The sequence below is a fragment of the Bos mutus genome, chromosome 7 (genome assembly GCF_027580195.1).
Source record: "Bos mutus isolate GX-2022 chromosome 7, NWIPB_WYAK_1.1, whole genome shotgun sequence".
In the NCBI taxonomy this organism is placed as follows: domain Eukaryota; kingdom Metazoa; phylum Chordata; class Mammalia; order Artiodactyla; family Bovidae; genus Bos; species Bos mutus.
The window spans coordinates 19,458,978-19,747,335 of record NC_091623.1 but is presented as its reverse complement, the minus strand read 5'-3'; the positions used below and the strand labels follow the sequence as shown (position 1 = coordinate 19,747,335).

The 288,358-nt window shown below is 39.0% G+C and overlaps 1 protein-coding gene across 10 annotated transcripts; it reads left to right on the top strand.

Annotated features, from left to right (window-relative positions):
- Positions 1-82,045: 82,045 nt before the first annotated feature.
- MEF2C (myocyte enhancer factor 2C) lies at positions 82,046-261,107 on the top strand. 10 transcript variants are annotated; one of them, XM_070373120.1, is made up of 12 exons: positions 82,046-82,194; positions 100,193-100,279; positions 158,473-158,668; positions 178,213-178,416; positions 215,695-215,838; positions 215,898-216,035; positions 226,024-226,210; positions 228,550-228,597; positions 246,237-246,409; positions 248,821-248,950; positions 249,799-249,934; positions 256,401-261,107. In XM_070373120.1, the coding sequence occupies exons 3-12, from the start codon at positions 158,615-158,617 to the stop codon at positions 256,720-256,722; spliced, it is 1,536 nt and encodes a 511-aa protein (XP_070229221.1). In that variant the 5' UTR covers positions 82,046-82,194; positions 100,193-100,279; positions 158,473-158,614; the 3' UTR covers positions 256,723-261,107. The 10 variants fall into 10 exon arrangements, with proteins under 10 accessions (XP_070229221.1, XP_070229215.1, XP_070229214.1 ...); XM_070373114.1 differs by lacking the exon at positions 215,898-216,035 and adding an exon at positions 104,735-104,781 and having other exon boundaries at positions 158,476-158,668; XM_070373113.1 differs by lacking the exon at positions 215,898-216,035 and adding an exon at positions 104,735-104,781.
- Positions 261,108-288,358: the final 27,251 nt, after the last annotated feature.

The following is a 288,358-nucleotide window of genomic DNA, read 5'->3' as shown; positions in this document are numbered from 1 at the left end:
AGAACCTGGTTCATTTTATTCAAATAAGACTATTTCAGATCATAAATTCCACAAACTGACCCTCAAAGGAAAAAAAAATGTGAATTTAAGTATATTGGAAATCTGTAAAATTCTAATGCATTCATTTGCCATCCATATTGACACCTTGCTAGTTGTACCAGGAGTTATAAAACATAGAATCCTGCTGGTTTTCAAAGATAAGTAAGGGAATATTATGGGGAGGCATATTTTGCTCAGGGATCCTTACTCCATTATGATACTACCCAATATGTTATGGCAATTGTAATACTTTGTAGACTGGTGGAAAATATATCTAAAAATAACTGTGCCATTTCTGAGCAAAAGCAGAAGTAATTGATGTTTCCTAGAAAAATGATCCCACCTGGCTTTGTAGAAGAGCAGCATGAGCGTTTCAATGACAGGTAGATCCAGAACAGAGCTTTGTCCTCAATATCATTCCAATTCTCTGAAACTCCAAAGCAAGGTTCATAGAGATTCTTTAGAATGCTCCACTTGAAAGCCAGATTACACTATTTAAGTGGCCCATGGAGTTCTGTATTAAAGGCTCCCTGCTGCTCAGGCATTTTTCCCATTATAATATATTGCTGTAGATTTAACACTGTAAATGTTCTATCATTTAACTAATATGGCTCAAAAGGTTGTCATCGGGGACGCTTCTAAATTATTATCAGTGCAAATAAACCTTGCTACAGAAAGAACTGCTTATTTAGCAAAGACATTTCATGGCATATTTGCATAAAAATACTACTGCTGTCTTTCAAGTTCATCTGTAACATTGCTGCTGAGCAGAAGAGCATTAGATGTGTTACAAATACAAGCAACTTTGGCAGCAAGCTAATTTGTAAATGCATATTTTCAAACTTTAAGTGCACTGCTGTGCCCTAACTTATACCCAGCATAACCCATAGATGTTTGTATAATCAGAAAAGAGGGGAAAAATGCTTATTACTCAGCTTTCCCATTTAACTTACGGGAAATTAGTAACCAATCGTTGGATGTTAGTCCCCCATTACATGTGGCCTGCAAAGCAGGTGAATGAAGCAATTCAAAGCAAGGCAAGGCAGTTTCCAAAGGAGAATGAAATACTAGTCGCCTGGTTAGATTATTTGAAGAGATTTTTTTTTTACCACTCGTCTGAAACCAACCAACAGTGAACGTGAAAGCAGACGTGAGAATAAAGCTATTTACCAAGTATTTTCAAGGCCTCTTGATCTCAGTTGAGTGTCTGTGCTTGTTGGATACTGCAGAACATGCTAATAGCTTAGATTTCAAAATCAGAGAAGGCTAGGTTCAATATTTGTGTTAACGTATGTGCTATGTGATCTTAGACAAGCTGTTTGACCTAAGATTCAACTCCCTCATATCGTTTTAAATGTGCATAATACTCTGATCTTTGTGGTTAAAAGAAGTTAACAGCCTTTTGAATTAGATGAGGCAGACACCTTTACTTAGGTTGTTTAGACAGGGAAAGTAAGGCTCAACGAATTGAAGAGATTAGGAACAGAACAGTTGGATACAAATTCCCAGATTCTGGCTCTTGACTTAGACATATTTCTGTTCCATAAAGTTTCTCAATTTGCCTAATTTTTCACTGGGTAGTCCAACCTCACAAATGTACATATTTTCATTTTTCATTATTTTTCATTTTCATTTTTAATCCAAACAAATCTTTATTTAAAGATATTAAAAAGTGGGGGGAAAAAATCAGACAGTAGTCATGTCAAAAACCTCATACTTGCTATTTTGAAAGTCGGTCCCTGGTTCTCCTAAACTGTTCCTACTTTTTACAGATTCTTCATTTCACTTCTGAACTGAAAACAAACATAAAGCTTCAGCTTCTCTCTGAGATCCAGTCGTGTCCTGTGATACTAGGGAGTACAGGATGAAGGAGGCCATTTGTGAGTTTGTCATCATGGACTGAATGTTAACTGGGCAATGCTGTGGTTGCCACATGTTTGCTGTAATTTTTCCCTAATTAACATGTTTATCTCAAAAACAGATGAAAACAATAGTCATAACAAAAATACATGCCTACAAATTAATTTACACATACAATGAAAAAGAGTTTTAAGTTCGAATTCATCCATGTCTTTTGTACAATATACCATATTATATAATTTATGTGTTTATTTCCTTTATTTGCTGCAGAATTTGTAATGACTATTGTCATACTACATCCCCAACACCTGGAAAGAGTGCTTCAGATATAGACATGTATTAAATATTTGTTAAGTTAAATAAATGAATGAATGAGTTACTGAGTGAAGGCATCTCTCAGTATAATACATCCCCCTACCTTTCTGTATACTCGTACTCTGACTTCCCTGGGTCAGGAAGATTCCCTGGAGAAGGAAATGGCAACCCACTCCAGTATTCTTGCCTGGAGAATCCTTCATGGACAAAAGAGCCTGGAGGGCTACAATCCATGACTCACAAAGAGTCAGACACGACTGAAGCGACTGAGCACACACTCTGACTTCCACCCATACCCTAAATGGGGGTATAAATTCCATCTAATGCCAATCCATCTATTTTTGTACTGTATCATCTTTTCTCATCTATTTAAGGTTAGGTTATCATCTGTTTAAGGTACAATTTCCGCTACACCATCAATTTACACTAAATTCTTCCCATACACATACAATTATCCATGATATCTATCAACTTGAAAACTAATACCGTGAACCCATAGCTCCCTCCAGCTCTGTCCTCGTTTGTCTACTTCCTTTACATGAATCTTCCTGAAAAGGAAGTCTCCACTTCCTGATTTCACTTTCCATTATTTCTTGTCATACACCTCTAAAACTGTAATTGTTTTTATTCTTATCAATGATCTCATGTTGTCAAAGTCAGTGGTCAGTATGGTTTCTTTATCTGACTTTATCTGACTCTTGGGACACCACTTATCCGTTTTCCTCTTCCTTTCTCATTGGTATCTACTTATCTTTTGAAACTTGAATCACTGGAATGTTCTAGGGCATTCGTCAAGGCTCTTTGCTTCCATTTTCTATTAACACTCACCATCTAGGTAATCTCACCCAAGACCATTGGCTTTAAATATCATCTATGTGAAATTATTCAAATTTTAATCACTAGCACTAATCTCCCCCTTGACTCCAGAGTCATATATACAGTTCTTATTTAACATGTTTGCCCTGATAGCTGAAAGACCTCTCAAATTTAACTTGCCCAAATGCAAACTCTTGATTCCACTTCAACCCTCAAAACCTACAACTTTTTCCAGTCTTTTTAATTTCAATAAATGGCATGTCCATGATTTCAACCATTTGAATTTACTGTCATATAAAATTTACTGTCATAATAGATTCTCTTTCTTTCATACCCCACATTCAACCCATCAATAAGTCCCAAAAGCTCTACCTTCAACACATATGCCTAACGAACTACTTCTTAATGTTTCTAACTCCCTAGTTGAAATCACTGTCATCTGTCACCTATCTTACTTCTATTCTAAAGCTTCCTAAATGTGTTTCTGTGTTTCTAACCATGCCACTCTAGCAGACTATTCTCCATACAGTATCCAATAATATTTATAAAGCATAAACTGAATCATGTCAAAACTTTGTTAACAGCCATCCATTGGCTTCCCATATCACTCAGAATGAGACCAAAGTCTTATCATAGCATTTGTGAGTTGTTGTGTGTTGGTCACTCAGTTGTGTCCTCCTCTTTGCAACCCCATGGACTGTATCCCACCAGACTCCTCTGTGCATGGAATTCTCCAGGCAAGAATACTGGAGTGGGTTGCCATTCCCTTCTCCACTGTCATTCCCTTTTGCCATTCCCTTACCGACCCAGGAAATGAACCTGGGTCTCCTGCATTGCAGGTGGATTCTTCACCATCTGAGCAACAGCATACATGACTCTAAATCATCTCCTTCTACCCATCCCACAAATTCTCTGATTTCATCACCTATCATTCTTTTACTAATTCTGACCAAGTAAAACTAGACTTCTAGCTACTCCTCAACTATTCCAAGCACCCTTCCCTCATTGCAATTATATTTTCCTCTCCCTAGAAGAGGCTTCCTCAAAATGTTTCTGTGGCTGATCCATCACTTCCTCAAGATCTGTGCTCAAATGCAGCTCTAGCTGTGAAGGCTTCATTGGTCATTCTACTAATATACAAAATAATGCCCAATCCCCTCTCTGTATCCCTAATCCTTCCTTCCTAGGATTCATCATTAACTCCTGTACATTATTTGCTTGTTTTTTTCTACTTTAGAACATAAGCTCCAAGAGAGCAGAAACATTATCTTAAGTGTGTACTGCTATATCCCAGTCTTGGGACAGTTCCTGGTATGGGGTTAACACTCAGGAGACAGCTGTTGAATCAGCTGAATGGCCCCTCCTAATTATGAAAATACAGTGTAAGAAGAAACTGATGTCCAAGGGAAAATTAAAATACTATGACCTTGAACTTCCTGGTGGTACAGTGGGTAACAATCCACTTACCCAATACAGGGGACATGGGGTCAATCCCTGATCCTGGAAGATTCCACATGCTGTGGAACAACAATCCCCTGCACCACTACTAAGCCTGAGCTCCACAGCCCGCGAGACAACTACGGGGCCCGTGTGCAGCCACTGCTGAAGCTCGCACACTCTAGAGCCTGTGCTCCCCAACCAGAGAAGCCACTGCAGTGAGGAGCCTGAATGCTACAACAAAGAGTAGCCCCCATTTGCCGCAACTAGAGAAAGCCCTCATAAAGCAATGAAGACCCAGCACAGCCAAACATCAATTACTTTTAAAAAATACTATGATCTTGGTCTAACTTAAGGAGTCTACTTCTCACTGCTATTCTTTGATATTCAGAGCCCTGGGGATGGGTTCAACCAATCTGAAAAGGGAGACCCTGGGCCTTCAGGGAAGAAAGTTACAAAGACTCATCACCTATTACCCAAATTTGAGGTTAGAAAAACTGTTAAAATAGACTAAGCTGATTCTGTCCATAGTCTCCTGATCCAAAAGAACATGAAGTCACCAAGCAGGAACTCACTAAGAAGGCAAGGGGAGTCTGAGCTAGAGATTCTGATATGAGAGCCTATGAGAGCCAGCAAGGCTGACTCTGGAGTCAGACACTCTAAATTGTTTTATGCTTGATGGGTCAGTGACTGAGAAATTATTATAAAATGGCATTCTAACATTAAGGTCCTAGTACAGTGCACCAGTGATCAATGTCGGGGCTAGCAAAGAGAGGCATGTGGATCATCTTCTGTGGGTTTGTACAAAGCCACACTTCAGCAAAGGAAAATGTGGATTGCGGTTCACTCTCTGCTCTGTATTCAGAAAAATAAAACCCTCCTTTAGGACTGAGTAAATATCAGAGTTCTTAGACGACTTGAGAGAGTGCGGATAGGATGGGGAGTGATGGAGATGTTGATCTAATACAAGCAAGTTCCTGCTACTAATAGCAAATCAAGCCTTCAAAGAATTTTTTAATGAAAAGATACATGACTATATTTGCATATAGGGTTGGTGAAGCAGATCAATTACACAAACATGTCACAAAATATATTCCATGGACTATAAATGGAAGCTACCTAAAAAGAATTTCCATGGCCAAATAAAGTAAGAAAACACATAAATTTTAAAAACTTCCTTTACTGGAGGAAAGAGGAAACAGGATGGAGTGCAGCATTTCCCAAATGTATAGGGTTAGCAAAACCTTCTTTACAAGGGAGATTTCATTAGACTAAAATTCTGGAAGTACACTGGAGGAATGCTGTCAATTTTAAATTGTATAGAATGAAACATATTCTGCAAGAAAGTTTTATTAATGACTTGAGTGAACACTAGTGGGGCCAGTTAGATATGGCACCAGAGTTTGTGTAAAATAATGTAATCAATGAAAAATAGTTTAATTCTATAGACATGGAAAAAATATTTTTAAACACCTAAAGATGGGAAATTTGTAAGGGAATGAGCTACTGCGTGCGGCAGGCATAAAGTATTCAACTCATAAAGTCCCTCACTTCATTTTCGTGGGAACTCTATAAGATGTATAATGTTATCTCTATTTGTTATATGAAGAAAACAAAACTTGAGCTGTTCAAGTGACATCCTAAAAAATTAATGGCAGGAGGACTCTGACCAGGTCATTCCATTGCCAAAACTCCCACGACTGACAGACTGATTGATTCCTTCCTTTTTCCCAACCATCCTTCCTTCCCTTCTTTCTCTTCATGATACCTCACCAGAACTCAAAATCAATTTTTAAAAAATCAGCAATATCACCACCAAGGTTATGGGAGAGATACTCTGTCTTACAAATCCAAACTATTTTGCAACTTACCTAAAAAAACAGGTCCCATTTCATTTTACAGTGATCCATTCTTTCATAAGGACCACCCTGCACTTCCTATATTCTCCCCAGGCTCTCTTTATTTCAAGGGAGTTAAAAAATTTTTTTCTCTTAAAACAAAAGTTTCATTTAAAAGGAAAATTAACTATTATTTAAGGTGCAGTTTAAATTACCATTTCAAACCATACCCTATTTCTCTACACCCAAGGCACTCTATATAGAATGCAGACTATTTTTAACACGGTCACTTTTTTCCAGTCCATGTTTCAATCACTTATGTGGCAAGCAGGAAAGCAAAAGTGTCATGCAAATGTGCTCAGTTGCCACCTAATACTGGTATTTTGCATTCTTGTTTTAATCCTCCTTTAAAACCAAACCAAGAGTTATTCACATTTGGAAGGTATGATGGATCAAAAACTTATATAAATTCAAACAAATTGCTGGAAAGAAAAGAAGTTAATCTGCTTTTATGCCTTTACATTCTCCCCACTGCCTATAAAATTGATTATGATTTTGCTATTTCATGACCAAATTCTGCCTTAAATACAGCTTCTTTGCCCCAAGTTGAGCTCTGAAATACTACTGCTGTGATAAATCCTGACTGTAAGATTTGTCTTAATAATACTTACTTTCTAGCAACTTGAGTAATTTAAGTGTTATGAGGATAAATGATAGTATTGCCAAATTTGTGGATTCGTTCTCTAGTAACTTTCACTTTCTCTTACAGCATCAGTTCAGATTAAGATTGAGATTTTAAATCCATATATATAAATCCATCAACATAAATAAATACATAAATATTCATAAGTAATGAAGAAAATGCAGATGTAAACAATAATGCATACCATTTTTATGTAAGGAGATAGAGTTACTAATCCAACTGTGGTAATCATTTTGCTGTATATAAGTGTATCAAGTCAACATGGCACACACCTTAAAATTATACAATGCTATATGTGAATCAAACTTCAATAAAGCTGGTGAAAAAATGAGATAGCATGCTGCAGTTCTTGGTGAGGGCCCTTTTCGGGTTTATAGACTGTCACCAGCTTGCTGAGTAATCACATGACCTCGTCTCTGTTCTCCAGCAGAAAGCAAGAGCTCCTGGGTCTCTCCCTCTTCTTATAAGGGGACTAATCCCATCATGAAGGCCCTACCCTCATGTTTAATCTAAACCTAATTACCTCCAAAGGCCCTACCTTCTCATATCATCACTTTGGGGGTTAGAGCTTCAACACACAATTTTGGGGTGGGAGAGGACACAAACTTTCAGGCCATAATACTGACCAAGGACAACTTTAGAATATTTGTCAGTGGAGACACAAACATGCATAATCCACAGGCACAATTCCTGCAGTACTGCTGATGCTAATAAAATAGATTTAATTATACTGAGAAATTGTAAAAAAAAATAACACCAAGTGAAAACAGAAAGTAAAAATTATAAATACAGTAGTGATACAACTAACATTAAACATTTTTAAACACTTATAAATTATCCATAATACATATATGTATATAAAATAAAAATGAACTAGAAAGACATATACCAAATTCATGATAGAGGTTTCCCATGGGAACCAGTACAAGACTGATACTGGTGGTTAATAGTAACTAAATATGAAAATTTTTTTTTAATTGTTCATTATGGAAAATACAAAGTAGCTTACTCAGCTACTCTTAGAAGAAATGACTCCCAAGTCCATTCTTTGTATTTTTGAAATATTCTTTGTATTTTTTTGAAATATTTACATTTTAAAGTATTTTTAAAACAATTACATTATCAGAATCTAGCTACTTTGTGCTTTGTAATAAATTACTAACTACACCAGGGTTCAGGAGGCTAAAGGAGGTCATGTTATCTTTATCATGATTACAAATAAATGGGACATACATTTGCAGATAACCAGAACTGTTTCACAGGATTGGTAATTATATATCGAATGTTCCAACGAAATATTTACCCAGTTTGGATGTTGGAAAGACATTTTCAAATATAAAAAACCTGTGAAAATTTATACTATAATATGCTAAGACCACGCTGGTTGGCATTAGTAATGTGTTACATGATTGCATTGATTGCAATATGGATAAAAGTAGTGTAATCACACCCAATACTGAGCAACCTAAGGAAAGATTATAGTGTGACTGGAAGGTGGAAAATGTTGTTTTATTCAAAGACAATGTTGGCATGCATTCTAAAGTAAACCACCAGTGGATTTAGCCACTTGAGTTTCAAAACAAGTTTGAGATTAAGGATAGTTTACAGGAAAGTGTACAGAATAAAGGAGAAAGAAGAGAAGCATGGATTTACGTGACTTAATAATACATCTTTCTAAAAACTCCACCTGAGCTAGTGGTAAATGTTTTGAGCCTATGCTTCTCTAAGCTGCACACTCAAGAGTATCTACTGTCAAAATTTTAGAATTAGGTAATGGTGGCCACTGGCATTTTATTGAGATATGTATATGGCAATTCATTACTTATTTGAAGCTTGTATGGCTTCCCTGGTGGCTCAGATGCTAAAGAATCTGCCTGTAATGCAGGAGACCCAGGTTCAATCCCTGGGTCTGGAAGATCCCCTGGAGAAGGGAATGGCAACCCACTCCAGTATTCTTGCCTGGGAAATCCCATGGACAGAAGAGCCTGGCGGGCTACAGTCCACGGGGTCACAGAGTCGGACATGACTCACTGGCTAACGCACATGTGCTAAGAATATGTCCTTGCCAAAACTGAATGCATAGCTCAGGCCCCATCATTTACCTGCTTATTTACCAATTTGCCTCCCTCCTCTAGGTCCTACCCGCTTTCTAGCTCATTGTTCACTCCAACATGGTATCTCTGATAAAAGATATTCTCGTCACATCAGTCTCTACCATGAGCTCACCCTATGGACTTGGGAGTCATTTCTTCTAAGAGTAGCTGAGTAAGAAAAGCAAGACATGGAAAAATATGTAAAGTATTCTTTCATAAAGCAAACAATGGCCCAAAAAAGCTGTGTGTATGGGTACTATATATATATATATTCACACATATTTGAATATGGTTATATAATCAAGGAGAAAGAAAAAGGATACAAAATAAGTGTAAACATGAGTTGGGAAGGAAAGAGGTGATTTAGGAAGGGGGAGAAGATAGAGAGGAGACAGAACAATGAGAGGGAGGACTCAATATAAAAGGAAAAGGAGAAACCAGTATGTACATGCTCACTTCTGCACATACTGAAATACAGTATGTGTGTAATATTTTTAAATAAACACTTGAAAGGCAAAACAATAATTGTAACTTCTCTCACACGCTAGTAAAGTAATGCTCAAAATTCTCCAAGCCAGGCTTCAGCAATACATGAACCGTGAACTTCCAGATGTTCAAGCTGGTTTTAGAAAAGGCAGAGGAACCAGAGATCAAATTGCCAACATCCAATGGAGCATTGGAAAAGCAAGAGAGTTCCAGAAAAACTATTTCTGCTTTATTGACTATGCCAAAGGCTTTGACTGTGTGGATCACAATAAACTGTGGAAAATTCTGAAAGAGATGGGAATACCAGACCACCTGACCTGCCTCTGGAGAAACCTGTATGTAGGTCAGGAAGCAAGAGCTAAAACTTCACATGGAACAATAGACTGGTTCCAAATAGGAAAAGGAGTACGTCAGGGCTGTATATTGTCACCCTGTTTATTTAACTTCTATGCAGAAACGCTGGGCTGGAAGAAGCACAAGCGGGAATCAAGACTGCTGGGAGAAATATCAATAACCTCAGATATGCAGATGGCACCTTCCTTATGGCAGAAAATGAAGAAGAACTAAAGAGCCTCTTGATGAAAGTGAAAGAGGAGAGTGAAAAAGTTGGCTTAAAGTTCAACATTCATAAAACTAAGACCATGGCATCTGGTCCCATCACTCCATGGCAAACAGATGGGGGAAAAGTGGAAACAGTGGCTGACTTAATTTTGGGGGCCCCAAAATCACTGCAGATGGTCATTGCAGCCATGAAATTAAAACACTCCTTGGAAGGAAAGTTATGACCAAACTAGAGAGCATATTAAAAAGCAGAGACATTACTTTGTCCACAAAGGTCCCTCTAGTCAAGGCTATGGTTTTTCCAGTAGTCATGTACTGATGTGAGAGTTGGACTATAAAGAAAGCTGAGCACCAAAGAATTGATGCTTTTGAACTGTGGTGTTGGAGAAGACTCTTGAGAGTCCGTTGGACTGCAAGGAGATCAAACCAGTCTATCCTAAAGGAAATCAGTCTGGAATATTCATTGGAAGGACTGATGTTGAAGCTGAAACTCCAATACTTTGGCCACCTGATGCGAAGAGCTGACTCATTTGAAAAGACCCTGATGCTGGGAAAGATTGAAGGCAGGAGGAGAAGGGGACAACAGAGGATGAGATGGTTGGATGGCATCACCAACTCAAGGCACATGAGTTTGGGTGAACTCTAGGAGTTGGTGATGGACAGAGGCCTGGCGTGCTGCGGTTCATGGGGTCGCAAAGAGTCGGACACGACTGAGCAACTGAACTGAACTGAATATCTTTGGGGAGAAGCCAAAACTCTGGTATAAAACGAAGTCTTTCCAATCACTAAGTTTGTATCTCACAATCGCACCAGCCTATGTACCAGCTGCTTCATTGTCCCCACACCACAGCATCCGAACGCTCCCTTTCTACTTTTACACAACCAGTGTGCATCTGGAATGCCCTTTCCTCCTTTCTCCCCAGAGAATCCCTATCTCCCTTCAAGATCCAGTTTAAATGTCCCTTGTGAAGCCTTTTTTTTTTTATTATTGATTTATAATTTTGTGTTAGTTTCTGTGGTAGACAATCGGTTATATATACCTGCTGCTGCTGAGTCACTTCAGTCATGTCCGACTCTGTGCGACCGCATAGACAGCAGCCCACCAGGCTCCCCCGTCCCTGGGATTCTCCAGGCAAGAACACTGGAGTGGGTTGCCATTTCCTTCTCCAATGCATGAAAGTGAAAAGTGAAAGTGACGTCGCTCAGTCGTGTCCAACCCTCAGTGACCCCATGGACTGCAGTCTACCAGGCTCCTCCGTCCGTGGGATTTTCCAGGCAAGAGTACTGGAGTGGGGTGCCATTGTCTTCTCCATATATATACATATGTCCTCTCTTTTTTAGATTCTTTCCCAATATAGACCATTAAAGAGTATTGAGTAGAGTTCCCTATGGTATACAGTCGGTCCTTATTAGCTATCTCTTTTATATATAGTAGTGTATATATGTTAGTCTCAGTCTCCCAATTTATCCCTTCCTTCCCTTATCCCCAGGTAACCATAAATTTGTTTTCTACATCTGTTACTCTATTTCCATTTTGTAGATAAGTCTTTATACCCTTTGACTAGATTCTGCATGTAAGCGATGTCATACAATATTTTCTGACTTACTTCACTGGGTATGACAATCTCTGGGTCCATTCATGTTGTTGCAAATGGGAAGACTGTCTTAAATTCAAATACTCTGTGTTCTGGGCCCCCTTACATCTCTACAGATCCCTCTACTATGATGTTAAATTATATTGTGATTACTTGGGGACATATTTTAACAGATGATTCTCTCACTAGATGATTAGTTCCATAAGGAAAAGTACCATATGCAACATTTTTGCACATCAGGCACCTAGGATAATCCCAGTATTTAGGAGATGGTAAGGATTTTTTGGTTGAATGAATTTACTTATTGGTTTCTATGTGATTCTACATTTCTTAAATGATGTGCAATATTGTTTGCCTATTGTGTGCCAAGTTTAAGCATTTAAATCTCCATAAACAAATTAGCTTTATTCTGGTTAACAGCCATGTTTTACACATATCTCACAGTTGCTTGTGTAACAGGTATTAGGGAGGGATCCCTTCTAAATTTTGGAGGAGACCTGCCGTAAACTAAGAACAAAACAATAGGTAGCATGTTCCCCCATCTAAAATGAGGTGCTATCTCTCCTATACAAGACTTGAAAGGAAGTGGACTACAACCACTTGGTAACTTAGCTACCCTCAAGGTCTCAACGAGGTGAAATTGAGGGTGACTGAAAGAAAGGAAAGAACTTCTCTGGAGAAAGTCGCTGGGGGCTGCCACAATATTCCATCTCCCTCACCCATGAGAGAGGCTTTGAGAGCCCCTCTCAGACAGGTTGCTGTTTATTCCTTAAAGTTGGGAGGACAGAGAAGACAAGTGCTCGGTCCACTTTTGGAAAAGGTCAGGCAAAAGACAGTAGCACCAGAACGGTCTCCTCCGCAGCAGAGCGAAGAGACCAGCTGTACTTGGAGCCAGCAGCATTCCTGATGACAAGGTAGAGTTCTGTGGTTCTTCTAACCCAAGGTGGGGGTATAGATGGAAGCTGGCGAAGGGGCTCTTTTGGAAGGAGTTTTCTAGGAATGCAGGAGACCCGGATTCGATCCCTGGGTCGGGAAGATTCCTGGAGAAGGAGATGGCAACCCACTCCAGTATTCTTGCCTGGAAAATCCCACGGATGGAGGAGCCTGGCAGGCTACAGTCCATGGGGTCGCAAAGAGTCAGACACGACTGAGCAACTTCACTTTCTCTTCTTTCTTTCTTTCTAGGGATGAGGTAACCTGAGCATCGAGAAACTGTGAAAGTATTAGTTGCTCAGTCGCCTCCAACTCTGCAACCCCATGGACTATAGCCCACCAGGCGCCTCTGTCCATGGGATTCTCCAGGCAAGGATACTGCAGTGGGTTGCCATCTCCTACTCCAGGGATCTTGCCGACCCAGGGATCCAACCTAAGTCTCCTGCATTGCAGGTGGATTCTTGACTGACTGAGCCACCAGGGAAGCCACCATAGAGAAGCTACAGGGTCTGAATTGATGTTAAAGTTGAGGAGCAGTTAAAGCATTTGAGCAGAAGAGAGGTGATTGGATGGCTCTAGTGAGAGAGCCTCTGAGGAGCTCACAAGAGTGTCCACAGGTCAGCCATATTCACACCACAAGGCAAGCCTGATGTTGTTGCCCCACACATGGCCCACCTTGCTCCCTCCCGCCCCAACAAGCAAGGGCGAAACTCCAGAGCTGGTGGAGGATGGCAGGATGGCAGCAGGACCACAATGGGGATGAGAGGCGCTTGGAACTTTACATGAAACTGGGAGTTCATTACTGAAATAGGCTTGTTATTGTGACTATATATGACTAGAGTACTTCCTTTACTGTACAAAAATGAATGAAAAAACTATGGAACTCACGTGAGATTTCAACCCAAGGTGGGGAAAGAGCTAATCCATAGGCAAGTCTGAATTTAACATGTTCTACTTGCTCAAACTGCTGATGCATGTTACTTTACACAACAGGAATGGAATGAAAAATATGAATTAATTTGTATACATTTATTGCCACTAGCTAGGGGGGAAAAAAACCTCAAATGCATGCTTGGCTCAGAGAGAAATACTGGATCATTGTTATTTTGAAGGCCAACATTAGAGTAAATTGCCTAATTCATATCATATATATATATATATATATATATATTCATGATTGAAACTTGCAATTAAATCACTGTAGCAATTCTAACACCAAAAAAAAAATGTTATCTTCATAAAGAATTTTAAATGTTCACACAATATAAGATACTCTCATAGTCCAATAGAGTAATTAAGAGAATACTACTTTTAGAAACTTTTTTCTGCTATATTAATTTACTGCATGTCAGGTATGGCAGTAGGCACTGGGGAAATAAAGATGAAGATAACACATCCTTATTACCAAGAACTTCACAGCCAAGAAGGAAGACAAACACACAGACAAAAAGTGCCAGCCACTGGGTTAGTGTCTGGCCACATTACATCTAGACTATTGTCAGATCACATCTAGACTATTATAGTGTCACCAAACTGTGCTTCCTGCCTCTAGACTCACGGCTCTCAAGCCCATTTACATTAACTTCTAAAATAAATCAAATGTGCCTACAGCATACACTTGTATTGAATGTCTACTAGCTTCCAGTAAACTTCAATTTTCAGTTCAAGTGCCTGAATCTGGGATGGTGTTTACGATCTGCCCCCTAACTACTTCTCCAGTCTCCCTTCTAAACACTCCCCTTTTGTAAGCTTTATACTCCCGTGCCTCAAACCACACATACTGTTTCACACCTCTGCACCTTGGCCCATGCTATCCCTTCTCCCGGAAGTTCCTTCCCTATCTGGTGTGCTCAATCATGTTTGACTCTTTGCAACCTCATGGACTGTAGCCCACCAGGATCCTGGGTCCATGGGGTTTCCCAGGCAAGAACACTGGAGTGGATTTCTACTTCCATCCTATAAGGCAGCAGTCCCCAACTTTTTTGGCACCAGGGAGCACTTTGGTAAAAGACAGTTTTTCCACAGACTGGGGTAGCGTGGATGGTTTGGGGATGATTCAGGCACACTACATTTACTGAGGACTTCCCAGGTGGCTGCTGCTTCTGCTGCTAAGTCACTTCAGTCGTGTCTCACTCTATGCGACCCCATAGACGGCAGCCCACTAGGCTCCCCTGTCCCTGGGATTCTCTAGGAAAGAACACTGGAGTGGGTTGCCATTTCCTTCTCCAATGCATGAAAGTGAAAAGTGAAAGGGAAGTCGCTCAGTCGTGTCCGACTCCTAGCGACCCCATGGACTGCAGCCTACCAGGCGGCACTAGTGGTAAAAACCCACCTGCCAATGCAGGAGACGTAAGAGACATGGGTTCAGTCCCTGGATTGGAAATATCCCCTGGAGGACTGACTGACTGACATGACTTGGAAGTGAAAGTGAAGTTGCTCAGTCATGCCCGACTCTTTGCAACCCTATGGACAGTAGCCTGCACCAAGCTCCTCCGTCCATTGGATTTTCCAGGCAAGAGTACTGGAATGGGTTGCCATTTCCTTCTCCAGGGAATTTTCCCGACCCAGGGATTGAACCCAGGTCTCCCGCATTGTAGACAGACGCTTTACCGTCTGAGCCACCAGGGAAGTCCGACGTGACTTAGCATGCACATTTATTGTGTACTTTTATTTCTATTATTGTTACATCAGCTTCTCCTTAGATCATCAGGCACTGGATCCCGGAGGTTGGGGACCCCTGCTATAAGGACTTGGGAATTAGAAGAAACAATTAGCTCCCACTACTGAGAAATTAAACAAGAAATCCCTGCAGCCGGGAACAATGTTCTTCTGAACTCTGCTCAAGCTCTACATGCCGTTTGTTTTTTCATATGGCTACCATGTTCCTCTAGCTTTCCCTAAGGCACGCTCATGTTTGGAGAACCTGCAATAAAAAGATTAGATAAACAATAACAATGGCTGCTTTTCACTTATTGGAAATTCACACAATTTATATAAATGTATAAATGTCAGGAAGAATTATTAACCAGACACACTCCCCCACCACACACACACAATTCCTTGGTATCTTTCTTTTCTTCCTTGATCACATTTTTTAAAAACAAAAAGACTTGAACATGTCCTCCTAATTTTATTATTCCTGAATAGTAAATAATAATAAATTGTTCCTGAGTAATAATAGCTGCATGGGAAATATATATTTATCTTTAATTTATATATTTTGGCCATCCCACATGCATACAGAATCTTAGTTCCCAGACCAAAGACTGAACCCACGCCCCCGAAAGTAGAAGCATAGTCTTAACCACTGGAGTGCCAAGGAAGTCCCATGAATGGGAAATACTTACATTAATTTTTCCATAGCACCATGATTCACATCTTCATTTTAACATCCATAATTGCGATTAATGGTTCCTCATCTCTACCACTATCTCTATCAGGAGTAGTAGAACATTTTTAGGGTCTTCTTATCCCAGAGATCAACTTAAGTTGGTTTATAGATTATGCACCTTGGTTTTCACAGTTCACATATACAAACAAGAAATCTAGTCCATTTAGACACAGATCACTACCTTGGCTCTGCATATCCCAAGAGGCAAATTACTAAGTAACCTATTCCAAGCTAACTGAGGCCTAACAACAGTTTCCAATCATTGATTTGTTCAACAAATACTTAGCGAGCTGCTACTGAGGGTCAAGTACTAAAACTACACTTTATAAATACTAATATACAAAGAACACGCATTACCTTCAGGGAGTTCCACAGTGAATCCACAGATAGTGACAGATACCTGAGGAAGGTGTATGTTGGAAGATTCTGAAGGAACCGAGGATACGTCTAGGAAGCCTCCTGGAAGAGGTTGTGTTTTAAGTTTTGAAGGATGAATAGGAATTAGGCCAAATAATGCAGAAGAGAAGTCTAAGCAGCAAGAACCACAGATATTAATGCATGAACTCATGAGCCTGATGGTGCATTAAGAAGCTTCATGCTTTTAATGTAACTGGAGCCTGGTGTGCAGGAGGATGGAGAATAGAGATGAAGCTGAACGAGCAGGCAGGCCTCGATGGTCAACAGCCTCTTGGGCCACGTTTGGATTTTCCCTGAAACTGATGAGGAGTCACTTCAGAAATTTTACCAGGCGAGTGGCTAGATCAAATCGGTATTTTTTAAAAATCATTCTGGTTGAAGTGTGAAGGACAAAGAAGAACCAGTGGCAGTTGCTGCAGTAACTCACGTGAGATAGGGAATCCTGAGAATGAGCTGTTGGAGATGGAAGACGCTGAAGTCAGTTGGGGGTGAGCTGAGATAGCTACTAGAAGATTAACTAGAACAGACACTTTCTGATTTCTATAATTGTGTAGTGTGCCCTTCTAACTAACCCTAGTTTCAGTCTAAACTGCATGCTTTCTGTGCAAGTAGTGCACTAACCAGTCTACTGTACGCCTGCTAACTCCAGACTGTTGTGTAGTTTTATAATAATATACCTGGATGATAGAGTTTGTATTATACCTGAGCTACCCACACTGCAAAAGTCTGTTTTTGGAATTTCAGACACTTTTGATTTAGCCTTAAATCAGGAAAGAAAAACTCTATCCTCAGTGTCTTGCTTCCTGGGAAAAAAAAAATATCATGGAAATCTTGCTCCATGGCTATCTCTTAGCCAGAGCTTCATGGCATAACCAGGTAAAGTAGAAAAGATACCCAGAAGTGAAGAACTCTAGTTTTTGGTGTTTTGGTTTGGTTTGCCAATGAACAGAAAATTAACAAGCAACTACACTGCTTTGAAAATTTTATCATAAAGTCTTTTGCCATGATTTCTTAAAAGAAAACTGTTTTTGATAAATGCATTTTTGGATTATTCATCCTCCAGTAATTCCATCACATATGTCAAAGAGTTACTATATATGTGTCTAGAAACAAGGATAAAAGATCTAAGCAAGAAATATTCAAATATAATTTGGTTTAAAAACAACAAAAAACAAAGGCATTAACTTTTTAAATATGAAAGAATTACTGTCTCTGATTCCATCTTAAAGGCGAATGACCCAAAAAAATTAATGAATGTGAGTGCCAAATATCCTAAATAATGAGCTCTAATAACTAAACAAGTATGTTGGGATTTTTATTTAATGATCCAACTGTCACTATGCAATGTTTTCTTATTTGAATAGATGCATGAAGTTCCGCAATTCAGATACTTCACAAATTCCAATTTCCAAATTAATTTTGAAAACTTTGAAATGTTTTAAATGTGATTAACTCCAAACTTGTGATTCCATACTCCTCCCCAAAAAAGGGAATACTTCAGAAACCTTGATTTAACAGGCAAACTTAAAATGATAAGATTTTTAAAGTCTGAGATTCTACTCAGACTAGTAAGAATCAAACTAAAAAAGCTATACTCCCGCATTACAGGCAGATTCTTTACCAGCTGAGCCACCAGGGAAGCCGATGCTAACCATTAGTTCATTAAAAAATGTTATTTTAATTTCTAAACATGCATTATGCAAAAAATAAAGAATATTTATGGTTATTTCAACTGGTATACTAGAAAAACGCTGAGTGAAGTATTGCTTTCTGTTCATGAAACTCCAAAATGTAGATGAATTTTATTATCTTCATAAAATCACCTTATATAAAAGGCCAATATGAAGTAACTCAAGAAATCAGCACATTTTCTACCCCTTGATAGTAGTGACTAGAAATAGAATTCTTGAAAAAAAATTAAGTAACATAAAACTGGCTTCTTAGTTAGCAACTCTGGAGTTTCCCAGTCTGTTATGTGGTTGGACTATTGCTGGTTTGTCTGGGTAGGGCTGACCACCCATCTAGCACTCAATCCACATGCTCAGTCTTGTGGGCGTCTTTCTGTTCTCCTGTTTTTAAAGCCATGTTTGAGTTTTCACTGACCTCCTGTTATGATGACCTTTGAAGCAAAAACATTATTACTCCCCCCGTGCTCTTATGTGTGATGTTGTAAATGTGAATTAAGTATTGGGCAGACGGGTTTTTTAAAAAGGCTAGAAATCCATGTAGGAGGCCAAACCAGTAGGGGAAAAATGCAAAAATCTAAATTGCAAACTTCTGAGAACTTCCCAGGACCATCACATCATTTCCACACATTTTGAAAAGAATGTAGTAAGACATTTTACAAAACAGAGACAGATACAAATAATAGCAGAAAGACAGAGAAATGTAATTCATTTGTTGAAGACCTAAAAAAGATAGTATATTTTATACACAGTTAAAACAATGCCTGGATGTATTCAAAGTGGCACTAAATAGGTTCACAGGGCAACTAGCGTTTAGTCCCTATGTATGTACAAATGACATAGAAAGACCTCAGAAACAGTCTCTTCCCGTAGAGGCTTTGGGAAGAGAACCAACTGGGACTTCTGCTCTACCACCACTATATGCCCTTCAATCCAAGGAGTACTGATCTTAACTATTTTTTTGAACACCATTTTTTTTGAACAGTGTTTCATAACTTTAAGAAAATTTTTAAAAGTACTAATCATCTCTGGTACTCTGAAAGATAAATTTACAAGTTACAAAAAGATTGGAGCGTAGATCCCCTTTCTCCTGGGCATCCCTGGTGGCTCAGATGGTAAAGAATCCACCTGCAATTTAGGAGACACAAGTCTGATCCCTGGGTGAGGAAGATCCCCTGGAGGAGGGCATGGCAACCCACCCCAGATTTCTAGACTGGAGAATTCCCATGGACAGAGGAGCCTGGTGGGCCACAGTCCATAGGATTGCAAGGAGTTGGACAGGCTGCACACACCCCTTTCTCTTAACTGTTCAGCCAGGTTCTGCTTATCTACCTCATAGTAGCTCAAGTTAATTCAGCCAACAAATATGAAAAAAATCACAATACAGTACAGTTAGGCAGTGAACCTGACTTTCCTCTTAGACATCCTATTCTTTCATTCACTTAGACTTTTGTTTTATTTTGAAACTCTGAGTCAGATTCCTATTTTTCTGAACTTAGAGATTTGCAGCTGATATGACTAGTTATACTAGTTATACAATGGATATACAAGTTATACTAGATATACTAGTTATACATGATTACAGATAATCTTATAATCTACATTCCTCACTAACTGGTCCCAGCTTAGTTGAGGGTTGCAAAGTGTTCAGCTAAAAATTGTATTTCCCAGCCTCTCTTGCAGGTGGGTGGTCCATGACAAAATTCTGCCAATAAAATGTAAGCAGATGCTACTGGAAGGCGTGGGGGAGGGCGGTTGCTGAAGAGAACTTGCTCTATCACAGCTGTGAAGCAGAAAGCTAGAAGAATCTTGAGGCCTGGGTGACAATATGGCACTAACACACCAGCCCTAGAACTTTGCACTTTCCTCACAATTGGGTGTTGTTAATCACAGTCCTACCTTTGGTACAAAAATCACAGTCCTACACCTTGGTACAAAAACATATGGTAAAAATTCCTCAAATTCTCCCACAGTTTAAAAGTAGAAGAATAACAATACCTCAAATGTGTAAAGTTATTTTAATAGAAACGTATCACTCATTGATAGGGACGGTTTACATCCTCTACTCCCACTTCGAAAAGAATCTCAACTTCTGAAAGTGACAGTAAGACTACAGCATTTGCTTGATACGTGGAAAATGCTTTCCTGTGAAAGTAAATCTCTGTGTAGTAACTGATTTTAATCAGATTCCTTGAAGAGAAAGTCCCATGCTAGTCCAATATTTCAATTTTAAATTGTGTCTAAAAAGAAACATAGTTTTATTGTTTTCCTAATGATAATATCTATTTATTAATAGCAAACACTTTAAGGGTTTGTTCCCTTATCTTAATTAAATATATAAATCACATGATTTCTTCAGAGCCTTGAAGAAATATTTTTATGTTCAACTTTGTTTTCAGCTTTATTGAGAAATAACTGATAGATTTTACTGTATAAGCTTAAGGTATAGAGCATGATGGTTTGATTTACATATTTTATGAACTGACTACAATAGGCTTAGTTAATATCCATTGTCTCATATAGATATAATAAAAAGAAAAGAAAAAAATGTTTTCTCCTTGTAAGGAACTCTTAAAATCTACTCTCTTACAACCTTTCTATATGATCATAGAGTGGTGTTAACTCTATTCATGTTATATCCATTACATCCAAGCACTTATTTCTTTGTATAATTTTATTTATCTATTTATGTATGGCTGTGCTGGGTCTTTTATACCCATTACACCAAGCACTTATTTCTTTATATAATTTTATTTATCTATTTATGTACGGCTGCTCTGGGTCTTCACAGCTGTGTGGGCTTTTCTCTAGACGCCGTGCATGGATTTCTCACGGCAGTGACTTTTCTAGTTGTGGAGCATGGGCCCTAGGGCAAGCAGGCATCAGTAGTCATGGCCATGGGCTCAGTCGTTGCAGTTTCTGGACTGGAGAGCATAGGCTCAGTAGTTGTGGCGCTTGACCTCGGTTGCTCTGCGGCATGTGGGATCTTCCCAGATCAGAGACTGAACCTGTGTCTCTGGCACTGGCAGGCAGATTCTTTACCACTAAGCTAACAGGGAAGACTCCAAGCACTTATTTATCTTATAAATGAAAGTTTGGACCTTTGGACCACCTTCCCCTAATTCCCCTCCCACCCACCCCCTTCCTCTGATAGCCACAAACCTGTTTCCTTTTATTGTGAGTTTTGTGGGTGGGGGTGGGATTGTTTTGTTCTGCTTTAGATGCCAAATACATGTGAAATTATATGTCTTTCTCTGACTTATTTCACTTAGTATAATGTATTCAAGGTCCATCCATGAAGCTGCAAATAATAGGATTTCCTTTTTATGACTGAATAATATTCCTCTGTGTGTGTGTGTGTGTGTGTGCTATAATTTGAAATCTTGATGATACTCTAGCCAATGCTCTCATTTTTCAAAGGAAAAGGGAAAAAAAAGCCAAGGGATGCTAACTGGTACTTCCTAGCTTTTCACTATCCACTGAATTCTATCTCAAATGGAAGAACTTTATGAAGTGGTGAAAGAAGAACATACTTCTACCACTTGCTTAGAGTTCCCCTTCCTTCTTTTCCTTTTCCTTTGATCTGCTCCCCCACCCATCCCCCACTTATCAATTCTGCCCCCCTCTAACCCAGACGACTGCAGCTCAGTCTTTAAGACTCCGTGTGGTCTCAAGCAGAAAGCTGTCCCTGACTCTGCCCACTCCCCATACGCCCAGGCCCTGGCCAGGCAAGGAGCATACCCTTTGCTGGCTCCACACTGCACATACCACCATCCCCACACCTACCTTGGATCATGGTGATCTAGGTATGCCTTCTTTTTCCCAAAAGGAAATGAACTCCCCAAGGGCCAGGGCCAAATCTGTATGTTCCAGCATGAAGCACAGGATCTGGCAGAATGTTCCTTCCACTAATACTCCTTTTTTAGAAAATATATGCCAGTGAACCCCAGGAAATGAGGACACACGCTGAATCAGTGGTATCTCACTCAGCTCTTTCATGTAGTTTGAAACCTTTCTTCTTCTGACTTCCATCCTACAGCCAAACACATGACCATAAGCTCACAAGAAGTGGTTCCCAAAGGTGACAAGGAGGTTTGGTAATACTAGAAATGTTGTGAACAACCTATTTTAACATATGGGAGTTACCCTATGCACAACTCAAAGTACACAGGTTGTCTCTGGGGAGAGGTATAAGAATTTAATTATAAGGAGCAAGTAGGGCAAATAAACAGAACACACTTGATAAAATTGTTTGTGCAAGGCTCTGGTTGCTCAGGCTTGGTTTCCTAGCACATTGTGAAAGATACGGCTTTTGAAATTAATAGGTTAATCTAGGCTTACGAAAGGAAGATACAACAATGGAGAAAGCTCTGATGCAAATTGCGGCAAGAAATCAACTCTTGGAAGAAGCGTATTTCCTAGAACAGAGATAAGGAAAACTAGAATGTTTCAAATTATATTCTGTAAGCAACATATTAAATTTGTTCTTTACCACATCAACTATAATTTAGTTGAAGAGATTTCTAAATGAGAGTTCTCTGGTAATTCCCCCCACCTCTTTTTTAATGAGTACTCTTTTTCCATTCATCATATTTTAAATGATTCTATAAATAGTTTTTTTTTAATGTTAAAAAATAGTTTTCTCTTTAAAACAGAGTATGAAATGGGGGTCCTATATAAAACATCCTACAGAGTGAAATATTAGGAAATAACTTAACCAAATAATTGATGCAGGCATTTTAATTGCTACCTTGTTATCTGTGACCTAGTTTGCGTAGTGGTTTTTATGGAGCCTGACTCTGATTTACTGGAGAATCTTAGGTTCAGAGTGCATGTAAGAATATTCTGATCTCTTTCAGTTCTATTGGATTGACAGTATTTCTGTAAAAACAAATCAGGCCAATAAAATTTATATTTAGTAGTTTTTCTAAACAGCAAGTTTTTATTAAATTGTATTTAATAAGCTAAATATAAATTGTATTTAATAAAAAGGAAAAAATAATGTTTCCATGATTATTATTCCCTATGGAGTATAGGCAGACAAGACAGAAAATTATCTTACATTCTCTTGGAACACTATTACAATCACATAAAATTAACCTGAAGTCCACTTTTTTCTTTATAAACTAAAAACTAAATAAAGAAAACTTATTAAAACTTAGTTTCTTAAAAACTAACTAAAGAAAACTTAGTTTCTTTATAAACTAAGCCTGACAACTTCTGGAGTCTGTGTCAGGCCTCACACTGACACAGTTGTTTGCTATTCCCTATAGCTTCCCTGGTGGCTCAGATAGTAAAGAATCTGCCTGTAGTGCGGGAGACCCAGGTTCGATCTCTGGGTTGGGAGGATTTCCCTGGAGAAGGGAATGGCAACCCACTCCAGTATTCTGGCCTGGAGAATTTCCATGGACGGAGGAGCCTGACAGGCTACCGTCCATGGGGTCTCAAAGGACATGACAGAGCAACTAACACTTTCACACAGCCAGTCTTTCATCTGCAAGCGCTTCTTAAAAGCACTCCGCTTTATGAGTCATCCCATCTAACCAAGGCACAGAATGGCATTCATTTGTGATTACTATGTTCGCCGTGCAAGCACTCCATTCCCAGAATGTGTAAGGGTCTAGATGAAAACTGCAGAATCGTGAAACAATTGCAAGGTATGCAGAAAGGCTTTTTTATGAGAAGCAGTGAGAATAAAAAACAAATGATGACAAAGTAAAGAGAAAGAGATAGGACAGGGTATTGTGAGACATGCGCGTGCCTGGGGACGCTCCTGTAGGCGTGCCTGTGGCATCACTGCTTGTAAGATTCAGTCTTACATGAACAGTCTCTCTGATCAGCCCCCATACTGGACAGTGTGGTGTTCTTTAGCGGTGACAGTATTCCTTAGCGGTGACAGTTTCTCGTTCCAGAGAAGGTGAACACTCAGCCTGAGGTGCGGACCCCATCTCTCCATATTTTGCTTCTCTGTGTCCAAGCATCTGTGTAGACACCAAGCACACACCTACCTAGAAGGTGATAATAAAGCGAGAAATTAAAGCCAGATCACCTGAAACTTGTAACGCCATGCTGCTGCTAAGTCACTTCAGTCGTGTCCGACTCTGTGCAACCCCATAGAGGGCAGCCCAACAGGCTCCCCCGTCCCTGGGATTCTCCAGGCCAAGAACACTGGAGTGGATTGCCGTTTTCTTCTCCAATGCAGGAAAGTGAAAAGTGAAAGTGAAGTCGCTCAGTTGTGTCTGACTCTTAGTGACCCCATGGACTGCAGCCTATAGGCTCCTCCATCCATGGGATTTTCCAGGCAAGAGTACTGGAGTGGGGTGCCATTGCCTTCTCCATGTAATGCCATAGGACACCATAAAGACCAAGCTGGATAAAACTGTGACGTTGTTGATTAGGTTCTTCTGAGTCACTGGTGGTGAACTGAAGGGTTGCTAAAAAGATTAGGGTCATCTTTGTGGCTAAACTTGCCTCTAGCCTCATTGTGTTCTCTTATTTTGGTCTTTTCTTTGGCTATGTGATATCTTTTCTAATGGGTTCAAGTCATTTTTACTGACTTAATGGTATTTCCCTTGTGAGCCATTTGACTCTTCAATAAAAGACCAGATGGGAAGGATGAGAGGAAGGCAGGGAGAGAGGAGGACAAACAGGAAGACAGTAAGTGTGTGATCTGGGTGGTGGAGCTCAGGCAGCCCCAGGTGAGGAGCCCAATGTTCTCCAGTTTCATTTTTTTAAATTTTGGGCACATTGCCTAAGTCGTAATTTGCTTAACTGCTCTGAGCCTCAAACTCATCTAAGATGGAAGAACATTAGTACCTACCCTGCATGGAGAAAAGACCATAAGAGATCAATTACTTTTTGTTTATCTCTTTCTTCCAGATTTCCCATCAACATCTAAATCCCATGTGTGTGAGGGCGTGTATATATCTCAGAGTGCACACAGAGACATCTCATAGATGTCTCATCTATAGGTAAACAAACACGTGTATATTTACATGTACACATATGTACACCCTCTTTCTCCACCTCACCCCCGCTACGTACACACAAAGCAGATTTCTGGGATGAAAGCCTCATTCAGAAGGTGCCCATTCATCAATTTCTAAAGAACTTCTAAATATGCCATTAGGAAACTAATCCATCCTTCATTACAAATGCTGTTTTGCTTTTTGGTTAAAATGATGACCTACTGAAGACACTGGAAGAACTTGTAGATATGCCGTTAGGAAAATAATCCATCCTTCATTACAAATGCTGTTTTGCATTTGTAATGCAATACCTACTGAAGATACTGGAAGTAAGTCTAGGAAAAAAGCCATTTTACTACGCAGAGTTTGGGCAGCCTCTGTGTTAACCAGAGCCTAAGAGAAACGGGCTCCCTCTGGGTCCCTCACCTGCCCGTCTGCTACAACCATCACCGCAGGCATGCAGCGCTCACCACTGACCTATCGCAGACAGGTAATCAAGAGCAGAGAGAGCAGCCTTCGGAGGACAAGCACTTACTTGTTCTCAACTTTTTAAAGTTCATAATTCAGTCTTACTGTCATTTCTTTCCTCATGCTGGTGCTTTTATGAAAGGTAAAGCTGAACAGAAAGAAAACCAGAGTCATTAACCGTTTGAAAGTTTAATGTGCTACCAAACCAGAATTAGATGTGATAATGAAATTTCCACTGCTGAAAGCAGACTTTGCTAACTGATGTATGTAGTGAGAAGGTGGTCACATAACCAATGAAAATAAAAACCAGGCTCATTTTTTTATATTTCTCATTCATTTATTTTATTTAAACTGGCCAAACACCAAATTAGATTTGAGGTAAAAATTGGATGTAGTAAAGTTCCTCTTGTTTCTTTTAGAAAATATATATTCTACACTCGTAGTATAGATGTTGATCAAGTAACTTAATATCTAGAGACATTCTAGAACAATGGCTCAAGACTTATGGCTTAATATTGCTAGACTTTATTCAGCCATCTCATGGATCAGAAAGGCCATCCAAGTCACCAGAGTCCATGGCTGTGGGATGGCTCACCCTGTGCATGCCACTCCCTAGTCTGGCTCCCAGGGTGTGTCTACAAAGGATTCCTATTCACCTTATCTAACTACAGTCTACCCATGAAAAACATGGTTTTGAATTGCATGGGTCCACTTACACGCGGATTCCTCTCAACAAACCCTACAGTACTAAGCAACCCCTGGTTGTTTGAACCCTCAGATGCAGAACTGTGTGTGTGTGTGTGTGTGTGTGTGTGTAGTCACTTAGTTGTGTCCAACTCTCTGTGGCCCCATGGACTGTAGCCTCTGTCCATGGGATTCCCCAGGCAAGAATACTGGAGTGGATTGCCATTCCTTTCTCCAGGGGATCTTCCCGTGCAGGGATCAAACCCTGGTCTCCTGCACTGCAGGCAGATTCCTTACCATCAAAGCCACCAGGGAAGCCCAGAACTGTGTCTACCAAGGGCTAACTATAAAGTCATGGGCAGATTTTCCACCGTGTGGAGAGCTGGTATGCCTAACCTCCACATTGTTCAGGGTGAATTGTACTGTGTTCTATGCTCAGAATTGTCAAAATGGACCATTAGCTGTTGCCCAGATACAACACACTTTTTCCTCCCCCCATTTTTGTCTCTGCACATCCTCTGTCTGCTCCTGAAGCTCTCCACCATGGCTTGTTTCCCCTTCTCCAGGCACCCTGGCCCCTGTGCCCTTCTTCCCAGTACTTCCACTCAAGCACCTCTGACAGATCACCATCTGTTGAAATGACACCCATTTAAAGTTCATTTAAAATGCCCTTTTTTCAAGAAATTATTCCTTCCTACCCATGCCAAGGTGCTTCCCAGGTGGCTCAGTAGTAAAGACCCTGCCTGACAATGTAAGAGACACAGGTCCAATCCCTGGGTCAGGGAGATTCCCTGGAGAACGAAATGGCAACCCACTCCAGTATTCGTGTCTGGAAAATTCCATGGACAGGGGACCGTGGCTGTCTACAATCCACTGGGTCACAAAGAGTCAGACATGACTGAGCCTGCACACACACAAACACACCCATGCCAAACTGACCTTATCTCTTTCTTCTCTCCAACCAGAGTCATTTTGCTTTAACTCTTGTACATCACTTTCCCCAGTTTTTGGCACAGAGTAGATACTCATTTACTGTATTATAGGTGAATTAAAGAATTATAGGTTATATTGCACTTTCATCTACTCCCTAACCTTCTCCTCCTCCTTAAGCATCTAGCTTCTTAATGGCAAAGACGGAGTTGGTGGGAATAGAGTGCTTATTAATCTTCATAACCTTTAAATTTTCTAATAGGTTCATTGCACATAATGAAGGCTTGATAAATATTTCTTGAATTGCATGATTAAACCAGGTCGGCCAGGCCGGGCTTGGTTAGAAGCGCTTCAGGATCGCCCCTTGATTTAGCAGGAGCAGTGCAGTGATGCAAGAGGTAATTTTCTTTGCTGAATCATAACTGAGTTTATATCACCCTAAGCTTTGGAAGGTACCATTTTTCAAATTAAATATAAAAACAATAACCTTTCTGTTTGTGACGGTGTAAGTTCTCCTGGCTCCTTTCAGGCATAGGGGCATTTCTGTAAGGTGTTGACCTAAATTTCTTGTGACCTAATTTCCTTGTTGCAAAAGGAATTCGGTGCAGCCAGCCCCCACTGCGGAAAGGTTTTGTTCTATATCACTGTCACATTTCAATGACAAATGGAATGAACTTTGTTAGTCCTTTTGAGATTTCAGAATAGCTCAGGATATTCCCCTCTAATATCTAAGAGGATTTCAGTGATTTGTCCTGCTGGCTACAGAGCATAAAGGGCCTCCCTTTGTCCCATGCATTCCCCAAAGCAGTCTGGCTTCCTCCCTGGAAGTACCAGAAACCACTTGCACACATTTTTACTGCACAGCAGCTGAAGAGATGCTTGTGATGAAGTAGAAAAAAATGCAAGTGATATAAATGCCCCATTGGGCTCTTGAATTAAAAAAACATCTTTCTCAACAATAACCAAGTGTACTTTGGTTCTAGTCCTAAGTATTTTGAAGCAAAATCAAACTAACCTCTACTCCTCTGACAGGAAAAGAAGTTTCCCCTTCAAGATACAAATGAACCAAAAAACCTATTTTTCCTATCTTTGTAAGCATATGTATATGTTTGTGAGCCTGTGAGTTTGTGAAAGAGTAAGCTAGTGAAAGAATAGGATTTATCTCAAATAATTCAGTAAGCTGTACACATCTTAAAACAATAGACAAGAATGTAAGAAAAATTATTTTGCATTTTTAAAGAAAAGACAAGACAGTCTTCTACGAAGAATAGCCTCCTAGAAGATGAGTATACTGGATGACTCCTTAGGGCTTCTTTCTGGTCCTGTTATTAACACACGACCATTATCTGAATCAGGTGTTGACACGCAGTATCAATATGGGGTAGACTGATTTTAAGATGCAGACTTTTAATATGCATTTCAGTAATATAGTGAATGTGCTTTAAAATGCTTAAGCTGACTGGGATTCTCTCATGCTGAGCATAAATTATAACTCAGAAATGTTACTCCATTATTTCCATTTGGAAGCATGTCCCCTGGAAGACCTCAAGGCACCACACCCTGCCAGTTGGTGATGTGGTCGGCAAAGTCTAGAGCAGGTCAAAGAGAGCAGCTGGCCCAGCAATTTAGCCTCAGCCTAAATGGTAACATGAAAGAGAGTAATGGAGAAAAATATCAACAAAGGAAAACCAAAGAGTCTGTTTCAAAAAGAAAAGATTCAAGAAGAGCAATAGATAATAAAGAAGCACGGGAGGGGAAAAAAAGTTATTTCTAACAAACGATGAGAAGGAAAGTAAGTTTGAAGCACAGAGGGAATTTTCTTTAATTAATTAATTTATTTTAATTGGAGGCTAATTACTTTACAATAGTGTAGTGGTTTTTGTCATACATCGACATGAATCAGCCATGGGTGTACATGTGTCCCCCATCCTGAACCCCCCATCCCATCCCTCAGGGTCATCCCAGTGCACTGGCCCTGAGTGCCTGAATAGAGGGAATTTTAATGAATAAAAAAAAAAAAATTACAGAACATCTTTGGAGTACCTCCCCAAAGGATCAAAAAATCATGAGTGAAAGACACACCTAGACAATAGCTTATACTAATAGAAAGCCCATCAGATGAGAGCCTCAGTGGTCTAGCAGTCTCTGGGCAGACACGGCTCTGTGTGTCAGGGAGGCTGGGAAGACTAAGGCAGGCAAGCCCATTGCTTCACCATGACTCTGTTGCCAAGGGCAGAAAAAAAACTGAATGTTGTTTGGACGTGCATTTCTTATATTATAGCCTGGTGCCTAGTACTAAACCAAGAGTAAGTCCTGACTATTCATTGGAAGGACTGATGCTGAAGCTGAAACTCCAATACTCTGGCCACCTGATGCGAAGAACTGATACATTTGAAAAGACCCTGATGCTGGGAAAGATAGAAGGCCGGAGGAGAAGGGGATGACAGAGGATGAGATGGTTGGATGGCATCACCCCCTCGATCAACATGAGTTTGAGTAAGCTCCGGGAGCTGGTGATAGACAGGGAAGCCTGGCATGCTGAAGTCCACGGGGTCGCAAAGAGTTGGACATGACTGAGTGACTGAACTGAACTGAAGACGAGAGAGGATGCATACAGATACTGAAACTATTAGACAGGTTGGCTCTTGAACAGAAAAGGCTAATATAGTAATCAGATCGGATTACTGAATAGATTAGATCCAGTAATAGAATAGATTCTCCTCTGAGAGCACTTATCTGAATCTCTAGAAAGATCATCTACTATAGGGAGAAAAAAAGGGACAATCTTATGTGAAATCAAAGGAAATTATTCCAGGAAGTTGGTTTCGGCAAAAGAATTTCTTGGCATGTTTCTGTGAATTGTAAAGGATTTCCTAGTATGAAGTAAAATTTGAAAAATTTCTGCCCAGTAAGCAATGACTCAGCAGATGCCATTACAAAATGGCAGAGGACCTTGGCTGGATCTTTTGAATCTCTTTGATATCTTCTCATTCTAATTGAGAATTTACCATGACCCCTCCAGCTTGATTCATGTAGAAGGCAGTAAAGCTTTTATTAATCAAGTAAGTTGGGAACTTGAAAATACATGTCAACTCAAATGTAAGCTCTGTGGTGAACCTGAAAGTCAGTTCTCATGGGGACTATCTTTCCATGATTGTCTATTCCAGGATCCAATCAAGGAGCACAGGACCTTAGGCTGCTGGAATTTAAATACCAAGCATGGTATCCTGGCACCATTACCCTCTGCTTCTGATGAAATATACCTGCTACTCCCGGATCTACTCTCTATCAAACATGTGGAAAGGAGAACAACATCCAACATCCATTTTTTTTTAAACCTTACCAAGAACAAAGATGACAATTGGAAGCAAAAGCTGGGTCAAATTTAGCTCTCCATAAAATTGGCTGGGCCTGCCTCCACTCAGGGAAAAGCCTTGCTGAATCTCCACTTCCAGAAGCCACACTAGATTGAACAATCAGACTGTTTGAAAAACCCATCATCCCACAAGGATTTGTGAAGTGTTGAGCGTCTGGCACACGAGTGTTCTGAATAAAAGGATTTTGCCAGGAGTTTTGAGATCAGAGATCCATGATTAATTCTGACTGCCTGGATCAATAAAGATTGTTTTCCTTTGAAACAGAGCACCTATAAAATTATGTAATTTGAGGTATAGGAAAATCATTGCCGAACGAGCAAAGAGTACTTTGCTACCCACAGAATCCATTTGGTAATAATTTCAGCATGAAACATAAGACCATTATTTTGATAGGACAAATGCATTTGAAAGTCATGAAAGATTATATCAGTTACAAATTATATTTGCATAAAATCCTTTTTCAGGGCAAACTCACTCAGGTGTAGTACTATTCACACCAGAAATGCAATTCAGTGTGAGCTGTTTCCTAAAGGAAAAGTACATGTGAGAATTTAGATTATTTTGTCTAGCACAGCTGCTGCTTGTACTGCAGAAGCAGAGATGCAGCTGATGACAAGGTAGAATGGAACTTGGCACCTCCACTGGCATCCAGCCAAGAATACAGAATGTTTTAGCCAGTCTGTGGCATGTGATCCATTTCTTAATTGTTGATAACATATAATTAGGACAATCTAAGCCTAGTTTAATGAATGCAATAAGTTAAACTGCAGCGCCTGACTATACTTGGAGAGACTTTGTTAGTCTTGGAGCATGGAACTGCAGAGTAACATTTTATAAACAGTACAAAATGGAATCTTCCCTTTACAAACTATCAGCCTAGAATTATGGCCGACATCCTAACCCACAGTATAAATTCTGCGCACTGTATAAATGTCAACTGATATTCATGGCCAATGTGCCCAAAATAAATTTTCCCCTTGAAGATTTTAAAGGTAAGATTTATGTGAAGAAATTGGGCACATATTTAAAAATGACAGACTACAAGTTCTGCTAATCAGTTATCAACCTGATTTATTTTGACAGACTTCTTTCTAAGATGATCAGAGCTCAGTCTAGTGTACTACACGGTTTTTAAAATGCAATGATTTTCTCGAAAATAATGAATTGATTATTAACTTTTTATTCAAATAGATTCATTGCATTCCTCTTTTCACATGCCATATTACTTACCTGTAGGTGTTGCCAAAATGTTTGATTATAAAGCATACAAAAGAGATTTACCTATGCCACAAATAAGTTCAGCTGAATCTTTCATATCTCTGGTAAAAGAACTATTTTTTCCAAAGGTGTATAAATCCTACCTAGATATCAAATAATACAAGAAATAAAAACTTTTGGAAAAAAATACATTTTAGCTTTTGAGTGAAAAAAAAATAAGAAAAGGAAGCTCTGTTTATTCACAGCATGCATGCTGCTCTGACTGTTGTTTTTTTTTTTTTCCCCATCTTTAAATTTGTCCTAATGTTATCAGAATTGATTTTTAGTCTCAGTCATCCCGGAGGAACTGTCTTGAGTGAAGCTCTTATCGGGGAACTGTAATGAAGAATCAGCTTGCAAAGCTGTTACTATGGTGCTCACATATCTGAAGAAATTTTTAGTGGAAATAAAATTCCAAAGCACTAAATTTAGAGGTATTTCGTTTCCTAGTAAGAGGTATAAAAATAGTACTACTAGATACAATTTAAATTCCAAGGGGGAGATATTTATTTCTGTACGATGCTCAACCATGTACATTCTAGAAAGCCAATCTCTTTCCACAGGCCTTGAGACAAATTAAAAATCATGTTAAAAATCTTAGGCCACCAAAAGAATAATGCATTTTTAAAAAGAGAAATCTTCATTTTCACATTTTCATGCTAGTGTTGCTTTTCAGATAAAACTTTACACAGTGAAGGTATAAATATTTGAAAATATATTTTTCTTCATATATTTAAGAAAAAGCTTTTGACAATGATACATAACTAGTCTTGAAACTAAATTGTATATTACCTCACGGAGGACAAGGAGAGCTAAAGAATGTCAAGCCCCAGCTTGGTTGTCAGAATGTTCAGGTTTAAGACACACATTCCATTAAAAGCAGTAATTACTATAGTGCGCACAGTCAACAAATCTCCTTTTCCAAAAATAAAAAAATATTTCTGGAAATCATGACAAATTACAGTCCTGAAATTAAAGTGATTATAAGCATCATATATAACCATGCATCTTCCTCTGCCCTGTATTAAAATATGTATCACTTCCTAAAGCCAAATTGTATTCCAGGGATGCTGCCTAAGTTCCCCGTGTAGGGGAAGACAACTTTTGAAATCACCTTTAAATTTTCATTTTTATGATTAAGTCACCAAAAACGGCAGGAAAAAAAAACCTATAAGAATATGGGTAAGAATATTACATTACGTCTATATTTCTAAGTTCGTAAGTCAAAAAGAGGGACTGGCATTTCTCAGGAAACAAGATGAAAGCAATTACAGTTCTACACTTTCATGTAAGTGATAGATACACATCTAACTATTGACAAGGAGGAAATAAAGAGCACTGCCATAATTCGGTATCCATTATGTGTAATTTTATATATGTATATTTGAATGAAAAACTTTTAAACATTGAAATTTGACAAGCACAGTAAAGAAAAAGATTCTGGACTTAGGCTGTTTCATAGATACAGGAGAGAAGAGAAGGGTTCATGTTATAATTGCTTTTGGTTTTATTTATTCTTACAAAGTGTCCTTAAATGAAATTATTCAGAAAAACAATCCACAGCACTATCATCTAAATTAAACTGTAAACCTCACATTAACACAAATAAATGTATTCACAATTTCAGAGATTATTTTAGGAAATGTAATCATTATATGTGTTTCTTTTTATGATGAATTTGGGAGAAATTTTCACTTATAATTAGAATAGAATACCAAAACTAAAAGATACAATGCAGTGCAACAGTGGGTAATTTCCACTATTCTCTTACAAATATCTAATTCAGTACTTCTAATTATCATTTTGCACCACGAAGGAAATATTCCTTTGAATGCAGCAAACATACAGCCTTTGTTAAAGAATTCGCACGATTTCCTAGGTACACTTTTCAGGTTATCATAATTTAATTTTCACCTCTATTTGACAAGGCCTGCTACAAATACTAAAATCTAATGGGAAATAAGTATAGAAGTGAGTTGATTTTGCCATCGTGTAGAACAGAACTCTAAATTGCAGCATTCATAAAATAAAATTTACTGACACTTTTTTTCCTGACAAAACACTTAGAAAACAATTCCTAAAAATGCCAGTTTAAAAACAGCTTCGGAACGTTACACTGTAAAAGTCACCTTTTTTGTTAATTCCTTATTTATTGATAAAAGAAGTGTTTGCCTGTTTTTTGTCACAATAGCTATTTTTTACAGGCTGTCTTCTAAATATAATCTACCAGTTTTATCCATTTTTATCTCACAATGAAACCGGCTTTCCACCTTTCCTACTTGCTAGACAAAATGGATCAGAAAGTGATTCTCATGTTAATTTTACCAGAAACTAGACAGTGCAACATGGAGAAGGAAATGCCAACCCACTCCAGGATTCTTGCCTGCAGAACCCCATGGACAGAGGCGCCTGACAGGCTACCGTCCATAGGGTTGCACAGAGTTGCATGGAAGTGACTGAGCACACATGCAGATGGTGCAAACTGCACGTGCAGCTACCCAGATTTTAGGACTTTTGACTATGTCTATGTAACTGTACCATGGATAGTATTTTGCAAACATTAAATCAATATATTTCATGGCATCCCCTAAATCATGTTTCTTTGCAGTCTCTCACCTCCTAGGCAGAGCCAGAAAACTTACTGCCCTGTATCAGGAGAGCAGAAGAATTTAATTTGAGAGCAAGGCTTTGTGGAAAGTAAATAGATGTGCTAAAATCTTTTAGCTCCTATTTAACATTCCAAGGACTAAGCCCAGAGGCTTCAACCACAGAATTTTTGTTTTGAAGAGAGTATACCTTCCACCTGTGAACTCTCCAGGCCATGCGGCAGGCTACCTTATGGGAAAAGGGCTTAGGACACAGAGAAAAGGGGGCAAAAGCCCACTTCCTATGTTTCTGAGAATGGTGGAGTGTGGAAGGCAATCTGAGAGTGTTACCCAATTGTGCATTCTGGCTTCACTCTTCTGAGTGGTAAAGTGTGGAAAGCCCAAGAGAAAGGCAATCTCAAATTCCATATCTGACTCTAGAATGAACCTGTGCCCCTCATCCCAGGCCCACCCCACATCAAACTCCTAGGAGCTCATCTATTGGCCATTTCCTTCTCCAGGGGATCTTCCCGACCCAGGAATCGAACCCACGTCTCTAGCATCCTCTGCATTGGCAGGCAGCCTCAGACAAGGGATATCACCCCGAAATCCAGAGGAATAGGAGACTACACCCACAAAGACGCTCTCCACTACCACTCCACCACTAAGAGTGACAGAAGGTTGGGAAACCTGGGGGACTAAGCATGTTTCCCTACAAGAGCAGCATTACCTAGGGGATGGTTTTAATTACTGGACTGGCCTGAATTTTAAACTGCATAGGACTTTAAATTTCTATGAGAGCCAGAGTAGTTATAGACAAAATAATGGAGCAACATTTCCCAAGCACATCCAAGTTGCTATGTGAGTGAAGTCAATGTTACATAACCAACACAAAGAAGCAAGTTTCTGTAGTAAAAATAATTCCCTCTCCAGACACACATTCTTGTACACACATACAAGATCTCAACATGGTCTTTGGTGAGAAGCCTGGGATGATCTTTTTTTGACCTGAATTGTCCCCACTAAATGACTATGTTAATCAAACCGACCAAATACCCATTTGGGTTTCCGCTTGGTTTTTCTGTGTATGTATTAGTCAGAATTACCAGTTTAAAAACAAAGTAAAAGAACTTGCTCTTTCTTAGTTTATTCATCTGCGAGAAGGGAATACTAATACCTGGCACAGTTATTTTGGGAATGAAATATGATAATGCATGTGTTGTGAAGGGCTTTCTGTAAATTGGCTAGCACCGTGTCAGGCCTGAGTCTCTCCTTCCCCTCTTCCCTCCCCATCTTCACACCATTTCTGAGATCAGCCAGGTTTAAACCTTCAGCATCACTGCCATTCCACTTTCCATTACCATGATTTCCAAACTCTAGTCACTAAGCTGGCACGAATTCTTTGTTCTTCATATGAAATAGTTCTTTCTCAATCCGTGACCTTCAGTTGGGATGTCATTTCTTCTTTTGGCACCTGCACTTTCTAAGCAACAACCTGTCTCTTGTTTGATTCCCTCTCATTTGCAAACTGTTGCTGAGTTCTGAGCTGCTCACTCCTCTCTCCAAGACCCTCTCTATTTTTCTTTCATCCCTGCTTTTCTCCTTCCCTCCAAATCTTTCACTTACTTTTTTTTTTTTCCTTTTAACCTCCATAAAAAACAAACTTAAAATGTTGAAGGGCTTCCCTGGTGGTTCAGTAGTAAAGAATCCACCTGCCAAAGCAGGAGACATGGGTTCTATCCCTGGTTTGGGAAGATCCCCTGGAGAAGGAAATAGCAACCCACTCCAGTATCCTTGACTGGGAAATGCAACAGACAGAGGAGCCTGGCGGGCTACAGTCCATGGAGTTACAAAAGAGTTGGACACGATTTAGCGACTAAACAACAACAACAAAATGTTGAAATACAGAACACGAATCAGTTAAAATTAAATCAAATAAAGATGAAACAAAAGGAGTAAAGAGAAATATCACAAGAATCTAATAGACCATTTTTCAGCTATGGACTCCATTTAACACTGAACTTTTTGGCGGTTCATGAGGAAAGACAGATATTGTTTCAATGGTCATGAACTCAAAATTTTAAAACAATTTACATTATAGTTAATATTCATGTTTCACATGACTCAAGTGGTAAAGAATCCACCTGCTAATGCAGGAGTCATATGAGATGCAGCTTCAATCCCTGGGTCAGGAAGATCCACTGGAAGAGAAAATGGCAACCCACTCCTGTATCCTTGCAGGGAGAGTCGTACACAACTGAGTGTCCAAGGAGGAGGATGGAATAAGATTTTCTAAAGAAGTGCTGAAAAATTCTATTTTTTTAAAAAGCTGAGCTATTAGGAATACATGTTACATTACAAATTATCTATAAATCAATATCTAGCATATAATTTCTTAACATAATACATAAATAACGGAAACTCAATCAATGGGAATCTAGTTGACTTAAATCCTCAGGTGACTGAATTCTCTTTTGTTCACTCAAATGAGGAAAAAGAAAATAAAGTGGGAAAAGTTACCAAATAAGAGGTGGTAATTCAAGGAGAAAAAAAATAACAAATTTTCTAGATATGCTCTGAAAGATGCAACTCATTTTTCTATATCATTTTACATTAACTTTGTAGAGATAATCAATACTCATATTTACATATACATACCATATTCCTAGCATCTGGCACACTGCTTTGCTCCTTTCAAACTGTCCATAAACTTTCATTTCTGAGTGAATGATATGCCTCAAAACCTTTCAGTACAGAATGGGGAATGACTCTTACAATGAAGACCCAGCTCCTTATGTAAAATAGGAAAAAATAATAACAAGTACACCCACAATAATAACTGGCATGTGGAGAACACAGGAGTGATCAGTGACTTTTTATGAGCATCTCATTTGATACTCACAAGAAAACTGGATTTCTCAGAGGTGAAACAAACTGATCGGGATTCCACATCCAGTAAACAGCAATGTCAGAGCTTGAACACAGCTTTGCTAAACTCTTTTCACAGCCCCAATCAGCTTCAATTGATTGATTAATTAAGTGAGAGTGATTAATTGCAAGCAGCTGGAGCCTGTGTCACTGACAGTATATTCTTCATGCAGCTTCATCCAGTCCCATTCTGATGTGTTATACTGTCCTCATTTCCTTTTATCTACTTTAACCAAATAGATGGGAGAGGAGATAACTGAAGAGGGAGGAGAGTGACATGTTGCCTGTGTAAGATGTGTATTTCAGAACTGGGCAGATACAACTTCAGGACAATTTGCTGAGGGCTCATTTGGAAAAGACTCTGATGCTGGGAGGGATTGGGGGCAGGAGGAGAAGGGATCGACAGAGGATGAGATGGCTGGATGGCATCACTGACTCGATGGACGTGAGTCTGAGTGGACTCCGGGAGTTGGTGATGGACAGGGAGGCCTGGCGTGCTGTTGCGATTCATGGGGTTGCAAAGAGTCAGACACGACTGAGCAACTGAACTGAACTGAACTGAACTGTACTTCTGGGAAAGGCGGTCCCTGAGGTGCTCCTATGTCTCTGCTGGACATAAACAGGTAAACAGGTAGCCCCGGTGTCAGCCGGTCATCCTGTGACCATGAGGGAAGCTCTGAGAAGCCAAGTAAGAGAGAAAAATACCCAGTTTTCTTGAGGAAATGGAGCCACCTACATTACACCACATTTCACTAAAGAGGCCTGTTCACTCTTGTCGAGCCAGCCTGAGTTGAGTTTTTCCCTCTTGCGACCAAAAATAAAGGCTTCCCGGGTGGCTCAGCAGTAAAGAATCCACCTGCCAAGCAGGAGACACGGGTTCAATCCTGGGATCAGGAAGATCCCCTGGAGGAGGACATAGCAACCCACTCTAGTATTCTTGCTTTAAAAAATCCCATAGACAGAGGAGCCTGGTGGGCTACAGTCTACAGGGTCGCAAAAGAGTTGGACACGACTCAGCAGCTAAACAACAACCAAAAATATCCAGATAAAGGAGGGAAGTAGGAGTGGAGGAGGGCAGTTCACGGTTTCTCATGCATGTCAGTCTTCTATGTAAAAGTCATCAGCTCACGCACTAAAGTTTGAAAGTGTTTGAGACCCTCGTGGATCACACAGCAGGACTCACAAGCCATGGATACTGAGGTCTGAACAGGGCATGAGGGAGACAGCATACGCCTTTCTGAGGGCTGAAGGAGGGCACAGGACAGCCCCCTCATCCTACACACTCAGTATGTCAGTGGATAGTCCATCTGGTTTACAGGTGCCACAAACAACAAAAAACAAAAAAGCGGAGGAAAAATTAGCCCAGAAGAGAATGTCTAAGTGGAAGGTCCTCTCATCAGATCTCCTCTCCTCAAGAGGAAAGGGGAGGATTTCCACCCACACTGGGCATTCTGTTGCTATTTTCTGGGCTCTGCCCTATCCCAGGCCCCTCTCCCTACTGAAAGGCCACGGAGAAAATAGACCTCACCAAAGCATAAGACAGAATGACCCACAGCGCAGGGCTGGAAGACAGCCAGTTCCTCAGCATTGATGTGGTCCCGCTTAACTCCCCTGGGGTGGATGCGTGTAGTGGCTCGGTGACAGCGAGCAAGCACAGCATCGGGCACACAGGGAGCTGGAGTGGACTCCCTGAAAGAAGGGTGGGCAGCAGAAATGCTCCAGGATGCCCTGAAGTGTAATTTCGGGTGATGTTGCATTGTTTGGGAATTTGGGAAACCACAGGAGTAAACAGGCCAAGCTGGCCTGCAACAGGCCAAAATAAGACTTTTTTTTTTTCTTCCTGACCCGACAGAGAAACCAGATCAAAGATAGGGAGCAGTTGGCATGCAGCTCCCGGCTCTCTAATACTGTTTCATTCTGTTACCGACTGTTCATTGCGTACGTACTACGTACGCGTCACATACTCTGACAAAGGAGTGTAACGGCATAATTCCTTTCTTTGACGCATACAAACCTGGAACCACCAAACTCAGACATGCAAAACAACAGCATTTTCTTTCTTTTTCCATAACAATTTCTTTTTTATTTCAAGCCCACACTAACACAGTGATAGAAATAAGACCTCCTCTAACCCGTCTCCCCTGGGTTGCCTCTAACTCCAGGAGGCTTAAAAAGTACCAGGGAGTCTAGAATGCAGAGTGGGGTTGAGAAATCCAGTCCTCACTGTATCATCCCTCACACTGGACACTGTGAGAAAGCCACAGGTACTTGAGCTGACAGGGAAGAGTTGGGGACATCCTCCTTATTCTAGAAGCAAGACCTCACCAGCTCCCACCAGCATCTAACTTCCTTTTCTCCTGTCTCAACTCTTCTCTTCCTAGAATCCATGAAATCTCTACCTACCCTGGGCTGAGGAGAGCACAACAGAAGCTAACCCCTTATTCTTTCAAGTCTATTTTCTACATTGGGACCTTAATTTTAAGTTACAAAGACAAAGAGGTTGACTCCTTTATGGCCACTTGTTTCCTTTTTTGTCTCTTTCCTGAAGTAGCCTAGCTTCCAGAACGCAGAGGAAGAGTAGGGGATATAGGAAATACGAGGAGACAGGGGCACTGGATAATATCTTAAAAAATGATCCCACTGCAATTCAGCTACATTTTTCTTTGAGAAGATGTTTATATTTTCATATATGTTCATGTATTTTCATATGTTTTTCATATATTTTCACAATATATGAAGAGGAGAATATATAAGCCAAGGACTTGAAAACAGATTGGAGTTCACCAAAAGAAGAGAATAAAAAAGGATCAAAGGTGTGAGCAAGATTTTATTTGTATTTTCAGATCACTAAATAGTAGGGAATTTAAGAACATTTTGCAGAACCTCATAGAAAATGAAGGTTCAATATCATTAATAGTATGAAATGTCCACCATGAATAAAACAACCTGATCATATGCCACTATATTTTTTTTGTAGTTAAATGGTGATTTGAAATTTACATCTTTCCTTACTTTAAAAGTTACAAAACTGAAAAGTTGGATTTAAGAAAAACATAACTTTGGTACAAGGCCCCAAAGCAGAGGTCAGATACATAATCAAGAAGTTTATTTTCCCTTCCTTCTGTGGCAAGTACCTATTCTAATTATTATATTTTATTCTAATGGAAGAGACTTCCATTAGAATAATTGAGTAATGAAACTCTGTACTATGTGTGAAAAGAGATCCCTAATGACACTGATACTTCTGAACCAGAAATTTTTAGATCCATGTTACATAATTGTTTGTCTGATCAACTCTATTGTTGAAGAAACATGGGGACACAATAGGCAAGAGCAATTTTTTTTTTAAACCACCCATCAGTGGGAAGTTTCCTACCAGCCATCTGCAACACAAAATTTTATCCACACGTCTAACCTCCCTTCACTTCAGCGAGAGTTGTGTGGGTGTCTGCGTGCTGGAGAAATGAATCCCAAAAACACACATCACTCTTCCCAATTTACATTTGCAGTATCCTGAATTTAAGCACGGTCAATGAATCTGACAGGGAGTGCTACTGAAGTCTCAACTCTAAATAAATAGTTTAAAATAAAAAGTTGTATAAATATCAGTCTGTGCCAATGATGCGGTTTGGGAGGGAGTGCTATAAACACAAAGTAAATTAAATGGGATCTACTTTTGAGGGGTAAAAGGCTACTTAGACGGGTTATTATAGAGAAGATTTTGTTGTGTGGTGCGACAGCACGTACCCATGTGGGCAACCTACAACTGGTTGAAGAAACAAGTCCCACCCGTACCTAGGAGCGGTGCCACAGCCAGACCACAATTCCTGTGAGGGATGAACTTAATTTGCTGAAAATGAAGGCCAGGCTCTGTTGCAGCTCATTAGCTGGTTACAGACACACTGCGAGAGAAGAAAGTGGAATTTAGTCGATGTTCCAACTTCTACATGTGCTGTGAATAAAACAGACTATTGTTTTTTTGATAAAGAAGTATTGTTTTGAATGTGCAGAGTGGCTAAGTCAAGCCAGCAGAATTTTTTGGCCAAATATAGTCTCTTGCTCACTCCTAAAAATCCTAGCTTTCAAATTAGGAGCTGAAGTCATTGAAAAAAAAAAAAAAAAAAAGTTTACATTCCTGCAGCCTGCTGCAGCAAAGCCCAACAAATGTTTGGCTTAAAGCTCACTTACATCTCTTTCATGAGCCTTTTCTTCAACATGGAAGTCTGAAAAATACCATTTCTTGTACCGAGTCATTTAATGCCAAGTGTTTTGTGTGTGAGTGTGTGTGTGTGGACACGCATACTCAGCAACAGTACTATAGGGTCAGTGTAGTGGTTTTAAAGCATGTGGGTCATATTTGAATTTAAAGAAACCATGGTTTTACAGCTTCTGGCATAATTTAGGTCACAGTAACAAACTGTGATTTTTTTTTAAGCATCATTAACCACTGAATGGACAACGAATGTGTTATTTTCAAGGAGTTTCTTTGGTGCCAGTTCAGGCAATAAAAACCCAAGGACAGGGGTCAAACTGGGAAGGTAACCTAGTATGTAGTTGCCCTCCTCGTGCACTTTTTTACCATAAAAACTCAACATGCTTTTTGGCCTTCAGTCTCTAAGGCCAGGCTGGGTAACATGGAGTAACAGCACCAGTTTGTTAGAGTCAGGTATCTCGATGGCCAGTTTCCACATAGTTGGTTGGATTGGTGATCGGCTACTCTGAAGAGCCAATTAAGATGACAAAATTGTGGAACTGAATCAGTGGTGGTCTAGTGTTGTTTCAGGATCAGGTAGACTCTCCTTAAAACATGCTTCATGGATCAGTCAAATTTTTGCTATAATACAACTGAGTTTGGGATGTCCCTGCTAGCCCAGTAGCTAAGAATCCACCTTCCAGTGCAGAGGACACAGGTTCTATCTCTGGTTGGGGAGCTAAGATCCCACATACTGCAGAGCAACTAGACCCACGGGTGGCAACTACTGAGCCCACGTGCCTCAACTAGTGAGTCCATAGTGAGTGAGTAAAAGTCGCTCAGTTCATGTCTGACTCTTTGCGACCCCATGGACTGTCCATGGAATTCTCCAGGCCAGAATACTGGAGTAGGTAGCCCTTCCCTTCTCCAGGAGATCTTCTCAACCCAGGGATCGAACCCAGGTCTCCTGCATTGCAGGCGGATTCTTTACCAGCTAAGCCACAAGAGAAGCCCAAGAACACTGGAGTGGGTAGCCTTTCCCTTCTCCAGGGGATCTTCCCAACGCAGGGAGTCCATACTCCACAGCAAAAGATCCCGTGTACTGCAAGTAAGACCAGACACAGCCAAATAAATAGATAAATAAAATATTAGGGGAAAAAAGTAAGAGTTTTGTAACAATGAGGACCTTCATTGAAAATAAATTTCTAATCCGAGAGCAGAAAATGAACTGGTTTAAATCAAGGTGCTTTATAACTTCCCAGCCCAGGGATAGAACCAGTGTCTCCCGCATTGTGGGCAGATTCTTTACCATCTGAGCCACCAGGGAAGCCCATTTATAGCTAATTGGCACCTGACAATCCAGGCCCGGACCTGAGGAAAGGAAATGGAGGAAGGCATGTGCACCTCCTTTTAGCCCTCTCCTCCTAGCTGTCTACAGCTCTGCATGTTAGTGGCATTATTTTATTTTCAGGAGTAATTTAATGGTGAAGGTAGTTTTCCCCCGTGCAAATGATGGGTGCATCGGAGGAGGGGAGCAGAGAATAAGCAAGTCTTCCTGGTCAAACAATAGCATAATGAGAGGCTAGGGGCCTCCGCAGACTAATTCTAGTTCCCTTCTGAACCTTTAACACTGAAAAATTAAAAAAGCACTTTCCTTAACAGGGCGGTTGTTACATGGAAGGCATAAAATAAGGCATTTACTAAAAAACATGATTTACATATTGAATTTTTTCAAAATAATATAAAAAACCTGGGTTCTTATTGTCATATCCACAGGATCTCCAAACTCAGTGTTCAGATGCCAATTTTTGTAGCGGCAGTGGTGTCAGTATAATTTTACCTGCCCAGATTTACCTGCATAATTTACATCATCAAGGTAATAGTGAATGTATCAGGATCAAAGAAAGAGTAGAAGAATATACATTTTATTGAACTGTTTTCTAGATATTCCAGATTCCAATTCTTGTGCTTTTCAAGACTGTTATATTACAACCTGCTGTAGTACAACCTATTAAATTAGGCTGTACATCTGAAACTAATATTGTAAACCAACTGTATTTCAATTTATTAAAAAAGAAGACATTACAATCTACCAAAGAATTTTTTTATTTGTATCAAAACTTCTGAGAATTAAGTCTTGGAGGGCTGGCGATAGGAGAAAAAAAGATCACCTTTTGAGAGGAGTGATGGCAAATGACTTCAATTCTAAATACAGTACCATGTCATTAATGAGATGGTGCCAGATGTGGCTTCCCGGATGCAGCTGGTAGTAAAGAACCCACTTGCCAATGCAGAAGACCTAGAGAAACAGGTTTGATCTCTGGGTCAGGAAGATCCCCTGGAGGAGTGGATCTTGCAACCCAGCCTAGTATTCTTGCCTAGGGAAATCCCATGGACAGAGGAGCCTGGCAGGCTACAGTCCACAGGGTCACAAAGAGTCAGACACAACTGAGTAAATGACCACTCACTCCCACATGTTAATTTTCTGAATAAATATTTCTTGAGGATATAAACTAAAACACTTAAATTGTAACCATTTTTATTAAATAGTTTCTAAAATGTTTTCTAAATGCTCTTGCCTCCATAAAAAAAAATCTTTCAGTTCAGTTCAGTTCAGTCACTCAGCCATGTCCTACTCTTTGCAACCCCATGGACTGCAGCATGCCAGGCCTCCCAGTCCATCACCAACTCCCAGAGTTTACTCAAACTCATGTCCATTGAATCAGTGATGCTATCCAACCATCTCATCCTCTGTCGTCCCCTTCTCCTCCTGCCTTCAATCTTTCCCAGCATCAAGGTCTTTTCCAACAAGTCAGTTCATCGCATCAGGTAGCAAAAGTATTGAAGTTTCAGCTTCAGCATCAGTCCAGTGAATATTCAGGACTGATTTCCTTTAGGGTGGACTGGTTGGATCTCCTTGTTGTCCAAGGGACTCTCAAGAGTCTTCTCAACACCACAGTTCAAAAGCATCAATTCTTCTGTGCTCAGCGTTCTTTATGGTCCAACTTTCACATCCATACATGACTACTGGAAAAACTATAGCTTTGACTAGATGGACCTTTGTCAGCAAAGTAATGTTTCTGCTTCTTAATACACTGTCTAAGTTGGTCATAACTTTTCTTCCAAGGAGCAAGTGTCTTTTAATTTCATGGCTGCTGTCACCATTTGCAGTGATTTTGGAGCCCGAGAAAATAAAGTCTGTCACTGTTTTCATTGTTTCCCCATCTATTTGCCAGGAAGTGATGGGACCAGATGCCATGATCTTGGTTTTCTGAATGTTGAGTTTTAAGCCAACTTTTTCACTCTCCTCTTTCACTTTCAAGAAGCTCTTTAGTTCTTTGCTTTATGCCGTAAGTTTTTCTCTTATGGCAGAAAAAAATCTTTTAGAATACACAATTTAAATTTTTTGTCTTATGTCATCATTGTGAAGCTCCACATTGTACTATACAATTTTTGTCCCTAAACATTATTATACAATGTTTGTCCCTAAAGTTGGTTGCTTTCTCCTTCAATTCCAGGTTCTCCTTTAAGATATTACTGCTGTTGCTCCTCTCACAGACGATGTATCTAATACCATTTCACCTTCTCCCTTCCAATCTGCTCTGAGATAGAAAAAGATATCTAAATTTGTTAATTTACACGAAATAATCATTGATATGACTCCAGATAAAAATCTACTATAGAAATTCGCTAGAAGTTTTGCAACTAGATTTTCTACCAAAGAGCTTAAGTTGCCAAAAGCTCAGTAGTCAGGTAAGGACTTACTGCAGCAAGTCCTGACCACCTTGACACTATTTTGTAAAGTCAAGAAATACATACACAACTGAAATTTGAGTTGACGACCAAATAAATTTCTCCTTAATAAGCATTTATGTTTTGAGGCTAATTTGTGTCTTAAACTTCTCTAATGCCACCTCATATTTGAACACTAGCTTACAACTTACAAATAACTTCCACATATTATAGGATTCCATTTTCCCTTCATACCATGAGTATGTTTGGCTTTTTCGGGGAACAAGGAACAGAAACATATTCAAGCTACTTTAAACTAGTATGAGGCATTACAGAATCTTTAAAATAAGCCAAATGGACACAGGATCTTACTCAGAGATGGGAAAATAGGTCAGAGTACTGTCAATCCACATAGTCTGATTATCACATTCTCACCTCAACACCGGGAACACATTTCTCCCTTTGCTGCAACTTCACCATTATTCTCACTGTTTTGTTACTTTAGTGAATTCTTAGTAACACTCAAGATTACTTAATAAACTATTTAAAAATATTTTTAGTGTTTATTTTAAAACTTAATAAAAACATTGTATAAAATACTATTTTAAAGCAATAAAAATATTTTAAATATTTTCATTATTATATGAAGGATTACATGCTGCATACTTTAAATAACCAAAAATAAGATGGTACTTAACACTCAGATACACACACATACATACAAAATGATTCGCTAGTAAAAGGAAAAAATATTGAGCCTTTGTGTGTGAAACCTTTCTGGTAAATCACAGATAACTTTGCAACTTCTACCTGAGTTTCTCTACATGGCTGGTGTTCAATTAAAGACACAGATTTGAGAAATTATAGCTATTATTTGGTCCAGAGAAAGAGAAATTATTTAGTAATGCAACTCCGACTCCTGAAACATCAGAGTTTCTACTCTGCTTGTCGTCTTGAGTGCAAACTGAGCGCTCTATTCCATGAGGTGCTTTCACTTAGGAAGGACCACTTTTTTTTAGAAAAGAAACCCCCAAATCTTAACCAGAATATAGAAGTTGTCAGGTACGTAAAAGTCAGCCTAGAAGCATCAACACCACAGTCTCCTCGGGGGGCTAAGGGAATATGTACAGCATCGTTTCACCAGCTTCCCTGACTAAGTCCACTTTTATAAAGCGTCAGCCTTGGTATCTTGAAAAAAGAAGCAACTCAAAAGGAAGTGTGGTGGAAATTTCCAAAATACAGGGAGTCTGTTTGGATAAAACCAGTGAAGACAGGCTTCTATATTTAATGATGGGGCCTGGGTTGCCTGTCTTCTGTGATCACTGGCTCTGTGTGCTACACTTTGGTGAGTTTATGATGGTGTAATCCTCCCATGAATGAAGCCCTCCCTCCTTCCAGTGCTGTTTATTCTTAGCTTGTGCACACAAAGAGCAAAGAAAGCCGTCAACAACACATCCAGTTTATACACTGAACGCTGCTAAGAGCCTTGCTGACTCAAGTGAACCAAGACGCTCTTGTGTCCTGAACATCCTTCCTTCATTCATTCACACACACACACAAATATTTACCCTGCACCTACTATGTGCCAGGCACAACAACACAAGAGGTTAACCGGGGAAAAGTGAAGATCAGGGACACGGCAGTGGTAGTGACGGAGCAGAGAGGGAAAAACAGTTTGTTAATAAAAGGGGAGATTCTTTTCCTGACATCCTGTAAAAATGTGTGGCTCTAACGTGTCAGTCATATTAATTAAGCTTGTTTCTAATTTGAACCGTAAGATTCAAGAGAAAGCACCCCATGTTGATGGGCCTTTCTTATTCTCACCAAAATTCCCATAATAGCTGAAAAATAAATCTATGGTAGTTCTCCAAACTGTCAAACCTAAAGAATATCCAACTCCATATGTTTCAAGAGCAGAGAATGACGGAGCTAATGATTTGTTGCTTTTTACAAAACAAATAAATAAATTTCATATGGGAAGATTCCCTAGAGAAGGGAATGGCTACCCACTCTAGTATTCTTGCCTGGAGAATCCCATGGACAGAGGAGCCTGGTGGGCTACATACAGTCCATGGGGTTGCATAACTGAGCAACTAACACTTTTGCTTTTTCACACATTGTCCATTTTACAATTGGAAAATAAACAGATTAAAATGAATACTCTCGCAGCATCTAAAGTCTAATACTTTGGAAATAATCATAATCATTGGGGAAAAGAATTGGCAGAGAGTAGAAGACAAGCACTTTTTAGTGGGAATTTGGAAGAGTTATAGATGACTTTTCATGTTAAAAAATGAAGGGGAAAAAATTAGTAGTTCTAGCCAATGGCAGGCTGTTCTAATGATGAGTCTGTGAATTGGGATAACAGAAATTGCACTTGTTCAGAAAATATTTTCAAGTCACGATTTCTAGAAGTTACCCCACTTATCACTATGTCAGAATATTTTCCTCCAGTCCGTTAGAAGCAGGTTTTGCCTCTGTGCTGCCTTCAAGGATTCCAAAGGTTCACTCACAATGTCAGACTACAATAAAATTCAGCGTAATGTGAACCGCTCTGTGATATTGCCTTTCCTTACTGCCTTTCAGTTACACTATTCTAAATGCAATAAAGGAGAAGTTGTTCTGAATGGGACAGAGAGAGAAATGAGTGCCATTCCCTGAGTTGAAAAGTCACAGACTGTAATATGCTAACAGCTTAGAGGAGAATTTCTTATATTGATGGCTGGTTATGCGTGCTGGAACATCTGAGTAACCTGAAAAGCATACGGGATTGCCTCTTAACACATTGTGGCGGTTTTTATTTGGTATGCATTCCACAATGGGCGATAAAAAAGCAGTTATCCCCACCAGCTGCAAACGTGTTGATGCGTTTTTCTGGAGAGGAAACCCAAGCAAGCACTGTGGACACAGAAGAGGCAAAATTTGTGACCACTCGCTCTGCTGAGTGGCCCCTGTGAAAATGGGGTGCTCCTTTTTACATAGAGGCTTGACTCAGCAACAGGTCAGAGCTCGGGAAACAAGCGCTGCCCAAGATATTCAGGGGGCCATAAACCCAGGAATGCTCTGAGAGCTGCCAGTGGGGCCCCAGAGGATTCTGAGCCGTCTGCACACCACCTTGGCACAGGACAGGCCTGTCTCTTTGCATTCATTAGCTGGAGTTGAGTTTCTCGACGGGAAGGCAAGAACACATGAAGAAGTCTTCTATGCCTTCTGTGAACACGCAAGCAAAGCAGGAACTTGAGGACAGCAGCACTGATCTCTGCAGGTGATGTCCGGAGCGTGCCAGACATGAGAGGCAGATTTAAAATACTTCAGCATATATAATAGTTATTTTACATACACGGTCATCTGTTTATTTGAAGATGAAAAGAAGGACTGCCAGACAATTCTGACCTAAAAATACCACTCACCCCAGTCATTATTGTAAGTGTTTCCTTCACCTTCTAAGGAAAAAAGAAAAAAAGGAAAAAACTTAAAAAAAAAAAACACTCAAAAGTAACATTTCAAGGGTAATTATACTCATATTTTGAAGTAACTTATCTTAAGAATATGAATGATTCCTGTCCACTCACATCTTGGGTCGTTTCGTGCAGAATTCCCACTAACGATCCCTTTGCCCAGTACTTAAAATAAACCCATCTATTCCTTCTCCCAGAAAGAAAATAGCAGAAATCTCAATGGTCACAGTGAAATTATCCCCTATGACAGAGTGAGTCAGCTAAGTCACAGTAAGCAAAAGCTCACTTCTTTGAAAACTTGCTCCCTGTCTTCCTTGCAGGGAACCTGCACCCCTGATGTATGACTGCAAAACAAACCGCTTGACTTCACTATGTGCACCCACCACAGTCTGAGCAAGTGCTATTCAAACTTACTGTTTATGAATGAAATTATACTTTCTTACTGATTTTCACCATAAAGTTAAAGTGGCAGACCCACAGAAAGGAGTTTGTACTGAAACATTTTTAATTTCAGTTAAGAGCTTCAACATTTGCCTCAATGGACAATATTTGTGACTTTTTTTTTTTCATACATAACCATTAATTCTGCAAAACAGCAGATTCTGTTCACTTATTATAACAAAAGTAAATATCCACAATTTCTTATATCACGGACAGTTTTCCTTGAATGTTATAAAGGCATGCTGACTACACCAATTTTATAGTTATCCAGTAAATGCTCATTTGTTAGAAAATCTTTATGAAGATTGTATTGATTAGAATCCACTAGTCTTACCAGTAATTTTACACATAATGTATTCATTTACTATCACCTTTTTCTCTTCCATTCTACTACAATTATTAAAGGTTTAATAGATGCAAGTTTCATGATATATCTCAAATCTGATGGGTTGATTTCTTAATCATATCCTTTTTATTTAAATCAATAAAAAAGAATGACAAAATACCTATTATTTATGACATACTTTTAATTCATGCCAATGAAATAAATAACTTTTACAAAGTAAACCCAATTTTTCTGCAAATGTTTCAAAAATTTTTTAATTCTTCACCATAAATATTGAATTTCCATATTTCTAAAAGTTCATTGGAAGCTGTCCAGCCAACAGAGAAATTCTGATTAAAATTTAAAATCTCCAGTCTTCCTAGTTCTGGGCAGTGTATTTACTAACACAATGGTGTGTTGTGTTTTAAGAAGCACAACAGGAAACCATCAGTGAGTGCGTTATAAATCCCTCTTAAAGGTATAAGTGCGAGAAAGGCAAGAAGTCTATGTACAATGCCATATGATGAGCCAAATATAGTTAAGAAATGTCAGGTTCGTGCCAAAATTTTACTGAATGGTTATCTTGGTGGGATCAGCTGCCTCCATCAAGACTGTACCCAAACTGACAACCTCAGAGCGATAAGAAACCAACTTGGCTCCACTACCCAATGAGAGCCAGAACCAAACATCCTGAGAAATTCCCTAAGGAAAAATTACCAAGAGAGATCACAGGAAGTTAGGACTGAAGAGAACTTTAGAGGTCACTGGTGAGGAAAACAGCTATTTTCATGGAATAACATAAGAGTTAAAGAAACCATAACATCTCTATAATTTAAAAAATTAACGAATATATAAATTCAAATAAAGGACTTGGAAAATATAGGTCCTATTAAAAAAAATTAGAGGTAACTCCAACATGATTCAGTAAGTTAATTATATAACTAGGATTTAGTGATTTTTAGAACTTAGATAATGAATGAATAATAGAAAAATTCAGAGCTTCCAGCTCTTACTTTTAGAACCCTTCTCGCCACCTTTTGTTCTCTTCCAGGCAGCCACCTCTGTATTTCCTTAGGCCTATATTTATCTCCTTAGGCCTATATTCACCAAACTGATCAATGATTTCAATTAAACTGTAGCTGTTTAGTATGTTAATCTTGCAACAGGTATTTCAAATGAAGACTACAAGGTCTCAAGACCTCAAGAAATGACTAGAAGAATTTTCACTATCGACGAATAATGATAACTATTGACAAACAATCTTTAGTTCACAAAGGGCTTCAAATTTGTCCTCAGGGATAGCCATCTAGTCACATACATGTAACAGTCCTTAGCGTGGAAGTTACAGTATTATGGTGATAATGTTTTCAACCAAGATAAATGGGAAAGTTTTGTTAGAATTACCCAATTATTAGTCATTCACTTTGTAGAACTGCTAAATAATAATAAATACCACTCAGGGAAAGGCACCGTTTCTTCTCCAAAACATTTTCATGATGCAATTTGCTGGGAATGGGAAAAGAGATCGGTGGGAAGTATGTCTTCCCTCAAGAACATACGCATCTTACTAATTAAGCCATGTGTTGTAATTTTATCTAAGCAAGCAGGAATGCACATAAAAGCGCCTAAATTGTACCATAAGAACTTGATCTAAAACACAAGTGTGAAATAGAATAAGAACAGTAAATTATCACTAAGTGGAAGGTGGTTAACACTAGTAGTTCAAAATTCATAGTCAGCAAAGCAGTGCTAAACAACGAGAGCCCCAGGCACGTGCTTCACTTGGGTGGCGTAGTAGGACAGAACCACACATCCATGCTGAAGGATTCTGTCTGTGGAGGTTTACAACAGCCAGCGAGACAAGCAAAGAAACTCACAACGGGGAAGTTGTTAGAGGAGAAGCATCTTTGGATAGGGAAGATGGTCTCCATGAAGTTCATGGTCTAACGGACAATGTAAATGGTTCAGTTGTGTCTGACTCTTTGTGACCCTGTGGACTGTAGCCCACCAGGCTCCTCTGTCCATGGGATTCTCCAGGCAAGAATTAAGTTATGAAAACTGCATGGTTTCTGCAACAATCTTTACTGCTCCCCTGACCTCCTAAACCCATCGCTGCTCTCACTGGAGAGGTTTCCAGTGAGTCAGCTACAAAATCAGGAGTTGCTTCAAAGTTATCTTGAACTTCATAGTTACCTTGAACTTCCAGAGTCAATTTTTCCAGAATTAGTCAGCAGTGGAAGGCCATGCCCTGAGACCAGACAGACCACTAGTCTGACAGGTACTGAAGGCATCCAAGGAGTGGGCACACGGGGAAGTCAGGTGAAGACCAGGCATGTACTGGGAGCTCCATGAAGAACGAGCAGGAGCCACAGGGATTCAGAAGCAGAAGTTTTTATACAGGGGGAGTCCAAAGGGGGGAATCTGGGGAGCAGGCGAAGGGTAGTGAAGTACCCCGATGTTTAGCTCACATATTCATCCTGTGCTTAAAAGTGTGCTCATCTCTAAAGGCCCTCACAATGAGGTTTAGGAAAATTAAATGGTGTGTATCTAACCAAACAAAAATAGGGCAAAAGACCTTAGAACACAAAAAGAGAAACAGATAGGAGACAGTAGAGAAGACTGGCCCTCTACAGAGGTGAAACTAGATTAGCTAGAACTATATTGAAATATCCTACATATAGTTGTCTTTTCATCTTCTATTTTTCTTAATGTTGCTTTCTCTGACATTCGAGAATCAGATTATCAGCTGGTATTTCTCATTTCTTTCATTTGCCTGAATCTACATGTTCAATCATCCCAAATTTGAGTAATTTGCCCCTTCGAATCTCCTAAAGGCATGTGAACAAACAAAAGCTTGTTAGAATTGGAACATAAGAATAAGTAGCCCTGTCTGAGTGGAAGAATGAGGAGCTCTTCTACCATAATTGACATTGGGAACTTATTTCCTTTGCATTTCTATGCCCTTTTGATTATTTCTTAATTCCTAGCTATCGTCTGAATGGTTAACCTGACCAGTTACTATGTGAAGTATTAGTATTTCAGGTTTTAGAGTTAATTTTCTCTACCAGCTTTAGTTCTGAGCTGCAGTGAATACCTTCAAATAAAAATTGTAGGCATGTGGTTCTGTTACATCTTTACGAGTTGCAATGTATCTAAATTAGTTCTTCTGTATGAAGTGTTATACTAAAAGCAATGATGCTGGCTCCACAAAATGAAGTGCACATAAAATAAACTTATTATTTAAGGTAAATGAATCCTTAAGGGCTCTCAACTGTCAATGATAGGTATGGAGAGCATTTCATTCGTAGATAGATTTCTCAACACGTCTGGTACATGAGAGATTCTGACGATAGGTGAACTCACAGTAATGGTTGGAGGCTGGGACACAAATACTACACAAAGCTACATCACCATCAACAAATAGTTAAATGGCATCTACCATAGGCCTGGCACTATGCAAGATCAAAGGAATACAAAAATGGATACGATATAATCCTTACGTTCAGAAGACTCACAGTCTAGCCTGAGGGATAAAGGTACCTTCAAATCCTGTACAGTAGGATGCACTATGAATAAATGCTAAAACAAACACAAAATAGAAGGATCTCATGCCTTTCTTGGGTGGTCAAGGAAAGTTTCATCAGGAAGATGTCATTTGAACCCCATCTTGAAAGTAAATACATGTTCCAAAGGTGGAGAAACTGAAATGGTTTCCTGGTGGAAGACATTCCAGATATGGGCAGAACATGGTAATATTCAGCCATTCTTAGATTGGTGTAGCTATGAAGAGGCTATACAGAAGAGTCTGAAAAGTCGATGGTGCATGGCGCCTTTCTGTGCCACACAGAAGAATCTAGATTTATCCTGGGGAGTGACAGTAGGTCATGGTTGCTTTTAATCACAATTGATAATCCATCAGAAAAACAAAACATACCATTTTAAACTTTGTGATGTATTTAGTAACCCTCTATCCTCCCCACCATTTAAGAGTCTTTGCATACTACCCTTCTCAAACATACAGCCAGAGCAGAGTAGCCCTGGAGAGAAAGCTTCTCCAGTTCTCCAGTGGCCATTTATTCTAACGTTACTTCCATCCCCAAACCCTGGCTAATATTCTGCAGCAAACCCAAATGACACAGAATAAAACCCACCAGTAAAATATTTCAGAACACTCGAATGTTCAGTAAAAGGAATTTCATCTTGCACACCCCAGAAAAACATAATAAAACTTTCATATAAGTATTTATAGCATGATTGATAACATTACTTTTGTCTCATGAAATTCTCAGTATCATGAGAAAGTTCAGAAGCAAATGAAAAGCAGTCACATCATCCTTCATCCACCAGTAAAATCCGGTCACCTTGCAAAGAGGAGTTTTATGGCCTTATGGAGTGATAGGGTAAGGAGAAATACAATTGTTTGAGATACCTACATGATATATTTCTGATATCTCACAAAAGTCCCTAAAGAACAACTTATCTTCATTTCTCTTCTGACAACAATTGCGTCAGGAGATGAACTCAAATTGTGCATTAAAGAATGTGACTGTACGTGTCTACTCAGAGAAAAGAATTTCTTTTTATACTATTTACACAAGTAACGGTTTTATTTTCCTCACCCTTTGCTTTTGTCTATCAATAACATATCTACAACTGGATTGAATCAGAGTCTTGGGAAGATATTGGCAGTGAGAAGATCTGAGTTTTACGGACAGATTATGCACTTCTGGACTAACACACAAAATCAAAACCAAGGAAGAGGCTAAGACCAGAATGTCATAAATCTCATAAATGAGATATCATTATTCAAGTACAAAAAGTCATCATCAATAAAATGGTGATGAAATTTTACAAAATAAAAATGCATGAAAATCTGTAGGAAAAAAGAGCCATGTTTTTCCTGCCTGCATGCCCTTATCTATTCATACACATCTTGCTTCTCTTTATTTACTCAACTTTTTTTTATAAACCACTCATGCTTTTTTGGTCAGATGGATCTAAACACTGACTAGATTTGGTCAGATTTTAATCAGAAATTTCTCCTGTCTCACCCCTTGACTACATGAAAATAAAGATGCTAACTGTGGCAAATTTTCCACAAGAATATCTGCTTCCTAAAATGTTTAACTGACAACAGATATAAGACAGGTGTTAAAGGTTACCACAATTATATTGACTTTCATTTTATTCCATTAGCAACTTTTTGTTAACTTTTCAAATTATGCGTTGTTACCTTGACCCATTTTTAGATGCCTCATTGGATCTGAAAGGTAGTCATTTGGGACTTAAAATTTGAACTTTAGATGGTTATATTTTTAGTACAACCCAAAGGTGTTCATGGGAAAACGTGAATCTAGATTGGAAAATACAGAGGTGTTTTATGAAAGCCACTATCCTTTCTAGTTCAAGTCACTTTTCATCCTAAATTTTTCCTAAAATTAATTTTTCACTCATATCTTTAGCTAATTACTCATTCGGTTAATTGGATTAATTTTAATAGTGGGTTTTAAAATTGTGTCCCTTTGCTAACTGTAAGAATGAAAATATTTTAAAATGATGTATGCTAATTTAACATCGCACCATAAATGTATACCTTTAAAAACTTTTAAAGCACAAAGATTTTACACACTGTAAATGGCATTGCAGTTTCTACATGAAATTGTTGAGATTCAGGAATCATGAACCGTGCCTAAGTTCTTGGAAACTATGTGTCTGCTATGGTGGCTGTTGGCTCCTGCGAATGGAAAAAAGTGCCACAGAGAATTTCAACCAACATGAAGCAACTGTTCCAAAGAATGTGGTTTAAGATTTTCAAAGACCAGTCAGACAGTTAAAGCATGCAGCTGTACTAGAAGGTGACCAAGAATAAGAATAGATGAATCAAATAGCAAATGCATTACAAGACAGGTTTGAATTGCCAGGACTGAGTTAAGTTTTGTATTTTTACCTGAAGAACATTCACATTTTAAAAGAAACTGAATTAAAATTGTATCAACAGACATACAGTAAATTTCAAAACTGAGCCGTGGTCAACAAAATGATAAATAAATCATGTCCAAAGTCAAAAGTTATCTTGACAATGGGAAATACCTAAACCCTGTATGTTCTTTTGAGGACTGCACATATGACAATTTTAAGTCATGCTAAAATTCAACTACAAAATTCTCCCAGAATAAATTAGCTTCCAAAAATCAAACATTTTCAGAGAGCCTATAAAAAAAAAAGATAAGTGTGAAATGTAGGCCTTCTGTGGAATCACCAAAATCTCTCAGCTCTTTATTCTTCTTTCTAAAAAGTTTCCTGCTGAAATATAATTTAGAGAACACACAGAAAATAAATGTAAGATGGGCCAAGAAAGTGTGAGGGCTGAGACTACAATGACAATTTAGAGAATGTACATGTTATTAAACGTCAACTTGTCTCTTCTTGGTGAACATAACTCATTATTTCCGAAGGAAATCAGGCTTGACCCACACCATTGTGAATTACTTATATAAATTAAATATGCCACTTCTATAGAAAACTTAGGTCAGCAGCAGATGTTGGTAAATTCCTACAGAAATGCATGCCCAGAGAATGTTTTTTTTTTTTTTTTAAATGGCAGAAATCTGCTAGCTATTCCTGCCTTATCTGCAACAGCTGAGCAATCTTGCAGTGCCACGCGGAGACGGAAAACTTGGCTCAGATATAGCGTGGACAAGCTTGCCTTAATCACATTGCTCTTTTACACGTGCACGAGGACATCAACATTGACAGTAGAGAGTAAAGCAGCCATTTGCTGAAAACAACTGTCAACGTTGTCAAGTTTTTGGAACCTCTTATAATGTGATTTGTATGACAAATCTTGTGGCATTTTGTTTGTCAGCAACAGTAGTGAATTTCCATGTATCTGGGAAGGCAGGAGAAATGCTCAGAAGTGGATTCGGTTTCTTTACACAGACTGCGTTAAGGGAAAACAGTTATTAATTTTAAAATGACAGATTTCAAATAGATTGAGAAGTTTTAAAGTGGAATTTCATTTAAAATAATCACAGAAGTCTCTTTTTCCCCCCTTCCGCTCAAACCTTGAAAAACGGCAAGAGTCGTTCAATTTTCCCTTATTGCGCTTCAGGTCTTGCAAACGGTTCCTGTAAAAATATTAATATTTTAGAGACGGGAATCTGTGGCAGTAATTACTGGGGTGTGTTCTAAGTGACAACAGTGGGTTCAGTCCTTTCCTCCTGAATGAGGTGTGCACTGCCATGCAGCTCAGGAAATCGGATGTAACAAGTTATAACTAACCTAGCGCACACCAGTGTTATTCAACAATGTGCCTATTAAGAGATGATTACGGAGATCTTATGGTTCATTAGTTTTTCAACATTTCCTTTATTCCTACTCTAGCTGCGTTTTTCACACAGCTCTTCCTTAACGTGCTTCCCACGTCTGTCCTCGGCCAAGGTCCTCCCCCATGTGGGTGGACTCCACTTGGATAGGCCACATGACAGACGGCGTACCCCCTTCCTGCACCTGCCATCAAATGCCCTTGGGTGGGTGAGACCAACGTCCCCACCCAGCCAGCAAAATCTCGGGCTCTGCACCTCCTCACTGCTTCAGTTCTTTAGAAGAGATCTGATCAAATCTAATGAGAGAATCCTTTGTATGCCTCTTCCGCTAACTGGTTAAAGAATTCCAGAAAAGACAGTCTCTCCCCGTTATGATTCATTTCTCCTCTCCTCAAAATGTGCTCGATATATTGCCTAGAATCACTTTTGTAAATATTAGGTACTCAATGACTTTTTGAATTGAACTGATAAATAAAACTGAGACACAGTTGGAGAATGAATGCTTCACACTCTATAATACCCAGTTCCCCTTCCTTTTTTTTCTTCCCTTTATTTTTCTGGAAAGTCCTAGAAGAGGTGCCGAGAGTAGCAAGAGGAATATAATGCAAGTCACATAAGTAATTTAAAATTTTCCAGTAGCCATATTAAAAAATAAATAGAAATAAATGAATGAATTTCAATAATATTTTTATTTAACCCAATATATCCATTTTTTGTTGTTGTTTAGTCGCTAAGTCATGTCCCACTCTTTGCAACCCCAGTGACTGTAACCCACAAGGCTCCTCTGTCCATGGGATTCTCCAGGCAAGAATACTGCAGTGGGTTGCCATTCCCTTCTCCAGGGCATCTTCCAGACCCAGGGATCAAACTCTCATCTCCTGCATTGGCAGGCAGGTTCTTTAATGCTAAGTCACCTGAGAAGTCCCATATGTCCATAACGTTGTGTAGAATATTTCTGTTTCTCTGTAGTAGCTTTTAGAAATCTCATGTGTATTTTATACGTGCAGCGCATCTCAAATAGGACTAGGTACCTTTCAAGGGCTCAACAGCCCCAGTGGCTGGTAGCTACCAAACTGCACAGCCGAGTTCTAGAGGCCTCAGTTCTAGTAGCACTGCTTTGTCCACTTCCTTCTGTGACTTCAGGTAACTCTCTTTTCTATTGAGTCTCATTTTCTCTATTTCTTAAAAGGGCTTTAATAATTTCTCTCCTATTTTATCTGTAGCTTGTGATTAACGTGGAAAAATACATTTAAAATACATTTAAAAATACATTTTCTATTGAGTCTCATTTTCTCTATTTCTTAAAAGGGCTTTAATAATTTCTCTTCTATTTTATTTGTAGCTTGTGATTAACATGGAAAAATACATTTAAAAGTATTTTGAAAGCAAGGAAGTTCTCTCGAGTTTTTAATTGTTTGTTGTTATCTCCTCTTTCATTCCCTAGAAATCGCTCACTCCTCCCTTTTTTCTTTTCTTTTTACTGGCTGCTAGTTAAAAATCACATATGGTAAGTAAGGCTTGATGTGTTTTATGGTTTAAAAAACTACTGTCGTAAAGCATTAAGTCTTTCCTCTCCCAATAGCAGCTTACCAACCTTAACGATAACATCAATAGCTTGCCTTTTTTGTGGTCACTGTTTCTAAAAGACACATTCCCTGGTTCTGGCTTCCTTCTTCCATCTTCTAGCTGGGCTTTGATACTTCTAGACTAGAGCTTAGCTGAGTGTCAAAGATAATGCAGAGGAAAAAGACAAGACTTCCATACCAAATTAAACCTCTAGCTTATTCACTATTTTTCAAAACAGTTAAAATTGAAAATTATATATGTGGTTGAGATTTCAATCACCCCATTTTTAGTACAACCTAAAGGTATTCACAGGAAAACGTGGATCTAGAGTAGAAAATGAATTTTATGAAAGCAACCACCCTTTCTAGTTCAAGTCTCTTTCATCCTAAAGTTCTCCTAAATGACATATATAGCTAATATTTGTGGCTAATTACTTGCTCATGGGTAGGAAATGCCTGGGTAGGGAACCTCACTTCATATTCCCACTGTTCCATTTATTTAAGTTCGGAGAACATCCTTTGCCACACCACGATCCTTACTGGCTTTTCCCATGGCCTTTCCCCTCCAGACTACCTCACATTCATTTTTGTTCTCGCCATCTCTCTCTCCCTCCTTCCCTCTCTCTTCTTTCTCTGTCTCTCTCCTCCCCTTGCCCTCTCAGCCAACTCAGGAGGTGTGTTTTCAGACTAAAGCCACACTGTAACCACACCCTTTTCCTCCTCCTACCCTCTCCCTAGAGCAGCTTGTATTTATTATCTGGCAGGCTGGAAGCTGGCTATGGCCAAAGAACTTTGAACTTTTTGTTTGTTGGCTTACCAACAACCACTATCCTGTATACTATAAATATAACATTTAAAATACAAATTTAACATACAAAATATATTAAGTTAAAAAACATCTTAGAAGCATCTAGGAATACCACGAGCTGTCCAACTCGTCTGTCCCAATAAACAGCAATCTATCTGAACAGTGATCTAAACGTTGTGGGTTTTTCTGAATGCTTTTGAATATGATCTTAATCACCATTTCCAGTGATGTGTCTACATACCAGCTGCAGCCCTGCTGATTACAGCATCAATACCAATTGATTTTCTAACACATACTTGCAATGTCTATTGTATCTCATTGCACACTATACACTACTGGTAGTTAGCCAAAGCTAAGAGGAAAAAAAGATTTTGTGTACAGAACACACGGGCCCCCGAGAGTTTCATAATTCGCAGGAGAACAGAAGAATCAGGTACTCAATGTCAGGCTAAATGGTTTCTTACAGTTAATGTGTTTGGTGGCCACAGGCTCAAATAATTCTCTTGTACAGAGCCAGGGTTACTCAGCTGTATAATAACCTCTGAAGTCTCTCCTTCGAAAGGACTCAGGATTCATGGCTTTAATTTTGCCACTAATAATATGAAAAGTATACTCCATATAGTACTGAGCAAGCATTCACTCTCAGCTTCCACTATAATGAAATTCTAATTGTTTCTAAAGTTTAGGAAGGATAAAATGGTTAATCTCCGTGATGACAAAAGGAAGCCAGGAAAATAAAGTGACACACTTGAATGAACTGTGAGGAAATAAAGTGCACAACATGCGATAATGCCATGACTCCGTGTTATTGCGCATTTCTGGGCTGAAAAGATATGGCTTGATGGGTAATTTGTCATGCTGTGCAATAGAGAACAACAGTAAAGAGACTTCAGACAGAAGAAAATTACACAAATAGTAGGGTGGAAAGGTATAATTGAAGATGGCAAAAGATTGAAAGAAAGACATTTAAAATTACTGTACTGACCTACTAAATGCACTTGGGCGTGGAATCTTGGCCTCACAAGAAGAGGCATTAAATGACTGCGGGCTGTGACACTGCTGCGGAGTAATGCCAATCTCCCAAGCTCTCGGAGGAGAAAAACACAATGCACAGCTGAGCTTCAACAGCCTCAACCTGCTTTCTTTCCAAGAGGAGCCTGGGCTTCTGGTGAACTTAGGAAAAGTTTCCTAAATAAGTTTTGCTTTTTTAAAAAATTATGAGTAGATTTCATTTAGTATTTGGGGAGCTTAACTCCTTCACTTTCTGAAGTCAGTAAAGCTCCACTCTGTGAAACTGCAAAACCACCGTAATATTTTTATTAATGAATTCATGCAAAAGGATTTTGCTTCTCACATGTGGTTAAGTTTCTTTCACATTGAAGAGTCCAAGAGAGCAGCCTGATGCTGTGCAGAGCACATCCCTAAGTCTGAGGGCAGGAGACACCAGTACTAGCCCAGGCTCCTCTGCAGGCTCATTCGCTGCAAGGCTCTGGGCAAGTGGCTTAACTTCACTAAGCCCAGTCTTCTTCTCAGTAGAAGAAGGGAAAACACGAACCAGATACTTTCCGAAGATTTCTACCAAAGATTTGCATGCGTGCATACAAAGTCACTCTAGTCATGTGCAATTCTTTGCGACCCTATGTACTGTAGCCCGCCAGGCTCCTCTGCCCATGGAATTCTCCAGGCAAGAATACCAGAGGGGGCTGCCATGCCTTCCTCCAGGCGATCTTCCCAACCCAGGGATCAAATCTGCGGCTCCTGCGGCTCCTGCTTTGCAGGATGATTCTTTACCACTGAGCCACGGGGGAAGCCCACCAGTCCTGTTGTTCTACCCCAAACAGCAGAACCTCCAAAAAACTTCTCAACAAAGGTTATTTTCTTTTCCTTCCCAGGGTCTCAAAGCAGAGGATGTCCCAACCAATCATACTTTGTGATAGAGAAGGTTATTCGTCTCCTTTGCTTCCTTCAATTAGAGAATATGTGTTCACCTGTCACAATTACATAGGAAACTTATAAATCATTTGCAGTGTCCATTAATTACACAGTTCTTTCTATTTCTTACATATAACTATAGAACCATAATGTACCTTAAAAAGCTAATTTTTCCTAACAATGAAGAACTTATTAATATTACAGGAATGTGATATTTATATAAAGGAAAATGTTATCTTTGATGATAACACTAAATAAGGCATTCAGTTCAGTTCAGTTCAGTCGCTCAGTCGTGTCCGACTCTTTGTGACCCCATGAATCACAGCACGCCAGGCCTCCCTGTCCATCACCAGCTCCCAGAGTTCACTCAAACTCATGTCCATCGAGTTGGTGATGCCATCCAGCCATCTCATCCTCTGTCGTCCCCTTCTCCTCCTGCCCCCAATCCCTCCCAGCATTAGTCTTTTCCAATGAGTCAACTCTTCGCACGAGGTGGCCAAAGTACTGGAGTTTCAGCTTTAACATCATTCCTTCCAAAGAACACACAGGGCTGATCTCCTTTAGAATGGACTGGTATTAAGTGGGAGCATTTTTGCAATTCTTATTGTTATTAATTGCCCCCCAAAGTAATTTCTTACAGAAAGCAGAAATTTGGGGTTATAAGTCCATGAACTGCTCAAAAATGTCTTCTAATGGGAACTGTCTGAAATATATTACAGGTTGGGTGAAAATGTGTAAAAATTATTTATAATTAATGGAACAGTGGTTTCCATGTTTAAAATAGTTTTTATAACTTAGAAAAAGCTAAATAAACTTTTTAAAGAGGTCTTAATCAATAAAGCAATCCTGTCTAGTTGATATCATAAGGAATTCATTAAATTAAGAGACTTCAAACTTGCAGGTACATTTAAAAGTATTTAGAAAGACTACACAAAACAGACTTGTGACAAACTCTGGGAAAACATCTAGAATTTGCTGTAGAGATCTTTAGAGACTCACTAGCCCACTGCAAAAAATCCTTAACATCACAAATAGAACTGGGGGTTAGATTTCAATATGAGATATCAATATTATTTTATATTATTATTACATTCTTTTTCTCCAAGTTAAACATTTCAGATATTCAATAGTTGGTGCTTTATATTTATAAATTATAATACTGGTGATAATGAGCAGCAAGTACTATATACCATTCTATCCAAAAGCATCTTTTCATTAATTTACTTCAATATACAAAGCTTACTTTAAAACTTCAAATGGAAAATGCAGTATAGTAGAATCCAGCAAAATCTTTCCCCAACTCCATGGTCCACTACTAGTATATTACACATCAAAGAACAGACAGAAAGGTAATTTCCGGTTAATATCAATAAAATCATATATGAATGTGAAAAGTCAAAGTGAAGTCACTCAGTCGTGTCTGACTCTTTGCGACCCCATGGAGTGCAGCCCACCACGCTCCTACGTCCATGGGATTTTCCAGGCAAGAGTACTGGAGTGGGTTGCCATTGCCTTCTCCAATCATTTAATTAGAAGCTTCTAAAATCATAAAACTAAAAGAAACATCAGAAAGTCACCTGAGCTGGAATTGTATCATATGGGTTTACCTTTTAAGAATGTGATGAGGAAAGACAGCATTCCAATAGACAAAGACTCATCCAACACATGAGTCTCATTGACTTTTATGGTCTCATCCTATTCTGGAACTGTGCAGTGTATAGATATGTGTAACTATGCTTAAGAAAAATCCTATCCAGACTAGTTCATCATATCAGAGTCAAAAAACTCCCCAGAATCTGCAAGACTCATGTTTCACTGCCCACATTTCATGACTATTTATAAGAAACCTAATCAGGACCATAAATGTTATTACCATTCTTATCAATGTAGAAATGAAGAGGTCCAAATTCTGTCATTTAATAAAAGAATATGTGCGTGTATGCTAAGTTGCTTCAGTCGCATCTGATTTTTTGTGATCCTATGGACTGCAGCCTGCCAAGCTCCTCTGTCCATAGGATTCTCCAGGCAAGAATACTGGAGTGGATTACCATCCCTTCCTCCAGGGGATCTTCCCGACACAAGGATCAAACCCATGTCTCTTACCGTCTCCTGCATTGGCAGGCGGGTTCTTTACCACTAGCACCACCTGGGAAGCCCTTAATAAAAGAATAACAGATCACTGATTCATTTGTACATTTAACAAGCACTTACTAGCTCCCTGTGATGCCAGGCAACATGCTAGGCACCAGGAATAGACGTGCAGTTAGACAGGCATGGACTCTGCCCTCACAGAGTCTAGTAGAGAAGAATAGGCAGTGAGCAAATAACAGTGAAGCGTGGTGAGTGGTTAAGATGGGCTAAGTACAGGTAAGAAGGGGACCACACAAGGCTCTGTTACACCTCTCCTGCAAGACAAGGTGAAGCTGAGACTTGAGGAGTGAATAAGGGAGCTGCTTTTGTACAATGCACTCTCTCACGTCTATGTCTTTGCGCCCATGCCCTTCATTTCCTGCATACCCTCTCCACCGCCTTGTTCCTTCTCATCCTCCTGGATTTAGTTTGGGCAGCATCTCTTCAAGGAATCCTTTCCTGAATCCCTCATCTCCATCAGTCTAGAATGAAAATCCTCCCACACTCCCCACCCCACCAATGCTCCCACAAAACCCATATATAGCCATAACCACCAGTCCTGTAATTGCCTGCAAAGGCTTGGCCTCTTGGAGCTAATAAAATCCAAGACAAGATTTCTTTGAAGCTCTTGGGAAAGCCTTTCTAACTCTTCTAGAAAGACTCAGAAGTAGCCCCTCTTGCTTGATAGCTGTCTTGGTACTAGCCCCTGAGGAAGCTGTTTCACCAAGAAGGTAAGGAAAAAGGATGAAAGGAAAACTAAGTCAAAACTACTAGATTAGAATGTTCCTGAATTCCACCCTACCGCTGGACTTTCAGTGGTGGGGCCAACAAATTTTCTTATTCCTAAAGCCATTTGAGGTTGGGTTTTCTGTTACCGATAGTCTAAAGCATAGTAACTGACAGAAACATGATAGACGAGAATCATCTTTTTTCCTTAGCCTCCAACATACTATCTAGCCCATAACAGTTAGGCAATAAATGCTTCTTAAATACCTGATGTTGAAACTGAAACTCAATACTTTGGCCACTTGATGCAAAGAACTGACTCATTTGAAAAGACCCTGATGCTGGGAAAGACTGAAGGTGGGAGGCGAAGGGGACGACAGAGGATGAGATGGTTGGATGGCATCACCGACTCAATGGACATGAGTTTGAGTAAACTCCGGGAGTAGGTGATGGACAGGGAGGCCTGGCAGTCCACAGGGCCACAAAGAATAGAACACAACTGAGCAACTGAACTGAAATACCTGAACTAAGTAATTCAAAGAAAACATGTGACAGCAATGAAATCATAAATTTTATACCTAAGAAAACTGAAAACAAATCCAGTTTTAAACTAGGATTTTTAAAAGTGCTTTAAAACTGTAATTAGAAAGTATGACATTTTCAGAGCTTTCCTATAGGGTAGACAAAGCAAATCTTGTCCTCTTCTGTTCTAATCCTCCTCCCACCTGGCCTTTTATCTTGCCCTACTAAGCTCACAAGGCACTTCCTCTTACACCCTTACTACTCAGTGTCCTCATTTTTTTTAGCCACCCCACTTTCAAAATCCTATTCTCCAGAAAGAGCTGGTAAGCTCGCTCACTCTGAGTTCTATGGGTCTGGCTTATATGAAGTGTTAACATTTCAAGGGATATTTGTAAAACCCTCAAATTTTCATCTCTGTGCAACTCCAGGTTTCAGCAAACAGGTAAAGGAGGCATTTGAGGTGTCTGATAGCCAACTCTGTGGCTATGAAACAGCAGGAAGAGATGCCTGATTTCCTGGCAGACAAGGGTAACCCCAAACATTGTCATCAATGACCAGCCCTACAGCTCAACAGGAGCCTACTCTTGTTCCATTTTCTTAAGAAAAAATAATCCAATAACCAGTGAACCACATCTACCAAGTGATATTCATGCCTCTAAGAAGTTCTGACTGTAGACTTTATCCCTGGGATAGGTCTGTATCCCATTTGGAACCAAATACTACCACAAGCGTAAGAAGCATCTACATTAGAAATTCCCCTACCTTCAAATCCTATGAGGTAATAATAGACAATGCTTGAGTGCACTCCGGGAGTTGGTGATGGACAGGGAGGCCTGGCGTGCTGTGATTCACGGGGTGGCAAAGAGTCGGACACGACTGAGCGACTGAACTGAACTGACTGACTGACTCCAACACTAAGCAAACTCCGGACTCTTGTTTATAGACTCCAGACTCCAAGGAAAAGTAAACTCCTTTTAAAAAGAAGATGTCCCTAAAGTTTCAACCTAGAACAACTGCAAATTACTTTGGCTACCTTTTATTTTGCAAATCAGATATCCCAGGGCCACCTTTATTGCCAAACATAAAAGCATCCCACTGCACACCTCAACAGAATTGCCTGTATATCCTTAATGTCTCTTTAAGCAATTTTATGCAGTCAGCACCCTATACATTAGGAAAGGAATGGATGTGTGCTTTATGGGTTTCTTATAATAGCAGCAAACCTTCAAAATCAGAACCATTCCTTAATTTTGCTTACTTTTTTATGCAGCTGCATTGATACTACATCGCTAGACAAAAGACAAGAATGAACATTAAGACCTGAGTTTAAGAAAAAACAAACCAGCAACCGTACAGCCATCCAAGGCCCAAGTGCTGAGCTTGTGGGGAAAAAAAAACAGCCCCCATTTTATTAAATAATAGTGTTCATGCAAGAATGTCTGAAGTACTCTGCAAGGCTAATTAGGACAGATCAATGCACACTTACCTCTTCAGAAGGCTGAAAGGTGTGTAGTGACTACGTGTCATTAAAAATTTACTTGACCATGGGCATCAGATGTCCATGAGAGAATGACCCTGATGAGCACTCTAAGTTTCCATTTTGCTCATATCATCCTTAATGCATCAAAAACACCATAGACACCATCACTATCACACTGCCTCGTAGCAGCTGATGTGCTATATATGTTGGAGAGGGTGGTATCAATTAACTATATTATCTATAAAGCCATACTTGCAATTACTACCACTTCACAATTTATTATTAACACATTTGGCAGGGGTTTTTTTTTTCAAAGTAACATTTATTTAAAGGTTAATCAAAATTCTTAGAACAGCATTTATTATAATGTGATTTTTGATAATTGACTAAATCAGTGGCTCTTAAGAAAAACACCCTTGTCTCGGTCCTGCTCAGGATACACCACAGTGCCTATTTGGGGAAAAGAAATACATATTAGAAATGTTCATTTCAGACCTCGTCATGAAAGATCATATATTAATGTAATCAGGTGGTACATTTACATGCTCATTAGTAATCCATCATTAGTCCAAATGCTCACTATTAGGAATAAATGTACAACGAGTTATTCAGAATACCCAGAAATAGTATTTCTTATTTAAACATTCAGAATCAGCTGACTGAAATAAGTGCACACCTTGAATTTGAACTTTCAAGGCACATCACTAAAGTCAATCAGTTATGTCAGGATACTCTTCTATAATAATCTTAATTATAAAATTCTTGCCCCTCCCTTAAGGCATGGAGCAGTGAGGGAGAGTTCCAGTATCTAAATCTTTCTAATTCACTGTAACTGCAAAAATTCCCAATGAAGTGTGTGTTTAAATTTTATGCTTTAATACATAGCATGCCACTAAAAACCACATTAGTTATGCTTTATGCTATTTAATCATATGTCAAAATCTGTAAAATCTGTTCTAGCATGCTAAGGTAATTTAACTGCAATTAATCAATCAAAGAAATAAATAAAATATAATAAATGCCAAATAATGTAACATCTTAAAAAACAAACCACTATATACACATTTATTCTAAAAATACTTATTAGCCAACACCACTGAAGGAAAAACAGAGTGAAAATTAGATTTACTGAATCTTTTTCCCATTAGTAGCTAGCTTGCTCTACATTTTAAAATGGTTTAAAAAGGTCTTTGCAGTGTTCTGGTTTGCCGACTAAAATGGGAGCAACCTGAGGGTCAGAATGTTTTGGTCTTTATCCGCTGTGCCTAACACAATTTCTCAATTATAACAGGTGTTCAGTGTCTAACAGATAAAAGAATGAATGACTCAAATATGCAGAGACTATATTCTTTCATCATAATGCTTAGCACCTACAATGAGAGTTCTACTTGAATTAAAAATAAATTTTAAGAAGAGCCCTACTTTTCCTTCTGGCAAAAAACTATATATTCTACTTCATTGGCATTCAACTAAAGTTAGTGTCAGTCTCTCCATTAATTCTTTCCTTTTTCATAGAGTCAGTTATGAACCAGCAAGGAAGGTTGGTGATGTGTGTTTGTATTTCTTCCTCCAAATGAAAACAATGATTTTCTTTTCAGGGAATGTAATTTAACAGTTTGAGGATACAGCTTTGGACCAACACTAGGAAGGCCAATAATGAGTCCCGGGTCCAGTCAGCAAGAATTCACCAAGCATCAAGCACATTCCCCACACTATGCTACAAATACAACAGAGGAGTCAAAAGCATGCCCCTGCTTTCCAGACCATAAGTCAGAGGAGAAGACACACATGCATTCATTCAACAAGAATTACTGAGTACACTTTACTCCATGAAGCAAATGGAAGGAAAGGAGGACAGTCAACAAGTCTCAGTTCTCCACCGGGGGCTAACAAAGAAATTAACCAGAAACTGTATGCCAAGCAAAAGGCCATGAATGTCATTGGAAAATATACCGACTAATTCCTGCTGGAACCCTAGAAGAGAAAGCTCTTGAAATCATGGAAGTCTTAAGGAAACAGGTGGCATACAAATAGATCAAGAGAATTTCCCAGATAACATAAATTAGTGCATTCACTAGTGATGAGGGATTGAAAGTGAGGGTCCATAAGTATTCAAAGCATGTTATTCACTTTCTTGATAATGACTGACTTTATTTGTTCTTCTTATCAATTTGTTTTGGCCACATAAAAGGATAACTTCCAGATTAATGATCACTCAGTACAAGGAACACTGAAGAATTTGCCTTACGAGGTTCCTGATGAAACTGTAGCTGAGAAATCCCAAGACTGAAATTATCACAAGGATATTACAACAAAGACTGGCCCCTTCTACCACTATCCCACTAACCCACAAGTGGCTAGTGAGCACTCGACTATGACCAGTCCAAACCGAGTTAATACTGTAAGTGTGAAATATATACTGGACTTGAAAGACTTACTTACAGAAGAAAATATACTGATAACTTTATAGTTATTACCTGTTGAAATAATATTTTTGAATATATTGAGCAGCATATGTATATCATTATTTTCACATGTATCTCTGCACTTTATACTGTGGATTCTAGAAAGTTACTGAACAGTGCTCATCTAAAGGCATTTTAAAGAAGAATGATTTTCTGAAGTATATCATGCTAGAAAGGAAGGATTAAAATTCAGCAGCATGCACTAGCATTTTAATATGATAATCAGATACAAAAATTTTATATAATGAAAATGCATTCTTCCCCAAAATGTATCAATTTTACACCTCCCTTTTATCTGACTGGTAGAAAGCTTAAGTCTAAAAGTCAAGTTACTCAACTCCAGGCTATTTTGCAGCAGGGACTAGATTTTCTGGTTCAGTTTAATCCTACCACTTATTTCTTACTTGCCTCAGTTCCGTTCGTTATGGTAATCATCTTATTGTGAAGTTATGAAAAAGCTTTTGGAACTAGGAAGAGTTAAATAGCAAATAAGAAAGTGGGTGAGGGACGTCCTTGGTGGTCCAGTAGTTAAGAGTCTTCCTTGCAATGCAGGGGACGAGGGTTCAATCCCTGGTCGGGGAACTAAGATCTCAAATGCTTTGAAGCAACCAAACCTGCAGCACAACTAGAGTCTGTGCACTGCAGAGAAAGACCCCATGTGCCACAACTAAGACCCGATGCAGCCAAATAAAATAAATAAATAAACATGGGGAAAAAAAGAAAAGAAAGCGAGTGAGCCTCTGACTATGGTGTTATCAGTGAGAGGCCACTCTCCAGAGACACATGATGCCGGTGGTCCTTCTCCCAGTTACAGGTGTGAGGCAGAATGGCTGTTTGGCCATACTGGGCCAGTTCTCACATTTGGGATCATAAATGCAGCGCTGGCCTCATCCAAGGCTGCCCCCCAAGGCTCAGTGAGATAGACAGGCATAATATTCAAAGGGTACAGCAAGTGCTGAAGTCATCTGCAGCTGTGGGTGCCCGCATGCTAAGGCACTTGGGTCGTATCTGACCCTTTGAGACCCCTATGGACTGTAGTCCAGTAACTTGGTATCAGATCAGGCAGAGGAAGGAGCCACTACCTGGATACCTAGAAATCAGCCGAGGAGTGGTCATTTCAGATCTGATCATATTCTGTAAGACACTACAGTGGAAAGTGAAGAGACAGCATCCAAAGATCCAAGAAGAACTAGCAGAGACCTAGACCTGTAAAGAGAGAAAAGGGGATAGTTTCTGTAACCATGAAGCCAGGCGGGCCCCTGGGGCCAGGTTTAGAGTCAGGGCCTCCAGGATCCACCGGACTACAGAGATTTGAGCTGGGAATGAGCAGTGAGACTAGCAGCTGTTGTTGGGCACCAGATGTACCCACTGAGGGAGAAATAGTCAAAGGCTCTAAATATGCTTCCTATTCTCGTTGGGTTTGGTCCAGGCACTGACGGGCTTGGGTACAGGTGGGAGCCAGTACATTCAGCTCAGTTTTGTTCAAGCACGCGCAGGGCAAGGAAGGCAGATGGTGGCGGTGCCTCTCTTTATAAAGTGGAGGAATTACACTGGTGCTTATGCAACTCTTATTCCAAAATTAATGTTTCAAGGATATTTAAGCTGCCTAGAAAAAAAAACATTTCAGAGCTTCCCAAATCTATGAAAAAGCCACTGCTTCCTGTTAATCCCTATTCCTCTCCAAGAAAAATGCTTATAATATTATTTAATAGTATTATAGAACCAGACTAACATGGTAGAATCTTAAGGTTGCAGGAAAAGCACATAACATGTGGAATGTTATGCAACCTTAAGAGTCTTTATAAGCACATTTTAAAGAAATAAATAAGAATTAGTAATAATTTTCTAAGATATATAGAGATAGGATAAGATACAGAAAAGATCATGGTTATATAAAACTCAGGACCATCCAGTTGGCACAGATTACCAGAAAACAAGAAAGAAATATTCAGCTGTACTATTGACATAGTCTTGTCTGTTTTCTTAAACAGTTTTAAAGGATTTAGCACACAAATAACAGGTTTTTATTTCAGAAAATCAAAATTAATTAAATGTCAAAAAGTAGTATGCAATTGGCTACCACAAAAAAAAAAATTAGAAAAAAAAAATCTCAGGATCTGATCGATAATAAATGACCTGTTAACTCAAAAACGTATTATTTCTATCTTAGGAAAATTTGAAAAAAAGATGGGTCAAAACTCCACTGCTTCATCAATTCTTTTTTTTAAAAAATAAGAATGAGTTCAAAAGATAGAACTAAGTGTGAATTTCCCAAAGTAGATGTAGGAAATTTCACAGTGGCTGCTATGTTCATAGACAAAGGTGCCTATCTGTGCATCTTGAGACCCTATTTCAGGGAGACTCAGATTGGATTAAAAAGTCTACAGATGTTTGCTACCCAGGGAATATTCCTGTAACACACACAGGCACAGACTCAGACACCTTCCTTAGTCCAAGAGCAACTCCAGGGAGGTCTTCTTCACACTGAGAGAGGAGGGGTGAGTTGCTGGCACAGCAACAGCGACAAATAATACCGTAACATTTCTAGTCCATACATCGTAAGCCCACCTTGTCCGGATCTGTGAAATACAGGCACATCCTGGCAAAAGTTCTAAGACAACGGAGTTGTCACAATGTGACAAGAGAATAAATTGACACTGAGTGGCTTTTCTAGTGCTTCCTATTAAATAGGAGTAAAACCAAAATATACCCCCCAACATATAGAAATAATATATACATTCTACTTAGTTTCAAGGGGTAAAAACTTTTATAACTTTTGAAAATGCAAAAGATTTGACAATCTGTCACTGATTTAAAATACATTACAGTAACAAGTGACAACGTATGTACAAAACCCACTGCAGCTCTGTGTTCGTCGTCACGCACAAAGGTTATTTCTAAACAGGTCACAGTCAAGCTTTAGCTGATGCGGGTTGATGGCAGAACAGGGTCTCAGATGAGCCAAAGCTGTGTGTAATCCAAGACTCATTGATATTTAAATCTGGAATTGGTTTTTGAACTTCCATTTGAACATGTCGTGAGAACATGAGATTCCTGTTACTTTATACACGCTCAATCTTATAAAATGTTTGCCTTGTATGGTGAAGATATTTTGCTGAGGTCTTAACGAGTACGGCACATCACTCTGTGTGGTGAGGGTGGAGGAAGGTTACTCACAAGCCTTCTGCAAGTCCCTTACCACTTATGCATGTCCCTCAGATAGAAATGACTTCCCTGATGGAACAATGGTAAAGAATGCACCTGCCAATGCAGGAGACACACGAGATGTGGGTTCAATCTGAATCAGGAAGATCCCCTGGAGTGAAAAGTGGCAACCCACTCCAGTATTCTTGCCTGGAAAACTCCATGAAGAGAGGAGCCTGGCAGTACACAGTCCATGGGGCAGCAAAGAGTCGGACACGGCTGTGACTGACCACACACACAGTTAGAAGTAGAGCCTGACTGGGAAGTTGCAGGAGACAAGGGAGCAGCAGAAACATTGCCTCTGGACTTGAGAATAAGGTATTCCTCCAAACACATACCCCATAGCATTTCCCGTTAACTGAGTATTATTACGATGTACTGTAACTGCTGAGCGCCGAAGAATTGATGCTTTTGAACTGTGGTGTTGGAGAAGACTCTTGAGAGTCCCTTGGACTGCAAGGAGATCCAACCAGTCCATTCTAAAGGAGATCAGCCCTGGGATTTCTTTGGAAGGAATGATGCTAAAGCTGAAACTCCAGTATTTTGGCCACCTCATGCGAAGAGTTGACTCATTGGAAAAGACTCTGATGCCCAGAGGGATTGGGGGCAAGAGAAGAAGGGGACGACAGAGGATGAGATGGCTGGATGGCATCACTGACTCAATGGACATGAGTCTGAGTGAACTCCAGGAGTTGGTGATGGACAGGGAGGCCTGGCGTGCTGTGATTCATGGAGTCGCAAAGAGTCGGACACGACTGAGCGACTGATCTGATCTGATCTGATCTGATTGTAACTGGATATTTCATTCCTTGTATCTTCCACGAAGTTGTAAGATTTTTAAGGAAAGTGAAAGTGAAAGTTGCTCAGTCATGCCTGACTCTTTGCAACCCCATGGACTACACGGTCCATGGAATTCTCCAGGCCAGAATACTGGAGTGGGTATCCTTTCCCTTCTCCAGGGGATCTTCCCAACCCACGGATCGAACCCAGGCTTCCCACATTGCAGGCAGATTCTTTACCAGCTGAGCCACAAGGGAAGCCCAAGAATACTGGAGTGGGTAGCCTATCCCTTCTCCAGCAGATCTTCCCAACCCAGGAATCGAACCGGGGCTTCCTGCATTGCAGGCAGATTCTTTACCAACTAAGCTATGAGGGAAGCCCTTTTAAGAAAAATCATATGATTTTGCAATAACTAAAAATTCACATAGATGGCTGGATGGCATCACCAACTCGATGGACATGAGTTTGAGTAAACTCCGGGAATTGGTGATGGACAGGGAGGCCTGGCGTGCTGCGATTCATGGGGTTGCAAAGAGTCAGACACGACTGAGCGACTGAACTGACTGAAAAATTCACAACAAGGTGCAAAGAACTGTCCTGTGCCTGTGCATGTACCCTTCCCCAGCCCCTGTCCCCAGGGGTTAAAATCTTGCATAACTACAACAGCGGCGACCCCATGAACTGTAGCCCACCAGGCTCCTCTGTCCATGGAATTTTCTGGGCAAGGATACTGAAGTGGATTGCCATTCCTTTATCCAGGGGATCTTCCCTACTCAATGATCAAACCGGATCTCCCACACTGCAGGCAGATTCTTTACCATCTGATCTACCAGGGAAGCCCAACTACAATAGCAGAACCAGATAATTAACATTGCTACAATCCACAAAGCATATTCAGATTTCACCAGTTATATATGCACTTATTTGTGTGTATGTGTGTGTGCATGTGTAGCTGTATGTAACTTTATCACATGTGTAGCTTTGAGTAACCACTACCACATCAAGACCCTACATCGCAATTACCACAGATGCCCAGCACCCCACCCTTTCACTTCCACACCTACTCCCTCCTCTGCCCTCTCACCCCTGGCAACCACTAATCTGTCCTCCATCTCTACAATTATGTTTTTATTAACTGTTATATTAATGAAAACAAGCAATAATTATCTGCTTAAGATAAACTCTTCATTCAACACAAGTTCCTTGAGGTTCATCCAAGTTGTTACCCTTAACAGTAGTTCATCACTCGTTATTGCTAAGTAGTATTCCACACTATGGATAGATCACTGTCCATTTAACCACTCATCTATTATGGATATTTAGGTATTTCCAGTTTGGGGCTATTAACTAATAAAGCTGTTATGAATATCCATGTCCAAGTTTTAGGGTGAAAATAAATGGCAAGATTTTTAAAGGGATAGGTTGAATTGTATTCCTCACTGGATCTCCCACAATTTACACAATACATAGTAGGCACTCAAAATATTTGCTGAAGGAATGAATAAAAGAACCTCAAAATCGCTTCTAAATGGCAGGAAATAAAACAGGGTTCATCTTATGGAAAAAGCATAGTTAATTGGGAGGGAAAATGTCAGCAAGAGATCCTGGAGGTTGCACTGGCAGTTTAAAGACTTCAGCAGTGTTCCAAAGTACACACACAGGCACACTTCAATTCCAACATTTTTCACTTTGCTTTAAATATTGAGCTTCATGTTAAGATAGTGTTTGAATTAATAGTGAAAGTCGCTCAGTCGTGTCTGACTCTTTGCGACCCCATGGACTACATAGTTCATGGAATTCTCTAGGACAGAATACTGGATTAGGTAGCCTTTCCCTTGTCCAGGGGATCTTCCCAACCTAGGGATTGAAACCAGGTCTCCCGCATTGCAGGCAGATTCTTTACCAGTTGAGCCACAAGGGAAGCCCTTGAATTAATAAGCTATGGTTAAACTTTTTCAGACAAACAATTTAAAGAAACAATTGCAGAGACTTCCTATCCAGCCAAGATGGACTAAGAAGGGCTGGATGTACCTTCCTTCCTAAAACAACAACAACCATCAAACTCTGATAAAATATATGAAACAATGATTTTTAAGACACTGGACATCAGGGAATGAAGAACAGTGATCTCTGAGAGATGAGAAGCCAAGGAGGTGAATCTCATGATTTCCCTGCTTAGTGTCTTGAGGGTTTCTTAGAAGTGGCAGAGAAATGGTAACTCAAGGGACACAAACCTCCAAATTGAGGAAACGGAGCTGAACGCACTGAAGAACAAGGTGGCTACAGTTCCCAGGCCAGAGCGTGCGGCACAGACAACGCTCCTAAAACCTGCAGAGTCCCACTCTGCATCAGTACTCAGATGCAGAGTACTGACCTGAGCAAAGGTGTGAGGAAACTACCCAAGGCTGGTTATTCCTTAGCTCTGAGGAATAAATGGATCTGAGCAATGATCAATACCTGCTAACATCTCACACAGAGAGAGAACCAATAGCTTTTGCTCAGCCTTCTCCAAATGAACCTGGTCAAGTTCCTAGTTTTAATTACCAACTAAGAGGAAAGACATGGGACAAAGGATCTTATAAACAACTCCAAAGGAATGCATTAGCAAATACTAACTATGGAAAGCTCTACAAGCACTATTCAGTTTTCTCAACAAATAAGGAAAAGGGGGGAGACCTACACATTAAAAGGAGGGAGACCTACACATTAAAAGAGAAGAGAAATATCAACCAATTGCAATATATGGATCTTATATGTATTCTGTTTCAAACAGTAAAAAGTAATTAAAAAATTATTGAGACCACTGAGAAAATCTAAATATTGATTGTACCTACTTGATAACAATAAGAAATATCGACTTTTTCTGTGTGGTTTAGGTTTTAGATGTGGTTCATTTTCTCAGTTAAAAAAAAAAGTTCTAATCTTAAAGCTAGCTACTGAAAAATTAAAGGATGAGATGATGTCATGTCTGGCATTGGCTTCAAAATAATTTGGGATGGGATGAGAGGTGGTAATAGGGATATGAGGAAACAAAAATGCCTATGCCTATGAGACAATAGTTCCTGAAGCTAGGTGTAACTGTACACAAGTTTATACCCTTCTCTCTACTTTTAAATACATTTGGAACCTTCATATAACAAATTAGATAAATAAACCTGTGGAGGTGGTGGTTTAGTTGCTAAGTCGTGTCCGACTCTTTGTGACCCCATGGACTGTAGCCCACCAGGCTCCTCTGTCCATGGGATTTTCCAGGCAAGAGTACTGGAGTGGATTGCCATTTCCTTCTCCAGGGGATCTTCCCAACCCAGGAATCGAACCCAGGTCTTCTGCATTGCAGGCAGATTCTTTACCAACTGAGCTGTGAGGGAAGTCCATAAACTTGAAAACATACCAAAAAAAAGTACACAGCTGAGGTGGTAACTAAGGGCTCAGAGGTCACAGTCCAAATGAAAACAATTTCTCAGATACAGAGATATCAGAGATGACATTTTATACGGACACTGAAGACCGATATGTCGGATCTCCTCATGGAGGACCACGTCGTCTCTACACAGAACACTGGCTTTTAAGCAAGGATGGACCTTCTCTCTGAAGACCTAACAGCATACAAATGGTTGACTACCTAATCTAAGACACCAAAAGACATCAAAGGAGACCAGAAAACTGGGTATATGCATGTGGTTGTTACTTCTTCCTGTTCTTTTAATAAGGGGAGGTGTTACGAGAGGTCTGCTAGAGCATGTGACTGCCATCCTCCCCACAGCATCCCTGCAACACAGCTCATTCCATTCTGTTTGGCCATTCCCGTGTTTACTGTTTGCTTAGCAACTCCACTTGCTGCTCACGCTTTGTGGTTTCTGGGTTCTGAGGTGAGAGGAAAGGAATCTTTGGAGATGTCCAAAATTCTTTTCTCAAGTCAAACAATTTGTTAGAGGAGAGTATGTATTATCTAGAAACTGTTTTTCTTTCGTTCATTTTTTTTTTTTTGACAGTAGGAAGGATACTCTGAGTAGCTTGTCCAAGGTTTTCTGCCAAAAGAAATCTCCTCTCTTTTACCTTATCTGAATCCCATCCTCCAAAAGGATATGTTCAGTTCCAATAAATGGAACTCCTAAGAGGATGAGTGCTATATCTTCTGTTTTAAAACAATTCCTCACAGTCAATATCCTACAAATAACCCATATGCTACATATATGCAAGAAATGAGTTGGTTCACTGATTTTTTTTAAAAATCAATGTAATTTTAAATTCTTAGTATTTTAGGTAATCATTCTGTCTATAATACCACTGTACACGTACTATTTTTAAAATATCATCATGCATCCTGATGTTCATTTTCACTAAAGGTCTGAAAAGGCCTTGCAAGTGGATTTAAACCTGATGTGTGCTTTGGAAGCAAAATCAACTGTAGGTTGGCTACACTTTGGGAAGTATATGCAAGGATGTATTGCAGAAATTATAAGTGAATTCTTCAAAGCAAAGGGAGAAAGGGAAAGATATACCCAACTGAATACAGAGCTCCAAACAAAAGCAAGGAGAGATAAGAAGGCCTTCTTAAGTAAACAATGCAGAGAAATAGAGGAAAACAACATAATGGGAAAGACTAGAGATCTCTTTAAGAAACTTAGAGAAACCACAGGAACATTTCATGCAAAGATGGGCACAATAAAGGACAGAAACAATAGGGATCACAGAAGCAGAAGAGATTAAGAAGAGACTGGCAAGAATGCACAGAAGAACTATATAAGAAAGGTCCTAGTGATCCGGATAATCATGATGGTGTGATCACTCACCTAGAGCCAGACATCCTGGGGTGTGAAGTCCAGTGGGCCTTAGGAAGCATTACTACCAGCAGAGACAGTAGAGGTGATGGAAGTCCAGCTGTGCTATTTCGAATCCTAAAAGGTAATGCTGTGAAAGTGCCACATTCGATATGCCAGCAAATTTGGAAAACTCAGCAGTGACCACAGGACTGGAAAAGGTCAGTTTTCATTCCAATTCCAAAGAAGGGCAATGCCAAAGAATGTTCAAACTACCATACAATTGTGCATATAATTTCACATGCTAGCAAGGTAATGTTCAAAATCCTTCACGCTAGGCTTCAGTAATACATGAACCAAGAACTTTCAGATGTACAAGCTGGATTTAGAAAAGGCAGAGGATCCAGAGATCAAATTGCTTGGATCACTGAAAAAGCAAGAGAGTTCCAGGAAAACATCTACTTCTGCTCTATTGACTATGCCAAAGCCTTTGGCTGTGTGGATCACAAAAACTGGAAAATTCTTAAAGCGGTGGGAATACCAGACCATCTTACCTGCCTCCTGAGAAACCTGCATGCAGGTCAAAAAGCAACAGTCAGAACCAGACATGGAACCACAGACTGGTTCACAATTGGAAAAGGAGTACATTAAGGTTGTATATGGTCACCCCGCTTATTTAACTTACATGCAGAGTACATCATGTAAAATGCCAGGCTGGTAGAATCACAAGGTGAAATCAAGATTGCCAGGGGAAATATCAGTAACCTCAGATATACAGATAACACTCTAACGGCAGAAAGAGAAGAAGAACTAAAGAGCCTCTTGATGAAGGTGAAAGAGAGTGAAAAGCTGATTTAAAACTCAACATTCAAAAAACTAAGATCAGGGCATCCAGTTCCATCATTTCATGGTAAATAGGGAATAAATGGAAAGAGTGACAGAGTTTATTTCCTTAGGCTCCAAAATTACTGCAGAAGGTGACTGCTGCCATGAAATTAAAAGATGCTTGCTCCTTGAAAGGAAATTTATGACAAGTCTAGATAATGTACTAAAAAGCAGAAACATCACTTTGCCACCAAAGTCCGTATAGTCAAAGTTGTAGTTTTTCTAGGAGTCATGTATGGATGTAAAGAAGGACCATAAAGAAGGCTGAGCACTGAAGAATTGATGCTTTTGAACTGTGGTGCTGAAGAAGACTCTTGAGAGTCCCTTGGAGAGCAAAGAGATCAAACCAGTCAATCATAAAGGAAATCAACCGTGAATATTAATATGAAGGACTGAGGCTGAAGCTGAAATTCCAATACTTTGGCCACCAGATGCGAAGTGTTGACCCACTGGAAAAGACCCTGAGGCTGGGAAAGACTGAAGACAGGAGGAGAAGGGGGAAACAGAGGATGAGATGGTGGATGGCATCATTGACTCTATGGACACGAGTCTGAGCAACTCTGGGAGATAGTGAAGGACAGGGAAGCCTGGTGTGCTGCAGTCCATGGGGTCACAAAGAATCGGACAGGACTGAGCGACTGAACAACAACATTTAGAACTTTCATTAAAGTGTTTTTCTTTTTAGACACAGTCTTGTTTACAATAGCCATTTCAAAAGCTGCTACTCCTGGCTTAGAAAACAATGTTATAATATCTTCCCATCAATATTATTAAAAACATTTATCTCTGGAAAAGTTCTAAAAATTTCACTACAATGATAATTCAAATATTAAAGCAAATATAAAAATGACATTATATGATAAGATACCAAAGGATTAAAAAGGTTTAAAAATTCTTTGCAAGAGGGTATTTTAATTTCTGATTAAGCAAAATATAGTACAGTAGCCACTAGTCACATATGGCCTATCTAAATTTAAAGTAATTAAAGTTACATAAAACCTAAAATTCAGCTTCTTCATTGCACAAGCCATGTTTCAAGAGCTCAACAGACACATATGGCTGCTGGTTACCATACTGGACAGGGCAAATAGAGAACACAACCATCGTCACAGAAAGTTTCTACTGAATAATGATGGTCTTTGTTAGAGAGACCACTACCGATGAACTGATGTGCACAGACCAATTTATTTCTGTTAAGTCATTTTTCCTTTGGTATAGGAGGTTGAATTAAACCTCTCAAATTTAAATGATTTTCCTGGAAAATCCATATTATAATGTAACTAAAGTTGTGCGATAAGCACTGCAGTGTAGATTTTCTTTTTCTTCTTGTGACACGGAGAATGGAATTTTTAAAAATTCCATTTCCTCTAGATAAGGAATTATAACATAGCTAGTTTTTCCTTTGAATTTCCATTTTTCTTTCTTTATAACAGTCTGCTCTAACCCTGGTCTGCTTCAAGGTTTACCCAGCGGCAGCCTGACCTGTGTTTTGTGGCAAGGTGTTCCTAGTTGATGGATAGCGCAGTACTGCAGGCTTCCAACTCCACACTGGTGAAGTTCATAAGTAGCATTAAACAAAACCCTCACAGCCTAGCCAGGTTTTCCAACCAGGTGAAGGGTATGTCTAATTTAGTGGAGAAAAATGTTAGTGAGATCATCTCTGTTACTCATGCTTAGCAGTGAACCATGCGGCAGAGCAAAGACAGAAATATAACAGTAACAAAAGTAAATACAAATAATACGAAAAACTCCCAAATCACAGGGCTAAACCAGCTGCTTTTAAACACAACTCCTGAAAACCTTGAGAGAAGTAATACATTTGAATTTAAAAGACTGGTTAAACCATGTAGTTGATCCACGTGGTAAGAAAGAAGGTCTGTAATTACATGAGCATACTTTTAAGTGTTTTCATCAGAAAGTAAAGTGTAATGAATAATCACTTAGTATTAAAAATAGTTTGATTTTAAAAGTAGAAAGGTCATATATGAAAAACATAATAAAGTCCAGGTAAAGAAATACCTGATAGAACAATCCAATTATTTTAGAAATGAATCTTTCACATTGTTGTGAAACTAGATTTCCATAGAAGATTCCATAGTTCCTAAAAAATTACTTAGCACCTTGAAATTAGCCACAGAATATACCTTAGCCTGGGGGCAAAAAAAGGAAGAATAAAAATGCTGAGCCAACCTCCCAAATCATTCTGCAATTAGATTTTTGTATTTTGGAAACTACATTTGCTTTCAAGATTCTTTGGGTCATTTAAACACTCAACATCTCTTTGCTCCCTTGCACACTTCCCAAGCAAGTCTAAAACCAAATAAACTGCCACAAATGTTTACCAACAAAATACCAATTTTCCAAGTCGTTTTTCTTAATTTTTAAAACTTAAGAAGTATTATTACAATTAGGTAACTACTCCTGGCAGAAGGCCTCTGAAATATTGTCTCCTAGACACTAATGGGTCTTTGAAAAGTTGGAAACTCTCAATTCATTAGGACTTTGAGTAGCTGTTTTGTACCTAAGAATGAGAATTCATGGAGAGGTTGTGACTAAACACATAATTTTATGAAATATGATCAAAACATAATGGTTTTGTTATGATGCACATAACAATCAAGAACCTGTTTCTTTTTAGCAAGCTCCTAAAAAGTGCCTCCCGTATAATTATTAAATAAAAACACTCACTTATTCAGTACTCAGCTAAGCTTTTAAACTCTGAATAAGAGAAGTACACAGTGAGAGAGGTACTTACATGGTTTCCTTGGATACTGGATGATGCCATTCAGGTCTATGTTTTTATCTGAAAGTGGTGCCCTGTGGAGAAATGAGGCTTGGTGAGTGGCTGTTTATACATAGTAAGTAAATAAGAACTTTGTTTATTTTACAAAGCACTTTTGATTTTGACCTAGATTTATTTTTCTCGTCACACCCAACTCTTGTAAACGGCAATAATACAGGAGAACAGGTACTTTGTACAATTCTTTTTAACACCATTGAAGGAATCATAATTATTAAAGCAGAAACTCTGAATGCCATGGCTAAGCACATTACTCCTTGGGCTGCTTTATATATCTTGACTACTATATTGACGTCAGATGAATCAATGAACACCGCCTGACTCTTTCTTTTCCTTCAAAAAGAATTGTTCTTGAAGCATCAATAAAGAAGTGAATCTAAAAAATTCACATAAAGGATAAATGTCCTTACTGTAATCAGAGTAAGAGAACTCTAGCTTTAGCCCACTCCTAAACACCTCAGGGTTTCCTTAGCTGCCATTTTAAATATTGTAGTGGGATCCTCGAGTCCCAATCGTTGAAGTGCTATGAGCATACAATTTTGACATTCAGTCTCTCAGAACTACATGTTTTCTAATTTTGGTAGCATGATTAATCCCTCCTATGTGATGAGTTTTAACCGTCTAATATTTCTTTGGATCGAAAAGAACAAATGAGCTACAGCAAAGAATGGCAACTAACTTGAACGCTTCACGCAATTTAATAACCCGAAATGAAGTAAGTGTGTGCTAGGTTTCCATTAAAAAGTTTCCAGCCACAATTAATTGAACAAAAACTCGTCTTGTTCCAAGATTATTCTTGGAAATGTAATTTTGAAGTCTATGTGAAATAAGGAAACTTACTTTTTACCATATGAAAGCAATCTCATTTTTTCAGGAATGATTTTTGGATAGACTTCCGATTTGACATTTTCCATTTGAACGAGCAGCGAAGGGGTTTGGAAGGGGTGGGGGAGGGCAGCAGTTCTGTGTTCTTTTGCCAGCTCTGACAAAGGTCTGGTTGTCAGTGATACCTTTACAGCTAAATTTACTCCAGAGTGACAGGAACAGGTGCACCTCGGCCTGCCAGACACTTGTGCACAGGGATCACGCATCTTACGGCTTGACGATCAAGGGGGGAAAGCCTGGGTCTTCATAGAAAAGGAGAGGAGACAAACGCAGCCCAAACTGGGGGGTTTCTCTTCAAAGCCAGCTGGTCTGGCTTTATTCTACAGGAATTTTTTTACCTGTCAGAGTTTGGACAACAAAGCCCTCAGCAGGTGCTGACGGGTACAACTTCCTGGAGAAGCAGAAAGGCGCTGGTGAGTTTCAATTGCCAAAATGTATTTTTTTAATCTCTAAAAGTTCATTTTGTTATCTTGGAAGAGGCACTGCTGAGGTACCTACGTTCAGAAAGCTGATGAGACCATTGGAATCAGAGCCAACTAACTCAACAGTGGGTTTTCCTGGCGTAGAAAGTAGGGCTGTTACCATTTGACAGTTTTTTAGAGGAAAGAACAAAGTTTTTTTTTTTTTTAAAGAAAATACTTTATATTTTTAATGTTGTTCTCACTCATTACTCTCTTCAGTATCTGAAAGATGAAGAATTAATTATGTATATGATACTAGACTATTCAAATAAATACATAAATATCATTTTGACACTTGTTAATCTGTCATAATCTATTCATTCTAAATAAAATGTTATTTTTCAATAAATCTCCAAACTAAAATGTGAAATGGTACATGCTCTTTTCAAAAGTTTCATGGGCTAGAATATTTTATGTGTGCATGTGACAGGAATATGATTAGAGAGAATATGAAATTAATTTTATTTTTAATAAATTTTTAAAACATGTATTGCACAGAATATTTAACAAATAGAAGTGGCAACATTTTCTCATGACAAAGAGTTTCTTTAGAGCAAAGTCTTCAGAATAAACAATACACTACTAAAGCATGTTTTTACGTCACTGATTTCCAAAATTAGCACTTTTATATACTTGGTATTTTTACTTTGTGAATTCAAAACTTTAGGCAAAAATTTTTTTTCAGAATAGGATCTTAATTAATGCAAAATATGGAAAAATGAGACCACATGTTAGGACATATTTTTAAAAAGTGATTCTATTTCAAGGACTCATTCTTTTAACTATGCTTCACAGCATTTCTCTACAAATTGTTGTATAATAGCAAATTGAAAACATTTATTTAAGCAAGTCAGGAGCTTAAAGCTAGGGACTATACATAGTAAACATATGAAACCACTTTAATAACCAAATTCCATATTTGCAAGCAACATGGACTAATGAATGTAAAAGATGCACGCATACATTTATCAAGAATGCTATAAATTATTATGCATAAAATCAATTTTCTGGGCTGTGGAGGGTAGAACTGGTGGTGCTTAAGAAGAGAAATGCTCCTACCAGTATAAATTAATACTATAAGACAACTATTTTACTCTGATGATCCCATAAATAATTTTCAATCTATATGCTTAACACATTGTCACATAGTGGGAAAATAACAAGGTCTGATATTTTTTTAATGACCACTATATCTAAAACAATTTTCAGATCAATGATGACACAGGTATGTTACAAATTTATATGTATCATTCTCTTTCAAATTAATTTAATTGCTGTTTAATTATGAAATATGTGTGGTTTAAAAAACTACCAGAAATTATTCACCCCACCAAAAAAAGTAATGTTTTTAAAACATAATCTCATCTACATTTTAATGAAACAATATTTTGCAATCTCAAAACTCAGATCTGATTTTCATTATAAATTATTACATGTAGAATGTGGTTCAGAAAAGTAAAGTCCATTTTATTTTTTTTTAATTCATGTATTTATTGTGGTTTCAAACTGCTCTTTTTATGTAATATTTTATCAACTTCATCATATTGATTTTGGCACCTGAGTAACCGTGGTCACTGAAAATTTTAGATGACTTCATTAGCCTCTTAAAGAATGAATATGCACTCCATGCACTTGATCATTGTTTTTTAATCTGCTCTGTTAAATCCTATATTTGAAAGAAAGGATTCAATTTGAAAGATGACTACTGCAAAACTGAACATATATTTTTAAGTCAACTTCAGAATTGTATTTATTAAACTTTTATATGCAATACAATTGGCTATAATTATAATATTTGTCATTAACACTAAGTACAAGCAACACAAAAACTTCTTCCAAATTATTTTTTATGACTTCAGTGAATTATTTAAGTGTGACTCAACCTATGAGAAACATTGTTAGGAATAGCCCAAATATTTCTACATAACTAAAATTTATCATTTTAACCCTGCCCTAAGTTATTGGCTTAATCTAAAATTCTATGATAAATTCTTTTAATTATAAGAAAAAGTTTTAACTCCTAGTTCAACATGCAACTACATGTTTGTCCTTTCTGATAAACCTTCAACTTTCATGTCAGAAAAATACCTATGCCAACTCCCCACAATGTATGGGGATGGTTTCTTTTAATCAGTCTTAGAAACTTGGCTTAAAGTTGCAATGACTCATATATGCCCTAAAACTTTAATTTTAAAATACATGCACTTTAAGCATTATTTGCAATATATCTTTGTATCTTAAGGACAGTTTTTAGTGGAGAAAAAATAATTATTTTCCCCTTTCAGAAAGACATTTGAAAAACATTTTGTTTACCTTATATGGTCATAGGGAAAATCTTGGTTCTCCAAGCAAATAACTTCAATAAGTCATATTCCGAATATCAATCTATTTAATTACAGGACAAAGAAGTTTCCAGCTAAAATGGTTTACTTGGAAGTATTTAAAGAAACAAAAATACTTTGGCAGCTTTATATGTATCTCCGCATTGACCAGCCACCTGACTGACAGCTGTCAACTGTCTGTGGGCCAAATGTAACCCAGTAAAGATAAAAATTACATATTACTCATCCCTGTTGATATTACCTGGTGCCAGTAGGTTTTCCAATAGGAATAACTAGACTGTAGATATAAAGAAGTAAAAGAGGAATCATTTTAATTGCTTACCACGGCTCCTTTGTCACTAACTTGTTCCCCCTTCTTTTTCTTATTTATTCCACTTCTCTCAATGGCCAAGTATCACATCCACAGAGTTCATTTCCTTAAGGAAACTTCAGATGTATGTAACAAGTATGTGTCCATGAATAAACTGAGCAGCGAGGTAATAATGGCCACGCATTTCTTTCAATCAGTCTTCTTTTAAGTTCATGAAATCTTTGAGTCTTTGAAGCTTTCAACTACTCATTTTAAAGAAAATGAAACAGAAGCACAAAAATGAAATTTATCCAAGGTCACCAACCATGAGGATGTAGATGTAGACTTGGGTCTGTCTCATAACTTCATATCCAGTGATTTTTGTTTTCTTCTGTTAGACTTAAACATGTGGACTGTCAAACTATAAGTTTAAAAAGTATACATGAAAAATTAATGTGATTTACATTCCTTTGGAGAACCATTTTCAGTTACCAAATTAATACCTTACTCAAGAGATACAGTTTTATCAGAGCATATTAAAATGTAGTTTAATAAAATAGCATAAACACATTAAAATATCTATGGTATAAATTCTTTTTTAGATTCTCTTTATTATTTAAATTGATTTCTAAACTGAAAATGTTTATGGTGCTTATGAAAAAGCAGAAGTAAAATATAATCAATGGCAGCATAAATGTTGAGAAGGTGAATGTAGAAATGAAAAGTTCAGGTTGAAAATTTCTTATATATTAGGGGATAATTAAAAATACCAAATATACCAAAGTATAAGCATTTGTATAATAGAATACTCATGAGAAGAATATATTAAACGGTTCACATAACTGACTCAACAACTGACTAGCTGGTGTGTGTATATGTGTGTTAATTACTAAACTTCTCTGGACCCAAGAGGCCTCATCAGCAAGTGTTTTCTAACAGCTAAGAAATTCTATAACTCAATAATCCTGTATTAACATGAGTGTTTTGTATTTATTCATATAATTATATTAATAAAAAGTAATATTGCTATGAGTTTTTATAATGCTGCACAATACACTGATTCACAGACATGAGGATATAGTCAAATGTTTTCTGACCCTTCAGAATAGAAATTGTTTAGAATATATCTACCATATTCTAAATGTAAAATAATTTATGTTAACCCTGGGCTTTGAAGAAATATTTGCCTCTGAGAAGCATCTGCTTTAAAATCCAAACACGGAAATGAATTTTTTGTAAAAGGAGTTGGGGGTGGGGGGGGTACTTAAAACATTGATATCAGATATGGGAGGAAACTGTGGACAGGGTTTTCCTGCAAGGAATTAGTCTAAAATAATCTCCAACAGCTCTATGATACCATTTAGCAACTAAATTATATATCTAAATTTACAAATGAATCTGCTTATTCTATTACATTTGGTCCAAATCAACATTAGTCATTAATCAGCAAACCATTTAACAATAGGCAATAACAGTATGCAAATCAATTGCAAGCAAAATAATCAGTAAATAATATCCATTCCTAAGAATTGGGAAAGACAAGGGTGTCAAAGCAAAATATGCAAAATCACTAGACTTTCAAATGAATTCAATCATTCCCCTGCATCTCAAAGGGCTGTTAGTGAGGGTGATAGATTGTCCCTCGTCTGCTTTTAAGAATCATAAATGTTTTCTCCTTAGAGCTGAAGACTGTTGTCCACCCAGAGTAGAAGCAGGTAGCTGAGCTGTCTCTGTTTCACTGCTTAGTAATTTTGTAATTGGAATGGATGAGACTCTTCGCTGGGCTATGTGTAAATCGCAGGAAAGGAAGTTTTAGTTTTTAAACAGAAGGGGTTTCCTCTGCTACACATCCCAAAAGGATTCTAGGCCATATTGGTGGATTCCTGTCGGCAATGGCTTGCCCTGCCCTCTCCCTATTGCTGTAAGTAGCCCACAATTTCAGCATTCCAAATAATTAAAACACCAATATTAACTTATGAAATCAGCAGACAAAACAAAATCACTTTGTAATACACTACTGTTCAGTTGGCTATATTTTTCCCACTTGGGTACTCTGGTAACAAAACATGCAAGGTCTTACCCAGGGATGATATTATCACAGATAGCTTTGAATTTTTCAGTGTGTTCTATAGGCCTGAGTTGACACAAAGGACTTAATGTTCACTTAACGTTTACAGTTTTATAAAATGGGACCCTTTTTTTCCTATTCTTTTTTTTTAATTGAAGTATAGTTGACTTTACAATGTTCTGTTAATTACAAGTGTAAGCAAAGTGATTCAGTTATACATACATATATATACATATATGTATATTCTTTGAAAAAGAATCTGAAAGATTCTTTTCCATTATAGGTTATAACAAGAAACTGAATATAGTTCCCTGTGCTATACAATAGGGAGACATTTTTTTAATGGAAAAAAAAAAATGTAAGCCAGCACATGAATATGTCTGTTTGTGTCAGAAAAACACTGGTACAAAAAACAGGCGTGGTAGAGGCTCCCCCCCAATCCGAAGTGTTAAAAATATCTGTGTCCAAGAGAGGCTAATGGCAGCAGCTGGGTATGGAGAGAGGTTAAAAGCCTGGGAATGTGGATCCCTGTGTGGCCTCGGAAGCCCATGTTGTAAAGGTTTCTCCTGATGGCTCGGCAGACAGAGGTAATTAGGAGGAAGTAAGGGACATTTGTATTGATTGAAAGCTTCTCTCAGAAAAAGTCACATTTCTTACATGATCAAGAACAACGCTAGCCCTGGGCGTAGGGAATCTGGGCTTACAGCAGCTGGTGGTCACTGAAGCAGGCATGTGTTTGCCAGCCAGTTGTCACTAAAGGTAGAGGTTCCTGGAGCCAGAACTCATTTTACCGGTTTTGCTGAGATTCTGGGATCCCAAGAACATATTCCACCCAAGAAAAATAAGCACTTCCCCTTTGATAAGTAAAGATGAAGAAGTGTACAGAAAATTAGGAAAATTAGGTCTACATATGGTTCAGTCCATTCTAAAGGAGATCAGTCCCTGGGTGTTCTTTGGAAGGAATGATGCTAAAGCTGAAACTCCAGTACTTTGGCCACCTCATGCGAAGAGTTGACTCACTGGAAAAGACTCTGATGCTGGGAGGGACTGGGGGCAGGAGGAGAAGGGGACGACAGAGGATGAGATGGCTGGATGGCATCACAGACTGGATGGACGTGAGTTTGAGTGAACTCCGGGAGTTGGTGATGGACAGGAAGGCCTGGCGTGCTGCGATTTATGGGGTCGCAAAGAGTCGGACACAACTGAGCAACTGAACTGAACTGAACTGAATGGCTCAACCAATTTTCTGACTACCATGGGTAGAATACATGTGGCATGTTTTTTTCATTTGTTTATAATATGAACCAAGACAGGTGATGGAAAAAATCTGTACCATTTTGAACTCTCATTCTTATTATTTTGAAAGGCATTCACTAACTTGGAAAGTTTCATAAAGTTTAAGTTGGGAGGCCAGGAAGGAATAATAGAGAAAAGGTAAGATTATAGGATTAGGTCTTTGCAGATTTTATGCTCACCCCTACATTCAAGCAGTCCCTGGAGAAGGAAATGGCAACCCACTCCAAATATTCTTGCCTGGAAAATTTCATGGACAGAGGAGCCTGGAGGGCTACAGCCCATGGGGTCACAAAGAGTCAGACACGACTGAGCACGCATGCACATTCAAGCAGTAGATTGCAAACAAAATGTACATAATACTGGAGGAGCTAGTTAAAATGCTGATTCCTGTGATTGAGGCCTTGTGGGCCTGAAGTAGGGCCCAGAAATCTGGGCATTCTGCTAAGCTGTTCTCTGTACTAAATTGTTCAGTCCTTACCACAGCCTTCTCTTCTTAAAGAGGGTCAATTCTCCTGCTCTATGGTAGCAGGAAAACTAGAACTTAGGGATCTCAAGACCTGAATGATCAAAGTGAACCCATGGAAACAGATGTTACACGCACATTGTTATTTACTATCTGATACAATTGTGCTTAAAAGTTTAATTATTTTTATGTGCATTGGCAAATGATGAAATTTACCCACTACTAGCGAATAAGGCAAAAGTCAGTCTCAAGTTCTACTTAAGTTTCAGGCACTTGATAGTATAGCTTGAAATATGAAAAATGGCTTGAACTAACTCTTCAGGAAAGTCATAAACAGCACAGACAGTGGTTATTATAAATGTGTAGGCACAGACATTCAAGTTTTGGAATATTCAGTTAATCACCACTGACCTAGGAAGTTTAACAGTTTACAGCCTAGCTATAACGTAAGGAAACCACAAGCTCTATTCTCCCGTGTGTGAGTCATTTTTTTTGCCATCGGCTACACCAACCAGAACCTCACAGCTACATAAGAGTGAGGTGAGGACGTGTGGATGGATGAACACAAATACTAGATAAACAACATAAGCATGTGATTTATTTGCTGTGAGTTAATCATCATTGTAATCAAAGAGCAATTATAGTGATTAATAAAAATAATCATAGAAATTCTTCTATGACCATATTGCCTATCGTATACATCACAGGTTGTTTAGGAAATATGCAGCTTTGTTAGCAGTATTTTATTTTGGAGTGATTCAGATAAATAGAAAATATTATTAATGAAATCCTATGGTTCTGAAACAAAAAATGCAGTTTTCCAAAGCAATGAAAAAAACCTGATTAATAGCCAGCCATGGTAGGACGCTTTACTGAGTTTACAACTGAAAATAAAAAACAAACAGCTGACAATAAAAAGATGGAGCAGAAAAGATGAAGGAAAGACAAAAGGAAAGAGAGAAAGGGAAGGAAATTTTAAAAATGGGAGTATATCTATCGATTGGCTATTTAGTCATTCTTAAAGGAGCCAAAAGGAATACAAAAATTGTAGAATGTTTCTTGCTGCTGCTGCTAAGTTGCTTCAGTCGTGTCTGACCCTGTGCGACCCCATAGACGGCACCCACCAGGCTCCCCCGTCCCTGGGATTCTCCAGGCAAGAACACTGGAGTGGGTTGCCATTTCCTTCTCCAATGCATGAAAGTGAAAAGTGAAAGTGAAGTCGCTCAGTCGTGTCCGACTCTTAGCGACCTCGTGGACTGCAGCCTACCAGGCTCCTCCATCCATGGGATTTTCCAGGCAAGAGTACTGGAGTGGGGTGCCATTGCCTTCTTCGAGAATATTTCTTAGTGCCCCACTTTAAGTAGTGTTAAAATCTTTTACTTAGAATATTTTGTTTCTGAATAAAGTGATGTGATTTGATATGGATGTTCCATGTTTACAGGTTTAGTGCTATACAAGGTTGAGAAATATTTAATTTACGTGCCCCACCTCTGCACATAGAAAGAGGCTTTATCAGGGATTTTGTAGAGGAGAGAAAGGGCAGAATGCATTTTCCCCTCCAAACTTGTACCTCTCCCCAACCCTACCAAATTCTTCCCTTCATCCAGGAAGCAGCACGATTCTTAACACGGAGTTCTTATATCTCCTTCAAGATGTTCCTGGAAGAATACTCACTAATTACATCTCTGGGAGCTGTTGGAGTGGGAACAAAAGGGAGTGCGCACAGGGTGAGACCGAGGAACCACAGAGTAGGCTGTGGCCACGGCACACGCAGCAACCGTGTGCAAAGAGGGGACAAAAGAGGTGAGCGGAGCAGCAGGAACCACAGAGTGCTGTTTTTTTATTTTAAATAGTAAGCAGGCAAATTCTCAAGCATCAAGATATTCTGCTGACAGACAACGTGTTTTTCAATTCCAACCTTTTCAAAAACGGTAAAATTTCCTCCTCGAGAGCCAGGCTGCCCACTGATCTGCACCCAGGACACGCCTCTGTCAGCAAACAAACGGGAGACGTTCTCAGAGTCTCCTCCCCAAAGCACTCCAGACCAACACGGCAGGGCATCTGTGGAATCTCAGTCATCACGGATACTCCTTTGGATTTTGAACCCTTTGCAGAAAACTCTGGAAGAGAAGTTCATTGAAAGGAGTAGCAACGCATTGTTACTGTGTCACCGAGGGAGTGGGGTTGGAGTGCCTGGCTCCTCTGGTAGAACAGAGGCCAGGAGAATCCCGGAGGCTTCTGAGGAAAGGAAAGGACCTCGTGGGTCACCACAGGGAGAGGCCATGAGGAGATAGGGGCGCTCAATAAAGAGCTATTATTGATTTTAAGCAGTGCTGCTGGGTGAGCGGAGCATGCCAGAGGGCAAAGGAGGACAGACTGAAGGTGAGTAGAGGGAAGCAGGGAGACAGAAACAAGTCTCAGCTGCCTCACCAATTGCCTACACCACGCAGAGAGTATTGATCTGAAAGGACTTAAAAATTCAGCTTGAACAGGAAGCATATCTATAATAAATATAGTAATATTGCTATGCTATGCTATGCTAAGTCACTTCAGTCGTGTCCAACTCTGTGCGACCCCATAGATGGCAGCTCACCAGGCTCCGTCGTCCCTGGGATTCTCCAGGCAAGAATACTGGAGTGGATTGCCATTTCCTTCTCCGGTGCATGAAAAGAGAAAAGTGAAAGTGAAGTCGCTCAGTCGTATCCGACTTTTAGCGACCCCATGGACTGCAGCCTACCAGGCTCCTCCGTCCATGGGATTTTCCAGGCAAGAGTATGCTATACTTAACAGCATAATATTCTACATATTTATGCTAAGTTTCCTTAAATTGCAGAGTAAGATCATGTCATCAATAAGCAGTTTAGAAGATGTCTGATTATTCTGATGTAGCCTTGGTGGTGGTGGTAGTGGTGGTGGTTTAGTTGCTAAGTCATGTCCAACTCTTGCGACCTCATCGACTGTAGCCCGCCAGGCTCCTCTGCCCATGGGATTTTCCAGGCAAGAATACTGGAGTGGATTGCCATTTCCTTCTCCAGGGGATCTTCCTGACCTAGGAATTGAACCCAGGTCTCCTGTATTGCAGGCAGGTTCTTTACCAACTAAGCTATGAGGGAAGCCCGATGTAGCCTTACTCTGGGCAAATGGATATATAACTATCTCCATAAGTCTGCTAAAGTCAAGTATGAATACAAAATAAAAGTCTCCAAGAAGAATATTACATGGAACACTGATGAGGATAATATAAATTGGTCATCCCAAAACATAAGACTTCTTGATATAATGTATATTGGCTTGATCAACATATGGTCATAAATATGTTTTATGCATGTGTGCTAAGTCACTTCAGCTGTGTTGAACTCTTTCTGACCCCATGGACTGTAGCCTGTCAGTCTCCCCTGTCCATGGGATTCTCCAGGCAAGAATAGTGGTGGGGGTTGCCATGCCCTCCTCCATGGGATCTTTCCCACCCAGAGACTGAAGCCTGCATCTCTTATGTCTCTGCATTGGAAGCGCCACCTGGGAAGCCCAAATAGGTTCTATATTTATTTCAAATGTGAATGCTCTAATATGAAATAAAACTGCTTTGAAACATGGAAGCTGATAGAAAAGAAGTGGTCTTCTAAAATTTTAAGATAACAGACACTGAGATGTTTTTCAGGAATATGGATAGCCCTTGAAAGTGAACAGTACAACAATAGCTAACATTTATTGAGCATTTTCTGTATGCCAAGCACTAAGTGGTTACAGAAATACAATTTCATGTACTCTTGTCAGCAAAATTCCCTCTTCCCATCCAGGAAGTTCCCATCACTTTCCCCATTTTACAATGAGGACATTTAGAAAATTAAGGTCAGATGGTTACTCAGTGTCTGAGCCTGGATTCTAACCCAGGGTCTCTGATTTACCCTTTCCTGTCATACATTCTCCGAAAAGGTATTTCCCATAATGTTCATACATTGATGCACAACTTTTCATTAGTGAAGCTGACTTTTTAAAAAATGATCACATCTTTCATGAGTGTTACTCACCAAAATGTCTCCTTAAAGGCTATACCACATTTATATAAGGGACACCCTTGAAATTTCCCTTTTGTATCTGTGATTAGTGTCAATTTAGGACACCAATATCATATATCAAATAATCTGGTGCTTTATAATCATATCATAGTTTCTATCAAGCACCTTGTTCATTACATTTGGTTTGGATTTAGTTTCAGCAACAAATTCGTCCTTAATGATAATGATTTGCTAACAATCAGACTGTTAAGACTACAGAGCAAATTCCTAAGGATATTTCTGTTGAGCCTTCATCACTGAAATAAGCAAATAACCTCCTAAGGCATCTATCTTGAAGAGGATGACACAGGGTTAGATACATATTTGTAAAATATTTTCTGGTTGGGAAAAAGTGTCAATTATATCATGCCCTGCTCTCATCATCCCTATAAGTGAGCAAAGGTTTATGAGTATAATGATGCAGTAAGCACTGTGAAAGTGAAAGTGAAGTCGCTCAGTTGTGTCCGACTCTTTGCTACCCCATGGACGGTAACCTACCAGGCTCCGCAGTCCATGGGATTTTCCAGGCAAGAATACTGGAGTGGGCTGCCATTTCCTTCTCCAGGGGATCTTCCCAACCCAGGGATCGAACCCGTGTCTCCTGCATTGCAGATAGACGCTTTACTGTCTGAGCCACTAGGGAAGCCCTATTGGGCTTATAATAGAAGGACATCTATTGGAAACAAACCAACATAGTTTCACGTCCTTTGTCTGGCACTTAAGAGTTATGTGACTTGGGGCAGGTAGCATTACCTCTCTAAGCTTCAGTTTTAAACATGTATAAAATGGGAGAAGAGTAGTACCTTCTAAGAGACTGTTATTTAGATAAAAAGAAAAAGTTTATAAAGGAGTTAATTGAGTATTGATCCAACACTGATAAGTAGTGAATGGTCATTATGCACTGTGAACTTATTTCAATCCACATTCTAAGTGAAAGTCGCTCAGTTGTGTCCGACTCTTCGAGACTCTATGGACTACACAGTCCATGGAATTCTCCAGGCCAGAATACTGAAGTGGGTAGCCTTTCCCTTCTCCAGGGGATCTTCCCAACCCAGAGATTGAACCAGGGTCTCCTGCATTATGGGCAGATTCTTTACCAACTGAGCTATCAGGGAAGCCCCACCCACATTCTAAACAGATAGTAATATTTTTGTACATATACTACAAATACATTTGTATTACAAATCTGAATATTATTGATATAGAAATATTTAGCTACAAATTCATTTTAAAATTTTTCAATAAGATATTAGACCTCTTTGGTTTGGATCTTTGACTTAATGAACTAGTTGTTGTTATTTAGTGACTAAGTCATGTCTGACTCTTTCTGCGACTCTGTAGCCTGTCAGGCTCCTATGTGCATGAGATTTCCTAGCCAAGAATACTGGAGTGGGTTGCCATTTCCTCCTCCAGAGCATCTTCCAGACCCAGGGATTGAACACGTGTCTCTTGCACTGGCAGACAGATTCTTTACCACTGAGCCACCAGGGAACTAGTGAGCCCCAGTGAACTAGTATCCACTGCTAAAAACAAACTGGTTTTAATCACTAACTTAAATTTAAAAGTTTTATTGCATTTTACTTTCAGTTCTCATCATATGCCAAAATAGAGACTGCAACCCAAATAACGCAAATTAATTCTCTAGTAAACTGAAATATAGATTTAATATGTATCTTTTTGTTTTTAAATCTAGTGAGTATTGCAAACATATATATCTATGCATGATCTTGCCTTCTTGAAAAAAATACAATTTTATATTGTTTGGTTTGGTTTGAAAATTTAGCTTATAAATGAAATATTTTAGAAATAATTTTTTAAGTTTTCAGCTAAGTAAAAAACCATCATTCAGAAAATTATCTAGAGAGAGGAAACAAGGTGAAAATTATCTAGAGAGAAGAAACAAGGTACTGTGGTAGCTTTATTCTGTCCTTTCAAGAATCTTTCCCCTTAACTTGGTGTTCTTGATGAGGACAGCTAACATGAATACCAGATATAAACTGTTTATTAATGATCTTCAGTCTGTTTTTTTCCTGTAGTCCATATTTATACCTATCATGACATCAATAGGAATCACACACATCCCAAGTGGGACTTTATTAAACAAACAAAAAATGCAAAATGCTATGGTTTCTGTTTTTCAAGAAGTGGCAAACAGTCTCCTAGATATAGCTGTAAAGTTGATCATGAGTCCAACAGGGAACTACTTCGAGTAGTTCTTCTACTTGAACAGAAGGCACCATTAGACATTCCACGGGCTCCTCCTTCCCGGCAGGCCTCCACCCAGCCCTGCTGCCATAGATGGCCATCAGACATTTGGAATGACCTCAGGAGATAATCTGAGCAGGCTCTGCCCTGAAGAATTCAAGCTAGTGGGAGACCGAAGATATCAATGTTTTCTTGGCTGACAAGAGCATAAAAAGGTCAACCAGGGTGAATAGAGGATGGACTTGGAGTTTCCAGTGCCTTTTCAACAACCAAGCCGCTAACAAGCATAAGGAAGCCTCTCTCAGGATGCCTGTGAAAGGGAAATAAAGCCACCTACAGCCGCTGAGTCAGGAACTTTTAGGATTAAAGAGATCTCTATCTCTTGAAGGCAAAATTCACAAACAGAGCTTATCCAGAACTAATCCTCAGCCTTATGACAACCTACTTCTCCAACTTTTTCTAGTGCGACTACCCGGTATGGGTGAAAATGAAACTCAGTGGTGGAGAAGTAGAAATTCTTTGCTGGAGAATAAGAATGGCTAACTTTTACTGTAGTTGACCACTTTCCCAGCTCTGTGCTTCACACTGAATTTCTTGCTGAATGCTCATAACAAAGTTTTGAGGGTAGCACTTTCTGTTCTATATTTTATCCATGAGGAAACTGAGACAAACGGTAGTTCAATAAGTTGTGTATTAACTATACAGTTCCCATAGGATAGAGCCAATTATCTTTTGGTCACATATATTCTCCCTAGCCAGACTAGCCTTTTCAGTAGTCAGCCATGGAGAGGTTGAAGTTTCTAGCACACTGCAAGCACTTCAGGAATTTACAAGATTTTCTCTTAGGCTATCAGATTTCAGAAGACTAGGAAGAACGCACGAACCACATGCAAATGGTAAATTAATAAAAGAAGACAGACAACAATTCAAATAGACATCAGCTCAGGAGAAATTCAAGCTTTAAAAAACATTTTGTTATTTTTTAAAAATTAGCTATCACTCATGAGTACTCATATGAAATCTTAGGGGTCCTTCAGTTCAGTCGTGTCCAACTCTTTGAGACCCCATGAACCACAGCACACCAGGCCTCCTTGTCTATCACCAACTCCCAGAGCTTACTCAAACTCATGTCCATTGAGTCGGTGATGCCATCTAACCATCTCATCCTCTGTCATCCCTTTCTCCTCCTGCCTTCAATCTTTACCAACATCAGAGTCTTTTCAAATGAGTCAGCTTAACTTAAAAGCTAATTACCATAAACGACCAAAATTAATACCAACATTTCACCCTGAAATAACAGTAAGAAACATAGGGGATAATCATGGCAAAACCAACCAATCAAAGCAATGAAGTTAGAAAGTTTGTGCTTTGCCTCTAAATCTGTATGATGTTTTGTCTTTCATCTCTCAAATACTGTAATTTGTAATTAGGTTTTGTTCATGTTACATACACTTCAAATCAAATGCCATGCTAGTGATATGAGTCTAAGACATAATCAATGTATTTGATAATACCCTCATTGAATTTGAGAAAGATTATGCTTTGCTAACAATTCTCACTTTATATCATACCTTCTTCCCTGACCTTAAGAGTGCTTTTAGCTATTACTTTAAAAAGATAATTCCATTTCCTCAGAATTTTTAAGTACAACTAATCACAATGTTATACCAATTAGTCTCTTTAAAAAAGCATTATATGTAATCCATGACACTGCCAATAATACATTTTTAGCTTGAGAGATAGTGTTATTCCCTACTTACTCTCACACACTTTATTCTTTATTAAATGGAATTTCTTCTTGGAACAATACTTAGAAATATTTTGCTCTTGTAAAGGGTATTCGTGTCTAAAATCCTCCATCAGGTCACCATTCTGTAGAGTTAATTTGCCTCACCAACTCCAGGCAATGGGCCTGGTCTGGCAGAAAGTGTACTATACCTTGTCAGGTGACCTTATCTTCTTTCCAAATTGATGTCATGATTTGGGGGCACACATCTACCTTCCCTTCTCTGTAAAAAAGTACTGTGTTAAGTGTTTCCTAAGACCTCTTTCAGCAGGAAGATACTGAAACTCTGACTTTACAACTTTTCACTAGTGCCAAGAAACACAAATGCCAAGAGTGTCCTAAAATCTGACTTGTGTCATAAAGCAGGTTCTTTCTTTTACCCATATTCATTTAAACCTCTACAGCCGCACATTCCAACAGAACTTTAGGTACTGATGGAAACGGTCAACCTCTGGCAGTCAAGTAGGGTAGCCACTAGTGAGCACCCAAAATGTGACTAGTGTATCTGAAGAGCTGATTTTAAATTTTATATAAGTTTAATTAACTGAAAGAACCCCATGCGCCCGGGGCTGCCATATTGATAGCGGCTTATAGCTTCAAGGGCGTGACAAGATAAACATTCTACACCTTTGATCGACACAGCCAGGCATTCCACCATGACTTTGGAGCACGTTATCTTCCCAGAGCTCCACGGACAGATCAAAACACAGCACAGGTATTTCCATTTCGTGATGATAATTAGCCAAGCGATCCCCGCACGGTTCTCACGTGCAAACCAGTAAAGCGAGAAGAAAGGGGGAAGAACATTTAGGGGGTTTTGTGTGTGCGTTTTCTCCCTCGTATCCCATTTCTCCTTGTAGCTAGTTGGTGGCCTTTCTCTGGCCAAGATGCGAACGCATGCACTGAGGCAGCTTCCCTGCTAAAGCCAATGGTTGGTTGTTCATCTTTTAAAACGGTCCTTTGGACCCCCGAGAACGTGAGCTTAAAAAAAAAAAAAAAAAAAATCCACCTCGGGGACCCCGTCCTTTTCCTGTCTGCGTGCCAGGTGAGAAAGCAGGCGGGGCTGGCGCGGGAACCGACCGGCGCGCACCACGCGGTCGCTCTCCCGGGCTCGCCCAGGGTTGGAGCGCTCCGGCCGCGGGCGCAGCCGACCGCGTGCCAGCGCTTTGTGCACGTGCGTGGGTTGGCTCGCCCAGTGCCGGGCTCGGAGCGCGCCCCGAAAAGTCTGCGGGGCTGTCCCTCGCCCACCCAGGGTAAATACCTCCAGGTCCCCATCCCAGACCAACAGGGCAACTCTGCTGACGCCGCCACCGCTCCCCCCTCGATTGCAAAACCCACCCCACCAGCGTCTGCGTCCTCCTCCATTCCCGGAGCCCGAAACGTGGCCTCCTCGCCCAGCCACCGGCCCTCTGCCTGCCCCCCTCCCCAACCCCCGCCAACCCCAGCCCGGACGGCCCCGCTGTTAGACGCCACCCGATGCATGCCCCGCCGAACTCCCCATCCGCGCGCCCAGGCCCAGCAGGCCCCAAGAAGGGCCGGAGCCCGCCTCCTGCTCGCCCGGGGCGCTCGCACGTGGCGCACTCACCCCCTGCGAGCTGCCTCCGAGCTCTAGAAACGCTCCCGGGGAGGGAGCCCCCCCACCACCGCCCCCTCGGCTCCGTCCGCGCGGGGGGGGGTGGATCGTGGGTAGAGGGGAAGTGGAGACTGACACAGCAAGGAGTGTGTAGGTAGTGAGCGCGGGGTTGGAGGGGAGGACCGGCAATAATTGGCTGGCTTTGCGGCTGCGGCGCCTCTGCTGAACGCCTATCCAGCGAGGATTCACTTTCCACACAAATCAACCTGAGGGACTGCTGCTGCCTGCAATCAATAACTCAGCGGAGGGAGCTGCTGAAACCAGAGGCGTCCCCGGTCTGGGTCTTTAAAAGGGGCTCTTGAGTACGGGATCCCAGTCCCCTTCTTGCCATTCCCCAGACAAAGAAGTGGGCACCAAAAACGCAGGGCGGTATTTTTCACCCCCATCCCTACCCCCGGTAAAGATCTTTTTAAAATTAAAGGGCACACGGGTATCTAGAAGAAAAAAAAAAGTTAAAAGGGGAAGTGTGAAAATCCATTCTTTGAACTGAAGGTTTCTGTGATATTTCAAGAAATGGAATAGAATCAATGTTCCGAAGAACATTTAACAATTTTGTAAGTAAAAGGTAAAGTCTATTAAATTTAGCCATGCATATGGATACTTTTTTAATGAACTACACATTCGCAAGCAAATTTGTGATCAAGCCTTATTTGGGCATACTGAGCCAGGAAAAGGAAGAAATGTATCATAATTGTAGTGGCATTTTTAAAAGCCTTAACATATCTTTCAGACATTATTTCATGGAGATTGCATTTCTGTAAGGTGAAAAGGCCCTGGGAGATGTGTATTATGATTCCTACTTAATAGACTTTAAAAACCAAGCAGAGCTGAAGAAAGGGAACCAAGCTGAGACTAACTCACTATGGACTTGAGTCTAAAAGACTAAACTGAGCTAACACCTCTGAAATAAAAGTGGTCAAAATTCTTCATGTCTCCTTGACTGTGAAGCAACTTAAAAATAAAAATCAATCTTAAGGATGTCAACCCAAATCTAGAGGCTTTATAAATCTTAATGACTCCAGACTACAAAAAATCTTCTTGCTAATACAAATGGGAAAATGGTTATTGACCTTCATTGTCCCACAGTTGGGAAGACCAGACCCATTCTGAAGCCAAGGGAAAGGTCATTTGTGTGCTCAGAGTCACTGAAAGCTGGCTTCAGAGACCAGAATACATGAGCACTTGTCTGAGCTCAGTACAGGTAAACACTGGAAGGTTCGGGTACTATTGGTAATAGAATTCATTGTGTACTAAATTCACATCATTAATCCCAAAGTATTAAAATTGGCCTTTAAGGATATAAAATAAGCCCTTTTAGCAACTTTAGTTGCAACTTCAGTATCCCAACCTGACAAGTTTTGTTAGCTTGGAATATGATGGATTTGACTTTTTTCCTTGTAATTCTTCATTAGATATTAAAATAAAGATAAATATTGAATCTTTAAATATGAGATAAAGGATATGATTAAACCTTGGCTTGGAATAACAAATCCTTTTTATATTGCAGATTTTCTCAATCACAAGCAGTCCATATGGTGTATATACCATGCAATGAACTAAAGCCGTACCTAAAGAATTTTTGAAATTTATCTATTTGGAACTATTTATGTTAAAGGTTATAAGTATTGTCACAATTAATGGTCATTTGAATTATTTTATATTCAGTACACATTCATTTGGTTTAAAATTAGAATTAACATTAATGTTTCTTCAGATTAGAAGTTTCAGAAATAAATTAATTTGAATGTATTTTAATATCAACATTCTTTAACATTTTTTTAAATTATTTACCTTGTACTTTTGCATTTTTAAGGTGCCAAAGAAGAGCTGCAAACTGTGAAGTAACTTCTATGAAGAGATGAAGTGAAGAATGGAAGGCAAATGACTGTATGTGTATGTGGTGAGTGCTTAACATTTGTTATTATCATCCATCACAAAGTTAATTCATAAAGGTGAAACCGCCAAACTCTTTGTCATTAGGTACTTATATTGTAAACATGTATAAAACTGATGAGTGTTATATAACCATTATGTGATCTATTATATAGCAATACCATAGCATTTTGTTTAAAGCTCACGTGTCACCTTTTAGGGCATACCTTTACAAGTCTGTTTTACGATGAATCCATTTCAGGGGAAGTTATGTATATCATATCTACTGTAACTATAAAAAAGATATAACATTTTTTATGTGCTTGGAATTTCTATCCTACTACTTTTTATATCTGAACTTCTGTGTTAATCATGTTTGTGTTGAAAGTATTCTGGCTGAAGAACAGATACTACACAGTTGAATAATATTGAGGGGTAGATTAATCTATAGACTTTCTTCAGTTTAGGGTGGGTTGCTGTGGCAACCACCCAGCTTACTTTAGGATAATTTTTTAAAGCTCACTTCAAGAGCTACACCCAGCGTAGGCCAAGCTTAAAAGCAGGCAGACCCCAGAGTACAGGTAGACTGCTGATTTAATGTAGGAAATTAATAAAGAATGGAGGGTGGAGTAAGATGATATGCAACCTTGACCAGAAATTAGAAATGAGCTTTCCCTAGAATTAAATCCTGAGGGTCATGCTTTCTGTACCTTCTGTGGCACTTTATTTAAATATATTGCTAAACAGTTATTTTTTGGGAAAAAAAACTTAATATATATTTACATGTTTAATACAACACTTAATGATACTTACTTTAAAAGCAATATTTGGTGACTGGGGACAGGGGGTGAGCTGGTTTAAATAGTATCTCAATCCCAGACATCATTTTCTCTTATAGGAAATATCATCACCTTTTATGTAACAGGATAGGCCACTAGCTTCCAATTCACTTAAAGAATATAAGAATTTTCTACTTTCCAATCACAGAATTGGAATAGATTGAAGAAGTCATTTAATGTGTAAGCAAGCTGAAGCCCAGAAAGGACACACTCATTAGTTAGGCAAAAACCTTGAACCAGAGAATCCAGGCCTGTTAACACGTAGGACAGACTCCTCCCTGCACCAGAAAATATTTTGATCCTAGCAAAGTGCCATTTGATGGCGAGAATGAGGATGATTTTGGTAAAAAATTCAGAAGCATTTGAAGATGAACACAAAGCACGCCTTGGATTAACCACTCTGGATTACCAGTAAATAATTTTAAATCTCAGATGGCTTTCTTCCATTGTGTATTTCTGCACAACCTCTTCTGTTCCACTTCAACTGTAAAGGCTCATGGGAAGGAAACTCATGCTAATATTAACTTGGGTCACACATAATTAAGAAACTAAATCTGCTGAGGGGAATATTCTATATTTTAAAAGGCCAATTGCGGTCTTATTTTCCAGATCTTATTTTCAAATAAGATCAATCCAGATCTTATTTTCAAATTATCCACAACGTGGGGTTATAGGATTTGTTACAATGTTATTAAATAATTCTTTAAAATGTTAAAAGGTAAAAAGTTTCTTTTTTAAGGAAAATAAAACTAAAGTGTACTGTGGTAAAAATCATCTATTGCCTATGTCTATTTGCTCCTATAAAATAAGCTGGTACACTTCATTACATTAATATCAGACATCATGCAATAAACAAATGTTCCTACAAATAATTTGTTTTGTCAGGACATTTGTGAATCTGGAAAAATTAATTTCCTTTTACCACTATATATAGACATACCTTAATACTCAAAAATGTCAATGCACCTTTATATTTTTGGATTTTTTTAGAAGTTGTACCTTACATTAAAACCTGATATAGATTATCTCTGCCATATTATTAAAATAAATTCATGGTAGTAACAAACTCACCAGATGAAAAACAAACAGGCCAACAAATATATTGTAGGTATTAATCTGCAAGAAATAATAGTATTTCAGGTGGTTTTTGCTTTGTGACAGTTTGCCATGCTCTCTTATAATAACAGCAAAAGATTCATCTTATCTGGGTTGATAGTCATAATGGTGATGAGCTAGTTGTACTTGCCTGTAAAATCAACCTTCCCCTTTCAAGTGAAGCCTTGGGGCAGACACCTAAATGTTGAACCCACTCTTGTGAGAAAAGCTACTCAGATCAAATAGCCCAACAATGAAGACGGAGGCTTTCTGATTCACACTGCCCTCATGTATTAAAATAGACTAGAGGCACAGTGCAGAACTTAAGGGGAAATGCATCTAGTCATTGGGTTAAACACACAGTGCTGAAAGGAATTTTTTTTAAGTGAGGAAATATCTTTAATTAGCTAGATATTTCAGTATACTGTTATTGTGTACTCTTGTACATCCACATTTTAATTTCCCCAATGTATTTTCCCTTTTCACGATATTAAAATTTTTTAATTTGGTTTAAACATTTTATATAGTCCATAGTTCTACTGGCATGTAATTTGATCTTTTCATGGTTTGTGGACTAGTTGGTATATTTTATCTTTGGCTTAATTGGGCGTGGTGTAATTGGCTAGGGAGAGGAGGTGCTCAATTCTAGTAATCTTTCCTAAATCTTGAATATTAACCCTTTTTTTTTTTTTTTTGATAAGGAAAAGTGTTTGCTGTGCTCAAACCTTAGCACAAGTATCTTCCTTATCAGTCTCTATTGCTGCTTCCTGTGCAGCTGAAACTCTTCAGGATAAGTGAAGTCATCAGCTATCGGATAGGGAAGCCTAATGCATTCGGGAAGTTGGTTAGTTTACATGTTAATGCCTTGAAGAAAATCCAGTCTAAGGTGTGGAAGAGAGATTGTGGGAGGTGGGGGGCGGGGGGAACCTCCGGGGAAGCTGCCGCCTCGGTAAATATTTCTAACCTGATTAGAAAGTTCATGGCCCCGAGATGAAGTCAAGATTTCAAATGCCGGTCATGCGTTTATCATTTTGTACATTACTACCAGTTGAGAAGCGTTTCGGCCCCCTTTCTAGCCCTCCAAGCTCTCGGGGCCGAAACCCCGCGTATTCAGGGCGTGGAGGAAAACCGCGCGCTGGAATCGAGTGGTGCAGGCATCCTGGACCGGAGCTTTTTACGCGTGAGTCACGGAGGAGCGCTCAGACCAGTGGAAGAATGAAGTGGTTAACGCGTCTCCAAACGGGAAGGGGGGCGGGGGAAGTCACAAGAGCAACTATTAGGGTCGCGCTCCTATTGGTCAGAGGAAAGATCCCGACTTTAGAAGGACTTTCCCGCTGGCTGGCTCGCTGCGTCCCCCGGGGAAGCGAGCGCGCCGCAGCCGGAGACTCGGCTCTCCGAGCGTCCTCGGCGGCGCCGGGAGAGAGCGAGAGCCGGGAGCCAGCGCTTGCGGTGTCGTCTTCAGCTGGAGCAATAAAGGATTGTCATTAGGTTTGCGTATGGCATGTGCCATTACCCTACCGTAAAACTAAAATTAGCAAAATGTCAGGAATGGAAAGATTGATTCACCCAAGATGCAATTATCATTTAAAAGTGCTTGATTGAGGTACTGATGTTCAGTGATTTATTCTGCATACCATATACATAATTAAAGTAGTGTAGTGGAGTAATTTATCAATCTAGTTGAGACTGGAGGGGTGAGGAGGGAACTGCTGGATGTTTGTTTTATTTAAAAAAAAAAAAATTGCTCCAAGGTCTGGTCCCGCCCCCCTTTTGCAAGAGTGAAACTGATGATTTCTCCAGCTCGCGAGGCGAGAGAGAGGGAGTCAACGGTTTGGGATTGTGAGGGAGGGAGAGGGGGAAAAAAGGCAGCGCTCGCAAAGGCAAGGGCAAAATAAAATAAAGGAAAAGAAGGCAAGAGGCGCTTCATGGGATGGGCCTCTTAGAACCCCAAGCCGTGCGCTCCTTTTTCTCCGCCACCCCCGCCTCCCCTCCCAATATCCTTCCACTTCCCCCGCCCCTCGCCTTTTTGACGCTATGTTTCAAAGGCTGTGAGCGGACTCTCCTTTTCCCATTCGTTTTCTGTCACTTCCTTCCTGGACGCAGTTTTCTGGACGAGTCTGGTTACTTTTAATCCGGCTGGCCGCCGAGAGCCACTTTCTCCTCCTCCTCCTCCCCTTCCTCCTCCCTCCTCCTCCTCCTCCCCTCACTCCTCCAAGCGGCCTTGGCGCGCGCACGCGCGCGCGAATGCGCGGCCCGGCCCTGCGCGTGCCTCCCCCGCGCGCGCGCTCCTTTCGCGCGCTCGCGCGCGCGCACACACACACATCGTTTCTCCAGCTCTGCTCGCTCTGCTCGCAGTCAGACACTTGAGCACACGCGTACACCCAGACATCTTCGGGCTGCTATTGGATTGACTTTGAAGGTTCTGTGTGGGTCGCCGTGACTGCATGTTTGAATCAGGTGGAGAAGCACTTCAAGGCTGGACGAAGTAAAGATTACTGTTGTCGTGTTTTATTTTTTTTTTTTCTCTCTCTCTTTCTCTCTCTCTTAAGAAAAAGGAAAATATCCCAAGGACTAATCTGATCGGTTCTTCCTTCATGTAAGTACCTCTGACATTTCTCCAGGAAATAGAAATAGCCGGGGCATTGTCTCTGAAATCTGCATCAGTATATTCCACGGCACTGGGTCTACCGCTGTGCCTTTTTGAAGGTTGAAGTTGAGGCTTGTTGTGCATTTTTTTTCCTTAGGTTCCATGATTTTCTTGTGTGTGGCTAAAAGTAACTTTTTAGATAGTCCTATCTGTTTGCTATCAGTTGCTGAAATCACTCCTGACTTGTTCTTGTCACATTGGTGTGTTTAAAGTTTCATGAAGTTAGTGCACGTCATTAGCATGTTTGCTATGGTGGAGCATGTGGAGCCTGGTGGACTTTAGTATTTCACAGAATGTTCTGTGACCTTGAAGTACATGCCTTAAGATTTAGCCGGCAGTTCACCATGGAAAGATGCTCCTGTGAGTCCCACCAGAGACTCTGATTTGCTTTGGGTTATGCTTCTGAGCCACTAAATCTTGGGATTAGTTTGAGCTGAAGCATGGCTGTCTGTCAGAGTATACCTTTGTGCATCTCCTTCCATTACCAAAGTGCTGGCTTGATGAGGGCTAATGTGGACAAAATGTGATACAGTGGCCATGGTAGTCTACACATTTCACAATTCTTGTTGAGACTTCAGTATATATCACTGCTCTTTAGGTCAAGTCAGATACATAGCTGTTTAAAAACAAGTAAGGTTAAGTCACTGAAATTGCCATCTGTTTGGACTTTGGCTGAAAGTTACCAAACTCAGTGATAAAGTTGGGCACAAAGGAAGTATATACAGATGTGGCACATTGTTTGTTGTGTTATTAAATATTATGCAAGTATTTAAATTTAATAGTAGTGTTATGTCCTTCCCAGAATATGGCTAGTTATTCTTAAAGGAAATTCTATGTCTGAAACATGTCTGACTATTCTAGGTCCAGTAGTTACCATTTTGGGGAAAAGCCCTTTTTCTTCACATTTTAGGAATGTGTGTCTTTTGTATAAAATTCCTTTATATGTAAATGCTGACAGTATAATAAGTAGAATCAGGCTTTCTGCCAGTTCTCTAACCAGTCCTCAGTGGAGAATTGCTTTGACACAAAGTGCATTTTACTATTGTGAATCTGATTCTAACTCTAATAGTAACTGTCTTGTGAAATGGTTAGTGACTGCATGTATTTTCTAAGTGCTATGAAAGGAACTCTAGCTACCTCATTATACCAGTCAAAAAGAGTGACCAGCCTCTTTTTCACTGGCACCTTGTAATAGAATTGTGGTTGCAAAGTAAAGATGTTTATATAGAATATAATAACTCTGATCCCTAGGGACTTGGTAAGACATGGAAATGTGACCACCTGTGAACCCCATTTAACCTCTGCGTTGCATACTAATTTTAGCTTTAAAGAGATTTACAATCTCCAATTTGAAACTAAAACATTTAATTTATAAAATAATATCAGTCTTGGCCAGTCTTTGAGAACATTGAATATGTACCAATATGGCACAGGCAGTTTTGGTTGAATATTGTGCAGTTAATAAACCATATTATTGTCTTCCAGTGTGTGCATGAAATTATTTATCAAGATAAAGAGGTAGTCCTAAAGCAAGTAGATTCAGAACTTGACAGATAAAATGAGATGTACCTATCTAATGTCTTATCTCAATAGGGAAAACAAATCTCTAAAATCAAATATCTCATTCTATTTGTAGGAAAGTATATTTGGCTATGTATTAGACTTCTAACTCAATCCTAAAAGTTTTCATCAAAACATACTTTAAACTCAGTGTTTGTTTAAAATATGGTCCCCTGGCCAAGTTAAGGAGACAATAGGTGGTAGTTACCTTTCCTTCGGATTTTACTAAACTTTATAAAAATCTACTGTTTTTTACTAATGTAATTCATGCAGCTTTGGAATATTTATGGCATATTTTCCAGACTTCTTACTAAAGACAGTATTTTACCTCATTCATTAATTACATTCTGATTGCTGTAGAATATAGTGAAAGACAATATAAAGATGTAACTTTTATTAAATTTTTTTTCTTAGTTTTTAATAACAAATGAGCACTTTATAATAATAAGTCAATTTTTGAGCTTTCCGGAGCTGTTCATACTTTAAAAGTATGCAATCATATATGTGAACTCTTCAGAACAAAAACATATTATAATTAAATACATGAAATTTAAATAACAAGGAGTTTACTGTACCTTGCCTCTTTTCTTCTTTGTAAACATATTCAGTTTTCAAAATCTAGGGGAAATGGTCCATTCCAAGAGGCAGAGGGACTATCTAATGATTCAAAACTGAATCCTGGAAAAGCATCATGTTTTATATTTTTCAGATGTCTATGAGTTTCTTCCTTGGCCCTCACTTTACCAGATCAATAAACTGTATAACACTACAACCATATCTTTTCAATGAATGATTTATTGTGTTTAAACTTATTTTATAAAACAACTGAGTTAAATAACTCCTTGGCATTTGTTAACATTATATTTCAAAACTTTCTTCTGTTTATTGTAGTATATTTTGTGGTTTTATTTCCCAACTCCACATGTGGTATATTTTGAGTGTATGAAATCTCAGAAAGTGACAAAAATGGGGAAATATCTGTGCAGCGACACTTGTACTTCATAACAACAACAAAAAAAGAGTTATTAAATAGAGAACCCTGGCTTCAGAGACATGATTCAGAATAACATGGAAGAATTTCATATGCAATTAAGGATCACAGAGAGGACTTTAAAAAGACTATTAATAAAGTTCTACTTCTTTTTTTCCCAAAGCACATCCTCTGAGAAAACACCACGCAAATTAATATCTAAAACTTATAAAAATGCACATATTCATTTTATGAATACAGTGATTGCCTGGACACAATGAAAAGATTTAATCACTGGTGCTCAGTCTGTGTGCTGCATGTGGAAGGGTAGGTGATTAAGATCCGTCCTCAGCACTGTACCTTAATCTCATGGGCGCGTGGACTGCCCTGCACTCAGTAAAGCCTGACTGTTCACCGAGATCTGTCATCTTTAGGAAATCAAACCAGATTACAGAGGCAATTCACAAAACCAGGAGCGACAACAGAGTCTGTGCACCTTACAAAAGGCGGATTACGCAGTTCACATGTTATTTTGATAGGTCAAAGATAAAAGCTGATTGTTGAGAAATGGCAAGACACTCCAATTTCAAATGATTGCTAGATAAGTATACCACGACCCTGTTGCTTTATCATTATGAAGAGCCATTCAAACAGTAGAAAACTCAGTTTTCAAACGTCAGGCTTTCAATAGTAAAATAAGGAAAAACATGTACTTTATATGTACATCCTCATTGCTTTCATTTTAAGTTCCATCACTTCTTTTGGAACAGACTGCAAATTCTGGATGCTTATGAGAAGCAATTATTACTATAAGGTTTAATTTCAGTAGACATTTTCTGAGGCATTGTAGAGAGCACAAAACAGAATTTGCCAGAAATAAAACATACAGTTACGGTATTGAGTAACCGAGCAGAAAATGCATGGTAGTCAATAGCCATTATGTTATTCTGTTACCAGATATATTCTTCACAAAAATGTGAAATTACATAGTTAATGAATTTATATATTTGAAGTAGATCTTCATAGGTGTTTCTTGGTCAAAGTATATCTATTTCATGAATATTTTACAAAGGTCATTCTTTACAACAAAATGCGATGTTTTCAGAGTTTATTTCAGAGAAAAAGTTTTGGTTTACATAATAACATTTTGAAAACCCCTACTTTTTATGCATCCAACTCTACAGTAATTTCTTGCTTCTTTAAAAATTGAAGTCCTTTTTTACCCAACTGATGCCTCCTAGTGTTTCACACAATAAAACACTAATGAGTCACCCATAAATGTAAACATTGCGTTTTCATTGCCTACATCTTCTATGATAACATAAAATTAATATTTATGTGTTTAATTTTCTGTGCATTGTTATAATAAGATAGGAAATTCCAGTGAATGAGATGTTTCATCTGAATGGATTTGTGGTACACTTGCAGGTTTTCTTTGACCATAACAATATCTTACTAAGTTTTAATAAGTTTATTACCATCAGCGCCAGTTCATATACTCACTGTTTATATTCACTCTTATTCCAAGTGATAAAACATAGGCAGAGTAGCAGAGCTTCCATTTTGTAGGCCTGAAAATTGTATAGCTGAGTTCATCAGCAAGTGCCTGATGAACAAATTGCAAAGGGACTAACCATTTAAATACTGAATATCTTTAAAAAGATATAAAATTTTGCTCACTCGGTGTCTTTACACTTGGAAATTTCTGTGTAAAAGTGGAATTAGAAAAGAGGGTTTTGGAAAAAGTAAAGATAAAGGTATAGATACCTACAAATATGAAGTATATCACATTTTTAGACAATAAGAATAGAAATAACTTGCTCTTGGAACATTGGCTTCTACATAGTAGAAGGAAAACTTGTTAGAGGACAATTTTCATGACCAAAAAATTGTCAAACGCACAAGCTAAAGGATACCAACTTTGGTATGAGTTTTCTGTCATGAGGAGAGTGAGCATAGACTTTGAATATTCATGCACTTACGTGATTTCAGACAACTTTCTGATTCCACTTATGAAGGATGGATATTTCACTTTCTGGGTATTTTTTTCCTTAAAGAATTTATGAAAAAGAGGAACCATTCTTCTAATGGGTCTTAAGTTCAAAGGCTGCACTCAGAAATCTGTAACATTTATGGACCTCCTCCTGAGTTGTCATACGTACACAGGTGCACAAAAACACTCACAGGTTTCTTCCATTAACACTTACAAGTGTTCTGAGTGTCCAAACATAGACACCAGGCAGAGGCTGAACATAGTTCATTTCTGTTACCTCTGTATGCATCATTTAGTTGTCCCCAAACACACGCAGTTTAACAATATTTGACTCATTTAAGATTTTCTAGTTTGGTCAGTAATACAGTGCTATTCCAATTCTTTGCATATTGGACACATTTCAAAGAATGTTAGGGGGTGTGTTCCTTTCGTTCAAGGAAGCAAACATGTAGAAAGGGGTGGACCTTTCCCACAAGAGCCACATTTCTTCCCTTGGAGAATTGAAGCAAGTATGTAAGTGAATAACAGCATGAGAAAGAAAATAATTTCTGATCATTTGCTATAGTTAGCGAGCAAAGGAAACTGTCAGGTTTTTCTTAAAAGCAATTCTTGTTGATAACCTCTCTCACACTGAAAAAAAGTCTATGCTGAAAAATAGTCTGTGAAAATTTTGTTCTCTTGATATTAACTTCTATAAAGCCCACTGGAATTAATTTTGCTTAAAACAAGATCTCAATAGTAACTATTTTACAGATGTGTTGAGACATAAAGAGAGCTAAAAGCACCCTTTCGCGACCTCTCTTAAGAATAAGTAGATAGCATCAATAGTTTTTGTCTGTGCAAGAAAAATAATTATGGAAAATTCTGTAACAAAGAATATCATTAGAAAAAAGAAGATTATCCAATATAGTATTATCTAACATTTCTTTGGAATTATTTTAACATTAACTACAAAAAGGAAAGTCATATTCCTACTAAATATGGAAATTATATACCTGTTATATAAATATTTGGGTGTGAGGTGGTAATACGAGTAGCATTCATTTGTCCTCACCATAAAGCATTCTTGTACATTGTCATTATATTGCTTCAGTTAAATCTCTATTTTTAAAATATAGCCAGTTGTAAACAAAGTTTAAAGTATACATGAAGATTGTCTTCTGAGAACGTTATAAAGGAAATCGGTGATCTTACAAGCAATAGAAACAGTAAACCTATTACAGGCAGATTTCTGCAGGAATCATTACTCTTTAATAATGCAGATGTTATAGAGACTTTATTAATTCTTAATGCTGTAAGTTTGAAATGAATGGAACGGTGTTGTTCATCTTGCAAGTGGTTGCGATTCATGTGGAATGACAATGCAAATCTTGTAGTAATGATTTAAGTAAAGTACCTTGAACTTGTTTCTAGAGACTGGAGATACTGATCTCTGAAGCAGTCCCTGGTGAGAACCTGCTTTTTCCAAAAGACTAGCCTGAGTGTGGTCTGGTTTTCCTCTTGTATCTTGTTGTCATAGATAAGATGCACATGAAGAATTCATATAAATTGTTCTTTGATACCATGGATCTCTAGCATATTGGATATAAAAAGCGATAGATAATGGTCTTGATAGAATGTGAAGTGTATTTTTAAAAACAGCTAACAACTATCCCTCTCACTTTCTCACACGTCTGTGATTCTTTCAGCAAGTTAGAATGATAGCTCGAGAATGCATCTTTCCTGGAACCCTGAAAATAGGCAGCTTTGCCTTTAGATATGCTTATTTATTTGCAAAATTAGGAAATAGATTCACGAGCGTAAATAAGTGGGGACAGATAAGGAAATTAGTCTCCTACTTAATAGAGTAAACATGACTTTTTTTAACCTTCTAATTAATTATTGACCATGCGTGAGGTATACAACCAAGGCTTATTCTGGAAGCTGGTATTATTGCTTAATGTAACATGAGGGATTGGGGTTTCTTTAAAGTAGTTTTTGAAGATGTGATTATTTAGCAGAAATATTCACTGGAGCATTTTATTTTTAGAAATCATGGTCACACAAGGAAACCTTTATAGGACCGACTACCTAATTGCAGTCAAAAATCTCTTTAATGAATGAACACACGCACACACAGAAGGACACACATTTTAAGAATATAATGGCCCTATATTTTTCAGCTTTCTGGCCACATTCTTTATATCTGAACAAAACGTACGTGTCTAAGCAGATGTTTTAAGTTATATCCTTCATGTAGGTGAGTCTGTAAATGTACCATTTAACTTAAATGGCTTTGTGGGAAGGTAGTTTGAGGAGTTTAAAAGGGGAGGGGAAAAAAAAGAAACCCCTCCAGTTACTATAGTTTCAGCTCTTTTCTTTTTAAAAACAGTAATTACACTCAGGATAAAGAAAGAAAAATAAACTCTTTTAATTCTTTGTAACATCCACAGTTTCTGAGGTTGAGTTCTGGTGTATTTTTATTTCTGAATATGCAGGGCAGGTACTGGCAGCAGAGCTACAAAATGAAAACTTCCTGGCTGCAGACCAGACACAGCACACAGTGCCACATCTTAAACTTCCCCACTTATGTCTCCGAGTGATTTCAGCCCCAAGTAATGTCCTTTTTTCCCCTTGCGTAGGCTAAGGACCAGAGGGCCTTCTTCCTGGGCACTCGCTCTGGGAAAGGAAAAGCATAACGTTTCCCTTCTTTAACTTGAAAACTCTGCCTCTTAAATCACTGAGACATTAACTGCAAAGTGAATTCAGCATGTTTCTTTTTGCTTCCCCTAGAGCAGTTTAGAATGCCTAAAACAATAGGTGTAAGATAGAAAATGAGCCCTCTTCCCCACCCTCCCCTCCTCCAGCACACACAGGCCCAATCAGATGTCTGTATTTTTTTTTGTTTTGCTGAGAAAAATGTAATGACATCTTTTCAATGAAGCTTGTGCATTATATTCCAGATATGTTAGGTCATTTTGTGATGCAAATTAACATTGAGTGGTTTTTGTACTTATCTCGGGGAAATAGCAATGTTCTACCACAATACGTGGCACTTCAGTCGCTTTTATTGATAAACACTCACACTTTTAATGATTACGAGGTCAAAATACAAAGAGAGAAAATGCGGGCTTTAGTTTTCAGATTTGGTTTATGTTCTTTATTTGAAAGGTGTGTTGTGGATAGTGTATTTATTACCATGCAAAATACATCAGTTTCTAAATATCTGCATTAATATTCTTTGCATTTGAAAGTGTAGTGTGAAAGCTTATACTTCTTGTAAAATATGGTAAAAAAAAATTGTTAAAACCATTCTTTAATTACCAGTTACATTTTCAACCATTAGCAACGTGATTTTTTAAAATCCTATTAAAAAATAATTTCTAGCTGCCATGGCTCCTTTCAATCTGTAGTAGAATTCTGATTTGTGTGAAGTGGAGTCAAATTATTGCCAGCATACCTTTCTAAAACTGGCCTTCTGTTGTAGAAGTGCATTAAGTGAAAGCCTTAAGTAGAAAGTATTATTATGTAATAAATATTTGTTCCAACTTTATTTTTAAACTAGATTATTGATTTCACAGTATACAAATAGCATATACATGTTAGTTTATTCATTAACCCACTAAACCAGTTATTAATTGCCTGTATAAAATTTACCGCATCAGACCGATGGTTAAACATAATTTTATTTCTCCTTAACTAAAACAGATAAGAAAGATAATTTTAATTATGTTTGAATATTAAGAAACTATTTTCTGTGGATGCAGATATTTCCTAATGGAGTGTTAAGGAATTAACACAACATGGACTTTAAAAGGAAACTTGTGAGGGTATGATCACAATGGCTTTTCTTGGTGTTATGAGTAAGAACCCTACACCTGGCACACATTCAAACCCCATTAACAAGAGGAAAACTTTTAAACTTTTTTTTACATATGTTAATATACATATGTTTTAAACTTTTTTTTACATATGTTACATAGGAGTCACTAATTTTTGATATTTATTTTGTACAAAATTAGACATTCTATTTAAAAATTCAGATTCACCCTTTAAAACTATGCTTTCATTTAGGATATGGTACGAGATTTCTTTATCTTTTTTGGAATTCTTCCGAACCATAGTTTAATTTGAATCATCACCGCTCAATAAATATTGTTAGACACACTGTAAAGTTTCAGTTGTTCAATATGTGCCCTGGATAAATTTTTAATAGAAAATGGATTGTCGTACTATTTAAATATTACAAAACTATGCCTGATTAAAACATTAATCTCTTGGATGTTCTTAAAGTAGGTAATTCGCTGGGCAAGAAATAAAAATTTTTTAAACAGTTAATGAGTAAATTACCATGTACTTTTTTAAAGCTGCCTTATTTCTGTTCACATTTGAGAAGACTTAAGTTGTCAGAGGGTCTTAAAGTAAAGGTTTGGTGGTTGAGAAAGTTGGTCTTTTTACCCTTCTTTTATAACAGTTAAATATATTTGTAAAAGGTGTAAGTCCAGACCTACTTTCATCAAGGTTACTTTTCTTAACTAAACGAAGAGGAGCAAACCTGGCTTTTTTTTTTTAAGAAGTGTATTCATTCATTCATTTCTATTTTTTATTAGAAGATCACTTTTAACCTAGCATCTGTCTAGGTTGTAGGTTAAGGAAATAATTTTAGCTACATTTTTGTCACCATTGAGTGTTTCTCCCCCTTAGAAAAAGCAAAAAGAAAATTTCACGATGACATTAATAGATTTGTGAAGGGCCGGGTAGGATACTCAGAACCATTGCTTGTTTCCATATGGTCCTTTTGTTGAAATGGATGGCCAGTGTCCCTTCTAGGACTATTTGATCCTTCTTGAGTTAGCCTGAGCGCCGTGTGATATTTTTTGACTTCTCTCATGTTTTAGCTTAAAAATCAAAGAGTTCTTGACGTTGTTCTTTCTTCAGTTTTTGTTGTTTTTTGATTCTCTCTTGAGTTCTCTTCTTGCTTCAGAATATTGGTATTGTGAGAAAGCAAGTGCACTTTTATATTGTTTTCGCTACACAGGAAAGATTATAGAATTGTTTCAGGTGTTAACTTATCTTCTGACACTTGAGAGATTGATGTGGTTCATCACAGCCCAATGCCATGTCACGAAAGAGCTCTAGACACCGATCTTAGAATGGTGTCTTTGTAAGGAAGCACTGACAGCTTTAGAGTCAGCAAATGGTGCATCCCTGTCAAAAATGCATAGTGCTACGAAGTCTGAGGAGATGGTACAGTTATTGAACTAGTTGAACCAAATTTAGGCCTTGATTATGTTCATTGAAGTGCTGGGTCAGAACTCCAAAGGACGTGTGTGTGTGTGTGTGTGTGTGTGTGTGTGTATAGAGGAAAAGATGGGTTGAAAAAAATGCAAAGAGAGTGAGAAACAAAAAGTATGAGAGGATAAAGATGAATGCAAGAGAAAATCAGATTGATTTGCAGACATAGAGTTTGAAGACCCCATTGTTATACTTAATATAATTTCTTTAATTTTACATATATGTGCTATTAGACAAGTAGACCCATAAGCAATGGACAGTAATGGTTAAAAACAAAGATCAAACTGGGTTCAAAATCCAGTCTTCCATTTACTGGGTAGTGGCTGTAGATAGGTTATTTAACCATCAGAAAGCATTGTCTTCAGCATCTGTAAAACGGGAATAATACCCATCTCTTAAAGTTGTAATGATTAAACAGGATAATACATATAAAAATGAATGTAAGTGATCAGTAATTAGTAAGTTATTATGTTGTAGTTGCTAAGTTGTGTCCAGCTCTTTCTACGACCCCATGGACTGAAGCCTGCCAGGCTCCTTTGTCCATGGGATTTCCCAGGCAAGAATACTGGAGTAGGTTGCCATTTCCTTCTCCAGAGGATATTCCCGACCACGGGGTCAAACCCACATCTCCTGCATTGCCAGGCGGTTTCTTTGCCACTGAGCCATCAGGGAAGCCTGAATTATTATCACAGCACTACACTATATTTTAATTCTTTTATCTTCCTGCCAATGATGAGCATTTAGAAATGCTTGGTGGGAATCATTATTTTGAACTTTTTGTCAATAATACTTTCATACCATTAAAATTGGGTCACTTTCAGGCCAAGTCTCTAATTCTGATGTTACATGAGGTCAGTGCAAATGATCACTCAGTACAGTATACTTCAAGAAAATAAAAATCTTTCACAGATCAGATGTTATTAATAAATACCACATTATTTTTAGAACCAGAAATGTAACCAAAGAAACCAAATAATTTCATCTATGAGTTTTATAAGTCATTTATTGGAAGTTCTGAATTCCAGATAGATTACTGCTTAGTTTTAATAAAAATTCATTTTAGAGGAAGTATTTGAGATACATAGAGTTGTTACATGATTTTAATAGTGAAAACAACATCACAGAGAATTCTGAAGGGTTTTTTTCTCTTAGCATTAGTATGAACCACTTTTGAAGGATTTATTAGTATTTATTTTTCTTATTACATAATTTTGACTTTGTGTGGAGATAAATTAATTTGTGAAGACTGAGTGTCATTTTACTCATCTTTCTATTCCTTCACAATCACTCTTGCATATAACAGGTATTCTGTAGAGATTTGTTGAATAAATTAGTAAATTCTGTTCACTTGTAAAGATAAAATATATTTTATTGAAAGAGTTAAAAAATAAATAAAAAGCACCTCTATTGTCGTTTTTCCCCTTTTATCTATCCCTTTTTGGAGGCATTATTCATTGTAGTCATAGTTTATCAACTTTGAGATGATGAAAAAATGAACTTAAGCATTTTTCTTTGTGTAAGAAGAAATACAAAGTAGTGCAGAAAATGCAGACGTTTACCTGAGGATTATACCTTTTGATAACACAAACAAATTTAGGTAAGATGTGGATGAAAATGGGAATAAGTCTGGTCTCAGAGTCTGCCTACCCCTTTTTTGTTCCGCTTTTATATTCACTTAATTTCTCAAAAAGAAAATCATATTTTGGGTGACAGGTAGTGTTGATGAGGCAGCCTGTGGAGTTGCAACTACTTGAAATTATTCTCATGCTCTTGAATAACACCCCTTCAGTGTACACCTTGCATTTCAGCTTTCTTTTCTAGCCCTGTTTTAATGCCTGGATAAAGAATGCTCATTGCAAGGAATACTTGCAGAGTGGACTTCCCTATGGTAGAACAGCATGGACAGCTCCCAACTCTGCAATCAAGGATGTCTCTAAAAGCTTTAATTTAAAAATAATAATAATAGTAATAATAAGTCTGCATGAAGATGATGGAGCCCTCTAAGGCACATGGGCTTAGAGAATTACTCCCATCTGCACCCCCTCCCCCTGCTCAGTAGCCCTTTCCAGGGTTATGATTACTGGAAAATGGCTGTTAATCACCAGATTTTTTTTTTTTTTTGACTGCAGCTGCTTCAGTCAGACTACTGATCTATTAAACAACTTCGTCTCCAATTTAAAATTTGCATTGTATACTGTATAGAATAAATTTTCGTTGTAATCAGAACATCCAAGATAACTTACTGATATGATTTATAGAAGCACATTTGTTTTTATGTATGGACCTCTCTAGTGCTATTGAGCCAACTGTTTAAACAATATTGTGGTTGATCAGCATAAAATCAAATATTGTAGCACTATTGAGTGCAAGCAACATTTACAATAGTCACATTTGCAGAATATTTGAATTGTGGTATCTCTAGCACTTGGCAATGTAATAGCCATATAATTCAGAACTTAACCCAGATTATTTAAAATTTGATTTGAACCTGAAAGGGTTTTAGAAGTTTAGCATTCTCTTACCAGACTGTGGTAGAGTGGTTTGGCCTCTTTTTCTACCCAGATGCTTATTAGATTTGCCATAATTTGAAGAAATAATCCAAAACTTGAGTCAATATTTATTGCAAGGTCAAGGAACTCTGCTCCATGTTATGTAGCAGCCTGGATGGGAGGAGAGTTTGGGGGAGAATAGATAACACTTTGCTGTCCACCTAAATCTATCACAACATTGCTAATTGGCTGTACTCTGATGCAAACTGAAAAGTTTAGTAAAAAAAATTTAGTACAAGGAGAGGACAAAACAGCTCTAACTTACAAAGGACCCTTTTAAAACACATTCTTACATGTTAAATTGACAGGCTACAAGAGGAGGTTGGATGAAGTTCATCATGTTGGAAAGAATGTTTCAATTAAAGTTGAGCACTTTCTCTTCCAGGTCTTTTTTTTCTCCATTTTTTATTTGCTGTGCCAAGGTATCCATGTGCGTTTTTCCACTGTCATCTGGCTCATTCCCAGCAGATGCACACAATCTGTTCTGCTGTCACTAACAGGGTTCGGTTTATGAAAAGAATGTGTCAGAACATGCCACTATAGTCACTTTTACAGGTTTTTTTTTAAGAGTAACTGAGAATATATGCATTGCCCTAGTTTTATTGTACTCAGCCTTTAAGAGATTTCTAAGAAACTTTTATAATATTCAGAGACCAAAAGCTTTCTTCCAAACATAGTTTTGGCCAAATATTCACTTTCTATTAAAAATAAAATTTTAGAAGTTCACAAACATCTATGATGATGAACAAAATGTATTGTATTTAAATTTTAGAGTAGGTTTTCATAGGGATGTTTAAAATAGACCAAAGATATTTATGAAAAATCAAATTTCTAATTATAGAATTTATCTTATAGTCATTAAATTACATATACTAACAACAAGCATTCTCTCCTACTTAAATCAAGGCTTTATTTTTTAAAATATCATGACATACTGTTTAGTATCATTATTTGACTTGATAGATAATGTTGATTTCCTTAAGTCTTTGATACCATTAAATGAAATCAAAAGCATACTATCAAATACATCTTTATTCTGTATAACGACCTTTGATAATCTGTACTCTCAAAGTATTTAACATTTTTTTTCCTTCATAGATATCCACGTTTTAAAAACGTAATAGGTAAATATTTCTGAAGTTAATTTTTATTTGTTAAGGCATCTCTGTTCCTATCAAATATTCTAAATAAATATTCAGAGTTTTGTTGTCTTCTCCATATAAAACAATTTCTCTGGTTTTATGTACAAGTAAAGAAAAACTGAGCAATGGAAACGTGTATTTATTCCTGAAAAAAAATGAATTCAATAAGTTAGCAGAATTTGAAGCTTATGAGTAGTAAGTACATATTGCATATATATGCACATGTGGATAGATAATGGATACACATTTACTTTTGTGTACAGATCATGGTACTTAAGTTATCTCCCAGAACTGAAGATTTTCAAATGTACTTAAGTGCTAATTTTAGATTTTTAAAATAATTTTTGATATGAAGATCAACTCAAAGTTTGGGAAATTAAAAAATTCTTAATCAAAGTTGTAATTCATATGAACTAAAATGAAGATTATTAATGAATAATCACTTATACAAATTAAGCATTAATTATATATATTTATGGGCTTCCCTCATAGCTCAGTGGTAAAGAATCTACCTGCAGTGCAGGAGACCCAGGTTCAATCCCTAGGTTGGGAAAATCCCCTGGAGAAGGGCAGGGCAACCCATTCCATTACTCTTGCTTGGAAAATTCCATGGACAGAGGAGCCTGGCAGGCTATAGTCCATGGGGTCACAAAGAGTCGGACACGACTGAAGCAACTAACCAGGAGCAGCAGCGTGTATATTTATATGGGAAAACTAGTTATTAGGTTTCTATATAAAGAAAATTTATGAAATATATTTTAAGATATAACTTATGTCAGAACTTTTTTCTGATTACACAACTGATATACTGCCACATATAGAGACCTTCTTCAAACAGCTTCACAAATTTTAGCAAGAAAATCATTTTCTTGGCATGCATTGGCTCTCTTGTCACATGATATAGATTAATTGCTAAATTATCTTTCTAGAGTTATATCAAATGATTGTTATAGTAAGTTTTCTTAATAGCTAAAGAAAGAAAAGTCCTTGGTGGTTAAATTTGAAATACAGTAGTGTATATACATGTCTATGCATTGATTTTGTTACATTTTTGATAATGTGGGCAGGGCACATGTATTTAAGATGTGTGACCGAGGTCAGTTCTGGAGCTCGCTTTTTCTAGCCAAAGTTTTAGTTTATTCATGACATTATGTGTCAGATAACTTTAGTTTTTAATTAGCCTGTGGTACTTGAATTGTTTAGTTTTGGTAATCCTCAATGTTTGCTCTTGGCTTAAGAAGGCTATTCTATACCAGGAATCACAGCTGGTGAACTGTAAAGAATATTTGGTCAAACCCTATAAGATGTCAGAGCCTCTTACTCGTCCCCTCAAAGCCCTCGGCAGTGGGGCTGAGAACGAACAGAGAACATACATCATTTTGTATTACAAGATGGTAGACTTGACCTCATTGACTGACTACTACTGATATTGGGGGAGGAGTCCCAGGGTTGAGAGAACAAAACCAGAATCTTTTCTTTTGCTACAGTTTGAATACACAGATCATTTAGAGGCAAAACTTCATAGGCAAACTTAATCATGTTTATCATGAATGACTAATCTTTAAAATCCTCTGCTTACCATTCAGAGTGTAAATACAAACTTAAATTTCATTGGGGGAAAAAAAGCTCAGTCCTCTTAGTGATATTCACAGAACTTAAAGAATGTTTGCAAGGATGGTTTGCATTGTGAAATACTTAGTATATAGAATACCAGGTCATCTAAAAAGATGGGCTCTTTTAGGGACTTCTCCAGCGGTCCAGCAGTTAAGCCTTCTTCACCTTCTAGTGCAGGGGGAGCAGGCCAGGGAGCAGAGATCCCACATGCCTCCTGGCCAAAAAACTAAAACATAAAAAACAGAAGCAGTATTGTAACAGATTCAATAAAGAGTTTAAAAATGGTCCACATTAAAAAAAAAAAAAAAAGATAAGCTCTTTTATCTAATAATTCCTTACACAAAAACAATTAAAATTTTTTCCCAATTTTATTTTTAACAATTAAGGGAAGAGTCATTTTGAAGCTTGAAACTCTCCTGGTTCTCTAGAATATAAACTACAGGACCAGTTTATCTCAAAAATACTTTTGGATTTTGCCAGTTGCCTCAATTTCCGACATGAGTACCACCCTGCCTTGTGGTTGGGAGGTAATTCTTTCTTTGCATCTGCTTAGTCATAGGTCGTTTTGGAGCAAAGAAAGATTATTTTTGTAAAGCTGTCCCCAAAATATGTATTATTCATAGACAAGAAACCCATCAAAAGAGTCTCACTGCACGGGTAATGATAGGTTGGACTGCAGTGACCAGAAGGGCTCTCCACCAGCTTTCTTTGGGGAATTTAAAGACAGTTGTAGCCTTTTTCCATCTGCATCAACATATGTTGACCAGTTGGTTTTCAGTTCTTGCTGGCTTGGTGGCTGGAAGTAAGACCGATCTTCTATAAATATAATTGATACTTTCAACTATGAGTTAGGAATTCCACTTTTAAATACTTTTATTCAGCATCACTACTCAAGATGTCTCTAATAATTCCCAGTAACTTTTATGACATGTGTCAAAAGCATGTATTATTCATTTGAAAGCATTATTAATTACAGCTATTCCCACAGCTAACTTTCTTGAAGAGCTTACTATATATTTGGGCACTGGTTTAAGAGCTTGAGCATTAACGAGTATTAACTCATTTTTTCCTCAAAACCAAATGATACAGGCACTGTTATTATCCGCATTTTATAGATGAGGAAACTGAGGTAGAAATAAACAACTTGCCTAACAGAGATCTACTTTGTTAATGACAGAGCTAGAGCTTCAGACTGACAGTCTCGAGTCCACTCTCTTACGCACTCAGTCAAAGTCTCACATATGTTCTCTTAGCAATGAGATAAGAAAACGGAAATGACTCAATTATAGAAACTTAATTTTGGTGGCATCATGGGGAAAAGTGTTCAGTAACCCCAGAATGACATGTTATACCCATGTTTGTGTGATATGTTGGTGTGGTGATATTTCTCTTTTTAAGGAGAAATGAATTAATTCTTGGTCCATGATACAGTTCTATATTGTTACCCTGGAAAGGAAAATATGTATATTAACTATTTGATAGAATTTCTTTTCACAAGCAACAGCTTATTACTATCTGTGAAAATGGATTTTTCCAGTTATAGTATTACCTTTAACTGAAATGTGAACAACTAGTTTTATGTCATCTCCATCTCGTGAGATACAGTTTGCTTCTCACTTTTTAAACTGCTTTAATTTTTAACCGTTTTTTAACCCTTAGTGGGTAAGGAATTGTAGGAATTTATAAAATTTTAAGAATGAAAGCTGTGTAACAGTTTATACATGGATATTAAATGTGTTTCAGTAGTTAATTTAACTCATGCAGGTGCATATTCTAGAGAATTTTTAATTCAGGCACACCTTGTAATATTCTCTTCGTAGTTAAAAAAGAGAAACAACAAAACATTAAAACCAGGAAGATTTGAAATACTGAGAAGTTAGAACAGTTTGCATTATATTTGAGAACTAGAAAATGTTACATCATTTATTCACCAAATGCATGGCTTTTAGTTTTTAACTGAATATTTCTATATTCAGTAAAAGGCCTTTTGAAAAAGGAAACGGATCACTTTTAGAATTTTACTATGAAAAATAATATAAAATTTCTTTCTTCTAATAAACAACTTTCTTGTTTTTTCATAAAAGCATTACTATGCTCTTGAAGTGAGGAGAGAGACAAGTCAGAGGTCAGACAGGATTCAGATACTTCTGAATTAGCAAATGTATACACTCTGAACTTCAAAATTAGTAACTGCCGTATCTTTACGTCATGGATTCCTTGACAAATTTCCACAGTGAATTTAATAACAGCATTTGGTTCGCTTTATTTTGCTGTTGAAGAGAATCAAATGCGTATTTGGATTACCATGCAAACACCAAAATAGTCTTTGTTCTCTGTATTTAACAATGCTTTTATTAGAAATATGACTTGAAGATTTGGGAATTAGATATGTAGTTTGGAATTAATTGGCCACAGTGGTAAGTGGCCTCCATGTCACTTTGAGGTGCCCACTGGCCTGGGCAGTTTTGTGTGCTTTACACAATAGTAAGTGTACTGGTAATGTTATGTGCATCCTTATCTTTCACACAAAACAACTAGTTAGTATACTTCCTAATGTGATTTTGACTATAGTTGTTTGAATTCCTTTCTTGGAGCTTTCCAATTGTAGAGCACGCTCTAAGACTCCATAAAACACCAGATTTATATTGAATGTCCATACATAAGAACAAGTATTCTAAATGTAGAGGAAGTAAGAATTCACTAAGCAGGCCTGGGTTACTCAAAGGCTGGGGAGGAATCATAGCTACTGGCTAATTCTATAAATGATAAAGTTATTAGTAATGTTTCTGAAAGAGGATTATGATGTAGTTAATATTGCATTTTGAAAGCCTTTTTTAAAAAGCTGTGATCATTGAAGGACTAAAATCAACTACCAGTTTCACACAGACTCCATACAAATTTGTGAGCTCTAATTGATCTTGGGTATATGTGAAGTGACAAGGTCAGAGGTATGAAACTTTGGTTGTCCTGCATACAGTTAGTTTAGAGCAGTAGTTCTCAATCATGACTGTATGAGAGCTTTAAAAAACTGCTCATGCCCATCCACTTCCAGATTTGGATTAAATCAGCCTGCTCTTTTGGCATTGCTATTTCTCAAAGCTGCCTGGGTGATTTTAATGTGAAGTCTGGGTGAGAACCACTATTTAGAAGAAACATGTGAATTTTGAACTTAGTCATACAACTCCATGCATTCTGAAATTTAAATGAATAAGCTTATAATTTGAAAACTGTCTTTGGTTCTGTCCGTAAAATGTCTACTGCTATTCCCTAACACTTCCTCTTGGACATCAACTCAGAATTTATTAATCAGTTAGCTCATTCACTAAGTGTTTAAAGGGAAATGACTTGCAAGGTGTTAAGGATACAAAAATGAAAGATGGAGTCTTCTCTGTCCCCGAGGAATTCAGTCTGGCGAGGGACATGAACTTCAGGTGCAATTGTGAATGTCATGTGATCACCAGTGTCCTACGGGTGTGTTGAAGGTAAAATGGTTAATGTTCAACTTTTTTGGGAGATGACTGGTCAGGTCAGTCTTCAGTAGAAGAAAGGACACCTAAAGTGAGTGGTAGATGATGAGTCAAATCCTGGCAGTATTCTGGAAAAGGCAGTTCATCACCAAAAATGTCACAGACTTTTAGAAGTTTTCTTTTTTTTTTACGGCCTGCCATGTTCTCAAACTTGCTGCCCTTTGGGAGAGGTTGCCCAGGCCTTGCTCAAGACTTTAGTCTCTTCTGAAATTGGTAACAGCTAATGAAGCTTCCCTGGTGGCTCAGAGGGTAAAGCGTCTGCCCGCAGTGCGGGAGACCCTGGTTCGATCCCTGGGTCGGGAAGATCCCCTGGAAAAGGAAATGGCAACCCACTTCGGTACTCTTGCCTTGGAAATCCCATGGAAGGAGGAGCCTGGCAGGCTACAGTCCATGGGGTCGCAAAGAGTCAAACAGGACTGAGCGACTTCACTTTGACTTTCTTTCAGTGAAGCTGCGAGGATGCTCCTTGAAGTGGGAAGAGTCTGGCTAATCCCCTTTCCATTCTCTGGCATGACAGAAAACCTCCCTGTTACAGACCTCGAGGTGACTTGGGGGTTTGCTCTTCCTCTGTTCCCACTCAGGCCCTGTTTCCTAGACACAGCTGAAAGGAAGGACAGCCTGATCCAAGTCCTCCTCTGCAATTCACTGTTTGGACAGGGATGTAGAACAGGGTATGAATGAGGGAGAAGAGTACCAACAGTGACATGCTACCAGGAATACTTCATATTGGAGATGCAATTTTTATCTGCTACAAAAAATAATTTTAGAAAAAAACTTCACATGGTATTTCTCTCTTTTTTTTCCCTTGTTCTAAAAAAAATTAAAAATAAAGGACTTTAGATGTCATAACCTTACGAAAAAACATCATGTACTTTGGTGGTGATGGTGGTGGTGGTTTAGTCACTAAGTCATGTTCGACTCTTGCAACTCCCATGGACTGTAGCCCTCCAGGCTCCTCTGTCCATGGGATTCTCCAGGCAAGAATACTAGAGTGGGTTGCCCTTTCCTTCTCCAGGGGATCTTCCTGACCCAGAGATAGAACCCAGGTCTCCTGCATTGCAGGCAGATTCTTTACCAACTGAGCCACCAGGGAAGCCTATTGTATACTTTAAAATTACTGTATTAAGGGTACTCTAAAAGAAGAGAATAAATTTGTTAGACATTGCAAGCCATGACTTTATAAGATACATGGAATCCAAGAAACTGGACTTGTTCTTTCTATATAGCCAAACAAACATACAACACACACTCAGCTTCAGAAGACAGAAAAGGCAGGACATGCAGAGGAAATAAATGTATTGGTTCCGCAAGTTACATAGGAAAATGTTGCGTTTTTTCATAGAAAGCTTTACTGTAAAATGAGCCGCATCCAATTTTATATAAAGGGGGTTAGATGGTGGTCTTAATTATATAGTGGAATAAACTTCCAAGTCTGTAAACAAACTTTTCATTTCAGCTCCTAGACCATGTTATTTCTACAAACCAGATCCCTTCTAAGTCCAGCTTCATATCGGGAAGAAAGAGGGGAAACTGAACTGCACTGCTTTGTTAATCACATCCCAGTGACTAGAAAATTAAATTAGTTATGAAAGACCAGGTACTTTGATCCAATGGATTGATTTTTCTGGAAGTCATAAAATGAACTGGATTTGGTCTTAGATAACGCATTAATACCACAAATACAGTTAGAAAATTTTCACTTTGAGTAAATTAAATACACAGCATTGAATTCAATTAGCATATTATTAGAGATTTACAAGTCAGTAAATATCATAAGGTGAGTTTATTTTTTTAATGCAACTGGAAACTCTCCAAAAAATCAGTATGATCCAAATGAAAACAAGCGACTTTTAAGTCCTCGAAGCTCTTGATGCTGGTTTTCCAGAAGAGCGACATACTTATCAGTGCTCTCTTATCTCAGGAAGGCAGAGCTTTCTATGATTGCAACTTACAAATCTGTTGAGAGTCAGTGAGGTTATCCAGATGAGCTTTTTTTCTCACATCATTCAATAACTGAGAAGTGTTTTCATGGCAGTCAGCTCATAAATAGACTAGTAAATTTCAGGAACATATATACCCAAATTAAATAATGCTACAACATACCTGTAATGAGGTGCTATATTTCTAAGAGATTTTAATGGAATAGACTTCAGATCTGACTTTACATTCAAATTCCTGGAGAGCTTTTAAAAAATAACAGTGCTGTGGAGTCAGCTCCAACATTTCCAGTTTCATTGGTCTGGGATGGGTCTAGAGATCAGTCATTTTTGAAAGTATCTCAAGTAATTCAGATGTGCAGACAGGGTTAAAAACTACTGTCAACATTGAAAATCTTTAGAACTTTGAATCGTCTGTAAATCTATGGTGAGCTAAGTAATAGGAATATTAGCATTACCTCCCTTCTAGCTATAAAATTGAGAAGAAAATAAATTGATTGCTGAAGTTATACAAAGGGAAATTATCTCTTCCGTAGAATCTTCCTTTTACCAGTTTGTAACACCAGCTGCATCATTCCAGTTTCTAAATTATTGGCATTTCTAAAGATGAAGTAACAGGGGAAGTGATGAACTTTATAAATAGACTGCGTGAAATATTTGGCACGAGGGGTCAAGATGTAGGCGAAGCTGGAAAAAGACTTTAGTTCGCATGTTAGCCAGAGGCCAACAGTTGTTAAATTCCCTAAATTTCCTTAAGGAAGAGTAAGAATCCCTTTAAGAACATAATTTTTTTTCTCTCTCCAATGTGTAGTCAGTAAAACCCAGAGGGGAAAAAATGTACCTTTCGAGCCAAAATTAGGTCATGCCAACCACAGCAAATTGGAAGCTCTCCTTAAAATGTAGTCTTGCAGGATTGCTGTGGATCATCTTAATGTCACGCACGTGGTGGGGCTGATGCTTCCAGATTGTGGCTGCGGGGCTCTGCTGGGCAGGGCAGCCCTGCAGACAGAGTCTGACCAAACCCAGTGGCTGCAGTTGGCACACAGACATGACCTAAGATTGTGTCTGAAAGGTAGGCTCTGGAATACGGTATTTGTTAAGGTGAAAAAATCTACAGTTTCAAAAAAAAAAAACCAACAAAGCAACAAAACTCAGTTCATTTTGTTTTATGATTCTAGAAGGGGAAAATGTTAAAGGCAACAGGGAATGGACAAACCCAGCATTGTGGCCTGCAGGCACAGCTTCCTGGTAATTAGGAATAGTGTGCCAAAGAACTACCTTGCCATTAAAAAAAAAAAGAAACCTACAAAGTAATAGTTTCATTCATGTATTCACCTGTTCACAGAAGTGGCAGGATTGTTCTTTTTCCAGCCTTGAGGGACATGGAAGAAAATTAGAAGGCACTTCATTCATTTCATTGGCACTTATCATTATTAGAATGTTGAATCTGCGGTAAAATGCAATATATTTCCATTATGTAAAAGAAACTGCTGCTTTTTTCCTACCTGCAGAACATAGCACTTCATGGGTGTTTCTATTCATTATTTGAATGTTGAACTGGCCATAAAAATATAGCTTATTTCCATTACATAAAGGAAATTTATACTCTTTCCTACTCAGAGCAAGTATTTAATAAAGTGATAAGGCCTCTAAGATTTAAAATTTTTTATTGTGGAATGCACTAGAGAACTTTATTGAGTTGTATAAGGAACATATGAATGTCTGTTATAGTATCCCATGTGTCTGTTATGTTCTCAAAGAAAAAAAACTAAGGTCTGCCTTTTGTTGAACACTAATGAATTCATCCCCCCCCCAAAAAAAAACAAAACCTCAGGAGTTTTGGACTTGTTCCTAAATGAACAAGTATATTAGCAGCTGCGGTCTTTGCTGCCGTTAGCTTTACATGTAAGTCATAGCTGCGAAAAGAAGTTTTTCTCTTCCAGAACAATGTGTACAATTAGTTGTATCAGTATAGTTTCCAAATTATTGACATCTCCTAGGATGAGCTAGCAGTGAATATTTAATATTCTATTATGAACTGGTTAATTGGTGGCCCAGTGGTAAAGAATCCACCGGCCAATGCAGGAGACACAAGAGATGCAGGTTCAGGAAGATCTGGGCTCTCTGGGCTGGGAAGATCCTCTTGGAGGAGGGCATGGCCACCAACTCTGGTATTCTTGCCTGGAAAATTCCATGGACAGAGGAGCCTGGCGGGCTACAGTCCATGGAGCAGCAAAGAGACAGACACAACTGAGAATGCTCTTGTGTGCACACACACACACACACACACACAGAGTTACAAACTGGGATATTATGCAGGAGATTGAAAAAAGAAATATTCTCCTTCTAATATAGAATTCTTGCATTCTTGAATTAATGTAGGAACTTTCACATGTGACATTACATTCCCTTTGATTTTTATGGCGTGCTGGTTCTATTGTCTCTGATAACACAGGGAATAAAAGGCCCAATGGGTACTGCATGAGGATTCTAGAAATATTTCACAGAGGAGAAAACTATTGAACTTGATCTTAAAGGAAGATCTTGAAAGTATCTTGTCATTGTATGCATGCCTTTTGAGTGTACACTCTAGTGTGCCACTATGCACCCAATGATACAGTCAAATCCCCCACTTATGAATAATTTGGTCCCCCAATAATTTTTATAATTGGAAACAGATACTTTATTTTTCCTGGAAACAGTCTTTACATGGTTAACTTCTCACATGAGCCCGCAGAAACCCATTGTACACTTACAGAAATTTTTTTAACGCCGTACAGGTGTTGTAATACAAATAGCTGAATTGGACTGTGCAAACTTTCCTTCACCAGCAATGCTTAGCCAAAGCAGTCTCTGATGTTGTTCAGTCACTGAGTCATGTCTGACTCTTTGCCACTCCATGGACTGCAGCTCACCAAGCTTCCCTGTCTTCCACTATCTCACGGAGTTTGATCAGATTCATGTGTGTGGAGTCAGTGAGGCTGTCTAACCATCTCATCCTCTGCCACTCTTCTTTTGCCTTCAGTCTTTCCCTGATGAGGCAGATGGAATTTTTGTGAAAATAATGAAAATAATTTCTACGTTTCACAATGCAGTACCTCAGAATCATATACAATGTTCCTTTAAAGTGCAGAATTCCCACCACCACCTTCCTCAGGAGACCTTTACAAGTATTCTTAGTTTATAGCTTTTTAGAATAGCTTTTTCTGTTCAGATATATAATAAGCATCACTCTCAAATGTTTATTAGTTATCTTTAGCTAACAATGTGGAATATACAAGTAAGAACTTCCCAAGAGGTATCTGAACAAGAAGACTGAAGGCAAGTAGCAAGCATATGCACCTGGATGAGAGTGTCAAGGATTTGACTAGCCTCACATTAGGACCCTGGCATTTGGGCTCCAGTGTGTGAAAAGCGAACATTGCTCAGTTAGGCCTGACTCTTTGTGACCCCGTGGACTGTAGCCCACCAGGCTTCCCTGTCCATGGGATTCTCCAGGCAAGAATACTGGAGTGGGTGGCCATTCCCTTCTCCAGGAGATCTTCCCAACACAGGCATCAAACCCAGGTCTGTTGCATTGCAGGCAGATTCTTTACCCTCTGAGCTACCAGCAACTCTGTACCTTATCAGCTGTATTCTGCTGCTTTCCATAACCCCTAATAAACTTATTGGATTGCCTCCTCCAGGAATGTCCAAGGCCAGATTTGAGTTTTATCACCCATGTGCCCAAAATCTAGACCCTGCCAGGCATATGGTTCAGTTCAGTTCAGTTCAGTCGCTCAGTCATGTCCGACTCTTTGCGACCCCATAAATCGCAGCACGCCAGGCCTCCCTGTCCATCACCAACTCCCGGAGTTCACCCAGACTCACATCCATCGAGTCAGTGATGCCATCCAGCCATCTCATCCTCTGTCGTCCCCTTCTCCTCCTGCCCCCAATCCCTCCCAGCATTAGTCTTTTCCAGTGAGTCAACTCTTCGCATGAGGTGGCCAAAGTACTGGAGTTTGAGCATCATTCCTTCCAAAGAAATCCCTTATGGTTAATAGATACTTATTAAATGAGCAAATGAATTCTTCCACTCACTTCCTTCAGAATGTTTGTGGAGTCTTGTTCATTTGGGCTCCCCTGATATGACTGAGAAGGTTCCGCAAACATATTGTAGATGGGTAGTCTACTTGAATTGACTTAAATTGAGGAAAAATTTGGTGGGACTTGAATTTAGAATCTCTTCTAAGTCCTGGTCATGAGGTGATTTGTACCTGAAGCAAAGTGGAGATTATGCATTGGGTTTATTTGAATTAGACATTTTGCAGAATGGATTTCATGATCAGAAAATGCCTAAATTTGTTAACTCAGTAGAGAGTACCTTGCTGCATAATTTTATGAGTCTAAAAACAGTACTCCATATATTTAACTCAAAAGTTTTTGTTCGTGGTGTTTATTAACTTCATGGCTTTTAAAATCCTTTCAGATTTTTCTCTGAACCATCTAGAGTTGGACCATAATTTGTGCATAATTCAAATTGCAGGAATATGAAGGAAGAGAAAAAAATTCATGCAACATGAAATACATTATTTTATTCACTGCCTTTTAAATTACTCTGCTTATCAATTCAACTAGATATTTTATTCTTCTGAATTGGAAAAAGAAACTGTGAAAAATAAAGGAAAAGTATCCAAAATTATTAAAAAGAAAAGTATCACCCTATTACTTTATGTAGTACTGTCCTGAAAACTTCAATGATTCTTTTCTAAAAATTAAAGTAGTTTGGGGAGATAAAAATATTTTCAGATTACTCAAGAAAATAAGCTGGAATGTGAAATATATTTTTAAATGTTTCTTGACATATTCTCTGTAGCATTTATCAAGACTTTTTCAGTCTCAGAGGGTCTCAAAAGTTAATAATGGTGATTAAAAAATATATAATACTGAGAAAGAATTCCAAGCTCTTTTATAAATTTGTGTCAGTTCTTCAGGTTTGTTGCCTCCCTGGTGGCTCAGACTGTAAAGAACCTGCCCGCAATGCAGGAGATGTGGGTTCAGACCCTGGGTGAGGAAGATCCCCTGGAGAAGGGGATAGCTACCCACTCCAGTATTCTTGCCTGGAGAATTGCGTGGACAGAGGAGCCTGATGGGCTGCAGTCCACGGGGTCGCAAAGAGTCGGACAAGACTGCGCAAGGAACAGCACACTTTCAGGTTTGTTAGCAAGGACGGCACTGGGACTGACAGCCTTCCAGCTTGCCTCCCAGTCTGCTGCTTATCTTCCTTCCTGCACGTAGAGCCACTTCAGAGCGTAAACCACGCTACAATGGGTCACTCCACTCACGTAGCGCATCTTACTGGTTCTGTTTGGAGTTTACGTTTTATCCAACTGATTCACGTAAGTTGGAATTTTTTTGTTTTGTGATACATAGCTGCCTAGGTTGATCTCTTATTCCATAAATATATGAAGAGCCAAGTACTTTGGAAAGGGTTTTGTATTTTTTGTAAACGCATTAAGTCAACACTTAATAAAAGCTGATTCAAACGTTTTACTTATTCCACTGCTAGTTACTTAGCATCACTATATGAAGGGAATAAGAAAAACAAAATGATTGTCAAATCACGGAGTTTTACTCTTCATCAGCAATCTCATGATACATTTGTTTCAGGGATATTTTTATCCAGAAGTGATATTTTGCGTGGTTTTCATCTATTCAGACAATTTCTAATTGCCTGTATTCATTTAAGTGTAGAGACTAACCATTGTTTTAAGTTTATTGAATGTCTAGGCATTGTGTAGCTACAGAACATTTCTTCTCAGTTGTCCTAATGGAAGGTATTTGGCTAACAGGTGTACACAGCTGTTTGATAAGTGACTTTTGTTCAAGGGTGTTCAAGTCCAGTCTAGACCTCATTATCCATTAAGTACCCACCCTAGCTAGAGCCACATTTTAACACTGCATTCTTTTTTTTTTTTAAACACTGCATTCTTAAGAGCTGCATATGTATCATTTTCATGATCACTTGGAAAATAGAATAATTATGATAAAAATCGTTATTAAAATTGTTTTCTTATTGTATAGTCACTTATTTCAAATGATGGTTAATGCAGCCAGAAAGCCATGTTTACATAAGTTGAACATTGTCTTGAATGTTCTTTTATAGAAATTGACTTCAGAGTATGATTCTGACTCTTCTGATTCTTCTCTCATTGTTTTTGTTTCATGTACTGTCTTCATCCCAACTTGCATCTCTCCCACTGGTACTTTTAGATATATATTTTTCCTAATATTTGTTAGTAGAACTAGCTTTAAAATTAATGTTTTAGTTGTATAAAATTGATACAAGATGTATAGTAAAAGGATGTAATTTTTTTAAATATAAAGTTTGATTCTGTTGGTACTGAATATTGAATATGTACTTCAATATATAGTTCTAAAATTCTTTAATCATACTATAATATCTGAGTAGATACTAATAACCTTTTGTTAGCAACTGTACTACTAAGGAATATAAAGGATTCTGCATGAATTATTTCCATGTGCAGTTACTTTTAGTCATTTAAGTTTCCATTTGTCATTTTGGAGATATTGTAACCTAAAATATAAATACAGTTTGATAGTTTGCATTCTAGATATATAAAGCCCCTACAGATTGAGTCTTGATTGTATTGGTTGCATTATAAATCTTCAAGTAAGAGTTGGCTTGCCAGGTGTCTCAGTGATGAAGAATCCTCCTGCCTGAGCAGTGATTCTGGAGATGTGATTTCGATTCCTGGGTTGGAAAGATCCCCTGGAGTAGGAAATGGCAACCCACTCGTTTTCTTGCCTGAAAAATTCTATGGACGAAGGAGCCTGGCAGACCCCAGTCCTTGGTGTCACAAAGAGTTGTACAAGATTGAGCGCACACACACACACACACACACACACATGCAAGTAATAATTACCCCAGTACATTTTAGTGTAGTTAGAATCCTTTACTCTTTTTGAGATGCTGAAAATAGATTTCATAATTTCAGATACCTGGGATAAATAATTATAGTCTATGCACACAGCTATATAAATGAATGTTATTTTAATTTAAAAATAGAAGTATACATCACAAAATATTGACTTTTTGCACCTTAAGTTAGCTAGCTGGTCAGACAGAATGTGAAATTTACATTGATAGTTTATAGATGTTAGCATGTAGAAGCTTAAAGTTAGTAGAAAAAAATCTGTCAAATTTTAGCAGATAGGTGTTCACTGAGTAAATTCATTAAATCTATATCCAGTACTTGTAAGACAGGTTGATTGATATCAAAATGTGTGGTTATTTACTGGAAGATAAAGCAAAGACTTACCATTATTCTAATAATTAAGCAGAACAAGGTTTAAACTGAAAAGATACATATTCTTCGTTTAAAAACTCATTATGTATAAGTTCTTAATGATATCTGTTATACAGAAACACATATGTACATATCTATGTAGGAATGTATGTCAAAGGAATTGCCAAAGTCAAAGTCAGTACATGAGACTAGAAGTTTCTCTCGGCTCCATTTTAAAATGAAGGGTGTTCTGAACATCATGACAGTGCTAAAGAGCAATGACCTTCTAGCATCTACTCCAACTCTATATTCTTCCATTCTCTTGTCTTCTTTGGCAGTTACCATCCACGTGCTCTTAAAGCAATCAAAGTAAGACACCAGATTTTATTAAAATATTGAATTCTTTGTAGCATGACATAAAGGGTGGATGCTGGAGTCATATTGTGTATGGGGCTCCAACCCCAGACCCGCCGCTCACCTTGTGCAAGAGAAGTCTGCTTTGTCCAAGTTTCTTCATGTGTGAAGTCGATGCAATAATGCACTACTGTAAGATAGTTTTGAGGATTAAATGAATTAATACATTTAAGTAGAACAATTCAGGACACAAGAATCAGTGATCATTATCCTTTTTAAATTTTTATATTCAAGAAATTTTTCGTCGAAAGATTTTTAGGTTTTGCTTTTTGCGGAAGCTGGTCTAGGACATAGATTTTATAATTACCTACATCATCCTACAAGTTAAAGTCGTTAAAGGCAGATTTACTACTTGATTTACCTTTACAAAGTTTTTTTAATTCTTGTAGTAAAATGTTAACAGTTTCAATTCATATTATTAAATTTGAAATAGACCTGGGGAATACCAGGTTTACCAATTGCTGGAAGTTTATGAGTTTTGAAATATTGATTAACAACCGATAATTTCCTGAAGGAATTTTCAGATTCATTTCCCTGAAACATCAGAGAAAACTGAACTTTAATAGGTTTAGCCATTAATCCCTTTGAAACGAAGTTGAATGTTTAGACACAAATCGAATGGATAAATGTATTGAAACCTTTATTGTAGATATTAAACTAAGCTTTGGATGACATTTTGTATTAGCCATATACCACACATTTTCAGTTTATTTTATTATGTCTGTGTGACTTTTTTAAAAAAAAGAAACCGATTTCTCAATACTTGTAAACAAGAAAGATTTACCATAGCATTCAATAGAATAACCAAAATCATGTGGGGCTTGCGTTTAGATATGTGATTTCTTAAGATTTAGACAGTTGAAGCTTGTGAATTTATGAATGTCATTTATTTTCAAATTAACTAGAAACAAGTAAATTAAAAATACTTTAAAGTGCTTAGCACCACCATATTCTTTTCAGAAATACTGAAGAATTTTTGTTTCCGTCTGAGAAACCAAAATAGTGCCATACAGGCCCAGTATAACTCTAAATAATCAGTCCATGGACAGAGGGAATCTTCTAACCAACTCTTTCACGGAGAAGAGTGTCATTAGTAAACAATTTTATGCTCAAGTATGTCCATTTTTGACCAAAATCTAAATTGTATTCTTTTTCATCATTGCACCCCACTCATCACTGGGGATAAATTCATGACTTTTTTTTTTATGCTTACCAAAGTTGAAAATAGCTAGTTAACATTGTGCACTGTCAAATTCCACTACTTAAAAAGTTTTTGAAATGTGTCTCAGTTTATTACCTTAGTGTGTCTAAAATAATTACAAAAGAAATATTATATATAAAACACTTACCATATTACCTGCTATTATTTTTGTGTAGAAAGACATCAATGTGTGAAGAATGTGAATTTTTTTCTTAAAGGAGATGGGTTTTATCCATATAAAAGGTTTACCACTACTCTACAAAGTTAGAGATGTTGTGTAACTAGAGAGTTAAACCCTCAGACAAACTGCTGGAAGTAGGTTTGTTATTTTCTACTAAACAGTTTTCAGCCTCTATAGCGTTGGACTTTCAGATACAGATTATCACTAGGTTGTTAAATCATGTAGATTCTCTCTACTGCGTCCTCTGCAATGTGCCTTCGCAGAATTTTTTTTTAATAGGAAATTATTCTGCATCATCTTTGTAAAAGTTATTGTGTAGGATTATAAATTTCAGCTAAAATATTGTGTATGAATTTTAGTTACATTACCCTGTGCCCAATTACTGGTTATAATTGTAAGTTTGCAGAATGGAATTTATTTGCACTCTATATAGTGCCAGTTTTTACTCAGGTACTTTATAAAAGCTATAGATTTAAATCCAATTTTTATAACTTAATAGTTGTTTGTATTCAGCTTCAAATTTGAGAAACTTCTTTGTAACACATTTGTGACCCAAGTCATTACCAAAAATTGTGCAAATATAAATGAGATAAACAAATTGGAAATAGTAATCTTATATGAAAGCTTATAGATTGGTGTCTTATCTAGTCTTGTAACTAATTTTGTATCTTCTCAGACTTAAAATTCTTTCCAGAGGTCCTGAAATTATTCTCTTCTTTTTTAAAGTCATTGTTTTATAGATGAGTTACTAAATGAAAAAAAGAAAAGTGGTAATAGAGGAAGTTGGCATGGAGAATTCTTGCTGTACTCAGCTCTTTTTATCTTTTTCTAAATATAGTTTTAAAATATTGTTCAGGTCAGCTGATGTAAGCAGGGGAGTGCTTCTTCATGACTCCTTTCTTTCCCAATCATTTCAATAATGTTTTGATGAATTAAAATATGTAAGTGAAACAAAGAAATCAGTGCCAAGTTCTCATATTAAATTGAGAATTGAAATTGCTAATTCCCCAGATATTTTTAATATATTGCTAATCTCAAGACCAGGACTAAATTGGTATTCCAGGACTGAAGTGGTAAATTTTTAATAGAGATGTCTCTTACAAGCAGGTCTTATTATAACATACTAGAATATCATTTATTATTTGAGGGTGTGATTTATTCTATTTAAATGTAAGCCCTGTAAAGGAGATGTGTTCATCTATTTTTACTCTAAGTACATAAATATGTCTGCTGCTGCACTCTAGTCAGTAGATGTATTCAGAAGCCACTATGCCTACACTCTCACGTTTCTTCTGTAAATGATGAATAATATTGATAAATGAAAATTACAAATCTGCAATAGAGCTTAACTATTGAACACTAAATCATTCTGTTACTAACTCTGTGTTCCAGTGACATTTTTTAGATTAAAAAAAATGTCATTCCTACACTTAAAAAATATTGTACACTTTTGCCGTGATGTAAGCAAATGTGCATGTGAAAGAAAATTCACAAATAATTCCCTTTAAGACTCAGAGTGCCATTTTCAAAAATGGTTCAATTTTTACAATAGAATATTTAAAACCTCTTTCCTGCCAGACTTTACACTTCACATGTTTGGTACAATTAAAAAAGGAGAGTTGGAGGAATGGAACTCCTCCGTCTATATTTTGGAAAAACATATTCACTCACCTCAATTTGTCAGTGTGCATTAAGAGGGAGGTCATTATGCAGGAGAAAAAGAAGAAGAAGGCAGCTCTAACTCATGTGACTGACATGTACTGAACATGGCCATTAATACAACTTGGCAGTGACCTTGGCAGAATTACAGGTAATCTCCTTGCAGGGATAAACTATTTGAATGATATTTCTACCATGTTAAGCACAAAGAGAAGACCCTTTGGAATTTTACGCTTTAGTTTTCTTTTATCCTAACAAATACATTTTTTAAATGATCTCTCAATGATTTTCTTTATCCCTTTGCTCTCTGAAATGACAGTTTATCTAAAACATTGTTGCTGTCATTTTCCCATCATTATAGGGAACTATTATATATTGGTAGCACTTTTATTTTTATTATAAGTGTAAATCTATAGTCAAATTTTATTATACCACTCATAACCGAAGTTCTAAAAAGCAGAAAACCCATAGAGAAGATATAGGTTGAAAACTCACTGTTGAAGAAATTTCTTTGTATTTTATAAAAAGACTCAGCACCATTGTTATTACCATGTTGGAAATATTTGAATTATGTAATATAAAGCATGTATTTTTATCATAACTTCTTAGAGTTTGCAAAAGAAATTCCGAGTATATCACTACTTATTTCTTCCTACTTCAGGGTAGGTGGTCACATAAGAAGGGAACTGTGGTACATAAAAGATTCAGGTAAATTAATGGAAAATGTCATGGCAAATACTAAAGTTGTAATCTTATTAAAACGTCCTGCTGCCACTGTAATCTCATAGTTAGTAATTATCTGTACTAAAATGCCTATAACATATAAGAAGCTTCACAAAATGGAGTTTGGGCTTGGTAAAAAGCCTCTAGGCAGGTTATAATTTCTTACATTTACTCCTACGTCACATTTCAGTACAGGAAATGAGCAGTGACTATAAAGGAATGGATCCATTTAAGAACGATTCCTTCCTGAATTGTTTCTGGGGTCTTTTGGCCATTTGAACCAGCTGTTGACAACAGCACTGAAGGGCCCATTTACAGTGGAGGATCTGACAGTTTCCGTTTGGTGTTCATTATTCATAATTTTGATTCCAGTTTAACTTTTGAAAGCAAATTAGTTAATTTCTGGAATTAAAGCAAATTCATTGGTCATTTTTATTTTTGAGTTTCACATATATGTACAGTATTAGAAAGCTGTTTTCAATCAGTGAGGCATTTACAGTGCAAAAGGTGAATTATTTTCATACAGAGAACCGTTAAGAATCATTTGATAAGAAGGACATGGAAATTTATTAGGTAAGGCATGTTCAACAGATTATAGTATCCTGTATTTCTCATCAGTGTACCTATAAATTTAACCTTTAGCACCTATTTCCAATTTCCTGTCAAGTTGATCTATATAATCAGAATTCCTTATTATGTTTATGTTACCCAGGAATCCACCAAATGGAAAATTAGAGGTATCTTATCTCTGGCTATAATTTATAAGTAAATGGTTGCTGGCATTGTAACATTATTTAAAATCTTAACCATGGGGAAAAAGAGTTGTTCTTGAAATATTGCAATAGAAGTACATTAAGTTCAAAGACAAAAGAAGCATAATTTCAAGCAGTAAAAAAGTTAAAGTTACTTAGTGTTTTTGGTGTATTACATTTAAGGTACAAATATGTTAATCTAGTTTCAAAGGATGACGTGGCAAAGTCAAAGAGAAAATGAAACACCCTTCTGTATTCTGGGGGAATCAAACTTTGAGGTTTGTTTTTAGGTAAAAGCTCAGATCATGAATATACTGGATTTTATTTTACTGTCAACTGATTTAGGCCCTTCATATATAAAATTTTAAAACTAGATGATTAAGATATGTCATTAGAATTTTGTAAGGCCGCCTAACACATGAGGCATATGGCAGAGGAATACAAGCTTGGAATCTGGAGTTTGGCTGTCTTACCTTAACCCAGTTTTGCTACTTACTTATGGGGTAAAGTTGGGCAGGTTTTATGTTTTTTCAGTGCCTTGATTTTTTTTCTGAATCAGAAATGTAATATGAAGCATGATCATGATAATATACACTAATCTAGTATAAGGTTCAGTTGAAATAATAGAAATAATATTCCTGGAACATGTTCAGTCAATGAACTATCACTATTATTAGGATGATTAAAAATTGTTTCACAGGAATAAACTGTCAACACTAATTAAAATTCTATTGCCAAAACTTCAAATTTTACTGTTTAGATCTTTATTTTCCTTCCATATTTCCAATCTGAAATAGAATCTCCTAACATGATAATGTTCTGGATTAAAGAAAGCCATAGATACTAGTTTCAATAGATCATAAAATCTTTCATTAAAAATGAAAGAGACGTGTGTATCATCCAGACAGTGCCTCTCACTTTCTTGTAGAGAAACTTTGTATTAGGAAAAATGGAATGAAATGCAAAAATTGAATTTCAGAAATATTAAAAACGTAATTTAAATGTGATTGTGTAGCATACATTGTCTACTTAGTAATTGGTGTGTCTGACTTTTGCACAATGTCTCAATAGAATTTTAGAGATAGATTTGGGGGTTTTTAAAACTTAATTCCCACAATTTATTGTTTTACCATTGATTTTTAAAAATAAAACTTAAATAGCACATACACACAAAATATTTGAAAATATTTTAAGTGATGGAACGTGTCTGTGCTTGGGTAATTTAAGCATAGAATACAGTTAAAGTTTTCAGTTCCGTTCAGTCGCTCAGTCATGTCCGACTCTTTGTGGCCCCATGGACTGCAGAACGCCAGGCCTCCCTGTCCATCACCAACTCCCGGAGTTCACTCAAACTCATGTCCATTGAGTTGGCTGTTAAAGTTTTAGGGAAAGGCAAACGGCTAATGGAAAAATAGACCTAAATAGAAATGCTTTTTACGATGTGATTTTAAAAAAGAAACAAAACACAAAAGAAATCAAAAGAGACATTTTACAAAGCCTTGCATTTAAAAAAAAATGAATTAGGGAAAGCGTTGAGAGAGACAAGGCAACACCAGGCCAGATATTAGGATCTTTCAGAGTAACTCAGTCTGTTGTATCTCCCAGCCGTCTGTCAGTGGTGTGCCCATCTCTGTATTGTACTGCACACTCTTCTCCTCCTAGAACAGAATTGGAGGAGAGGCAGAAGTTTCTGTGGTGGCTGTGGTGAGCATCAGGTGCCCTCTCCAGTTCAGAGTGCGGCGGCTACCCTATGGAGTGTTTGCATTAACACTGTTTATTTAACTTAAGAAAAAAAATATATAGGATGGTGTACATCCTGATTTCAAGGCTTCTAGCAAAGAAGAGTTGCTTTCCTTCAAAAGCCTTTGAAAACCGAATGTAGATTAACATCTTTTAAAAACGGTTATTATTTAGGCTCACAAATATATGAAAAACTTACCTATGAAGCTGGCATATTGGCATACATCTAGCCACACAGAAGAGATGTGTACTCCCTTATCTGACTGTTTTCCTGAGAATCTTTTCAACATACTTAATGAAAACTAAAATTTTGGCAAAGAATCTTCACAGGATCTCCCACTCTTTGTTTACTGTCATTTTGATTGCTGATACTGTATCCATGGAAGAAAAGTTATGACCCACCTAGACAGCATATTAAAAAGCAGAGACATTACTTTGCCAACAAAGGTCCATCTAGTTAAAGCTTTGGTTTTTCCAGTAGTCATGTATGGATGTGAGAGTTGGACCATAATGAAAGCTGAGCACAGAAGAATTGATGCTTTTGAACTGTGGTGCTGGAGAAGATGCTTGAGAGTCCTTTGGACTGCAAGGAGATCCAACCAGTCCATCCTAAAGGAAATCAGTCCTGAATATTCATTGGAAGGACTGATGCTGAAGCTCCAATACTTTGGCCACCTGATGCGAAGAACCAACTCACTGGAAAAGACCTTGATGCTGGGATGATTGAAGGCGGGAGGAGAAGGGGATGACAGAGGATGAGATGGTTGGATGGCATCACCAACTCGATGGGCATGAGTTTGAGTAAGCTCTAGGAGTTGGTGATGGACAAGGAAGCCTGGAGTACTACAGTCCAGGGGGTAGCTAAGAGTAGGATATGACTGAGCGACTGAACTGAACTGAACTGTATCCATGAACTTTCAGGGAAGAATTTTTCTTACTGTGTATCTTTTATTTTTTCCGTACAGTTGATGTCTGTAGTTGTACTTCATTCCTAATCTACTATCTTTTATTATACAGTAGGGAGTCACTTGTCCTTATCCTAGTACAATTTATTGTTGTCCAGTTGCTTAGTCATGTTCGACTCTTTGCAACCCCATGGACTTCAGCATGCCAGTAAAGATCTTCCCTGTCCTTTACCGTCTCTTGGAGTTGGCTCAAACTTGGTTATGCCATCCAACCATCTCATTTTCTGTTGTCCCCTTCTCCTGCCTCCAATCTGTTCAGCATCAGGGTCTTTTCCAATGAGTCAGCACTTCACATCCAATGGCCAAAGTATTGGAGCTTCAGCATCAGTTGTTCCAATGAAATCAGGGTTGATTTCCTTTAGAATTGACTGGTTTGATCTTTCAGTCCAAGAGACTCTCCTAGTATAATAGAAATATCCAAATATTTCAGTCAAACCTTAACCAGACGTATAATCAGGAAATATGAAAATGAGTTGGCTTTCTTAATGTATTAGAATTTATTTCTCTTTCAGTAAAGCAAAGACAATATTATTCATTAATTAGTTTAGGTCAATCAAACTTGGCTGATTGACCAAAGATTCATACTAATTTAAGGTCCAGTCATAAGCAGGAATTAAAGAACTAAAGAAATCAACAATAAAGATGAATTTAATAAAACAGATCTTCAGAGGACATGGAACTGTTTAAAAGGTATTTTTAGAAAATTTAGTATATAGGATAGAGGATTGCCCAAGTAGTCAAAGACTACTTCATCTTGTATCACAAACATTTAAAAAGGGAGAATAATGTCTGGTTGGCTAAAGAAAAACCTTATGAGGCATGGGAATAAAGAAGTATTGTGAGAAAAAAAATTTTTTAATAATATGGAAGTGAAAGTTCTAAGGTATAGTGAAAGCTTAAACTTTAATAAGGGGAGTCAAAATTATGATATTTACAAATTTATTCACTTTAACCAAAAGCAACAACAAAGGATAAAAAGGCCATATTTCATGTGGAGGGGAAAGTAAATATAGATAATATCAGAAATATTTTAAGTTCCATGAAGGCATGAATTTTTGTCTGTTTTACCCCTTGATAGACCTCTTAGAATAGTGCTTGGAACATAGTAGTTACTGCAAAAAAAAAAAACTGTTGAATGAAGTAAATGTTTCTTTCCTTTATTTTTTACCTTTATTAAGCAGTAAAATGACCTCATGCTTTTAGCCACATACGTGAAATGTAACATGTACGTATGACCTAAGCAATCAAGTGATATTAAATAACAAAGCAAATTTCATGGAACTGCTGGGTAAGTCTCACTAAAGCCTAAGATAATCTTAGTAGCAGGAATTCTTGTAACATAATGCCATTGCAGGGCCACAAGCTACTATTCTTAAGGATTTTTAAATAAAGACTAGAAGATAACCATTACAGTGAGGACATTAAAAAAAAGGATGAACCAGAGAACCATCGTTACTCTCTTTGCAGACTTAAAAATATACAAGGAAAAACATCACAATGATTTGTTATATATCCTGTAACACCCTGGGTGTCAGTATTAAAACTGGTCATGTCAGTATATTTTAACTGTCTGAGTGTGAAGGAGAAGGATAGGTATAATCTCAACTTTCCAAGGCCTTTGATTTTGTTCTGGATGACATCCTTGTCCTTAAATTGAGAAGATATTCTCGAAACCACACAGATTTGAATGGTAGCTAAAGGAATACTGAAATAAATAAATTGTTCATTTAATTTATAGAGTCTTGTGTAAAGAGACTTTTTGAGGTCTGATCCTTGAAAGATGAGATCAGAACTCAGCATGACCTTGGTAAACTGGAGAAGTGGTCAGAAATCATGAATACCAGGAGAAAGAAAATAAATTCTTTAAATGTAAAATGTGGAAGAGTTGGCTGGAAGCAAATCTGGCAAGGGAAAAAAATGCAAAATTGGAATAAATGAAAAGGTAAACATTTACTTTAAAATTCATGCAGTGTGTGGATAATTAAAAATATGTATCTGATAGAAGTATACAAGAGCCTTTTTTTAGTACTGTGTGTATTTTTGGACTCCAGAACTAAGGTATGACTTGAAATGAAGAGCCACAAGGATGGGTGAAAAAGAACAGCAGAAATAGGTGCAATTCAGTCCACAGTCTTAAAGCCCACGACACAAGACGTGCTCATCCAGTGTTGTTCTCTGTACAGAGGTAGAACAACAGGCCTGGACATAAAGTATTCCGTGAGGGATTAGCTATAAGTAAGAATTTCCTGAGAGTGAGAGTTGTGAGATATCAAAATAGGTTACTGAGGAAGGTTATGTTGCTCCTTTTTCCGGAAGGCCTTAAAAATAGGAGAGGTGGAATCTTTATGAAATAATTTGGGTATAGTATTATCTGAAGGAGGGAAAAATGATATGACCTTGCATGGCCCCTGCTGCTATTAATATCCGGCATTTCTACTCTTACCTTGGCTGAATGGAAATGTAGATATGTGTTTATACCAAAAGGAAAAAAAAAAGACATTTTTTGCTCTTTTGTAACGTAGCAAAATTTATCTGTCTCATAAAGAGGCATTTTAAGGCAAGTGAAATGTCCAAGCCCATCCTGAAATTCTCCATATTAAATTTAGAGAAGCAGTTAATTAAATATTCATCTTATCTATATTTTGTCAAAGGAACTGGGGAGAGTCTGTGCCATTTTTCTTTGTTTTCCAGTTCATTAAGATATGAAAGATGAACACTTACCTATAACTTTGAATTTTGGAATCCTCAGGAATGTGCCCAGATAATGACTTGGTCTGTTAAGTAGTTTCTTGATAACCATGTCCCCTTTCCTAGCACCTAGAAGTGATGTGCTCCCCCACCACTTCTCAAATCTCTTAGTATTGGATCCACCCACAGGCATGAGTGACACCAACGGAAAAGTTATTCCAGAGGTGTCTTCACTGTGAAAGGCAGTATGTGCCAACAGGTCCTTTCTTGCTAAGTTAGAAATCTCAGAGGTTTCCTGTTTACCACAAGCTCTCTCAAAGCGCCGGGGATACGTGGGTAGCCATTTTGAGCTTTCACTTTACAGTCACCTGCCCAGCATCTTAAACTGAATTCAGACTTGGATATAATGTGCCCTTGTCGCTTGAGGAGTTTTTGAGTGGGTCTGACCCATGGTACTCATCAGCTGGTACAGTAAACGTGTATAAGTACATAAGGGAAGACCTCTGTGCTTTTATCTATACCACAGATTTCTACCTATGAAAGTAGGAGGAAAGGCTGATACATGCTGAAAATATACAAATTCACTACATATTGTCATGTGTTGTCATGCACTGTAGCTCTGATAGAGCAAGCTATGTGATACTTTGAGGGGAAAAATGATGTGAACTTGTTTAACACACCAGTGTGTGATTTTTCTTCCAGCTCTCGTAAATAGATTGCCAACCTTTTGTGAGGTTAATTTGTGTATTATATTAGGTGTGTGTCTTATAAAGTTGATAGCCATAAAATTACTTCTAAAAAGAATATATTCCAAGAGTTTGCATTGCAGTTATATCCAGAGGTCTCCAACACAATTCTAAATCAGTAGGTAAATGTATAAAATCCTAAAGTGGAGACTCTTCTGCCTATAGAGGGATATTGTAGTAGACCATAACTGGAGGAGAAGAAGGAAGAGAAAGAGGAGGAATAGAAAGAGGGTGGGGAAAAGATAATGACAGGGTTTTTCCAGGCTTAGTTAGATCCAGGTTAGAAACCTACTCGAGATACTTTGAAGGACTGCAAGATGAGTACCCTAAGCCTGGAAATAAGATGTCTATAATACTTCTCTGCAATTCTTATCTTACCATAAATGAGGTTGATCCCCTGACCCATCCTCAGGAAGACACCTGTTTTGATGGTTTTTACCAGGAGTCGAGATGAATATATGCTGATTCATATACACTCACCTGCTTTCTCTTGTGAGCAACCACATTCATTTGCAGAAAGGAAGGGGGAGAAAACCGTTGGTGCTGATCAGCCAGTAAATACTGACATTTTAATGGAAAGTATCTAGCTCAAGTTTCACTCTGTTCCCCTGGGAGCAGTGAAGTAAACTCTCCTTTTGCCATCAAGGGTAAGAAAATGTTAGATACATGAAAGAACATTGAGTTTAAAAGTATTTCTTAGATTCCACTAAATCCCTCTAAACATCTTGTTTTCTGTGTATAGTTTTAAATTTAAGGTACTACTTTTTTGAATATTACCTTGCATTGTAGAGGAGTAGCAGAGGGTGTGGTTCGATTACTAAGTCTAGGACTAGGTTTGCAGGGATTCAAATTATAGCTCTAACACCAGCTCTGTGACCCTGGGCAAGTAATTTAACTTGTCTGTCCTCCAGTCTTCTTTTTTTTTTTTTTTTCTGTCAAAGGGAAATGGTAATAGTTCCTGCCTCGTAGGCTGCTGTGAGGGTTAGAGTCAATAGATGTAATGTTTTTAGTGTTATGATATTTTATAACTTACAGCTAATTATTTAGTAAATTTCTAAACATAGTTAGCAGTCCAAAATATGTAATGTAACCTTGATCTTAACTGCTTATTTTGCTTGAGACTGAGGTGAACCAACTTTTCAAGGCAAAAAAAAAAATTTTTTTTTGAAAAAGCGATTATATTTACCAGGCAACTAAACATTTTTGTCAGCTTAATTGTTTCTCTAAAGCATTCTGACTTCATTTTGTCTTACACCTTTATTGAATTTATACCATTTAGGAACTGCAAAGGGAGCTTTAGAAACTGAACCCAGCTCCCTTTATATGTCTGAGGAAAATGAGACTCAACAGAGATGACCGACCCAAAGACTTGCAACTTGTGGGTAACAGAACCCGCGTTAGAGTCCAATTCCAAATAGAGCTTTCTCCACAATGCACTTTACTGCCCTTCAGTGCTTTGGACTTTGGACACAAATTACACTAATTACCAAATATTCTATTAATATTTTTACTTTAAAAAAGGTTTCTGCACCTGATGTTATGTTTGTGTTCCTTTGTCGAGCTAAAAGAATAGTTTGTTCCTATCAATTATTATTCAACAGTACTGGTAGGTTTTTCTTTGAGCCAGTCACTGAGCTAAGTGTTGTTTTAGAGCATTTGTGTTCAGTAGACAGGAAAGGAGCCTGTCCCTTTCTTTAAAGCTAGCATTTCCCAAGGGATATTCCTGATAAATTTGGGAATACTCCAGATTCTGATGTCACACACATTAAAGAATATGAAAAGTCCTGTAGCAGAGAAATCTTATTTTCCTGATTTTTTTCATCTTCTAACTTGCGGGGGGGTGGTGCTGTAGGGTGGGGAATCACTTGTTGGCATCCCCAGAAACCAGTGATCTTTGGAATACACTTTGGGATTTCTAAGAAGACTCATGAGCTTGCTTCCACCCTTGGGTGCTTTTCTTAACAGACCCTAAGGTTTAGAGAATCAGGACGAAAAGCTGCCTGTGTCAGTAACTTCTCGTGTCATAGCATGGTCTTTGTTACAGGGGAAGTACTGTAATACTTTCCATGTAGTATTATCTGCCAAGGATGACTTGGGCTTTCCTTGAGAAGAGCCTGGGACGGAATGTGTAGACGTGCTGAGATAAGGAGCCACCCGCCAGGCTTTAGGCCTGCGACCCGACTCCGCTCTCCCTGGCCGGCAGCCCCCAGCCCTGTGCAGCCTGCTTGCCTGTCCTGCCTGCATCTTAGGGAGGAAACGTTCTGTTCGTCTGAAAACACCTCTATTCCTAGCTCTTTGACAGTTTCACTTTCCATATCCCCTCAGTTCTAAGCATGTAGAAAGAGAGATAAAGAAAGGCGATGAAATGAAAAATCAAGTGGGGCATGCTTCACATAGAGGGGAGAAATTAGTATTTATGTGCCTGCTTTGTGTGCAGTTATGACTTGAGTTTTGAAGGGAGAGAAGCGTCCTCCACAGATCACTGGACAAGATAGGGAGGGACGCGAGTGTGCAATGTGAAGTATTGGTTGGCACCGGGCATAAAAGAAGATGCTGTGCTAGTTTTTATTAAAAAAAAAAAAGTGTCTATACTGTGATTCATTTAGGAAAGAAAAAAGGCAGCCTGACTTAAAAAAAAAAACTTCCAGATTTTCAGGGTATTTGATCAATATGAAAACAGATGAGTGTTCATTTAGGCTTCTTGGTAAATTATACAACTTTAACATAAATTATGTTCGCCAAACAGGACGTAAGAGCAAAATGATGGAATAAAGGATCAAATTTATACCACTTCCCAAAAAAAAAAAAAAAATGACAGGGGAGAGAGAATTTAAAATGTATGCCCACTTTTCCTTAAATAAAATTTCCTTAAATAGGAAATTTTGACCCTTCCCCGACTTAAAATTCTGTACTCTTTTGATGGACATTTATATTTTACAGCTTTTAAAATCAAAGTGTCTATTGTCCTTCACTCTAATTTCCTATTTATTAAAATTTGCAATCCTTAAATTTTGTATTTTTCCTCTTAAAAATGCTTTAAAAAGTTTTAGATGGTTCAGTTTGTCTATTCCTTCTAAGTAGGAAATTAATCTCTTTGGCTTGATGAGGCTACGTAGCTTAATCTCATTGGAAGCTTGTGTCCAAAGATGTGTGAATATTTCCCATACAGTGAGACACTGGCATTATCTCTGAGATCTTAATCAAAACTGTGCTGATTGCTTAGGAGTTGGGCCCTATGAGAGAGGAAATAAGTCAACCTAAAACAGTGACTCGGTTACATTAGTAATGCTGTAAGATTGTTTATTTCTAAAAGAGTTTTAAAAATACAGTTTAAAAAATATAATTCTTATATTTGCAGAAATTTTGTGTTGTATTTGTCCGACTGCCCATGGTATTATCTATATTTAGCAATGCAAAGTGAACTTATATCCCCAAGACCTACTGATATTTCAACCAGTGGGCATTACTTAAATGAAACAGCCACATCTCAAGGGAAGATACACTGTTGGATTCAACTAATACAAATTTAGAAACGTTTTGCATTATACTGTATTCTCCCTGTTTCAAAGTATTTATAATTTCCATAAAATTAAATCATGTTAAAGTGAAGAAAACAAGTTTACACAGGGTAGTCAAGAAATTGAATTGCATCTAACTGAATTTTTGCAAATGAATGTGGATCTATTTTTCTTCCTGAGCCTCATAACCTCTTTACAGAATGTATGCGTTATTATTCCCATTCTCTAGCTAAGGCAGCTGAGGTTTATGAAACTGTGAATTGGCCAAATTTGTACCCCCAGTGATGGGTGGGGTGCCGAAATGTTCACCCTCCAAACACTGCCTTGCTCCATCCGTTGTTTACAGCTCGCCTCGGATGTCATCTTTTCAAATAACCTTTCCCTGACAGCACTAACCACCTGGGCCCCTTTCCTATGTCGTCACCCCCTACCTAGCCTGTTCTGCTGTGGTGGTTTCTCTGTATTATTTTTCTATCTGCAATTGTTATACAAATCCCCTGTGTCCCTTAAAGTCTCAGTTTCGTGATGACCAGTACTTTTGTTTTGTTCACCCTGGCGTCTCTGGCACCAGGTATAATGCGTGACGTATTTATATATCTGTGACTGTTGATCAGACTTTGTTCATTGATATGTGTAATATTAAACAGCATGATTTTGGCTCACGGCCTCCAGTGACATCAGCTTAGCCAGGATTTGATTGGCCGTGTGGTCCAAGCTAGAGTTTAGTTTAAATTCTGTGATGAGCATACACCACATACAGTTTCGTATAGTTTATCTGCTCCAAAGCTGGCTCAGATCGCCTGCCTTGTGTCCCGTAAAAGGATCTGCACTGCGTTCGTGCACCTTAATCTCATTTCTGACATTTAACTGTCACCCTTCTGACCACCAGCCCTGACAAAAGTTCCGAAGTATTAAAACTTGTGTGTTACACAGTCCTGGTGTGTTTTGTAGTCAGCAGGGCAGTCATGTAGAGTCCTCTTGTCCTGGAGTTTTACACAGATAAAGGGAGGATATAGTTTTGAGAGGAATGCTCTAACTACAAAGTGCATCCTGAAGGCCATTTAGCTCACAATGAAGGTCTGTGTTTAAAATAGCACTATAACAAAGTAACTACAGAGTTTTGGCAAGAGCTTCAACTATTTATAGAACTAAGTAAGGCATAGTAAATAGGGCTGCAGTACCCAGTTCTCCCTTGCCATAACCCCAGACTTAAGAGAAGCACTGTAATTATATTTTTCAACTTAAAAAAAAAATCATAGTAGCCATTATCAGTTTAGCCATACGGAAGCTCAGGCTGGGATTTCTTTTTTAAATGCATACTTTTGATTTTCAACAGCTGCACTGGGGCTTTAATCATATATTATCTTTATGAAGCCTTTTTCTAACATATGTTAATTGGCTGTTTTCTGTGACAAATTATGAGCTCTTACTTTGATGAGGTTCAATTGCAATCATGTTGGAGTCGAGTATGTAGAGTTTCCACCCCTGCTAGCTCCTCAAACCACTACAAACATCCGCACGTCACTGCAGTGCTGAGTAATGGCAGGATTTGGGCTGGCTGATTTTGCTACAGATTTTTTTTTCCACAGGATATTTTCAGCTTCTTTGTACTAAATCTGTTGCAGGGTTTGCCCTTTTTAGCAGAAGCATGCTCTAAAATTAACATCAAATCTTATTGGAGATTACTATAATACAGTGAGAAATATTTCATAATACAGCACCCAGCGTCTGTTTTGCTTTACTAACATTTTAATACATTTGTTAGACATTTTGTAGAAGAGTCAGTTAGTTGTGAGGTTGGTAAATGTTTTCTAATTCGTCAGCGTTTTGTAATGTGTATTTTGAATTTTGCTCTTTTGAGGAAAAGAACAGTGATTTATTGAGTAGCTGACCAAGTGTATATTTAACTATCATAAAGAAAATGCACATACTTTTTTTGTTTTTTCTAGGTGTTGCCAAACATCAATATGCTAAAGATTCCATTGTATTTTCCTTTTTCTTTGTAGTCACATCTGTTGGTCAGTGATAAAAAGAATTACATGTTCCATCAAGGTTAATGTCCTATGGGATGCATAACATCCATTCCAGTCGTCTGTCCTAATGTCAGTTTTTATATATGATTAGGATGCGCAGATATGTTCTAATCCATCTACTCTGAGAACTGTGACAGCCTGCATCAGAAACCAGCAGATGATCACTGATAGCTAGTGTTAGACTAGATACAAAAATGCAGTGCATTTGTTTGTATTCAGAGGAAAGTAGTCAGGTCAGTGATTAAGGCCTTCAGAAACTGTGTCAAACGCCAGTCATACTGGGATTAATTTCTCTATGTTTCTGCCTTGCCACCTAAGGTAAAGGGTCTGTAAACTGAGGTTCTCCAAAGCCAAAGCTTGGGGTCAAATTTCCACATAGGTATTAGAGTTTAGAATAAGATGAGCCAGATGTGAATAGGAGCTACTCCTCAAGAGGCTGTTTTTAATCAGCCGTTTCCCAGGAGTAGCACACAGTCAATGAGCTCTAAATCCTGAGGCTACCTGCGCACGTAGGAAGGCCTGGGAACATCATTACAGAACTTACATTTGAGCATATGTGGAAAAATTAGAGCAGAAATTAAGGGTAAGAAAGGTTAACTTCAGAAGTCTTACTTTGGTACTGCTGTTTTAGAGGGTCTTAAAGAGATCATTTCAAATGTTTTTTTTTTTTTTTTTAGGAATATTAAACTTAACTAAATGCAGGTACTACTCTATTAAAAGAGCCTTGTAAATAAGCCAAATGAAAAATTACTATTGATTTATGTTCACCAGAACCATTTAAACATGTGTATTACTTTGAGAAGGTACACATGCACCAATTTCATCCTGAGTAAATAAATATAAAGTTTTTTGTTTTTTTTTTCCATTAATAGCACTACAGCTAGAGAGAAAGTCTTCAGGAGTCATGCATGATGTTGGAGTCATGCATGATGTTTCAGTGTGACTCTGGAGTCAGGAGGTGCCCTGTCTTGAGCTAGTGGACACAAGGAAATTTATTGTAGTTCCACTTGATAAGACACATATACTTAATTGGCTTTAAGAAAATAAACCAAGGTAAAGAATGATGTGTAAATGAAACAGGGAACTTGACACTTGACTGTATGGAAGCCCGTGAGCCATGTGGCTTAATTGGGGCCAGTTGGGATCATTTAATGATTGCTGTCAGAAGATCAGATTTAATTCTCCTTATAAGAAGACCACAGTGGGACAGAGTTAAACAAATTGTCATCAGAGGTTTCAGATGAACAAAGCCTTAATTAGGTTGATTAGGATGCTGTAAAGGAGATGAAGAGAAATAGAAAAATTGATGAATCACGAGCTTCCATGTTGAGCCATATATAATAGTAATATCAAATATCTGTATTTTGATTTGAGATATGATCATGGCATTTTGAATATTATGTAAATTATCATAGAAGGTTTCTGTGTAAACACTACATTTCTAAAGTTTAGCTAGAGACAAAAGTAAATGACATTCAGTGAATGTAAATAGCAGATGATTTATCAAGCATACTCTTCTTAATGTAGAACAAAAACATTGGCAGGAAGACAGTAGTATTTCTTCTCATTCCAAGGTCATTTTTAAAATGTTAATAAATTGGTAAAGTAAATAACAGAGGCAAATCATTTTCAAGAACATAATTTTCAATCATGTAATGTAACATTTGAATACAGATTATTATTTTATTACTTAGCCTTTACGTAGAATGTCCTTTTAACCATTTATATCACAATCCTAATAGTATTATGATCATTTATTGGTGATAATACTCAGGAGTACTCAGGTGTCTTAAAATGCACTCTTGTTGTTTACCCACATCTTATGAAAAACTAAAATGTGTTTTTTCTATTTGTTGCAATTTTGTGGGAAAATATTCCCTCTGCACAAACACACACACACACATGCAAATGGATTAGTAAGGGTGAAAACTGTGTCTAATACACACAGGCTTTTGAGAAAAAAAATTGTTGAATATTTACATTTTAATAATGAAATATGGTGTATTAAAGATTAAGAAAATAATAAGTTTTTCAAAAGGAATTCATATTTTTATCCTAACAAGATGAAAATTTACAATAGCACATCCCCCATTTCAAGCCTAGTATGCTGTGAAGGCTGACACTTTTGTTTCGCTAATATTGGTGTCATATAGTGCTTAACTTGCTGTGTTCAATAACAGCAACAGAACATCCAGATGCATGTGCTTTTGGAACGGTTACAGCTGGGGGACAGAGCACACTCTGTGATGCTTGGTAGCTCTTGCTTTGTGATGAGGACAGGGCTGGATCTGCGTTGGTGGTGAGCCCTGCCCCATCACTAAATAGCCTGTAGAAGAAAGCAAGGTGGACATGCTGTTGTGAAACATCAGGAAACCAAAGACTTGATGGAACCCTGACTTAATTACTCAGTACAATGCGGAAAGACTAAAAACTGTGGTGTGGTTGGATAGCACAAGGCTTTTGACATCTTTAGACCATTCGGAGTTTATTTTAGCAGGGGATTGGAGAATACTGTTTAAGCTCCACTGTGAAAAATATGTCCAAGGCAAAATATACCATGGATGATCATGACAGGGAAGCTGTGCTTCCCTTGTGTTTATTAAATTGTTTATAATGAAATACAGTTGTTTAAAGATTTCTGTCTCTTAAATTCTAGTTTTGTGTAAATAAAATGATTTATATCAGTGATAATGGCAGGTTAGGCCCACTTACTAAATTAATTGCAGGGGTTTTCAAAATGAGTTCTTTTTTAGCCTTATTATATTTCTGACATACATTTCATCTCCTTTTGTCCTTGGGGAAAGATATTAAAGTAGGACTAGAAACATTAATGTAGAGTTTTCAGCAGCCGTGGTCATTGGGAAAATTGATATATTTCCCTAGTTATTTCCACTTTTGCAGCCTGAAGCTCTTCCATGACTGATACTTATGAGAAGCTTCTTAATTTTTATAACACTGTAAATTTTTCTTCATATAATGATTATTGCTAGTGGATAAATGAGGTATTACCTTCAGAAGTTGCCCATCATCATCTCTGCAAAGTGAGGTCTTCATGGTATAAGTAAAGATTACATGGTTCACTTGATAACCTCATTGTACAGAACTTTCAATTTGCCTCAAAGCTGAAGCAGTCTTAAAAGTAGTAAGCCACGTTCTCAGTCCTACTTTGGACCTAGCCTTCACCTACAGTACTACATTTAATGATTACACTGTCCTAAAGATGAAGAAGTCTTTCCCAGCTGTTTTGTAAGGCAGGGGAACAAACAGTGGTTCTAAGTGATTAAATTATTAGTCTGTAATCAGCCTCACTTCTCAGAATCTCTTATTCCATATATGAGATGCTATATAAATACAATGAAAGATTAAGTGAGTCTTCTTCATGTATAAATGAAAAATGTTCTTAGTAGTCATTCAAAATAGTGATAAAGACCTGAGAGATAAAAATCTTAATGAATTAATTCATTAATCAACCAATAATTATTAGCTCCCACTGTACGCTTGGCACTGGGCTAGAAACTGAGAATGCAAAAGTCAGGCAAGCCAGACTTGGCCCACAGATGTTGTGGAAGTCAGCAGACAGAATTTCTATTATGACATGCCACAAAGGAAGGCATGGTGCTCTGAGCCCTCACAGGAGCATTTGATGTGATCAGGAGTGTGGAGTGCTTTCTGGGAGGTGAAACGGGCGCTGAGTCAGAAAGGAAGGGAAGAAGTTAAGGAGGCACAGAGGAGAGGGAGGAACATTCCAGGAAGAAGGAATTACATATGCAAAGGCCCTGTGGTAGGAAGGAGCATGGCGGGTGTGAGGAGCTGAAAGACAGTTGACATTATTTACTATCTGTATGTGTGACATTATGTTACTGTTTTGAAAATGACTCAAAATTAATCATATTAACTTGGAATAAATAAAAAAAAATAACTTTAGTTTGGCATGATGGTACTTAGCCGGTGGAGAAGAATGGGTAAATTTGTTATCCTTAAGAGGATGTCTTAGCTATGTGTCGTCAGAATGAGCTCAGCTTGCATTCATACCTAGGATAATATAGCATTCTATATAATACATGGTAAACTTAGAGAGAAATGGAATAACTTTCAAGACCAAGGGAATATTCCTTAGCTCATAAGACATCACACAGTTGACTAACAATAAGATTAATAATTATTGTAATATCTTTGGAAGTTCCTCTATCAGGAAGATCCCCTGGAGGAGGAAATGGCTACCCACTCCAGTATTCTTGCCTGGAGAATTCCATGGGCAGAGGAGCCTGCCAGGCAACAGTCCATGGAGTTGCAGAGAGTTGAACACAACAGAGTGACTAACACTTTTGAAGTTCAGAATACTTCTTAAGAGAAAAAAGTGAAAGTTCTACTTGTTCCTTTTAACCAGAATATAATTAAAGGCCTCATATGTCTTTCAAATACATCATAAAGCAGAAAGTTAAATGTATCTAGATGCAGCATAATGAGCAACGTTTTCCACTTAAAATAATAATGTATCATTTAATTGTTTGAATTAGTAATACGAGGCTTGAAGCAACTAGGCTTATGTTCATTTTTGTCCTTTGCTAAGTAACCAGCTTGTATTTATTTAACCATATAATTTCTTGTATGATGTAGCATGCTTGGTTTTCAGCCCTGAATGTTTTCAAAACGTTTTATGAAGATGCTAATGTCAGTGAAAATGTGAGTCAGTGAAAAAGTTATTTGCTAATGTGGGTAAAAGAAAAACAGAATTCTTCATTGCAAACTGACATCACATTTTTTAATGTTTTATCATTATTCATAGGCTGTTTTTATTTAAGTGATTGCACTGTGCTTATTGTAGCAAAATACATGCTTTGCAAAGATAAGTTTAGCAGCAGAGAATTAATTTCTTCCCACATCTTTTAATGTGGCATGGCAGTCTCACTCTAAGATCAAAACATAAAACTGAAGGTTATGTTTAATTTCTAAATCAAAGTGTTGTGGGAAGATGATTGAAATCTGAAGATGACTCAGATCCACTTGATATGTGGTTTTCTTCCTACAGAAATCTTATGGTAGACTGCCATTTCCATGTTAGAAAGAACCTAATAGTGATGAGATTAAAATAAATAGTTTGACTATAACTGAAAGTTTATGTTAGTTACTTTGATTCTTAATCTGAATTCTTGTTAAGAACTTTGAAAATTTCAATAACTTAGATATCTCTCCTCTCCCCACCTCACTATATCTTTTTTTTTTAATGGAGGCAAAGAAGTAATCTGTGTATTTTGTATTTTCCAACAAACACTGATTTTTTTCACAATTACCAAAAAAATAAATAAATAAAGTATCCATTTGGCTCTTTGCCTGTATAGAATCCTTCATGTGCCTCGAGGGAGTGAATTAAGGTTATATGGCTGCATGAGCTGTGTTAAGATGATTTTGGTGAGGCGTGGTAAATGGTCATTGCTGTGTATCTCCTACTTCACCAAAATGAACTTATTTATCTTCTTATTTTTATTTCTTCCAGCAGTCAGACAGAATACTAACCTAGAGCTGAAATGGATTTTTTTTTTTCCCTCAGGTGTCTTAAAAATAGGAGTCAGAAATGTTGTCCCATGTCTGGAGTTCTCTGCTTGTCCCTTATCTGAACCTCTCAAAGGCCTCCCTGTGTGGGGTGTGCAGCCCAGCACCCTCAGACAGTTCTGCTCAGAGAAGGAAGTGAAGAGTTTTGGTTCCCATTTTACACTTCTGGAACAGTTTAGGGAAGGAAGCACCTTTACACCTTTTATTGTTCGTGGTTGCTGACATCATATCCTTCCCTGACCAGCCTGTGCGTGTTTCCTGCCATTCTGTCAAGATTCTTCTGTGTTACTGGGAGGGATTTGTGGGAGGGAGGGAGAGAGGAAGAGAGCAAGAAAGAGGGGGGTAAGAGGGGAGGAGGTGTGTGTCACTCAAGGGAACTGGTTTGTAAATGAGAGAGTCCCGGGTGGGAGAAGGAGCTTTTAGCATCTGTCCACAAGAATCCTTCTCTCCTTGGGTCTCAAACCACTTTGCCTTCATCTATCTGCTTATGCCAAACTCAAAGTGAACAGAAGCCTGCCATAATGAAGTTCCCCTTTTTTTTAGTAAGCAGCCTGATTTTATTTTTCTTATATTTAGGTTGGCAAAAGAAAAAAAAATGCAGAAGACTGTAGTATAGAGTGTAACTATGGTAGACTGTTGTTTTTTTTTTTAATTACTGATTGTTTCTCTGTAGCTCTGTCATTTTCCAAGAATTCTTTTATGTGGAAAGAAGTAGCGGCAAGGCTGCTGGAATTATTTTAAGCTTATGGTTGATTGTACATAATGAAAGTTCTCAGTGTAACTCGAATACTACTACATGTCGTTCAGCTGTTATATCCTTTTCTTCATATACATACAAAGCAATTTTTCAGATTAATGAGATTATGTAATCTCTTCTTCAGCCTCTCTAGGCCTTCTAGAAACTAATTCTTGAAACCAACTTTGCAGTATAATTTTTATGTAAAAATCAGGTTGAAAAAATAGTTATGCTAAGAAAACAGCTACTGAGCTGTTACTGACCTTCCTAACTCTTTGAATTTTTACTGACAACCTTGAAACATGGTGACCCATAATCAAATAGTCTTTAAGCCCAATAGTCCAAAGCACGTTTTACTTCATGAAAACAATCTCATCATCACCACATCTTCTTCTGCATATGTACTTAATCATATCAAATTTTGCATTTCAGAAATGTTCAAAAAGCAGCACCCTTCAAGACACATTCATTTTTATGGGAAGTAAGATATTTGAATGCTATTAAAATTTAACCTTGCATTCTCTCTACCTTGTATATTTCACAAAGGAAAATATATTTAATGTCATCTTTAATCAGATATATATTTATACATATTGATACAAACCATTTCTTTCTGGCAAATATGTCCCATTATGTTTTAAGAATTAAAAAAAAAAAAAAAATCCTTGCTCTGCTCTTTTTAAGAAATGTCCCTTGTTTCAAAGTTGTGAAATATGGGGTGGTGAGATGGAAGAACTCTTCTAAGTTTGATTCATCAGGAACTCTGTCCTTCCGAGAAGACTCTTCTCCAGGGATGTTTCTCTACTCGTTTGGTTATTTGTATTTTGAAATCAGGATCTGCAGAGGTTCTCCTCTTCCCCGCCTCATTCCACTCTCTAATCTGTTCACCCTGACCTTCCACCTTAAAGTGAATAAGCGCTTAGGCAGGCATAGTCCTGTAAGCCGATAGTGCCACCGGCCTCAGCTCAATGAAAGAAAGGAAATTGTCCCTTATGCATTTGCTGTGGATTCATGGGTTGGCTTTTCTGTGACCGAGGAAGCCTGCTTGTCTCTTTGGGGTCTTGCACATGCATGGGAAATACCATTCTAACGTGCTGCTTGCTTCTAAGGTAAGACTGTAGGAAACACAGGAAAATTGTCCAGTTGAGTGATATTTTAGACTGACTCTAAAAATAGATAGATGGACAATGTTTGGCAATAGTGAATATGCAGTTGTGCTTTGCAGATTTTTCGTATTTTAATGTAATTTTTAATGTTATCTTGTAGCTAATTTTTTCCTGTCTGTCCAAATGTGTGTTATTTATATAAGTCTAAAACTTTGAACTACTTCCAACATTCAAAATTACCGCTGGAGTAATCATTTTGATGAGCCCTGTGTGGTCGTGAAATTACTCAACATATATATATATTCTCAGAGGCAGAACTGAGCTGTAGTTTCATAGAAGGCATTGGGAAAAAGAGAATGGATAGTCTTAGTATTTAAGCAGAACTTAATCCACCAGAACTAATTATATCATAATAGTTTCTGCAATTAGATAATCACAGAAAACTTTTAAAAAATTTATTCAAGGTGATAAAGAATTTAGAAATTAAATTAAAGAAATCAAAAGACAGCTAATGTGATCAGACCAAGTGTGCAACAGTTCCAATTCCTGTTCCAATAACTTTGAATTCGAGCCAGATAATCTATTAAATAGCCAGGACATGGGCTTAATGTTACATAATACATGTGGGAATTGATCAGGTCGGTTGTCAGACACCAACTAAAATAAACAGGGAAACTCTGAGCAACATGTTAAGTATTTGCATCCTTTGAGGGAAAAGGGATAAAATGATTGAAGCTGTTGCTTGCAAATTAAGAAGCCATTCGTGGAATGCCTTTTTTTTTAACTTCCACATTTCACAGCAGTTCACTTTCACTCAAATATTTTCAGATATAATTTAAACAAAGAAGAATACTTTCAATACCCTGGATTCTCTGGATTTATCTTACATTGTCAATGATCACTTCTCTCATTTTATTTCATGGCCTAAGATATCCAGTATATAATTTTGTATTTTACTACCCACAAAGATATGATAGATCTTCTTAAAATATTTTAAAATAGGGGACTGACAGCTTATAGTCATAAATGGAATAATACTCTAATTTTTGCACCATTTCTTTCTTTTCTGTGAATGATTATCTTTTTTGATTTTTGTATTCAAGATATAGCTTAAGGGCTTTCAAAAGGAAAAGGAGATCTCACAGCTGATAGCTGCTTGTTATGTAAGATTAAATATCCCACATTATTTTTACAGTGTCCCCATAACAGTGACTTTTTAAAAGTAAGATTAAAGGATTTAGATTTAAATTAGTTGACATTTGCATATATCAAATAGCACTTTCATAATAGTCCATCCTATTTGCATAACGAGGGACGTTATCACCTCTGCTGTCAAAACATGAGATTGTTTTCCCTTCAGAAATGAATTAGCTGCCCTACTTAGCATACACAGGTACATAAAGGTTCATTAACTCTCTGATTTAGGTAATTTTTCATAACAGAAGGGTAAAAATAGTCACCTAATTTCATTAAAAAAATACTGAGAAACTCTTTGCAAAAGATATATTTCAAGTGTTGGGCTTTAAAGAATAGTTTTCATCATTTAAATGACTTGTTAAATTACTTACAAGAGTCTTTTAATTATAAAAACAAACCATTTCTACTTGATACGCTCCTGCATGTGATATATCATGTACTTTTAATAAATACTTACTTTCTGTTCATTTGATTTGTTTAGTTCCACAGAATTAAAAAAAAAAATAGAATGTGATAGTTCTTATGAAAGTGGCTTGCTATTAAAGTCGTGCTTGATCTTTGTTTTTTGTTCAGCAGGAACGAATGCAGGAATTTGGGAACTGAGCAGCGCAAGTGCTGAAAAAGGAGATTTGTTTGGAGGAAACAGGAAAGAGAAAGAAAAGGAAGGAAAAAATACATAATTTCAGGGACGAGAGAGAGAAGAAAGACGGGGACTATGGGGAGAAAAAAGATTCAGATTACGAGGATTATGGATGAACGTAACAGACAGGTGAGTGGGGTAAACTTTTTTGGAATTATTATTTACATGGACCGTTTATTACATTTCCTCCCAGATACGTTAAGGGTATTGAAAGCATTTCGAGCTTATCCATTGAGAAAAGATTTAGTGAGTTAAATGCGGTCTGTTTAAGTGCTAGTATTCTCTTATAGGTACAGGGTAAAAATCATCCTGTGGGTAAAAATTATACTTTACACATTCATGATGATTCACCTTTTGCTTCAACATTAATTTTAAATGGAAGCTGCATTTGTGTAACATAAATAGTTTAATAATTGAGTTAATAAGTATAATATTGCTCTACTGCGCACATCACCAAATAAAGATATTCTTAGATTCGTGGGAATGAGGCCTTTTGTGGTCCTCCACCTAAAGGTTTATAATATGGGCTAAATATCCTGTATAAAAATAGTTTTCATTCTGTTCACAGTGAAAGAGACTTTGAAATACATTCAAAATATTTACCATTGTGCTCACAACAACAAAGAAGATACCCCCGCAAAGTATTAGCAGCTTCAAACATACAGGCAAGAACCACCAGTTAATCCATACCATTTCTTTAAACCCTTGAGTTTTATAAACCTAGAGGCACCTGATGTTATTATTTGCTTTTAGAACTCCAGTGATACCTTTATGGTACAATTAATCTATTCTAAAGACTTTACGCATCCAAGTGCTTTATTCAGCAAAGACTTGTATATTATGAATATTTGTGATTTGACCCTATTTTTCTTCATGCTTGGGGAGAGCAGATTTAGTTAGGTGAAGTAAGACTAGCTGTGTGACCAAGATGGAGCTGCATTTAAAAAGCTTTTACTAAAGTGACCTGTATTTTCCATTGGTTTTCCATGTATCTCCTAATCACTTCCCCATGATTTATCATCCCTTAAAGCTCAAACCATCTTTCCTTTGTTAAAAAGAGTATATAAGCTCCAGTGTCTAACTGCTTCTTTGAGTTTCATTTCTCTTCTGTGAGCTCTTGTGAATTAGTGTCAATGTATAAGTCATTGGCTCAGTCATGTCCGACTCCTTGCCACCCCGTGGACTACAGCCCGCCAGGCTCCTCTGTCCATGGAATTCAGACAAGAACACTGGAGTGGGTAGCCATTCCCGTCTCCAGGGGATCTTCCTGACCCAGGGATAGAACCTGGGTCTCCTGCATTGCATTACTGTTTGTACCACCAGGGAAGCCCCCTGTGAATACAGAAATATTAATAAATTTTTTGTTTTTCTTCAAAAAAAGAATAGTTGGGTGGTTTGTTAATGTTAAATTAACATTCAGTTCAGTTCAGTCACTCAGTTGTGTTCGACTCTTTGCAACCCCATGAATCGCAGCACGCCCAGGCCTCCCTGTAACATTAGGATGGATGCAACCAATAACAGATACCAGTTGTAAGAGACAGTACTGCCAGATTCCAACCATTGCAATAGATAATGGAACCTACAGAACAGACATTCCTTGACCCTGGGGGAGGACAGTGTCTTGCCTGTTGCCCATTGAAAGCTAAGAGAACAGCCTTCGGGAAGCCCCGCTAGACTGTAATTTCCCGCAGATAAAAATGTTCTTTCTTCCCTACTGTGCCTTTCTGTCTTCTTGGACCTTCAAGTGAGACTAGAACTTATTTGTGCTTTAAAACTTTTTATTGCTACTTGTGTAAATTATAATGAATGCAAGTTGTTATTTATGCCATCAAAGCCAATATGCCATTAAGTGATAAAGAAACTTTTGAGATTTTCAGGTTTATATTCCTTTAAATTACTGTGTTTAAGGTACATATGACTTGAACTATTTTTGGCGAAAATTGAGCTAAAGGATGAATAATGCTAAGATTTATGATGGATTCCTTCAGTGTTTCCTAAACATTGTTTATTGCTATGGGTCAAGCCAAAAAGCAATAATTCTGTCAATATTAAAAAAACCCACAGTATTTTTAATTGATTTATAGCTTGAAATTGAAATTAAGACTGAAATATTGAACATCATATACCACTAACTGTTTAGACCTTACTGTTTGGGCTAGCACCTGTTTGGGGTAGAGTCAAAAATATATATGAATTAGCATCTACACTTTATTAATAATACCAGGTAATATGGGGGTTCATGAAATTTATTGTATCTTCTTTTTGCTTACAAAGACAAAAGAAAGTTTTTGCAGGTTGAAGTCATGAGCTTCCATTATGCTTTATAAAGAAATACGAAGCTCATATAAGCATGCAAGAATGTTAAAACACTAACTTTTGAGCTGCAAGTGACCATTTCTTCATAATTTAAATATAGCTGCATCTACAGTTGCTATCACTCTCACCAATATTAGAAGTAATAATAACTTTTAAGAGAATAAAATTTATTTAAATTCAGTTTAATTAGCCTTATCTTTTTTAATCCTGAAGACGAATTCCTTGGTTTTATTCTATAGAATGTAGGATCTGGGTAGTCTTTACTTAGGACTTCCCTGATGGCTCAGAAGGTCAGGAATCCATCTGCAATGCAAGGAGACATGGGTTTGATCCCTGGGTTGGGAAGATCCCCTGGAGAAGGAAATGGCAACCCACTCCAGTCTTCTTGCCTGGACAATTCCATGGACAAGGAGCCTGGTAGACTGCAGTCCATGGGGTGGCAAAGAGCCAGACATGACTAAGCACATTAGCACATACATACATCGTCTTTTCTTCAGTCTTTAGGTTCAGTTGGCCTTGTGATTCAGTACTCTTAAATAGAATTAGTAAAATTGAAAACTTCCATGTTTTAGTATATATTTCAGTGATTATTGTAAATGGCTATTGACAGTCTTAAACAGCCATCTTACTTAAAAATAGTCATCTGCGTGCCTCTCATCTACTGCAAGAGTGATCACAAGAGCCATTTGGGAGAGAGCCTAGAAGATGTAGGTCACTTCTAATAATCAGCACCAGCAAATCTGCAACCGCGTGTCGTCCAAAGTGAGGAGACACCCCTAACATAGGCTCCCTTTAAAGTGCATGTTCAGATGTTGAAAAGAAAAGCATTCACTGCTTTGCCCTTTTGGAAGCTTCCCCCCACTGTAGACTCCTTAATAGAACCTCATACAATAGCTCACTGTCATCTTTTCTCAGAAGCAGTAAAAGCTTGCCCTGCCATCACAGGTGTTTATTTGGCTATACAGAACAGGGTGTGTTTTTACAGAATAAGAAATACTGACTTAAAGTGTGAAATGAAATATTACAGAGCTGATGTGATAAGTTGTATATCATTAAGAAATAAAACTGTGGGAAAACAGAGCGGCCGACTGTTTAAATTGAATTTTGCCCTTACTTTATTTTTCATTATGGCAGTAGGCAACAGCTAAACTTCAGGAACTCTGATTATATTCATAAAATAGTTTAGGGGAGGGAAAAAGTAACAGCTTGTTTTTTTTTTAATTTTCCAGAGTCTCCAAGTTTATGAAAAGCACTAATTTCTCAATCTCTAACCTAAACGAGGTGATTTCTTAAGCTACTATATAAAACTAAAATCATGAATTGTCAATTTGTCTCCCAGAAGTTTTCAAATAATTTTAAAGTAGCTACATGTACCAAGAACTACATATTTATTATTCCATTTAATCCTCATTAATTCCATTAACAGCTGAATAATTCATTTATTTATTAAGTCAGCAAATATCATTTGTTTGCAACCTGCCTAACATGAAGTGCTCAGCGATAAGCCAATTGAATCTTATTCAGCTTATTGTCCGCTGTAGAAGTCAGGAGCCTGGTTCTGTAAAGGACCAGATAACAAATATTTTTGATCTTGTGAACCATGCAATCTCTGTCTCAGATGCTCAGTTCTACCCTTGAGTGAAAGCAGCAAAGGACAACACGTACATGAATTTTAACGTGTCTGTGTTTGAATAAAACTTTACTGGCAAAAACAGGAGGCAGACAGGATTGGCCTGTGGGCCTAGTCGGATGAACCAGACGTGAGATATGCAAATATATAACAAAAATTTGGTTCACATGTGTTATGAATGAAACTACCCAAATGCTATGAAAGAATAACAGGAGGTGCTTTATTTAGATTGGGGGTGGGAGAAAGGCTTCCCTGAGGAAATGCTGAAAGATGGGAGCAAAGAGGTGTTTCAGAGTTCGGCAGGAGACAGCATTCCAGAGGGAACAGTGTTTTCAAAGCTCCTTGAGAAAGGGAAGAGCTGGCTGAGGAGTCGAAGGAATGCCCCAAGGAACTTACTTGAGCCTCCTGTGTGTAACTTCAGAGAGACGAGAGAAAAGGTTTAGATGCTAGGCAGGGCCCAGATCATGCAGAGCTTTGAAGTCAGAGAGTTAACACTGGGAGGTGGCCAGGATTTGAGCCCAAATCTTTCAGATCCAAAAACAAAGTAAGCTGTTTTTCGGTTACCTCATGCTGCGTTCTGTATAAGATAATGCCTTTATGTCATTACTTTCTCCCATTACATACATCATCCTGCATCCAGCATATCATGGTGAAGAGCATAGGTTTTAGAGACACACAAAACTTGTTCTGGCCTGAGTTCTGCCTGCTACTAGCTGTGTGACTCTCCAGCAAGTAACTTGACCCCTCTGAGCCTTGCTTCCCTCATCAGTAGAGGGGAAGATTGAAAAATAGTACCTGCTTCATTGGGTCATTGAAATAATTAAACTGGGGGATAACTGTAAAGTACCTAGCACGTGATGAGTGCCCGAGAAATTTACCTGTTAGTTATCCCTGTTAAGACTCGAGGTCTTTGAACCATTAGTTATTATAGTTAATGTGATTTCTGTCAAAACAACTAAGCACCCTAAAGAATGGTACCTGAACCTTCATTTCCAGTGCATTGTTACCCGCTTGAAAGGGTATCAGGGAGGTGGAAGGAAAAGTGGAACACAGTAGAGCCTGTATGCATGCTTACGACTCTTTGTGATCCCATGGCCCACCAAGCTCCTCTGTCCATGGAATTTTCCAGGCATGAATACTAGAGTGGGTTGGTCCTTTCCAACCCAGGGATCAAACCCGAGTCTCTTGCTTCTCCTGCACAGACAGGCAGATTCTTTTACCACTGTGCCAGCAGGGGAGCCCGAAACAGAGTAGAGTTGGGGCACAAAGGAGCCTTTGGAAGCTAACAAGGGGCAAGAGAATCATTTCTAAGCAAGAGCCAGGATGACAGAGAATGGCTAGTGAACAGGGAAAAAAATCACACAGAACATTTGCAGGGCAGGGCTCGTGCCAAGGATGGGGAGAAGTAATTTCCCAATTTCTCATGCTTGTGGGACTGACTTTCAAATGTATGTTCCTGACCAAATTATTCTGAACTACTTGTCACCATTTTTATCACTTCTAGCTTGCAGCTTATTCTCACACTACAATTTCAAGTCTCTCCACCTGCATTTTTTTTTTCCACCTGCATTTTTTGTTCTTACCTGTGAGTTACCTTCATCAATTAGGCAATAATCTTAGCCTCCTTCATATGGTACCAGTTGTTACTGTGCTTCTGAAACAGCCAGATTTTTAAATGAGTTTTGTCCTCATATGACTCTTTCTGCAAACAGAATGTACTTAGAAATCTGTTATATCTGTTACATCAAGAAAAAAGATATATGAAAATCAGGCATGCTTAACCTAAACCTGTTTACTTAATGTGTTTGTATTTAAAAATTTCAGTTTTCCACTTTGAGAGGATAGGAGAGACACACACCCAAATTTATTTGTATGACTTGCTCTAAAAAAGATATTTACATATTTGAGTGACTACCAGGGAGAAATATTTGCCAAAGAACCCAGTTACGACCTAATATAGTAAGTTAAGGCATAAAGATTATTAAATGTCTTAAATTCTTTTCTTCATCAGACCTGGCACAATAACAGTTTTTGCCAGCAAACAAAATTTCATGTAATTATCAGTGCAGTATCTGGAGCACAAATTAAAGACAATTAGCAATATTCTCCTGCTAATAGAATAGGAGAATCCCCTTATGACTAAAGGGGATTAGTCATAGCTGTTACATTTTGTAACTTTTTCCCTTTTCTTATGTCCCTATCTCCATTTCCTTACATGACTTATGATTATTTTAAGTGGGCTCAGAAAAAAAAAAAAAAAACTAGAGAAATATGTTCAGTATAGATGCAATCTCCGACAACTTCTACGTACTGAGGTTTTTAAACTAAACCTGATATTTTCTAAACTAAACTGTAAAAAAAAGAGGTGCGTTGATTTTCTCAAATGACTCTTTTTTAAAAAATGAAGTTTTACTCCTTAATTTTCCTAGTTTTTCTCTATTTTAGGTTTTTAGAATTTTAACTAAAATTTTCAATGGAATTTTTACTGTAATGTTCCTTCAAGGTAATATCCAGAATATTAGGGAATAAAAGGGCTACTTACGGTGCTAAACTTGAGAGTTGCAGCCTACTAACCTAGTATAAAATTTATTGAAGTTGAGATAGATTCAATGTTTAAATGTGAGGAATTGGATAACATAGAAAGACAAATAAATTACTTCAAGAAAATATTTTTGGATAAATTCTAAGCCAAGAGTTAGAAGAGAGTCATCCGAGCACACTTTTCTTCTGTCATCTTCACAAACAGAACTTCCAGACTTGCCAGTTGCTTGTATGCATGTCAAGCAAATACAAATTATTTGAGAGGAAACTATGCTTTAAATACAATAGAAGCATTATCCATGTTAGACGGTGAATATCTGGGACCTTTTTTTAAAATTAAGTGATTAAAAAGTTCAATCAGTGCCAAAGTGTTGGGTTTTTTTAAATCTCTAAATCCAGAATAAACCTGGAAATAACTCATGATGGTGATGATGATACCACTTTTCCCTCAATACCATTTAACAGGTCACTGCTAAATTCATATTAAATTTTTTCATTAAACTAATTTTAGAAAATGAATCAGTAAATAAAAGTAGGATATATCATGGCAATGCATTAGGACACAGCAGTGCACCTCAGAATTCGATCGCAAGGTATTTTGACGCAGCCTGTGCGTGCCTGTTCAGAGGTTACCTCTGCATATAAATTAAGTCACTCTTTTGTTATTCATAAAATCACCAAGAGGAAAAGTTTTTATTCGAGAGTTGAAATTAACTGAAAAAGAAAGCCAGAAGGGAAAAGTGACAAACTACTTCTGCAAGATTCCAAATCAAAGAAAGTATAACCAAAGAGCTCAGATGTATGTTTAACAGCTGTGACATCAAGCCATTCCTTTCTGTTCTGTTCCTGTCAGTTTGAAAACAATTCACAAATGATCGCCCAGCTCTGTAGACGAATCATAGAGATAGGACACAGCACATTTTCTGTACATTTCATGTGGTGTGGGCCATTTTACACTTTATAGCTAGATCTGTTTCTTTATTGCCAACAAGATATTATCTGAACTGCCATGTAACTATGCATTAGTTTTTACTTTAGTGAGAAGTCCAGGAGAGCCCAAAATGTTCATAAGGCAAAGGGTAACTGTCTACTCTTGAATTCTGTCTCTGATTTAAAAACTAAGCTCTGAACTTGAGGGCTTCGAGACTTCTGTTGTTTCAGTTCTAATTTGTGTATCTCATACAATTTCCATGTAAAACTGTAACTTAGAAAAATTTCAATGCTTATATTTATCGTGTCTCACTCTGGGTGCAAGTTGGCACCAAATAGCACCTTCCACCTCTGAGTGCATGCACACATCATTCTGCGTGCTGCAGATGCCCTTGTGCTCTGCAAATGCACAAACTTTCTGACATTGTATTACTGAGAAACCAGCACCAAAAATATTAACATTATAAATAGACCGTATATACGTCATAAACCAAGAAGTTTCTTCCGAACTGTAGATTAAAGAACATGTTGCTAATTGTTTCAAAAGCCTTGTACTTTGCAGTCTAGACTTCCTTTAAGATTGTAATTTATTCATTTAAAATGAGCTCCTTCAAAAATTATTATAGTAAAAGTATTTTTAAAGCTTACATCCCAGATAGTCTTATTGAAGACAGGTGGAACCCCCGCCCCCACCAAGAATAATGACTTTGTTTGGAAGGGGGAAAAAAAAATAACAACATAGTTAAAGTAAATGAAATCCCATAATATGGAATATGTATTTGTGTTTCTTTTGAAATATGTTGGACCACTAATAGGAATAAGAGAACCGCTCTAAATGTTTGGATATTTGACTTTTAATTTTAAGTTGGAACAGCTTAGCTTAAGAAATCACTAACATTTAAATAACATTTCAACAAATGTAACTGTTTGGAAACTACAAGGGAGACAGCCTCCTGCCTTCTGTCTTCCAAGGATTGATTTGGAAGGCCCTGAGGGAGAAAATATTGGAGTTGGGAGGTAAAACTGAAGCCATTGTGGAAAGGAAGAAGTTACACTCTTCCTGTTATGACAGGAAACATAGACAAATGTGCTTCCTGAGCATTTGCTCAGCAGGGAATGAAGTAGTCTTTGACCTTTACCTTAGGTACATTCTGGCTTTGTTAAACTAGTAAACATGTTTTTGACCCCAAAATATTAATCTGGTTTATTTGATTCTTTTCAGACTCAAATGATGTATTTCATGTATACAAGATAAAGAGAAATAAGTATTTGTTTCATGACTGCATCTGCAGATTGAATTTAGAATGTAAATCAGCCTCTTAAGAAACGAAGCAGACCTCAAGAGCACGTATTAAAAAATGTAAAACATATTGCATTATATCTAGTCTCTTTTTAAAATCCAAAACATTCTTAAGCTTGAAAGTGGACCACAATGAAATCTTTTAAATCCTAAGTGTAATCATTATAGCTTATCATCTTCCTTGTCCCCATGTATATAAATATATCAGAAATCAGCCATGACAAGTTTTAAAACTCAGACTCTGCATTTGCTAATAGATACTCAATTTTAACCCCATGCTTTTATTACACTTCCTCAAAATAGCGTGCAAGGCACAAGATTTAAAGGCCCGTTCTGAGGGTTGGGGTGTTGACTTAGGGTGAGGGGGTCTGTAGAGTTCTAAATTCCATACGCTGAGCCCCCCTATTTTAATCCTTTTGTGGTGTTCAGAATTTTAGGATTGCCTGCAACCCTTTGGAAATCCTACTGCATTGCAGCGAAACGGGGCTCAATTTGCTGGAGGCTAACGAGGACAATAGTCCTCTTTGCAGCAGAACACACTGCTGTCTCATCCTCGCAAGTTATGCTGGAGGGTTACAAGCACATGGTAGCACTCTGCTTAAAAGAGTCCCTCTCTGCTCTTTAAAGAGCCTTTCATTTATGGTGGCAGGCCCCGTCATTGTATAAAGGAGCGCTTGTCTAGAACACAAGTCTGCAGTGGCCCTACTTCCTCCCACCGAAAGTAATCATCAGGCCTAAAGCTCGCAAGCCTTTCTAATGACAGACTGAATTAAACAAAATAAAATTGAAGAGGAAGACTTTAGAACAGTCACACCATTACTTACTGTCAGGAACAAGCCGGGGGAAGAAAAAGAGCATTTAAGAGGGCATTTCCCTTTTTTTTTTTTTCAATTAAAGATTGTCGTGGCAGACTCTTGACTCCATCGCTAACTCTTTAAACACAGAGGAAGACCTAGATGCTCTCTGGATTAGAGAGCGCATTGTATCCGCCAACTGCCCATCTCATTCCTCATTAGTCACTCCATTTCCTTAACTGGGAGGAAGCGGAGAGATTCTCTAGGCTGTGGGTGAGGAGGGGTGGATCTAAAATATTTTCGTAAGATGACAGTAGTATTCATCGTGACTCTCTTTGGGAAAAACAAAACAAAACCTGATAAAACCTCAAAACTTTGAAAATAAAAGTAGCTGGGTTTATTAGTCCCAAACTATGAAACTACTGTTACTTTATGAGTTGAAATGAGTAAAAAGTCCTCCACTCATTGAGCAGTTCAATTAAGATCAGGATGAAAAATTCTGATTGGTGGGAAGAAACACCGGAGATCCATAGATAAAGTCACCCTTACTCCCCTTGGTAATACATCTGAAGTCATTTAGAGTTAGGTCTCCATTATTCTCATAAATGTGAATAGCTGCTATTTCCGAAGGTCTTTTTCCTTTCATTTATTCTTGCCTATAAGGTGCAAGGACTCCCACCGTTAAAATGTGGCAGAAAAGTTCTCCTGAGGTGACTTTATGAATGGAGCCAGGATTGGGAGGGTGAACAGAGGCCTGCGTGTGGCGTGGAGACTCATTATTAAATGCCCTTTCTGTTACCCAGTCGTCTAGCTAATTTCCCTGCCCTGTAGGAAATGACACAGGACTTGTCCTCTGTTTTAGAACTTGTTATTTACATCGACTGTGAGTAAATCAGAGACCCACCTCTTTTATTCCGGCTGTAAACAGGCTTGTATTTGCTACCAACCAAAATGCTTCTCATTTTGTGAAATTTAAATAAACATCCATAAATATAGAACAAGTGTGTGCCCGCTAGTGCATACGTGTGGTTCTCACTGGCTTTGGCGGTCCTGTCTGGGGGTCTGAGGACAGAGGTGACTGTGGAGTCCACACAAAAGGAGCTTTGGTTTATTGTCAGAACCTAGAAACCAACTTCTCAGTGTTAGTATTCTAGTTTAGTTTTTTTTTTTTTTTTCCACTTTAGCCTAGAAAGCTATCCTTATACTAATTAATAAGTTGTGCCAGTACTCTGTTTCTTCTGCTGCTCAGAATTGCTGACAGTTCTTGTTGTACAATGCTTGATGAGTGGCTGTCGAGGTCCATGCTGTGCTGTCTTTCAGCCCCTAAAACACACTGTTATCTAAAAGAGGGAAGAAACGCCAACTAATGGGAAGAAAGATGGATGTTGTGTGAAGAGGGCTCTATTTCTGGTTCATCAAGGACTAGTTTTGTGACGCTGGAATAAGGCAATCCATGCCTTTGTTTGCAGTATCATCTGAGAAATGGGGATGATAAACTGTGCCAAATAATAACTTCAAAGAGATGCTGTCAGATGTAGCAAGATAGCTTATAAAGTCTTTGAACTTCTTAGAAAAAAGTCACCAAAGTCAACACTCTTATCTAAAAACACTTATAAAAAATATATGCTCCAATTTCACAACAAGCCCCCACACAAACTGGACCCAATCCAGTTTTTCTCCTATTCATTTTTACCAAATGTATGTTTAAAAACATACTTACAGTAAACTGTAAGCTAATGTGACAAAAAGAAAGAAAAATAACTACGTGAAATTTTCTCCCTCAGTGGCAAACTTCCTATTAGCATAGTTTGGGCTTGCATAGAGATTCAGTTTGAATTACAAAAAAAATGAGTAATTATTCCATCCATCTATCCATTCATTCATTCAACAAATATTGAGTGAAGCGTTGTTCTGGGACTTCAGTTTACAAGAGCAGACAGGAGATGTTCCAGCCTTCAAGTGAAGCTTGAGGTTTAGTTGAGAGAGAAACTCTTAAACATGATGATGGTGAAACAAGCTAGCAGATCTTAGGAGAGCAGTCTTTTACAGTTTATAACAAGAAGTGACTGAGCCTCACACTTCAGAAAAAAAATATTATCTACCTTGTATCATGTTTCACAGTCAACACGTCACTGACACTGTGTGTTCCTTAGTTTAACTCTCATCATTACTCTGTAGGATGCCTGTTATTACCTTCATTTTACAGATGAGGATACTGGGGGACTGATAAGTTAAACAATTTCCCCAAGGCCAAGGGCACACGGATCGTACATGGCAGAGCTTAGACTTGATTTTCAGTTCCCATGTTTTTGCTTCCACACCACAGAGCTTCAGTAACAATGTATAGATACTGCTTCTTTCGAAATATTTTAACAATGTGAATTTGTTATTTTATCAATCTGGACAGTTGTTTTTCTGTGCTATACATAATTTAATACTGTCCACTACACTTCTTTAGAGTCTTTTTTATATCTCTTCTAACTGCAAAAAGAAAGTGATGTAGTTTTATTTCTTGGAATATGAAAATTAGAAGTGATTATGGTAATGTATTGACGAGACTGAGTAACCAAAATATAAAGCATTCTGCAGAATGAAATTGCAGAAATAGATTCTGTTGGAAATCATATTTCATTCACTCTAAACTTTCCCTTCACCTGAAGGTCTGTGCTACCTAGGCATAGAATCTGAACATCTAAAATCTGGAATAAATATTTTAAAGATCTCTAATCCAGCTTCTTGTTTAATTCAGGAACGCCTTCTACACCTTCCTTGATATGCAGCCCTACTTGAACATATTCAGGAAAGAACTGCTTCTTAACTTCATGAGGCTAGGTCCTCTGTTAGACAGTTCTCATCACTAGGTTTCCCTGTATGTTGAACCTCGATGATTTTCAGCAGTGCTTGCTAACTCTGCTCTATAGAATAAGACAGAATAACTCATCTGCCTCTTCACATGGCCACAAAGTCTGCAGATCTTCTTGGAAAGTGTTTGGCATTTCTGGCTTAAACATTCCAGATTCCTTCAATGATTTCTCCTGCAAAATTATTCTCAGACCATATGTCGACTTGTTTGCCATCCTATAGATGCTCTAATTTTGTCGGTATCGTTAATGTCTTCTTAAAATTCTCAGAGCTGAATATAGTACCAAAGATTAGTTAGTGCTGACTAACAGAGATCATTAGGATAATTAATTCCCACTGTGAAACACTATAACTTTAGAACCTTTTCCCATAATCAGCTATCTGTAGAGGGAGTTATATATGGACAGAGACTCTGCCATCTATTGGGTTATCACCTGGGCTTGTCTTGTATGCAGATTTGATAAACATGCCAGGTACATCTTCCTTTATACCAATGGTAAAAATGGTGCCTCGGACAGGAAAGTTACTGAACTCCATAGCCATTGCAAGAGACTGTCTTTAAACTTAACACTGGTTGATTAATTCATATTTAAACCATCTAAATTGCTACCATCTAATCTCAAATCTATAGTATTGTGATGAGAATTTCATCAAATACTTTGCCAAACGCATGTTCTTTAAAAATCTGAACTCATTAGAAAGTTCAGTAAATTTTTGCTCAGTTGAATGCAGTCATTTGAACTCTTAGATCCTCCCCCTTTACTTTTGTTTCCTGTGATTGTAAAATTTAGTTTTTGCCTTCACATTTGTCTGTCTTTCATGGTGAGTCATCAGGGCAAGGAATAAAGTCCACTTTTTTCTGAACTTTTTGAATTATTTTTTTCTTACCTCAGGAAAAAAATAATATATTAAAAACACAAGTTTTTAAAAGTATCTACTTTTAGTGGAAAATTTCATTGAGACATTCAGAGTTTAAAACACCATTCTAAAATCCATTCGTTCATTGAGTATCTATTGGTCAGTCTTGTGAGGCCAGACATGGGGTCTTCAGGGGGAGGCAAACTCAGACAACCAGTCAACTCTGCAATATTAGAATAAGTCTCATAATAAAGGTTTGTCAAAACTTCTATAATTAATTAATGTGCCTTTTCTCAATTTAAAATTCTAATTTCAAGCCCTGATTCATACCTAATAAGTTCTAGAGTAATTGTCAGCATGACATGTGTGATCCCTGCCCTTACGCTAGGATTTAAAACCCAAGGCTAACATACAACTTAATACTGAAATGTCTTAATAAAACATCATCAGTATTACATTTGGGACTGTTTCAAGAGGTAAAGAAAAAAACATAAAATGCTCAATGTTTACAGAGTCGTCTTGCTTTCCATATATATGTTACATGTGAAGTCTCTTTGATTTTGAAAACTGAATGTAAATTCAGTGCCCACTTAAACAGTATTGGTTTTATTCTCTTCTTGCTGCACCTTGATTGATGTCACACTAGAAAAGAGCATCTCTTTGCCTAACTACTGTAAAAACAGTTTTCCATGTCACCTAAGGTTCGAATATGTTTTTGAAGTAGAAATGGACTTGTCCCCATTACGAACTATTCTTAACTTATGAAAAATGTAATCATTACAATACATTATTATATTTAAGTGTAAAAGCTCTGAATTGCAATCTTTGTCATTGAGTGGCATATTTTAAATGAAGAGTAATATCCCAGTTCTCTTAAGAAAGCTTAATGCTGAAAAACAATTTTATCTAACTGTGAACAATGAGAAAAAGCATTATAAAATACATTTTGAGTATGCTATGAAGAATATGAACATAATACAGAATTAAATTTAGCACAATTAAGAGTAGATTTTGAAGATATTTTCTTGAATGCTTTAATGCAGTTATCATCATTTCAGTCTGCAGTTTTAATGAAAAGAAGCTATATGCACTGACTTTTTTGACAGGTATTATTAAATAAGTATGCATTATCCAGCAGCCTATTTGGTTACACAAATGTTGAGGAGCACCTAAAAGTAAACACAAATAGTGGCTTTAATGATATTTCTGTGCTGAAATGTACTTTGATGGTGAGTGTTGTAACGTGCTAAATTCTGAGGTTTGAGTACAACAGAAACCATACTGTATTGAGACATTCCACCTACAGTTTGTGGTCATGAAAGTCTGATTAAAAGTGGTTTTAGATATATGAAAGTATTTTGGGTCAGTGCCTTCTGCACTGAACGCCTCTGTAACCTATTTCACTAAACAAATACCAATGTGCAGGTATGTCTGCATAACTAAACATCTAGAGAATTATTAAAAGACATTTTGTATAAATCTAATTAATAGTAATGATTTTTATCCATTCCAAAAGATAGTCTTAATTTAGCTCATCCCTAATCATGACTCATCTGAATGAACCAGAATAAAAAAAGCTTCTAAAGTAGTATGATAATCAGATATGAAAACACTAGCTGTATTTTATTTGAAGTACTTTTTAGTAAGCCAATCAATAAACATAAAATAGAAGGTGAGACATTGGCAGATATTAAAAAGAAAAATTATCCAAGTTGAAGCATAAATAACGTATATTAGTAGATTTTGACTAGCTGATGTCAGCTGGTAAATACCTAAATGCTGTATTTTCCAAAGAATGATCAGTGGAGATTCCATAGTTCAGTTTTATCTTTCTATCAGGAAGACAGTAGTAAGATCTTCAAATAACCTTGATCAGTAGACTCTGAGCCACTAAGACAGGTATATTTGTAAGTTCATTTCCTATAAGTCAACCAAGAAAGGGATAAAAACAGATTTATTGAGCTTCTACTTTAAATGCAAAGCTTAACTGAACTGAATATTGTACATATGTTATATTATATAATCCTCTCAGCAACCCCAAGAGTAGGCGCTATCACCATTTTATAAATGAAAAGTCAAACTCGGAGAAAAATCAAATTTGAAGAAGTTAATTTCTCATGACTAGTAAATAGCAGATCTGCCTTAAAATCTAGGATCCCCTGAATCCATACCCCATGTTCTTCTCTTTCTGTCATGCTGCCTTCCATGCAGATGTGATATCAGAATATAATCATTATTAAAGTATAGGTTTATCTTTTTAAAGTTCCATTTATGAGTTGCTTAATGAAAATTTGGTGGGGAAAGCTATCACAGTATTTTTTTTTCAAACTTTTTTTAAAGATTTTTGGGTTTTTTTTTTATTTTTTGATGTGGACTATTTTTAAAGTCTTTACTGAATGTGTTACAGTATTGCTTCTGTCTTATGTTTGGGTTTTTTGGCCCTGTGACATGTGGGATCTTACCTCCCTGACCGGGGATCAAACCCACACCCCCCGCATTAAATGGCAAAGTCTTAACGACTGGGCAGCCAGCCAGGGAAGTCTCCACAGTTTTATGTAACATATATCACTTTGATATTTCTAAAAAACAGCAAAATAGTTTTTCCTTTTTAGATAATTGCCCATATGTCTGCTGTCTGGGCACTGGGGTACAGTAGTGGACAAAATAAAAATGGTACATGCTCTTGTGGAATGTGCAGCGTAGTGGAAGACAGACATTAAGCCAGTTATCACCCGGAAAGTCATGCAAGTTATAAAAGGTCAGAACTATAACAAAAAATAAAAGGTGATAGGTAAAACAAGTATTAACAAAAGGGGGAGCGGGGAGTGAGGAGACCAGGAAGTCAGATTTTCTGTCTGCTAGTCCACACTTCCTGTCAACACATTTATTTAGGAGTGTGGGATAGGGGGTGTTCACAGTCAACTCGGTGGTCTGTAGTTTGGGTGGCTGAGTTTACAATGAGATCGGGGACCCAGGAAGGGGAGCAGATTTGAGGTTGAAGATGAAATTTGGGCTTTGGGAGTACGACATTCCTAAGACTTGTAGATAGACACAGGAGTGGAGGACATCCATTGGGTTTCTGGAGACAGATAAGGAGTAGGACTCTAGCTTTAGGAATTACAAGCAAGTAGGTAAAGATGGGAGAAGGCAATGGCATCCCACTCCAGTACTCTTGCCTGGAAAATCCCATAGACAGAGGAGCCTGGTAGGCTGCAGTCCATGGGGTCGCTAAGAGTCGGGCACGACTGAGCGACTTCACTTTCACTTTTCACTTTCATGCACTGGAGAAGGAAATGGCAACCCACTCCAGTGTTCTTGCCTGGAGAATCCCAGGGATAGAGGAGCCTAGTGAGCTGCTGTCTATGGGGTCGCACAGAGTTGGACACAACTGAAGCGACTTAGCAGCAGCAGCAGGTAAAGATGAGGCTGTGAAATTGCTGCACTCAATATGCCAGCAAATTTGGAAAACTCAGCAGTGGCCACAGGAATGAAAAAGGTCGGTTTTCCTTCCAATCCCAAAGAAAGGCAATGCCAAAGAATGCTCAAACTACTGCACAATTGCACTCATCTCACATGCTAGTAAAATAATGCTCAAAATTCTCCAAGCCAGGCTTCAGCAATACGTGAACCGCGAACTTCCAGATGTTCAAGCTGGTTTTAGAAAAGGCAGAGGAACCAGAGATCAAATTGCCAACATCCACTGGATCATGGAAAAAGCAAGAGTGTTCCAGAAAAACATCTATTTCTGCTTTATTGACTATGCCAAAGCCTTTGACTGTGTGGATCACAATAAACTGTGGAAAATTCTGAAAGAGATGGGAATACCAGACCACCTGACCTGCCTCTTGAGAAACCTATATGCAGGTCAGGAAGCAACAGTTAGAACTGGACATGGAACAACAGACTGTTTCCAGATAGGAAAAGGAGTACGTTAAGGCTGTATATTGTCACCCTGCTTATTTAACTTCTATGCAGAGTACATCATGAGAAACGCTGGACTGGAAGAAACACAAGCTGGAATTAAGATTGCCGGGAGAAATATCAATAACCTCAGATATGCAGATGACACCACCCTTATGGCAGAAAGTGAAGAGGCACTCAAAAGCCTCTTGATGAAAGTGAAAGAGAAGAGTGAAAAAGTTGGCTTAAAGCTCAATATTCAGAAAACGAAGATCATGGCATCTGGTCCCATCACTGCATGGGAAATAGATGGGGAAACAGTGGAAACAGTGTCAGACTTTATTTTAGGGGCTCCAAAATCACTGCAGATGGTGATTGCAGCCATGAAATTAAAAAACGCTTACTCCTTGGAAGGAAAGTTATGACCAATCTAGATAGCATATTCAAAAGCAGAGACATTACTTTGCCAACAAAGGTCTGTCTAGTCAAGGCTATGGTTTTTCCAGTGGTCATGTATGGATGTGAGAGTTGGACTGTGAAGAAAGCTGAGTGCCGAAGAATTGATACTTTTGAACTGTGGTGTTGGAGAAGACTCGTGAGAGTCCCTTGGACTGCAAGGAGATCCAACCAGTCCATTCTAAAGGAGATCAGTCCTGGGTGTTCTGAGGACTGATGCTAAAGCTGAAACTCCAGTCCTTTGGCCACCTCATGCGAAGAGTTGACTCATTGGAAAAGACTCTGATGCTGGGAGGGATTGGGGGCAGGAGGAGAAGGGGACGACAGAGGATGAGATGGCTGGATGGCATCACTGACTCGATGGACGTGAGTCTGAGTGAACTCCGGGACTTGGTGATGGACAGGGAGGCCTGGCGTCCTGCAGTTCATGGGGTTGCAAAGAGTCGGACATGACTGAGCGACTGAACTGAACTGAACTAAGGTAGTAGATAAAACTGAACTGACCTCTGCAAGATAAGTTGGATTTGAAGATGAGGAGGGAAATTTTAAAGCCTCACCTTTGATAATAATAATTCAGTCAGTCAGGATTTCCCTTGGTAGATACTTCAGAGACCTTGTTTTGAAGAATGACAGCAAGTGCTCCTCAAAATAAATAAATAAGCAAAGAAGTAAACATTCTGTCAACAATAAGTTTGGAAAGCAGGTTGAAGTTTTTAAAAGTTGCTCAGCCCTTAAGATACCACTGTGCCTCATTTCCTACACGTATTGAGCCATTGAACTTTGGTCTTAGGAGAATTTTATAGAAATACTGTTCTCCAAAAACCTGCTGGGAAGCACTGGACCACGAAGTGTGCAGACGTATGCTTAAGAAAGTTCATGGTTTTGGGTGGGCAAAGCGGAGTTTACTGAAGACTGAAATTGGGAACAGTGAAATGCACGTTTGTAGTTGGTAGCATTGGCAGGTAGAAGTGTTTGAAGCCAGAGGAGCTCTTGTAGCCGACTCATCAGGAAGAAGAGGCAGTGACAAGAGTGAGGTTTTGAAGATTAGGATGAAATGAGGGAGTGGTTTCAGACAGGAAGATTGCCTAGGACAGGAAGCTGATAAAGACGGGAATGATAAAGACGCCTGGGAAATAAGACGAGGAAGCGTGAACCTGAGAAACATTTTGAGGAAAGGAATTATGGGGTTTGGTAATAGATTGGAGTAAAAGAAGGGAAGGGCAAAGATAACAATAGAATTTCTGGCTTGGGAGAACAAGAAAGGGACACAGAAGAATGAAACCAAGACCCTAACAGTGTTATGGCTAAAGCTCTTCCCAACTCCCTGCTGGATTTCTAGAAAACAGAATATTACTCTGTCGGAAAGTACAGTAGGATCCCTTCAAGTGTTTTCAGTTAAATGGCATGAGACTAAACAATTTTGAGAAGTTTTAAACACAGATCTAAAATACTATGTCCATAATGTCATGTCCAGTCTTCGAGTAGCCAAAATACAAGCTCCAGATTTATAATTAAGAAGTATGCTAACATTGCTCAACAAAACAGCTCCCAGGTCACCATCATTATAACGCCTTACACAAAATCTGGCATTTACAGTTTCTGTATTCAGCAGCAAGTTGCTGCTGCTGCTAAGTCGCTTCAGTCGTGTCCAACTCTGTGCAACACCATAGATGGCAGCCCACCAGGCTCCCCCGTCCCTGGGATTCTCCAGGCAAGAATACTGGAGTGGGTTACCATTTCCTTCTCCAGTGCACGAAAGTGAAGAGTGAAAGTGAAGTCACTCAGTTGTGCCCGACTCTTTGCGACCCCATGGACTGCAGCCTACCAGGCTCCTCCATCCACGGGATTTTCCAGGCAAGAGTACTGGAGTGGGTTGCCATTGCCTTCTCTGCAGCAGCAAGCTAGAAATCACAATTCTAAGCAGAAATTGGTTTTAGATCTCTTTGCTTTCTTTCCAAATGCGTTCGTGCCAAGGGCTCTGATCACGACACACTTGGTGTTACAAAGGGAAAAAAGTACTGTTTTGTTTTTCAAGGCGCGCTTTTTCTCTCTGTTTTAAAAAACCCGCCTGCTTGCTTTCTTCCAGGTGACGTTTACAAAGAGGAAATTTGGGTTGATGAAGAAGGCATACGAGCTGAGCGTGCTGTGTGACTGTGAGATTGCGCTGATCATTTTCAACAGCACCAACAAGCTGTTCCAGTACGCCAGCACGGACATGGACAAGGTGCTGCTCAAGTACACCGAGTACAACGAGCCGCACGAGAGCCGGACGAACTCAGACATCGTGGAGGTGAGCGCGCATGCGTGCCTGATGAACCCCAAACTTAGGCAGAGCCGCTTGGTTCAGCCCTTCCCTCCTCTCTTCCCTGCCTCCACACAAGCACAACTTCCTTTTCCTAAAATGTTTATATGCCCGCAGGTGTCCCCAGAGTTATTGCCCCGGTTATTACTCCACCCTCTCTCTCTCTATCTCAAAATGCGAAGTGAGCGTGGCCTGGTAGTAGGGACTCCGTGAATCTGCTCCTTGCTAGGAATCAGGCATCTTGTCAAATTATTAATCTCATCCTTCTTGAGCCGTCCTTGTCCACCCCAGTGTCAGGCCACCAGAAATGGGATGTGTGGCTACGGGGACAGCTCACCCACATTTTAGGTGACTTCTCATGATCTCTTTGAAGTATATACTGAAGTATATAGTACTCATGGTTTCTTTTAAGTATATGCTTTGGCAGCATAGTCAAAGAAAAAAATTAAAGTGAGCTCACTGTAACTTTTCATTTGTTTTTCACTTTATGTCTCTTCTAATTCATTCATCCTAATGTATTCTTGCTGAAAGAGTAAAGACAGTTATTCTCCCAGAAGTGTTTTTTCCCCCAAATCATATAATTTAATATAGCGCTATTGATACATGTGGAATCAGAAATCTGATGAAAATTAATTTCTAAATGTCACTTGGTGTTTTATCAAAGTTAGATTTAAAACATGGTTCCATTGTGCCAAAAATAAGTAAGCACCATGTTGAAACTCAAAAATATTTTTTATCTCTTACCATAAGTAACATTGCCATACAATTTTAAGTGTTTCCCACATGTATCCTATTTAAATGTTATTGCCTTATAGTACCCTTTGTAAGCAATGAATACTAAATCAAAAGGGAAGAGGTATAATGAAGTATGTATCCCCATTATTCAGAGATAAGATGTCCCCATCTATTTTATCCACCTGTCTTTCTCCTCATGGTTTCCTTGATTATGACTGCTTTTCCACAATTAAGAGAAAATAAATGTTTCAGAAGTATGTATTCAGAATCAGTCTACCAGAATACAAGTTATTCTTGCCATTGCTATAAGTGGTTCTATATTATGAAAAAATGTAGTTCTAATCCTGATCAAATTAATCTGCCTCTTACATCCATCTTCTCTTTACCTGTTATAATTGTCTAAGATTAATTCTCATTTCTTTACTTTTACTTGAAAGTTTTTAAATATTTTTTTGATTTTTTGCCTAATAAGACTAAGCAAATAATTTCAGAGAAACAAAAGTAGATGATAAGTAGACCTAATATGTGTATTTTAAGATACTTTCAGATTTGCATTACTACACATTTAGTGTTTCACTGACCAATGATTTTAATTGTGGGCTTGCCTTGATCTTGAAATTTAAGATCATTTATAAAATTTACCTAGTATGTATTTCAGATAGCATTTTATTCATGCACAGATATAAATGTGAAAATACATAAATATTAACAGTTGTCAAACCTCATAAGTGTTTTCACATGTGAAAGTGCTTTCACAGGCATGCTTGTATACATTCACACACAGTAAACGTGAGTTCTGAAGACAGAACTCTATACTCAAAACTCCACTTCATTACCAAAATCATTACAATGAACATTGCAGAGCAACAACAAAAAATTGAATTGGAATTTGTCATCAAACTTGAACGGCTCCTGTCCTTCATATGGTGGGAAATGAGTTGAACTGTATTAATCTAGGTGAAAATTTGACTTTTTAGATTTGTTTTCTTAGGAGTTTAAAAATCTATAAAATTATCTTCTATGGGCTTTGCTCAGGAATATACTCTGTGGTTTAAAGGAGAGTTAAAACTTCACATACTCTAGAGATTTTCATATTCTGGGACAGATGGGGGTCTCACCCAGACTTCTTCATGGTCATAAGAAGAACACTGAGTTGAAAGTCAAAGGGCTTGCACTGGAGCCCGTGCCTTGCACAGTCTTCCTGGGTGACAGACTGGCTACTTCTCAGGTGTGAAGTTTTCTCATCTCAAAAAAGAGGACAGTGAATTTGCAAGTTTTGTACAATGTAATTCTTTAAAAAGCAAAAATAGAGTAGCAATTCCATCATTATGTTGCCCTTAACATCAATAGATTAAAGTTCTGAATCTCTCAAAAAGACATTCTGAGGCTCCTAGATCAAAACTAGAGATGCTTTGATTCTCTGAAAATCACATATAAGTCTATCATGATTCGAGACTGGCCTGCTCTACTACCTGAATCACAACAGGCTTCACCATTTGGCTTTCCCACACTGCAGTAATAACTGAGATGATGGAGAAAGTGGGATCCCTAAGCTTGACAAAGTTTGTGCCAGAAAAATACAGAGAGTACTTTTCAAAGTGCATTTCACTGAAGTCAGTGTGCCTGAGATCCTTGGTGAAGAAGAAGGGATCTCGGTGGGAAGCTGTGTTTGTAATAAGTTTCCCAAAGTAATTCTTACACACACGAAGTTTGAAGACCTCTGCAAGACGAAGACATAAATTGTGTTGCAGGCTAAGAACCTGTGATGCATCAGGGACTTGAGAAATCTATTCTTAGAATAGATCTAACACAAAGTTGAAAGTTAGGATAGTTTACTACTCCTGGGTAAAATTTTAAATCCTATTTATTTTAAATTAATGGAATACACTTAACTGAGAAAGTTTAATGAGGAGCATAATATGTTTCATGAAGGGTCATTAGTTTTATATTTCCCATTTGGACCATTACCCCTCTCCCTTAACCCTCTGAAAACAGTTTACTCACAAGAAAAAAAAAGATTGGTGAAGAGAGAGGAATAACACGATTCCCAGTATTCAGCCTGAAATACAAATTTCTGGGCCATACCAGAGTAGTGTTACAGGGTCATAGGAAATTGTGCAGCGCGTGGGTGTTGAAAGAGATTCCTTCTTTTAGCAAAAAAGCTCTTTGTAATTATCATGTCTTTGCTTGATAATTAGCACTACAGTTACAATGACACAAAGACTTACAAAGACTTAATAGACAGACTGGGATCTGGGTTTTTTTATTATTATATTATAATGCAGCTTGAATATCTGTTTAGATACAATATATAAATATGCCAGATTTTGTAAATGTGTTAAGTTTTTAATCCACTGGTTAGGGAAAAAAAAACAATCATTGTATTAAAAATGCCTCCTTTGAAGAAAGCCCATCTTATTTAACTCTATGGTAAGTACACTAGGTATTTGCCCAAAATGGTAGCTTGTGAGGCTGTGGAAATTCAGTGGAGGCTCTGATGGTATTCAGAAACGGCTTTCTTCATCCTCATGTGCCTGTCTAGCGCACTCCGAGTTCTCTTGGCTGCCTTCCGACTCCCACAGTTGATGCTGGGGAAGGAGACGTGGGGCTGAGCACTTCAGGATGAACTGAAGATCTCAGGTCCCAGGGGACATGCTGTAAGCCTGTAGAGCCATTTCTTCACTCAACAAGGATTTAGCAGGCACCGGCTTACGTTCAGCACCGCTCAAGGACTTCTGAACCAGGAGACAGGCATTCGTGTTAAGGATATGAAACAGACAAAAATTAGCTTGGGAACAGTCAGAGGGCAAAGGAGCAATAATCTCATTAAAGTAATACAAACTGCTGAAAGGAAGGCTTCAGCTAAACAGTTCAACAAAACTTCAGACAGGTCGTTGATCACCAGATCATTCCAGGTGATCCTTGGAGAGACAGAAGTCCAGACAGGTTACCTCATATCCAGCGCATGTTTTCTAACCACAAAACCCACTTGGGAGCATCACTTAGCACCTGGCCAGGAGGGAACCTCTCACCCCTCAGTGACTCAGTAATTCTGTTTGAGCTGCTCATCTAGTCTGGGCTGGTGACTAAGTGACTCTGTGTGGCCATGGGATAAAACATAAGAACCCGTGCCGCTCTCTGGGAAATCAAAAAGATGGATGTAATCCCTGCAGAAAGAACCTCTGATTCACAGCTGTCTCAGGAGAAGATTACTGGCTTTTCTTTTTGAGGTGCAAGGATGAGAAGAGAGTGTGTGTGGGTGAGAGAGGGAGCATGTGAGTGAGGTGGGCAAAAAGAAAGGGGAGAATGAGAGGTGATATTTACATGAAATTTTATTTTCTGTTACCTGATTCCTGTTTTTGGATTTAAAGACTGTTCTAGCAAAATGTCTCCTTGCACAGTAATAATTAAGGCCTGAATTGGGTCTGCAAAGGCCTTAAAATAGCTAATACGCTTTAGTATTCCTCAGTGCTCCTGGAGGTTATCAGTAAGTTAACTTCCTTTACATAGTTGGTAAAAATTAAGAACAATTTTTGTTGAAAAGCAAATTCAGCCAATAGTGGAACTGGACTTTACAAATTCTGTATTACAAAAGTCAGGAGTAGATATAAAATATCAAAATATGTCTGTTTTACATGAGTTTTCCTTATATAACCCAAATAGGTTTCAATTTTATGCTTATAAAAATATAGATACATGAAAATATATATGCTTTATATGTGTATGTTACACATACTTTTTCTAAAAGAAAAAGAACATTCACTTATATGTTTGATCATTTGCTTAATTTTCATTCTTTCATGCATTCACTGAACAAAGATTGGCTGAATTCCTGCCATGTGCTATGTGCCATGGAATGCATGGAGATACGAACGTAACCAAGGTCCCTCAAGGTCTCTTGGTCAAGATTGCTCACAAGGTCATGTGTGATCTAGCCTCTGTAATTCTCTTCTTCTCTAGCCTCACCTTTTGTTATTTCCCTCAGCCACCCCCTCACCCAGTTCCCATCCTATACTCAAGCCATCTAAAGATGCTTACATCCTTCAGCTTCTCCAAGCCCCTGTTTGTTTTGTCTTCAACATTCCTTACTCAGCCTTTGCTTGGCTTTTATTAATCCCTCATTCAAGTCAGGCCCCAGTTTATACTTTTGGAAATATCCTGGAGATGCTCTGTAACTTATGTTTATTGTCTTTCCTATATTATAATATAGGACTCTAATATGTTCTGTTTTCTCTATCATCAAAGCACTGTTGAAGCTATTGTCCAATTTCTTGTTCCACACTAGATTTTTTAACTTCTGGAAGGCAGGGCCAGTGCACATTTTGTTTTCCATCACATCTCCAGGGCTTAATGTGAGGTTGAGAGAGTGTTAGGCCATCAGAATACATCTGTAGAAAAAATAAACAGGGGAAGACAGTTATAATAAGATATAGCCATGGGATTGTCATATAGCATAATGTTACTCGTTTAAAGTATAAAAATGTTTTTATAGCTCCAATGAAACAGTTCACTAAAATTTTATAAATTTCATCAAAGCACTATCAAAAACTACAGTGATCTAGGTTGTACCATCTAATACAGTAGCTACCGGCCACATGTGGCTAGTGACTGGCAGATGGGACAAGGGAAGATGGAGACTACATGGATGTCCAAAAAGTTCGTGAGACAGCACTGGTCTAGACTAAAATCTGAAAAAGGAGGCATTTCAACTAATTGTGTTTTCAAATCAACACCAGGATTAATTCTTCAGTGTGAAATTAGAACAGTGCATTTCAGAGGTGAAGAACTGTGTAGCCTTGAGATTTTAGAATCCAAAGCATAAATGTTCACTTTGAGAGACACCAGTCTGGAATTACACACTCATCGTAAAACTGAAAGCACATTTTGCCCCCACACCAGTAACCACAGAGTCAATCAGTAAGCTTACCGTCTGGTTCGAAAGTTCTTTTGAGTTGTCCAGGCTGACAGGGAGCACTAGCCACGTGAACGAGGTAACGTGTGCTGTTTTTTTAAATGTGAAGCTTGTGAACGGAAGGATGGTAGGTCTTCCTTGTTACTATTTTAAACTTACTTGAAGCAGCAAAGGCTAGTATTTAACTTTATAATTAGTAATTAATTTCTTCAGAAAAGCAGTTTTTTCCCAGAAACTTAGAGAAGTAATATTCTTGAGCTACATTAAAAATTCTTCTTAGATTACTGTGAATTATAATTAAAATAGTTCTTATTGCGAGTAGCTCAGTAATTCTGCCTTGTCCTCTGTTAAACTAAATATATAATTGCTTTTAGATAGATAGTATTGAAAATTGAAGGATTAGTATATTCCATAAAGATTTAAACCTTCAGTGTTGAGGCTTCTAAGGAAAACAAGAAAAAAGTTATTTTGTTAAAAACAGTAAAAGAAAAGGTTTTGCATATTTCTCCTAAGTTGTAATGTTTGTTTTTGTTTATATATCTTTAAAAGACTTTTGTTTGTCTCTGTAAATCAAATTTATATTTGTTCCCCAAAGTCTAAAAGAAACAGGTCTAAAATATATTCATATTTCTCATCAATCCACAATGAATTTCTGTATGTCAAATTTGAAAATCCATTCCTTTTTAAAAATAATGCACTTGCTTAATTTGCATATATTTTATAAACATGAAAAGCTGCTTCACATGTCATTTATTAAGAAAATCACTGTTGAACAAATAAAGTGCATGTTAGATTACTCAAGTTATATGCACGAAGCAATAACACATTACCTCTCATCTCTCTAGTTACACAGCTCTAATGGCTTAGTACTAACAGAGTCAACAGAAAAGTATTTAATAATAGTAGGAGCAGAAAAGACAGTAGGTTTCAAAATACAGCCCTTTTGTCAGTAGTGAAACTGCTTTATAATTATTAACCATCACCATTTTATCGTTATTATTTTACATGAATCATCTTGAATTGGAACAAACCAAAGTCCTCGTGGTTTTTTTCCTTCAATATCTGAAAGTGAAAGGGGAAACATATTTAGCCTGAATCATCATTATCAATATTTAATGACATTTACAGAGTTCACGACACCTACAACTTGGTGTTGGACTGCACATTTGAACCAAATGTTGCATTCTAGCCATTGACTGTCCTTAGGTAAAGGTAACATTATTTGGTTTTAAAACATATCAAATAAGATATCAAAGAGTGGAATATCCTTATTTCCTTAGGGTTGGTACTAAGTATATGGCTATGAAATACTCAAAAGTGAAGCTTTAGGAACAATTTCAGAGTCCTGCCTAGAGTCAGAATAAAAGATGATGAGTCTTTAATCAAAGGATGTTTATTATTTCAACTGCCTCACTGCATTTTTAAGAATTATTATAAACCTACTTCCTCTCTGTGAAGGACATGATGATGTTTTATTTATAACTTCAACTGCCAGCTCAATGTATGGCATATTGTAGACATTTAATAAATATTATATATATGTACACATATATGAGGCTTTCTGGGTGGCTCAGTGTTAAAGAATCTGCCTGTCAATACAGGAGATGCAGGAGACATGGGTTTAATCCCTAGGTCAGGAAGATCCCCTGGAGAAGGAAATGGCACATCGCTCCAGTATTTTTGTCTGGAAAATTCCATTGACAAAGGAGCCTGGTGGGCTACAGTCCATAGGGTCACAAAGAGTGGGCCACAACTGAGCGACTGAGCATGTATGCACAGATATATATACATATATGTATGCATATATACAGATACATCTATACCTGTGTATATATACTTATGTATATATATAAAATATATATATATAAACAACTTACTGATGATCATTATGGTATAGATATTAAAAGTTACCAAATTTTCTTCATTGAAGTCAGATATGTTCTAATAATAATAAAAGGTGAGACTTTTTCAAGAGAACCAGAGATAGATAAAGGCTGTTGCTTCCCTCATCGCTCAGTTGGTTAAGAATCTGCCTGCAATGCAGGAGACCCCAGTTCGATTCCTGGGTCAGGAAGATCCACTGGAGAAGGGATAGGCTATCCACTCCAGTATTCTTGGGCTTCCCTTGTGGCTCAGCTGGTAAAGAATCCACCTGTAATGCGGAAGACCTGGGTTCGATCCCTGGGTTGGGACAATCCCCTGGAGAAGGGAAAGGCTACCCACTCCAGTATTCTTGGGCTTCCCTTGTGGCTCAGCTGGTAAAGAATCCGCCTGCAATGCAGGAGACCTGGGTTCGATCCCTGGGTTGGGACGATCCCCTGGAGAAGGGAAAGGCTACCCACTCCAGTATTCTGGCCTGGAGAATTCCATGGACTATGTAGTCTCTGGGATCACAAAGAGTTGGACATGACTGAGCGACTTTCACTTTCATCACTTTATATAAGGGAAAAAAAAAAAGGCATGGGGACAATGTAGAGATATTTCTTGTAGTCCTAGTGGAAAGTAAAAGACTTTCAGACCAACATATGTAGATTCCTGGGAAAAAGAGAAGCGATGGTGGTACTTTGGCCAGGATCTAACAAGAGAGATCAGAGAGTCTCAGACAAAATGCCTCTGGCCCAGTCTGAATCACTGGGGGGATCTTGCTCAAAGGCTGATTCTGATTCAGTGAGCACAGGGCAGGGCCCAAGAGTCTGTACTTCCGACCAGCTCCCAGGTGATAACTAATGCTGCTAGTCTGTGAACCAAACTGAGTAGCAAGGAGCCAGAGCCTTTCCAGATATCTATTTTCTCCAGCGGGGAGTTTGAAAAGTACATTTGTGAACATTTTTCATACCATAAAAAAAATTTTTTTAACTGATATATGGTTAAACTAACTCTTGAAAGCAAGCACGTTACATTTTTGGAAGCACAATATAAAAGGCCTGTTATCACACAGTGAAGTGAGCACTGCATCTCCGGGCCCTCCCTGTGCGTGCCCATCAGTTGCTAGTGGCTCCCAAGAGCACGTGTCAAGGAAGATTCTGAGTTCAAGACCAGACTCGGCAGGCAAGTATGATGTTGGTGGTTAGCAGTGGGTACAGAGTGGTGGCAGCTATACATTCCTCATTACCCTCATGATCAAAATAATTCATAGGACATTCTGGAAAAAGACTCCAGACTCCATCATTAAAAGCACTGTAATTAGGCAAATGTTGCATATGGATGCAACAGATTGGGTGGATAGATTATCTTATTGGGAATATATCTCATTTTACTAATAGCTGTTTGGCATGTTATCCAGTCACGTCTCAACGGCATTTAGCGTATTCTGTGTTATCCCGAAGTTTAGCCACCTAATGGAAGTTTTCAATAAGGGAAAAAAAAAAAATCCCTGTCAATTATTTCTAAAGGTCATAGAGTTAATGACTAGCTGGGAGGTTAATTAGATTCTGAAAGCCTCTTCATATCAATTAAATCTCTTATCTTTATGTTTTAGTAAATAAACTCAGTAACTATTTAGAGCTACTGTTTTAGGATAAGAAACACTGTAAACAGTAAACTCTACAATGAGTATTTGGTTTTTTCCCTCACATCTGATAAAATATTATTACAAAAAACTTATATACAAATGAATAATAGTAACTCTTATTCAAGAATTTCTGGATTTAAAACTTTATTTTTTGATATACCATACAAATGCCTCTTTCAGTTCAGTTGCTCAGTCGTGTCCGACTCTTTGCGACCCCATGAACTGCAGGATGCCAGGCCTCCCTGTCCATCACCAAGTCCCGGAGTTCACTCAGACTCACGTCCATCGAGTCAGTGATGCCATCCAGCCATCTCATCCTCTGTCGTCCCCCTCTCCTCCTGCCCCCAATCCCTCCCAGCATCAGAGTCTTTTCTAATGAGTCAGTTCTTCCCATGAGATGGCCAAAGTACTGGAGTTTCAGCTTTAGCATCAGTCCTTCCAAAGAAATCCAGGACTGATCTCCTTTAGAATGTTCTGGTTGGATCTCCTTGCAGTCCAAGGGACTCTCAAGAGTCTTCTCCAACACCACAGTTCAAAAGCATCAATTCTTCGGCACTCAGCTTTCTTCACAGTCCAACTCTCACATCCATACATGACTACTGGAAAAACCATAGCCTTGACTAGACAGACCTTTGTTGGCAAAGTAATGTCTCTGCTTTTGAATATGCTATCTAGGCTGGTCATAACTTTCCTTCCAAGGAGTAAGCGTCTTTTAATTTCATGGCTGCAGTCACCATCTGCAGTGACTTTAGAGCCCATAAAAATAAAATCTGACACTGTTTCCACTGTTTCCCCATCTATTTCCCATGAAGTGATAGGACCAGATGCCATGATCTTAGTTTTCTGAATGTTGAGCTTTAAGCCAACTTTTTCACTCTCCTCTTTCACTTTCATCAAGAGGCTTTTGAGTTCCTCTTCACTTTCTGCCATAAGGGTGGTGTCATCTGCATATCTGTGGTTATTGATATTTCTCCTGGCAATCTTGATTCCAGCTTGTGCTTCTTCCAGCCCAGCATTTCTCATGATGTACTCTGCATATAAGTTAAATAAGCAGGGTGACAATATACAGCCTTGACATACTCCTTTTCCTATTTGGAACCAGTCTGTTGTTCCAGGTCCAGTTCTAAATCCCTCTTTAGTCATAAACAAATGCCATCACTGTGGCCTCAAGAAAACCATTTAGGAGAGAAAAACTCAGGTCAAAGTTGCCCTGAGAATAAGCTCCAATCTAAAACCAACCCCAGTCTCTGTTCCCTTTAGTTCCAGCAACCAAACCCTTTTCAAGGTTACCTGTCAGTCAGTCAGTCAGTTCAGTTGCTCAGTCGTGTCCAATTCTTTGCGACCCCATGAATCGCAGCACGCCAGGCCTCCCTGTCCATCACCAACTCCCAGAGTTTACTCAAACTCATATCCATCGAGTCAGTGATGCCATCCAGCCATCTCATCCTCTGTCATCCCCTTCTCCTCCCGCCCCCAATCCTTCCCAGCGTCAGAGTCTTTTCCAGTGAGTCAACTCTTCGCATGAGGTGGCCAAAGTATTGGAGTTTCAGCTTCAGCATCAGTCCTTCCAAAGAACACCCAGGACTGATCTCCTTTAGAATGTTCTGGTTGGATCTCCTTGCAGTCCAAGGGACTCTCAAGAGTCTTCTCCAACACCACAGTTCAAAAGCATCAATTCTTCGGCGCTCAGCTTTCTTCACAGTCCAACTCTCACATCCATACATGACCACTGGAAAAACCATAGTCTTGACTAGACAGACCTTTGTTGGCAAAGTAATGTCTCTGCTTTTGAATATGCTATCTAGGTTGGTCATAACTTTCCTTCCAAGGAGTAAGCGTCTTTTAATACCTGTACACATTTGTAAATAAGTAATACATTTAGCGCCTATGATCTGACACAGTCATTTCTGTCATGTGAATTCTCTTTGGATAATACAGCCAGGTTTCAGATGAAATGAAACAGATCTGCCCTAATGGCTACAGGTGGCTATTTACATTTTAATTAATTGAAATTAATAAACTCAAAAGTTTAGTTCTTCAGTCTAACTGGCCACATCTCAAGTGCCCCATAGCAACATGTGACTAGTGGCTTCCGTTGGTCAAGATGGGTCCAAAAATGTTCGTCACTCCAGAAACCTACTCAGCAGCCCTGGTGTAAGAATGAAACTGGCACACCCAGCACTCTTGTTGATGAGTAACTAGCGTGATGGATGATGGCTACAACATAATAAAGGACCTGTGAGCTGGAGAGGTTGCAGCGGCCATTCCATCTTTCATTCCCACGGCAGGCATTGGTTGCATCCCTACTGGGTGTTAGGGTCTGTGCCAGGGCAGGGAGAATCAATCAGGAAAGCTGTGTCATTTACTCCCAGGAATATTTGTTAAAGTAAGTGGGATTCTGTGGATCAAGGTGAGAGGATGGAGGGAACACTGAAGTTGAAATTACCCTGAGGACGAAAGAGAAACGGAGGAAGGACAGGAAAGGACAGTCCTAGGGGAGCAGAAACAAACCAGGTCAACTCTAAGCTTTTCCACCAGAAAGGGAATGCGCATGCGTACGCAGGCTCATGTTTCCTAATTAGGTATGCGGGGAATTTTATCTTCTCCCCAGGCTTCGTGACTAGGTTCTCCTTAAAGGTGGTGGTTCTGAATTAATTTCACATGGGGGAAAAGAAAGCTGCAGAGCGATTTTCCTAAAGAATGTTGTTGGAAGCGTTACCGTGAGAGTTCTCCTTTAAATTGTACTTGTAGGAAAGAACTTTTAAAGCCCCACAGATTTGGAGAGAGATTAGTTCTGGTTATGAAAACACCACACATTAGTTCTATAACCTGGGCTGACTTGTTCAACGTTCTGAGTTGGTCCACCCTGATCCATCCTGGCTCACAGGGCTGATGGGATGATCATGGCTGTAAAAGATGTCAGAGCCCACTGTCAACTGTTAAGTTAGCTGGTGGTTTAGGTGCTAAGTGGTGTCCGACTCTCTGTGACCCCCATGGACTGCAGCCTGCCAGGTTCCTCTGTCCATGGGATTGTCCAGGCAAGAACAATGGAGTGGGTAACCATTTCCTTCTCCAGAGGATCTTCCTGACCCAGGGGTCGAACCCAGGTCTCCTGCATTGCAGGCAGATTCTTTACCCACTTAGCTACGAGGGAAGCTCTTAAGTTAGATAAGATGTTTTTATTTTCAACATCAAGGGAAAAGTTCAGGAAATTTAAGCTGTTTTACCAAAGGACAGAGAAGCAGCAGTTTTTTATATTGAGAATAATTATATAGCATTTTCTGTTAATCGTTATGTGTGGGTTAGTCGCTCAGTTTTGACCCCTTAAACAAGTAGCCCACCAGACTCCTCTGTCCGTGGGTTTCCCAGGCAAGGATCCTGGAGTGGATAGCCATTTCCTTATCCTGGGGATCTTCCGGACCCAGGGATCGAAATTGTGTCTCCCGCATGGCAGGCAGATTCTTGACCCACTGAGCCATCGGGGAATGCCTTAATAAATATCAGATTCTTATATAAATAATGATAGCACTTATATAAATTAAAGTGAAAGTGAAGTCGCTCAGTCATGTCTGACTCTTTGCGATCCCATGGACTGTAGTCTACCAGGCTTCTCTGTCCATGGGATTTTCCAGGCAAGAGTACTGGAATGGGTTGCCACTAATAAAGGCTAGTGAATTGATGTTTTTTCCACAAGCATTTGTGGGGTGTTCTCTACGTGCAAGGCATTGTGCTGAGCACATAGGAAACGTGACAGTGATCATGAGGAGTCCATGGTCCTCCAGGTCGATACGCCGTTGTGGACACAGCATGCTCAGTATTTGTTCCCTCATTCAGCAGATATACATGAACATGAAGATCAGGTGCTAAAGTTTGTGCTAGTTACTGGTGATGCGCTGCTGACTATCCTATCCACCAGTCTGAACCTTGAAAAGACTTAGGGCACAGCAGGATAACTGAAGGAAAAGAAAGTAATTTCAATTGTGAGCCCATGAAAACGTCCATCTCATGGTGCGTTAGAGGGGAAAACACAACTTTGAAAGATAAGTAGAGTAAGTTGATAGGCTGAGCCAGTCTGCAAGTCATTTTTCCCCATGTAAAGTAAAAGCAAGACTAATAAAGGTAATGATTTAGAGATATACAAATGCATACATACACACACACATCTATGTGTATATGTAGCAGGCTTTAATTTTGTTTCCCATTGGCACTGGGTTGTTTTTTTTTTAAATATGTCCTTTCTCTGTAAACATGTGGTTATAATTTTTAGGGAAATTCTATAGAATACAAATGTTTGAAAAATGCAGTGAATATAATTACCTTTAAGTTTGACACAAGGGTCTCTGGTGTTGAGAAGGGAAACTTTCAGGTTGTATCGGACATCCTCATCTTACCTTACAGATGAGGATCCCTCTACCCTCTCCCTAATTTCTAAAACACCCTCCATCTGGCTGAGAGGCTGGAAAATTGTTACATGCCTGTGTAACATTCCTATAACCTAATAGTTCTACAACCTTTCTCGCAGTTCAATCATTGGAGAATGTTCTTTGTTTTTGTAGTCCGCTGTTTCACATAGTAACAGCTTGTTGTATTTTGGTCTGTTTGCCGGAGGGAAGGTTTATTTTTAAAACCCTGAACTCTGAATTTTTCTTTATTTTTCCAAGATTGAAAGCAGCTGAAATGCCTGGAGTTACAGGTTGAAGGCTGCTTTACAATATGTGAAGAGAAGCTTCTTTCCCTCCTCCTTTTGTGTGTGTGTGTGTGTGTGTGTGTTTAAATTTTTTCCGAACAAATGTCTTCTAACTGGTAGTTGTCTAAAAATAGAAAACTGCCTAACTAAAAATAGCCTGGCTCTAGTTCGTGCCAAGGAAAATGGAGAGGAATAGGCGTGGAATAGAAGGCTGAGTAATCCAGTTCTATTCATTCAGAGAAACCTTTGAGAATGCAGCGATGATAAAGTACCCTCCAAAAACCGCAGGCCTGAGTCTCCCTTCAGACTTCTAGGTGCCAATAAACATTTTAGCCCCAGGACACATTTTTTTCTCATAGGTTGTAAACATTTTCTAAAAGACAAGGCTTTGTTTCACAGAAATCTGACCAACTGCCATAACTAACTTTCCTAAGGTCTTAAAAATCCATAATTATAACATGTATTTCAAAAATGCATCTTAAATGAAAGTATTGTAAAATAATGTACATCATGTAATAATCAGGAGGAAACAGTTATAATAAAAACCGCTTACTGCTTGCAATTAAACTCGAAACTTTAAAGAGTTTCGCAGAAAGAAAATTATTCCTGTGACTCATTGTAGCTAAAAAGAGCGGCTGACTTATTTTAGTTTAGCTCTCTTGGACATAGAATTCTCTTGTTACGTATGTAACCCCTTGATATACCAGTATTTAGTCTCTTTTCTTACAACTATACTTTGCATCCAAGCGTATTTTCACTTTTAATTTTATAAAGGGAGTAGAAACTACTTTGAAAAGGAACATTTTGAAGGTAGGATGGCTTTCAGTTTAGAGAAACGGAATTCTGAGTAAGCCTTAAAAAAAAAATTACATACACCAGTTTTGCAATGGTAACGCTTTTTTTTCTCGCTCGCTGTCTTTTTGTTTTGCTTAAGTAATCTGAATAACCAGGTCAAACATAGCAACAGGGTGTGGAAATGTCAGCACAGTTCATGGGGTTATACGGGTCTGAGCATTGTTATGCCCAGTTCCTGTAGTGCTGCTGGTGATAAGACTCTTGAGACAAAGGACGATAATTGATGGAAAGAGACTTAAATCATTGCTAGAAGAATCAAGGTCCTTGTATCTGTGTACATCAGCTCCTCTGGTCTCCTTCCGTCTTGTAAAGCATTTTGTCGTCTTGCGTGGTGGCCCCCTACTGCTCTTTGTAATGGATGCAGACCACAAGTGATTCCTTCATGCCGCATACAGGGTGTAATTGTGTCTGTGTGGTGTATTAGTAATTACCAAGCTGAATTCCCATATTGTATCTTTAGTGCAGGCATGGAAAAATAGGACATACAACCCTGCATAGCCATTTTCAACCTAGATAGTGAGCCACTTAGAGCTGCATTCCAGGGACAAAGCCTTTTATATGCACACTTTTTGAACAAAATTTTCATTGTTGAGTCATTTGTGCTATGCAGGATACGTTCTGTTTTGGAAATAATTAACCTCTAATAATATATTCACTTCTGACTTTTCAGCAAAGCCTTTGTAATATAGAAAATATTGCTATTTTAATTGCTAAAAAATCATTTTAATACTGCTAAATAATAGTGATATGAGCTATAATAGGCATGCTAGAGTATCATATGAAAAGACAGTGCATGAATTACTACATGTAACAGATTGTATAACATTCATAAATATTAAATAATTGTTTTATTAGCATTTTTACTTTAAATAATGTTATTTTCATATATAATTTATCCATCTTGGCTGAAGCATTGTTAAACTTCAGAAAAAGCTAACAATGAATTTTTGTTACAGTAGTAAGCAGATATAAATTAATAATTAATTTCTTTGCTATAAAATTTGCATCCATTCTTTATGTATTATGTAGCCAATATTGATTTGACTACCTTCTACTGTTAGAGATTTGAAATGTCTACAGCATTATTTATAATAGAAGGCCAAATAACCCAAGCAGAATGGTTTAAACACGAGGTGTGTTTATTCTGTGCATCAAAAGCTCTTAAATGTAGCAAAGAAGTTAATATGGCCATTTCATTAGTGATAAGCAATGACATTAGATGTATATTGTTATCAAATATGTGCAAGGTTTTAATTCCATTTTTACCTCCAACTTTACAAGTGGGCTTCCAATATGTGTATTTTAGATGTTTACTCCCACTTTTTTTTTTTTCTAATTTTATTTTATTTTTAAACTTTACATAATTGTATTAGTTTTGCCAAATATCAAAATGAATCCGTGCCACAGGTATACATGTGTTTCCACTTTTATCTGTAGATATTTTTATTCTAGCAGTGATTATTGAATTTCTAGAATATATAGAACTTTATAGTGATGACAGGAAAGATACAAGTTGGGAAGCTTCCATCTGTGACCTCACAAAACTTACAGTCTAGCTAAGGTAGAAAATACATATGTGAATCAACAGGACAAAATGGCCTAACAGGGATTATGAGATTTTGGCGGAGGCAGCGGAACAGTGTTTGGGAGCCCCAGTTCCCAAAGTGGAGCTAAACTACCCAAGTTTGTGTCCCTTCCTACTGCTTACCAGTTGTATGTCCCTGGACAAATCCCTTAAGTGTTCTTCCTCTTTATTTTTCCGCTTTCTAAATGGGGTTTAATAATACTACCTAGTATATAGCTATTATGACAGTTAAATGATTGAATATTTTTTAAATGCATAGAACAGGGTCTGGCACATAATAAGGTTTATGATGATGATACCTTGTAATTGAGTTACAACTATAGAAAGAATATTTTAAAAGTTAGAAATGGTAGCCATGATTGGTGATATCTTTTTAGCTCAAACAATTGAAATGCAGAAAGATGGTTGTGAATTGATGAAGCGGATGGAGACGAACCTTTCAAAAGACTAGTTATGCAAAGATTCACAAGAAGAAAGGAGCAAGGGCCTGAAAAGTACTAGTTTAAGAATTAGTTTTAAGAATTGAAAGTTCACAGAGAGAAGGAGCGGTGGGAAAAATGGCAAGGGCAATGAGGAAGAGGAGGAAACAGACAAATGAAGAGTTCTAACAACCCACTCCAGTACTCTTGCCTGGAAAATCCCATGGATGAAGGAGCCTAGTAGGCTGCACTCCATGGGGTCTCGAAGAGACGGACACGACTGAGCGACTTCATACTCACTTTTCACTTTGATGCATTGGAGAAGGAAATGGCAACCCACTCCAGTGTTCTTGCCTAGAGAATCCCAGGGACGGGGGTAGCCTGGTGGGCTGCTGTCTTTGGGGTCGCACAGAGTCGGACACGACTGAAGCAACTTAGCAGCAGCAGCAGCAGCAGCAAATGTTTGGTGCAGAATTAGATACAATACGGAAGGTATGAGAACAACACTGTATGGTCTCAAGCAGAAAATAACAAAATGACAACCAGATAGAAGTAATATAATTGTAAAATGTAAATGTGCCAAAACATTTTAATTTTTACAAGTAACATGTATATGTGTACATCCTGTAAAGCCTAAAACCTTTATTATACTTATATATTTTAAGCCATTTATGCCATACTGTGAACAGCTATGATTATAACATAAAAAGTTGTTTTTGAAATATGCATGTAATTTCAGTTTGCACTGATGATATGCACATGCATTTATTTCTCTGACTAAAGACGAAATGTCAGATGTAGTATCTTAAAGAAGCAAATTATAAAGACTTCAGCAAGCATATTTAAACTATATAAGCTTCTCTAGATTAAATTGAAGAAATCAAAATCTGTAAATTTTGATGTTCTTAATGACGTATATGGACTTCCCCAGTGACTCAGATGGTAAAGAATCTGCCTGCAATACAGGAGACCCAGGTTTAATCCCTGGGTCAGGGAGATCCCCTGGAGAAGGGAATGGCTACCCACTCCAGTATTCTTGCCTGGAGAATTCCGTGGACAGAGGTGCCTGGAGGGCTACAGTCCAGGGAGTCCCAAAGAGTTGGACACCACAGGACGACTAACAAACACACACAATGAAGTGTGTGCTCTTTAAATGACCACATGAACAGGCCAAGATTCTGGATACAATACTGCCAAATGTAAAAACTTTACCCTTAGACTTCCACGCCTATAATCTAAAAACTCAGCCATTTTTTGGATATTATTTTAATTGAAGTATAATTGACTTACAATGTGCCAATTTATGATGTACGGTATATTAGACATATAGACATTATTTATATATATAATATATAGATAGATAGATTCTTTTCCATTATGGTTTGTAAGGCCGCAGGTGGTGTGGGAGAAGGGGCAGAAGCAAGTTCTAGAGAGTCAGACAAATCTGGTTTCTTCCACTTTCATAAACTCCATGCTCTTCGGCAAGTGTCTTAATCTCTGCTGTTGCTTAGCTTCATAAGTAGTAAAGTTGGGATGGTAAGTCTCTCTTTTGGTCTTTTTGTGCACATTAGCTTGTACAATGTACATATATAGCCATTAGCACGTGTTGGGCACATGATGCCCTAAACATGTTAATTCCTTTCCTTCTGCTCCTTCCTCCTGTATGTGTAAACACAGACAATGTTTTCTAACTTTCTTCTCTCTCTCTCTTTGCTCACACACATACACACAGACACATTCACACCTTGGACATTGAAATCTTCAGTATATTTTGTGATTATGTTCAAACAAAATGTAGTATTTTATAAATTGTTACATATAATACCTGCATAAATATTTCTTGTGTCATGAAGTCATGAAATTCTTCAGAGATAAAATATTTACTATACAGATTTTAAACTAAGGAAAAGATAGAGAAAGGTTAAAAACTAGAAGTCACAAATAACTCTATTAACGAAGGTCAAAACAGAAGTAAAAAAAATAGGTTGAACCCTGTCACGTGGAGGAGCTTACCCAAGTTTTGTTGGTGAACTCTGGCAAATAGAGTTAGGATAGAATTTGTTCTCTGGTGTTCATTTTGAGGGCTTCCATGGTAGCTCACTTGGTGAAGAATCCACCTGCAATGCAGGAGACCCCGGTTTGATCCTGGGTTGGGAAGATCCCCTGGAGAAGGGAATGCTTACCCACTCCAGTATTTTGCCTGGAGAATTCCATGGACAGAAGATTGGCAGACTGTGTAGTCCATGGGGGTCAAACTACCATGTATCCAGGGAAGAACACAGTGAAAAGAGAGAGGGTGGGGGAGGGAGGGAGAGTGGGAGAGAGCTTGATTAAGATTTTAAGGCAAGGAAAGTAATTAGCAAATCTAAGACAAGAAGTTCCATACACTGCTGGTTTCTTTTCTGACGCAAAAACAAATAATTGATTCCATTAAAATACTAGCTAGCCAGCAGTGTTTAATGTGATAGTATTGTTAACAATAAAATGTATCTTTCTTACATGGCTTCTAGCTTTGTACCTTTGCCCTGACTCCTCAGTATTTTGATGGCAGTAATGATACATGTTTTTGGAAGTGAGCCAAGCACGCTAACACATTACACATTTGGCTTAGTTCCAAGTGAACAGGTGTTTTAAATATTCCAGTCACATACCCGCAATGTATATCGCTACTGGGGAAAGGGTATTCGCTTCTGAACCACTGATGTTCCTTTGACACTCCTCTGAACCGCACCTATTTTGCACTCTGAAGACCTAGCAAAGATGAATTGTGATTTAAGGACAGACAACCATCAGAGCCCTAATATTTCCTATAGGAGGTGCAACAAATGTTGTAGTTCTGGACTCTACACCTGACATCCATTTACTGAGATCAAAGCACTTGCTGATCAATATTAGAAAAAAGGAGAAATATTTCATTGCTTTCCATGACTGAGTTCCTACAAATATGAGAGAAAATATTAGAGAAAAATTTAGTAAATTATATGACAGCAAATTATTTGCTATATTATGAGTAGGGAAATAAATTGCTTTTCCACTAGACACCATCATTCAGTTTGCAAATGTCCTAAAATAAAACAACCAAAAAAAAATTGTGGAACCTAAATTCTGAAAGTGAAGTATTTCCTTCTGGGGGCAAAAAGATGAAAACAGCTATGCAGAAATACATCTACCCAGAAATAATTCTGAAGATCCTTTCGAAATGCTTAGCTTCCTGGTATAGTATGCGTGTGCACGCGCGCACACGCACACACACACACGGATACATACACATGCACACACAGTTCACATGAAACTGGCAATTTTTCCAGCAGGTGAACTTGGTTATATAACTTGCATCTTCCTGCGTCCTGTTTCCTGTGTCTGATCAACAGAATTTTCACTGATTTCTATCTGTCCCTCTGGCTGCAGCAATAAAGTAATATAAAAGGTTGAAGTGGGAGAGGGTTCTCACTTCTCCCAGCCACCTGCTTTGACTTCACACCCCATCTCGGTATAGACTGGATTCCTCTGACCAGTAGTCAATTGTGTGCATGACCTCATGGAAACAGACGCGGACTCTGTTTTGCTTCCTCTTTTAATGGTACTGTTTCCCCTCATCTTTTTCACAGTGGACTTTAAAAAGAAGTGGGAGTCTATTCAGAATGATGGTGATGGCTGTTTGAGGCATTTTTAAATGATTAGGTGGTTACTGTGTGGTTAATATTATTTATTCAACAGAAAATTGACTTTAAGCCCGTGTAAAAAGCCAAGTATCATAATTGTAAACTTCTTTTAAATGTTATACAACTTTGTTTAATTTCACTTTTCAAAAAGTCCAGTTTCCCATCGAGAGACGTGTGTGGGTTGGCCGGGCTGGGGAACCCTCCAGAGAAAACAGGGCAGCTAAGCCACTGCGGAAGCAGCGTCGGTGACTGTGGGTGGCATTTCTCTGCTGAGTCAGGTCCGTGCCAGCCTTTCCCCAGGCTTTTACTAACACTGCGGATTTTCTGACAAGATGCAAAGCCCAAGTCTTGTGGTTCTTGAAACTCTCCTGTAGTTTTCCCCTTTTCCTTGGGACTTTGGGAAATTTTCACTTAAGAAGATCTCACTTCTTGCTCTGTCTTCCTAACTGCTGGAAAAAAAATGGGAAGCTTTACTGTCATTCCTTTTACTTTTCCTCCCATCCGGCCTGTAAAGTAACAGTGTTATCAGTATCGTTTTGAAAACAAAGGCAAGGAAAGAGCTTATGTACCCATTTTAAAAGAAGAAGTTTTTATAACACATGAAAGATTTCTCCTTGATCCTATAGCTTTGCCCAGAGAGAAACAATAGTTGTCTCCATAAAAAGCATGCATTTCTTTTCTTTTCCCTACCCTCCTCTCCTGAAACACAGCAAAAATGTCATCTTGTAGTTACGGACTTGGCATCACTTACCTACTCAAGCAAATTAAAGTGAAGAGCTGAGCGGTTAGATTGTGAATCTAAGTCATATAGGCACCAAAATTTATAAAGCAACCTTTTTTCCTTAAGAACAGAGACATAAATTTCTTGCAAAATATTATCTTAATAATTGTAGCAAACCTACACTTTGTTTTACCCAGGTAGATACAGTCAAAATGTTATTGCAAAGGACTTCCTTCCTCATCTTAAAAGTGTAGAGCTCAAAAAAATTAAACCACCTTTCTTTCCTTAGGTTTTCAATAATCTCCCCTTAATTTTAACTGTGTAGCTACATCCAAAATATGGATATTATTGAGAGCTTCCACAAAATATTGATATTATTGAGAAGTTCCCCTCTCTTCAGTGGATAGTACAACAGAACCACAGGGAAAGCATTTTAGTTATCATTCATAAGAAAATGAATTCTATTGCAAATATATCCCTTTATGGAAAAATGAGATTTGTCATGAACTTACTTTCACCTGAGAATAAGTGTTCAAAGAAGACATAGGCAGACATCCCCGGTGGGCCAGTAGTTAAGAATCTGCCTGCCAGTGCAGGGGACACAGATTCAATCCCTGGTCCGTGAAGACTCCACGTGCTGCTGGGCAACTGAGCCCATGGGCCAAAGCTCCTGAGCCCACGTGCTTCAACTCCTGAAGCCTGTGTCTAGAGCCTGTGCTTCACAATAGGAGAAGCCACTGCAATGAGAAACCCAAGTACCACAGTTAGAGAGAAGCCCCCCACTCACGGCAACTAGAGAAAACCCACATGCACCAAAGAAGATAGCACATCCAGAAAGAAAAAGAATAAAAAAAGAAAACATAGGCATAATTTAGGTAGCCTTTATTAAGGGGACAGGTTTGCAGAGGCAGCATCCTGAGAGAGCTAAGAAAGCTAATTCTGGAGCTTGTGCCTGACTGAGTTGGTTAACTTGGTTCTGCCACTAACTCGCTTGGTGGACTTCGGCAAGTTCTTGGACCGCCTGGCCCTTCTTTTTTCTTCATCTGTAGAATGACAGTCGTAGTGGAAGAGTGGCTGTGAGGATTAAAAAACAGATCCACGCCAAGCTACAGGCTCAGTCCCTGGCACACAGCATATGCTCAGTAAATGGTAGGTGTTATTGGTGAGGAACAGATTCAACTAAGGGGAAGGTTAATATTTTGATAGTGTGGGAAGACTGGTTTAATTTCCTCTTCATGCCATAGAAGGGGAAATGTTGTTTTTATAATTACCTAATGAATAATATGGAAGAAACTATTGCACAAATGAAAAATCGTAGTTCACCACTCAACCAACAGAATCACTGAGAAATCGTCAGTTACAGAAGTTGAAACACCAAACGTAAAAATCAGGTTACAGTACATTTCCAGGGATAATGGCTGAAATTATTAAAACCATCCTGGCTGCAAAAGCAGGCAGCTCCCACCACGGGGGCCTGGAGCCCAAGGCCACACAGACTGGCCAGAGAAGGCCGTCTGGGGCCAGAGGACGGAGCTGTCTGCAGGGCTGGCAGCTGCCAGTTGGCTTCTCCAAATTAGACAACAGGTGCTGAGCTGCTGCCAGGGTTGGGTATCAGGATGAGTCAAAGTGCTGATGGCCCATGATCGAGCTTTATGTTAGATCACGAAGTGCTGAGCCCACACACTGGGAGAGGCCAGCTCACATACCAAGGGATCACTTGATGTGCTCACTTGATTATTTTTTCCCTGTCTCTTTCACAACACCTTCAGCTTGTGTCTTTCACATATTTTCATGCCCTTCCCTCCCTCTTCTCCCAGTATGTATCAATATTTTCTGTCACCTATTCATACTCGCTCATTCTTGTCATTATTTCCATTAAATACTTAACTTTCCGTGCCTTTCTGGTAATCATTTCTCAATACTGTCTCTCCAGTTTTTGTAGCATCATGTGAAATCCACGGTGACTGAATACAAAACCTAAGAATGTTACTTATCTGTGTCATATATGACATCATAGGAAATGGGATTTTTATAAACTACAGGTTGGTCCAAGGTTATGGGGACATAGGTTCGTACATAGATAGTAGTCATAGCATAAGAAAAGTGAACTGAAATGAGTTTAATTTTCATGAATTTAACTTGGTCACATAAATTTACAGCCATTTTAATCTGCACATAAAATGATAAGGTGGCATCCTATGTAGGCTTTTATCGGCCCTTGATAATGCTAGACTTTCTAAAACATTTCTCATGAAGTATATTTTATTTGTAAATGTTCAATCCAGAAGAAAAGATCCCAGTTTGCCACAATGGATTGTGTATTAGGTATTTTCAGAATCCATTTGTAGATGCCCTACGGCCTATTTATTTCTAATCATTACCTTCAATTCATAATAGTCTACACTAATGAGAAGGACCCTTCATGTCAAAACCATTGAATAGCAGGAACTACAGTATGGGTCCAGGAGATAGCAACCCCCAGTAACAAATGAGCCAGGAAACTAGAGGGCATGTCCCTGCGGAAAGTTGAACAAAGGGTCCAATCTCTGAAATGCTACTGGCATTTTTGATGTCTGTTCTGTAGATACTCTGATTATTTTGCTGGCACCACCTGGAAATAATTATGTTTTTAGGAAAGCAAATAGAGACCCTTTGATTAATGAATTTAAAATTCATATTAATTTATAATTTCTAGGTGCCATGTACTCTGCTTGGTCCTAGGGATTCCCAGAAAACAGGCACAGTCCTGCCCTCTGGGAATCCAGTCTTGTGTGGACGCTGAGGTGGGCTTGCAGTGGCCTGGCAGACAGAACCATGATGGGGCTGCCGGGTGGGCGAGTTAAAGAGACTAGAATGGTGTCAGAGGGTTTGCCAGTGGCTCAGCGGTAAAGAATCTGCCTGCAGTGTAGGAGACACAGGAGACATGAGTTCGATCCCTGGATCTGAAAGATCCCTTGGAGGAGGGAATGGCAACCCACTCCAGTATTCTTGCCTGGAGAACCCCAAGGACAGAGGAGCATGGTGGGCGATAGTCCACAGGGTCGCAAAGAGTCAGACTGAGCACACCGAATGGTGTTCGTGTATTTTATAAATCCAGCAAAAGCCTTGAAAGGGCTAGGATGGAGCAACTGCCTGAGGATTTTGAAGTGCTTTCATTTTTAAGCACCTTTTATTTACCTGAAGCTCCTTAATTACTGAGAATAACAGTTTTACCAAACTTTCTTCCATGAGACACCTACTCAGGGTAATTGAATGTAAAATCCACCACTTATTACCGATCCACATATTCGGTTTGTGGTAATGACATAACAGCTGTAGAAGATGAATAGATTAGACTCTTCCCTTCCCCACAAGCACTTTTTAATGTGGTGAGAGAGATCAGAGGTATAAACCAAAATAAACTCATGTGCAGAAAAGAAAGGAAGGGGCATGGAAAGTGTGCTGCTGTGCGTTGGGAGGTTTGGTCTGCGGGACTTGCTTCATGCCTGCTGTGCGTGCGGGTAGAGATTTGTTCCCTGACCATTTGACAGCATCCTGTAAACCTAACATTCAGTGAAGCCAAGTCTGCTTGCAGGACGACCCTTGGAAACATATAAGGAGCGTTTAAATTCCCAGCCACCAGTGCTGGCCTGTCAATCACTTGGGAATACACCCTGCTTTCCTGGCCACACACCAGGACTAACAAGTCCATGGCGTCCTCCCACCACTGGTTTAAGCAGCCCAGTCCCTGGCCAGTGACCATCCCATCCATTATATTTTGTTAAGCAGAAAGTAGATCAACCTAATAACAGGAAAAGATTAATACTGTGTTAACCAAGATCCAGAGGATTCTACGTTGAAAAAGGCAAGCCATAAGCGTAAGGCTAGAGACCAAGGTTGCTAGCCTTGGACAGACCTCACACACATTACTATTGTTGAAAGGAGAGAGAGAAGGGTTAGTGTTAAAGGAAATGGAAGTAGAAAACTTGGATCCTCACTAGCTTTTGCTTAATCTTTCTGAAAGTAAAAGTGTTAGTCACTCAGTCATGTCCAACTCTTTGCAACCCATAGAGAAACCCGGCAGACTCCTCTGTCCATGGAATTCTCCAGGCAAGAATACTGGAGTGGGTAGCCATTCCCTTCTCCAGAATGAGACCCAGGGATTGAACCAGGTCTCCTGCATTGCAGGCAGATTCTTTACCATCTGAGCCACCAGGGAAGCCCAATCTTTCTGAACCTTCTTATTATAAGTGACCAGGCTCTCCTTAGAGGTATTCTCATATATGACCCCCATCCAGAAGAGCTAATGAACTTCTTGAAACTTTGTGCTATCTACCACGCGAATTGGTTGGTAGAGAAGAAAAGCTCTCAAGAGACGCTTCCTGTCTACAAGAATCTTACAGTCTAGAAAATAAAACAAAAATACAGACAAGAACATTATAAAGTAAATATTAGTTACAGAGTTCTGAGGACACATAAAAGAGAGACATATTAATGCCATTATCCCTGTAGTTCATGATTCTTCCCTTTTATAATTTAAATTCGTGTGTGGCATTAGAGAGAGTGGTTGGTAGGAATGAAAGCAACCCATGCCCTGAACACAGACCTCGCAGCTGCTGCTTGTGTGTTTTCAGATCCCACTGTGATTCCATCTTAAATAAAAACCTCTGGCACTGCAGCCTTGGATTCTGTTATTCTTTTAACAACAATATTTACTGGGTGTTATCCATGTGCTGGGCACATTCAAGTTGCTGTGGATACAGAGATTAAAAAAAAAAGTTTCTGCTCTCATGGAGGTTTGTTCGAACACACTGAGACTCTCCCCTTGCCTGGCAGTCACAGTTGCTGGGCCTCATGTATTACAGTCCCTGTAATGCTCTACCTCATTTTGTCAAGTCAGACCAGTACATGTCTTGAGCCACGTGTGCTAACACAGTGATTAATACTAGTCTCTCGGATGGCATACCACCGATCCAGGCAAAACTCTCATAGTACTTGGATTCTTCTTCCCAGGGTATGCTAACTGGGAAGGTGGAGAGTAAGAGGCCCTTTCCTAGCATGGCTGTCCAAACTCTATAGAATAACCAAAATCAAAACTTTTCGATTGAGAGGTTTCAGTAGAGAATGGCTTATTGTCACTCATTGGAGACACTGGGAAGAGAGAGAAATTAATTAGGAAAGTAAGTTTGAATGTCAGGTATCATAGGAAGAAGGTAAGGATACCATCAATAAATAAAATCTATATTCACAATCCAGAATTGGTCCTTGAAAATCTCTCTCCCCACAATTTAATAAATTGAGGAATAGAAGACAAAAAAAAACTTAGTATTTTCAGTGATACCGCAGACTGAAAAGTCTGTTATTGGTGGGTGTTGGGCCAGCCTGTGACCGAAGACATGGCAAGTGTTAATACAGCAGTGAGACTGAATGGCAAAGAGAGGGTTTCCCCATCTAGCCAAAGGCCAGCCGAAGAGAGAGTGGGGCAGGGCCAAGCCCACTGGAGCGCTTTCCTCTGTGCAGCCTGGCAGAGGCTCATGGTGCGAGGGTGATGTGAGGGAAAGAAGCAACATTACCCTTCATCTAGGAGTGCCTGACTGTCTCAGAAGTGAGGTTTGGCTGCCTCAGGTACCATTCTTAGGTGTAATCAAAATCGTCAGAACTTGAGTTGATCAGATGTCAACCTCAAGTCGCTTTATCTTGTGTTATTTTGTGTTGCCTTTTATGTGTTCCAGAACTTTCTGCGTTTCTGATAAGCTAGTGCTAAACTGTAGATCCCAACTGCCAGCGATTCTTCAGCTTACTTCAAATGCAATGCCTTGTTTCTGAGGGGAAGAAGAGAAGGGAGTGCACAAAAGCACCTCTTGCAGTATTTTTGGTTTTCAATGCATTTGTGTCCCATTGGTGGTAACTTAAAGCACTAACAGCCAGAAGACGCAAAAGAGTCTTTTGTGAAAAGGATCAGCCCGTGATGCTTCGGACTCAGCAGTTCTAACCACAAAGGAGCCTAAGCCTTTGGGTCCCGTTTACAGTATTTTATGTTACTTCCACTGTTCCCTCTGCTTCCCACGGGATGTGCTGTGCTACAGTCGTGAAGTAATTACAGAGATTGCTTTAACCAACCAGACTCGTGCACCTTGAATTTTGACTTACTAATCTTATTAAAACAAATAAATAACACCATCACCTCAGGAGACCACCCAACTCATTTCAATTAGTCTGTCACTGTTAGAAAGGATGACCGTCAAGTTTGTTTGCTTATTCATTCATCCGATGAACAGTTGCTGAGAACATATATTGACCCCACGTATATTAATCAGAGCCTCTGTCAGGCATCAGAAATATTCAGCCCTAATAGACTCACTATCAAGTATTGAAGCTGATGTGGCAAAAGATAGATTACAATCTGAAACACCATGTATTATAAGAAAATGCAAAAAATTAAGGGTCCTAGGGGCTTTGTTGCCGTTAGGTCACTCAGTGGTGTCCAACTCTTTGTGACCCCACGGACTGCAGAACACCAGCCTTCCCTGTCCTTCACTATCTCCTGGCGTTTGCTCAAATTCACGTCCACTGAGTCAGTGATGCCATCCAACCAATCTCATCCTCTGTCGTCCCCTTCTCCTCCTGCCCTCAGTCTTTCCCAGCATCAAGGTCTTTTCAGTGAGTGAGCTCTTCGCATCAGGTGGCCAAAGCACTGGAGTTCAGCATCAGTCCTTCGAATGAATATTCAGGGTTGATTTCCTTTCGGATTGACCCATTTGATCCCCTTGCTGCCCAAGGGACTAGAGGTACAGAGATGGGAATCTCTAAGGGCCCAGGAGAGTTAGGAAGAAGCCTCACCGAACATGGGATGCCTTAGGCAGTAGATGTCCTGAGATGACTGTGGTTTGTGTAGCAGCGGGGAGGAGTAAACAAGGCTATTCCAGACAAGAAAGAATGACACATATCGAAACAGTATTATTAAGAGGCCTACCCAGCTTGGGAAATGGTGAGAAGTTCCCCCTTGGCAAAACCTGGAGTGCTGCGGGAGAAGAGAGGAGATAGTGCCGGAGAGGCAGGTGGAGGGCTTGCAGAGAAAACTCGTAGGTCAGGCTGGTGGGAACGGCCATGGTTTATGAGAACAAGTGGACTTGCCTGGTAAGAAGACCTTGCCAAAAGAAGGAAAAATGATTGACCAGAAAGGGGGTCAGGCAACAAACAGACTCAGGATGGGAGACCAAGTAGGAAAAAAAACAATAGTTGAGTCAAGAGATGGTGGAATCTAGGGTGATTTCTGGGTCTCCAGCTTGAACATTGTAGGAGCTTCCATGGTTTATAAGAACAGGTAGACTTGCCTTGTAATCAGACCTTGCCAAAAGAAGGAAGAATGACTGACCGGAAAGTGGGTCAGGGAACAAACACACGCAGGATGGGAGACCAAATAGAAAAAAACGATAGTTGAGGCAAGAGATGGTGGAATCTAGGGTGATTTCTCAGAGAAGGCAATGGCACCCCACTCCAGTACTCTTGCCTGGAAAATCCCATGGACGGAGAAGCCTGGTAAGCTGCAGTCCATGGGGTCGCTAAGAGTTGGACACGACGAGCAACTTCACTTTCACTTTTCACTTTCATGCATTGGAGAAGAAAATGGCAGCCCACTCCAGTGTTCTTGCCTGGAGAATCCCAGGGACAGGGGAGCCTGGTGGGCTTCCGTCTATGGGGTTGCACAGAGTCGGACACGACTGAAGAGACTTAGCAGCAGCAGCAGCAGCAGCAGGGTGATTTCTGGGTCTCCAGCTTGAACAACTAAGTGTGATGTTTGCTAGAAAAGGAAAGTTGGGAGGGGAATGGATGAAAGGAGGTGTTGGAAGCAAAAATGTAAGTGGGAAAAGATGTAGCAGAGAGCATGGGAACTCTACAGAAACGAGGAAGTATGATGACTAAGTACAATCCTGAGCTGACTGATAAATAAGGCAGTGAAGACTACTCCCATTTCAAATGACTAATCATGCCTTGGCCCAACTTGAATAAAAAGGCATTTACTAGATAAGAGCCTACAGAGAAACAAAAATAATGATTTGACCTTACTGTCATTACTCAAGATAATATATACATCTTCTTTTGTTAAAATAAGTCATTAATGGTTTATAAATGATGCTTCAACATGTTATTTTTAAAGAATCAATGCCCTCAGTATCTGCTTTTATGCCCCTGTAACCTATTTGCAAGTAAAATGCCATAGTCCAAAAAGGTTAGTAGATGAGTTGCATTCATATTTCATACTTTCGAAAATCCTGCTTCCTGATCTTTGTTCCTGTGCTCTTCTCCTCTCTTTCTCAACCTTTGTTTAATTTATAATTCTGCCTTATCTTTTCCTTCCTTATTTAAGAAATGACTAGCATCCTCCATTTTTCAAACTCACCTACAATTTGATCCTTTGTATTTCAGCTTTTTTATTTTGTATTCCAGCCTATATTTTCTAAACTTGCTTTATAAGAGATTATTAGGATTAACTGCACATTTTAGCATGCATTTTAATCACTATATATTAAAGTGTTCCCGGTTTCATATTTCACTTCAGATCGCTCCTGGATTCAGATGTCAGGAGACATTTCCTGCCAAACTTCCTCATCTCCATCGTGTTCTAGGCCAGCCTCCTGACCCATGCCTAGCCAGGTTCCAAAGGAGGTGTGGTGGAAGAAATGTTCATTAGAAACTTGAAACCATTGACCAGTCCTGAGGAAGCCTGAATCATTTGGCCCTAGAATCACCCTGATTTTCCATGAATCCTCCAGGCTGAGATTGGCCCAGAGTAAGACCAATGTCAAAGCCAGGGAGAACATGGAACAGCGTCCAGGAATAGGGAAAAGATGAACTTTGCCCAAGAATTTTGAAACATGCTCACTTCAGATTTATAGGATCTGACTCACATTCCCAGAAGTTCACTGTGTTCTTTAAGCTTTCTGCTTTTCCCTTTCTAACCTTATACACGCTGCCTAAAATACTACTCCCTTGTTTCTTGTGTGCTGAATTCTCTTTTTCCCTCCTATTCATTTCATCACTGAGATTACATACTTATGGCTTTTTGCCCTTAAAGATTTCACAAATGCTTCGTTTTTCTGACGTTCCGTATGTAGACCAATACACCACGCTGTAAGTGTTTAATGATATAAATCTCCTCATGACTTATAACCAGTTTCATTCCCAGTACAAATTATGCCTGTACTGCATTGCTTTCTAAGTTAAAAGCGGAACATTTCAGAAAATAGTCACTTCATAACAGTTACTTGAAAAGACTGAAATAATAACTGAGTTTTAACAGTGTGAAATAATGATATAAAATGTGAAGAAAGAAACTGCAGCTGCAAAAATCCTACACTGAGCTTGTGAACATTTTTTCCTGTTCTGTCCATCCATCCATCCAGTCTGTCAATGCTGCAAACATTTATTAAGCTTCTGCACGGCAGACCTTGTGCTAAGTCCTAGTGTTACAAGATGACTAGTAAATGATCCCTGACCTCCAGGAGTTCACTCTTGGGAAGAAAAACATGTAAATAAAACATATAAACAGATTGTCTTAGTCATATATTCGGAAAAAGCATCCTTGCGTCCAGAGGACCATAGACAACCCCGAACATAACGGCACTTAGTAATATGTGTCAGGAGGTCTGGATCGCTCTGCCGGCTTTACCTTCAACCAAAACAGTAGCCTCTGTCCAGCCATGAAACCTCTGCACACGTTAACACTGAAGTGGAAATATGTGTTCTGTTCATTCTGCGAGCATTTATTGAGCACCTCCAGTGTATCAGACTCTGCTCTATATTGCAGCTTCCAAAGTAAGTAAAGAAAGGTGCTATAATGACCAAGCAATTTAGCAAAGGAGACAAACACATAAATAATAACTTGTGATAAAAGCACGTAGAAAAAAATGTATACTATAAATGAGTGCATGAATTAGGGAGAAATTAATTCAGCCCTAGTGATCAGAGAAGTCTGCAGAGAGGAAAAGATTATGTCAGCTCTGCCTTGGAGGAGGACTGTCTGCATGCAGGAAGCAGATACTCCCTGGGGTCATTCCAGTTGGTGAGCCCAGCTGAGCCAAGACAAGAAATGTGAAAGGCCAGTGTTTATACAGCATTATCCTCCCTTCTAGAAGGCATGAGAAAGGGCCAGGGACTCCTTGGTAGTCTCAGTCAGCATTAGAGTATCAGTACTAGGAACTATCACCCTCAAAATATTTATATGAAATCACTTGTGGCCATTAGGAGAAGTAGGTGGATATTTCTTTATGTTCTGTACATTAAAAATCTTCATATCTTCAATCAGTCTTTTACTTCCACTATTTAAAGATGGAAAAGTATTCAGTGAAAAAAATTTCCAGTCTGATATTAAGATTATCTTTTGAGGGAAGGAATAAAAGCAAAAACAATAAAATGCCCCATCTCTCCCCAGCCTTTCCCCAGTAGGCGTTAATATCTGGTTAGAATCAGCGTTAATAACCTAGAGAAATGTACTGTTATTAAGGTTTATATTTTTTGATTTTTCATGAAAATTTTTACCACAAATGGATAATTTGGGGTAAAATTTAATTTTTTCATACTCTATACTAGCTATGATTTGCTTGTCTAATTAAAGTCTACCTACCGATTGTACTGAATTCACAGTATTTTAATGTGCCTTTTCATTTCTATATTAAGAACAAAGAAGAACTGTGGAACAAGAGCGAGAGTAGAGACAATGCTTACAGTTTTGATTATTAAAACCTGTGGAGGAATTTCTTGGCACTTGATCTTCCCCCAGCCTAAGTGATTTGTGCTAGAAATCACCAAAAAACAGAATATTATAGGTGGAGTCAGAGCTTTTCGGTTTGAATTTGTATTGCCTACTTCTCTAAAAAAAAAACAAAAAAAACACAAGTGTACAAAACAGTATCTGGCATTTGGAAGGTTCTCAGGAATTATTCGCTGAATGTTTTTTAAATGAAGTGAGTCACAGAGCATAGTCCTTAGGGCAGCGCCCACTCCACGGATACTGAAGGGCCGGGAAGTAGCAGGGTCATAAGCATCAGTGCCAGGGTGGAGAGGGTATTTGTGAACCGCACTCAGAACCTTCACCGGTGGGCAGTCTCTGTTTCAACAGCACCTCCTGTGCCTGTATGGACTCACTGCCTTCTAAAGATTTTTCAGCTTGTGAAGAGCAGACGCTTGTCTTCATAAAACTGTGACAGACAAGCACACAGATGATTTACTATCAGAGAAACGGAAGCTATTTTTCCGAAGTTGATGTGTTTTTTTCCCTTGACTATCGTGTGAACAAGACGTTCACTGAACTCATGGTACCAGTTCCTGCGTGTGTTCTTGACACATCAGCCCTTTGAAGGGTAAAGTTAGCTGTGCAAGCAAGGGTGATTGTTTGAATTTTAGCAAAAATTAATAATTTGGGAGGTTTGGGGTTTTTAACAAGGAGATGTGAAATTTCTGCTCTGAAATGGGGAGGCACAGAAAAAGAAAGATGATGGAAATACACATTCTTGAGGACTGAAACTGCAGACGTGGAAAGAAATTGAATGATTGGAAGCTTTTAATCTGTGATGGTGGGTCTCTGACAGAAGCTGAATTTTACTTAAATAGCATCAACATAAAATATACTGTTTGCATATAATCGAAAAAGGCCAATAGTTCAGTTATTTCTTTTCTACTAACAAGAAATAATTAAGAAAGGGGAGCCGGTTTTAACCATTGTATACACAGGAATATTTCTAGTTGATAATATAATGCCTAAGACAAGAAATGAGAGCTCCGTGTGGCATTCTTTTCCATTTATATTCCTTTCAGTAAGGAAATAGAACCTGTTCCCTACATCTCTTTCATTAGAATTGTTGAAGCACCTGTCACCTATCACCGTCAGTTTTATGTGTTTCAAGGTTTCCCAGCGAGCAAATGGAAGCATGCAGGGCCCATATGTCCAGCTATCTGGGAGGGGAGAGTCCACGTGGTTTTGGATTACCTGTCTGCACTCCTTTTTCCGTTTATTGTTTGGAGTGTGTCACCTTCTGTCAATCTGATTACTTCTCTAAGAAAAGGCTTTTCTCAGCTCCCTGCATGACAGTCGCTGCCTTGTGGGGACATCCCAGAAGCCTCTGCAGTCACTTGATCTACCCTACAAATGCCACTCTCACATGGAAGGCTGACTCCAGATTTACAGAGTTCTCTGAGGGAAGTTTCTTCAGATGCGTAGCAAGAGATGCTGGTGGTTTCCGTAGATATCTTGCCTTCTCTTGACATACGGAATAAATCTTTTCAAAACATAGTCAGCCAAGAGGCACTTACAGTATGTACTAATACATACAGGACTTCTAGCCCCTGAGAAAGAATAGAGATATAAGTGCCTTACCTGACCAGTCACATTTATAAAAGATCAGAGACGCTTTCAAAGGCCAGCAACAGAAATTTTGATCTTACTAGAAGAAGGCCGTAAGGAATAATGCTTATTTATCCATTTAGTAATCCCTTTAGTTAATAGCAACAATTCATTACTATGATAAAAACAGATTTGGCTGAATCTAATAGCAATTCTTTTGTCATCATTAAGCAGCTGTAGATTTTTGATATACTAAGGATAAGACTACTCTTAAGGTTTCACATCCAAACTATGGTAAAGTTTGTGCCATTTCTTCCATTTTCAGAGCTTTATAATTCCACTGTAATCATTTGTTCTTGGCAGAAATGTGTTTTACAAGCTCTCAGCCGAGAATAATATTTTTGAACAATTTTTTCAATGTTCTGGTTATGTGGTTATGGGAATTTGGAACTCAATATTAATATGCTCTTGGGTTTTGTGTTTGTATATCTCAAAATGCACTTTTTAAAAAAATAACACAATTTAACTTGAAATAAGACTATAAGTGCTTTTAAATGGTAGAGACAAACCTGAAAAGGAATAGATGTTTGTATATGTATAACTAACCCACTTTGCTGTACACCTGAAACTAACGTACCATTATAAATAAAATATAAAATTTTTAAAATAAAAAGTAAATGGTAGAGATATTTTGTTACTTTAATAGTGGTGATATTCATTGTAGGACGAGATAGTCAGATACAAGAAGCATTTACAGGGAGAAAAGGAGCCGCTGCTTCTGCCTCACTCCCATCACTTCCATTTCCTATGTGACTTCATGCCACTTGCTTTGTTAATTCTTCAGGTATAAAGGAGCTATTGATCTAATTCATTTTTTAATCTATAAACTGAGAAGTGTTTTGTTGAACAACAAGCATTCCCACTTGGTCTAAAATTTGACATCTAAGAAGTATCAATATTTTAGCCATGTTTTTATACTTTAATATTTCCCACAGCCTAATTTTTAAAAATTCTACCTAGTTTTTTCAGTGTCCAGTCCACTGCTGCAGCTCTATGTGAGTGGAAGAGATCTATTCCACGTCTCTCACTTTACACTTCACGGGTGTGGGAAAGCCTCGAAGAGGCACGGTGACCCCTTGGTGCCCTGGCAGGAGACGTTGGGGGGTCATCATGCTGGGCTCTGCTGGCCTGAGACCTGGCATCAGGTTTCCCTAAAATCTTCATGGAAGATTTGTGAGAGATAATGAGTTAATATTTGTGGAGATCTTTCAATAAAGTGTAATTGATGTTTGAATTTTCATAAACCAAACAGAATATCTACCCCGAAAGCTTTGTAAGAATATTTAGCACACATGTACATGCCAGATGGATTGTAATGACAGTTGATAGGCCTCTCCTAACCCTTGCGTTCTGTTGTCAAAAATCTGCACATCAAAACAACTATAGTTTTCATAAGAGGATTTATTGGGTAAAAGATTCGGGTGCACATGGAAAATTCTACCATCTAGATAAGACTACAAATTAATGTTATAAAAGATAAGACTTTAAATTAGGGGTTTATATAAGAATATTCTTAACATGCCTTAAAGAAATATCAGTAGATAAATTTTTTAAAAATCAGATAATATGTACTTGATCTTACATATTTTTTCTGCGTAAGAGAATTTTTATGAAAAATCCATGGAATGTGATGTAAGACAATCAGAAATTATTCTTAAAAGCTCAAGGACATGTAAAGATCAAAGTGGAACCACATCATAATACAAATAGTCATCACAGGGAAGAATGTTTTTGCAATTGAGATAATGTCAATGAAAGAGTTTAAAATCTAGGAAGTTAAGTTAGAAGTGAGGTTATTATTCTAATATATTGTGACATCCTCAATAGTATTATTGTAGGAACCCTCTGGAAGTACTTACTCTGGGTGAAAAATGATAGCTATAGATCCATGATAGGGGGACAGGTGGCCCCACCAATTATAAATTCCCCAAGATTGTAAATGTACATTTTATCATCGTGTGTCAAAATATTCATTTTAATATTCAAACATTTTACCACATAATAAGCTGTAACCATATGTTTATTTGTTATATTATATCACTGTAACATTAATAAATATTTACAGAGCCACAGTGTATCATAGATGTATTCAAAATGGTAGCTCTCAGTTTGATTTTAAGTGAATATCTTTAGTGCATCAAACTAATTTCTAAAGCATTACATTTGTATTACACATCAATAAGAGCCAAGGAGTTTAAATTTTTAAGACTGACACCCCCTTTTTAACTCATGTTGTCTTATTTATTTTCCTCAATTGCATGAATTAAAAATGGAGTGTTATCTCAGTTTTGAATTCCTTAGCTTGATGTCACAGCTCTCGCTTTATTTGTATGTGAATTTGATCTTTAATAAAGATGAGCTCTGCTGAACTTTCCATGAATGAGAGACACTTAGGTACACAGCTTTTTAGAAACGATTTGGTAGTACTGGGAAAATTCAGAAAAGTTGCTAGTCTGTTAATAGTGTACATGGCAAGCTGTGTGATTGATTAATCAGAAGTTTTATAATCTCTAAAAACGTAACTCTGTCTGTAAATTCGGATTGTGTCCAATTAAGTTGACAACCATCAATTTTTAAAAAAGAAAAGTAAAAACTCAGGACTCCTGACTCATACTTTTCCTGTTACAGCGTGATATGAGTATTTATCCTTCTGTGACAGCTGAGACTAGAGCAGATGTACGTTCAGGAGGTTGCAGATGAGGCACTGAGTTTTCACTCGTGTGTCAGGAGGCAGTCGCAGGGTAATCCTCCTGAGCTGCAGCCAGGAGGAACTTGTGCTAGTTTGGTAGTTATTGACTTGGTTACCTCTCTGCAGTGTTCTTTGACTTCCTTACTTAGCTCATGATAATGAAACCCTAGGGCTTCCCCGGTGGCTCAGATGGTAAAAAATCTGCCTGCAATGCAGGAGACCTGAGTTTGATCCCTGGGTTCAATCCCTGGGTCAGAAAGATCCTCTGGAGAAGGAGATGGCCACCCACTCCAGTATTCTTGCCTGGAGAATCCCATGGAGAGCGAAGCCTGGCGGACTATGGTCCACGGGGTCACAAAGAGTTGGACACGACTGAGCGACTGACACACACTTCTTCCTTCCTAATGAAGCTCTCCGCTCAGCTGTGTTGACTTTTCTTTCAGCCTCTGTTCAGGCAGACAACTTCTCAGTATTATCCATTTTAGTACAATTTTCACATACAGAACTCTAACCAGAGTAAACGAAGGTGATTCTCCTTTTGATCACAGTGTCTAAACATTCATAATGGGTACTTCGGGAGAACGTTAGCTGGATTCTCTTACCACCTTTTGCTGTCAAGCACATATCCAAAGGTGGGGTGCAGGGCGCTTTTAGTTCCAATCATTATTTTCAACTCCAACTGGGGATCTCTTTCCACCATTTCTGCTTTTGTCATGATCACATTTTCAGAAATCATTGTGTAATGCCCTGACTTCTAATTTTTCTGTGGGAAAATAGTGTTGCAATTTGCGCCCTTGTATTCTTGTGATTGTCTCTCACTAGATATTGGAAGCACGTATGCATTCCAGATCATGGAACTTCGACCCTCATCCCATCTTTTGTTTGTTTAATTTGGTTTCAGAATGAATATTTCCCTTTTACTTTTTTTTCTTGAGTAGTAATGAGTGCACTGTTGAAATGACTCACTGTTTCTCTCTACAGTTTCTTTACCCTCATGTAATATAGCCCATGTAATAACCTAAAATACTGGCAAGCTTAAACGTCTATGACACCCCTGAATGTCTTTTACAGCCTTTGTCTAGGTTTGAACTTTCCAAATTATGTATTTCAGACGTTGAGAAAGAAGGGCCTTAATGGCTGTGACAGCCCAGATCCTGATGCAGACGATTCAGTAGGTCACAGCCCTGAGTCTGAGGACAAGTACAGGAAAATTAACGAAGATATTGATCTAATGATCAGCAGGCAAAGATTGTGTGTAAGTACTCAAAACACCCTTCATTTTTTTTACTCTTGATATTTCTCTGAACCTGGCAGGCCTTGAACAAGAAAGAGAACAAAGGCTGTGAAAGCCCCGACCCCGACTCCTCTTATGCACTCACCCCACGCACTGAAGAAAAATACAAAAAAATTAATGAAGAATTTGATAATATGATCAAGAGCCATAAAATTCCTGTAAGTACCAAAGGTAGATGGCTGGTCTGCTGATAACTGCTGCAGTAACATCCCTTAACCCTTTCAGTGAGGGCTTTCTCTCACCATCACTGCAAAGGCAAACCCAGAAAATAGCCATCTCATTCCAAGGGCCGTTCACTTGGAAAGCAAACCCTCAGGGTTGCTGAAGTTATGTCATCGAAACGATGTGCCATTCAGAAGTTCATTAGGAGGTAGCAAGTTCACAGGAGGAAGAGAAAGATCTTCATGATCCACCCAGAATTTACACAATCTCTTAAACACACAGTCCACACAAATCACCAGGCATTCGCGAATACGAGAGTCTCCTTCTGAACGAGGATTGACTATAAAATAGATATATTTTAACTGAGATCAGATACACAGGTGAGACGGCCATTCTCTCGCGTAAACTGCCGCTCATCAGCTCATCACCCAAGTAAAAGCTTGTTCCTGAGTGAAGCTTCCACCCTCTCCCTAAACATGAAACTCAGCAGCAGCACTGAAGGGTTAAAGCTAATGCTCGCTGCAGGGAAGCAGAGTGCATGACAACCTAACGGTAAGATTTCAACATGTTTGTGTGCTGGGGTGATGTTACAGCTTTATCAGAATATTCGCTTTGCCTACATCAACATTTTCCATGCTTTAACATTTGGCTAAATTTTGTCTTAACCAAGTCAAAAAATTCCTAACAATCAATCATATGCCTTGCCAGATATTTAAGAGAAATAACTCTGCATGTATTATTTTGTTTGCCCACATATTATAGAGGGGGAAAGTACATACCTTTTATTCTGTCATCAATCAAGTGATGTTCATTTTGTGACATAAAGTGTTACAACTTGAGGTTCACATACTTTCTGAATAATGAATGTTCGTGTCTCAACCTTCACTGTATACAAGCTCTTCAGTAGGTAATTAATTCCTTTCTCAAAAAAGTACACTTTCTCTAAGTTAGGGAAACATCTGAAACCTGAGGATTGAGAGAGGCTGTACTGAAAACAGGCTTCAGCAATTAAAGGTATTTGTCCTCAGATATCTGAGGACAAAAGCTCCAGGCCAAACCCACAATGACACTCACAAGATAAGTTAACACTTTACACATAGTAGGTGCACGATCAGCCCGTGTTGGATTAAACTGAACCCTTAAAACTTCTTTATAAAATGTATGCACATTAAACTTCATGTCCTCATAAATAGACATCTGCTGCTTTTGTTAAATGAAATAATGTCCACAGGAAATCTTTTGTTGAATCAGAATTATTAATTCTATCATGAAGGAAAGCTAACTGCTGTAAACTCTTAAAGGTTTCATGAGACCGAGCGCATACAGCGTTTCCACAGTGGGCGCTTGGTCAAATGAAATATTTCCTATCAGAGGCAGCAGTGCACACTTGCTGCAGCCAGAATTCTTACGTGAAATCTCCTAGGATTTTATTGCCCAGCAGAAGGAAAGAAGGAGCTCCTTTGGGCCAAGTTTTAGCTCCTATGGCCTGAGTTTCTCTCACTATTTAATACACTAGTTGAGAGCTGCTGGGCGCGTTTGTGAATGTTAAGATTTTAAGGTGAAGCATGTTTAGGTGTCTCAGGAGGGATGCCCAGCATGGTGAGGAAAGGGGCGTGTGTGTAGACCTGGCAGTCACTCTCCATGTGTGTGTGGAGCTTTAACCCCCAAAGATCTGGGAGGATGCCCGTGTTTGCACGTCGGATCATTTCCCCTGTGCTCCAGGGGGAAGGAGGTGTAATGCATACCTGGGTTCCCTCACCGTATTTCATCCTGTCATGCAAAGAGTTCAAAATCAGGATACATGCTTTCTTAAGAGGTGCAGTGGCGTGCGGCAGGGGATGGAAAACCACATTAGAGCTCACAGGCAGAGCCGTGAGAAGGAGCCACACAGCTCCGGGCTGTGCCTCCAAGGCCCCGCTGCTTTAGTAAGTGCTTCAGTCTCCACGATGAAAAGCCCAGTTTTCGCACATCGCGTCTAGTTGCTGGAAGTAAATTTTGTTGAAAGTTTCCACAGCTGCTAAAACATTTACAGCAGGGCAAGGACACTCTGCCCTTTGTATGGAGAGAGTGTCTCTGCCTCTCTAAAAACATTACAAGGGTGTTTTGCTATTTCAGAGACCCAGGTGGAAGAGTTTTCCCTTCTCAAATCGAGAATTTAATATCGCAGTCACCTGTTGGTACCATCTCATTTTTGCCCGTATTCCTCAATGACATGAAATCATTCATGGCTGATTTGGAATCCTGTTGACCAGCATTTCCTCGTGTGGGGTTTGCCATGGTTCATGCTGGGCTTCACAGCGAGAAAAAAAAAAACAAAACAGCTCCATTTGAGGAACCAGGAATTAGGAAATGGGCTGAAGGGAGGAGAGGGCAAGTGCAAGTCTGGTTGAGAGGGACCAGGAAGAGAGGAAGTGGAAATGGGAGAGTGTGGATGTATTTTTTTCAAATAATGAACTGTGAAGAGCGAAAAAGAAGACTGGAACTAGGATCGAGGAGGGGGGTAGAAAAAGTACTTGAGTTGATTTATATGCCGAGGAGGAACACTTACTTAAAGAAGGAAAAGATTGGACGTGTAGATAAAAATGGGGATAAAATGGTGAAGCCTCTCAAGGAAGGGGGATGGGCTGGGAGCCAGAAGGATTCGCAGATGTAGTCAGAGTAGCAGCCGAGAGAGGGAAGTTGAGAGGTTGGCCACCTGATGACCTCTGTTTTTATACTGAATTCAGATTCCGTAGCTTTGAGGTGGGGAAGCAGGTGCTTGAGAGAGGACCACAGGAACACCCGTGGGTGTAGACATTGTGAGGAGCTGCAGGCACAGGGGGTGGTGAGCACTGGCCACAGTCGTGGGGCGGCCTGGAGGGGGTTTGGATACCAGCAAGCGAGGTTGCTCGGCTTCCCTGGTGGTTCAGTGGGAAAAGAATCCGCCTTCAATGCAGGAGACTGGGGTTCGATCCCTGGGTCAGGAATATACCCTGGAGGAGGGCATGGCAACTCACTCCAGTATTCTTGCCTGGAGAATCCCATGGACAGAAGAGCCTGGCGGGCTGCAGTCCGTGGGGTACAGTCCAGGGGGTCGCCAAGAGTCAGACACAACTGAAGCGACTGAGCACACACGCCCACCAGGTGTAGTCACTAGTCATCAGCGTTGTGTGATTCCTTTCTCTGCTAGTTCTCAGCAGGCTGGTCATGGATGTTCACAAGTGAGAGTGTCAGCTGTGGCCCCAGAAAAGAACTCCGTTCAGTCATTCCCATTAAATGAAAGAGGGCCTATTAACTAAAAATATTTTATTAAAAATATTTTATTGGACTTTTCCTTGCGGTAAGTTTGGGAAATCATGGGTTTTGGATAAGAGTTCAGATACCTTTCTGACCGCAGTGACTCACTTCAGTAACCATGATCCATTTGTTCAGGGATAGAAACTAAAAACTTTTTAGCTCTCATGCCCGTAGCCCTAAAGCCCGTGGCGTGGGTGTGTGACCTGTACAGTTGCACAGGGCCCTGCTCCCCTGGTCCACGCCTGGTTAAGTGCTGCACTGTCCCCATCTTGAAATTCTTAGCAGTTTTTTAACAAGGGCCCCCCATTTTCATTTTGCCCAGAGCCCTGCAAATTATACAGCCAGTCCTACTTATATCATCTTATTTAATCACCCAAAATTCTCTCTTCTTTCCTTTCTTGGGGGATTCTAAAATTTGGAGCCTGCCCCTGAAATCTTTGCAAGTTTGGAGTCGTTAACGACTTTTTGGCTTTCGTTTTTTCAACAAAAATTTTTTAAATTTAGATGCTGTTTGTTTGTTTCTTTTGGCTGTGCCGGGTCATCCTAGCGGCACACAGGATATTTAGTTATGGCATGTGGGCTCTACTTCACCAATCAGGGATCAAACCTGGGCCCCCTGCACTGGGAGTGTGGAGTCCTAGCCACTGGACCACCAGGGTAGTACCTAGATGCTTTTAAGTTCCTTAATTTTGAAAAGTTGAGAAGAAAAAGAAAAAATGCCAGTTTCTTATAAACATGGGCACATTGTCATAAGCATTTCCTAAGGCATCTAGAGTTGATGGGTCTCTTCTGGATGCAGCTGCTTCAGGTCCCACATAGGGTCAAGGGAGATTAAATGACTTGCTTGCTTAAGTTGCAGTGTATTACACTACCTGGACTGAACTAAGATTCCTGATACAAAGGCTGATGTTCCTTCTGATTCTCTGAGACAGCTTCTCCCTGTGGTCAAATTTAAGCTTATAATGTTATTTCAAAATTATTTAGCCAGTTCCTGGTGCAGATAAAGAAACAAAGCAAAAGCTGAACTGCAATGGATGTTACCATGTTTTATGAATTGTGAATTTCTGAAGTATGCTTGACTTCCTGAAAGATGATGCTAGTGATAAAGAACCCACCTGCCAATGCAGGATTCATAAGAGATGCAGGTTCGATCCCTAGGTTTGGGATGATCCCCTGGAGGAAGGCGTGGCAACCCACTCCATTATTCTTGCCTGGAGAATCCCATGGACAGAGGAGCTTGGCGGGCTACAGTCCATGGAGTCACAAAGAGTTGGACACAACTGAATAAACTTAGCATTCATGCATGCTAATATCAGAATTATATCTGACTTCTGTCTAGCCAATCACAAGAGAGTTTTATAATAACTCTTATCAAATTGTTTATAGCCCAGAATCCTGGAAACTGAATGATTTGGGGATGATGGTCAGAGGTAGAAAGGAGTAGAGAGACTTTTACCAAATTGGTTAGTAGAGTAGTTCAGAATTCATTAATTGATTACTAACCATCCTCTTTATTTTGGATATGCAAATAATCACGGGGTGGGGGAAGGTATTGGCTTTGTTCTCTACTGAGACACAGTCAATATTCTGCAGAATATTCAGGGGAGAAGTAGTCTTATAGTGGGGTCCTTAGGTATCCAGTTAAACATTTATAAGTAGTAATAATGAATACAGAGTAAAACATTTTTAAGCAAAAGAGAGCTTTAAAATATGAAACCTGAGTAAATTTGAACCAGAGGAGGCTTTAAGGTATATTTTTTCCCAAGCCCTCGTCCCACCCTGGCATCAGTAGGCATAAGCACACACCCTCACGTGACATTCAGCCATGTCCTGTAAGAACCCATTTAGTCTGTTACTTCCTGGTTCATAAATAATAAGCTTCTCACATGCAGCCCATACTCACTTCACAGTATGATTTCTGACCAAAATATTTTATTTCTATCCAAAAATGTATACTGTGTTGCACAGTCATTTAGTAGCAGAACCAACAGGCTCCGTCACTTGTTACCTGACCTTGGATCACTTACTTAATCTCACCAATTTAAAAAGGAAGGTTTATATTTGTAGCGAAGGGATGTTGGAAGCTTCAGTCATATTGTGTATGTGATTTATGGTATAGTGTCTGCTCAATAAATAATACACAGTAAGTTGTTGTAACCTTACTTTTACATTCATATAGTACCTTCCTAAACCCACTCCAGTGTTCTTGCCTGGAGAATCCCAGGGACGGGGGAGCCTTGTGGGCTGCCGTCTATGGGGTCGCACAGAGTCGGACACGACTGAAGTGACTTGGCAGCAGCAGCAGTATCTTCCTAAAAATTCTTTGAATGAAAATATTCAATTAATACAATAAAAAGTGGGCTAGGCTTTGTATTACCTCATAGCAAATGAGCTTTTGGCATCTGATGAAAGGGGACATTAAGTGGCCAATATCTTAATTGATCTTATAAAAGAAGAGAAAGCGATCAGGAGATGGGTGGGAGCAGGAACAGGGTTAAACAGAGTGGTCAGGGTGGGCTTCTTTGAGAAGACTAGCTTTTTTTAAAATTTTATTTTATTCAAGAGTAGTTAATTTACAATGTTGTGTTAACCTCTGCTGTACAAGAGAGTGACTCAGTTATATATCTATTTCTTTTTCATATTCTTTTCCATTGTGGTTTATCACGGGATGTTGAATGTAGTTGCCCATGCTATACAGTGAACCTTGCTGTTTATCCATCGTATATATGATTTTTTTGCATCAGCTAATCCCAAACTCCCAATTCTTCCCTCCCTTTTCCCCTCTCCCTCTTCAAAATCTGGAAAAGACCAGATTTTGAGCAGAAATTTGAAGTAAGTGATGGAATTAATCAAAGAAATAAGAATCAGGGAGGTGAGAAGAGGATGGCAGGAAATCAGTAATGGAGCCAGGTGAAAACTGGAATTAGGACCTGTGAAACATTGGGAGAAGTTGGGCTTTGCTCCAACTAGGATGAGAGTTCACACAAGGTTTGGAATAGAGAAGTGCCATCACCTGATTTATGTTTCTAAAGGATCTGATTGCAGGGTTGAAAATAAAAGGGAGGGCAAGGATAGAAGCAGGTAGCTATGAGCAGGTGACTGCAGTGATCAAGGCAAGAGATGATGGTACTAGAAGCAGCCATTGGAAGGTGAGAGGTGGTTGGAGGTTATATGTGAAAGTTAAGCCAATAGTGTTTCCGGGTAGACTGAGAGTAGGGTATGGGAGAAAGAGAAGATTCAGGGGTGACTCCAGAACTTTATTCTGTGCAAAGGAAAGCATTGAGCTGCCATCAGCTGAAGATGGGAAGAGCTAGATTGGGGCTAGTTTTGAGATGCTTATCAGACACTTAAATAGAAATATTGAGAATGTAGCTGAATATGCAAGTTTGGAATCAGGAGAGAGATCCGAGCTAGAACTAGAAAAAGGACCACGGTACTCTTTCATGCGAGTTTCCCAGGTGATGCTAGCAGTAAGGTTCTATCCCTGGGTCAGAAAGACCCCCCTAGAGGAGGGCATGGTAACCCACTCCAGTGTTCTTGCCTGGAAAATCCCATGGACAGAAGAGCCTGGGAGACTATGGTCCATCAGGTCGCGGAGAGTCATACATGACTGAGCACGCACTCTTAAATTCGCAGAGGAGGGAGAAGAGGATGAACCAGAAACCAAAGCTGAGAAGGAGCAGCTATCGAAATAGGAGGGAAAGTCCAGGGATGTGGAAGGGGAGGAAGTTTATCAAGAAGCAGTGATCAACTGCGTCCCTGTTGAGAACTAAGAAGTTACCGTTGGATTTAGCAATCTGAAAGTTATTCATGACAATGACAAGAGCATTTTTAGTGAAGTGGGGAGGAGAACTTTTTTTAATGGAGTGAGTTGAGACAAAGCAGTGTGCCAGATTTCCAACCCAGGCCACAAGAGCAGAACTGTCACTGGTGACATGATTTTCCAAAGTCCCCACCAAAGTGGCACATTCCCTCTCCATACACAGTAATTGCATTTCTGGGAATTTCAGTGCATTAAAAAATCTGTGTTTCAGTGTATTAAAAATACCTTCTGTTTGCAGAACAAAGTTAGTTCTGACTCAGATGATTATTAAAAGGTTTTTCATACACATGAATGTCCAGTGGAGCATTTGAAGGTAGGATGGGATAAAAGACAATTCTTTGTTGTGTACAACTGCCCCACATATAATAGGATATACAGCATATCATATTGGGGTTTCCCTGGTAACTCAGTCAGTAAAGAATCTGCCTGCAGGGCAGGAGACCTGGGTTCAATCCCAGGGTCAGGAAGATCCCCTGGAGAAGGAAATGGCAACCCACTCCAGTATTCTTGCCTGGAAAATCCCGTGGACAGAGAAGCCTGGTGGGTTCTACAGTCCACGGGGTCGCAAGAGTCGGACCCAACTGAGCAACTAAACCACCACCACAGCATATCTACCAACCAGGAAAATACCAGCTCAATCATTGACACCCACAAGTTTCCAGAATGCCCCCTAAGGAGATAGTCCACCTGCAAAATATACCACAGTTCTAGATCTAGAGTTACTACTGTGGATCTAGTGGAAAACAGATGGCAAACTCAGAAGGGTAATGGAAGAGAGTTTAGTAAAGGGTCTATTTACAGATGAGTAGAGATCAGGCACGCTGCAGTCCATGGGGTCACAAGGAGTCAGACACGACTGAGCGACTGAACCGAACTGAGAGATCAGGTAAACTCAAGAAATAGTGAAGGACAGTAGGGCTTCCAACCTGGAAGCTGTTACCATACGTAGGTCTGAACGAGCAAGAGGAGGGAGAATTTATCAGAGCACAGTAAGATCTATGTCACTGGAAAGAGGACCAAAAAGGAGGTGTGCTGTTCACTAGGGGAAGGCAGCCTCTGCCGTCCCCTGGCCCGGCAAGAGGGCAGATATATCCGGACCTCTCTTCTCTGACTGTCTGTACTTCTGCCGGTGCCTTCGTTGGCCCAGGTGAAGCCGGAGGGCCAGGGGATTGTGCTGGATGCAGTCTGGGACATCAGCCTCCTGGGCCCAGAGCAGTGGAGAGGGGTTGGGGTAAATGGAGAAGTCCTGGAAGCTTACTTTGTTTTCTCAAGTATGCTAGAGTAATTCTCATTTGGCCTTTTAATAAGGGAATGCATTATTTTATTAACTCTATAGACATTTATTTTACAGCATACACCAATATTTTTTTGTTGTTTAAGGGCTTTGGGAGTCGGGGAACATAATCATTCTTTGATGTCTTATCAAACATTCATATTCAATCATATCATGGTGTTTATCCAAAATTATTTTTGTTACCCTGTTTATAACAGATAAAGTTTAATAAAATCTGTGTTAGTATAATACTTGTATACTTTATTTCACCCAAATCAATAACGGATCAAAGATATGTAAATGAAAAGAGTTAATGACACATTTGTTCTTATCTGTATTGCCATGTCCAGATCAGGGAAGAAAAGAAAAATAGGAAAAGTAAAGAATAAGGGAGCAGAAGCAGAGAAAGAGGACAGTGTTGTAATTATCACCAGGATAAACAGAGAACTGCTGCAGAGCACAACATGTGATGCAGGCCAGCCAATCAACAAGAAATAAAGAAAAAGAAAAAAAACTTGATGTTAGGATTACAGAAAAAAATAGTAAAAAGAGAAGACTTTGAGCCACAGGCACATATGCATTTAAATTTGTACAGTGGGTTATTAGAGACTCCCTGAGGGAATCTTCTATGTAAACCCTAATAATACATACTAGATCCACACATAAACACATACACACATATATCCATTTTATATTAAGAATGCTGCATACTCTGACACCATGAGTCCTCTGGCAATATATTCAAACAGTATTTTCATTTATAATGTTAAAAATGAAAAAAAAGGAGGAGGGGAGGATATTTCAACTATGGTTATCTAGCAAATGCAAGCAGAAAAATAAGCATGTGTGGGTTATATTACAAAATAATACCAAAAAATCAATAATTGGGGCCTGAAGTACTCTAATTAGACATCCACACAGGTCACTAAATGTTTGCAACTCTCTCATTGGAGATACAGGTCTTGCCATTTGTCAATGTCAGTATATCCCAAAAGGTGAAGTATGATGTATATTCTGAACTATCATTTTAAAATATGAATTATTGAATGATACATGCTCTGTTGAACCCTGTGTCTTAAAATGTCGATTATCTTTAGAGTTACTTTCAAAAGACAGACTTTTAATATAATAATTAAAATATATATGCTATTCACACGCCCGGAGATGATTTTATATCATTAAATGTCTGCATAAATATGCTTCAATAAGCAATTAAACCACAGGCTCAAGTGTGCATTTTAATCCTTTTTCTCTGTGAAGTCATCACAGTCATGTACCTTTGATCTTGCAGTCATTTCTGGCACCAGATTCAGATATCAGAAATGAACAATTACCACTTAATAGAATGCAATTCAAAGACAATGGAGTCTAATGAAATGGGGCTTTGTTTTAAACAAAAGTGAAACGTTTTCTAATAGTTGCAAAGAAACAGTTCTAAGCACATTAAAGAAATCAGTTTACGATCTGAACATCTTGAGAGCTCTTCCCAATGATCTTCTAGACACCAAGCAGTCTGGAATTTGAAACTTTCCTTGGGGAAGTAAGGCTCTCTGTACTGGACTGTGTTTCTCTTCATTTCTTTTACCCATGCTTGTTTTTCTTGCTCCTACAGGCTGTTCCACCTCCCAACTTTGAGATGCCAGTCTCCATCCCAGTGTCCAGCCACAACAGTTTGGTATACAGCAACCCCGTCAGCTCACTGGGAAACCCCAACCTTTTGCCACTGGCCCACCCTTCTCTGCAGAGGAATAGTATGTCTCCTGGTGTAACACATCGACCTCCAAGTGCAGGTAACACAGGTATGTCCTCATAATAACGCAACAGTGGCAAATCATTGGAAGGAGCACCCTTGGCAAAGAAGGCTGTTTTACCTACAAGACACTGAGCGTTCCAGCTTTCCACTTGTTACGTTCCTTCATCGCTTAATACCCATCCCCATCTAGGTCTTGCACATGATAAAAACCTAACCCTGTTAGCCTGTCTTTCAAAATCTTTCATGATCTGCTTATGTTTATATGTTTAGCCCATCACCCATCTCCTCAGGTGGCTATATTTTAACCGCATACTTTCTCAAAGAGAACACTTGTCTCCATGCTTTTGTTTCTCCTCTTCTCTTGCCTAAAATGCCATTTTCTCTCTTACCTCTAGCCAGATATCACCTTTTCTATGAAACTTTCTCTTGTGTCCCTTGATAGCATTTATCTCCTTTAGTTATTTATTATTTTGGTCATTTTTTAATTTATCAATCCAGTAACTTATAGCACAGAGGACTTAAGGCAGAGAATAAATGTGGTGATATAGCATAATTTATAAGAACTGTGAATTAAAAACAAAACTAAGTCAGAAATGAAGATAAGAGCATATCACAAGGACATACACAACTGCCATAAATTTGTGTCTGTACTTCCAGGAGATTCTTATGGTTATACAATTCACAGTGTCTCAGAGAAAAGAAATCTTTGCTCAGGAAAAGTCTGGCCATTCTTAGAACTCAGATCAAGCGATACACGGTATGATTCACTGTATTGAGTGTGGGTCCATTTCCCCACTGGTCTTACACGACCTTGAAGGAAAGAATGTCCTCTTGCTTGTCAGGGTCACGGTAGGAACTCAGTAAATACTGAATAAATCCTTCATATTTCTAAAATAAGCACCAAAATTGAATTTCTAAATTATATACAGCCAATCATTATACATTTACATTTTATTTCTTAAAAAGCACTTAATAGGGAATTTTAATATGTCTTAGACATACTTTTTATTAAAAGTAATTTATCCACAGAAGAATTTTTCCTTCAGAATACTTATATCTGCCTTAGAATTAAATTTGTATTACTTTTTAGTACAGAAACTTCATGTACAGGATACAATCAGCCACGTTAAAAAAAATCTTCATAAATCTTAAATCTGAGAGATATGTATAAAGGACTTATGCTGTTATCCCTACTTCTGAATATGTTGAAATTTTTCATAAGCATTTCCTTTTAGATCATACTCAAATGCTGTTGAATTTCCTATTTGATGAACTCACGCTCATTTATTTTTTAAAAAAATCTTGTGGTTTATTTCCAAAATATTTATTTGGTTGGAAATAATAAACTCTTTCCTAAAATGTAATGAACATTTTCTTCTAATTCCAAACCCAGTACCAAATAATAATAATAGCAATTAGAAAATAATCTCGCTGATATTGTATTCTTTTAGCTAAATTTTGTTTCTTAAAAAGTAAAACTAATTATTATATTCAGTATCTTTTTGAAACATCCCAACTCCCATAAATGAAGATTGCCAAATTTTAACCTGCTTTCTTAAGCTGCTGCTGCTGCTAAGTCACGTCAGTCGTGTCTGACTCTGTGCAACCCCATAGACAGCAGCCCACCAGGCTCCCCCGTCCCTGGGATTCTCCAGGCAAGAACACTGGAGTGGATTGCCATTTCCTTCTCCAATGCATGAAAGTGAAAAGTGAAAGTGAAGTCACTCAGTCGCGTCCAACTCTTTGTGACCCCGTGGACTGCAGCCTACCAGGCTCCTCTGTCCATGGGAGTTTCCAGGCAAGAGTACTGGAGTGGGTTGCCAGTGCCAGTGAATAAACATATGTCTCTAAATTTGTGGCCAGTAAAGCCTGTCTTATTGTATTAGTAAGATTCAGGTAGTAAAGGAGGTCATTCACTTTTAGAATATTCATGAAACGACCAAAGTGCTAGGCAATTAGCATTGCACAGAATTAATTGTATAAAATATATTTACAAAAAATTAAGCATCAGATATATGGTTATTTGAGCGTATAATAAACTTTACTCTTCACTTTCTAGAAAATGCAATCTTAGGAAAACTAAATGTAAAAATACAGTAAACATTTAGAGACCATTCAAAGACTAGATTTTTTGACTAGATTTTTTTTAAAGATAATCTTTCTTAGGTAAAAAGATGCTGCAAAGTATCAGTGATGGAATGTATTTTTAGTGTTTGAGCACAGCATGTCACAGTAAAACAAATGTCAGCCATCTGACCTGGGTAACACTTGACAAATGTAGGACTCTTGGGAGAATCCTAAGAATACCACAGTTGCTAGAGGTACAGCGTGCTGTCCCGTGGGCCGTTAGCCGTTCTCCTTTTGATCTTCCTCTTTCGTCCACAGGTGGTCTGATGAGTGGAGACCTCACGTCCGGTGCAGGCACCAGTGCAGGTGAGTGGAGGCCCCAGGACTGGAGTGTGTGTCATTCTTGAGCAGTCCTGTACTTGGTGATCTGCAGAAGTAGGTCTTTTCAATAAAGCTGAGAGATCAGGGAGACTCATGGCAAAATGGCCCCAAGAATTTCTAAAGCATTTTGATGAAGCAGGAGTGCTTGGATAGTAACTCAGAGATGACTGTTTATTAAGTAGACCTTTCCATAATACAGCTTCAGCTAGTCAACATAATCAGAATTGGGAGTTCTGATCAAATCAGTTTAATCCTAGGTACCATCTCAGGTGGCCGCCAGAGTACCTTTAGCAAACCTTGCAAGTCAAGTCCTTTGTAGACTATTTCACATTAAATGTGAATCACTTTCTACACAAAGTACTGAACTCCTGTTTACTTCTAAAGGAGAATATGTAAAGAAAAGGAAGGAGTGAGATTATAACCATTCAACAAAACTGTTAATAAAACAAAACCACATTTGGGATTAAAATGAGTTCTTGGAGAATATAAACACAGTGTACCTCTCATAAAAGCACATTAAATACAGGTCAGCTCTTTAAGAACTTCTTACATTATGGCCAATTGGTCTCATAGTCACATTTCTCCAGGGTCCCATATTAATTCATATCATTGTGATTACTGAGATGTCAATGTCATTTCCAATGCAGAGGTAAGACAGCACAATACTTTCTAATGCTCACTGCAGTTCACTATTGGCATAACAAGTAACCATGGTAATTCCTGCAGTAGAACATACTATACATTTAAAATAGCAGGAGGCAGGCATGATAACACAAGGTTATGTTTGAAATATCAAAAAAATTCAAGTTTATTGAACTATCTATTGACAGCCAAATTAAAATATTTTGCCAGGTTCAACTATAATAGGCTGTTAATTATAAGAAAGAAGATTAAAAATTGGCATATAGAAACATGTTTATAAATATGTCCATTTGGGAGTCATGTTTCTTATTTCTGATATTGGCTCTTCACTAATGCAGTAAGTAATGAAGAAAAAGTGTAGGAACTAGTGGATTAACAAACAGAATCAATGGTCCTGACTTCCTGTTTTATCTAGCTGTTAAGGATTAGGTAGTCAGATTAATGATTAGACTGAATATACTATTTTGCTGGATATTGAAACAATGGGCTCTTTTTTTTCCCTCTCAAAAAAAAAAAACCTCAGGATTTGTAGCCTGAAAATTATAGACCAAAACTAGACCACTGTGTCTTGGATTCAAGTCTCTGCCAGACACTATGGCTAGAGGGAGTGGTGGGGCTTAAAACTGGTTTGTCTCAAAGTCCAATAAAAAGGTAAATAAGAGTAGTTTAGATATTACGATATTTTATCCAGTATCTTGATGCATCAGTTTGCTTGCTTGTATGAGAACAGCTAATAACAGTGATGAAAGTTAATAGGAAAAACATGTGGAGTTGGGGAACGGGTACTCATCTTTGATGACGTGGCCTCTTGTTACTGCCTAATAGCTAAAATGCTTTAGAATTCTATATTGAAAATATGCGTTGTTCAATTATGCTGTCATTGTCAATTCCCTGACAGTCCACTAAGTTAAATGGCCCTCTGGGGAGAAAGAAGACACTCAATCTTGTAGACATAAAAGTTAGCCATATATAGGCTATAGCGTCATTGAACTAAAAAAAAAAAAATCTTGTAGGCTTAGCAAATTCATTCCCCAACTTCAGGACCTCTGCCATAACTCAAGAATCTTTTACTTCAAAAATGGAAGAAAGTTAAAAAAACAACACTTAGTTGGTCCACCTTGATGATGATAAATACTGTATCTTGATGATTGTATCTTTTAGTGAGGAGCATATAACAGTCAGTTTCTGTATAGTTATGAAAGAGTTACTTCCCCACTTTTTAAAAATAGAGGAAGAAGCCCTTTCTAACTCTGGTTCCACAGAACACCTGTTGCAGATGCCACTGAGTCTTAAGCTTAGCTGCTATGTCCTGCCCACAGACTCAGCCGTCTGCCCCTTCTTGCTCACACCAGCCTGTATCAAATGTCAGAGTGAATATATTGGTGCTGATGTCAGAGAATCACATAACACCCAAGGAAACAAGGCCAGTCAGAATGTCTCTGCATTTTCAGAAAAGAAAACTAAAGCAAAACGGCCAAAAGATACCTTCCAAATTTTGAATATTGTCATTGAAATTCAAGGTCTCAGATAAAGTTAGAAACTCTGAGGTCAAGTGGCAGGACTCTCCAATTAAGTTAAAATATTTTTCAGTCTGTGCGTGCTCAGTTGCTCAGTCGTGTCCGACTCTGCAACCTCATGGGCTGTAGCCGGTCAAGCTCCTCTGTCCATGGGGATTTTCCAGGCAAGAATACTGGAGTGGGTTGCTATGTCTTCTTCCAGGGATTGAACCTGTATCTTGTATGTCTCCTGCATTGGCAGATGGGTTCTTTACCACTAGCCTCCACCTGGGAAACCCATTTCAGTCCAATTTTCTTCAGTATCCACTCATCTCAACTTGCAAAAAGAGTATAGTCTCACGAGGGAAGGAAGTAAATTCAATATTTATTGTATTTCTTTAAAACCGAGAGACCAAAGAAGTAAGCATCCTTCCCTCTCAGCTCAGTCATAAAGTATAGCATCTTTTGCATCCACTCACTCCCTGCACTATACCTCTCCCTCATCCCACCGTCCACTGAGTCATCAGGTCTTACCAACTTACCAAATGTCTCCAAGGTATTTCCTAAATCTACCCCATTTCTCTCCATTCCTATCTCACTGCCCTGGTTCAGGCTCATAGCAACACTCCAGAACTATTTCCAAAGATCCCTAATTCATCTCCCGACCTCACATTGCATCCCACTCCAGACTCCCCATTAGTCTTTATCAAAGCCTTAAACTCATTGTAGGTCCTCATTCAGATGCTTAAATTCCAGCAATGATTTCCCAGCTCTTTCAGAATTAACCATGAGCCTCTTATCTCTATGGCCTTTCCCGGTGGCTCTGCGGTAAAGAATCTGCCTGCAATGCAGGAGACATAAAAGGTTGGGGGTTCGATCCCTGGGTCGGGAAGATCCTCTGGAGGAGGTCATGGCAACCCACTCCAGTATTCTTGCCTGGAGAATCCCATGGACAGAGGGGCCTGGCAGCAACAGTCCATAGGGTCACAAAGAGTCAGACACTACTGAAGCAACAGCATGCTTGCATGCTCTTATCTCTGGCCCATCCCTACTCTCTGGTCTTCAACCTTCTTACTTTCTGCCACTGGCATCAAGAACCCTGCACTCAAGCTCTAATAATAGCAAACATCTAAATTACTCTTACTATGTGATTTACAAAAAAAACTTTTATTTACATAGCAGCCCTTTCATGTAGATATTCATATTATGCCCTTTCTATAGTCAGGGGACCTAAGGCACAGAGCAATTAAGTAATGGCCCAAGGCAGTCTGTCTCCGGAGTGCGTGTTCTTAAATGCATTGTGCTTCCACTTTCTAAGCAGCATCACAGCTTCTTGCCTTTGTGTGAGCATTCTTAGCATTCTCCTACTTCATGCTCCTGAGCACTACTTATCTTCCTGCAGAATTCAGTTCAACCATTCAGGAAATCCTTTCCTGACTCTTCCAGAAGGAATTAGGCACCTTTCTTGCCTACATTGTTTATCTCCTTGCATTGTAATTGCATTATCTGGTCATACATCTGTCTCCTGGACACTTCCCTCTGGGGGCAAACTGTCTTCTTCAGTTTGTATTCCCAGCTCGAGGACATGGCAGATATTCAGTAAATCTGTGTTAGCCGAATAAAGGAAAATTTGATCTTCTAGACATAAATTTTTTATACTGTTTATGTGAAAAAAAGAAAAAATACTTCAAAGAAATAATGTAATTTTACATATAAAAAGATATACCCTTGATCTGTAATTCACAGAAATAACATAATCTTCTGATACTGTAGATAATGAATAGTGAATTCATTATTTGATTAAATGGCTGAGCACTATTAACCAGTAAAGTTTTAAACAAACTTTAACTTACCTAATGGAAAACCTGAAGGGCTGATATATATCACTAAGTAAAACATAGGCGGGTACCTCTGACCATCACAAGTTTCTTCTTGAAATAATGAACATCTTATTGCTTAAGTTGAAGTCCTTTCATACATGAAGGTGAGAGGTGATAAAGAAGAAAGAGGATGGGGTTGAACTCTTGATGTAAGGGAAATATACACCAAGTCATTGTAATACATTAGTAATAGTGACATTTGTAGGTTTCAGTTGACAGTTATTCATCCACGGTTTAATCCTTTACTTTCAAGAGCCAAACTTGAAAGTCATTGCTTTTAAAATTACATTTTGTCATATCTCTGTACATTTCAGCTTTTAACATGCTGCTCTTAGTGCTTACAGATGATTGTACGATCACGTTCAGTTGAGTTTCTGTATTCATCAGGTTTAATCGTTAGCACAGCAGTGCCTTATGTTGGATTATTCATTTTCTTATTGGTGCCCTTTGTTTTCATGACATGATTGCTTTTTTATTGAGTGGAAAGTACCAGTATGCTCAAGGAGGTACTGTTTCCTGATTGAGATGTTTTTAAAAAAAGGGGGGTGGTCGAGGACCAGAAAGAAAATCCTTTAGGAATCTCTCTGAAAAGTCAGGAGAATTGTACAGTCTACATAGCTATTTGACAATAAGGCAAAGGATATTTATGTATATTGGTTAATAATTTTAATTGGCATTTATTGTAAATTAGAGATAATTTTATATAAAAAGAAACTAACAGCTGTTTCCTTATTTTGATTGTTAATTGTTTACTATTTTATGCGTTTGGTTGTCAAGCATTGTCACTTCTGGAATGCTTAATTTGTATCAGCTAAATACATGGAGACTTGGTAGCGGCAGTGTGCTGCTGTGGATAAAACACTGAGCAGTGGCTAAGGAAGGAGACCTGGCTTCCAGACTCTGAAAAGACTCCACCTGGCGATACTTTGGGCCATGACTTTGGACTTCTGAACGTAGTACTCACATTAGGGGATAAGACACAAAAGTCTTTAGGGTCCATTTACATGTAATGTTTTATGATCATATAATCATAAAAGTTTTCACCGACATGACATTTTTGTAATTCATTTAGCATTGGAAAAGAAAAATTTAGCATATCATAAAATAGAACTAAATGAGAAGAGGAAAAGTTCATAACAATGTTTAATTATTCTATACCAATACCATTGCTTTACAACTATTTGTTTTTGAAAATACTTATCAAAATTTTCTTGGCTGACTTTCTTATCTACCAAGTAGACTACTCTGCAGTTCTTACTCAATGATTTAAAATATCGATGAGAAGTGGTTAAAAATTCAGTTTAAAAGATTTGGCTTTGACAAGTTTCCCTTTTTTTGGCCTAACAAAACACAACTTCAGAATCAATATTCAAGAAAAGGAGATTACCATTTAGTTACTCTCAAACAAAACTTTTTTGTTAGTATAAAAATATAGTTTTATATTACTTTTTAAAAATTTGTTAAGCAGCCTATGAATAAAAGCTAAGTTAACAGTTGGATTCTTTTGCAGTATTATGTTAGTTTCAGTTGTTCTCAATAAAAATTCTGAGCGCATTTTCAATTTTACCTTGGGAGTTCACCCAAAACATAAATAAAGATCCAACAGCATTGCTTTATTACTATCTATGCAATTCAGTGACAGTGATATTTTTAACCCAAACCAAGGTTATCTAGATTTATTAAAAGAAAAAAAAAAAAATACTGTCCTCTAGTTGGATAACCTACAGCACGTGATAATCAGCCACTGCCAAGAAAATCAGTGTCCACTTCCCAAATACAAGCCCTGGCAGGTTGTAGATCAAGTGATACCTTGACACCATTCTGTAGAGGCCATGTTGAAATGAGAGAGGCAGGTGAGAGAAGACAAGTGGATGTTATAGGCTAAGTCAGGACACCATCTACTTTCAGCCCCTTTGGTTTGAATTAATTCTTAAGGACTTTGATTTCCAGAAGGAAAAACAAAATTTCAAATTGTAACTTCCCCAGAGAGTGTTTCAGCAGATTTTAGAGCCTTTTGTATATCAGTGATTTCTGACCTCACAAATTGGATCCTTTTTATCCCCTTTCTATTGTATTCAGTAAAGCAATGTGAAAATTGGTCTCTTCACTCATATCCCACTGATTTAACCTAAGAGTGTGATTAATAATAAAATTTTGGTCTTTTTTAATATTGATTCACGCAGTTAACATTTCCTCCCTAAATTATTCGTTTTAGTCAAAGTTTGCCTTTTTTCTCTCAGCATTTTTTTTTCCTCGCACAGTGTTGGTTTCTCTCTTTCCCGCTTTTGGCATCACCATAAGATTTTATTTGGAGATAATACAGAAGCTCTTTTCAAAATCATTAGTGATATGAAACTGCATCAATAGACAGCAGATCCTGACGGAGGGATGTGGTTAAAAAACCCCTCTTGGAAATCAATGTTTTACCTACCGGGGACTTTTTGAGGCTTCAAGGCTTTCGGCCAAGAGTATAATATGCTGTTTTTAGAAAAACCTTTGCCAGTCTTACATTTTAGTTAGGCTTATATAGTATGTTTCACTTGAATTTCAGTTCTAAGTGTACAGTCATGAAAGTCTCATATTTGAAAGATCAAATATATTCCTTTAGTTTATGTGAAAGGAAACTCAGGGGCTTCCCTCGTGGCTCAGAGGTAAAGAATCTGCCTGTGATGCAGGGGACCCAGGTTCGATCCCTGGATCGGGAGGATCCCCTGAAGAAGGGAATGGCAATGCAGTCCAGTATTCTTTCCTGGAGAATCCATGGACAGAGGAGCCTGGCGGGCTATCGTCCATAGAGTTGCAGAGAGTCGTACACGACTGAAGCAACTGAGCAGCACACAAAGGAAGCTATTGTACCAAAACCTGTATAAATAGGTTCAATTTGTCATCTGCAGTGTGTTCATTAAGGATTCACTCAGTTCATTCATTATTGCTGCATTTCAGCTATAGTAACTGAACATAATATCTACTTGGTAAACTGTCTTACTAAACACTATGCCTTCCTTTCACAATTTTTTGACCTTAGACTCCACTTACAATCTCTAGTTATGACAAAGAACTAGTTTGCTGTATTTGTACTGTAAGATGGGGAAAAAAATCCCTGCTGTATTAGGTTATGATGATATAATAATATTATATTATCAGTCATATCCTACTCTTTGTGATCCCATGGACTGTAGCCCACCAGGCTCCTCTGTCTGTGGGATTTTCCAGGCAAGAATACTGGAGTGGGTTGCCATTTCCTCCTCCAGGGGATCTTCCTGTCCCAGAGATCAATCGAACCTAAGTCTCCTGCATCTCATGCATTGGCAGGCAAATTCTTTACCACTGAGCCACCTGGGCAACCCATGGTAATAATAGTAAATCTAAATATGTGGTCAATTTCCCTATTCAAACATGATAACATTAATTTACATAGCAATCATGTAAAGGAAACCTTTGGTATGAAGCAGCTTGGAGAAAACTGTAAAATCATGGAGCAAAAGTTTTGCTCATGCAGTAATTTGGAAAAAATACTTTAGAGGCAGATATTCAGAATAATAAAATAACCAAGAAAAATACATGATGTTCGAGTTACTTTAGGGAAGATGTTGTCCTTGGAAAGTCAGTGAATCCCCACATTGCAGGATTGTGGTGAAAATTAAATGAGATCTTCGATACAAGGCATCATTGAGCACGCTTTCTGCCCCAGAGTAAGTGCTTGTTAAAAAATGTTGGCTCTTGTTAGTATTACAATTATCTATATTCTTGACTTCCTAAGCAAAAAATAAAGCTTGGTTTAATCTAGTCCCAGTAATATTTATGAAATGTGCAGGGTGTGAGTAGTGCTCTACTAGGCTTCACCAAGACAGATGCCTGCCACAGCCCCTACCCTAGACGGTGGGAGTAGAGAGGAGATATTAATAAATCCCAGACAGAAAGGGAGCGCAGTGCAGTGCAGTGCAACACGTTTCGCTCAAACATTATCATCTTCTGATGTGTTTGCAGCAGTTGTGTAAATGTTAAAACCACAAGTAATTATTCTTTCTCTTCTGTCACGTTCTCTCTAATTTGAACTGTCTCAATATTTTTGTTTAGAAAAATGACTGAAAGAATGAGCAATTGTGTCAATAATGAAGACACCCCCTCATTTTTTAGCAAAGAGACAGCCCCCAAATCGCAAGAAGTGAACAATTAAGTGAGTCATAAATCTATCTATCATTCATTGTTAAATGGAACTTTTTTTTTAAGATAGCAAGGTTCCATCTCATTTTTATGGTGCAATGAAAAACTATCCCTTCAGTAAGACAATCCTCAGAACAGAACGATATTTTGTGTGTCTTTGTGCCCTGGAAACATCAGATTGTCAACTTTTTTCTTATTTGCAAATGGAGCCTTTATTCTAAGAGAAGGGAAGATTCATGGATGCATTCTAAATCTGAAACATCTGGCTTTGGTAATAATGTAGTTCAAGCAGCTTGTGCTTTGGATTCAAATCAAAGCTCTCCCACTTACTGACAAGCCTTAGAAACTCCCGGAACCTCAGTTTCCTCATCTGTCAAAAATCGGGATGAGAATGCCTGACCCACATGACTCTCAGGAAAGAAATGAGAGTGGTCTGCCAACACAAACCTGTTTTATGACACAGACTCCAGTCTTTGGAAGAATAACTTAGTACCCAGTAAAATTTCTTTACCTCTGCCTCACAATCCAGAGGCTACTGTATGTGCTGAATGTTTAAAGTTCTAGTTGGCAGATAGACTGTTAATTTCTCAAAAGATTCCAAACAGAACCAAGAAACATCAAGGACGAGTAGGGTCAATAGCAAATTCATGAAGGTCTGGTTCATCATCAGGGTGACCTAGTCAAGCTAAAGAGACTAGTCTCTTTTTAGAATGTCTGCTGCCCTCCAACTGGTACAAGCAAGAATAGTCTTGGCTTGGGTGTATTCTTGGGGTATTTTTCTAAGAATACACCACAAAAGACACTGAGGTTTCACAGGAGTTTCTTCTCAGTCTGACATTATGCATTATTATATTGTTTCCCTAAGAAACCCCCAGATAGAGTGGAGACTTGATTTTTACTTTTAAGAATCTGTAATCAGGAGTCTTTAGCTGGATAAGAATCAGAAATCTGATTTGCCCCCATTCTGCAGTAGGCATATTGAAATTTTCATTATTCCCAGATTTCTGACCTCTAAATGTTTTGTGGTTGCCTTTTCCCTTAGAGCCATCCCATGAAAAAGATCTCCTTTCCCCTCCAAAAAAAGAAAAAAAAACCTGATTGTGATTTACAACAGCTGGATAACTTAGAGTTGCTGTTGCTTTTAACAGCGTTTCAAGCATTCAGGGCAAAGTGAATGTAAGACTGAAGACTAGAAGGTCATAATTTTTTCCACTAAAAACTATTTTAGGTGTCTTTCTTACAGTAGAGCCATGGGTTATATGAGCCAGTTTACTGTTTACAATTAAAATTTCATGAAAAGATGTAGGTTTATTTGCGACACAAAACAATGTCCTGACATTGGAAACTAACTTAAAACTTTTTAAAAGTCAAATGTAAAAGTAATTGATAGTAGTGAACATTATTGGGCTTCCCTAATAGCCCAGTTAGTAAAGAATCCGCCTGCAATGCAGGAGACCCCAGTTTGATTTCTGGGTCAGGAAGATCTGCTGGAGAAGGGATAGGCTACCCACTCCAGTATTCTTGGGCTTCCCTTGTGACTCAGCTGGTAAAGAATCCAGCTGCAATGCAGGAGACCTGGGTTCGATTCTTGGGTTGAGAAGATCCCCTGAAGAAGGGAAAGGCTACCCACTGCAGTATTCTGGCCTGGATAATTCCATGGGGTCACAAAGAGTCAGACACGACTGAGCAACTTTCACTTCAGTGAACATTATTATATATGTAACATCTTTAGTTTAACAAGATTGTATGCTGTAAATGTTTTCAGAATTGTTCTGTTGAAAGAAAAAAAAAAAAAAAAAAAAACCTAAGTGGGAAAAACATTTGGCTGAAGTAAAAACAGAAAATCAATACATCAGAGGTTTAGCTCTATGTTCAACTTAATGTTTTCCTGTGGCAATTTGCTCAAATTCCCAAAAATAAAATACCATTAACAAAGTACTAAACAAAGTAATTTCTATAAGCTATATGTTAGAAATTCTTTTTTAGATACCTAATAGTGGATACTATAAGATACTGGGCATTTTCCTATCATGTTGAGTGGTTTTGATGATGAAGTTGGTCTCTGAAATAGATGGTCGGTAGGTAAACATCTTTACCCTGTATTACAGGGGAGAAGATTATTGACTAAAATATTTCAGAATCTACCTTTAAAAGCATACTTAATCATCCGCTCAAAATAGCACACTGAAAGTTAAACAGCTTCTCTGGCATTTAGTGTAGCTAAACCCAATATTTCCTATTTGTAAATATTTATTTATCCAGAAGGAGACTAGAAACATGGTTTGGAACGTTGCCCCTTATGTAAGTCCAGTGTCTTTTGAACCAGAATTGCTATTTTTGACGCCCAAATTGACCATGTTCCACATCACCTCTGACTTAGGAGGCCCCTTTTTTAAAAATATTTGTTTTATTTTGACTCTGCCGGGTCTTCGTTGTGGCCCGCAGAATCTTTGTTTCGGCGGGCGAACTCTTGGTTCCAGCATGTGGGATCGAGTTCTCCGACCAGGGATCGGACCCGGGCCCCCTGCGTTGGGAGCATGACATGTTAACCTCTGCACCAGCAGGGAAGACCCTTAGGGGCCCCTTTGAGTCTCACGTCCCTGGTCTCCCACTTTGTTTCCTCTCTTCGTGTTCCTGGAATTTTAGGATGAGATTGGATAGAGAAGGGTTTTCAGAGTCTCTGAGTACACCCCCGTTCGGAGGAGCAGGTCTGTGCTGTGCTTCAGAGCGTGGGCTCTGGACATACTGCTGGGTTCAAACCATGGCTTAACCAACTGATAGCTGTTTGCCGTTGGGCAAGTCACGGGATCTTTCTGTTCTTCAGCTTTCTATTTATGTAACCCAAGGATACTCTTAGCACCTCACCGGGTTGTTGTTGTGAGGATGAAAGGTGCTTTATATCCGTGTGTAATAGCCAGCACACTGCATAGGCGCATGTACTGTTCTGGGTACGTACTGTGGCTGCATGATGTTAATGCGCTTGGTCATTCATACGATATAAAATGCTTGCCGTTGTTAATACTGCGTGGTCGTGTTGGTGATGGCTGCCTCGGGAGAGTACGTGGGAGTCTGATTCAGATGACTTTTATGCTTCTCTCACACTAATGAAATCATTGCTTAGCGTGTGAAAAACCAAGGTGCAGTATAGTTGAAGAAACTCTAATGGAGACCTCATGACGAGGAACTGCATTTATCTGCTTAATCTGCCTTTGTCCTCATCGCCCATCTGCCTTGTAAATCTTGCAAGGCTGCCGCTTCACTCAGACCTCATTCCTCATGTGCTCCCTGGCAGATGCGTCCTAACTAGCTCCCTCACAACAGTCTCACCCTTTAATGCCTCCTTTCTGCTGCCACTCTTGCTTTTCTCTCAACACACAGCTAACGATGCCGCTTCCTACTCACAAACAACTTTGGCTGTTCTTTATCTATGGTATAAAGTTTAGTAAAAGTTTAGTATCAAGTCTCCAGTATTAAAGTTAACATGACCCAAGAGGCTTGTGTTAGCCAAGCCTACTTTCCCAGCTTCTGAAAACTGCATCCCCTGAAATGACCTATATTTCGCCTTCACAGGAATCCTTATCCTTCTCAAACACAGTCATGACTCTGAGATCTATCATGAATTCCCTCTCTCCAGGAAGCCTCCCTCCGAACCATCTAGTAAAATCCAGTGCACTCTTAATTGCCACCCTTCTACCATTCTTTTTCCTAGGAAAGCATGCAGCCCAACTTTTGGTAGAAAGTTCTGTGTGAGTAAATTGTTACTGAAATTCATCTTGACATAGAGACAACCCATGACAGTAGACACTTGTCAGTGTGGAAGAAAAGATCCAGCATCTCCGAGTTTTCTTCTTCATTAGGGGGAAGTTCTACTTTATTTGATTCTGTTGCTTACATTTAACTAAGGTAATGTGCTAGGAAATGATTAACAGGTGCAGCAGATGAAAAAAGAAGCTTCAGTTAGCTCTCTATTAACAAATTTAGTAGGTGGGCACTTGCATGATTTTCTGATTTTTATCTTATGTGGTTGGTAAGCAGTTTGTCTCAGCGGTATACTTGGTCATCACCTTGATGTTTGAAATTACCGAGTTACACATTACATTTTCAGTTCTTATCCCGTGTTCCCTCATGACTTGTAGTGCCATTTCTGAATAATTTTAATTTTTCCAGCATAATCGTCTATGTGTTTTGTGAGCATTTGAAACACGTAATAGATGAGTGTTCTGTGTAGTATTAGCCTCTAATTGCGCAGCATTTGGGGGGAGAGTGAGTTCAAGGTGGATTAAGGTTGTCTGAAAGGTATCATGAGAGCCCTGGGCCTTAGCTGATCCTTAAAAATGAATTTTGAGTTGAACAGGAAGTCATACACTGCCAGTTACTGACCTGCTAGAGCAAAGACTCAGATGTATTCAGAGGATAGTGAGTTTGGCCATGGCCATTGGAAGTTAGGTTAGATACACAGAGCAGGTCAAACTGTGTCCAGCTCTGAGAGCCAAGCCAGGGCACTGACCCACTAGAGTTAAGTATGATCTGAAAAAGGAACATGAGGGGAACACATGTATACCTGTGGCGGATTCATTTCGATATTTGGCAAAACCAATACAATATTGTAAAGTTTAAAAATAAAATTTTTTAAAAAATAAAATAAAAAGGAACATGAGAGAAGCAGCATTGGAGAAAGATTTTTTTATATAGAACATCTTGGGAGTGTACATTAGCTTTATTATCACACATATGCATGGAAGTTTGCATACAGCTTCAAGGAGCAATCTTCCTGCAGCCCATCATTGTAAGGCCTGCTGAAAAACCCTTCAACTAGAGACCAGGAACCCAAACAGCAGGTTATGGAAAGACCTAGGCAGATGGCAGTGAAACCTTAATGTAGGATGGTGGCAGTGAAAATGGAAAGAGGCCTTTTTGAAGAAAAATTGACAAGATTTGGTAACTAATTAAATATGGAGTTGAAAGAGGCAGGGGGGAACAGTCAAAAGATGACAACTTGAGAGACTACAGAAAAAATGGTGCCGATGAAAAAGGTTAACCTTGGTCCATGAGAACTAGTTTCTGTTTTGTGCTGATTAGTTTTATATGCTTGTATTTATAATTTAAAGTCTAGGAGGAAAAAAATGAAGTGAAAAGACTCATAATGTCTAAACATCCAAATAGAAAGTTTCAGAACTTCGGGCTCAAAGAGAGCTCCACATTCAGCTGAGCTCTGTTTCACTTTGCTGAAACAAGGCAAAGTGTCCTCCTTGCAACATCATCAGCCAGAAATATGTTCTTTGAATTTACAACTTCTTAAAATAGGAGTCAATTAAAAAAAAAAAAAAGTAGAGCAAGTGTTTTCAAGTTAACTGGAGAGAAAAAAAAATTTTTCTGCTAACACTACATTTGAAGTTCTGTATATTTACACTAGTTTTAATATGAGTGTTTAGAAATTTGTAACCCAGCGAGGTGGCTTCTATTATCCTTGATATAGATTACATTGTGAATGCTCAAATTGTTTTATGTGAAACAATATTTTTTATCAAATGAAACTATAAAACAGGCGAACTCTAAAGTTGGTCTGCTCTTCATTTTCTTATAATCTGTAATCAGGAAATCCATTCACTCGTGCTTTATAATTTTTGTGCTTTTAAGTGGTCAGGGGAATGTGACATCTGCATGCAGCCCCATCCAAATTGATCATCGTCCCAGGCAGAGGGTAATTTTCAAACGTAGCATGAAGAGAGGTGGAATCTATATCTCAGAAGTTTATTGAAGGGTAGCATTTCCCACCTCCCGACCCTGACTTTGAAAGAGACCATTCCGTTGGGTGAATTTATCTTAAGGTAAGACAGCAGCCTCAACAGAAGGCCACAGCGCCCGGAGTGAGGAGGAGGCCACAGTTTCCGAGCCGGTTTAAATGCAGGCTCTTCTTAGCAGTAAACCGCACGAATGTATTCATCATTGATTTTCAAATGATAGGTTTCTATATCACTGGTTTAGGATCCACAGCCTCGCATTCCTGAATCTATATTATGCCAAAAGAATAACAACTTGGTGGCTGGAAACAGAAATGGTTATTATATGGCTCCAAAATGCTAGCTGGCACAATATGCTAAAAACAGCAGAAATTCACCGGTAAAAGGCAGAATTTATTTGTTCTCAAAAATAACTTTTATGCTCTAAAAATATGAATTTAAGAAGTGTCATCCTGGTTCAAAATATTTTACCTTCAGTATGTAAACACCTTAAAATATGTGACTAATCTTCTAAAATGGCATAATTTCCAAACAAGAGGAAATATTCCAAGAGGAAAAATAGAATGCTTTTCAAATCTTTTTTTTTTTTAAGTTTTAAGGCATTTATTAGGTGAAAACCTAAAATATATGTTTGCTTTTTATCTACTCCCCCCGCCCCCCACCTACTGCTGCCCCAAATCATTGTTTAAAATGTGGGCAAAAGGCTTTGTTGGAATTTCTCAGAACTCACTCTAGAAAAAAAATTTTTTTTCTTAATAAAAAAAAAGCTTTTCTCAGAGCCTTCATGCAGCATTTCCATTTTCGCACACTGGCCCAGTGCTCGTCATATCACAGGACAACACATTTCATAAAGTGGTTTTACTTCCTTTTAGCAAAATAACTCCTCCATGCAAACCAGTATCGGCATCTACCAAGCCTGGGTTTTAGTTTCTTCTGATCTGTTCAAGCTTCATTGCACTGCTTAACTGACTTTTTTTTCCCCCCTTTCTTTTGAAATTACCCAGCTAATTTTCCATTTGATTGTTTATTTAAACCAGATCTCACACAGGCTTAATAGATAAGTGACATAGGCATTCAGCATATCTGTCAGTCTGAGCTTCGGCTGACAGGAAAGAAGAGTGCAAACTTTGTCTCGGTTTTCTCACTCTGTTTTTATCCCATGGAATCTATTAATTAAAGCGAAAGCCCTAGCATAGTCACAATAATGATTCAGTAAGACACATTAAATATAAAAGTCCTCTGAGCATTCTGTCTTATCAAGTGTCTTTCTACATGAACATACCCTCTGTATTTCTAGCCAAAAAAGGTAAATGTGTTTGTTCCTTGTAATCACTTTTGCCACAGAAAACTGTCCAAATTAACTGTGCAAATTTCTTCTCGGCTTTTGGCATCATTAGTTGGCTTCAGAGAATATAGCTAATTTTCTGGAAGTTTTATTACAGAAGAGCAGCTTATATACAAATTCAACCAACATTTCTTAAGCAGCTACTTTATACTTGATACGTTTTGCCAGGAGGGGATTGTTTGTTTTATTTTGTGGGTTTTTTCCTCCAGTAAGGTGGAGAATGTTATGCATAATCCAATTGACAGATTTAATCTTGTAGTTATTTGTTATACATTCAGCCTGTTTATTCATGCATAAAATAAGACAAGTAAAATGAAAGGGATATGAAGAATCAGTATGCTCTAAACATTATTAAAGTTGTGTGTGTGCATGCTCAGTCATGTCTGACTCTTGGCAACCCCATGAACTGTAGCCTGCCAGGCTCCTCTGTCCATAGGATTTCCCAAGCAAGAATACTGGAGTGGGGTGCCATGCCCTCCTCCAGGGGATCTTCCTGACCCAGGGATTGAAACCTCTCCTGCATCTCCTACATTGGCGGGCAGATTCTTTACCACTGCGCTACTTGGGAAGCCAAAACAGTGTACCTCAAATAGATTCTAATTCAAAAGATGTGCCCAAAAATATCTCCTGAAATATACTGGGGCTTTGCCTTCCTAATTCCTCACTGTATCTCGGGTCATCACAGAAATTTCCAGACTGGATCACACTATCAGGCATTCCTGAAATATTCCAATGCTAGTAGAACTCTCTGTCCCCTTAAGGGCCTGTGTTCCCTCTGCTCTGCAGCCTTCAGGGGTCTGCATTTCCACCATTTAAAACCAAGACACATAAGCCTGGAATTCACAGGCTAACCTCCATTGGGCTCCACAGCCCAGCCCTCCATATTCCTTCAGAATCTCTGCCTCTTCTCTCATGGGTTCCCTTCTCACCGGGATCCTCACAGAGTCTCTGGCCGTCCTCTGTAAATCGCCACAGTGGCCCTTTCCTAGTGCCCGGTCACAAGACCAGAGATCTTTTTGTCTCCTCTGTTTTTTCAGGACCCACATCAGTTCTTGCCTCTTCCGTGAATCTCGTTCGGATAATCTCTTCCCTGCTGGGAAACGAGTGGCCCTTAATCTGGATTCCTCTGTGGCACCTCACCCCAGGCTGCCCCATCTTGGTGTGTACGTACCGTACACGTCCGTATCGGATTGCCACAAAGGACTGCAAGGGCCTTGGAGGCCCGGGGCCTTGTCTCTGCTGCCCCACAGAGTAGCACACAGTTATCATTCGTCCTGGGGTCATAGGTGCTGGGGTTTTGCCGTAATGATAATGATGACAGCAACGATGAGGTTTGACTGTCTCCTTTAGAGAGCCCCAGAAAACAGCTGTCTGGGCTTCCAGCAAGGGTTGTTGAATTGGCCTGGGTGGTTTCTCCGATTCTCCAGTCAGAGACGGTGGAGGAAACAGGGACTTCCGGTTCAGCTCAGGTTGCATCAGCTGCCTCTGCACCTCTGCCGGTCACAGGCCAGTGTATTTTGAGTTCTGAGAAATGGACACCTTCAGATAGCCGTTTGTCTGCTAATGGGAGGGGGAGAACTAAACATCAGAGACCCAAGAAAAACCTTTCAGGACAGTTCCCACTCGCTGGCTACTCCTGTGCCCGGGGCATCAGCCCTTTAGTGGAGGCCTCACTCCCTCCTTTCAGCTCCTGAGGAGGAGGCCTGCTTTCTGAAGTTCTCCGTGAGCAAGAGAGCAGGGCTTCAGGTTCGTCCACTGAGCCTCGTGAGGGAAGCAGACCAGAGAGAAAAAAGCCATAGGGAGAAATCGCTCAGAGAAAAGGGGAACTGAAGAGCAAAGGGTGTGAGAGGCTGCTACGCCTCCCGCATGTCCTAGAAACTATAGCCTCGCTGGTGTGTCCTTTCTTCACTTAAGGACACACAGACACACAAAATAAAACCCAAATCGTTGAACCGAAAGAGTGAGTCATGCCAGCCAGGCCTCCGCTGAGCTAGTCAATTAAAGTTCAAGACCAATTCGGTGCTTTTCTTAGGCCCTGAAAGACTGTCTTGACTTTCGTCCCAACTTTTTTCTAATAGAAAAAAAATAAATAAAAGTATATGCTGGCTTCCGGACAAGTTGATGTCTCTTAGGTTTCTTCTCATTAGGAGTTTTTAATCTTCCTTCAGCGGCATTTTAAAGAACTGATTGGGTTACTCCTGAGGAGGTTGTCAGTCATCCTGTGAACTTTGCATGTACGTTATTGTCTCACCCTGTTAATGCTTTCTTCATCGTCTCATGTAGTGTATGCTCTAGAAACATTTCGTGAGTCCGGATTTTTTTTTTCCTGAGTGCTCTCATTGTTTTCTTTTAACAGGGAACGGGTATGGCAATCCCCGAAACTCACCAGGTCTGCTGGTCTCACCTGGTAACTTGAACAAGAATATGCAAGCGAAATCTCCTCCCCCCATGAATTTAGGGATGAATAACCGTAAACCAGACCTCCGAGTTCTTATTCCACCAGGCAGCAAGAATACAATGCCATCCGTGGTAATGTGAAATTCCATGTTAAATAAATGTTGATAATGTTTTGTATACGTTTTGCTGTTTTTGTATTTGTCTGACTTGATGGGTTACTTGCATGTTCCCAGAAAATCAACATGTCAGTGCTGTTGCTGCAGCCCTGTTTGGATTTAGCTCTTATTTCTGGTAACTGGTTTGCATTTCCCTTTTCCATGGGAAAAAAAAAAAAAAGAACCAACATCTAATAAACTCCATTATCGGGCTGGTGTTCTGGGGCAAAGAAAACATTTCCTTTTAAGGCCCCCAATTTATAATTAGAAAAAAAATCATTACCTAGTACTCTGCTTATGGGATGTATGATTTGACCAATGGTAGAACCAAACTCACAGAGTGAGGTATTTCATAAGATTTTTACAGGATTGAACTAAATAAGTATGTTCTTAAGGTGCTGACAGTGAAAAATCTTTTTCATAATTTCTAAATGAACTCTCTCCCGTTAATTGGCATTTCTTCTCTTAGGTATATTGCAGTGATAATGTTTAATACATCACATGCCTGTGCAGTGCCTCAGTTCTCCTTTCCAAATATGTGTTTAATGCCAGTAATTACCTCTCAAAAACAAATTGTCTTAAAATTCTAGGCAATTGAGAACAAAGGTTATATTTTCCATCAAAAAAAAAAGTTGTGACACTTATAAGAATAAATATGAAATATAAATAATATCCCTGGAAGCTATCATTTTTCCTTCTCCTGGGTCTGAAGGACTAAGGTGAAGATAAATCTGTGGGCCCAAATTCAACAACAAAGAGACTCACATCCATGTTCTCCAAATTAGCTTTGCTTAAGAGCGAGAGAACATTTAAAACCAAGATTCAGTAGACAAATTTAGATCATTCTGCAAACACATTTTTTTTTCTTTCTCTGCTCTGTGGCAAGCTTCAGGGTAAAACGGTCCTGCAAGCTGATTAGTTTATTATGGCACAGTGCAGATTAATTTTGAATATCAACCCCCCAAAATTCACATAATATGCAACATTCTCTTTGGAAAAGGCTGGGGCTAATAAATAAAACCTCCCACAGGCCATCACCAAGCAGTTTGGGCCACGCATGGCAGGCTGTCTCTATCAGCAGATTGATTCCAAGTGCCTTAAAACTGATGCTTTCCCAGGGATCCCATGAGCTGTGGGTCAGGTCTCTGTCAGTGCTAGCTACGTGCAGTTGCCCCTTCCTCCAGCAAGTGCACTTTCAAAGTACCATCTTTTTTTTTCTCAAAATGTGGTGGTGAAATAATGAAGGTTGAAACCCTGACCTGTGCTGAAAACTGGATAGATTGTCTTCAGGTTGGAGACAAACCGCTCATTAAAGGAAACAAAGAATATCTTTGTAAGGAGTTGTCTTTAGAGTCTGGGTTTTAAAGCTGTTTAAACTGTCATGCCTGTCAGAAGATGCTTTTCCTTTTGTTGAAAAGATTTTGCCCAAGTATAAATATTTACAGACACTAATTAATAAAACTCCTTCCCCATGCTCTCAGTCTGAGGATGTCGACCTGCTCTTGGTAAGTGGTGAGGGCACATCCCTTCAGTGCTACGTGCCAGGAAAAACCCAAAGCCGCCGTTAGGCGAGAGGTGGCAGCAGTAACATGGAGAGATTTGGGGAGTTAGTGTGTGTCAACACTGATTATTTAGAAATCATTTCAAGTATCACTTACAGGTGAAATACCAGGTTATCTATTTTTCTGTTTTACCCTCTGTAAGTGAAGGCCCATGTTTTCAGTGTATTTTTGGATTTAATTTATAGTACAATTGTAACAAACAAATGTCCTCAGTTATTTAAAGCCACAAAGATACTTATTTTTCTAAGAATTAAATTCTCACGATATTTAAGTGTATATGAATTTTTAATCTCCTTGCTCTAAGGAATTAAATATACACGTTAGCTGTTTTACCATGTAGTTTGAGGGAAGTTTTAGAAGAATCTGAAAAAAAGTGGTCAGAGCACCACCTGCTGGTCAAAACATGGCATGAACCCTCTACCCATCTGCTTTGCTATATATACAACTGAACATAAAAACCACCGTGGTTGATTTTAATTTTTTTTCAATTTGCATTTGAATAAAAACTGAAACAATGGAAGTACAGTATACATATTTCATCAGTTTTCAACATAGTCTGTTTTTACCCATAATAAAGCTATGGTACTTGTTACTAGTTCAGTTGCCTAGGAGATACTGATGTAATGGGTTACTATGGCAACAGCTGGTCTCTTGAAGGATTGTAAATGATAGGGTTGGCAGAGTTCATAGAGACACATGTTAAATGATTAATTTCATGAGATTTGTACCAAGTTATCGCTTTATGTGCAAAACTAATACTGAAATCTAGTGTTTTTAAGTTTAAAAAAAAATCTATTCCATAATATCTTTTTATTTACTTTAAAAGAATCAAAGGATAAATAACTCCCAGTCTGCTCAGTCATTGGCTACCCCAGTGGTTTCCGTAGCAACTCCTACTTTACCAGGACAAGGGATGGGAGGATATCCATCAGCCATTTCAACAACATATGGTACCGGTGAGTAGTTTTGCCATGTTCGAATAATATATTAAATACTTTCTATTAAAAAGCAAAATGAAAATGATATTACCTATTAGTCTGTTAGGAAGCTTTATTTAGTACCTGTGGTGTTCAGATCATTATACCATTACCTATTCATTACTAAGACAAAGTGAATATCCACATGATTCTTTCTTAGTGACCAAAAGTTTTGTTAACCCAACCTGAATTCAACATAGAAGAACAATTTCAAGGAAAATGAGCTGTTAATTTTTTTTTTTTTGATGTAATACTGAAGCTGAAGCTCCAATACTTCGGCCAGAGCTAACTCATTGGAAAAGACCCTGATGCTGGGAAAGATGGAGGGCTTGGAGGAGAAAGGGGGAACAGAGGATGAGATGATTGGATGGCATCACCAATTCAATGGACATGAGTTTGAGCAAACTACAGTAGATAGTGAAGGACAGGGAAGCCTGGCATGTTTCAATCCATGGGATCACAGAGTCAGACACAACTTACTGACTGAACAATAGAAAGCTCACTTTCTCAGGATTGTTTAAAAAACGTTTCTAGATCATCAAATACTAGATACCTGCCTGTGATGCCAGATTGTAGTTCTAATAAACTGAAATTGCTTGCCGTACTATGTTGAAGTTTTCATGGAATACTTAATTTTTGGTGCATAGTATATATATCTCTTTTGAATTAAAATTGTCCCTAATGTTTTATCTCCCTCCCTGCCCAAATTTTTTTTAAGCATATCATTCAATAACAGAATATTTTAAAAATTGAAAATGATTATCCTGTTCTCCATTTGGTAATTTCCAAAGTAAATCATTTGCCTTCTTCTCTCGTCTTTGCTCTAGAGTACTCTCTGAGTAGTGCAGACCTGTCATCTCTCTCTGGCTTTAACACCGCCAGCGCTCTTCATCTTGGGTCAGTAACTGGCTGGCAACAGCAGCACCTGCACAGCATGCCACCGTCCGCCCTCAGCCAGCTGGGGTAAGCAGTGTTACTTCTTCCATAACACACTTCCGTAAACGCGTTTTTAAAGTGACAGATGGCAACCTCTGAGTTTGTGCTCTGATGTCCCTTTAGAGGATGTGAGTTTCTGCCGGATCAAAATCTGAAAGTAATTATCAGGTTAATATCTTTCATATGGCTGAAATATCACTTTCCTTCTTTATGAGGAGGGGGAGCTCTGTGATAATAGGGCATTTTATTCTCCTGTTGTTTTAGGCTGTATTTGTTTCCACTGCTCTCAGTGATTAAGTTCTCTTCAGTTAAGCTTTCACATAGTTAACATGGGACAGAAGAAAACATTTACAGTTATTAGTTCTTTGAATTTTTGCACTATTTCAGAGTCTTTTTCGCTTCGCATAAACCGCATAGTTCTTAATGTGATTAGCATAGTTAGCCTGTTACTCAGAGGGTCACCTATTCCACTGATATACAGACCTCATATATTTATAATATACTCATAATATAGTTGTGTATTCATAGATATTGTATGAATATACATATATGTATATGTACACACACACTAATTATTTAAATTTGGGTATAAAAATAGTTTGGGTTGTTTTCTGAAGTCAGAAGGTGTCTGTTTTCCGCCCCCTTGTGGTACTTTTGAGATATGTCTATATTATAGAAATAACTCCTGTCATTTATCAATGAAAAGGTTCAAATCTTAAAAAGCCCTAAATTCACAAATAATACTGCTTGTAAACCATTAGTTTTATTTTTAAGTTTAAAACATGAACCAAAGACTTGACTTTCAGTTTAAGAACTCCAAAACTTCAGTTAATCTTCAAAAGAAAATGCAAGGAGGATATAAAATATTTAAAGATAACCCATTTTTATATGTTAGAAAAATGCTATTTGTTTACTCCACTTTTACCCTTCTGCTGAGCCATTTGGTTAAAATAGTTAGCTAGCTCTATGTTCATATTCTAAGGAGACAATGAGAATAAAATCCTAATTAGAATAAAAATTACTGATTGATATCAGAGCTTCTCTTACCCCTCTCCAGCCCCACTAGCTTTCACGTGGAATTGAGTTCACATAGATTAGTGCTCTGGTTGTGGAGTTTATACCCAGCTACTATTTGCTTACGTGCATTTTCCTCACTAATCACTATTGTTGAAACTCTAACCTAAAAATAAAATAAATTCTCTTGACACTGTTGCTCTGCTTCCTTGAAAGATTAACTTTGAAGATATAGCACATATTGATCAGCAACACAATATCTCTTTTTAGGATAACATTTAAATTTTGCTAGAAATGTTTAACTATCCAAATAGACGTGTATTGCAATACCTTTTTCAGGTAGTTACCACTAAGTACATTGTACCCACAGGCATTCTTAAAATCATACACACGGCATTGTACTTCCGTGGTTCAGCAGTAAATCCACCGTTTATTGCTTTTTGTCAAAAGTAAGGGTCCCCATTCTGACTTTTCCCAAAATTCATCCATTATAGGACTAGCTCTCCTTAGAGATGATCAGTGTCAAAAGTCATATTATTTTCTCTGATATGGCTTTCTTTTGTTTGCAGTAACACCTGACAATTTGCATTTTTACATAGAAAATACATGGATTTATGTATTTTAACTACCCTACAATTTTTTAATTCGCTTCTGGGAAGAGAATTTTATTTTATTCTATATGGGAAGAATCTAATTCTCTGTTGCCCTTAACAGCAGCTTCAGTAAATGAGAAAGAGGGGACAGCCCTGGACTAGTGAGGAACTGAATTGCAACAGTCGAGGATGAAGCATTTTGTTTAGTTCCGGTTGCTTTCAACACCAGTCCTCATGGTGCACGAGTTGACTCTGAATTTAGTCTGTGTGTTTTTATTGCACTTAATCACTTCCCTTATCCCTCAAATAGATACCCCTTCCAGGCCTTCTAATTTTGGCCTGCCTGCCTTTCTTCTCTCCTCCCTTCCTTCCTTCCTTCCTTCCTTCCTCAAACCCCCACCACACACACGCACGCACGCACACACACACACACACACACACAGTTTTCAGAAGGAGATTCCTTCAGATGGATTAGCCTATGCTCACACGATTAAATCTTAAACTCAAAAACAAAAAAATCACGTTATAATACTTATGTAAAATAAATTATATGATCTATCTTTATTCCTTACAATGTCAGTCACTTGTTGAAAAATTGATATTTTCCCAAGCCAAACTAGTCTCAAGTACTTGTATGGTGGATTCACATTCTTTCCAGTAGATACAGTGTTCAAAGCAGAGTAAAATATCTTTCAGCCCACCAAAGCAAATATTCCCCATAGCCAAGAGGGTCACCATGGTTCTTTCTCAGAATTAAACTATGAAAGAGATCGTCATATTTCGCTCATGGAAATACCTTTAAATCCTCAAAACTATACTGTTAGCACTCTCTAGTATCTGATTTTATCTAAGCAAGTTAGAAAAACAGCATAAACTGACCAGATACAGGGGATAGAGCAGACTAGAAGGAACTTGCCATCAAGGGTTAGCACAAGTCATTCGCATACTAATATTTGAGAAAGTGACCTTCAAATGTTTTGGTGTTTTTCTCCTACCATCTAAAAAAAAGACAACCTATCTTCTAGAAGCATGTCCATCATCATGCTTAACAATGTGGGTATTCAGTACACACTGAGAGATGACTTTAAGATGATTTTTAAAAGGTTAGGTTAAATACAGTTGGATAGTCTAATTTCCAGGCGGAGGCAGTAGGAAATTTGAACAAAGCTCTCCAGTCATGTTTCATTTCTGAACACCATGGGGAAGGTAGGTGTTTTCCCAGCTGGAAGGAAGGCCTCTGCAGTAGCTGGAATCCTACAGCAGGGGATGTGGGATGTGGGAACTTGCGTATCTGGCTTCTGTCTCCCACGCACCTCCTCATCACCCACACATAGGAAGTATCTCACAGTTATCTATATCTATCAAAACTGCATTCTCAAGAACAAGTAGACCAACATGCTTATCTCTGAGTCTAGTATAGCTAAGTGATGTTCAATTCAGTTCACTCACTCAGTCGTGTCCGACTCTTTGTGACCCCATGGACTGTAGCACTCCAGGCTTCCCTGTCCATCACCAACTCCCGGACTCATGTCCATCAAGTCAGTGATGCCATCCAACCATCTCATCCTCTGTCATCTCCTTCTCCTCTCACCTTCAGTCTTTCCCAGCATCAGGGTCTTTTCCAGTGAGTCAGTTCTTCGCATCAGGTGGCCAAAGTATTGGAGTTTCAGCTTCAGCATCAATCCTTCCAGTGAATATTCAGGACTGATTTCCTTTAGGATGGACTGGTTGGGGACTCTCAAGAGTCTTCTCCAACACCACAGTCCAAAAGCATCAATTCTTTGGTGCTCAGCTTTCTTTATAGTCCAACTCTCACATCCATACATGACTACTGGAAAAGCCATAGCTTTGACTAGACGGACTTTTGTTGACGAAGTAATGTCTCTGCTTTTTAATATGCTGTCTAGTTTGGTCATAGCTTTTCTTCCAAGGAACAAGCATCTTTTAATTTCATGGCTGCAGTCACCATCTGCAGTGATTTTGGAGCCCAGAAAAATAAAGTCTCTCACTGTTTCCATTATTTCCGCATCTATTTGCCATGAAGTGATGGGACCACATGCCATGATCTTAGTTTTCTGAATGTTGAGTTTTAAGCCAACATTTTCACTCTCCTCTTTCACCTTTATTAAGAGGCTCTTTAGTTCCTCTTCACTTTCTGCCATAAGGGTGGTGTCATCTGCATATCTGAGGTTATTGACATTTCTCCCAGCAATCTTGATTCCAGCTTGTGCTTCATCCAGCCTGGCATTTCACATGATGTACTCTGCATATAAGTTAAATAAGCAGGGTGACAGTATACAGCCTTGACGTACTCATTAAGTGGTGTTAATGTTCCTTTTTCTTTTCAAGAACATACTTCTTTGATAATGGAGACTAGGCAATTAAACATCATTCTGTTCTAAATCCCATTGCACAGTATAATGAAGCTGAACCTAAGATATCACTTAGAATTCATTACTGTGAATTCAGTGTCCCCAGAACTACTCAAAATGCTTCATAAATGCTTTCAGTGTCAAATGAAATGCCACCAACTAAGTTTATCTTATCTTGGGAACTAGCCTGTTTGTTTGAAGGAAAGGATAAACAATAAGTATTGTATCTTTTATGAGGAAGAGAAATAGCAAAATCTCTACAAGCCAGCTGACTTTAGGAGAAGAGTGAATAAGTAGAAAAAGCAGCTTCCAAAAGCTGTATTAAAGAAATATCATTTCAATTATGTTTTGCTCAGTTTATTGAGATTAACTGCTTATACTGGTTCAACTTACCAAATATTGTTTTCTAATTTTTCATGTCACCCTGCCTGTGAAGACACAATCTAAATGTCAGAGGGCAGACAAAAGTATTTATTGATATGCCACTTTATTTTCAGACACTTAATTGACATTCATCATTAAACAGGTGTGTGACTCATAGTAGAAGCATTTAATTAAATTTTAGTGAAATAGTCTTTCTCATCCAGAGCCAATAAAATTCTTTATTCCAGAAATCAGAAGATGATTTCCTCTCACATCAAAATGAATCATTAAGTAACTCTGAACCAAGATAAAATAGTCCACCATTATGGATCCTTTTGAAATACAGGTGCTTCCCCCCCCCTCATTTCAATATCTTCTTTATTTAAAGATTATTTAATTAAAACCCTTAGAGAATTAGTATACTACTTCACTATCTGCTTTAATAGAAGGCAGTTGATACTGTAAAGCAATTATCCTTCAATTAAAAATAAATAAAAAGAAAAAAAAGACACTATAAAATAAAAGCAATAAATAAATAAAAGTATAAACAGGTGATTGAAAATGACACTCCATGTGGTATCTTGATACAAATGCTAAGACTGCTTTGATTCTGTAATATTATAAAAGCAAAGGAAAGCAAGCCTTATTAAGGAAACAAACAATTCTCCTTTATGTTATTCTCAACATTAGCTCATCTATTAATAAGAGAAGGAAAGTAATTCTTTGCCAGTAGGTGGTGCTTTTGTATAAAACATCACTCAAAGATAAATTCCTTTCTAATTTTGTATCTCTTTATATCTTGAATCTGAATTGCATCTCCGAAAAACCAAGCCCCAAGTTATTCCTCTTTTTCCTCTGAAATATATACCCATGTTCTCACTGCTTACAATGACAGTTTTAGTATTGAGTACCATCTGATTCTGTTCATTGGGAAGTGACATAGTCACCTGCATGCATAGGTGGGTTTGCTCTCCTTTGTTTTAAATAGGTGTGTCAGTATGGATTATTTTTTACCTCAACTCTCCTCAGAAAAAGAGATTTCTGCTCCCTGTTGACAACATGGGCTACTAACACTGGCTCTAGCTGTGAATGTCAGTCCACTTAGAACATAAGAACAATACAAGCATCTTAAAATTGATGTCAGCAATAGTACTATGGTTTATACTGAGCAAAGTCATTGTGATTGCTAGTCTATACCTAAAGGCTTAATGCTTTTCCCTTCACAACCTCAAGTATCAAATTCTCCCACGTTTTGGAATAAGAGCAAGTTATGCTGTCCTGAAATTAATGGGGATTGAGGGTTATAAACACAATAAAACCACAGTAAATCCTTCTTTACAACGTGCATCAACTAATGACAATAATAAATTGAGGAGTGGTCTCCTTAGCATCTTTAGCAGGGAGAGACTAGCAATAGTTTTATTCAGGTAGTTGTGTGTAGTATTTTCATCCCATGTAACTGAGAAAACATGAGGAAAGTCAGATTCTCTTACCAGTTTTAGTGGGGTAGGAAGTCTTGAGTGTTTTTAAGCCAGTACTGAAAATTTCCTTCCCCATTTTTCCCCCTCCCAAGCTTTTCATCAGAAATGGTTATGGGTAGCATTTTATGGGTTCTATTTATTTGAAATTTGGATTCTCTTTACGTTTTCTGAAGACTAGGCAACTTAATGTATGTATTAAAATGAGGGAAACATTTATATCCCTAGTAAGCAATTTACAGTAATTTTCAAACACAGGCATTAGTAAATCAAAGAAGTCTTAATTCAGAACCTAAACGCTGTATCGTTAACTCTTGGATGATATTTTGGAACTAGTCTGGGGAGAAATTCCAGGGACATAGAAAATGCTTTTTCCAGGGTGTCTTGTTAAAAGCTTCCTGAAGCTGTAACCTGTACATTTAGGGAGACTAGAGGTATCATTCAGAGGCCTGGACCAGTTAAACGTGGTCATTATCACCGGGCAAATCAACAGAAGCATCCCAATCGCTCGGAGAAGGCGATGCCCCCAAGTGCTTTCAAGCACGCTGGCTCTCCTCCCCTGGGCATGCTCTGATGTCGCTGCAAATCTTTAAGCTGATGTTTTATGTAATTGTGAGTTCCTGGGGGCTCCAGGCCTCCTCAATCTGTAACTGGGTTTCCTTTCCTCCTACAGAGCTTGCACTAGCACTCATTTATCTCAGAGTTCAAATCTCTCCCTGCCTTCTACTCAAAGCCTCAACATCAAGTCAGAACCTGTTTCTCCTCCTAGAGACCGTACCACCACCCCTTCGAGATACCCACAACACACGCGCCACGAGGCGGGGAGATCTCCTGTTGACAGCTTGAGCAGCTGTAGCAGTTCCTACGACGGCAGCGACCGAGAGGATCACCGGAACGAATTCCACTCCCCCATTGGACTCACCAGACCTTCGCCGGACGAAAGGGAAAGTCCCTCAGTCAAGCGCATGCGACTCTCTGAAGGATGGGCAACATGATCAGATTATTACTTAATAGTTTTTTTTTTTTTTTTTCTTGCAGTGTGTGTGTGTGCTATACCTTAATGGGGAAGGGGGGTCGATATGCATTATATGTGCTGTGTGTGGAAAAAAAAAAAGTCAGGTACTCTGTTTTGTAAAAGTACTTTTAAATTGCCTCAGTGATACAGTATAAAGATAAACAGAAATGCTGAGATAAGCTTAGCACTTGAGTTGTACAACAGAACACTTGTACAAAATAGATTTTAAGGCTAACTTCTTTTCACTGTTGTGCTCCTTTGCAAAATGTATGTTACAATAGATAGTGTCATGTTGCAGGTTCAACGTTATTTACATGTAAATAGACAAAAGGAAACATTTGCCAAAAGCGGCAGATCTTTACTGAAAGAGAGAGCAGCTGTTATGCAACATATAGAAAAGTGTATAGATGTTTTTGGACAGACCCGGCAAAGGGTGGCCACGGTTAAACGTTAGGAACACACCAGGTCACCTAATACCCACCCCGAGAACGCTCACAAACCTGCAGGCACATCCTTGATGTATGGCACTCATGAAAAAAGGATCGATGACCATTAAAAGAGGACCATACCTATTTTTAAAAAATGTGGAGTTTGAGGGCTAACGTATTTAATTAAATAAATAAATAAATCTGGGTCTGCATCTCTTATTAAATAAAAATATAAAAATATGTACATTACATTTTGCTTATTTTCATATAAAAGGTAAGACAGAGTTTGCAAAGCATTTGTGGCTTTTTGTAGTTTACTTAAGCCAAAATGTGTTTTTTTCCCCCTTGATAGCTTCGCTAATATTTTAAACAGTCCTGTAAAAAAACCAAAAAGGACTTTTTGTATAGAAAGCACTACCCTACCCAAGCCATGAGGAACTCCATGCTTTGCTAACCAAGATAACTGTTTTCTCTTTGTAGAAGTTTTGTTTTTGAAATGTGTATTTCTAATTATATAAAATATTAAGAATCTTTTAAAAAATCTGTGAAATTAACATGCTTGTGTATAGCTTTCTAATATATATAATATTATGGTAATAGCAGAAGTTTTGTTATCTTAATAGCGGGAGGGGGGTATATTTGTGCAGTTGCACATTTGAGTAACTATTTTCTTTCTGTTTTCTTTGACTCTGCATACATTTTATAAGTTCAAGGTCAGCTGTCAAAAGGATAACCTGTGGGATTAGAACATATCACATTGCAACACCCTAAATTGTTTTTAATCCATTAGCAATCTATTGGGTCAACTGACTTCCATTGTATATACTAATTAGTTTCTTTCATGCTATTTTTTGTTTTTGTTTTTGCATTTTTATCAAATGCAGGGCCCCTTTCTGATCTCACCATTTCACCAAGCATCTTGGAATTCAGTAAGTGAATAAATACCCTAAACTTGCCCATATCCTAAATTTTCTGGTTGGTTTTCAGCCTAGAATTTGATAATGCTTTTAAGAAATATGCCCAGAATAGAGAGCTGTGTTGGGGCACATGTCCTGCCAGTATAGCCCTAGAAACAAGTGATATGGAGTTTGCTTGATGCATGAGTTATAAATTCCCACAGAAGAAAAATGTGAAGGACTGGGTGCTAGATAAGAAGGAAGCAGGAAAAGGGATAGTTGCTTCGTCATCCGTTTTTAATTATTTTAACTGACCCTCCATAATCTTGTCAGCAATATAGGACTGTTGAACAATCCCGATGTGTCAGGACCCCCAAATGTCACTTCTGCATAAAGCATGTATGTCATCTATTTTTTCTTCAATAAAGAGATTTAATAGCCATTTCAAGAAATCCCATTAAAGAACCTCTCTATGTCCCTTTTTTTAAAAAAAAATAATGATGACTCTTGTCTAATATTCGTCTATAAGGGATTAATTTTCAGACCCTTTAAAAAGTGAGTGCCATTAAAAAAAAAGTTGATATATATTGTTTAAAAGAGATTTCAGTCTAGGAATGATTTTTCCTTCTCTTGGAATGTGAAGATCTGTCGATTCATTTCCAATCGTACACATTGACATACACAGCAAAGAAGATAAGACAGTAAGATCGACACTGCTGTATCAGGTGTAGGACATTTCTGATCCAGTTTTTTCTTTTTCTTGCATAGTTGCTATGTGTTTCTCCTTGTAAAAGGCTGCCACTGGGTGGCAAAAGCCAAGAGACCTTACTAACGAGGCTATATTTTTCTTAACTTGATCTGAAATCCACAATTAGACTGCAATGCACCTTTGGTTGTATCCATATAGGATGCTAGCCTGCCTTGTACTAACGTTTTTATGTACTAAATCAAACAAGAAAAACTCTTATCAACCATTTCATCTATCCCACTCCTCAAGGTATCCATGAAACACAAGAGAAAAGCATTTATGCAGGGGAAAAACAGAAAGTCATCCCTAAAAACACACACATTCACACACGGGAAAAACTAAGGAAAATCATTTTCCTCAGCATAGACTTGACCCCATTCTTAACAATCTATCCTTACAGCTTGATGTGTATAAAATATGCAAACGTCACAAATGTTCTTTGTCATTTCAGAACACTTTATCAATAACTTACCACTGGGTGGGAAAGGGTCATTATGTGAAAATATGAAAAAATAGCCATATTACTCTTTTTTACCTGCAATTTGCCTCAGCAACAAAGAAAAAGTGATTTTCTAAATGCTGAAGATAAAGTAAGCTAAAGGACCAGCAGAAGCCTTGGCTAGTCATAGCAGGTCTGACAATAGTTTTATAAGAACATGGAAAGAACAGAATCACTGGAGAATGGATGCCAGTCATCTCTTGTTCCCACCACTGAATTCATAGAAAGTGGTGGCAAGACAGCAAAGGGATAATCTGAGAATATTTTAAAGATGATTGAATGAGAAGAAGCACAATTTTGATTGTGATGAGTCACTTTGTGTAAACATCACTATCTTTGCCCTTATACCTTATCTGTAATTTACCATTTGTTGTATTTGCAAAGCTAGTATGGTTTTGGGTTTTTATCATGGTAAATCCTTTGTATTCAGGAGTTTAGGGCAGAGCCCTGAGGGAGTATTATTTTACATAACCCATCCTAGAGCAACGTTTTAGGCAACATTCTTCACTGCAAGTAAAAGAACCCTAAGTGGCATTTTACACAGCTTACAAGTATTGTTATATCTAATCCTATTTTAGAAGATTTTTTGGTAATATTAAGCTGAAATACTGGTAACACTGACGCAATATCTGCGAGCTGCACAACCTGTATGCATTGGTGCATGGAGGGCTGTTCATTTCAACCTTTTTTAAAATTGTGTTTTTTAGTAAAATGGCTTATTTTTTCCCAAAGGTGGAATTTAGCATTTTATAATGAATATAAAAATACCTGTCATCCTCAGATCATTTTAAAGTTAACTAAAGTGAAGATTTTTAAAAATTCCAATACACTTTTTAAAAGAATGTCTGCCCTCTCACACTTTTATGTATTTATTTTTCCTACATACCCATCTTTTAATTTAGAGATAGCATTTTTTTCACCCGCTTTATCCTTGTGTTTGTTTTTCCAGAGAGTAAATGCTTTGTATTTTTCTTTCCAAAAAAAAGGGTGGTTTTTTTTTTTTTTAAAGAAGCAGCCACTTGAACCCTCAATAAAGGCTGTTGCCTAAGCATGGCATACTTCATCTGTTCCCGTTCGTGCCATCTGCTGTGATGTCGTCACTTATATGGCGTTAATTTCCTGCCACTCCAGATCTTTTGAAGATTGATGGAATACTGGTGTCTGTTAGAATGCTTCAGACTACAAGATGTAATTAAAGGCTTTCCTTAATATGTTTTAACCAAAGATGTGGAGCAATCCAGGCCACATATCTTCTACATTAAATTTGTCCATTTTGGTTATTTCCATAATCGAGTATTGCATTTTGCCTTCCCTGTTCATACCTCAAATTGATCCATACCTCAGTTTAATTCAGAGAGGTCAGCTAAGAGACGGATCCTGTTGTGGTTTGAATGCAGAACCAGTGTTCTCTTTGAACGAAGCCGCCCTGGGTCACTGTAGGCATAGGACTTGGATTGCTTCAGATGGTTTGCTGTATCATTTTTCTTCTTTTTCTTTTTCTGGGGACTTGTTTCCATTAAATGACAGTGATTAAAATAGCTTGTAAATGAGGGCATACAAGCATTTGCAACAAATACTCAAATAGAGGCTCACAGCGGCATAAGCTGGACTTTGTCGCCACTAGATGACAAGATGTTATAACTAAGTTAAACTACATCTGTGTATCTCAAGGGACTTAATTCAGCTGTCTGTAGTGAATAAAAGTGGGGAATTTTCAAAAGTTTCTCCTGCTGGAAATAAGGTATAATTTGTATTTTGCAGACAATTCAGTAAAGTTACTGGCTTTCTTAGTGATGCAGTGTCTGTGGTGCATTTTTTTTTAATGTTTTGCTGTTGAAATGTATTCCACTTTCTCTTGTTTTCTTAAAGCAGAAATGTATTCCACTTCCTCTTGTTTTCTTAAAGCAGCTTTTCCCACAAGCGCAAGTGAGCTTTCTTGTCTTCAACTCAAAATACTCAAAAGCCAGGGTATTTGTATTTTGCGGGGAGGGAGAATGTGAATTGGATCTCTGCTCTTCGGGTTATGTAGGTATACAGCTAGTGTGGGGAGTTCGGGTTTCTCATCAAGTGATTCAACTCGTTATCAAATCAGTTCCATGAAGATCTTTGATAAATTATTTCAATACACAGACTTTTCCAAAAGTCACTGTGCAAGGCAACCCCATGTTTAAAGCGCTTCCAGACTTATTTTTCTTCATCAGAATAGTGTTTTTAACCAAAAGCAGTTGAAACATAGGCATCTATCTCAGTATTTGAGAGAATTAGTGGATCCATCCATTTTTAGAAACCATAAGGTATCTCCATTGGCAAATCTTAATTATAATTTCTACAGGAAATGTCCTTAGATCAACATAGAGATTAATTTAGGAACTGAAAAGGAAGTCAGGGAGGCACTGGCCAGCCAACTTGAGAACTGGACTTTTGCATTAGTCGTGGTTCTTGCTCTGATGAGAAAAAAGAACACCTCTTGCAGAAAGGCTGCCCATGAGTTCAGAATCGCAGTGCTTTTTCTCTTTGTTCTCTTCATCCCTTGTCAGCAAACATCTATTAAGCAACTATTAATATGTAATCTGGGGCTTCCCAGGGGGCTCACCTGGGTGAAGAACCTGTTCGCAGCGCAGGAGATACAGGAGACCACAGATTCAATTCCTGAGTTGGGACGATCCGCTGGAGGAGGGCATGGCAACCCACTCTGGTATTCTTGCCCGGGAAATTAAGTGGACAGAAGGAGCCTGGCAGGCTACAGTCCATTGGATTGCATAGAGTCAGGCTCAACTGGAACGACTCAGCACAGCACAGCACACGTGTAACTCATGTGGTAGATTCCAGGATGAATGAAGATTAGCTCTTGCTCTTAATAAACTTAGAACCTAATAGGAGATTAAAAGACTAATAAAAAATGGGTAGGGTGGGTGGGTAGGGTGGAGAAAGGCCCGGATGGAGGAGGACAGGGCGGCTTTGTGGGCCCAAGACCTCTGCAGTCACACGTGGCCCTCCACTTTGCTTCATGCTCTGCGGTCACCATCTTGATAATCTTTCAGTTTCGTAAGTGAAGTCATTTAGGACGATAGAGCATGGGTGTGAGCAGAGGCGATTCGCAGAGACGAACGTGGAAAGTTTGAATTGTAGTAGCTTGAGAGGCACTTTTCCCTTGCTCTTGAAGAAAGGACATTTTCACTTTGCATTGAGCCCTGGGAATTACAGCTCCTGTCCTGGATGAGAGTGACCTACAAGGAGGAAATAGTAGGGGCCGCAGCACAGGGATGGGAAAGCAGGAGATACGTTTGCAGGAATGGTGGCCCATCCTGCTTGTAGTGTATGCAGGTGTTGGAGGAGGTTGTGGAGAGGTCATAACAACTAGTTGACCAGAGAGGTGGACTAGGGGAATCAGAGGCCCCTCACCCCCTCACCTGTCCTTGGAAGATACATTCTGCCCATTCTTCCCACAGTGGGGGCTGTTTTCAAGAATACAGCCTTGAGAGAGCAAGATGGTGTTGAGATCATCTGGACAGTGCATTAATGAACCCAATTAAAGCCTCTATCTAACCTTTTAAGGGAATTCCGTGGTGATCTAGTGGTTAGGACTCAGTGCTTTCGCTGCCATGGTTCCAGAGTCATTCCCTGGTCAGGGAACTAAGATCACACAAGCTGCATGGCCAAAAAAAAAAAAAAACCTTTGGAGGTTCTGGTGGACGGGTGCAGAGATTCACTTGTACTGCAGCCACCCAAGACAAGCCTTCTATGTAAGCTTCTTTACTTAGTAAACTTGCCACCCACCTGTCCGGAGTGGCCTGCCTCTTTCTTTGCTCTCTCCTTCCCCTCTGTGTACAGAGGCGGGCAGGCTCCCACAAAACTGCAAGAGTTGTTTGGGTGTCCAATTATACAATTGCAATTTTAAGAAGTCTGGGATTTTAGAAATGAGAGATTACAAGAGGTGGAATTGTTAAAATAGAACAAATGATCAAGTTTATGGTAGAAGTGATGACGGATAAGGAATTTATAGTTTCATGCTTAAATGCTGAGGAGCACAGTAATGTTCAAATTGGATAAGGAGAAGTCATTGCTTTGCCAGGAAGGTAATTAATTCAAGTTTCCAGCCTGCGGAGTTTGAGTGATATCCAAGAATATGAGAATTTTGTAGATACAGACTTGATATCAGTTAATCTGAAGGTAAAGTTTTGGATGCTACTAACAGGGAGGTGATGGTGAAGGCTACGCCTTTGAATGAGTGTGTCAAGGGGAAGGGCAAGGGAGAGGGGAGAAGTAGGCTTGGAAGAGAATGTTGCAGAGGAGAGACCTACAGAGGAGAAGGGACAACGTCAAAACCCATGAGTGCTGTCAAGGCAAGAAGAGGTTTCAAGAAAAGAAAAATCAGCGTTCGACAGTGTCCAGTGCTTCATTGGGGTCCCAGGGGAAGAAAATCAAGGAAGGGTGATATCTGAGAATAGCTCAATAAAGTGGTTTGGGAGAGAGGAGAGACCACAAAAGCTGGCCTAGCAGATGTGAGATTTTTGTTACCGGGTCCAAGCTTGCTCTGCTCACCACACAACAAGCCAATGAATCCGACAGGCAAGAAGAGACTTTAATAGGTGAGCTGGCTGACCCAGAAGATGGCAGGCTAGCGCCTTGAAATAACCATCTTCTGGGGGTCTGGATGCCAGGTTCTTTTATAGATCAGAGATGGGGGGAGGTGAGGAAGCAAAGTAAAAAGGCCTTTAACTTGCAAGCATCTAGAATGGAAGCCTCAGGCAGGGGATGTGTTAATTTCTCCCTTCCTGCCTTCTACAGCTGGACAGGCTTCTGACAAAGGCACTTTAGTGCAACAGGCGGGCAGAGGGGCAGGATTCTCTGAGGCGAGCCATCCTGTACGATTGTAATAACAAAAGTAACAAAAAGCAAGTCAAAGAAGCATGGAGTCAGAATTGGCTTCTCCTCTGCAACAATTTCTGGCAGCGAGCATAAACTAATCTACGATGTTTGTGGTTAAGAGAGCAGACATGAAGGGCTAGCAGGGTAAGGATCAAGGGAAAGGCCAGGTGGAAATTGTCTGCGTCTGTAGACTGGAAGAGACCTAAGGGAGCAGAACACAAACATGAACCTCCCTAACCAAAGCCTAGAGGGTCACGCTTTGTGTTCCACGGGGCCAATTTGGATGTGGTCGTTGTCTGGATTGAATAGTTATTGAATTTGATACACAAAATCGACCTAAAACAGAGCATCTGAGTTTTCACTTTGTGAATTGAGGAAGTCCTTTTTCTATTTTGTTTACATATTTTTATGGCCTCTTTTCTCCTAAGCAAGATCCAGGGATGGGAGAGGAAAGTCAAGCTCACTTCCCCACTGTGTATCTCCCTTGAATTCCCAGAGTGTCTATTTGATATCTCCATCATTAAAAATAAGGCTATTCTTTTAACCTCTCCTCTTCTAGGTACAGTCTCTTTCCTGGGGGACCTCTGCCTGAGAGTTATGTCGTGGTCCAGGCACAGGTTGGAAAACAATTTCCAGACATGAGACAGAATGAGAGGGAAGTAAAGTTTATTAGAGTGAGAAGAGCCTCAGGGCTCTGCTGTTTGTTAGAACAGCAGGCCAGCTCAGGGAGAACCAGCGTTGAACAGGGGTCCTTAGTCCACTTTTATACCCAGGGTACAAGGAGTGGGATCAGGCCTTGCGGGTCATTTGCTGATTGGATGAGGCATGTATACTAGATGGGGGAAGAGCAGGGCAAATACCTTCTCCCTACCGGGTAGGAGGGCAGACAGGTTATACTGTTCCATTAATAGTTACAACATGGGGGAGGGAAGGACCATAAGGGTCTGGTTTTCCCATCCCTGCATTTCAAGACCCTCCTTGGTTTTATCTGCTCTTTCATCCTTGGGTCACACAACTGATAGGAAAACAAGTAGGAAAATGTTCATATTTTCTGGCCCTAAAGTGGTTTCTGGTTTTAGCAACAGCCTTATCAGATCCTTAGCTCCATCACACCCCCGGTCTTGATCAGCTCACACTTGGGGAAGAACCTCAGCTCTAAAGCAACCATCTCTAGCAGCCAATCTCTGCTCTAGGCCAAATAGAAATCTTAGCCCCCTTTGAATCTGGTAACCAGAACAAAGGTCAGGCTGAAAGGCAGGAACATCCGTCCTAAGGAGTCTTGCCCTCACGCACCAGTGCAGTTTATTTCCTCTTCTGCGAGGTCAATTCCCTTGTAACCCCACTCCTTGCCCCACCCCAAAGAAAGCACATGTGCCTGCTGGTTGCAACAGTCAGGCAACCAGAGGAAATAAACTGCACTGCTGCATGAGGACAAGACTCGTGATGGTGGATGTTGAGTACCGTCTCTGCAATAGACCTGACTTTCATATTCTTGTTTTACCTGCTTGGTGACACTGGATGCCGTTTTCCCAGAGGTTGTCTAGTCTCCCCAGTTGAGAATCATACTAGCTTTGCTCCTCACAAGCTAAAGTAGCATTTGTCAAGTTACTAGTTCTAAGAGTCAGTTTTCTCAGTTGAGGCTTAAGTCTCAGTGTTGCTCTGAGGCCCAATTAAGACCGTCCTAGGGGCTAAGCACTGAGCAGGTCAAGATCCTTACTCACCCCAAAAGGTATTCAAAATACAAACATTCTGTAAAATAAAAGAAGTCCACAAAGCTCTGATTTCTCCCATGATGATGACAATGTGCTCTTCTATTTCTTGGGAATCTCACATTCTTTCCCCAAAACAATTTGATACGCCCCTTTGCTAAGGACGAAAGTACATGCTCTACCTATGGAGACAGCAACACTTTGCAGATATTCATCCCCAAACTTCCCACTAGTGGTGCCAAATATATCAAAACAGAGACCACTCTGTAGGTAATTGTTACAGGAAGAAAATTACCTCCTTTAAGCAATTGTTTCATGAGTGTTCCATGTTTCTCTCTACAAGAGCCCTGTGTGGCAATGCAAACCTCTTCGTATGCAAAAGTTTATGTGTCTGGTATTTATTTATTTATTTTTAAATTTTTATTTATTTTTGGCTGTGCTGGTTCTCAGTTGTCGCACGTGGGCTTTCTCTAGTTACAGTGAGCGGGGACTACACTTAAGGTGCACAGGCTTCTCACTGCAGTGGCTTCTCTTGTTGCAGGCGTGCAGGCTTGGAAGTTAGAGTGTACAGGCTTCATTGCCCCATGGCATGTGGGATTTTCCCAGACCAAGGATTGAACTGGTGTCCCTTGCATTACAAGGCGAACTCTTAACCACTGGACCACCAAGAAAGCCCATTATGTATAGTATTTATGATTAAACTATTGGGAAGGTGCCCATCCACAAAGGAGTGTTTAAATAAATTGTGATACATCAACACAATGAATACAGCAGCACTCAAGACGGCTGTTCTCTTGCTCTCTGTACATCCTCTGTTCAACCGGTCCTTGCTTTACCTACCTCTGCTCACCTGACATGAGTGAGTCAAGAGGGAAGGTCATTCTCTGTTAATATAGAGCCTGGTCAGTAAACGCCTACATACATGCTCCTGTCCCAGCTGGTGATTGTTTTAATCTTTAGATCCAAACATCTCCACCTTGAGAGCCTCTCAAAAGGGTGGTGAGAAGTGTGCGCCTTGGCTGGTTGCTTTGGTAACCAATGAGTTACCACCTGATGTCAATTTCCCCTAAAGCAGATAACTCTGCGGCTGCCACATCATGCCCACCCAGTGCCACGCAGATGGGGTGTTGCTCCAGAACCTTGCTTTGGACATGTGAGCTCCCCCATCCATTAAACCACTGATGGCTCTGTCACTGACTCCAGGCTCTTTCTTAGATGTTGAGGCTGGGCAAGTACAGAGCTCTCAGGCCTACATGGTACAGCCCAACAGAAGTAGCTCACCAGAAACATAAAGCAAAACATCCATGTGCTGATATAGAAAATTTCCAGAACATGTTGTTAGATTAAGAGAGCAATAATATCACAGTATATGGTATGCTGATTCCAGAGAAAAATGGGAGAGGTAAAGACAATCAATGTTCTTATATTTGCACAAAGAAACACTGGAAGGATATAGTACAAGAAAACCGACAAAGTAGTTTCAAAGCCCTTCAGGGGGAAGGAGTGAGAAGGGTGGGAGTCAGACTCAACAACATAGACTTTTTAATATTGTTTAGATGTGTGAACTGTATGAATGTGCTACTGATATTCAAAAATAAAAACATTTTAGTTTAGAAAGAAATAAAAAGCTTTCCCAACAAAAGTGAACACCACACAGAGTGGATTTATCGAAAGCACTCCTCACTGAAGAGGCCCTTGGAAAATTCCAGTGCATTTTTCAGTTTCAGTTTTCAAAATGTTAGGACAGGTGCGCTTGCCTTTAGGATTATCTGGGTGCAGAAACTTTCAACTGTCATCTTCAGCTCAATGTCCAAGAGGAAAGATTAGAATTCGGTTTATCTGTTGACTATTCTAGCCAACCAAAAAGCCATACTAAAGCCACAAGCTTCCCATAATTAAATCACAAATATTATTTCCTAAGAATATCTGGGTTTTCTTTGCCTTTTTTCTAGCCACTTGCCTGCATTTTTTTTAACTGACTTCAGAATTCATCCCATAAGATTTCATTTTCTCTGCCCAATTGAGAATTGTGCTGTTCAGTCGCTAAGTTGTGTCTGACTCTCTGTGACCCCAGGGACTGAAGCACACCAGGCTTTCCTGTCCTTCACTATCTCCCAGAGTTTGCTCAAATTCATGTCCACTGAGTTGGTGATGCCATCTAACCATCTCACCCTCTGCCACCCTCTTCTTTTGCTTTTGATCTTTCCCAGCTTCCCTTGTGGCTAAGACAGTAAAGAGTCTGCCTACAGTGCAGGAGAACTGGCTTCAAGCCCTGGGTTCAGAAGATCCCCTGGAGAAGGAAATGGCAACCCACTCCAGTACTCTTGCCTGGAACATCCCATGGACGGAGGAGCCTGGCAGGTACAGTCCATGGGTTCGCAAAGAGTCAGACACGACTGAGTGACTTCACTTTCACTTTCCCAGCATCAGGGTCTTTCCCAAAGAGTCATCTCTTCACATTAGGTGGTCAAAGTGTTGGAGCTTCAGCTTCAGCATCAGCATCAGTCCTTCCAAGAACAGTCAGGGTTGATTACTTTCAGGATTGATCTGTCTAGCCTGTTGAGCCATCTAAATTTAAGACTGCAAAATCAAGGGATCATGACTGGATTTCTGTTGAACCTGGTTCATGGTCATTGCATGCTACTGTCAACATGCAACCAACCTAACTCAATGGTGTTAGAACACAGAAAGCATGTCACCTTTGCTAACTTCTCCCTTTATAACCATAAACTGAAATGACATGGAGCGTATACTTTCTAGAATTTCCCAGTTCACCAGTTAAGTTACCAAGTATGAATTAGAAGGCTGAAAATAATCTAACTCTCCCACCCCACTTTCCTGTCCTCCGAATTAAGTATCTTGGTTTATGTTCTTTGCATGCAAAAGGTTTACTTTTAAAATGTTAAATTATCTGGCCAAATCAAAAAACATATTCTCTACCACAGAGTTCTACTAAGATAAAAGGAAAATATATTTCTTCACATCTCCTCCTAAACTCTCTGTTAGTGATGGTATTTCTCCTCTGAGTTCATTTATTAAGAAAAAAATTTTAAAACTGGTTCATTTTTCCTGAACAGTGCATTCTTTCCAGAATCCTCTTTAAACATCCTAACAATAAGAGAACATATACAATAGCACTAGAGAGCTCGCCTACTTTGCTAAAGACTAGTTTTCTTCCTGCCTTTAATAATGCATTTTGTAAAATCTGAGAGTAGAAGAGAAACTTACTGTGAAATATAGAATCAAGAAATATGAGACAGGATGCACTGAACTTCTGAATTTAGAAAATTATATACAACTAGTTATTAGATAAACCAGAATGTAACCGATATTGTGCTGATTGTGATCATAATTATTTAAACATCACTCATTAAAATGTTTGCAAGGATTAAATTGGATGAAAGAAGCTGAGCACAAAAGAGATTACACTTTATGATTCTATTTATATGCAGACCAAGCACGGACAGAAGCTTTCTGTGGTAAAAGAAATCAGAGCAGTGGTTGACTGTGTGGGTAGGGGGCACAAAGCGACTTTCCGGGTGACTGGTATACTCGGTCAAAATTCACCTAACTGCACATTTAAGATCCGTGCTTTTCACTCCAGTTTTATCTCAATTTAAAAAATGCTTATATGAAAAGAAATCTGATACTTGGAATATTTTACACAAAATAGTAGTGGAAGCTGTCATTCCACGGTGCTTCCTGTTGAGGTGTAGTAAGAGAAAATCATACTTCAGGGACTCTCCTGGTGGTTCATGGTTAAGACTTCGCCTTCCAATGCAGGAAGTGTGGGTTCGATCCCTGGCTAGGAAGCTAAGATCCCATAAGCCTAGTGGCCAAAAAACCAGAACATAAAAAGCAGAAGCAATATTGTAAAAAATTCAATAAAGACTTTAAAATACATGTATAATTAAAAAAATAATCATACTTCATCCAGCTTCAATTCAAATTAAGATAAGCTGCTCAAAATTATTCTTTCTCTTAAATATTTGGAACCTACTTTCCCACAATATTCATTGACAAATACTAACAATACTCATAGATAAAGGGGGACAAACTTCAGCTTAATCATGATCACACATGCTAAAGTAGAAGAGGTAAATTAATATGATTATGTTAGACTGATGTAATATAACAGTGCACATTGAATAAATTGACTGCTTCATGGATGAAAGTATTATGTATTCCAGAATATTAAATGACTTGACTATTTTGGTACTGAGGGTTCCTATACAATATTATTAGCAACTTTTGCTTAATATAATGTTGAACCTCAGAAAATAAAAGAAAATAAGAAAGTTAGAATGTTTACCTTCTGTATCTAAACTGTCCAAAAAGAGACTTCATCTGTTACTCCTCGGGGGAAGCTATTTGAAGCTGCAACATGTGTAGAACCGAAAGTGATTGTCAATCCAACCAGTAATATTAAACCACTTTTCTATAAAACTGACCATCCCTCTACCCATCCCTTGAGGGTTAAATAAGGGACAATGAAAATGAAAATAAAAGTCCTGGGTGCATTTTGAGGTGCACTTAGCGAAATTAAGGGCAAAGCCTATCTACTTAATTACTCTGGAGCTACCAGTAGGAGGACATTGCATTCTTCTCTACATTTGGTAAGGAAAAAAAGATCCTAAACCATTGAAACATAAAATATTTTTCATGAAATATTAAGAACTTTGTTTTTATGTATTTAACCAAATACATGTGTGTAACTGATAACGTTTGGTACTTACGAACATGCCTTGACATAGACACACACACACACGGAAATAATGTGTCTATAGTTCATGAACATGAATCAGATTGATACAATGAAACAGCAGAAAAGAGGTCTTGATTTTGTCTTCCTGCATATCTGTCTTAGAACATCAGCTCAATGAGACCAAAGACTCCCCATCTTGGCTTTTGCTTATCTTCTTTTGTCTATCACCACCACAAGGCTGACCACAGCCAAGCAGCTAGTCAGTGTGGGAGGGCAGGCAGAAACAGCATAAGAAATCCTCATTCAAACTAACACACCATTGTAAAGCAATTGCATTTCAATAAAATCTTTTGACATCCTCATTCTACAAAGTAGGTATTGGGGCCTGAATTATAAGGTCACTTTCTAACTCCTCTATTTTTCCTGGATAACTCAGAAGAGTAATTCTTATATTACCTCCCAATATTTCTTCACACTACAGAAAAGGATGTAAAGATACTTACATGTGAAAAAGGTGAGCAGGTAAGGAAGTATGCCACAGAAATACAAAACCACCAACATTCATTTCATCATAAACTATCATCTAGATTTTAAATAGTGTCCGGTCTTGGTCTTGTGCTATTTTTATTATGTAAAATTTTAAATCTTTAGGAATCAGATATAACTTATTATGGATTAAGAAACATCTTAAATCATTCTGGTCTCATTTACAGTGTTGTGGACGTGGCTAAAGCAGTAACATGAGAGGGTCAAAAGATTACAAACGTTGAGGCAAATGAATCTGAACACCCTCTTGATCAGTAATGAGCTTTGTGGAAAATTGTTTAACTGCTCTGTATTGGTGTTTCCTCATCTGTAAATAGGCTTCCTTGATAGCTCAGTTGGTAAAGGATCCTCCTGCAATGCAGGAGACCCTGGTTCAATTCCTGCGTTGGGAAGATCTGCTGCAGATGGGAGAAAGCTACCATCTGGCCTCTATAACTAGTCCATGGGATCGCAATGCGTAGGACAGGACGGCGTGTCCGTGTCCGTGCGCGTGTGTGCGCGGGCGTGTAAATCCCTGAGAGACTTCCCTGGTGGCTCAGGGTAAAAGCATCTGCCTACAATGCAGGAGACCCAGGTTCAATCCCTGGGTTGGGAAGATCCCCTGGAGAAGGAAATGGCAACCCACTCCAGTATTCTTGCCTGGAAAATCCCATGGACAGAGGAGCCTGGCAGGCTACGGTCCATGGGGTTGCAAAGAGTCGGACACGACTGAGTGACTACACTTCACACTTCATCTGTAAATAGAAATAATAAGATCTACATGTAGAGATATAATAAGGATTTGAAACATTTTGAAAATTTAGGACCCTACTGTCACTATTACTGAGTATGATACTTCTTTCTTTCCCCTGATGGTGACGGTAGGCTGACCTAACTGATACATGTGCTGGGAGGCAATCTAGCCTAAAGGCTACATCAGCTTTATTCACTGTGGCATCATAAGTAGCTAGAATGGTACCTGGCATAGAATTAGCTCTCAACAATTATTTATTGAATTAAAAAATGTATAGTATGAGTAATATAAAGTATTATGTAACTCTTGAGTTCTTTCAGCCAGTTAAAAATAGCTTAGTAAGTTGACACATTCAGATCTAGTTTATTCATTTTAATCTCTAATACAATTCCTAGTGAGGATAAACCACAGTTGTTCATTTCTTCTATCAGTGTTTGTATGTAACAATGTGAAAAAAAATCAACTTTTTTTGGAGAAAAAGCAAATTTTTATATACAAATATGTAGTAAAATAATTTTTTGTTGCACAGGAGAAACACATACTAACTTCTGGATAGCAGTTGCCTCTGGAAAGAAGGAATAGAAAAGGGATTAGGAGATAGAAGGATAGCTGATTTCTAACATTTTATTATTTTCTCTATAAACAGAGATTAAGCAAATAAGGTCTTCCAAAGATAAGGTCTTCCAAATATGGATAATGGTAATAATGATTTCTATTATTTTGTGTGCCTTTTTCAACATTGAAATGTTTTATACTGAAAACAATTTTTAATATATCATTTAAAAAATACAGTATCTTCCGACTTTAACAAGGTCTTTGAAACATAAGGACTTAAGCTCAACCAAAGAAGAGTACACTAACACAACATTTTCATTTATGCTCAAAACATAGGACTTCTAATACAACAGTGTTTATTTTTATATGTGTGAAAATAACATAAAATTAAGTTGAATTTTTAAGGAGAAAGATCACATTTTCCCGTTTTATTTGTAGTCTTGTAATTTTATTATCTTAGTATCATTTTTTATATCCATTATTTGAGTAGCTAATATTGTCTCATTCCTAGTTAATTTATGCAGAATTTCCAAATAAACTTAATCATGCACAGATATTTGAGGAATATGTGGTTTTGCCAGAAATGAATGAATAATCCATGGAAACATGTTCTTCCTTTCTAACTCTTTAGACATAACCTAAATCATGTAAGTATCAGGAGTTATATTCTACTTACAGATCCAGTCTCCTGTATGTCGCATCTTATTATACAGAGTCCTCTTGGGGAACCTTCTGGGAGAATTCTAGCTAATTTAATAATATTTTTCTTAAAAAAAAAATGTATGTCTGCCATACTAACAAGAATTCATATTGATTAACAGAAATAAGCCAGAGTTAAGTTGTCTAAAAAAATGTGGTCAAAGCAAGTTAGAATATTCAATAATCTTAAGTTGAAAGACCAGATATTATCTAGATAATTTATAATTTTGTTCACTATAATACACATCAACGTGAAGTTTAAATAAGAATTGTAGAAAGAAGCAATTACAGGTCATCACATGTTCATTTGCATTGTTTTCCTACAGATCAGTATGCTCTAATGGCGAATTTTATGGATTTTGCAACAGTGGACTGCTGAATTTCTTATTCTTCCATTACCAAATACATATATTCATGAAATAGAACCAACATAATGAAAAGTTGGCCTGACTTTTACAAAGTTCTCGGGTAACCAAGTATAAATTCATGCAGTCTTTGACCATGAATTTTTTTTCTTTATTGAGGAAGATGATGACTTGAATAGGAGGAAAGCAGGGTCTTTTCAGTCATTTGGGACCAAAAGACATGGCTGAGAAATGGCTGGGAAGCTCTCTTTGTTATCCCTTCACTAAACAAATTGATTTTATATCCTGGGTGCAGAACACCAATAGTAGCGGTGCTTTGGAAAACAAAATACTTTTTCTAAAGTGTAGCCCTTGTTGTCAAGGCAGTTTGAAACTAGAACGTCACAAAGAGTTCGAAATATCGTCTGTTGCTGTGGCAAAGAGCCAAGTCAACTAGGCTCGCTGGACAGGAATCCAACCAAACATCTTGGCTGGTTTCCTGCCATCCTCCGCCAAATGAACAAAGTTGTTCGGATGATGGGAGTAGTTGAAACACGTGGGTCATATCATAAGCAATATCATCAAAGCAGATCTCTGGATAAAGATAAAATATATACTGCAAAGTAAGAACGGAAACATAACTGCCAAGTCCAGACTTTTTAGTGTCCAAAATACTGCGAGTTATTTTCTTTTACTTCAGTTAAATAACATTTTTTCCCCAAACAAAGGCATCAGGTTAAGGAAATGTCACCTGCTATATATTAACGATTGTGTTGCTGTTGTTTCTTATGTTTAGATGTTTAGAGTTTGTCTTTATGGCTCTGTTCTATCTGGTTATTTCCAGTTTTTTTTTTTTTTTCCAATTCCCCATGATGGAATTGAATTTCAAATTGTGATAGAAATGATTTAAAGTTCTGTGAAACACTGCATATTTGGGATGACGAGTTTTTCTGTTGGGTTTACATAGAAAAATTAATTTGCCACGCGGAGGCAGAGAAGTTATTTTAACCCAGCTTAGAATTTGAATCCCTATAGGCATACCTAGTGTATGCTCCTCTCATTCAGAGCTTGGGTGAATAGCAGGAGCTCTTTTTTTCCTGCAGAAATGTCAGAAGGAGGAGGGGCAGGCTGGTATTGTGACACTACTCTGCTTCGATGTAATATTGAGTCCCTCGGCTTCGTGTTCTGGAAGCTTCATAACAATGTGGAAAGTTACCCCGTATTTTCCTCTGCCTGTATCTCTATCTGTATGTGCACACATGCTTGTGTGTGGTGACACAGACAACTGTTTGGATAGGTCTTGAAGAGAAAACCCTCACTTTTCAGTCTTGGTATCACTAATCTTGCAGCTGCTTCTCGTCCTTGTTTAAGAAAATTTGTGTTTTATGTAAAGACACCGTCAAGATCATGCAGAAGCACTGCAGTTACATCTCGGACCAAAATGACAAGACTCAACAATGAGCCAGCACACAGGCCTAATGCATTAAAAAGGTGGCGGGCAAGAGCCTGGAAATCTGAAAGCTGACAGCGTAGTTTTTTAACCTAGGAAACCAGCTGGAGACGTCCATACGCGATGCGTCATCACATCATTAGTTCCAGAAAGGAGTACTGAAAAGCATAGCTCTCTTAAGGCCACAGAATGTCTTTAGGGCTTCCCTGGTGGCTCAGACAGCAAAGTGTCTGTCTGCAATGCAGGAGACCCAGGTTCAGTCCGTGAGTCGGGAAGAAGTGGCAACTTCACTCCAGTATTCCTGGAGAAGTCTATGGACAGAGGGGCCTGGTGGGCTGCAGTCCATGGGGTCACAAAGAGTTGGATACAACTGAGCGGCTAACACTTTTTTTCCACTTTCCAAGACACACTAAACCCTTCATTAAATCTCCATCTCCTCTGAGTCTTTAATAGGCAATGCTTCATGGGTGGCTTAGTCAGAGCACTTGTCCTGAACACTTGTGAAGGGCCAGGCATGAAGCACACAGCAGTGATGATGCCACGATGCTGGGGCCACCCAGCCCTTTCTCTTGGAGACCCCCACCTAGGCCTGCTCTCTACAGGGAATGCCTCTACTTCAGGCCTTCTTACCCAGCTTCTGGGGATTAAAAGAATCCATCTTACTTCTGTATCCATTTCACCAAGACGCTGCCCTTTCTTGTTCCAAGAAACAAATTTATGCCACCATAATAATAACTGACACTTAGCAAGTGCTTACTAAATGCAAGACGCTAAGTGCTTTGCATTCAATTCAGGGAATCCTCACAACAACCTTGTGCAATAGGCATAGTCATTAAACCTGTTTTTACTGGTGAGGAAAAACTGAGGCACAAAGGGGGTTAGTAACTTGCCACAAAATCACCCAGTTGATAGTTTAGGAAGCCAGGACTTCAGTGAGATGGTCTGAGTCTATGAGCCTTAACCCACGCATTCTGGGAACTGAGGCCCTGACCCTTTCTAGAGCGTCTGCCCCTCCCCTGACCAGTGTAATGAGGTTCATTCTGGTAAGACATATATTAAAGGTAAGACTTATATATAAATATTGGATCAGGGTAGAGCTTCACAAGCCGGTGGAATTATAAGCAAATCTGCATCATTCCCTCATGAACCCCGCAGGGACCCATGCTGTTATAAACTAGGTAATTCCAAGAACTCTTTCTGAAGCTCATTTAAAAATTGAATCTAGGAAATATGAAATAAATGTTACAAAGAAAGATAGTTTTTTTTCAAGTACTTAAGTCCCAGAAACCATATAGCCATAATAAAAAAAAGAAATAGGGAACTCTCCAAGATACTGTACAGTATTTGAAGGGGAAATCCGTATGGCAAATGTACTTACTCAAGGCAACTGTTTGGGCAAAGTCTGTGTCAGCTTCGGTCTTTGTGACAAGGCATGGACAACTAGTAAAAGTAGTTAAAGTGTCAAATATGGTGCCCAATGAAAATCAAAAAGGGGGAAATGTGAGAGTCAATGTTTGGACAATTGACGTAAAAAAAATGTGGGTACAATATGGCAGAAGGTGAAGGAAGGTGGCTTCCCCTACAAATGCAATATGCTCAATGAAAGAATGTTTTATCTGGGCATGTCAACAGTCAGCCTAATCTGAAAACCCAACCATCAAGTGCCAGATGAGGGTGCAAAAATGCCAAGAAACATATCAAGAGGTAAAGAGAGCCAATTAAAAAAAAAAAACTTCCATCTCGTGGCAGTTTTATGAAAAGGATTTACATAGAAATCAAGGGCTAATAATGAGAGCATACAAATTACTGTGGAAAATGATGATTAGTGATAATAATTGTTCGAGAAAACATGTGTGTCACCTGCCTCTAAATGATAATTTACACTTGACTAATGAATAATTCAAGTCCCTAGGCTTAGGACAGATTGCTGTTGAAACTAACTAGTTTCCTAGTGGGACCAAGGAGAGAGGGCAGCAACTGAACAGATCCCCAGAATTGCCCGTCCCTCACAAGCAATTCCTCCACGGCCACTGCTGACTGAGGTCTGAACATGGCTCTTTCCCCACACCAACCCTCCTCCCACCCCGGTTTATCCATCTTGTTCACCTTCAAAGCCTGCATAGAACAAGTGGCTCATGACCTCCAAATGTCTGGACACGTAAAAGGTTTAGCGTGTATAACAAGTGAGACTTTGAAAGATCACCTACCAAGGAATATAATCTGTTGGCAAACTAGAGGGAGAGATGTCTGAATCTTGACCACAGTGCTCAAAAAGACGTTTCACTCTGCTTCTCTGACAATTCATGTTCTGAAAAATAAAATGCATCAGGAGAGCTGTTAGAGATACTATTATAAGGTTGAAAAAGGCATTAGTGGAATAGAGAAGTGACTATCACCAATCTTCCCAAAAGAGAGGGGTCATGATATCACCCTCAAAGGGAAAGAGCTAAAGAGCTATTATTATTAAAGACAGAGCAACAAGCTGCTGTAGACTGTTTGTATCCACCCAGAATTTATAGTTGAAATCTATGGAGGAGATGCCTTCAGGAGCTAATTAGGTCATGAGGGCAGAACTCTCATGAATGAGATTAGCTGAAAAGACCACAGTCTATGAACCAGGAAGTGAGCCTTCCCCGGATGTTGAATCTGCTTGATCTTGGACTTTTCGGCCTCCAGAATAGTGAGAAATAAATTTCTGTTGTCTATAAGCCACCCGGTCTGTGGTATTTTGTTATAACAGCCCGAAGGGAGCTAGACGAGGTTCAAAGTTACGATTTTAAACACACTTGAGTGATAAAGTTTCCACACCTCTTATTGTCCTTCACGGAGGGTTTGCATATGACATTTTGAATTAAATGATCACAAGTCAATGTAGTACAGTCAGCTATTCTCCGTAATACATCTTTGGCATGGATAATTCATGAAAATAGTTCAATAGCATTTCCCTTTGCTCATTTGTCTATTTTGTGGTGGGGGTTGTTTGTTTTAGGAGAAGAAATTTTCTAAACAATATTTTCTGTATTTCCAGAAGGAAGAGTGAAAATAGATGAGGAGGAGGAGGATCAAGAAGTGGATGGTGAGAACGAGAGGAAAAGAGGATCGAAAGGAGAGAGAGGAGGAGGAAATGAAGGAAAGAAGGAGGGAGCGTACTCAAAGTGTCTTCTAAAAGCGTTGGTTTTAAAAACATCCATGAAGACTTACCTGCTAGATCTCGCAGCAAAAAATCCTTTTGCTGTTCAATATTAAGTTCTCAAAGTTTACAAACAAGCAGAGTAAGCAATATCCTGAGCACTGTGATTTCAAGGACACTGGCTTTAAAAATAACTACATTTTCCTTTCTGGTTTGAAAAGCCCATAATTAGACAGCTTTCCCTTTCCTTTCTAATTGGATTCAGTATAAACATACCTAGAAGACAGTCAATGTAAATCTTTTACTCTTCAGTATGAAACTTTAGCATGAAACTTTATCAGATACTTTTTCTATAAATGATTGAAGGACAAGGGGAGCCCGATATAAACAGTGTCTACAGTAGAGGGGACTGAAAACGAGTGGAGAAAGGACTAGAGACACTGCAATTCATTTTCCCTGCAGTTAAAAAATGGCGACTATCAAGTCACTGCTCTAACCTGCCAGGGAAGGAACTATGTCAACTGTCTTTGAAATGGGTAGCACCAACCTTAGAATAGCCATTCTATGGATGTTTGCTGAATTTATGAATAAATGAATGTAAGTAGCTGACAGTTAATATATTCTTGATAGTTTGTATAATCTACCTGCAGCACGAAATTGACTTCTAGAGACATGGCCTATATAGCAAGTGTTCTTTCAAACTAGCCACATCTCTGCATTAATTTCTAAACCAGGTTCTGTCTCCACCTACACCATCTTAGTTTCTGGTGAGGAAATTTGTTGTGTTATTCAAAAAGCAAACCAGCAACAGGCCCATTTTTTTGTGGATATTATAGTGAAGAATGGCCAATGATAGAAACATCCAAAAAACATATTTAAAAATGCAGAAAAACATATTTAATAATGTATTAACTATTTACTGAGTTGCCTGTCATGTGACGAGTAAAAAAGGCAAATTCTCTGATCTCTAAGAATATATAGTCTAGCCTAGGGAAGTAGACAAAGAAAAAAGTGCAAATAAACAGAGAAACAACACTCTTTCAGAAGGTTATAGGTTCTTTTAAAAATATGAATGTGAGAAAGACTGATAGGGTAGGTTCTACCTGGGAATGCTTCCTGAGAATCAATAAGAAGGATGTAGCCATCTTGATTTCTCGGGGCAGTGTTCCAAGCTTAGGCACCAGCAATTGTGAAGACGAAGAGCAAGGGGGACAGGAAGGTGCCTGTAGTGGTAACTTAGGAGAGAGCAGTCTTCTTTCTCACACAGGCCCAATAATTTAAATTGTCATTGAATGCTCTCTTAAAATTAATGCCAGAGAGTTAGAAGCTGGTCTTGCAAACGATATAAATTCAAATCCTGTCTTTGCCATTTTGGGGCACAACAGTCTTATGTTCCAGAGATGTCTGTTCCAGTTCTTTCTCTAGGGGGCTTTGTCTGTAATTATACTGACGAGTTTAAGCATGAAGACAGCCCAGCCTTAGGAAAGACAGCCTATATGGTTTGCCTGGGCACCCATCACTCCAAGTTAGATGGCAAAAGGAAAAGTATTCCCTCCAAGTACACTGGTTAAAATTGAACCCTGAACCGGGAAACTTGAAGGGACTTCGGCCTAGGATGTGAACATCAACTCATTTATCATTATCAACACATTAACATGGATTCATTTTATCATGTGATCTAATTGTTGTCTTGGAAGGCAAAGTGTGGGACCCTAAAAGACCAGAAGAAAGGAAAACTAAGTTTGGCTAATAAAGAACAAAAGTAAGAAAAGTTCAATACATGAAGATAAAGTTTCTTTACACTTAAAATTTCAGCCATTCTAAATAGCGGTTCTAGAGTATTTTTGCAAGAAAGTATAATTGTTTCTTTGCTACAATAGAATATGTAAGTGAAATGAAGTGAAAGTCAGTTAATCATGTTTGACTCTTTGTGACCCCATGGACTATACAGTCCGTGGAATTCTCCAGGCCAGAATACTGCCGTGGGTAGCCGTTCCCTTCTCCAGGGCATCTTCCCAACCCAGGGGTCAAATCCAGGTCTCCCACATTGTAGGCAGATTCTTTACCAGCTGAGCTACAAGGGAAGCCAAGGAATACTGGAGTGGGTAGCCGATCCCTTCTCCAGTGGATCTTCCAAATCCATGAATCAAACTGGGGTCTCCTACATTGCAGGTGGATTCTTTACCAACTGAGCTATCAGGGAAGCCCAGAATATGTAAGACTACAGAGCAAATGAATGTTTTCCCCTAGAGCTATGATAAATTACAATGTCCTTATCTATATGTTGTGATTCTGTCCACTGTTGATTGTGTCTTATAAGACTTTGTGATTTCCTTAATTTTAAGAGTGGTTGCACATCACTATTTACAATAGCCAGGACATGGAAGCACCTAAATGACCATCAGCAGAGAAATGGATAAAGAAGATGTGGTGCATATATACAATGGAATATTACTGTGTCATAGAAGGAATGAAATTGTGTTATTTGTAGAGACATGAATGGACCTAGAAACGGTTATACAGAGTGAAACCAGAAAGAGAAAAACAAATATTGTATATTAACCCATATGTGGAATCTAGAAAAATAGTGTGCTGTGCTTAGTCACTCAGTCGTGTCCAATTCTTTGTGATCCCATGGACTGTAACCCACCAGGCTCCTCTGTCCATCAGGATTCTCCAGGCAAGGATACTGAAATGGGTTGCCATGCTCTCTTCCAGGGGATCTTTCCAACCCAGGGATCGAACTGAAGTCTCCTGCATTGCAAGCGGATTCTTCACCATCTGTGCCACCAGGGAAGCCTAGATGATCTTATTTGCAAAGCAGAAATAGAGACATAGAGGTAAAGAACAAATGTATGGACACCAAGGGGAAAGCGGGAGGTGGGGTGGGATGAATCGGGAGATTGGGATTGGCACACATACGCTGCTAAATATAAAATAGGTAACTAGTGAGAACCTACTATATAGCACAGGGAACTCTTCTCAGTCCTCTGTGGTGACCTAAATGGGAAGGAAATCCAAACAAGAGGGGATACATGGATGCATATGGCTGATTCACTTTGCTGTACAGCAGAAACTACACACTGGGCAGTAGTGTGAAGCAACTATACTCCAATTTCTTTAAAAAAAAGTGGTTGCAGCACTAAATACATCACAATGGGAGCATTAAAATGTTAACTTTTAATACTACAGTATCATCTACTTTAACATTAACCTAATAGTAAGTCTATTGTAACTGTGAATCAATATCTTAAAAAATAGATGCCATTGTAGACTTTGAGATTACACATATCATTCTACGTATCTGCAGCAGTTAGAAATAGTATTCAAATTGGAATATCAGAAGATATTTCTGTTATATTTTTCCAAAAATACCACTGGAAATAAAAATTAGGCTTATTTTCTGTGTATCAGAAATAGATTCTAAATGCAAAAAGATAATTGGTAGTGGAAAGGGAAAAGGAGAAGGAGAAGAAAAGTATGAGAAAGAGGTAGAGGAGTAGAAAAGGAAGAGAAGGAAAAGAATCCAAATATATTGTGAGAAGTGACTTTATTTAAATAAGTGCGTAATCTCCCTGAGGAATGCTTTACATGCATATTTTGACACCTTTATTTAAAATTTTTAAAATACACCTTATTATCATATGTCATGACGTATAGGATGAATCTAATTTTATCTCATTTGTCTTAAATGAGATACATAAAATACAAAGATACACTAAATTAAAAAAAATCATTGAATACAGAGATTCTCCATATCAAAACTCATAAAATAAAAAGTATGTTTAAAAGCATGACATTTCATTAAAACTATTCCTTAATTTTCTGTCTGTGTTGGTACTATTACCAACAAGCTTTGAGGGACTTACTCCTTTATAATCTTTATTTCTGGTACTTGATTTCCCTCTTTTTGTCATACCATTGCGTCTTTCACTATTCTAACTTCACATTTTAAAAATAAGCCACCGGGGAGAGTAGCAAAATGCTTTTTTCCTGCATTCCTGGCAGAGGTGTGAGGGACTGACTAAGAAGGGATAGTCCCAGAATTAACATCACACAGGATCTGAGTCTGCCCCTGGGAAGAGCATTGAATGGTGTGGGACCACAAGCCTGTTTCGAGCTTTCTGAACTGGAGGTCAGTTCCACTGAGCTACCCACAGTTTCTACTTCTTCTAAACCGCAGCCTTCCCTTGTAGTGGGAGCCAAGAGCCATCCAACTGTTGGAGGGTCCTGGAGAATGCTGGAGCAATATGGCCTCATCTGAAAACCCTGCTGACCTCTGCTAAGAGCTTCCACTCAGGTGTCTAGTACGTGTGTGCACACTCAACCTCTGCCACTCATGAGCTCCTGTGCCTTTCTCAAAGTCAGTCAGTGACTCTGCACTTGCACTTTCAAATCGGAAGGAAGGGAGGAAGAGAAGAAGAAAAAAAACTATCTGACATGGTTGTTGTGAGACTTCATGAGAGTAAAATAGCTAAAGCATTTAGCTCAATTCTTGTTGCTTTAAAATTATTAAATAAATAGTAACTATTTTAGCTCAGAAGCTACTTTCCAGATATATATTTTTCTAATCCACAGAAATAAAAATTAAGTTCAAAAAAATCCATCAACAGAAGTGTAAGGGCAGGTAAATCCTGACATGCATGGTTTTGTAGTTCTTTTAAATTCACCCTAAAAAAAAAAATCATGATTTGATGTGGGGCAGCGAGGGGATAAGTGCTATATGGGGTGGAGGGAATCACTTTTGTAAGAGTAAGTAACTGGAAAGTTCACCTAAAGCAGATGGGGAAACTGAGGCCAGGAGGAGACGATCTGTCGCCCTCGCTCACAGAGGCGCTCTTCAGGCCCTCCCTAACCGCCCGTCCTTTCTCCGCACACAGGGGTGCTTGTCCGGGGAGAGCCCGGAGTCCTCCAGCGCCCCACCCAAGCTCCAGAATCAGGTCGACCTGGAGGCTCATTCCAAAGCTCGGTCTTCCCTGGGCAGTCCTGAAGTGTTTCTGAACCGCACTGAGGAGTTTCTCTCAGGGAGCTCTAACGGAGCATCTCCAGGGATGGGCTGACCAGAGCGGGGAGAGGAAACGAAACAGGACGAGACTGGAGGGTCAGTGAGGTGGCAGCCTCAAGGTTGGGAGTTAAAGGGGTACAGGAAGTTTCCGAAGGTGCCATCCCTCCAGCCTCAAGTTCGAGACAGGCACTTGGGAGCCTCCCTCATTCAAAAGTTCCAAGAAACTTGGATTCAAGTTTCTGAGGTTTGAGTTCCAAGATTTTCCCAACCTGCCGGAGGCTCTACAAAATAGACTCATGTGGTCGTCGTCGCTGAGGGTAGAGAAGTTGAGGGTGAAACAGGTAATGAAAAAGACGCTTCCAAACCTCGCGTCCCACACCTCAGTCTCCCATCCCTTCCTCGTCCCTACTCTCCACCCAGAAGCTGCTGCTGCAAAGTCGCTTCAGTCGTGTCCGACTCCGTGCGACCCCGTAGACGGCAGCCCACCAGTCTCCCCCGTCCCTGGGATTCTCCAGGCAAGAACATTGGAGTGGATTGCCATTTCCTTCTCCAATGCATGAAAGTGAAAAGTGAAAGTGAAGTTGCTCAGTCGTGTCCGACTCTTAGCGACCCCATGGACTGCAGCCTACCAGGCTGTTCCGTCCATGGGATTTTCCAGGCAAGAGTACTGGAGACGCTGCATTTCGCAATTTCAGAGAAAGAAAAATAGGAAACGGACCAGAGAGAGAGAGAAAAAAAGACCGCTAGTCTTTTCGGATTCTTTTTGATCTACAGAATAGCTTAAATAGTCCAAACGTATTTTTTTAAACAACTCCACACGTAAAATTTAGAACTCTAGCCAAGAAAGAAGCGTTCGTAGCCGGGATCCAGGAGAAAGCTCCCAATACCATCCGAGCGCAGAGCGCCCGCGGGGTTGCCGGCTCCGGGCCCGGGGCCCACCTGCTACTTGGCCTCGGAGCTCGCCAGGCCTCGGATGCTCGGAGCCTGCGACACCCTCTCTACCTTTATCCCAGACTCCAGATTTGCACTGCCCTCCTCCCCCCACCCCATCCCCTAAAAATTTCCTACGTGAAACTGATGGGTCGCTCGGATTCCCAGCCGGGCGGCGGCAGGGCGCGCGGTTGCTGGAGAGGGGCGGGTCGTCCTGCGTTGAAACCCCTCCATCCCCACCAGCGACCCTGGGAGGACCAGCAGTGGTTTGGTGGCCACTCGCTGGCCAAGTTCTCAGAGGTTCTAGGGGCCGATGATCCAAGTCCATTCTTTCCAAAATCTTAGGGCGGGGAAAGATCCACGACCGGAATCGTTCTGAGAGGAGGGCGACCCTTTTGACAGCAGCTACCAAGCCGCTAGGATCTTGCAAACTGGGATATCAGCCCTGCCGCTCCTACCCGGGTGGCGAAGGGGTCAGGGCGACGCCGAGCCCCCGAAGCTCGCTGTTTGGCCTCTCCAAGACAAGCCTGAGTGAGGCTGTTTCTCATCCGCGCCCACTTAGAAGTTGGCTGAGGAAGGCTCCTGTGAGCGCTCCCCGCAAAGGTGAATCTGGCATTCTGGGACCTGAGGCGGGGTCCCTAGGGGCCTGGTGGGCGCAGATGGCGCCCTTGGGTACAGTGAGGAGAGCGCTCCCTTGGCTTCTAATGGCAGGGGCGAAAGGGCTGCTACGCGGCCAAAGGTAAGTCCCCAAATTGACAAGGGCCCAAGTCGGGCTGGACTCCGTTTTGGACAGCTAGGCATAGCTCCCCGACTTTGGCCTCAGGTGTGCGAACGCCGGGCCCGCCCGCAGCAGCGCCTGCTCTGTGCGCCCCACGTGGTGCTGAGAGTGACTCGCGCCGCTTCCGGGGTGCACACAGGTTAAGCGCCTGGGGGCAGGAACGCGAGTCTGTCCTTGCTTGGGGCTCTCCGAGTTTTTATTTTTCTTTGATTCCCCAGCTGCTGGGTTTTTCTTACCCCGGAGTTACAGAGAACTCCTGCGGCGAGGTGGCGTGGAGGTCGAGGCCAACGCCCACGGCCAGAAGCGCCTTTGCTATGAGGGTCACGTCTGGGCGTTTAAAAGTTGGAGCCTGGTTGTGTTTCCCGGTTACTTGACTGAAGAGATCATTTCTTAAACTACGACAGTTCGCTTTTCTGTATTAAAATCTATTATTTTATTGCTGCATTTTTGTTTTAAGATAGGTTTTATGTTGGCGACTTAAAATGCTTGTTATTTCACTTAACAGTTCTCGAGCCTTCTTCTCGGGTCCGCAATGAAATCTTCGGCCCTCACGGGTTCCCTTTCACTACGCATTTCTTCCCCTGTTGGGGCTCAGCACCCCTCCCCCGCCGCATCCCCCAGTACTGCGATTTGGCAGCCTTGCGCAGAGGGGAGCTACTGCTGCACCCTGGGTCTGACATCCGACTCTGGACGGTCCCACTCACTGGGACAAATTCACGGGGGACCCTCAACACCTCTGGCCGAGAAAGGAGGGGGTGGTAACTCCCGCCCCTGGAGGAGCTGAGCTAGCCCCCTCCCCGTGGTCCGAGGCCCCTCGGAGAGCCGGCCCCAACCCTGCGGGGAGAGGCCTTGCTCTTTCCGCGGCCTCGGGACCCGGTGACTTACTTCCAGGACCTTTCCGAAGGCTCAAAGGGGAGAAGGGGAAAGTTCGGAGAAATCATTCTACCCTCCTCCACCCGCCCAGCCCCCAGTGCTGCTCTTCCTTCGCCCATTGTCCAAGAGTGACAATCTCTCTGGCCCCGCCGTCCCTCCCTAGGACTGCTGTCCCCGGACGGGGGGCCGAGACGCGCTTGCTGCGGTCCGTGCGGGTGCCCCCGGACCACTGCGCTCCAGGCGCAAAGCCTCAATCCCGGGCAGTGTGAAACCGGCCCCAAGCGGATTGTGATCAGGGTTTGGGAAGAGGCAATGCCTCGGGTGCCCCATCTCTGTCTCCCAGTCCTTAACGACAGATTGGGGTACCCGATGGAAAGCCTGGCACAGAGGGAGGGAGGACCCCGCGAACTGCCGGAGGCTACCCGCCGGGGAGGGGGTCATCTCCAAGTCCCTGCTCCGAGCAGCTCGCAATTCTGGCTTCGGCCCTTGGGGGAAGAGTGCCTCGGGGAGGGGTGTCGGGGGCGTGGGGTGGGGAGAGAGCAACGAGACTAAAAATATCCTCAAAAGCCTTCAGGGCAGGACCCGGCAGGAAGGGCCAGGGGAGCATGGTGGTCCGCGAGGTGAACTCAGACACTGCCAGACGGCGGGACCCTGAGCTCCGTATTTTCTTGGGACCTCTCCAGCTTCTCTGTCCTGCTGCGGTGTGCGCGGAAAGGGGAAAGAGAAAATGCAGAATTCTACTTATTCAGAAAAAGGGACATTGGGTCTGAATAACTGTGGCCTATGGTTTGCTTTTGACGCACGCAGTGCGCGGACGATCTTTTCCAAAACAACTTCTGCATTTGTTTCGTGACTGATAAAATAAATGAAGGGGGTGGGAAGGTAAGAGGTCGTTTTATCCTCCTGGTCGTTTTCTTTATTTTTATTATGTGAAAAGGCTCTGGTGTGTTAACTGTTATTCGTTTTTTTGTGTGTGGTGGTGTCTTACTTGCCTGAAGGGTGTGAACTCAGAGGCCTATGGGCTGTTCAACAAATCATTTGTTCTCTTGCTTTCCTCTTGTTGAAACAACTAAGCGTCTTCTTTATTTTTATTCTTAAACGCAGGAATAGGTCATAGGAGGACTGATGAACTTTGTTTACAGAAGCACATTCGACTCCTTTCCCTGCCTGGCTGAAGACCCTCGAATCTTTGAAACCCTTGCTTTCCTCTAGGTTAAGGAACCAAAGTTCTCAAACCTCTTCTGTAGGCTCTCCCTCCCCCGCCGAAAAGGATGGCAAATAAATCTGTGTGTGTGTGTGTGTGTGTGTGTGTGTGTGTGTGTGTGTGTGTACGCGCGCGCGCGCGTCTTAAACCGCACTGGGTTTCGATTTCAGATACATCAGAAGAGCTAAGACCCTCGCTCGCTCAACATCACTAGCGGAGGGCCTTTTCTCCCTTAATTTGGGGACTAATGTCCCTCCTAGTCTCTGGGTTCCGAGGAGGGACCCGGCATCCGCGCGGGCTGAAGTTTTCTCTGCCACCCAGTCCCGCAAGCGGACTAGCCCGAGCTGCATATCCCGCCGTGTCCACTAGAGGTCACTGGCCCCTCGCGGCTCGCCGCGCGGCCCGCCGCCTCCTGCTCCTGGAGCTCAAATTAGCCGCGCGTTAATTAACACCCGAGTCCATCAAGGCGCGTTCCTCCGTACAGTACTCCGGCAGGGCTTATATAGGCAATCCAAACCCAGCCCAAGCAAACCTCCCCAAACCCAACACTTGCAGCATGTCCAAAATGGGAGACAGGCGCCTGAGTAACCCGGGCCAAGGTATAGTGCCGTCACGCTTTAACTTTTGTTCGGTGGGGCTTTGCTAAAATTTGCTATGAGGATAACGTTCTCCGCGAGCGCAGGTTCGGCGGGGCCGGCTCTGCGCGCCAGCTTTTGCAGGCTGGGCCGCGCGCCTTCTGGCGCCTCCAGCACACAGAGCCTCCGGGCGGATTTCTCCAACTCGGTAACCACCGGAGAGAGGGGCCCAGGTCTACACCATCTTAGGTGCACACGAATGTAAAGTAATATTTTTTAGGGTGTAGAGTACCCCCACAAATGTCCAGATGTCTTGGAAATTGGTAGAGGAAAGAAACAGAAACGGGAGTGGGGATGGGGGCGGGGGTGCGCTGAGAAAGACCCAAGGAAATCGATCTTGGTGATTTTAACTCGAGAGGAAGGGGGAGCCGGCAGACGTCCAGGGAAAGTCCCTGCTTCTTGCTGAGTGAGCGTGGTTTTGTTTTTGTTTTTGTTTTTTTGTTGTTCAAAAAAGACCCACATGGAGCTTGGGGTCTAGCTTTACCCCCAACCCAACCAAATCCCCCAAAGCATTTTTTCACTATGGGCTGGGGAGACTGAGTCACGTCTCCAGGGCCTCAACTAAATCCCTAAGAACTGCATGAAAGAAAGCCCGGATTTATTCCAATAGTACTGTCCAAGTTCTTGATATTTGTAAACCGCCACACAAATTCCTTTGACACGGTGTCCTAGCGGGTGGAAGGGCCCACCAGGGGAGCTTGTCATTCTTTTGTAGAAAACTCTCGGAAACATTAACACGGGTTCTGACGGACGAGTTTTCACGTTTTGTGGTCTTTCGCCTTAGCCGGGAAGCAGCAGGTTTGAGGAGGAGGACTGTGGATATCCAGGCAGTTTGAGGACTGATCTTTCCTCACGGAGGCATTGGTGCAGACCCCAAAGA

Bases quoted from the DNA above. Each gene is read 5' to 3' on its own strand.
- MEF2C (XM_070373120.1), top strand. From the start codon at position 158,615: ATGGGGAGAAAAAAGATTCAGATTACGAGGATTATGGATGAACGTAAC. The intron at 215,839-215,897 runs GTAAGTACTCAA...TGAACCTGGCAG, and splicing joins TCAGCAGGCAAAGATTGTGT to GCCTTGAACAAGAAAGAGAA. The intron at 249,935-256,400 runs GTAAGCAGTGTT...TTCCTCCTACAG, and splicing joins TCCGCCCTCAGCCAGCTGGG to AGCTTGCACTAGCACTCATT.